This window comes from Halichoerus grypus, chromosome 10 (genome assembly GCF_964656455.1).
Source record: "Halichoerus grypus chromosome 10, mHalGry1.hap1.1, whole genome shotgun sequence".
NCBI classification, from domain to species: Eukaryota; Metazoa; Chordata; class Mammalia; order Carnivora; family Phocidae; genus Halichoerus; species Halichoerus grypus.
This window is the reverse complement of record NC_135721.1, coordinates 61,640,383-61,928,740: the sequence shown is the minus strand read 5'-3', so window position 1 is coordinate 61,928,740 and position 288,358 is coordinate 61,640,383. Positions and strand designations below refer to the sequence as shown.

The following is a 288,358-nucleotide window of genomic DNA, read 5'->3' as shown; positions in this document are numbered from 1 at the left end:
ACAGACATGTATAGATGTGCACTGCCTGTCTAGTTGTTCCTGAATTCAAGGACATATAAACAAATATATATATATATATAATATCCCCAAAATACTTGAGTCACAAGAGAAAAGCACAATTCTCTAAAAACTTGGAATAAAAGCATAACTAAAATTTCCTCCTACACAAAACATAAGAATACTGTGTAAAACATTTATTTGGTGTACCAAAAAAAAAAAAAAAAATCTAAGAAGATGAGTTCTATAAAGCAGAAGCAGGGAGTCATGAGAAGGCAATATTCTGAGGTGAAATTGGACAAGAAAACGAAGCTGGTAAATTCTTTACAAAATTGACAAATAATCAAATAACTTTTAAAAGTAACAACAGAATAAAAATGAATAATTGCATCAGGAGAAAACAAAACTGACCTTAGAGAAAGCCAAATCAGTAACACGAGGACAAACCCAACTGGCTCTTTCCATGTTAGAAGAAACAGAAAATGAGAATACAATCCAAACATATTGGCAGAGCTTCCAAAACTCGTCACAATCTGGCCCCTGCCTAACTCTTCTGACTCATTTTACCACCATCTCAACCCTTCCACTTAACACATCCCACACTTCAGCCTTAAATAATTACTTACAACTCCCTGAATATGATGCTACGCTTTCATTACCCTAATTTAAGAGCATCAACTGTGGAGTGAAAATGCCAACTCAAATTTCAATTCTCCCAGTTACTAGCCTTATGATTTTGGAAAACTGACTTAGCTTTTCTGTGCCTCAGGTACTTCATCTGCTTTAGTGTTTTTCCTCCTCTTTTTCAAACAGCTAAATCCCATTCTTTCTTCACATCTCAACCCAAGGTTTACTGTCATTCCCTGGTCTCCTAATCTATGTTAGGCATCTCCAAAGCATCTGATTTTTTAAAACGATTTCCACGTCTTTATTATTCTAATATTCTCTTCTAGCACCTAGAAGAGTGGTGCATAAAAAGAAACTATAGTAACTATTGAAAGTGCAAATATATGAAGAAATGAGGAGATTAATAAAAATAGCTAGGTAAGGCTAAATTTCAGTCAGAAAAACAAGGTGTTGTTCTAGTTTAAGATGGTCAGAATCACTAGCTAAATAGAGGTTTGAGAAGAAAAGATATTGGGTGCCTTATAACAGCATGTTTTTGGCCAGAAGCTAATGTCTCAGCAATTCCCTGATTTAGGTAGAAATCGTACTAGAAATCCTCTATGTTCCATTCCAACACTTAAATTCCAGGAGCCTCTGCTTTTTTTAAAATTAATTTTATATATATATATATATATTTTTAAAGATTTTATTTATTTTTGACACAGAGAGAGTGTGTACAAGCAGGGGAAGCAGCAAGCAGAGGGAGAGGGAGAAGCAGGCTTCCCACTGAGCAGGGAGCCCGATGTGGGGCTCGATCCCAGGATCCTGGGATCATGACCCAAGCTGAAGGCAGACGCTTAACCATCTGAGCCACCCAGGTGCCCCAAGCCTCTGCTTTTTAACAGCTATAGTTTCATTAAAAAAATGAAGTTTGAAATGAGCATTGAAGAATGGGTTGATTTTGAATAGTAAGAAAGCCTGTCATTCCAGATTAGGAAACAACATGTACCAAGACATGACTATTTCAATTGTCTTACTTAATAGTGAAAGGAAAATAACTCAGTAAAATTAAATGCAAGAATTAATGAAAATTCCATAAATTGCTAACAGAATTCACTATTGATTCTTTGTGACTACGTTATATTTTACTACCTGGAGGGGAATCATAGTGTGATGGTTGAACTCATTTTCTGCAGCCAGACTGTCCACATCCTGATCTCAATTCTGATGCTTATTAATACATTTGTACAAAGTTTTAAAACTCTCAGTGCCTTGATTCCCTCATCTGTAAAATGGATACAATAAAAGTACTGACATTATAAAGTGATTCTAATGGTTAAATAATGTAATACATGCAAGTCACTTAGAATAGTGACTAGCACATTTAAGTTCTCAATAAATATTATTTAATTTGAGGCCACATGCCATTTCCCATGAAGTTTAGTTATATGTCTTTCAACATTTAGCATAATTAAACCCAGTTCTTTCTAACCCAGAATTATATTGACTTATTGCCACTTTAAGGCAGGTTGTAGCACTAACAACACAATTTTATTTAGGGTAGCATGGTACCTTACGTCGTAAAAATCAAAGGAAGACTCTAATCTCTGAGAATACCTGTTTGTTCTCATTGATGCATTCAAAAATCCTAAGTACAATTGCATTTAGTTAGATTGTGTTAAGCAATAGGTTGTTCTTAAAAGCAATGTATCTCTAGAAAAAGTAAAAAGAAGAAAGAAGGAAGGAAGGCAGGGAGGGAGGGAGGAAGGAATGGAGGGAGGAATGAAAGAAAGAAAAAGAAAGAGGAAAGAAAGGAAAGGAGGAAGGGAGGAAGGACTTCAAAAGAAAGCAAAAAGAAAGGGGGAACAGGAGTTTAGACCATGTCCCTACTCAACCTGAAAAAATGTAGCAGAAACTGTCTAAACATTCTAAAAACTTCTGTCTAAATCACACTGCACACAATCCATGGATTTTGTTTGTTGTCTTGGACCAGATTCATTCAAAGAAGTAACTGAAATATTAATCTGATCTGTGATTTCGAAAATGTTTCTCAATAAAAATATTCAAAAGCCCGACTGCTTCTCAGCTCTCAGATGAATTAAGATTTAACTCTGACATGAATTGAACCTCTCTCTGGGGATGCTTCTCTTTATGGGGCTGAGATCACAGAGTTCATCGTTCTGGCACTAACAGCTCTTTGATTTTTGTCAGGGAGGCCTGCCACCAGAGCGCAATGTGCAGCAACGTGAGGGTATGTCTCCCATATGAGGGTATGTCTTCCCTAATGAAGAGCTAGCCTGGAGAGGGGGGGTAGGTTGGAGGGTAAATTTCAAAGAGGGGAAAGGTCAGTTCTTGGTCAAAGTCTGAAGAGCTTATGGAAGAAAGAAAACTTCGAAAATAAAGCATTAACATAAATTACTGAACACAGGCTTTCAAGTTCCGCAGAAAGAGATGAAGCCATGCTACCATGATAAAGGTTCCCTTTTAAAAGGATGTATCCATCTTTATCCTCTTCTTATTACTTCAGAAAATTATCAGAAATGTCAGTAGATGATTCTATTTGAGTTTCTTAAGGAAAACTTTACAGGCATTGAAATTTTAAAGAGATCCCACCTCTTTAAATCAGAAAGATGATAAGGTCATGGTTAGCTTTCTGGGAAGAAAATAAAATCTGTAACCTTCCCAGAGGAATAGCCTTTACTAATTGAGGGGGAAATGGTTAAGTTGACATAAAATTATAGCATAAACTGCATTAGTTCAAAGAGATAGGGACATGAGTCAGTGTCAATAACCTAGTACATTTGATAGTCTGAATAAGCTAGATAATTATTTTCCCAAAATGAAGGTTTAGGGGGAGCCTGAGAAACCTGCTGTTTATACAGTTTGGAGGAATAAAATAACTGGCCAGTCTCCATCTTCCACCACTGTCTCCCTGGGATGAGTGATAGAAAGACAAAAATACTCAGAAAGGTATGGAAATAAAAACTCAGATAAGAAGAGAGAATATGGCAAATACTTCAGATCTTTGCAGGCAAGAAGTCAAGAGCAGTAGTTCTGGTCTCAGGACCCCTTTGCACTCTTAAAAATTATTGAAAACCCCGAAGACCATTTCGTCTGTGGATTACATATTTCAATATATGCTGTTTTAGAAATTAAACTTGAAAAAGTTTATGTATTAATTTATTAGTTCATTTAAACAGAATAACAATAAGCTCATTCTATGTTAACATAAATAACATGTATTTTTACCTAAATTTCTATATTTTTCCAAACAAAAAAAAATTAGTGAGAGGAATGACATTATCTTACACTTTTGCAAATCTCTTTTAATATCTGGCTTAATAAAGACAGCTGAATTTTCTCTGCTTCTGTATTCCATCTGTTGTGATATCTTAATTTTGATTAAAAATATCAAGAAAATCTGGTCTCACACAGAAATGTAGTAGGCAAGGGAAGAAGCATTTTAATAGCCTTTTCAGATAAGTGTGAGTACTCTTCTCTGATACTACACTAATATCTGACAAGTGATAATTTCTCAAAGGTTAGCTGCAAAGTAGAATCTGAGACCATATCAACAGACTTTCTATACTCTATCACATTAAAGTCCATTGGTCATTATGAAACTTTGAATGAATCGTTCATCCATACATGATTTCTAACATCATGCATTTGTCTTTTGGAAAATAATAGTTTGCTGAGTTATGAAGATCTGGTATTACAAAATACATTTTTTAAAAACCATGTTCAGTAATATCACCACCAACCTCAGCAAAAAAAAAAAAAAAAAAAAAATACTTTATTAAGAATCTGTCAAGCTCACAGAAGTGGCTAGGAGTCTTCCAAAAACTTAATTTTTGCCTGAAATCTTAAATTTTATTATTGGCAACAAATATTGTAAGTGGTTTCCTTGAAGTGATAAGTTCACTCCATTCATTATCGAGAAAATATTGCCAAATACCCAAGTCTACATAATCATACTTTTTCTGTCAGTCATTTTTTTTTTCAAACAAAAATAATGTTCCATGAAAAAAAAAAGTAGTTCAACTCACTTCTCAAATAATCACGCTACTGCTTTTGCTCAAGTCAGTTTCTGTATTTCTATATGCAGCAAAAGTATTTTATGCATACTTCCTGTCTTGTCACACAGTATTGCAAAGACATGGACTCAAGGGTCAAGATTTAATACAATAAGTTTTACTTTTTCATCAAGAGCATTCTATATGAAATTGGCTTTTTTTTAAAAAAAAAAAACCGTGAGTCCAGTTTGGTACTACTGCCTGGATTCATGCGAAGCTGCAAGCAGTTTTACCCACCACCTTTGCTTTTGCACAGTGGTGCACAAGCCAAAGCACAGAAACAAGCGAAGTAATGTCTTCATGTTACTATGAAATATTTTTTTACCTCACAAACCACCCGTGAGGGTCCTGTGGACCAGGAGCACAGATCATACTTTGAAAACTGATGAAATAGAGAAAAGTTGGCTAAAGCCAAAGGAATAAGCAAGTACTGTGAGAGGCTGTGTTAAGGAGCAGAAGGAAAGGCTCTGACTCTGCTTTCTACGCTGATCCATTGAGGAGGGAATCTTTGGGACTATAAGTGTTGGTCATATCCGGACAGAAGTCCAACATGTGAAGCCAACCCCTCTTAAAACCTATGTCTTGAGTGGAAAGGGGGAATTGGCTACACCTAATTGGATCCACAAGGCCTAGGAAGAATTTCAACCCAAATTAGAACAGGAAATCTCTGAACTTCAGGAAAAAAAAAAAATGTCTTCCAAAAAAGAGTGAGATTCTAAGCAATAGACAGAATGAGGAACAAGCTAGTAATATGATAAAGACAGCTAACATGTTCCCTGTCTCAAAGAGAAAAGAAAGATAACTCTAGGCTTAAAAGAAAAACAAAAACTTATGCACAATGAATCATGGAACACTACATCAAAAACTAATGATGTAATGTATGGTGATTAACATAACAATAAAAAATTTAAAAAAAAAGAAAAACAAAAACTATACAAGTCTGATCTATATAAGAAGCAGAGTGTGGTATGATTATGAGCAATCAGTGGAAGGAAAGGAGAGAGAATCTATTTGATGTCAAGAAATTTCTCTTTTTGAGCTGCTCAGGGATTTTGACTTTGGATTTGGATTTGTAGAGAAGGAAATATTTGCATAACCATAATGATATAAATACTATTTACTCATTTTTAATATATATAACTATATACAATTTTGTCATTCAGTTAATTATGTATATAATTACATATAGATATATATGTTATTTATACATATTTCAGTTTGGTGTAGCACATATAAATGTTATCGATATTGGAGATGGAGGACAGAAAAGATGTTGAGGGAATATATATCCTTAGTAATGGGGAGTCAAGAGATGCAATTGAAATTAATAGAATAAGAAATACAGGGAAACTTTAAGTATTTAAGTAAAGTATTATTCGACATTACAAACTTAAGAGATTTAGAAAATCTTACAACTATCACAAATTGGGACGGGTAGGAGAGATAGGTATTATGAATGAAATAGATTTTCTTTGATAGTGTTGAGTCAAGAGGTAATGTTCATATGTGATAAATCAAGAAATTAGGATACAAATTACATTATTTAGACAACCTTAATATTAAAAATATCTGTTAACTATTATGGCACAGACACATAATGATCAGACCAGAAATCTATATATCCAAAAGAGAGGCTGACTGGGACACGCTGGCTACGTATCAACTGTTTTTAGTTTTAAATTTTTTTATTGTTATGTTAATCCACATTACATCATTAGTTTTAGATATAGTGTTCCATGATTCATTGTTTGTGCATAACACCCAGTGCTCCATGCAGAACGTGCCCTCCTCAATACCCATCACCAGGCTAACCCATCCTCCCATCCCCCTCCCCTCTAGAACCCTCAGTTTGTTTTTCAGAGTCCATTGTCTCTCATGGTTCTTCTCCCCCTCCGATTTCCCCCCCTTCATTCTTCCCCTCCTGCTACATTCTGTACCTCTGAAACATATCAACTGTTTTTAAAAAGAATGAGGGAAGGGTGCCTGGGTGGCTCAGTTGGTTAAGCAACTGCCTTTAGCTCAGGTCATGATCCTGGAGTCCCGGGATCGAGTCCCATATCGGGCTCCCTGCTCGGCAGGGAGTCTGCTTCTCCCTCTGACCCTCCTCCCTCTCATGCTCTCTGTCTCTCATTCTCTCTCTCTCAAATAAATAAATAAAATCTTTAAAAAAAAAAAAAAAAAGAATGAGGGAAGTAACAACCAGGAGAAATAAAGATAGGAGAAAGCCAAAAGGTAGGCAGAGCTGAAGCAGGAAACTATTGCTTTTTATTAAAAACTTTGTTGTGCTATTTTAATTTTTATTATGTATTTAACTCTTATCACTTTGATGAAAAATAATATTAATATATAAAAAGAATATTCTCATTCTATGAGTAATTAGGACCATTTAAAAATTGTGCTGCCATTCTCTTTAAAGTCTATAAGCAATTAATGTTCAATAGAAATAAATTTAATAAAATGTAACGGTAAACATTTCCTTGGTTTAGCAGCAGATTTGAAAAAATGCTCGTGTGGTCTCATATATATTCTCAAGGATATATAAAGGAATTACTTCAAGTTTTAATTTAGGAGATAATTCATCATTTTACTTCTTTCTCATGAGGACAGAGAAGCAGTGGAAAATATCTTTATCTCTAGGGCACATTTTTTAAAAAGTTATCAATGCTTTTAAATAGTAGGAGATTCTCCTTACCAAAATTAAAGATGATGCTGGGAATTTTATTTTACTTTAATGAATGGGCCCCAATGAACCATAACTTATATCTATATGGCACAATTAACTATCCTTTCTGTTCTTTAGATCACCATAGAGAACAGGAGGCGTACAATAATTACTAGAAGATGTATTTCGAGGACATTGCTTTACTTGGATTTATGAGTAGTACAATTAGTCACAGATATTGTTGGCTGCAAGAAATAATTCCATGAAAAATAGTCTCCCAAATAACATAGATGCCTGTGCGAAGAATTATTTGAATGTTGGACTAATTCATTCTGAAGGCCTATGAAGTCGGTAAAGGAAATTATGTAAGAAAAAAAGTTATCAAAATGTAATTACTTACAATTTTCATACACTTCAAAACCTAAGATTTTGTAGAAGTGTGTGTACATTTATAAATATGAGAAACTGTTTTTATTATTGGACAGTTGTTACATTACACTGTATAGAGGTGTGGGAGATGAAAAATCAGGGACCCAGAACACTTGGGTTCATTTAAAGGAGGCCTGACAAGAGTAGTTTTGAAGTTACAGTCTATTTGACCAAAACTTACATCTCAAATCAACTTCCTCCCTCTGTAATTTAACAATAACTTTGTGTAGTATATTGGATCTGCAAAGTCAAATAATTTAATATTTCAAGTCTCTTGGCTTTCTTATTTTGTATATCTCAAACATTCAGGTTGTAGTTCCTTCTTTACTTATGTTTATTTAATTTTGATAGATCTGACAAGATATAAATATATTTTAACATTTATACATAGTTTGCTCATATATGCATTAGAAAAATAGCAGAATTTCTGCATGTATGTACATAATGAAAAGGAAGTCTTGCTAAAGTGAGCAGTATTGGATTATTCAAATAGAGTCGCTTTGTGTTTGAACACATATGTCTACAGCAGCCTAATCAACAGCAAAGATAGGAAGTTTAATAATTCAAATCTTTGATTATCTTTAATCAAATAGACTTTTGAAGCTATAAAAGTCACACATATATAAATATATAAGGAATATAAATGTATAAAAAGTCTGAAAGAATATTACTAGAGGCCTGTATGTTATTTAAAGTACTGATTAAATCTTGTATAATATGGTAAAATCATGAATTCTAGCAAACATTTGTAGGAAGATACCAAAATTTGTCTTCAGATTTGGTATAAGTTTATCAATCGAAGCAACAAGGTCACATAAATCATATATACTTAAACCTTTTTGTCCTGTAGTACAAAATATTCAAAGCCGAGTTCTTAAGGGTCTTATAACATATCAAATGAACATGTATTAAAAACTGTTTTAAACCACATTATTTCTACCTAAGAAAGCAAATTTAATGCACTAGCTCTTTTCCCATTCATTCAATTATTTATTCACCATTCATCTTATAAATATTTATTAAGCTTCCTGCTCTTACACTACCGAAGGGAAGGCAGAGATGTAAAACATATGGCCATAATAATACTATGTGATAAGTGCTCTGGGTTATTTACCAAGTTAGGCCATTCACAGGAACAAATAAGTTAATTACAAAAAGTCTTTCAATAATGTTACTTCTGAAGTAACTGGGTTTAAAAATAAAAAGTTGCCTACATTAGGCTTCATTATACTATAAAAGAACTGGCAAGTGGAAAACTCTAGAATTATTATATTTACATTAAGGAAAATTAGGCAAGATGTTTATCTTCTTAACTTTATATCCATTTAATGGACACCCATTCTTCATCTTTTCTCTTCCATTATAGAAATTCTTGAAAGGCATTATAACAGGTTCATTTTAATAAGAGAGAACAATCATACAGAAAATGACTAAATTATCCTCAGTTTAGGATTTTACTTTTTTTTTTTTTTTTGCCTCAGGCTTTGGGGACATTAAGGCCATGTTATAAATCCTGGCCACTGCTTTTTCTAAAGAGCAAAAATGAGAGTTTATTAGCATCTCAGTGGTTGCCTCAATAATGACAAAACAGTTGCTCATTATTGCTCATTAGTTTCATATTAGATTCATTTGCAATAGCAATACATCTTCTATTCATACTCGATTGCAAAACAACTGATATGATTTGACACCTGCTGTACAATAGAATTCGTTAGATAGTAATAATACAAATAGGAATTCAGAAGCTGGACTTCTATTTGCCTCTATGATGACTCTGTACAGGAAAAGACCTCTGAAATCATCTAGGTCAGAATAGGATAAATATGCACAGCAGATGATCAAGGTTTTCAAATACTGAATTCTTTGTTTTTCTGTCTACATCAACGTTCTATATGCACCATATAATATTTTGAGTGGCATAATTTCCAAAATAACGAAGTACTTTTCACTACACAGATGAATGAAATATAAATGTAAAGAACCATACTGAATAAATAAAAAGCCTAAGATAATTTTTAAACCATATGATAAACTTCATTTTTTTGCACATTTTATGTATTTTTTCATACATTTATGTCTTAGTCCATGGGGAAGAATCAGGTTTCAAAATGTACTTAATCCTTACTTCCGGAATTCAATTATGTTTGTTTACTTGAACTCCTTGTGGCTGATGCCACATGTCAATGCATATAATAAAAGAAGAGACTTTCAGCTATTATTCTTTGATTTAGATTCATGTCACCTAAATCATCTAAATGGAACACACAAATTCAAAATGAAATGACTGCTCCTGCTTATCAGAAATGTTTTAGAAGGGAAATCTAATGTGCTTTGCTTCAGGTAAGAGAGTCAATTGTTAACTTTCTGTTATATATCCATAGAGAATAAAGAAAAACTACATTAACCAATTTGTAAAAATAGGAGTCATATGAGAGACCATCTTTTGTTCCATCCCACAACCAATTTTTTAGGTATCCTCAATATTCCAGGGGTTACAAGGCCATGATATTCATACTTTTTGCAACTAGAATTTAACAACGCTTTACCACTTCCATCAGATTATAAGCTCCAAAGAATCACAATAATGATTGAATTTCTACCACATCACATAGGCCTAGACCATGGTGGAACTCATTAAATATTTTTCAAATGAATGAATGAGTTCTGTGAGAAATATAACAGAGAGCAACAATATCTGCCTCTTGGTTGGTTATAATTCTGGAAATAAGCCTCAAGAGATTTTTTTTAGTGAAATGAGTAGTTTATAATATATGAGAATGGGTAGTGGGGACCACACTTTGAGCGTACAGAAAAATGAGACATCAACATAGGTCAAAGTTGCAGGGGAATTTTTTTTGTTGGATGGTTATATCTTCTTCCAAGCTGTGAAGGACAGGCTGACTTTGAATTGGTGGAAGTTGGGAAGCAAAGATGCTGGGCCAGGGAAAAGGATTGCCTAGGTTTAGAGGTAGAAACAATCATAGGAGATATTGATAGTGTCTACAATAGATATTTTACAAAATAGTTAAAGCTTGTAAATAGATATTTTCGCATATGTATTGCCTCTTTTCAGACATCAGAATTGTACTATTTGGGGGTGCCTGGGTAGCACAGTCAGTTAAATCACTCTTGGTTTCAGCTCAGGCCTGATCTCAGGGTGATGAGATCGAGCTCCATGTCAGACTTTGCTTGAGATTCTCTCTCCCTGTCCCTCTGCCCCTCCCACTCATTCCCTCTCTTTCTCTTTCCCACTCTTTCTCTCTCTCTCTCAAATAAATAAATAAATAGAGGGAGGCAAGATGGCGGAAGAGTAGGGGACCTTGTTTCATCTGGTCCCTTGAATTCAGCTAGATAACTATCAAATCATTCTGAATACCTGCAAACTCAACCTGAGATGTAAGACAAGAATTGCTGGAATTCTATAAATAGAAAAACGACCACTTTTTGCAAGGTAGGAGGTGCGGAGAAGTGAATCCTAGGGGCTATATCTGAAGATAAATGGCAGGGGGAGGGAGCCTCAGTAAGCCAGCTACTAGAAAGTGATATAGCCCCAGAGTGTATAATCAGAACATTTAGAAGGCTGCTCCAGGGAGAAACGTCCCTGTCTGAAAGGTGCTCATGTGGCAAAGTGGGGCAAAATCCTAGGTGGGACAGTGTGGTCTCAGGATCCCCGGGGTCATGGAAAGAACGGAAGTGCCTGAGCTGGCAGAGTTCCCAGGCATCGGATCTGGGAAGCCAGCTGCAGTCAGTATGCCTGGGAGTGAGCTTTCAGCTTGGTTTGCCATAAAGGGCAAACTACGACTGGATCCAGTGACTGTTTTCTGTGTGGGGGCCCTGCAAAGGGCAGAAACATGGTGACCCTCTGCCTTCCCCCATGAAGAGCAGTATGGGTGCGTGCATGATCAGGCAACTGCTCTCGTGTGGGGGCCATGCAAGTGGCAGGCCTGCAGTGACCTTCCTCCCTCCCTGGGAGGATTGGCCTGGGTACACACCGCAGGAGTCTGCAGAGTTTGGCACACACAGAAGTGAAGATTGCTTTTCCCCTGAGGATTTACTGAAGAGAGGCAGCCACAATCTTTCAGCTCTATGGCTGGAGATCAGGGTTTGGCCATTTTTATTTTTATCTTCTGAAGCGGCAAGGAAAGCCTTCAGGGAACAAAAGCCACATAGAAGAACACGAAGCAGCTTACAATGAGCCCAGCCCCCTGGGAAGGGGTGGTACAACTCCACCCAGGCAGACACCTGAAAATCAGCACAGCAAGACCCTCCCTCAGAAGAACAGCTGTAACATCAGGGGAATACCAAGTTTACTAAGCACACAGAACTGCAAAACTCCAGCACTGGAGGAAAATAGTATATAGAATTTGAGGTTTTTTTCTCATGATTCTTTTGTCTTTCAGTTTAAAATTATCCTTTTTTTCTTTTCAACTAGTTTCTTATTTTATCAACTCTTTGTTTTTAAGTCTTTTTTTAACTTTCATTTTTACATTTACATTTTATAAATATATTCTTCATTTTTGGCTTCCTTTCACTGATTCAATTTTATTTTTGTATATATATAAGTTTTGCTTTCTTTACAATTTTGGGATTTAGTGTCTTCTAACAAACCGACCAAAATACACCCAGAACCTCTGTTCTGGATCACCCTGTTTTGTCCACCTGGAAGATTATATTCTCTTTTTTTCCCTTTTTTTTCTTTTTTGGTTTCTGACATCTTCAGATTTGTCTAGTGTATATTTCACTTGAGTTGTGGTTGATATTTTTGATTTTGTTCTCTCATTCATCCATTCTTCTTTGGGCAAAATGACTAGAAGGAGTAAGTCAAAACAAAGGAAAGAACCAGAGGTAATACTCTCTGCCACAGATCTAATCGCTATGGATATGTCAAATGTCAGAGCTGGAATTCAGGATAACGATTATAAAGTTACTAGCTGGGCTTGAAAAAAGCATAAAGACACTAGAGAATATCTTAATGCAGAAATAAAATCTAATCAGGCTGAAATTTAAAATGCCTTAACTGAGATGCAATCTAAATTGGATGCTCTAACAGCTAGGGTAAATGAGGCAGAAGAGAGAGTCAGTGACATAGAAGACAAGATGATGGGAAGGAAGGAAGCTGAGGAAAAGAAAGAAAAACAACCAATGGACGATGAGGGGGAGGCTTCAAGAAATCAGAGATACCATAAAATGAAACAATATTAGAATTATTGGGGTCCCTGAGGAAGAAGAAGGTGGGGAGGGAGAGAGAGAAGGACTAGTTGAGCAAATCAAAGCTAAGAACTTCCCTAATCTTGGTAAGGAAACAGGCATTCAAGTCCAAGAGGTAGAGAGAAGACCGCCAGAATCAATAAAAATAGATCAACACCCGACATATAACAGTGAAGCTTGCAAATTTCAGAAATAAAGAGTAACATCCTGAAAGCACTCAAGGAAAGAGCTCCTTAACCTACAATGGTAGAAACATCAGACTGGCAGAAGATCTATCCACAGAGACCTGGCAAGCCAGAAAGGGCTGGCATAAAATATTCAGGGTACTAAATGAGAAAAACATGCAGCCAAGAATACTTTATCCAGCAAGGCTCTCATTCAGAAAGAAGAGATAAAGAGCATGCAGGACAAACAGACACTGAAAGAATTTGTGACCACTAAACCAGCCCTGCAAGAAATATTAAAGGGGATCTTATAAGCAAAGAGAGAGCCCAAAAGTAACATAGACCAGAAAGAAACAGAGACAATCTACAGAAACAGTCACTATATAGGTAATACAATGAACTAAATTCATATCTGTCAATAGTTACTCTGAATGCAAATGGGCTAAATGCTCCAATCAAAAGACACAGGGTATCAGATTGGATAAAAAAACAAGACCTATCCATATGCTGTATACAAGAGACTCTTTTTGGACCTAAAGACACCTCCAGGAGCACCTGGGTGCCTTAGTCTGTTAAGTGTCTGTCTTCAGCTCAAGTCATGATCTCAGTGGTCCTGGGATGAAGCCCCACATTGGGCTCCCTGCTCAGCGGGGACCTGGCTTCTCCCTCTCCCTCTGCTGCTCTTCCTGCTTGTGCTCTCTCGTTCTCTCTCTCTCAAAAAATAAATAGATAAAATCTTAAAAAAATAAATAAATAAAGACACCTCCAGATTGAAAGTGAGGGGGTGGGGAATCATTTATCATGCCAAATGACATCAAAAGAAAGCTGAGGTAGGAATCCTCATATCAGACAAATTAGATTTTAAACCAAAGACTGTAGTAAGAAATGAAGAGGGACATTATATCAGTCTTCCAACAAGAAGATCCAACAATTGTAAATATTTATGCCCCAACATGGAAGCAGCCAATTACATAAACCAATTAATAACTAAAGTAAAGAAACACATTGATAATAATACATTAATGGTAGGGGACTTCAACATCCCACTCACAGCAATGGACAGATCATCTAAGCAGAAGATCAACAAAGAAACAAGGGCTTTGAATGACACACTGGACCAGATGAACTTCACAGATATATACAGAACACTCCATCCTAAAACAACAGAATACTCACTCTTCTCACATGCGCATGGAACTTTCTCCAGAATAGATCACATACTGGGTCACAGATCAGATCTCAACTGATACCAAAACATTATTGGGATCATTCCCTGCATATTTTCAGACCATAATGCTTTGAAACTTGAACTCAATCACAAGAGGAAATTTGGAAGGAACTCAAACACTTGGAGGTTAAAGAGCTTCCTACTAAAGACTGAATGGGTCAACCAGGAAATTAAAGAAGAATTTAAAAATTCATGGAAACAAATGAAAATGAAAACACCACTGTTCAAAACCTTTGGGATACAGCAAAGGCAGTCCTAAGAGGGAAGTACATAGCAATACAAGCCTTTTTCAAAAAATTAGAAATGTTTCAAATACCACAAGCTAAACTTACACCTAAAGGAGCTGGAAAAAGAACAACAAATAAAGCCTAAACCAAGCAGGAGAAGAGAAATAATAAAGATTAGAGCAGAAATCAATGATATAGAAATAAAAAAAAATAGTAGAACAGATCAACAAAACTAGGAGCTGGAGGAATGTTGAAGAAAAAAAAAAAAGCTAGTGGCATCACAATTCCAAACTTCAAGCTCTATTACAAAGCTGTAATCATCGAGACAGTATGGTACTGGCACAAAAACAGACACATAGATCAATGGAACAGAATACAGAACCCAGAAATGGACCCTCAACTCTATGGTCAACTGATCTTTGACAGATCAGGAAAGAATATCAAATGGAAAAAAGAAGGTCTCTTCAATAAATGGGGCTTTATATAAATGGAGAATTGAACAGCCACATGCAGAAGAATGAAACTGGACCATTCTCTTACACCATACACAAAGATAAAATCAAAATGGATGAAAGACCTAAATGTGAGACAAGAATCCATCAAAATCCTAAAGGAGAACACAGACAGCAACCTCTTTGACCCCAGCCACAGCAACTTCTTGCTAAACACATCTCCAAAGACAAGAAAAACAAAAGCATAAATGAACTATTGGGACTTCATCAAGATTAAAAGCTTCTGCACAGCAAAGGAAACAGTCGACAAAACTAAAAGGCCACCTACAGAATGGGAGAAGATATTTGCAAAGGGCTAGTATCCAAGATCTATAAAAAACTTATCAAACTCAACACCAAAAAACAAAACGAAACAAAGAATACAGTCAAGAAATGGGCAGAACATAAGAACAGACATTTCTCCAAAGAAGATATACAAATGGCTAACAGACACATGAAAAAATGCTCCACATCCCTTGGCATCAGGGAAATACAAATCAAAACCACAATGAGATACCACTTTACACCAGTCAGAATGGCTAACAAGACAGGAAGCAACAAATGTTGGCGGGGGTGTGGAAAAGGGGAACTCCCTTACATTGTTGGTGGGAAGGCAAGCTGGTACAGCCACTCTGGGAAACAGTATGGAGGTTCCTCAAGACGTTAAAAATAGAGCTACGTATGACCCAGCAATTGCACTACTAGCTATTTACCCCAAAGATACAAATGTAGTGATCTGAAGGTGTGCCTGCACCCCAATGTTTATAGCAGCAATGTCCACAATAGCCAAACTGTGGAAAGAGCTGAGATGTCCATTGACAGATGAATGGATAAAGAAGGTGTGGTATATATATATACAATGGAATATTATGCAGCCATCAGAAAGGATGAATACTTACCTTTTACATACATGTGGATGGAACTGGAGGTATTATGCTGAGCAAAATAAGTCAATCAGAGAGATAATTATCATATGGTTTCATTCATATGTGGAATATAAGAAACAGAGAAGAGGATCATAGGGGAAGGGAGAGAAAACTGAATGGGAAGTCATCAGAGAGGAAGAAAAACCATGAGAGACTCTTGACATAGGAAACAAACTGAGGGTTACTAAAGGGGAGGTGGGTGGGGGGATGGGGTAATTGGGTGATAGGTATTAAGAAGGGCACATGATGTGATGAGCACTGTGTGTTATTTGCAACTGATGAGTTATTGGACACTACATCTGAAACTAACGATGTACTATATATATGTTGGCTAATTGAATTTAAATAAAAATAAATAAATAAATAAACCTTTAAAAGAAAAAGAAAAGAATTGTGCTGTTTCAATTGTGGAAGCATCCTTCGTTTTGTGTCCCAAAATGAAGCTATTGGAATCACAAAATAGATGGCTTTCAAACACACCTGTAGGAAGAAAGCCATGTCAGAGTCATGATGCTTTCTGCCCAGCAAGTAAACCCATGTCTTTTAGATACAATAGCATTTAAATATTAAGTAAATTAGAGTATATAAAATGAGTTAACAATCATGGTATCAGTATGTACACTACAATTTAGGTAAATGAACTCAAATTCCAGCAAGGATATTATCCAAGAGTATACTTATGCAGTATTACAATTTTCCACAACAAATATATATGAAACAAGTTTTATGATAATCAAAGCCTTGAGAAAACATCACTCCTATAAGATAATATAGTTGTTTTATAATAAAAAGCAGGAGATCTTGGGAGAGCTTCCTGCCCTTCTCAATAAAAAACCAATCCAAACCAAACAAAAGCTACCCATAAATTCAATATTATCATGAAAAAATACAGACTGTGTATAAATACAAGTTATATCACCTGAATGCCTAATACTATTTATAACTTGGGTCTTTATAGTAACTTATTTGAAACTGTATTTCAACATTTTTACTTATTTTTAAGTAAAAAATACTTCACACCACCTGGCTAGTTCTTTTTTTTTTTTATTCATGAATATCTTACAATATTTTCTATTATTCTTTACAATATCAGTTAATGTCTAACACAGAGTTTCCAGGTTTTGCAAATAAAAATACAAGATGCCAAGTTGAATGTGAATTTCAGATAAACAACAAATAATATTTAACAAAAGTATAATTTAGCATAAATATAACAATAATATTATAGTATAAATATGTCCCAAATATTGAATTGTGGCCTCTGATTTCAGCCACAATTCTGATCCAGGCTGCATCAAGGCAGTTGGGATTTATATCTTTTTATTTGTGTGAAGTTATGTTACATAATAAATTGTTTAACTGGTTAGATCATGTTACTGATCCTTTTTTGTAGATTGTTTGCACATTGTTTGTAGATTGTTTCCTTAGGGCTATTTATCTTTGCCCTATTTAGACCAGATATATAACATTCCTAATTCTAGATGGCCGTCTTTCATACATGTGAAAAGGCATTCTCTCTTCATATTACTTTAAAGATTAATAACTTTTGATCCTTATTCAGAAGTCTATGTTTAATAGTCAAAGAAACAACTCTCTTCTTTTCTTCCTGTTCATTTTCAATCTCTTTCTTTCTCTTTGTCTCTCTCTCTCTCTTTTTTCTTTCACACACACACACACACACACACACACTCACAATTCCTGACCCACCACATACCTATGGGATTATAATAAGTTTGTTATAAATCCAACCATGCTAGTTCTTGAAGCCATAGAAGTATTAAGTTATGTGTATTATCTGAAGATGTGATATAATTTTTATGACTTGTGTGATTTAAAAAAAATGTATTACTGAATGGTTCAATGGAAAAAATGAGTGAATCTATCTTGTTCAAGATTTGCAAGTAAATCCCTTACCAAAAGCTTTTTATTAGAATGGTAATTGACTGTTTTCTAACTTGTAATTGTAATGACTTTATCCTGTGAAATAAATCCAAGCATTATTCTGAAATAGTGAGTGATATTTGAAATGAAGATTTTTGAACCTAAGCTTCAGAAATAGCCCATATATATATCTCCCTGGACAGCCATGTGTAATTTGTTTTGGATTTTATTCCCAAATAAGAATCTTTTATTCCTTTATTTTCTTCAATAATAGTTGATTTTCTTTAATTTTGTCTTTTGCCAAAGAAAAGCAATATTCAAAGCAAATAATATAGATGTTTCTCTTTTATAAATGTGGTTGTATTTGTTTAAATTTTAATAGAATACATAAATGAATTTCTTTCTGCCTAAACATTTATCTGGGTTCTTTCACTGAATTAGGAAAATAAGACAAACATGTTGCTTTGTGAAATATCAAAAATTCCAACGTTGGGTGCCTGGGTGGCTCAGTCAGTTAAGTGTCTGCCTTCAGCTAGGGTCATGGTCCCAGGGTCGAGGCTCCCTGCTCAGCGGGAGTCTGCGTCTCTCTCTCCCTCTACCCCTCCCCCCCACTCATGTTCTGTCTCTCACTTTCTCGCTCTCAAATAAATAAATAAAATCTTTAAGAAAAAAATTCCAAAGTTGATTAGGTATTGTTGAGACATATACTAGTAATGCCAGTCTAGTGGAAGACTGTTTTATAACTGTATTAAATAATAGCTTATCAAATTCTCAGCAGTCACACTGAATGTCAAGATTTAAAGGCCAGTTAGGTGGCTAGTATTCTAATTCTGGAGACCAATTAGTTGTCCAGTTAGTCTAATTTCACAGTTGAAAGGCAAAGAAATACATAAACATTCAGGCATTAACATTCATGCAGTGAAGAAAAGGCTTGCAATTTTATTGTTCATCTAGAAAATATTCATCAAGGATTATCTCATACATTGTATTCTGCTTGATATGACTTTCTAATTAGACAGATCAGCCTGTAAGGATTCTGATGCAAAAACTATTTTGTCAGGAAACCATGCTTGCACGAGGATTAACTTAATAATAGAAACAACATCTAAGAAAATACTTATTTAAAATTATCAAAATGGATTGTTTTCTTTTAAAAATATGGATTTTTTGTTACAAAATTAATATTAGCTCATAGCAGAAAATTTGGAAAATATAGAAAGTATACAGATAAAATGAAAATAATTTCTTATTCCAACAGTATTTAGAAAGCTTGTGCTTTTTGATATATTTGTTTTTGTCTTCTAAATCTCAATATTTTTACAAAATTGGGATCATATCAGATTTTTTTACAATAGAATAAATTTAAAAAGTTAATTAGGTGAAGTAAAGAGCAAGTTAGAACTAACTAAAGAAAAGTCAACATGCAAAATAAATCTGGTGAAATCATACAAAAATGTAAGAAGAAAAATTTATAAAACACATAAAAGAGAAAATAAAAGACATGGAAGAATAACTGAAAAGGTCAGTAACAATATTGAAAAAGACAAGAGGTCAACATTTTTGCAGAGTTGTGGAAAACATCAAAACTCAGATTAAGAATCCCAATCAATCTTAAGCAGAATAAAAATTCTTAGTCACAACTATATAGGTCATAATAAACAAAGAAACAACATATAAAAGAAAAGATTTCTAAATTATCTGGACGGAGGTGGTCTTTAAAAATTTGATTGGGGAATTCCATTTCTAATAACTGGAAATGTGAAAATTTTGACCAATCTTTTTCTGAGAACAACTAAAAAATTTGGACCAAAAAAAAAATCTATTTCAAATCATTAAAAATTAACAAGCATTGAAAAATTATGGAACAAAAATACAGAATGAAAAAGAAACTCAAGAGAGTTGACCCAAGCATTTGGAACTGCCTTACCCTAAGAGGTTTATGCTGATTCTAAAAAAAAATTGATACAGCTGAGAAACTGAGCAAAGCTTTCATCAAACTTGTTAGGACATAGGAAAAAAATTGATATGTATAGTCTGCCAAAATATAGGAATAGAGGGGAAACTGGGGCCTGGAAACTTTACTGAGCCACACACAGAGTAAGGGTGAATCAGATAGACCATGTCTTGTAGAGACTGAAGGCTCAGTTTTGAATAATCTTAATTTTTAATTGATTTAAGGTAATCCAGGATTGTTGTTTCTGCTAACTTCCTGCCAGAAGCAATTATAAATCATCCATGGAAGATGGTAACATTGTCCTAGATCTCAAGTATCTTAATATCTGTCACTCAACAATAAAAACAGATATATGAAGAAGTAAAATAAATTGACTTAAACCAAGAGAAACAATGGATAGTAAAACTAGTCATACTTGGAATCAGCATAATAGAGCTTTCAAACTAGAAAAGTGGTCATGATTAATATACTCAAAGAAATAAAAAACAAAACCAAAAATATTTAAAGAGAAGTGATAATGGTAGAGAATCAACTATAAATTACTCTTTAAAAACCCCACTGATATTGAGAATGCAATGCACTGCAAGGAAAGCAGGGTAAACCCTGATAAAAGGAGAATTTGTGAACTGGAATCCAGGTCAGAAGAAAATACCAAGAATTAAGCACAGAGACATAAATGATGGAAAATATACTCTATGCAAAGCCTCCAGCTTGTTCCATTCTGACCTTATTTTTTTATTATTGCCATTTTCTCTGGCCCAGTTTTTTACTATAGGATAGAATGGGGGTGGGAAACTTGGGTTGTGGGGGGAGTGGTGAGCCTGTCCAGCCAACCCCGCTCTTGGATCCTGCCATTCCAAATCAGTGATGTTATCTTCCCTTGGAGAACACTACCTGAACTCTAGATATATATATATCTCCACACCCTGTATCCTCCATTGATTTTTGCCAAAATTCACTGAATTTTGCATCTATTCATCATCACTTTTGGTTAGGTATTTGGTACTATTTTATAGTTTCTATATAGAAAATATAACAATTTCTTTTCTTTGTTCTCTTTATTGATTTTAGTAGGTTTTAGAGAGCAAAGTGGAGCAGAAAGCCTTACCCTACCATTCTTAAATGGAAGTTATTCTAAATTTTTCAAATTTATAGAAAATGCCAGGATAAATACAGTTAGATTTACAAATGTGTGCATTTATATTATTATTTCCTTAGGAGAAATGGAGCATCTGGGATGCAGGGTATGACATTGTCAAGCTGTCTTTCAGGAAGTTTGAACCTATTTTGATGTCTGCAATCACACGTGAGTGTGCCTATCTTCCTACACTTTACCAGTTGTATTATCATTCTTTTTAATGTTTACATATCAGATAAATGAAAATTGTATACCATTGTTTTACCTCTTAACTATTTGATTCTAGTGATAACTATTATTTCATCATTATATTAGCAATTTGTAATGTTGGGGGTAATGTCTCTTCTAAAGGACTTTTCTGATTCTGTGTTCCTCCCTTTTCTCATCTTTATTCAGTTTCCATGGAAAACAGACATTGTGATAGAAATTGTTTTGCAGATAGTTCTTTCAGGGGGGAATGTCAGGGTTTTCCAGAGAAACAAAACCAATAGAACAGTATGTAAAAACATGTTTATAAATGATATGTATCTTTTATGTGATTATTATATATCACATATATTATTATTACATCATACGGAATTAGTTCACATGATTACAGAGGCTGAGAAGGTCCATGATCTGCCATCTACAAGCGAGAGACCACAGGAAAACTGGTGGTATTATTGTGACAACAGAAGGGCTGATGGTATGTCCTGGTCAAGGGCAGAAGACTAAGGTTCCAATTCAAATAGTCAAGCAGAGTTAGTAAAATTCTCCCTTCCTCCACCTTCTTGTTCTCTTCAGGTCTTCAATAGAACACATCGGGGAGGTTAATCTGCTTTACTCAGTCCGCTGATTCAGAAGCCAATCATATCCAGAAACACCCTCACAGACACACCCAAAAATAATGTTTAGCCTGGGTATCTTGTTTCCCACCCAAGTTGATACATAAAATTAACCACCATAGAGAATACTCTTGGAAGCAACACCAGTAATGGAAGTAAAGGAAGTAGATTTGGGCCAAGAAATGGAATTGTCCATGGAAGTTGCCCTCATTGAGACAAAAGGGCAAGGTCTTGATATTCCCACATAAACTGGTTATTTGATGAGAACTGTCCCAGGTAAGGAGCATGATCTTAGAGGAGACAGCATCCTTTGACTGAGAAATTCCTGGAGAGGGCCTCCACTGTGAGCCAGCTTCAACCAAAAGTCCAGAAACTGGTGGAAGCCCTCTGTCCTGACAGGAAGATATAGACAATGTACCACAGCATCCACTACACCCAGTTCCCAAATTTTCCTTTGGTGAACCTGACCTCCTGGAATTTTAGTCATGAGGTTTGTATGAAATTGACTTCATATGACCTCTAGCTCCCAGGATGTATTACAAGTGGCCTAAACCTATCAACAGAATGCCAACCCACTTCTTTGCTACCATATTTAGTTCAAAGATGGGCACATCAGTAAATAAAATTACCTGACCACAATAGTTTATTTGAGGTGACCAAAGTCACCACAGATGGTTGAATCAGAGCAAAGACTGATTTTCAATCAATCTCTCTTTCTCAATATAAACAAGGAAACATGTAGCCCACTGTGCTGTTGGCAGCTGTTTTTTGTTTTTGTTTTTGTTTTTTCCTGTTTTTGACTGGGGAAACTGAGCATTAGATGCAGGCACTAAGGTACACAGGCTTTAGTTAGTTAGCAATAGGGGAGCTGGGGTCAGGACGAAGCTGACACCTCAGAAAGAAGCACAGATGTGGAAAAAAAGCAGGGTTTGTGGCACCAGTGGACTTCTGGATAAAAGCAATCCTGAAGACTCTCTGTGAAGACTATTTCTGCACACTGTGAACCAAAACGTTCTTATATTGTTTAAGTCACTTTGAACTGTTTGGGGGTTTTTTGGTCAGTTGGAAAGTAAAGGGTACTGAAACATCTGACATGCAGACACCTATACATGTTTTTGCTGATATTTCTGTTAATGTGCGGCCACTTCTTTCTGTATAAATAATTTTTTTTCAGATTGTTCTTCTGAACTTTTATAGAGTTAAGTATTTCATCATTTTCTTTTGTATTGTCCTCTACACTGGTGCTATCCATACTTCTTATATTGTACCCTATCAGTAAGAATATCTGAGCTTACAGCTTACCATGAAAGTTGAACTGTCAAAGTAGACTGGCTAATCATGGCTATTACCCAAGATATGGCAAAGCTTTACTAAGATTCAAAGGATACGGGCAAGAACAGGCACAGATGTAGCATTTCTTTCTAGAAAAGCACAAATCCTTTAGACACAGTTTTCAAAAACATCCCTTTTTCCTGAATAGGTAACAAACACATTCTGAACATTGGATGTGAAATATCTTTCTCAAAGAAGCTAATTCAGTTCTGTGGTTCTCCAATTTTATACTCAGATAGAGCATGTTTATGTTACCACATCCCATTCTCCAGCAGCCAAATTATAGGTTGATTTACAATAAGCAATCTAGACAGACCAGGTATAGGGTTTTTCAGATAGGCATTCTCCGGTATCTTTCCCCTATTAATTACCATCAATTGGTTTTATAATGCACTCTGGCCAAATTGGTCAGTGTTTCTGAGTAGGTAAGGAGTGAGTCAGAGTTGGCTTGTTTTGTACCACACACACACACAAAAAAATCCCCATTTATTTAAACCATACATATACACTATTCTGTAAAATGTATACAAAACAAAAATTTAGAGGCACAGATAAGGATGTAATAAGTATTTTAAAATACTTATTTTATATACTAAGAGCAAAAGCCTTTATGCCCTCTCTAAATTACTGTTTATAAAATTTATGATAATGAAAATTATTTTTAGTGTAGCAACATCATTGCATATGTTTCTTTGATTTGGAAACTTTTGATTTAATGTTTTCTGATACAATGTCTCTAAGTTCTAAGTTTTAGATATTTGATGTTAATGACTAATATAACTGAAAAGATATGCAGATCCAATGGGATTGCTGAATTAATTGTGCTTACTAAATTATGATATTCACTTTCAAACTCCCATTAACTAATTATGCACTGGGCTTTTGGTCAACCTTTTACTTTCCTCATTGTCAATCAGTCCTTGCAAAATAATCAGAATGTAGTATAGTTTTACATTTTTAACAAGTGGCTTGGTTTTAAAATTCACTGAAACTCCTCATATGGAAGATTTGTGATCAGGTTAGAAAATTTTGTTTCCAAGTTTTTAAAATATATAGATACGTGAGTTTTTATCAACACATTTATATCAGTACCAGCCGCACGCGCGCGCGCGCGCGCACACACACACACACACACACACACAAACCCTACATTATGATGCAAATATTTCCATACTTTTTTTCACAATCTTTTCTGCTTATTAAGAGTTTCTTTTGAAAAGCTGTTACTTTCTCATTTGTTGATAAAAGTCACTTCCATGAAGGAACAGGTTAAGATGTTTATTTTTTCCGGAATATATACCAATTAACAATTCACTGACAGACATTTGTTTTTGTAGAAACTTGGAATGCTTGTCTTTTTTTTTTTTTTTTTTTTTTTTAAGTAGGCTCCACACCGGGCTTGAACTCATGACCCTGAGATCAAGACCTGAGCTGAGATCAAGAGTCAGTTGCTTAACTGACTGAGCCACCCAGGTGCCCCATGGAATGCTTGTTTTTTTAAGAAAGAACAAACTATAGCCCATATTTAAGTTTAACAGTTCTCTTAAATACTTTGTCATGAGGTAACCAGGACAAGTTTTTCCTAGTCCCTTCTCATCTCATGTACTGAAAAAAGTCTTCTATGATTTAGGAAAATACAATCAGTGGATCTGTTTAACAGGGCCCAGAATACATTGTATAGGCACATATACACATTGTATTATGCAAAAATAAGTAAATAAATAAATGCCTGGGAAGGCTACTGTCAGTCTCTTACTTTGTACCTGGAGCTTTCTCTACTCCTTCTGTGTGCCCCACTGGTGTTGAATGTCGTCCATGACCTTGTGATGTATTAACAAAGGGCAGCCTGTTTACTAATAAAATTAGTAAAGGTTGATTTCTTTCTTACTTTTAGTTTAAAACTAATATAATTAGTAGATCTACTATGTCTTCTTAAACTTCAATTGATCATTTTGTTTTCGCCCATCATGTTCACACCTTGCATTATACGCACATTTTATTTAATTCCTAATTTGATTTTCTCCAGGGTCAGTTTTGATCTTTACTGCTTTTTTTATGCCATCTGACATTTTAGACTATTCCATTTTCATCTTGTTCATATAGCCCATGTTTTATTGAGATTATAAGGAGGTTATCATGGATGGTGAGTAGAATTTTCCTGTTTCCTGAAATAAATAGTGTTTAGATATGCTTTGTTCATTGCCTTTAGATCCATGTTTTATTTATGTGAGAGAATACTTTCATTGATTCCTCATGTTGATATTTTTTCCAGATCACTTGGCCTTTAATGGGGAGCAATCAATATATCCAAGCCTACAGTTTGTAAATTGACATCGTGTGTATTCCAGATTTTCCTCTTAATGTTTCTACTTGATGTCCACTGGGATGCTGCCAAAATTCTCCTGTCCTACCTGAAGCTGGTTAACAATAGATGTGTGCAGAGCATCCCCTAACTTGTGGCTTTTAGCAAACATGTACTCAGTGTGACTAGGGCAGGATTGTTTTACTTGCTTCCACTGCCTGGTCTTGCCCCATGAGGAGTCAGTCTGGTGTACTGCTTAAGAGTATGCTATCTCAAATCACATTGCCTCCGTTCAAATCCCAGCTCCACAGCCTGTTAGAGGTGTGACCTTTGGGCAAATCATTTAACTTGTCTCTGCGTTAGGTTAGCATAGCTCTAAAATAGAGAGGATAATCTTTACCTCACAAGGTTGTTATAATTCTGTGGCAAATGAGTGTGGGCTTTCATTAATTTATGTTTGGACCCACTTTTTACTAAAAATGCTCGATGAAAATAATGCCTATAAAGTACCAATTCCATATGATTTCCTATTTCTACTCTCACAGTTGATTTAATATCCAGGCATTAGTGGGCCCTACCTGTCCCTCTTGACCCTTGGTTACTTTACATACTGTGACTTTCAGACTCAACGATAAAGGCAGTCAGTCTATTCGTCAATTTTGCTTGCCCCATTAGGAGAATAATTGCCACTCTTTTTGGCTGTAGCACAGGCCTCTGTTTCTAATATAGGAATAGGGAAGAGGGATATGCAGGGGCTTTCTCCCATCTACCTGCCTGTCCATGAAACAGTTTCTTGATCTGATCCTTTCAGAGTTTAGCAATTCTACACATCTTTCCTACTCAGAGCAAACCTTACCTTCTAATATATTGTGTATTGTCTGCTCCACCCCACCCCACCCCAACCTCAGCTACTCTACAAAGGCAGGCAATTTTCTCTGTATGTTTACCTAAAACAAGGCCTGGCCCAGAACAAGCCCTCAAATATTTTTTAATGCATTAATAACCTTACTTTTTAGTACAATTGTGATGTGACTCTGTAAGTCTCCCTATGTTTTCAGAGGCATTTCAATGGATAACTCCATCAGGCAAAGCTAGCTGGCCAACATAACTATAACTTGGAGGTCAAGTGCACTGTTTTAAGGAGCCAGTCAATTGGACTTTCTCCAATGTTATCAGTTTTTTTTTTTAAACATATTTAACAGCCCAGGGCATCTTTTTTTTTTTTTTTTTTTTTTTTTTGGTCATGTCAGAGAAGACAATTGAAGGCACTGAATTTGCATTAAGAGCAGCATCTTTTCCTGAAACAATAGCTGCCCTAGGGCAAGGGCAAAATTTCAGCAATGTTGGTTCGACAGGGATGAAAAACCGGATTTGTGTCAGACCCTGCTCTACATATATAATCCAATGAAACCTGTTTTACTTAGTAATATTAATGGCATTCCCTTTTTGGGTTTTTTTCTGATTCTTTTCAGTTCTGAAGTTTTGCCTCCATTTATGATGGTTCCAAGTGCCAGTCAAAAAGCTTCTTTTCATAGCTGCTGGCTGAGAAGATACTTGAACCAGAGTTTCCATTAATAAGTTTTCTAAACAGTGACTTAGTGTCATTCCTCTAATAAATCATATTTAAATCATAGAAGAAATACACAGTTGTGCCCGGTGCACTTTTCCTCTTGATGAATTTGGTCCTTCCTGATAATGGCACTTAAATTGCTAAGATGGTAAGAGATATAGTCCTGGTATTCACTCCTCCTGACATCCCATTTTTGGGTCTTGTTGATATACAGGGAGATCAAAACAGTTCAATAAAATGAAATTGTAATAGTTGAAATCCAGGGGTACTCAATGTTATGCCACAGGTTGAAATTCACAGGATCGTTCGCTGTTATATAAATGCTATTATCGGAACTAAATATCACTTACTATATGAAGAATATCTGGGTCTGTAATTTTCCAACAACAGTTCTCTGACTCTCTGATGTGTCCAACAATTGAGTGTCCTAAAATTCAATCCTCTTCTGACACTAACTAGAGGAGTTAGCATCAAACCTCCACAGGTTTAAGGGCTCAGGCCTGTGAGACTGCCCTCCCTTCAGGCACCACATCAGAATTCCTCCGTCCCAAGCTACGTGCATTTGTGTCCAACTTGGTGAAAAATCTGGGGTTCCCACAACCTACCCCCTTTAGGTTCAATAATTACTAGAATGACTCAGAGAACTTAGGCAAATACTGTATTTAGGATTACCAGTTTATAAAGGACACAACTCAGGCACAGGCAAATGGATGAGGTGCCAAGGGCAAGGTATGAGGGGGAAGGGGCAGAACTGCTATGCGCCATCCCCCCACTATGTCAATGCATTCACCAACCCAAAGCTCCCGGAATCTCATTGTTCATGAGTGTTTTAAGGTTTCATTCCTTAAACATGCTAGATTAAATCATTGATCATCAGTGAATGAACTCTTACTTCCAGCCACCTTTCCCTCTCCAGAGGTTGGCGGAGGGGAGTGAAAACCAACCCTCTAACATGTATAGCTGGTCTCTCCCTTGAAACTACCCCAGGAGCCACCTTGAGTCACCACATTAGCATAAACTCATGGTGGAAAGGGGCTCATTATATGAATAACAAAAGACATTCCTGTCACTCAGGAGATTCTGAGGGTTTGGGGGAGCTCTGTGCCAGGAACCACAGACAAAAAACAAATACATTTTTTACTATACAAACCTGGATAAATCATATTTACTAGACAAAAACATTTTGCAAATTATGTCTATGTAATACTAAATATTTTAGCTACCATTATGTAGCCGGGTATTTTTAATGAAAAGCAATTAATCTTCCAGTGTGTTTTAAAGTGGCAAAAACTTTGTTAAACATTCCAGTATCTGAAAATTCAAACCATGTAATGTCTTATAAATCATAACTAAGAGGAAATCAGTTTATAGGGAAGAATAATCTTTCAAAAAAGAGAAAATTTTAGTTTTAGATGTATTCTAGTTTCTATTTTTAAAATAAATCATTTCAATTCCAGTTTTAGATAAATAAAATTAAATTTAAAAATCACTAAGCAAAAAAAAAATAATAATCTACTGCCATCTCTGTTCTTTAAATGCCAAAATATTTTAATGGTGAAATATGAATATAGCATATAATAAAAAGATCTTTACATATTATAACCAAAGTATGATCATCACCACTAGATAACCTGTATGAATGCATTTTCAGGAGGCATTTATATAACTTCAAGCCACATTTACTTATATCTGTTCTTGCATATTTACTACGGCCATCAAAAATGTATCATGAAAGGGTGCCTGGGTGGCTCGGTCGTTAAGCATCTGCCTTTAACTCAGGTCATTATCCCAGGGTCCTGGGATCAAGCCCCGCATCGGGCTCCCTGCTCCGTGGGAAGCCTGCTTCTCCCTCTCCCACCCCCCTGCTTGTGTTCCCTCTCTCGTTGTCTCTCTCTCTGTCAAATAAATAAATAAAATCTTTAAAAAAATGTATCATGAAAGAGCAGTGGCAGGATACTCAGCCTTAGATAATATATTTACATATTCTGGTTGCTAGTACACTCTGTGATGCTGAAGAAAAATAAGTTAAATGTTCTTTCAATGGTAATGCAAAAAATTTAATTTTTTAATTACCTAAAATTTTTGAATATATAATTCTCACATTTTTAAAACAAGTAAAATTTGTGAAGCGTTTTGTAAAAAGAGACTGGTACAGTACAAACATTAAATTTTTCATATTTTTATATCGGAATGCACTGTTTTCTCAGTTTGCTCAGTTTTTGCATGTGTTATAGGTTAATCCTTTTAGAATACTTTCAGAAGATAATAGACATATCACCTAGACAATAATGATATAGCAGTTTTTCCATTTTCTAGCAGGGATTTAATAGCAGCTATTCTTAGCAGAGATAATTTCTTGCTAATTGATTCATTTAATCAGTTTTTAAATTGATACATGTACTAAAAATTGGCATACAAACTGGGGAACATACTAGGTTGTGATTTGCTCTAGCAAGTGCCTTGTTCTGTCTTCTTAAAGAAGTAAACCCTCCAATCTATACAATGCACATTAGACAACAGTATTGTAAATTATCAATACTATGCAGTCGAAGATAATTTCAACTAATACAATGTTTTTCCACTACATTTAAATACCTCACTCAGCTCCTATTCTAAGCTTTTCTTTGATTATGGATTCTTTGTCAACTTCTTTTGCTTTTTCTAGAATTAATTCTGTGGGCTCTTGAGTTAGATTGCCTAGCTCTACCACTTACAAATCTTTGATCTTTGGGCAAGTTGCTTAACTTTCTGTGCCTCATCTGCAAAACGGAAAGCACAGTAGTATTCACCGTGTAGTGTTGTGAGGATAAAATATGTTATTGCATGTAAAGGATAAAAACTCTAGAACATAGTAGGTGTTCAAAAAACACTATTATTGATAGTATTTTAATCATATTTTTGTAGAACTTCTAATTTATAGATTCTCCACTGTGTTTTAATTTTAAAATAGTTTTGTATCTAAAATGCAATCTTTTTTAAAAGTTCTAAAGTGCTGCATCTATATAGATGCGATATTTTCTCAACACTAATGGGGAATATGAACTAGAGAGTTTTGAAAATTTGCTCCTATTTCTTGGAATGACTTTTATTTCCCCTCAGAGATTATTAGCTGTATCTCCTCACGATTGTATTTCTCCCCACAACTGCTAAATATTTCCATTCGCCTGATGATTTTTCTCTTTACAGAGTAGGAGACTATGTTCAGTTGGGGAAGTCGATATGGTATTGGCCAGCAATTATGTGGGTTTCATTGCTAACTTTTAAATCCAGTCAAAGAGGGAAAACAGAACATTTTCCTTTTCTGTGGCCTTATTTTGCTAGATCCAAGAGTCCCAAGTGGCTGTGGTGAGGAGTGCAAGAGCTTCTGGGGAAGTAGTCACATGATAGAAAATTCTCTGCTTGATAAGAGGTTTTCTTTTCCACACTTGCTAAACAACCCAAAGTTAGCTGAGCACCTGTCCCAGCCTCCTCCCCCTGGCTTGACTAATCTCCCCGGTGGCCTATTCTGACATCACCTGCCTCAGCCAGGTGCTGCCCTCTGTAATCTGCCCTCCGCTGACGACTCCACAGGACTCAACTCCCGGCTTCTCTTCTGAAATTGGATTATGAAGAGGAGGTATTAGGCAATCCCCTTTTCTTATTACGCAGGTGGGCTTTTTTGGTCTTACGTGCCTCATCACAGACTAGTTATTACAGTCCTTGATCTGATCCCATGTGCCATAGATTTTGTAGAGACAATCTTCTAAGCTGGGCCTCTTAATGACCTTTTTTTCCTGTTATCCAACACTTAATTTTTTTCTTCATTTCTCCCACAATTTACATTTTTTTGACCAATTCCTTGGAACTTAGGGACAGAGTTTGTTAAATATATGTGTTCATGTTACTATCCTGAACTGCAAAGTTCCTATTTTTCCTTCTTTTCTGGGAGATCCTTACTTTCTCACAGCGTTGCTGTGAGTATCTGACGAACCCAGATTTGAAGTATGTGATTAAATATGTAATGCATCTCCTTGAAAGAGAAGCCAGTTACCTTAATTTTTTTAATTATAGTAAAATCACTCTCTTGGATTTGTTGTTGAATTTCGGTTAAACAAATAAATAAGCTAGATAACATGAATTTTTAAGCTTCCACTGATAATTACATTAAAATATTCATAGCACATGCTGCATCATAACAGATAGAGACAACAAATGTGTAGAAGATCATCTCATTTGAATACTAGAAAATATATTTTTAAGAACAGGAACTTTAAAACCGTTATATTCAGTCCAGTTCTTCAATGAGAGCAGTTTTTTCTTTTGTTCTTCTTACCTTGTTAATTCTCAAAGATTTCCATTTTATGACTCACGTGTATTAGTGTTTTTCTACTGTTTAAAATTCGTGTTTCCTTTATAGCAAATATTTGTTGGAGTCTTATGTTCCTAAAATTTATATTTCAAAAGATATTTTTTCGTTTATAAATATAGCATGATGTTGTAATATTGAATTATACTCTCTTCAAATTGTGACACTCCTGCAGAAATTCTGATAGGCCCTGAGGCTCCTCTCTCAGTCCTCTGATCTATGTGGAGAAGTTGCATTTAAGCCTTTGTATTACTGATTTTTACAGTAGAGCTATCATCTGGCTAAGCACCGAACTGATTTTTTCTTTTAACTCTCCTTTATATGATTTGGGCGTAGCTGACCACTTCCAAATCCTAGGGTGTAAATCACAGGTTCTCTCCATTCTGCACATTGTTTCATCTGTTCCATTCTGTTCCAGCCCCAGGACTTCAACACTACTTAGTCGATTCCTTCACTTCATCCAAATAATCTCTATTTCTCCATGGGTTATGTGCCCCCTTCTCTCACAAGTTTTCCTGAACCACCAAGCTTGGCCTATTTTTCTTGCATATGCTCATCAATATCACAGTGCTTTTCACACAGTATTGAAAATATATCTTTAAATGCCTTTCCTACCAGATAAATAAACCAAACAATTAGCAGGCAAAAACTATGCCTTTCTGAAATTGGTACCTATAATGCCAAGCACAATATCAGCCCTCAAAAATATGTGTGGAATTCATTATTAAATAACACAACCATGTGAAACATTAGAACAATGAGAAAATGTTAACACTGCTATCACAAAGTTGGCAATCCTAAGAATATCAGTAACTATCCGTACGTTAAGTGTGGGGGGAAATACAAACTTTAAGACTAATTAATAAGTATCTCTGAGTTTGTTTTTTAAGAATTTAGCAGTAATTATGTAAATGTCAACATTATGTACTGTTGACATTAGTTAAAATTTAGCCATGACTCGTATTCATACTGGGTTTTCATAGCTAATGTGACATAGAGAAATGAGACAATTATCTAAGAAATTGGGGTGTGTAATGCGAATAGGAAGCTTTGACCTAAATGACATTGAGTGCATAATTTGGTCTAGCTTTGATTTTCAAATGCAACAAAAATATCATTCCAGTTACTTTAGAGTCACTCAGGCTTCCTGCCCCCTGGTTCTAGTGCAGTCTCTCCCTTTGAACAGGTGTTTTTCAATTTTGGCCGCACAGCAACATAACCTGTGTGAATTTGTTTATGAAGCTGAATTTCCAGGGCATCTAACTACTCCTCAGAAGTATACCAATACCCTAGTTGCTTAAAGAGGAAATAGATATTATTTCAAGAAATAGAGAATTGACTACATTATACAAAATTATAGTTACAGAATAACTAGAACTAGAAAATCTATGTGTTTTCAATGTTTCAAACAATTCAAACTTTTTTTTTTAAAGGACTTTATTTATTTGAGAGAGAGAAAATTTGAGAGAGAGCATGAGAGGGGGAGGGTCAGAGGGAGAAGCAGACTTCCTGCTGAGCAGGGAGCCCAATGTGGGACTCGATCCTGGGACTCCAGGATCATGACCTGAGCCAAAAGCAGTCGCTTAACCAATTGAGCCACCCAGGCGCCCCACAATTCACACATTTAAAAGGAAAATACAAATACACATACAAAACAAGCAAACACAGACCATTGGGGTGTATTAAAAAACATTAAAAATTTTCTCAAAAAAGCATAAATAAGGTGACATAACTAAGAGTAAACATGTCAAAATATGTGGAAGGTCCATTTGGAGAAAATTGAAACTACTTAGAGACATTGTTTGAAATAGCAAAAGACGGGATGCTAATCAAGTGGCAATCAATAGAGATCCAGTCAAATAAAGTCTGATGTTTCCATGTCATCAAATGCTATCTAGCCATTAAAAATTTTAAAAAAATAAAAAATTTAAAAAGGTACTTTTTTTACTAGTACTGATATGGAACAGTTGCCAAAATATACCATTAAGTGACAAAACTAAGGTACAGATTATGTGTAAAGTATGTTACTCTTTGTGTAAAAAGCAGAAAAATAGATGTCTATAAATATAGGTTTATACTATATATACATATATATATCTCATACGTAATATATGCATATGTCTATGTGTCCTATGTAAATATATATATACATACAATACATTATAAGTAGATTGTATATATTATATGCTTAAATATGAAGGTTATCTCTGGAAAGGCTCATAAGAAATAATGGTTGCTTCTAGGGAGTAGAGTTAGGTAAAAGACTTTTTACTGTATAACTTTTTGTACAACTGAACATTTTGCTAATGTGCATGAATTATCTTTTAAGTTTAAAAAATAATAAATAAGGTAAAATCTTGGAAGCAATTCTGATACTGGAGTTAAGAGCCACTGGTCTCGTATAAACCACTTAGACCTTAATAAAGCCACTGCATAGCAGAGGTTCTTACACTTCTCCATGCCATGCACAGATTCCTTTGACAGTCTAAGAGAGCCTTTGGACCTATTCCCCACAAATTTTTTATATTTTTTAAATGGATAAAATAAAATACACAGGATCATAAAGGAAATAAAATCTATTAAAATTAGTTATCAAAATAGTGTTAAAAATTCGACCTGACAGGGGGCCAGACTTTTCTAATAGTGATCAACATATATGATATTTTGATGTATCTATAACAGCTCTATTATGATATGAAAATACCTCCAGTCTTTTTGGTGGAAAAATCAGAGGTAATGTAGATACCACATGGTTTATTATGTAATTGCTGAAAATGCTAAAATTAAATGCTAAAGTTAAAATTAGTGAAAATAAAAATGTGATATTTTCCCCTTTCTTGCAGTTTCACAGACTGCAAGACCTAAAGTCTATCCAGGAATTCAATGAATGTCTATGGACCCAAATTAAGAACCCTTCCTTTAAAAGAATCCCCTGGGCTTAAATACTTTCATATTCAAAATAAAAAAAATTAATACATATGTTAGTCATAAGGGTTTCAGATGAACAGCTAATATGTAACTGTAGAATTTTTCTTAATTCTAGCTTATAAATATGCTTGGGATATTAATTTTCTATAAGATACCACAGTCAACAAGTTAGACATATTGCAACAATTTTGTTAGTTTATACTAATGTATGAAGTGAAAAATATATCCATCGGTTACCAGTGAATCTCTTCCATGTAGACATCTGTTAATGCTGATTTAGCCTTTTTTGTTTTTTTTTTTTTGGTAATTGAATTTCCTCTTTCCTCCACCCCAACCAAAAATCAGTGAGTTATAGCTTTTAACATTTTCTTTACTTTTCCTTTATGCCCAAGACACAGCCAGTGGCGTCTTTCACACCTATGTCCTGCCACACTGTAACAGAGAGCTACTGAAACCTATATCTTCATTTGATTTTATACAGCATTATGCTTTTCATCCTGAGGTATGTGATTGAAAGAAATTGCTCAAGATCCAATGCCCCTGACTTTTAAACATTTGTTGCCTCTTCCTTTTGTATCAACCATAAAGCTGTTAATACTTTGAACCCTCTTCAAGTTGCAAAATGTCCACTTGAAAACCTTAATCAGTCAGAAAGTTGGTAAATTATACCTTCATGCCATCCATATTGAGTACCCATTACTCCTGGACATAGCACATTAACTGACTCATTAGCTATTTCAAACCATATGGACTTGGGTTTGGGTGGGTCATTTTGATAATATCCTGAGGTGAGTTTCCTAATTATTGCAATTATGTGATCTCAATCACGAGGCCAGGCTCACGAAATAGTGTCAGTGCCTTTAGAATGAGTGTCAGTGCACCCAGACAATGACTGAGATGAGCAACATGCTCTTTGGTTGTTATAAGTCCCCTGATACCCAAAAAGTAATTACTTGAAAAGTTTTGAGAAAATGCCAGAAACAGTCTGAGAACCAAGGGAGCATGGAATGTTGCAGTGCTTGACAATCATGAATAGATTGTTTATGTTGAGAGTGGGAAAATTTGAATGCCTTAATGTTGATGCTGTTTCAACATTATGTTTCTAATGTAAATCCTGTGTAGTATTTTAAGCAACAAGCAGATAGATATTAAGGGGGGGGAGGAGTGAGAAGAGAGCAAGTGTAAAAATTATGTTGTCCGTGAGAAATTCTGGGTTGGTATCACAAAACAAATATAACAAGTCAGAAGTTCACATACTGGAGGTGGGGGTGGGGTGGGTAGAAAGAGATTTTTTTTGAACATAACAAATTTGTTTTTATTGTGGTAAATATACATAAAAGTTATCATTGTAACCATTTTAAAGTATACAGTTTCGTGGCTTTAAGTGCATTCACATTGTTGTGCAAGCATCACCACCACCCATCTCCAGAATTTTTTCATCTTGCAAAATTGAAACTCTGTACCCGTTACACAGTAACTCCCCAATTCCTCCTCCCCAGCCCCTGGCAACCACCATTCTACTTTCTGTCTCTATGAATTTGACTAAGTACCTCATGCAAGTGGAATCATGCAATATTTGTCCTTTCGTGACCAGCTGATGTCTTCAAGGTTCATCCATGTTATAGCATGCATCAAAACTTCTGTTGTTTTTCAGCCTGAATAATATTTTGATTTATCCATGTATCTGTTGATGGACACTTGGGTTGCTTCCTCCTTGTGGCTATTGTGAATAATGCTGCTATCAGCATGGGTATATAAATATCTTTTCAAATCCCTGCTTTCGATTCTGAAAGGTTATTTTTAAAGAACAGATACTAAATGTGTATTTTCTAAGCTTACCCCTGCACAAGTACCTAGAAGTTATCAATGACAAATTAAAATTAAAATGTCTGATCATCAAGACAGCATGGTAGTGGCACAAAAACAGACACATAGATCAATAGAACAGAATAGAGACCCCAGAAATGGACCCTCACCTCTATGGTCAACTAATCATTGATAAATCAGGAAAGAATATCCAGTGGAAAAAAGTCTCTTCAATAAATGGTGCTGGGAAAATTGGACAGCACATGCAGAAGAATGAAACTGGACCATTCTCTAACACCATACACAAAGATAAACTCAAAATGGATGAAAGACCTCAATGTGAGACAGGAATCCATCAAAATCCTCGAGGAGAGCATAGGCAGTAACCTCTTCGACATTGGCCACAGCGACTTCTTTTAAGACACGTCTCTAAAGGCAAGGGAAACAAAAGCAAAAATGAACTATTGGGACTTCATCAAGATAAAAAGCTTTTGCACAGCAAAGGAAACAGTCAGCAAAACTAAGAGGCAACTCATGGAATGGGAGAAGATATTTGCAAATGACATTTCAGATAAAGGGCTGGTATCCAAGATCTATAAAGAACTTCTCAAACTCAACACCCAAAAATAATCCAGTAAATAAATAGGCAGAATACATGAACAGACACTTACCCAAAGAAGACGTACAAATGGCCAACAGACACGTGAAAAAATGTTCAATCTCACTAGCCATCAGAGAAATACAAATCAAAACCACTATGAGACACCATCGTACACCAGTTAGAATGGCAAAAATTAACAAGACAGGAAACAACACGTGTTGGTGAGGATGTGGAGAAAGGGGAACCCTCTTACACTGTTGGTGGGAATGCAAGCTGGAAAACAGTATGGAAGTTCCTCAAGAATTTAAAAATAGAGCTACCCTGAGCCAGCAATTGCACTACTAAGTATTTACCCCAAAGATACAGATGTAGTGAAAGGAAGGGGCACATGCACCCCAATGTTCATAGCAGCAATGTCCGCAATAGCGAAACTCTGGAAGGAGCTGAGATGTCCATTGACAGATGAATGGATAAAGAAGATGTGGTTCATATGTACAATGGAATATTACTCAGCCATCAGAAAGGATGAATACCCACCATTTGCACTGACATGGATGGAACTGGAGGGGATTATGCTAAGTGAAGTAAGTCAATCAGAGAAAGACAATTATCATATGGTTTTACTCTTATGTGGAACATAAGGAATAGCACTGAGGAACACCGGGGAAGGGAGGGAAACCTGAATGGGAAGAAATCAGAAAGGGAAACAAACAATGAGAGACTCTGGACTCTGGGAACCAAACTGAGGGTTACAGAAGGGAGTGGGGCGGGGGCATGCGGTAGCCGGGTGATGGGCATTAAGGAGGGCAGGTGTGGTGATGAGCACTGGGTGTTATATGCAACTAATGAATCGTTGAACACTACATCAAAAAGTAATGATGTACTATATGTTGGCTAATTGAACATAATACAAAAAAAATACCCAAAGCGCACCACTTCCTTTCATTATTCTGGCTTCTTACATATCAGCCAAAGACAAACATTAGAAGTAAAAAAATTTTGTTTCTAGAACTCCGAAATCCATAATAAAGGATTAGCACAATCCGAGCCGCCAAGGTGGGTCAGCTGGGGACAACGCCTGAACACCATTACAAAATCAGTATAGAAGCTTTGCAGGAGAGTGGTCATGCTCAGGTTGATATAAACAATCAAATTGTTGAAATGTGGAGGTTTACTAGAAAAAGGAAAGAGGTCAGTAATCTCACAATTGAATGCTAATGTTGAACAGATAACTAGCTGGTAAGAAATAGTTTCATCTTTCGGGAAAAGTCTAGAGATGGTGAGACTGAAGAACAGTTTCTGAAATAAACATCAACTTAGGCTGGAATTGCAGTCTGTGTCAATGGGTCTCAGGTTTGTCAAGCACCATTCACACTTATGAATAGCTTAAGGGTTTAGGACAGATCTTTTCCAATTTAGAGGTTGAAATAACAGGCTTAGAAAGTAGGATAACTCAGGAATTAATAGAAGTTTGTGTGTGTGTTGTCATTTTGTAGAATTAAGCTAAAGCACTTGAGAGAGTACAATCTCAATTGGTATTGGGAGTCTCATTTTAGTGGATTTATAATGTTCAATGAGTCAATTGGGAAGGCACTCCCAGTGGCTTTAACACTTTTAAGTTTATTTTTGGTGGGAAAGAGAATCAATATTTTATTTTCAATATTTTATTTTTGAATTGTTTCTCCTTCTAAAATTGGGCCTATCCAAACTTATTCCTAGCCAGCCTATCCACAGATCCCACTGAAGCAAATCTATTACCTCTCGTATAAGGACCAAATACCCTAAAGACATTTTATTTCAAGGTGTTGATGACCTGGCTCTTAAAATACTAAGCTCGTAAGGTCTCACACAGTATTCATCCTTCACACAGTATTCAAGTAATGATGCATGGTGAGGGTGCTAAATTTAGTTGGTTAATATGACAGCAATTAAAAAGGATTGGTATTGAAAAGGAACATATTGTAAAGGATCAATAGTTTTTGGAGCTAAGGATTACCTAGAGAGATTCAAATATAAAGGAAAAAACTTTTACTAGAAACCAAATGCAAATGTGGGTGATGGTCCTTGCATAGGTAGGGCGTTCTTCTGGGCAAAAGATATCCCATATGGCCACTCTTTAGTTGAGCCATCCTTGCCCTTAATCCCATGTCACACTGAACATTGTATACAGTATAGCAGAATGGTTATTAAGAGCACAGGCTCTGAAGCTAGATTTCTGGGTTCAAATTTTGTTACTGCTGCTTTCAGGCTGTGTGAGCTTAGGCAAGTAACTAAACTGCTCAGAGCCTCAGTTCATCCACTGTAAAATAAGGACAATAATATACACATATCATTTCTTTTTTTAACTATTAAATGAGTTAATACCTTTAAAGTAATTAATGAATTGATAGCTCAATATGTGGTAAGCCGTTACTATTGCTAGCATTGAAGTTTCCTTTCATTTGAATTAACAAGAATTTGAAAGCCAATTTTAGAGATAGCCCAAATTGAAGAACCAGACAAAGGGAGAAAATCATAGGCTAATTTTTAAAATTAAAATATTTGCTATATTTCAACCATTTCTAATGTAAATATCTTATATCTATCTTTGTGTTCATTACTCAGGGCTATTCTGTGAATTCTGCTCATGCCTAAATCATGGTTTCTCTTATTGCCTAACTTAGATCTGATGGACAGCCAAGAACAGTGGCATGAACATTTTTTTCAGGGATAGAATGAATCCTCTAGCTGGATTAAAGATATCCTTCTATTTTTGGATTCATTTATCCTGGTGTTTTCAAGGTTGGTTCAATTTACCAAAGAAAGGATGCCAGCTGGATAGGGTAAGCTTCTGCTCAGAGACACTCAAAAACCTGTCACCTGCCCTTTGCTGATCACTGGCTCCTGCATTAGCCTATGCAAGTTGTGCCTCCTTTATCTAACTTTTGCTCCCATATCCTCGTCCCTTTCCATCTAATTTATAAGTTGTACGAAGTATTCATCAGTTTATAATGGTCCCTGTGATTTCAGTATAGATGACTACTCCTCATGCATTAAATAGTGCTCCATAAAACTATGCGTAAATGAAATAAAATGTGACTCTACTGGGGGATTTTAATACTTCAACTATCGCAAGACTTCCCTCTTCCAGCGTATTCTGTCTTACTTGTTCCATTACATCATGGAGATGTGCAAAGTGGAAAATTGCCTGGTACATTTTCCCTTCTGAAGGAGTAATGGAAAATCTGAATTGCTGAGATTATTGGAATGTCTATTACCTAAGAGCAGGTGTTGTCAGTGAGACCCGTGGTGTGTGTGTGCGTGTGTGTGTGTGTGTGTGTGAGAAAGGGAAGGGAGAGTGGGATCGTTTAGTACCTAATTTATGTAATTAATTTCTATAGCATGAAATCATACTATATATTTAGCTAAGGAATGTTGATGTGACTCCTGAAGGCTAGGGATCCACAATACTCTTCCTATGAATATAAAACCATAAAAATAGGCAGGTTCTATAAATAACCTGGAGGTCATGAGTGCAGCTTGTCGGGACTGGCATATGCAGCATTTTAGAAGAGTGAGTAATGTTCTGTCTTATTTTTAGACTGTATTGAGTTCAATGGAATAAAAGACTATTTAATAACTTTTCTTGTAGGCTGACCAGAAAATGGGAAATCTTTGTTGACTGCTGAAGAAACATGAATCTGCAAATTTTAGTGGGTTTAGGTAACCTATACTTGTATAGATGTAAACTTTTATTTAAGCAAAGTAACATTAAGTTAAATAATTGTACCATTTTATGCAAATTAAGGGTGTCTTTTCCTTCCTAACTTTTTGCCTTCCTAATTGTTTAAGAAGGAATTGTTTAATTCCTTCATACTAAAAACCTAAGGCACCAGTCTGGGATGCCCAGTGACTCAGCAGAATGAGAGAAAAACCTTTAAATCAAATCCAAGGTATGATATAAAGATCAAATGCCTCTCTATTCAATCCCATGAACATAAATAAGATCCCACAGTATTCAAATTACATTCAGGAAAAGGCATCAGAAATGAGTAGTGGTGAGAAGACTTCTTGGAGGGAGAGCAACAGCTATGACTGATAGAAAACCTCTAAAATGACTGAATATAAATCCAAAGTAGTGTTTTAAACAACACAACGGGGGCTTCAGAGTTAAAGAAAACAGTCAATTATATAGTTGGCCAACTATATAAATAATTACTTTTTGTACATCTGAGTCAATGGATATAAATATTGACCCCAGTACAGACAGAAATATTGACAGAACTTTCTTGCAAGTGTTTCAGGTAGAAAAAGAATACTGGCTCCATCTATGAGATTTATAGAAGTGTAAGTATCCAACATGGGATACTTTTTTGTAAAAAAAGTCTGTGCTCTGAACAGAAATTTGCTTGTATTTCCATGAATATGGTCAATATTTTTAAATAGAAGTCTCAAGAAGTGGAATTGAGTATGGCTAAATTTTAGCAAAATGTGACCAACACTACAGTATTTTGTCTATTTGGTGGAAGAGGGAAATACCATGGCAGGGGCCTTCAGATGAAGAACTGCCCAGTTACTATCTGTTATTAAATAGAGCTCAAACAATTCCATAATCTAGATCTTTAATCTAGATGGGAAATATCTCAATACTGTACCTGGACTCACCAGCTATTTTTAGAATTCAGAGCAGGAGAAATTGTTTTTTATCTTGAAACTTCTATTGATCCTGATTTAGAGCTTTGTACTCCAGGGCTCCCAGAGAGAGGTGACACTTAAGAGTGACAAGTAATAGCATCATTTCCTGGTCTTGTCTGTAGTTCCTATTTATTATAACTCTATATCAAAGGTTAGAATTATATATATAAAAAATTCCCTTAAAATCCTGAAGACCTCTATGGAAACTGATTAGCTATTTTCTATTCCCTATTATAAACCAAATACAGGAGAAAAATAAAAGGCAAACCTCCAGGCATGAAGTGATCACCATAATTTGCATCTCCAATTTTCTTTCACCTTCAATATCTCTCACCTGTCTTGTCCACTTCCACCATTCTTCTCTGCCTTAGGCCCTTTTCCTCACAGTCACCATTGGACTTAAGCTTTTAGAGGTCTCTGATCTTCCTCTCTAACGTTGCTTAGGTGGGATCATTTTGCTTTGTATCAATTCAAGTAGAAACTGACTTTTATAAAGGAACTTTTACTAACATTTAAGAGGAAGGTGTTTACATTGACCAAATGTAGACTTGATCAAAAGTGAGTAGTATGGCTGGCAGAGCTTGCGAGATCCTGCCCTATTTTCTTGTCTTTTACAACTTTTCTCGTGACCAGATTAAATTATTTGGATTGCTAGGCTAAGGCAGACATAAGCTACCTCCGTTGTCATACTGAGGTTCTTAAGAATTTTTGTTTGTTGATTTTGTATCAGAATGGCCACTTTGGTACTGGGCTCTATTGAGCTCCTGGTCTACAGTTATCTTTAACTGTTGACTGTATTCTTTTACAGTCATCTGACTTTTCCTTGAGTATCTGGATGGAGAAGGCCCATCCCTATCTGGCCCTTAACAATGCTTTCTGAGGTTCTGAAAGAAACATCCTACACAGTGCTTATCGTTGTTGTGTGACTTTTCTAAATATTATTTGAGTTCTAGGGTCATCGGTCTGGTCTTTTAGTCCAAACATGTGAATGATCAAACCTTCAGATGATGCTAGTACTCAAGCTGGGAGTCACCCCCAGTTTGCAAATCATCCCAGCAAGAATAAGCCATCCTCTCTGTGCCCTTTCCAAGCTCCTGACATACAGAATGTATGAGCATAATAACATAGCTGTGGTTTTATGCCACTAAGTTTGGAGTGTTTGTCACTCCAAATGGTAACTGAAGCAACTGGAGGTATAAATTTTGGAGTTCATAATACACACATTGCATTTAAAGCCTTGGGACTAGATGGAATTAAAAAAGATAAATGTCTGTGCCCTGAGTAGAGACTGAGCAGAGACTAACTAAGCACAGCAGATTTAGAAGGAATAGCCAGTGGGCTAAAAGAGCACCAGGACAGTATGGTGTCATAAAGTCCAAGGAAGAGAACTGAGATAGGAAGTGATGCATTTTTTGTTAATGAGACCAAGAATATGATTGTCAATTTTCTCCCTTCCCTCAGAGTGACTGACTTCAGCTGGTTGGCTTCAGTGATTGACTTTGGTAGGAGTGGAGAAAAAAAGATGATTGAAGTTGAGAGGTCAAATAAAGAAAACTTTAAACACATTTAGAAATTATATTTAAAATAGTTACTTAGACGTTAGATCATTAATGCTCACCAACAGTATTTTCCAGCTGTAATTTCCATAATTAATGTGCAATCCAAATGATAGCCAGGTGCTTCCCAATTTTTCAAGATCTAAGCCCTTTCCTAAATTTTCTATGTATTTTCTCCATAAAAACACCTTGTGTTTATATTCTCATGGCTACCTTGGACTACTGCTTCTTCATGGGCCATCTCTGATCTGAGTCACACATGCTCAGATATGGAACATAGACTCTTCAATTTACACACTCTTTCATACAAACTGAAAAAAAAATGGAAGGAAGGTAGAAGAGGAGTTAAGATCATAGCAACCAAAACAACTTTGAGTGGAACAGTAGACATCAGTCTGGATTAATCCTTTGTCCATCTGACAACCAATGTTTCCACAATGACCACTTACCCCTTCTGGCATCCAGTCTCACACCATCTCTCTTCCACCTGCTGTCTTGCTTCCTCCTCTTTCCTCCCGGAAAACTCCAGGAACTCCACATTATTTCTCAATTTTACAGAGCAATTTTCCCTTCAAGGTGTTCAGCAAATGAAATTCCCTTCCACAAGAGGTGGTGTGGTTATGAATAGATAGAAACTCTGCTCTTATTTTGCTTCATTTTAATGTTTTTTTCCCCAGGTTTTTGGTTACTTTACTCAGAAAGTTTTCCTGGTGTATGTTCTGACTTTTGCATATTTGAAAATATTGCTATTTTTGCCTTCATGCATAAGGATAACTTGACTGTTTTAGCATTCTAAAGTCACAGTCATTTTATTTACAACTCTGTGGTTGACACTCCTTTCCTTCTTTCACTTAGTGTCATAGAGAAAATCTTTAAGGCCGATCTAATTTTGCAAGTAAGTAGATTTTTGCACTGATACTTTTTTAATGTTTTCCCTCATCATTGAAGTTTATAATCTGTCCTTTCCTTTGAATTTTAAAAGAATTTTATAAGTTTATCTTCTACATAACTAATTTTGCTTTTTCAGATATAACATATTGGGTTAATTTCATCTTTGGTTTATAATTTAAAATTATGTTTTTTATCTCTCTCTCTTTTTCTTTGGTATAGAGATTTTTTTTCTAGAATATTTGTAGTAGTCAGAATAATGACCTCCATCCCCAAAGATTTCCAGGCTCTAATCCCTGGGAACCAAACTGAGAATATGTTACTTTATATGGCAAAAGGTACTTTGCAGATATGATTATGCTAAGGATCTTGAGATGGAAGATCATCCTGGATCATCTGGGTGAGCTCAATTTAATCAAAAGTATCCTTCTAAGAGGAAGCAGGAAGATCAGAGTCAGAGAGAAATATTGAAAGATGCTACTACACTGCTGGCTTTGAAGATGGAGCATGGGCCACAAGACAAGGAATTGCAGGCAGCCTGTAGAAGCTAGAAAAGTCAAGGAAATGGATTCTCCCCTAGAGCCTCTAGAAGGAACAGAGACCTACTGACACCTTGATTTTAGAATTTCTAACCTCCAGCCTGGTAAGAGAATATATTTTATTACTGAAGTCATAATTTTGTGGTAATTTGTTAAACAGTAATAGGAAATTAATACATATTATCTTTAATTTCATAGGAAAAATCTCTTCTTTGGTTTTATTGTACTTATGAATAAAAAAATTTTAGAATGGTTTTCTGTTTGTTGTAATAACTTATTTTTAAAAGAAGGTAGTTTTGATTTTTCAAAGAAGGAATGGAGTCTAAATTATAGGATCTTTCCTTAAGTATGGTAATTTTTCTCAGTCTGATCACCTACAGAGGGCTATCTATGCTTACCTAATCTTGTTTTATAAGACAAATAGAAATGGAGATAGTTTTTGTTCTGATTGATTTCCTGCTAGTATCTTTCCTGTCTAGATCTAGTGATAAATGAAAAAAGTTACAATATAATAGTGTAATTCTGATGTCTTCCCAAATCTCAGGGTTTCTGGAATAACTCTTTCCTCTAACAGAGAAATAAAGTAATTCAAGCTCTGATCCAATGTGAGTGTAGATAATGTAGTTGTTTCCCAAATAATTTCTGACAATTCCAAGTAAGTTCTTATAAATTTACTGACCACTTGCCACCTATCACTATGAATCATTTAGAGAATAATTACTCAGTAGCTACTGTGATCTTAAAATGTAAATAGTACCATGTCATTTCCTTGTTTAAATTCTTCAGCAGCTCCTCATTTCACTTAGGAAAAAGACAAAAATGTTTAGACTCACAAACTGTAGCATTATTTGTCCTCTGCCTATGTCTCCAGGATCATCCACTGCTGTCATCTCTTACCATTGTCCTTTTGGGGCCTTAAACACACCAACTTCCTTCCTAACCCAGGACTTTGTGTATATGCTTTCCTCCATGAAGTGTTCTTCTTTCCCCTTTCTGCCTCCTAACCACCCATCATCCTTCAGGTCTCATATTAAGTGTCATTCCCTCAGAGGTTTCCCATGACCTTGCTTGCCAGTTGGAATGAGCTCTTCCTGTTATGGCTTTTAACGGAATCCTATAAATTTTCTCAATGATTATTTAATACCTGTCCCCTCCAAAAGACTATGACTTGAAGAAGGCAAGGACTCTGCCTTTTGATACAACCTGTCTCCAGAGCCAAGCTCAAGTAATATTTGAGTAAGTGAATAAATCTGCTTTGCTGTTTCTGGCTTCTCCACGGGGACTTCTGGCCATTTCATTTCACCCTCGTTTTATTCCATTAATTTGTCTTTGTCCCAGAGCATGAACACCACCTCTCATCTTTGTGTTTCTTTCTCCAAGTCAGTGCTAAAGGAAGACTGACACCAGGTTGCAGGTTTACTGTTTTTTTTTTTTTTTTTAAACTTCATTTATTCATTCAGAATATTTACTGAGCAGTTATCCACCAAGCACTATTATAAATGTTTGGTGGTTCTCTCTTGGTGTGGGGAGCAAGTTGCAATGTTGCCAGCTCTCTGCTCCATTGAGGCCTTTCAGTACCAATGATATGGTCCAAATGTTTTGGTCCACATAAGTGGTTGTGGTTCTGATGATGCAATGCATGGATTTCACTTTTAACCCTAATACCTTCAAATTTCAAAGGATGGTGGGGTGGTATTAATTGGTCAGTGTTTCCTTTATTGCACTATAGGTACATTGCTCTTTTATTTTTTTTTTATTTTTTTATTTTTTTAAAGATTTTTTATTTATTTATCTGAGAGAGAGAATGGGAGACAGAGAGCATGAGAGGGGGAGGATCAGAGGGAGAAGCAGACTCCCCGCTGAGCAGGGAGTCCGATGCGGGACTCGATCCCGGGACTCCAGGATCATGACCTGAGCCGAAGGCAGTTGCTTAACCAACTGAGCCACCCAGGCGCCCTACATTGCTCTTTTAAAAGAGGATGTTTGACATTGATACTCCATGCTGTCCTTCAATATAATTCCACCCGTATAACTTTTAACAGAAATGCCTCCAAGTTTCTTCATATGGCCAGTATTCATTTTTACTTTCTGGTGCTAACATAGAATTGTTTTTCCTCTTTCCCTTTTAAAAATGTTATATCAGGCATTGCAATCAGAATTTGAGAGCAGGGAGATAAAATTCTGCTCTTGTCATTATCTTGTCCAGAAGCTTCCAATGATTTCTTCACCAAACTACAGTCTCCATACGCTCTCTCTTGTCTTTTGTCTATTTATCAGTTTATTTTTGTTATGAGTAGGAACTGCATTCCAGGAAATTATTATGTATATTAAAAACTCAAGAGTATCCATATAGCATGAAATATCCTGTAATAGATTGTCCAGATAGCTGCAGAGGAAGATTTCATGATGCTAGTAACATTTGGATTTCATAGTTGATTGAGTACCCTTGTGAAATGAATGAGCACCATCATGAATACTTCACACTGTTGATTCACTCCAATATATTGGCATTTGAATGTTCATCACCTCTGTCAAATCAATTCAGCGTTACTAACTTCACTTCTAGGGAATGGGATTTTTGTAGCCTTCTTCTCCATAGCTTGGCAGAAGAGAAGAGAGAAAACTCCATGAGATATAAAAGGGTGCTAGAATTCCTCCATTTTATAAACAAATTCAAGTAGCATTGGATGAAACCCAACCACATGTGTGTGAAAATATGAAACACTAGGTATGGATAATATTCAGGTACAGAATGAGATTACTGCATAAAAAACACTCTCCTCAAAACAGACTTGTTCTTTTGAACTGAATCATTGGAGAATAATCTTGGAAAGAAGAACTTCCAGCACTGCTTAGGGCTGTTATCCATTAGAATGACTTCATAAGAGTGGCTTATAAATATCCTCGAATTTTTCTCCTATACACCAGAAACAGCTAAATAAACCATGGTCTTTCCAGAGCCGAGACCAACACAATATATCATTAATTTTATCCAATTGCTTCCTGAAGTGGTTCCAATTAATAATTTTTCTCACCTAATATAGATCATAAACAAAAAGAATATATGTAACATTATATTTCATTTTACACCAAGAAAAGGGAATATCTTTGATTTAATTTTATTATTTTGGACCCTTCATATTGAAAAGGAGAATATATATCCCTTTAAAGTGCTTATATTTTACTGGGTACCTAATTATCTTCCCTTAGAAATTTTTTAAAAAGCCAATGTGATAAGGCAGTGGGTATATCATTAATTTCATTTTATAGAGATAACAGGCATGGATTTTTCTTGGTTGTATTAGGTGAAATATGTCATAAGTCTGAGATAAAATATCAATCTACTCCTATCTTTCCTATTCCACATCCTGAGATAACCCAATGTTATCAGTATCAAGATGGTGTTTATCCTCCACTTCCTTTTCTATGTTCATACCAATAAAATTAATACAAACTTTATATACATATATATGGGAAAGTATATGTGAAATATGTGAAAATATCTAAGACAATATAAGAAATGAACTAAACCTATTATAAAATTACTAAAATCAAAAAAACATGGTATGGGCTGAGGAATAGACCTTTCACATACACGCCTCTCTATACTCTGGGTGGCTAATACACATGAGCAGTTAGGGTTAGCCTCCTGCTTGAGTCGCCAGGGGTTCTCCATTTTCTGTAGTAGCACTGTCCAGCAGAACTTTCCATGATGATGGAAATATTCTATAACTGGTTCTGCCCAATAGGGTAGCCACTAGCTACATGTGGTCACTGGGCACTTGAAACATGGCTCGTGAAACTAAGGTATTGAATTTTTAATTGCATTTAATTTCAATTAATTGAAATGTAAGTGGTCCAAGCTACTGGATTGGACTGTACAACTCTAGAACTTCAAACCCAAACTCTGTTTCAAGCATTTAAGATCCTCCATAATTTTATCTCAACCTGAGCTCAAAGACCTAAGAATACAAACTGAAGAGGGTGGTGCTGCTGGTATGTGAAAGGCAAGCCTAAAAGCATGGCTTACATCGCACGTGGGAAAACTGTCCTCTCTTCTCCTTTGAATACATCATCAACCCTATTCTTATTGAAAGCACAGCTTCTGCTTAAAATCATTCAGCCAGTTCCCCTTCCTCCTTCTCTAGCTCATGTTTTTGATTACTGCAGGCATGTTAGTTAGAAAGAAAGAGGATGTAAAGTGTGAATATAGTCTTGTGGTTAATTAATCTTTTATGATGCTTGCATTAGGGGAATGGACAGGGTAGGACTAACATCATGTTGGCTAGCCGTATTAGGTTTTACCCCATTCAATTGTTTGAGAGATAATTTGATACATATTTACTTCCAATTGTTTGGCAGCAGGGCTCTACTAATTAATATCTCTGGAAAAGATTTTATGAAGCCTGTTGACATACTGACAGATGACATTTTAAATTAATTTTTTGTGTCCTTGTCTTTCACTTACATGGACAAACAAGAACTGTGATTTGGGGACAATAAGTTCAGGCCTTGCAATGGTCTTATATGGAAAGAATGCAAAGGACATAGATATTTGGTCTGATTGTATATCTGATAGCTTTGAGATTCCATTTATCTGAATACTATTATTTTCAAAATCTCTATGTCAGTAACTGCTTAGCTCTCCAGGGATTGTGCGTTTATGAGTGCAAATGGCCTCCTGATTTTTATAAAACAAAAACTAGCTCTTCTTTGGCAGGCAAAGTGTTTCCAGTGAAGTGATCTCCTTTTCTCACATTAAATTACAAAGATTGGATTTTTCTAAATGTTTTGTCTATGCAACATCTTTAACACTTTAATTGATTTGAAATGATCCTGGCCTTGTAAAGTATGCTCACTGAATGGCTAGGTTTTTCTTTTTTCTTTGAACCAGTACAAGCATTTCACAGCACCTGGTTCTTTGAAAAGCAGAACCCCAGCCATACCTACAATGTTGGCACACCGCCAAGAAAGTCCTTGTGTGTGTGTGTGTGCGTGTGTTTGTGGTGAATCAGTCATAGTCTGTAAGATCTATCAAAATAGCCTTGTTTGAAAACCTTGTTTTCCCTATTTTTTCTTCTTCAGATGACTCATACTTCAGTGCTTCATGTCTAGATTCTCTTTTCTTTCTTGTTTCTTATCATGTTCATTCAGAAGACGCTCTTTCACTAGTTCCAAAATTTGTATTTCTATATTCTGTCAGTTTTCATCTTGAAACATACACACAGCAATATGCTCTGAATCATAAAATTCTGCATTAAAACCCAACACTTAAGAAAACCCCACATAGTCTCAATACAGGTTTACCTGCACTTCTGTTCCCATTTTTATTTATGACACATTTATTAACATTTTAAATTCATTGTCACTTGAAACTTTATTTCATCTGTTAGGAAGATTTTGGCTGCAAGAAACATAAAAATCAATGCTAAGAAGCTTAAGCAATAAGGAGACTTAACACTTCACGGAGGAATCTGAAAAGTATGGTGGCTTCAATGTCGGTTGAATGAGTGATTCAGTGAAGGTCTCAACAACTCAGATTCTTCCTGTCTTTCTCCTCAGCCATTCTTTTCTTTTAAGTCAGTTTCACTGCAGCATAATTTACATATAATAAAATTTATAAATCTTAAGTGTACAATTAGATGAGTTTTTACAAATGTATACTCATGGAGTCACTACTACAATCAAGAGATTAAACATTTCTGCCATTCCCACAAGTTCCACTAGCCCCTTTGCCATCCATCCACCCCTTCAAACCAGTCCCTGGGAATTCTGATGGAATTATATGATATGTACTCTTTTGTGTCTTCTTTCCTTTCTATAACACCATGCTTTTGGGATCCATTCAGGTTGTTGCTTGTATCAGTAGTTTGTTCCTTTTCATTGCTGAGTGATATTCCACTGTGTAGGAGATATATTATATACCACAATCTGTTTATCCATTTACTACTTGATGGGAATGTGAGCTCTTTTCAATTTTTGGCTATTACCTAAGAAGCTGCTATAAACATCTAAGTACAAGACTTGATGTAGATATAGGTTTACATTTCTCTTGGGTAAGTGCCCAGGAACATGAAGGCTGGGTCATATGCTAATTATACATTTAATATCATAAGAAACTGACAAATTGTTTTCTGAAGTGGCTGTAGCACTTTGGATCCCCACCAGTGAAGAAAGAGGGTTCCTGTTATTCCATATACCTATCAAAACTTGGTATATTAACAGGGCTTTTTGAGAGCAAACATTTTTAATTTTGATGTAGTTAATTTAGCAACTTCTTCTTTTAGGCTTTCAGCTTTTTTTGGGTACATTCTAATTACAAAAAGTCAAAGATCACAAAGATTTATAAAATCTAAGATCATAAAGGGTTTCTCCCAGGTTTTCTTCCAAAAGTTTTATAGTTTTAGCTCTTGCATTTAGATTTAGGTCTATGATGAATTTCAAGTCAGGTTTTAAATGAGGTGTGAGTTAAGGGTTGATTTTTTTTCCTTTTATTCTTCCTTTCTTTTTTTTGGATATGTGAATAAGTATTCTAACCTCATTTTTGAGCATTCTGTCATTTCTGGTGTATTAGATATATAATTTGTACCCTCATGGTCACAAGATGACTGCAGAAATTTTAGGTATCACATCCAGAATGATATCCAGAGGAGAACATCTCTTTATAGAAGTGTCCAGAAAACTTTTCTTTGCCTCTATCTATACTCATACATACACACATACTGGCCAAACCAATCACTGGGAAGGGAATGATTCCATCATGATTCATTTATTCATTTAATAAGAAAATGTTGTGTTTTCTCTATTTGCATCATAGGGACTGGGGATACAGTAGTGACTCAGTCAAAAATGTTGCCTGTTCCCATGGAACATATAATTTGCTGAGGAAGACTATTTGTCTATTTTCCAAATAAATAAGTTACCTGTATAATATGTTGTTGTACAATACTAAGTGGTAGGAGGAAAAAAAAGAAAGGGGGCTATGAAGTATTGTGGGTAGGTTGGAATATGAGATAGGATGGTTAAAAAAAGGTCTCCCTGAGTTTACTTTTGAATAAAGACCTGAAGAAAGTGATAGAGTAGTCCATATAGATACAGATTGAAGAATGGTCCAGGCAAAAGGAAAAGCGCAAAAGTCCTGAGAAGAGCAAGGAGGCCACAGTGGTTGGAGGGAGTAGTAGGAAATGGGGGAGGCACAGAAGATGTAGATCATTGCAGATCAATCATTCTCAGCCAGGGACATCTCTGACAACATTTATAAAATTTGGTAATGGTTGATTTTGGCCATAATAACTCGGTGGGGAGAGACTCCTGGGGAGGCCAGGGATGCTGTTAAATATCCTACAATGCTAAATATCCTATCTACAGGAGATAGACCACCTCTGGACCCACCTCCCCCTCTCGATAAAGAATCATCTGGCCTAAATGTCAATATTGCCAAGGTTGAAAAACACTGTTTTAAGTCATAGTAAGGATTGGCTTTTATTGAATGACACTAGAATGTTTTCAACAGAGGAATGATCTAATTTAAGCTCCTAAAAAGATCATTTAGCTGTTTGCTGTGAATAGACTGAAGGTGTCGAAGGGTAGAAAATAGGACAACATTTAGGAGGGTACTACAGTTACCTAGGAAAGCCATGATGGTTATTGGACCAGGATGGTGGCAGTCAGTAGGGATGGTGAGGACTGATGAATTCTAGATATATTTTGAAGGTTGAGCTAACAGATTTTGCTAACTACCATAGACTAAATGTTTGTGTGCCCCAAACATTCCTATGTTGAAACCTAATCCCCACTGTGATGGTGTGACCTTTCCAGTCTTAAGAACTGTGAGAAATAAATTTCTGTTGTTTATGAGCTACACGGTCTATGGTATTTTGTTATAATGGCCTGAACAAAGACACACATATACTCCATATAATAGGTATGAACACAAGAGCCATGTATGACCCCTCAGGAGTAATCTGTTGTGGTTGTTGCTGGAGCTGCATCTTCCCAAAGAAATTTACTTGGGGAAGTGGGTAGAAACCTGAACAAATTTGGAACGGGAGAAAGAATGTCCATATGGATGTTTGGCTAGGCAACCAATAGCATCTGTTACATATACATATCTTACAAAAATAAGAATGGACATTGTTGGATTAGTGTATCACTACCTTAGATGATGCGATTATTCTACATATAGACTACTGAACTTCTTTAAAAAGGCTTTTATTTATTTATTTAAATATTTATTTATTTATTTATTTGAGAGAGAGAATGAGTGAGCAAGCAAGAGAGAGAGAGAACACATGAGCGGGGGGAAGGGCAGAGGGAGAAGCAGGCTCCTGGCTGAGCAGGGATCCCCATGCGGGGCTCAATCCCGGGAGTCCGGGATCATGACCTGAGCAGAAGGCAGACGCTTAACGGACTGAGCCACCCAGGCGCCCCTAAAAAGGCTTTTATATCCACAGCACCAAGTGCTTCAGAAATGTTTTCTCATGCCATCTTTAATTTGGTGACAAATGTAGGAAGTCCTAAAAACTTATTCCATCAAAGTCATTAAAGGACTTTGATTTCCCTTTCAGTTTGCCTCCCAAGTAATTACTGACTTCCAACATAGGATGTTGATATATTTAATAATTGCTTTTGGAACATTTGTTTTGTCTACCCCAAAATATTAGAAGCTCACTATGAGTCTTTATTATGTGTTAGAAAACCACTTAATAAATTTCTCTCACGTATCATCATAATCTTATAACTAATAACCTGCTAAAGATCCTCTCTTTGACCAAACTCTACTCTGGCTTCCCAGAACTCTTTTTCAACTAGGGATGGCTATTGACTTCCATGGTCTCTCTACATTGTCTAATTTCAGTGGGAATCCTGTTAAGTCAATTTAGCCCAAATCCCCCGACTACCCACAACCCTCCACATCTAACGGAGTTCCTCATCCTTCACCATCCCCTAGGTGAGTTCTGATCACCCTGGCCTGTCTTCAGCAAGATTCCTGTTAACTCAGTTTAGCCAGACTACTCCTTGTATCTCTGACATTTCCTCTTAATAATTTTCCAACCGCTGACCCCCACCCCTTGGCTATAAATTCCCACTTTGCTGTCTTTGGCATTGAGTGCAGCTCTTTCTCCTATTGCAATAGTTTGGAATAACGTTTTCTTTTCCATTTTAACGAGTGTCGTTATAAATTTTTCTTTAACATACCTTATAACCTAAATACGGGTATTTCCAGTTCACAGAAAAAAGGCCCTCTGGAGGGCCTGGCTAGTGTGACTAGTTATGGGTAAGTGCTCAGTAAAGGCTCGCCCACTGATTTGGAAACTTTGGGTACTGAGAGAATACGGGAGACCTAAAATTCCTCCTACACAAATGCACCAAAGGGATCTGATGGCTCATCCTCCAGGCTCTGGCGGGCCAGGGTGTGCGGCAATCATACAGCCCCCTTTCCCTATGTAGACCCGGCGCTCGCTCTTCCCCTGGGCGTCTCTGGAGCGCGGGCGGGGCACCGGCACGAAAGCACCCGCCGCGGCCCGTTCGAAGCTTCGCGGCCCCTAGGCCTGGACTCCGCCCGGAGCCAGGCGACGCCGGGCTCGCCCCGCGCAAGCGGCGCGGGCGCGGGGACGTCAGCGTGGGCCCTTCCGAGGGCCGGCTCGGGCCGGGCCCGCCTCCCCGCGGGATTGGAGGCCCGCGGCCCCGCCCGGCCCCAAGAGCAGGCGGGAGGTGCCTCGCGCGGCCTGGCGGCGGGGGAAACCCGGGGCCGGGCCAGCCCTCTCTCCTTCCCGGTCCTGGGCGTCGGGTGGAGCGGCACAGCTGCGCCCCGCTCTCCGCCTGCCCCGCCCCGCCGCGCCGCTGGAGGAGCTGCCGTCGGGGTGAGCGCCGGAGCCTCCCGGCCCGGGCGGGGCCCTGCTTCCGCGGTTGGTCGCGCACTTTTTCCTAACTCGGAGCGAGAACCGGCGCCCCCTTCAACGCGCGTTAGCCCAGAGCGCCGGCCGGAGGGGTGAGGCGCGGGCGGGGGCGGGTTCCGCTTTTCGCCGGTGCAGGGAGAGCGTGAGGCGGGAAGGTAGTCTCCAGGCGCCGGCGGGCTTCGCGGCGGTTCGGCCCGGGCCTCCGAGAGTCGGGGGCAGGCGGGTGGCGGGCCGCACGGTGCCCCCGGCCCCAGCCACGGCCCGCCCAAGCCCGGTCCTGGCACGTGTTCAGGCCTCTGGACGCCGGTTTGTCGCCGGCAACTCGTGTGAGCGCTTTTCATAGTAGCCCTGGAAGGAACCCCAAAGCGGAGGGGCACCCGTGTCGGGGGCTGGCCTTGAGAAGAGGCCGCCGCTTGCTCCTCGGAACCCCGCCCGGGATGTGCAGTTTCAGCTTTCAAGTTCTGATGCCACGGACTTCCCTCCGAAACTGTGTTTATTCTCTTTATACTTACTCAGGATTTATGCCCTGCTGAAAAGTTGTTCTTTGAAGACTTTAGGTTTTAAGTCCGCAAATATGTATTGGACACCAGTATATATATATAAAGTATTGGTCAAGGGGAGCCCCCACAAAACTACCTGAAGCATAGTTCACCGTGTAAATTCCCTGTTTCCCTTGTGGTTGTGTTAGAAGGACAGGTGAATATCATTAAAGGTTTCAGCTGTGTTCCTTTGCTCTGAGACGCTGATGCTGAGTAAAAGATAGCAGGGCGTTGGATAAAAGTAAGTGAAGGAGGGAAGCCTTATTAGAAGGAACAGAAACTTTCTCATTCAGAAAAGGGGAAGATTATACAGCGAAAACTTTAACTTTCATTTCAAAGCACTCACCAGTTTTAAAATTTTTTTTCTTTGGAAATACTTAGAGGATTGCAACTACCTTCACATGTAAATTAGTTTCAGGAAGATATGCTGGTGTGTGTGTGTGTTTCCCTATGCAGTTTTCTCTTCCAACTAAAAATCTTTCATTGTGAAATTCACAAACCTGTGTCCACATGTAATTGGTTAATCTCTAAGGCAGGGCACTTTTCACTTTGATGAGGGTGGGGAAGACACAGGGTCTAAAGAAACAAAGAGTAGTGTGCTACCCCTGAAACTGCCCTGTGGCCTTGTGCTCTGAGAAGTTATATATCCGTGAAAATTCCGGGCTTACTTAAATATTTCCCGAGTACCTGCTCTGTGTCAGTGATGTGACTTGCTGTGCTTGGTGATATTTGTTGCCATTGTCCATGTTTTCCTAATCCAAAACTGTATTCTCTCCTAGTGACCAAAGACCTCATCTTTGATACTTAACGTTCTCAATGAAAGGAGTATTTGCATGTATATGTTTATTTTCTTTTTGTCATCGGGAATTGTAAACTCATTTCTTAGGGGATATTCTGCACTGTTAGTAGGTATTATAGACTCCCCTAAATGAATTTTGGACATGTTAAGTGAAGTTCAAAAGGTTTGTTTTTTTAGTATTAGTCCTTCTTAGATTTCAATGTTGTATGTGAAAATTCCAATTTGAATATAGTGTGTGGGCTTTCCCAAGTCCAACTGACCTCATGATCCTCATTTGTAGGAACCTGGGAAAGTGCCCCGTAGAAGACATTTTGAGAAATGTATTTTAACTGGACTTTTTGCTGTTTTTATTTTTAATGACTTATCTCAACCTTTCTGCCAACAGAAGTGATGCCACCAAGAAGAAGTGAGAAATACAAACTTCCTGTTCCACTTCCAGAAGGCAAGGTTCTGGATGATACGGAAGGAAAACAATGGATGCTGGGCAAAATGATTGGCTCTGGAGGATTTGGACTGATATATTTAGGTAAAGTATAAGTTACCAAATATTCTTGTATATGTGATGGAAACTGTGATCACTTAGTATTTTGAAAATTGAAACTTTGAATTACAATAGAATTCATAAATGTACTTTATTAAGTAAATGAGGATCATTAATGTTTACCAGAATGTCTGGTTTAAGACACGACTAACCCCATTCCTTGCTGTCCATGTTTTTCTGAATGACTCCTAGAAGACCTTCTAGAGCCTGGTTATAAAGTCCACCAGATAAATGTTGATGTTCTTTTCTGAGAGTGTGTTTTCCTGGAAACATTGCTTTTTATAGCTCAGAAACCACAACTGTCTAAATCCAAACACTCTGTGAATCTTAATCATTAATATTTAAGTAATACAGGGTTCTGGTCATTTCTTAACTAGGCTTCACTAGAGAATTGAGTCTTAATACCTCAAGGCATCTGTTGTGTGGAATGGATTAACTTCTCTCCTGTGCATCTAGATGGTACTAGTTATTTGCCATCCTTGATAAATGAGAAAATAGATGCTCAAAATTATTTTTTGTTTTCTTTGGTACAGATAAGGAACTCTAGTTGAATATATTTTTACACTACATTTAAAAATTTTTAAATTACACTGAATTTAAAAGGATCGTTCAGGGCTACCTTAAATATGTAGTTAATTGATCAGAACTATCCGTTACATGCCTGGATTTAATTAATAAAATAAGATAAATATTAGTGATTAAAAAAAATTACCCTCAAGGATAAATTCTCCTAAATGGATTGACTCATTACATCTGTTCTTAGAGGAGTTTAAAAAGCTGGTAAAAGACCTCCACTGGGGGAATCTTGGATTCCTCATTAAATGTTTCAGACAGTAGGGAAGGAAAGACTTTGCCTCTACTCTCCTAGGTTCGAGAGCTGGGTTTATGAAATAAACTGACAACAGGAGAAGAGCTACACCAATTTACTAATTTTTAATGTTATGTGCATGGGGAGATCACAGAGAAAAAAAAAGTGAATACCCCCAAAGAGCAGTGAGATTTGAGAGCTTATACACTGTCTTACTAGGGGAAAAGGAGAGGGGATGGAGGTCACTTAAAGGACAGTAAATGATCTTTAGGAAAGATGAATGGGCCCTTAGGAGAATAGATGGGAGATATGATAGTTTGTGACAAAGTTTGTCTGGAAGTGGTATCAACTTCTAATCTCTTGTGGTAAGAGTAGTTTTTTTCTGGTTGATGAAACTTCCCTGGAGGGAATTTATAACAATTGAGTCTTTTTTGGAGGATCTGTCTTTATGCAAATAAAGGGAGTTCAGAGAAAGCCTCTCCCTGCACTTGCTCCTTTTCGGGTACCCTCAGCCCAAGATAATCCTTAGGCCGAAGAGGCATAGTTTAGTGTGGCGTATTTCACCACCCTTCACAAACATGTTTCATGAATCACAATGAATAAAGCTCCCATTCTGATAGAATTGTCATTTTGAACAAATGAATGAAATTCGGTAAAAAGGTAACTCCTTATTAATCATCTCAGTGTCTAATCAAGTTGGGAAGATAAGACCAACACCCACAAAAATGTATGGGTTAGAGAACGGTGTCCTTATCGAAAGAGTTTGAACTTGCTTAAAAAATGCCGTGATTCTGAGTGCTAGGTTGTGAGTGCCGTAAGCAGCACCGTGCAGGAGAAGGTCACTTATGTAACTTAAAGTTTTCTAAGAGCCACATTAAAAAAAGTAAAAAGAAACAGGTGAAATTTATTTCACTGATATAATTTAATCCAATACATCTAAAATATTTTTCCAACATGTTATCAATATTTTTTTAAAAAGAAATTATTTCTAGTTACAGTCTTTAAAATCCAGGGTATATGCATTCCCATTTCAAGAGCTCCATGGCTACATCTAGCTAGTGGCCACCATACTAGATGGTACAGATAAAGACCATAGGAGTATACTTAGAGTCCGCAGAGAGTAGAATTCCCCATAAAATACGTGTTGACTGAGACTTTGAATTAGTGAATTCTCTTGTATAGCAAAGAGCTAAGATCTCTCGTATACTGTGCTGACTCAAAGTCAGAGATAGGGAGTTGAATAAATTTCTGTTGTCGCTGAGCTATAGCCTTGGATCTCATGGCTTATCAGTTATACTTTTAGATTTCTAATATTTCAATTATTTGAGTAATTTCAAAGAAATACAGAAAAGCATGGGTTGTAATGAACTTATTCCTTTTCTTTTTTAAAATATAAATATATAAAATGTTAATATGTATTTAAATGTATTTTAAAAATTAAACATAGGTCTATATACATATACATACATTCACTACTTGTGTGGTTCCTGTTGTGAAAAAGAAATTTGCTCAGGCATGTGCTCTATTTGTCCCTATTTAAATACAAAAAAGTCTTTGCTTCTTTCAGTCTAAGTATATGTCACATATTTTTTACTTATTTTTTCTCACTATCAAAATAATATTTGTTTTACAACAATTTTTTTAAAGATTTATTTATTTTAGAGAGGGGAGAGAGAGCATGAGCAGGAGCGGAAGAGGGAGAGGGAGAGAGAATCTCAAGCAGACTCCATGCTGAGCATGGAGCCTGACGCCCGGCTAGATCTCACGACCCTGGGATGACCACCTGAGCCAAAGCCAAGAGTCCTATGCTTAACTGACTGTGCCACCCAGGCACCCCTGTTTTACAGCAATTTTTAAGGTTCCATATGTCATACTGTACCCCTACTATCTGAATGTTAGAACCTGGATCCTGGGAATACTAGCAAGTGCATGCCACTGGGGAAAGATTTTGAAGAAATGTTTAGCTATTTTGAGGTAGAGGCTCCATACTTCAGAATATCTAATAAAGCTGTGTGTTCCAGATGTTGTCAATGTTCCATCCAGAGTGGCACTTGTAAATCATAGGATCAGCTCTTTAATGAGATGCCATCAGCAATCACTTCATTCAACTTAGTTTTTACTAATTATTTTCAAAGTCATCTAAGCAAATTCATATGAAATTGTATCATATTTTTCACTTTACCATGTTTCTCATCACTTCCTGTGTATAAGTGAAGAAATTCAGGTTTTCCTTAACAACACCTTTGTGTCCAGCTACCTTCTTTCCAGGTGTTCTTCTTTCCAGATACACTGTTTCGTCAGACACTTCCTCAGCATTTGTTGCCTGAGGCTGGGAAGAAGCCAGCTGCCATGTCCAACTCATTGTGCATGTCCAGCTGTCCTCTGGCTTTGAGATCAGTAGCCAAGGCCTTTGAGGAATCATCAGCTGAGAGTCAAGGGGAAGGGACGGAGAATTTTGGTATTTGCTCTTGACTTGGACAAATAATGTGCCTATATAGCATTAATAGAAATAGTTATAAGAGGGAAAAGAAAGGTCTGAATACAAGAACAAAGCCAAGGTTATTTCTTTATATATGAAAAGAAAGGGGGTGGGAGGAAGCTGGTTCAGGGAATGGGAAAATTGCTGTCATTTTAGTATCAACTAAGTGAAAAAGTTTTAAACTTCCAGGGAAGGAGAGAGAACTGAGTCTGAATTCATCTTTACCGCTAGGTGCAACACAGACGCAGAATTGCATAAATGAGGGCATGGGTTTTGGTGTTAGGCAAATCTGGATTGAATTCTGACCTAAGACATTTAGAAACTGAATGACTTCCACCTAGTCACAAGACTGTTTCTATACTGTATCACTGAGATGGCAATAATTGTGAGGATTAAATAAAGTAATGTTTTTAAAGAACTTGGAGCTTAGTAAGCACTTTAATGTAATGTATTTATTTATTTATTTGGAAACACCTATCCTCATTGATTAGCTGAATCCCAGGTTCAGTGTCTGGTGCCACAGGTGATTAGGATGGTGACAAAGACATCCATTGGAGGGATTTTCCATTTATCCTGGCATGGATTGTGATCGATTTGGCTACCGATATTGTAAACTAAGAACATAGAGAATGCCATTGGAAGACTATGACATTTTACTTACTGACCTAAATATTTTTACCCCTAAAATTTATAATAATAGCCATGATGACATAGTAAAAAGTTCTCATTGAAGTTGAATCTCATGTACTTCAGATATGGAAGATACTGGGTTTCAGAAATTAGTAAAAAAAAAAAAATTCAGGAAAACAAAGTTATATGTAATAAACTTAAGCTGAATTCCTTTGAAGGCTTATATGAGTAAAAACAGAGATTATTTATCTGCAGAAGTTTTAGTTTTTTGAAGTCGGGCATAGCAATGACCAGTTAGCATCTTTGGAATATCAAGCACAGAGTAGATGTTCAACAGTTATTTGCTTGAGAGATTGAGACTGAGGTTGGGATATTCAACCTGCACAAGCCAGTCTTCTTTATTCCCTTCCATAATTACAGATGTCAACCCTTAATTCCAGCCTGTAATTTTACAGAGGTACCTTAGTGGCAAGAAAAGCTGAGACAGTTATTACAACATCATCTGATAGAATCTATATATGCTTTATTGCCATAAATCAATAGCATTATTTTTTATAAAGAGTAACACATTATTATAACTAAAATTAACCTCTGGTGAAGCCTTAAGATCGAATCACTTATCCATGGATAAATGTGTAGACTTTATCTAGGTGATGGTCATACATATTTTGGGTCATGTCTTCAGATTAGCTCTATTTTGTTTTAGAAATATAGAAGAAAACTTTTTTTTGAGGGGAGTGAGGAACCAGGGTAGCTTAAGTAGGATTTTTAGAAATTATCAAAGTTTAACTCCCTTATTGATAAGGAAACAGACTTCTATTTTTGAAGAAATAGAAAAGATTACTTACGCATGTGTAGTTTTTACTTATTTTACTTTTTTGTTCACAGTAATGGATTCATTGTGAAGGTATGTAGAATAATGTTCAGAAGAGCCCAATGATAATGCACCAGAGTTATTGGAACACTTAGTGCTTTATTATACTTTGCTATATTGTGTTATTTTGGCAATGTCTTATAGAGAAGGCTTTGGGGAAAACAGTCTTACCTGACACAATGCAACATTATGGTGCCACTAGGATTGTAACTAGAAAATTCTGCAAACAATACTGTGGGGGTGAAAAGAAGAAGGAAATAAACACGAAAAAGGGAAAACTTGTATTAGAAACTATAGTATATATGATAAAGTAGTTATCAGATGAGGGTGTGGAGAGAGATACTCACAAGAGGAAGGAATCACTGGGATCTTGTAAATTTAATGCACCTGTTAGACCTTTACACAAGAAATAGAAGTCTGTAGGAGACGTATTTTAATTTTGTATTTGCTGTCCATAGGCTATTAATTTTGAATTTTTAGAGAAAAAGGAGTGTTCATGTGCCTATCAGTCAAGAAATCTAAATATTTACAGAAGTTTGGGTTTTTTGTATGAAAAGGGAGAGTTCTTCTAAGGCTTAGCTTTTGCTTGTCTTTTTCATTTTAAGTATCTGATCTTCTTTTTAACATATATTATGGTTCTTCATTTTTAGCAGTTTTACTGTCAAACTCTTTTGCCTTCAGGGAAGATTTACAAACTGCTGCATTCTTCATTGATTTCTATATTATGTTTCTTCTACTGCACCTGTTACTATCCTGTAACTGTTTATAGTGGTCAAGGTTTTAAAATTTGAAACCTATTGCTATAGGGAAATTTCTTCTTCATGAAATGAGCTCACCTCTATTGCCACACAATAAAAGAACTCTCAGTTTTTGAGAGCTTCTGGCTTCTTTATGAAATATGGATAGACTTTGCTTCTGAAGTGTTTTTTTTTTTTTCTTTCGATATGGAAGAGGAATAAATAGTAGGTATGGTCTTTCTTTTAAGACACAGGAATATCCATGTTTATAAAACAAAGGAGAGGAAAATTAAACTCTGAAGCTCTAAATGCAAGAATTCACTAGAAAATAGTTATTTAGATGATGAAAATTTGTCCACCATTCACACTTAACGATATAGAAGTGTTTATGGATTGCATACTGCTTAGGTACTTGGTTTTGCAATTAGTGCTTCTTCAGAATGTTTGTCCCTTTTAACTCCAATACATGGACTGAACACACTGTACAATATTCTACATGAAAGAGTGTTTTAGGAGAAAAGACAGAAAACCCAGCCATTATTTCAAGACAATTGTTGAAGATTTCCACTGTTTCTTTTAAAAGGATGGACTTCAGTTAGACTTTTCTTTAATGTCTCCAATCAAGTAATCCTTGAGGAAAATGCTTCCGTAGAAAGACATCCATTGAAGGCCAGAAACATCTACAGATGCAATGTGATCCCAAGCAATGAAGCATGTGGCCCTTCATTGGCATTATATGATAACAGGAGGATCTTCTGGCAGAAGAGCTGACTTTTGCTGCGTTCTGCATGCTGCCCCTCCAAACCCATCTTTGATTGGCACCTATGCCCTATTGAAACTGGCATCACACCTTCTGAATGGGCACAGTGCCAGGCTAGCAGATGGGTATGGGCAAAAGCATGCCAGAAACCCAGTATGTGCATCAAGTTTAAGTATTAGGGGCCCAAACTCTCATCCAGGGATATAAAAACTGCAGTCTGTTGAGAGCTTTTTGTGCTTAAGGTTAAAGGACATGCCATTTCTACTCCAGCTTAGAGGTTGATTAATTTTGAAAGTCAAACAGGAGCTCCCGTGGCTGTGTCAGGCACAGTTCTGTCTTTGGTGAATGAGAATTACTAGTTCATGTAGGGAAGAGAAAGTATTGTAATGAAGTTTCCAATGAGAGTGTCTCTCCTGCAAGTGCCTCCAGCACTTAAGCAGCATGCATTCAGTGGAGATGAATATTTCTGTTCTCCAGCAGAGCCAGGTGCAGTCAAAGCCAGATCTTCAACCTGCTGCAGTATAGAACCCTAAATTTAGAAAGGGCAGGCAAAGTTGGGAAGAACTCCTTGGTGGCAACTCTCACCATGAGTTGATGAAGCTTCACGAAAGTGTATAAAGGAGCTGAAGGAAAAAGTCCAAACAAAAAACCTTCAGAATACTTGAGCCTGAAACCAAAAGATCTTTAGCACACCAAAGGAAAAAGTTTGGTTCTTTATCCTCAATGCAGAAATTCTTCTGAATTTTATATCAATAAAAACTTAGTTTACCAAAATGTTAGAATCAACTTAATGCATAAGTAACAAAGTTTTCTATTCTAACATTTATTTCATTGCATGTCTATCATGTATATAAACTTCACTTCTTGAATAATGGATTTTGCATAAAATTGAGTTCTAAATATCATATTCCTTATGATCGTCTCACACCAACTACAGAACTGGGCAAAAAGAAATGGGGGGGGGCCATCATTCCTTGTGATCTCTTTAATCCCATCCCCTAAATGCCCTTAAATTTACAGGAATGCCTATCAGGCCAGCTGTGGCCAAGAGAAGCTTTTCCTAATCGCCTTATAGCCATTGCCTTTTCTTTTCCACTGTGTAAACTTTATCTATGGAACAGATTCCATGAGACCGTTGTGAATACTTCAACGTATTCAAAACATATAACTGCCACAAATTAAACTACTAAAACTAAAGCTGGTGCATTGTCACTGCCAAGTAAAGCTGGCACGTCCCTCTGTCAGACTGCGGGAGAGTATGCCATATAGTCCTCAGAAAACACAATTCATCCAGAAGCACTCTTGTCACTTGCTCTGATATTAAAACAGAGAAAGTGACATTAATTAAAGAAGTGACACGAGCCAACAAAGGCAATGAAATTCTAAGCTTTGGCTCATGTGCAGACCTTATTCCAACTTACTCTGCTTAGGTATCGTGGCCATTTCTGGGGTAGTGCGGCTACTTTTCCCCTTCCTCCCCTCGTCTCCCCATTCGGAAACATCATTTGCAAGCGACTAAAATTTTATATCCAAGGTTGGACTAGCCAATCGGTGCACTGGTAGTTCTTGCAGGGTTTCCCAGAATCGGAGTGTGATGGCACGTGCTGCATTTACTGCACTTGGTAGCTGCACGAGAAAAACAACAACTAGAGGCAGAGGAGAGCTGGTCTAACAAAAAGGCAAGCCACGGCTAAACAGAGTGGAGTACCTAGATTTGGTAGACTGGGAGCTAGGGGAGTCTGGTGCTCGGATGGGTTGTGAAAACAAATGGTGGCCGGTGGCCCTTATGGAAATTAACACGTGGAAGAGGCAAGCAGGGGAGTACCCCCAACTTTCCTCTCTTTGTTTCCCTGGCGTGTTCTTTCACAGTGCCTATCGTGGTTTCACAGGATTACTGTTTGCATACTCTTGTATTCACCACTATCCCCCGACACTAGATTATAAACTCCTTGCAGGCCTTCTCTCTGAGTGCCAAAGCGAGGCCTTGCATTCAATAGTTTTTCAAAAATGATGGGTTGAATTAACTCTAGAACTAGTCTGTTAATGGGAAAAAAAAATTGGCCCACCAACTAGGTTATCGGAGATGAGATTTTGTGCTGTATATACTATAAGATGCAGTATGTGTGTAAGGCCCTGTAGTTTTAGATTTAGAGACATTATTTTGTATATTTTGGGGGGAGAGAAGTATCTGTTCATTTTCTTTTCAAGTATATTTTTAAAATATAAGAAACCATATACTTAATCTGTAGATTATAGGATTTATTGGGAAAAGTCTACTTTGCTAATGCGTAGTGTTGGGAGTTAAAAAATGGACTTTGTATTGAAGACAGTTTTGTATCTAGAACAAAACAGTACTGAGTAGCACTTAATTGAATTCATCCAGAAGCACCTAATAGCAGACCTAACAGCAAGTATAAACTTTTGTGGAGAAAATGGATGGATGTTGTTTGTTGTTAAATGGATTGATTTGTAGGCATGTAACATGCATAAGAAATCTGCTTTTCAAAGAATGTAAACACAACTTTAACAGAAAAAAAAATTACTGGAATTTCTTTTAATTCAAGTGAACGAAAGGTTTGATGAAGAGTTGTGTACATAGTCGGAAGCTTTTGTGTTATGGTTCCTGGGCAGAGGTATTTTGTATTTGAGATCAGGAATTTTCTGTCTGTGTAATTAGTCATGAGGTTTCATGTACGTTTTTCATATGAGGCAGACAATGGCTTCAAAGAGACAGCAGTTCTGCAAAGGAGCAAGAAAAGAAGGCCAAAGTTGACACACACGGAGGCAAAACAGTGGAAGAAAAATCAACACGTTTTGCAAAATCAATCATCGAAAATGTGTCAGTGTTCAGGAGACTGTCTTTAATTTGCAATCCAAGTGAAAAAGAGTATTTAAATAGGAGAGGCAGTATTATTGAGCCCAGCATGCCTGCTACCACTTGTTTGACTAGCTCAGAATAGAACACTGAGAGGCAAGGGCTCAAAGTTAAATGAACATTTATACATTTTAAAATCAAATGAAAGATTCAGAGTATATTCATGAATTAAATTTTTTTTTTCAGAACCCTAAATTTAATCAGCTGGAATTACTTTTAAAGTGTCATTCTATTTAACTTTTGGGAATGATGAATTCGCCTTCTAATAGGGATGCTGTATTTTATCATGGAGATGAAACAAACTGTCTTTTGTTAATTATTCCCCAGAGACACTGGCCATTTTTCTCATCTATGCTCAATGTGGAGCAAAAGCAGCTTTCCCCAAATTTATTTTAAGCAAGAGCAATTGGAAGCTACAACATGTATGAAAGAGGCTCGTGGAGAGCATAGCTTCCATTGTAGGTGTTCTGAGTGCCACCTAATGACGTTCTTCGAGGTAATGTTACCAAAGCCTCACTCAGGAGCCCATGAACGGAGAACATAGAAAAGTAGAGAAGAATGAAAGAGCAAATCTGCAGTAAAGAATAGCAAATGAGTCATAATGTGTCTGTGGCATCCAATAACTGCCATGGATAGTTCTTTAAATCTTTTTTAGGAAATCATTATCAACATCAACTACTACTGAAATCTCTCATGTAGTGCATGCCACGCTCTGTGTTAAATGCTTTACATGCATTATTTCATTTAATTCTTCCAGTAAACTAATAAGGAAGATATGGAGGCTTAGGGGGAGGTTAAGTAATTTACTTGCATGCCACAGTTTTAATAATTGTCTCCATCTACATTTGAACTCAGGTCTCTTTGCTCTACTAATTGATGTCCTTTGTCAAAGAACACTTTGAATTTATTGCTAGCCAGAGAAAATAGTTGCAAATGACATGCTTTTGACATGCTCATTTCTAAAATAACCGTGAAATATCTAATTGATAGTATTGGCAGCTAATTTAAGAAATCTGTTAGTGATGATGCTGATAATGGTGTCATTTTCATTCAGATTGACAACTCGAGGTGTAGAGCATCAGTGATATGTTTTTAATATTAAGTTCACAAAATCTGTGGAAGAACATCTGATATTTATAGTAAATCTAATGCTAAGAACTGGAAAAATACATTAAAAATGTACTATACGTAGGTCAAACAATATTTTTGTGAACAAAAGTGAGAATAGTCAACCAATAGTGCATACAAATTAATAAGAAAGATTTGGTGGATTTTTTGCTTTTTGAAAAATGAGTAATTTTATGCATTTGTTTTGAGTCTAATAAGCAGCAGGAAGATCAAAAGAAGCCTCTTTAAATCCCTATGATACAATTTTAAATAAGCACCATGTAAAAATAGATACTTTAACAAATACTGGATTATTCGTGACCATGGCTTCTTTTCATTGGATAGTAAAGATATGCTATTGAGAAAACTAGGTCTTTTAAGAGTAAAACAAAACATTTAGATATGTGGAATCTTGATAAAGAATATGTTTTCATATAGAATTTGTCCAGATACCAAAATACTTAATTTGTAATAGAAGTATAGTTTTTAGAAAATTATTTAATTCCTTCAAGATACTATTGTATAATAGTGATTTATTACAAATCTATAAATGATTTTATTGAAAAATTGTAACATTTCATGCAGGGTCATATCTTTAGGTGTTTTTGTGGAAAAGAGATATTTAAAAAGTATTGCAATGCTAGTTTTTATGCTAGAATCCCTTTTTCTTTGGAGTATATACATAGCAAGGGAAAGAATGAACAAAATATCATATTACATTAGAATATTTGTTTTTGAGCACTTATGGTGCTAATGGGGTTATTAATTTCCGTTTCTTGAAAATGTGAAGAAAAGCTATTCGTTATACCTGATCTTGTTTCTGTTAAAAGATCACGTGTTCCAATTCTAATATAGATCTCCAGTGTCAAATGTATTAACAGTTGAGAATGAGTATTAGTTCTGTAAACCTTCCATCTTACAATGTGTTAGGAAGATGGTAAAGAAAAAGTAGTAAGACCCATTAAAAAAATCCCCACATGATACATTTCAAGAAAAAATGAGAAGAAAGCAAAAGAAAGTTGTATATCTAATGAGCTTACATTGCCATGTGATGAAAAGAGGAAGAAAAAAACTGTGTAGACTCTATAATATCAGAATTTCTACTCCAGCAGAAAGCTTTTGAACAAGTATAACTGTTCAGAAATTTAGTGTAACATAAATTGAATGCATTATGGAATATTGGTAAAAATAGAGGTTTTTATTGGGAGAAGGACATTTAAGTTCTTTCTGACCCTGAAATTCTGTGAGATCCTAAAAGGCTGTGAGAGATACTGAAACATGGATAGAGGCTTTACGGAAAATTAGTTGTACTATTAATGAACGAGCAAAGCAAATCTGTGTCAGAGAAAAATGACCTAAAGAGATCATCAAGAAGAAAAATAATAGCACTATTATCTGTCTATGTAATATATCTTTGGATGATAAGAATATCACATGAAAAGGTAAAGACCTGAAAAATAGAGACCATAATTAAAGAGAGAAAGATTTCCCTTATTTGAAACCTAATTTCAGCATGAATATTAGAAAGTGTTTCAAAAAGTGCAGGTGGGACTAAAGTCCTTACATAGTAGGTTTTTAAACGAAATACAAATTTTACAATATGATTTTAGGAAAGGAGGACAAGAACCATGTTAACCCTTAATTCATAGGCTGAAAATACAAAGACTTCATGATAGCTAAGAGAAATATGGCTATCATTCCAGTATATTACCTGACCAAATTAAATGTGTCTTAAGAGATAGGAGGGAGTGTTTGAGGTCTTAGGAAATCTGAAATTATTTAGTAACAGGTTAGCATGAAAATAAAGTACACTTGAAAGTATATAATTGGAAGAGACTTATAAGAGGTAAATGAATTAAAATATTAGAAGATTTGATGATACAAAGTACAACCAGTTTAGTGAAAATCGTTATGAACATAGAATTTTATAATGCAGTCCATATTTCTAAAGTAGCTTAATGAACCGTGGTTAGTAATTATGGAGTTAAAAGTTAAACAAAAAAAGTTAAATTACATATCAATCCTTCAAGCAAGCTCAAAATGTATCTAGTTAGTAATAATGAAAATATCTGAATTAGAGTGTATCAGTGTTGGGTGTTTGAGAAATAGGTAAATGGATTGAAAAATAGTCTACCATAGAATGAAGTAAATATGAAGTATGTACCACTACCAGTAAGCAACTGGCAAAGAACCACAAGGAAGAGTAACAATAATATAAATTTACAGAGCATTACAATTGCCAGTTACTGTATTAGATAAAAACAGTCTAAAATCCTTTACCAGAGTATCATTGCCAAAAATCCCTTATCAGTTGTCAAAGAGAAGTACTTTATTTTTTAAAAATTTTTATTTATTTGAGAGAGAGTGCATGAGCAAGCAGGCACGGGGAGGGGTAGAGGAGGAAGGAGAGGGAGAGAGAGAATCTCCAACAGACTCCGTGCTGAGCGTAGAGCCTGACATGCGGCTGTATTTCACGACCCCGAGACCGTGACCTGAGCTGAAATCAAGTCAGAAGCTTAACCGACTGAGCCACCCAGGCGCCCCCACCCCAAAAGAGAAGTACTTTAAACAATAAAATATACCTGAAAAGATCAAAGTTTTTCATGCACATGTAAATAAAGAGTAAAATAAGCAGGGTTTTTGTTGTTGTTGTTATTGTTCTACATTCGATAGTAAAATCACTAAAAAGAGCTAAATGAGGACATCATAAAATGGCAGAAATTTAATAAAGCCAAGTGAAAATGTAATGATAGAATTTAATATGACCAGAATGCTACTGTTTATGCTTAAAGCAAAAGAGAGCAAAAATCTAGCATTTAGTAAGAAATTATTACAAATGTAGTTATGACTGATGTTGTTACAAACTCAGAAGGTAACAAATCAGTTACCCATAGGTCTTCACAGTTGTCTGTAATGGAGCCTGGTCTGCAGGTGAGATGGGTAGAGTCTCTGGTCCCTCCACCCATGTTTCAGCCTGAGCATTTCTGCTTTGGTCTGTGTATCAAGCTTTTGAGGAACATTCTGTCACTAAAAGAGTTTGAAGATAACTGTGCTATAATATTTAATAAGCTACAAAGTTGAATATGCAATTAATAAATAATTTATATTTGGAGGGGATTTAATAACCTTATAGAGAATAAGCTTTTTTTTTTTTTTTTTTTTAACCAACGATGCAAGAACTCATTTTCAAAATTAAGGGTGTGGTGATATAGTAAATATTTTTTAAAATGTAATTTTTATATGTCATAGTCTTGGATTCACTGCTGGAAATAAATACTAGGATCAACTTGCTTGTTCTGTTTTGGGATTCTCACCAGCATTCTTTCGAGTTTCTATATATGCAAATTGTTTATTGAAGTCCCACCTTCCGCTTGAAGCCTACTGTTGTTATCCTTTTTGTATTTTTTGCCAGCGTTGTACACTGTGTATTTGTTTTCAAAATCATTTTTGCCTCTTTGTCATTAAGCAGTATATTCTACTTCATATTATGATTATATATTGTATCTTTTTGTTAATATTATTCTAAAATTGATATAGAGAAAAATTAAAAAAATTTTCATCTGTGTACATCTCTATGGATTTTACCGTACCACAACAGTTAGGGTACAAAATAGGTTCATCATCCCTAAAATCTTCGTTTAGTTACACTCCTTCCTTAGCTCTAACCAGTGGCAACCAATGATCTTTTCTCTGTCACTAAAATTTTGTCTTTTTAAGAATGTATAGAATTCCTACCAATGGGATCATACAGTATGTAACCTTTTGAGATTGGATTTTTTTCACTTAGCATAGTGCCTTTGAAATTCATCTAAGTTGTGTGTTTCTGTAGTTCATTTATTTTTATTGCCAAGTAGTATTGTACTGTAAGGAGGTACCACAGTTTGTTTATTCTGCCACTGAAGGACATTGGGGTAATGTGATTCCTTCAACTTTGTTCTTTTTCAAAATTATTTTATCTCTTCTAGTTCCTGCCTCTCTGTATACATTTTTAAATGAATTTACCTGTATTTATTAAAAAAAGACAAAAACAAAAACACAGAACTTTGCTGAGATTTTGGTTGGCATTGACTTAAATCTAAATATAAATTTGGAGGGAATTGACATTTTTACTATGTGGAGTATTCCAATACAATATGTTTCTCCATTTCTTTAGGTCTTTTATTTCTTTCATCAGCATTTTATAGTTTTTAGCATAATTGGTCCTGTACATGTACTGTTAGGTATATATGAAAATTTTGTTTTTCTTTCTAAATTTTTGGTGCTGTTGAAAGTGGCATTGTTTTTATAATTTTGGTTTCCAGTTGTACATTATTAATACATAGAAATACAATTGATTTTTGCATGTTGACTTTATTTCCCATGACTTTGGTAAACTTAGTTATCCTAGGATATTTTTTTCCAGATTGGGATTTTCTGTATGGATAATTGTGTCTTCTGCAAATAGGGACCACTTTATTTCTTCCTTCCAATATATATGTCTTTATTTTTCTTGACTCACTGCACTGGCCAAGACTGCTAGTACTTTATTGAATAGGAGTGGTGATAATGGATATCCTTGACTTGTTCCCAATTTTGGGGAGGAAGCTTTCGGCCTCTCATCGTTTAGTATGATGTTAACTATAGGTTTTTTTGTAGATAGTCTTTATAAAGTTGAGGAAGCTCTCCCAAAAAAAAGTTTTTTTTTTTGTTTTTTTTTTTTTTATCATGAATGGGTATTACATTTTGTCAAATGTTTCTGCATCAATTATGATTGTGTGGTTTTTCTTATTCAGACTTCATATGGTGGATAACAGTAGTTTCCTTTTTTTTTTTTTTTTTTTGCATCAGCGTTATGAGGGCCATTGGTCTGTAGTTTTTCTTTTTCCTACTGATTTTGTCTGGATTTGATTTCAGGGTAATGCTGGGTTCATAAAATGAATTGTGAATTATTCCCTCCTTTTCTGCTTTCTGGAAGTGAATATGTGGAATTGGTATTCTTTTTTAAATGTTTTGTAGAACTATGCAGTGAAGTCATTGGGCTTACGGATACTTTTTTCCAGAAGTTTTTTTTTTTTTTAACTTGATTTTAATTTGATTAGTAGTTTTAGGACTAATTTGGTTGTTTTTATCTTAGGTAACTTTTGGTAGTTTGTGGTTTTTAGAGAATTGCTCCACTGAATCTAAATTGTCAAATTTATATGTGTAGAGTTCATAATTATACTTTTAATGTCAACAGGTTCTATAGTGATGTTCCCTCTTCCATTCCTGATATAGATTATTATTATCTTTTCTCTTTTTTTTGTCAATCATGATATGGGTATATCAATTTTACTGAGCATTTCAAAGAAACAGCCCTTGGGTTCATTATTGACTCCATTGTTTTTCTTTTTCAATTACATTGATTTCTGTTTTTTCTTTATTATTACCTTCCGTTTGATTTGGGTGTAGTTAGCTCTTTTCCTAGTTTTGTTAGGTAGAAACTTATTTGAACGTGTCTTCTCTTGTAGCATAAGTATTTCATGCTACAGTTTCTAAGCCCTTCTTTGGTGGCATCCTAACATTCTGATATGTTGTACTTGTCTTATATATTACCACTGTATTCATTGAAAATCCTCCAGACCATATTATAATTTTTACTTCAACTATGAAATATATTTTAACTGAAGAGAATCAACATTTCCCCAGATACTTACCATTTTTTATCTTCTTTTATTCTCAGTAGTGTGCATTTCCTTGTACAATTTTCTTTTTTTCTGAATATCTTTCTCTAGCAATTCTTATATAGCAGGTCTGCTGGCTATGGATTCTTTCAGTTTTTCTTCACTTGAGAATGTCTTAATTTTGCCTTAATGCCTGAAGAAGTTTTTGGTGGATATTGGATTGACAGCTTTTTGTTTTTTCCCCAATACTTCAAACATGTTTCCTCTGGTCTTCATGGTTTCCTCTGGTGTTTCCTCTGGTCTTCATGGTTTCTGATGAAAAATCCAGTCATTTGAGTCATGTTCCTCTCTAGTTAATGTATTGTTTTACTCTGGCTCCTTTCAAGGTTTTTCTTTGTTTTTAGCTTTCAGCCATTTGATTAGATGTATCTGGGCATTGATTTCTTTAAGTTTATCCTGTTGGGGATTCACTGCACTGTCGGTTTTTGTATATATAAAACTTGGGATGTGTCAGCCATTATTTCATCAAATATTTTTTCAGCACCACACTCTTCTTTACGTCTGGAACTCCAACACCATGATTGTTAAAATGTTTTGTTGTTGCCTACAGATTCTTGATGCTCTTTGTAATTTTTCTGTATTCTATCTTGCTGCTTTTCAGGTTGGACAAATTTTTTTAGGCCATCATCAAATTCAGTGTTTCTTTCACATGTCATCTCCATAATCCTATTTAGCCCATTCATGAATTTCTTTTTTTCTTTTAATTTTTGGTCATTGTGTTTTTCAATTCCAAAAGTGCCATTTGATTTTTCTTTGTATCTTCTATGTTTTTACTGCACTGGTATGTTTCCATTTATGCCAAATGTGTTTGCCTTTACTTGCTGGAGCATTTTTGTAATAGCTGCTTTAAGGTCTTTGTCAGATAGTTCCAATATCTGTGTATAATTTTGGCATTGTTGGCTTGAATTGGTGTGGTACATTTGTTAACTGAAGTCCATAATTTACATTAATATTCACTTGTACAGTTTATGGGTTTTGACAAATGCATAGTATCATGTATCTACCATTATAGTATCATAAAGAATAGTTTCACTGCCCTGAATTTCCCCTGTGTTCCATCTATTTATCCCTCTTCCCCCTGCCCCTAAACTCCTGGAAACCAGTGGTTTTCTCACTGTTTATAGTTTTCCCCTTCCCAGAATGGTATATAGCTGGAATCATACATTATGTAGCCATTTCAGACTGGCTTCTTCACTAAGCAGTATGCATCTAAGTTACCTCTGTATCTTTTCATGGCTTAGTAGCATGTTTCTTTGTATTGCTGAATATTTCATTATGTGGCTATATCACAGATTGCTTATCCATTCACCTGTTAAAGGGCATCTGGGTTGTTTCCTGTTTTGGGCAATTACGAATAAAGCTGATATAAGCATTCGTGTGTAGGTTTTTGTGTAGACATAGTTTGCATCTCCTTTGGGTGAATACCTAGGAATGTGATTCTTGGATCATGTAGTAAGACTGTGTTTAGCTTTGTAAGAAACTGTTAAACTGTCTTCCAGAGTGGCTGTACCATTTTGCATTTCCACCAGCAATGAATGAGAGGTCTTTTTCTTTTCGTTTGAATGAGAGTTTCTATTGCTCCATATCCTTGTCAGCATTTGATATGGTCAGTGTTTTGGATTTCAGCCATTCTAATAAATGTGTAATTTTATCTTATTGTTGTTTTAATTTGCAATTCCCTGATGACATAAGATGTTTATCATCTTTTCATACACTTACTTGCCATCTGTATATCATCTTCGTGGAGCTATTTATTCAGATCTTTTGCCTATTTTTAAGTGGGTTGTTGATTTTATTGTTGAATTTTAAGAGTTATTTGTATATTTAGGATATGAGTACTGTTTATCAGGTGTGTGTTTTGCAAATATTTTCTCTCAGACTGTGGGTGGTTTTTTTCATTCTATTAATAGTGTATTGCAGGGCAGAAATTTTCAGTTTTAATGAAATCCAACTAATCAGTTTTTTTCTTTCCTGGATTATGCTTTTGGTGTTATATTTAAAAACGTATCACCGTAGTTCACCTAGATTTTCACCCATGTTATATTCTAGAAGTTTTATAATTTTGTGTTTTATATTTAGGTCTGTGAACCATTTTGAGTTAATATTTATGTAAGGCCAGTGTCTACATTCAGTTTTTTGCATAAGGATGTCCAGTTCCAGTGCTGTTTGCTAAGATTACCATTACTCTCTTGAATTGCCTGTGTTCCTTTGTAAAATCAGTTGGCTGTATTAGTGTGAGCCTATTTCTGGACTCTTTATTCTGATCTGTTGATCTCTTTGTCTCTTCTTATGAAACGGACACACTGTCTTAATTATTGTAGCTTTATAGAAAGTCCTGAAGTTGAGTCCTGTCAGTCCTCTGACTTTGTTCTCCTTCTTCAGTATTGTGTTGACTTTTTTGAATCTTTTGCTTTTCCATATAAACTTTAAAATCAGTATGTCAGTATCCACAAAATAACTTGGTATTTTCAGTAGGATTGCATTGCATCTATAGGTGCAGTTGGGAAGAGCTGTTATTTTAAGAATATGAGTCTTTTATCCATGAACAGGGAATATTTATCCACATATTTTAGATCTTTGATTTCTTTCATCAGACTTTTGCAGTTTTCCTCATATAGATATTGTACATATTTTGTTGGATTATACCTAAGTATTTTTGAAGCTTTTTTCAGCTATATTGAGACATAGTTGACCAAAAAAATTGTAGTATATTTAAAGTGTACAATATAATGTTTTGATATTCATACACATTGTGTAAGGATTCCCACAGTTGAGTTAACACATATATCACCTCACACATTTGCTTTTTTGTTTTTGGGAACACTTATGTTCAGCTTTCTTACCAAATTTCAATTATACATTGCAGTATTATCAACTCTAGTCACTATATTATACATTAGATCCTCAGACCTTATTCATCTTATAGCTGAAAGTTTATAACTTTTTGCCAGCCTATCCCTATTTCCCCCACTTCTCAGCCCCTGGCATCCACCATTCTGCTTTCTGTTTTTATGAGTTTGACTTTATTTATTTTTTTAAAAATTCCACATATAAATGATACCATGTAGTATTTGTCTTGCTCTGTCTGGTTTATTTCACTTAGCATAATGCCCTCCAGGTTCATTCATGTTGTCACCCATGGCAGGATTTCCATTTTATAAGGGTGAATAATTATATAAGGCTGAATAATATTCCATTGTATATATATTCTTTATCCATTCATCCACTGACAGACACTTAGATTGTTTCCATGTGTTGGCCATGTGAATAATGCTGCAGTGAACATGGGAGTGCAGATATCGCTTCAGGATAATTATTTCATTTTCTTTGGATGTATACCCAGAAATGGAATTGTTGGATCATATGGTAGTTCTGTTTTTAATTTCTCAAGGAACCTCCATACTGGTTCCATAGTGGCTGTACCAGTTTACATCCCTACCAACAGTCTAAAAGAGTTTCCTTTTCTCTATAGCTTCAGTAGCATTTTCTATTTGTCTTTTTTATGATGGCCATTCTAGCAGGTGTGAGGTGAAAATCTCATTGTGATTTCAATTTGCATTTCTCTGATTAGTGATAATGAGCACCTTTCCTTGTACCTATTGGCCATTTGGATGGTTTCTTGGAAAAAAGTATTCAGCTCCTTTGCCTATTTTAAAATTAGGTTATCTGGTTTTTGGTAATGAGTTGTATGAATTCTTGTATATTTTGATACTAATCTCTCGTTGGATATGTGGTTTGCAAATGTTTTCTGCCGTTTCATGCATTGCTTTTCCATTTTGTTGATGGTTTCCTCTGTTGTGCAGAAGTTTTTAAGTTAGATGTAGTCCCACTTGTTTATTTTTGCTTTTATTGACTTGCTTTTGATGTAAAATCCAAAATATCATTACCAAGATGAATATCAAGGAACATACCCCTACATTTTCTTCTAGGTATTTTATGGTTTCAGGTCTTACACCCAAGTCTTTAAATCCATTTTGAGTTGATTTTTGTGTATAGTATAAGATTGGGATTCAGTTTAATTACTTTTCATGTGGCTACCCAGTGTTCCTAACACCATTTATCGAAGAGCCTATTCTTTCCTCATTGTATATACTTGGCTCCTTTGTCAAAAATTAATTGACCATGAATGCATGGGTTTATTTCTGGGCTATCTATTAGATACCATTGATTTATGTGTCTGTTTTTGTACCGATACCATGCTGTTTTGATTAATATAGCTTTGTAATGTCATTTGAAATCAGAAGCGATGCCTCCAGCTTTGTTCTTACTCAAAATGCTTTGGCTATTTAGGGTCCTTTGCGGTTCCATATAAGTTTTAGGATTTTCTGTGAAACAGCCATTGGAATTTTGATAGGGATTGCACAGCAATGTGTAGATTCCTTTGGGTAGTGTGGACATTTTAACAGTATTAATTGAATTAATATTAACAGACTATCTTTCTATTTATTGTGTCTTCTTCCATTTCTTTTATCAATGTTTTATGGTTTTCAGTGTACAGATTTTTCATGTCCTTGGTCAGATTTATTCCTAAATAATGTATTCTTTTTGATGCTATTGTAAATGGGATTGTTTTCTAAATTTCTCTTTCCAGTGGTTCATTGTTAGTGTATAGAAACACAACTGATTTTTGTGTATTGATTTTGTATCCTGCAACTTCACTGTGTTTATTAGTTCTAGTAGTTGTTTTGTAGAGTCCTTCAGGATTTCTCTATATAATAGCATGTCATTGACACAGACAATTTTACCTTTTTTCTATTTGGATGATGCCTTTTGTTTCTTTTTTCTTGCCAGTTGCTCTGGCTAGGATTTCCAGTATTATATTGAGTAAAAGTGGTTGAGAATGGGTGTCTTTGTCTTGTTTCTTCTTAAAAGAAAAGTTTTAAGCTTTCACAGTTTGGTATGATGTCAGATATCGGCTTCTCATAGTTGGCTTTTATTATATTGAGGTATGTTCTTTCTGTACCCAAATTTTTGAGAGGTTTTTATCATGAAAGGATGTTGGATTTTGTCAGATGCTTTTTTGGTATCTATTGCCATGATCTTATGACTTTTATCCTTCATTTTGTCAATGTGTGGATTGCATTGGTTGATTTGTGTATGTTGAACCATCCTTGCATTTCAAAAATAAATCCTACTTGGTCATGGTATATGAACATTTAATATACTCTTGAATTCATTTTGCTAATATTTTGTTGAGTATTTTTATATATATGTTCATCAGGGATATTGGCCTGCAGTGTTTTTTCTCTTGGAGTGTCCTTGTCTGGCTTGATCTTTTCTATTGTCTTCCCAGTCTCTCATTTATTTCCACTTTAATCTTTGTTATGGCCTTCTTTCTACTAAATTTGAGCTTTGTTTGTTCTTTTTCTAGTTCCTTGATGTATAAAGTTAGGTTGTTTATTTTAGATTTTTCTTTTTTCTTAGTGTACAAGTTGATTGTTATAAACTTTCCTCTTAGAACTGCTTTTGCTACATTCCATAAGTATTGATATGTTGTGTTTTCATTTTCATTTCTTTCAAGTTTTTTTAACTGGAAAGTGTACTTTATTTTTTATTTTTTAAATTTTTTTATTTGAATATAGTTGACACACGTTACAGTAGTTTCAGGTGTACAACATAGTGATTCAACTTCATTATAGGTTATGATGTGCTTACCGCAAGCGTAGCTACCTCTGTCAAGATACAGTGCTATTACAGTACTATGGACTGCATTCTCTATGCTTGCCTTTTATTCCCATGACTTAGTCATTCTATAACTGAAAGTCTGTATCTCCCACTCCCCTTCACCCATTTTGCCCATACTCCCACCCGCATTCCCTCTAGCAACCATTACTTTGTTCTCTGTATTTATAGATCTGATTCTGCCTTTTGTTTATTCTTTTTTTTATATTCCACATATGAGTGAAATTATATGGTATTTTTCATTCTGTTATTTCACTTAGCATCATACCCTCTAGGTCCATCCATGTTTTGCAAATAGCACAATCATTCTTTTTTTATGGCTATGTAATATTTGTGTGTGTGTGTGTGTGTATACCATATCTTCCTTACCCATTCAACCATTGATGGACACTTAGATTGCTTCCATATCTTGGCTATTGCAAATAATGCTGCAATAAACATAGAGTTGCATATACTTTTTTGAATTAGTGTTTTCATTTCCCAGTAGTGGAATTATTTCCATTTTTAATTCTTTGAAGAACCTCCATACTGTTTTCCACAGTGGCTGTACCAATTTATATTCCCACCAACAGTGTGTGAAAATTTCTTTTTCTCTCCATCCTTGCCAACATTTGTTATTTCTTGTTTTGACTTTAGCCATTCTGACAGTTAATAAGGTGACATCTCATTGTGATTTTGATTTGTATTTCCCTGATGATTAGTGATGTTGAGCATCTTTTCATGTGTCTGTTGGACATCTGTGTCTTCTTGGAAAAATGTCTGTCTAGGTCCTCTGCTCATTTTAATCAGATTTTGTGTGTGTGTGTGTGTGGAGTTGTATGTTATTTTTTCCTTTTTTAATTCTTTAAGCCATTGGTCATTCAGGAGCATGTTGGTCAGTTTCCATATTTTTGTGAATTTTCCAGTTTTCCTCTTGTAATTGATAATCTGCTTTCATACCATTGTGGTCAGAAAGGATACTGAATATGATTTCAACTTCTTAAATTTGTTTTAAGAAATCTAGTCTTTTTTTGTCACTTAACCTGGTTTATCTTGAAGAGTGTTCCATATGTGCTTGAGAAGAATGTGTATCCTGCTCTTGGAAGGTCTGTTCTGTATATGTCTGTTAGGTCCATCTTGTTTAACATATCATTGAAGTCCAGTGTTTTTTAATTGACTTTTTGTCTGATGATTTATTCATTGTTGCAATTAGGATATTGAAACCCCCTAATATCCTCGTATTGCTGTTTCCTCTTTCAGATATGTTAATATTTGCTTTCTATATTTAGGTGCACCTATGTTGGGTACATAAATATTTATAATTGTTATAGTCTCTTGATTAATTGATCCTTTTATCATTACATTGTCTTGTTATAGTTTTTGGTTTAAAGTGTATTTTGTTTGCTATAGTAGTTTCCCCTGCTTTCTTTTGTTTCCATTGACATAAAACATCTTTCTTTTTCATCCCTTCACTTCCAGTCTCTGTATGTCTTTAAAGCTGAAGTGAATCTCTTTTAGGCATTATATAGTTGGATCTTTTTTTTTTTTTTTAATATTCAACTATTCTGTGTGTTTTGATTGGAGAATTCAGTCCATTTACATTTAAAGTAATTATTGATAGGTATGGACTTAGTACTGCCATTTTGGTAGTTGTTTGTTGTTCTCTGGCTGTTTTATAGTTCATTTTCTTCTTCTCTTGCTCTCCTCTGTGAATTGACTTTTTTCATAGTGGTATGCTTTGATTGCTTTATTTTTTGTGTATCTACTATAAGTTTTTGTTTATTAATTACCCTGAAGCTTATGTAAAACACATACTTATAACACTCTGTTTTAAGCTGGTAATAACTTTGAATATATTGATAAGATCTACATTTTTACACTCCCTTTCCCCAGATTGTATGTTTTTATTGTCAAAATTTATATGCTTTTGTCGTGTTTATTCATTGACAAATTATTATAGTTTTTTTATACTTTTGTCTTTTAACCTTTATGCTACAGTTGTAAGTGATTTACCATCTATTATTACAATCTTAGCTTATTCTGAATTTAGCTGTATATTTTACCAACTAGTTTTATACTTTCATATATGTTCACTTTGAAAATTAATGTCCTTTTGTTTCAACTTAAGTACTCCCTTTAACATTTCTTGTGAGGTGAGTCTAGTTGTCATAAACTCCTTTAGCTTTTGTTTGAGAAACACTTTATCTCACCATTAATTGTGAAGGATAAATTTGCAACTAGAGGATTGTTGGTTGGCAGGTTTTTGGTCCCCCCCGCCAGCGCTTTGAATATATCATCCCACTCTTTTCTGTCCTGCAAGACAGGATACTATTAGATTAATGGGAGTTCTCTCGTACATAGAAGGTTGTTTTGCTGCCTTTTTTTTTTTAAGACTTTTTTTTTATTTTTTTATTTTTTTATTTGACAGAGACACAGTGAGAGAGGGAACACACACAAGCAGGGGGAGTGGGAGAGGGAGAAGCAGGCTTCTCGTAGAGCAGGGAGCCCAATGCGGGGCTCAAACCCAGGACCCTGGGATCATGACCTGAGCCGAAGGCAGATGCTTAACGACTGAGCCACCCAGGCGCCCCTGTTTTGCTGCTTTTAAGATTCTGTCCTTGTCTGTAACTTTTGACAATTTAATAATAATGTGTCTCAGTGTGGGTATTCTTAGATTCATATTGTTTGGTACTGTGCTACTTCGATATGGATATCTGTTTCTTTCCGGAGGTTAAGGAAGTTTTCAGCCATTACTTCTTTGAATAAGCTTTCTGCTCCTTTCTCTTTTCTCCTTCAGGGACCCTTATAGTGCATATAATTGTCGGCTTGTTGGTATCCCATAAGTCCCTTAAGCTATCTTCACTCTTTTTCATTCTTTTTTTTCTTGTTGCTTCTCCAATTTTATGAGTTCAATTGCCCTGTCTTTGAGTTCACTGATCCTTTCTTCCATTTGATCTAGTCTGCTGTTGAACCAACCTCTCTATTGAATTTTTTGCGCTTGATTTTTAGCCAAAAGTGTCTGAGAAGCAATCTCTATTGAATTTTTTGTTCAGTTATTATGTTCTACAGCTCTATAATTTGTTTTGTGTTTTGAAATTTTTTTGTTTGTTGAAATCTTTATTCATACATTGCTCTCTCTTGAGCTCATTAATCATTTTTATGACCATTTTTTTTGGAACTGTCAGGTAAACCACTTATCTCCTTTTCATAAAGATCTGTTTCTAGAGACTTGTTTTTTTTTTTTTTAAAGATTTTGTTTATTTATTTGACAGAGAGAGATACACAGCGAGAGAGAGAACACAAGCAGGGGGAGTGGGAGAGGGAGAAGCAGGCTTCCCGCAGAGCAGGGAGCCCGATGCGGGGCTCGATCCCAGGACCCTGGGATCATGACCTGAGCCGAAGGCAGACGCTTAACGACTGAGCCACCCAGGCGCCACCAAGACTTGTTTTTTTTTGTTTGTTTGTTTGGAAAATATTCAACTGTGTCTTCATTTTCCTTGATTCTCTTTGTTGGTTTCTGTGCATTAGAACAGCCACTTCTTCCAGATATAACAAGAGTGGTCTTGTGTAGGAAATGAATCTCCTGCTTCAGTGTTCAAGCTGATTGTCCTAGCTGCCTTTTTTGTTTTCAGTAGCCCCCAGTACTTGAGAGTGTGCCAGGACCTGTCAGTGTTCCAAAGAGGAGGATCACAGTGAGTGTCCCTTATGATATATATTTTTCTCATTATCCTGATGTGTAGGCGTAGCTCAGCGAGTTTCTGAATCTTTTTCAGAAGGCATTGTTCCATGTGTGGCCGTACATTTGCATTCTTGGGTAGAGGGGAACTCAGGAGCCTCCTGTGTCACCATCTTGGGTACTCCTCCATTTTCTTAAAATAAAAATTTAATTTCTTTAAAAAAATTTTTTTTTCTTCCAAGATTTTATTTAAATTCAAGGTAGTTAACATATATTGTAGTATTAGTTTCAGGAGTAGAATTTAGTAATTCATCACTTACATATAACACCCAGTGCTTATCACAAGTGCCCTCCTTAATGCCCATCACCCATTTAGCCTATCCCCCACCTCCCCTCCAACAACCCTCAGTTCTCTATAGTTAAGAGTCTCTAGGGGCGCCTGGGTGGCTCAGTCATTAAGTGTCTGCCTTCGGCTTAGGTCATGATCCCAGGGTCCTGGGATTGAGCCCCGCATCGGGCTCCCTGCTCTGCAGGAAGCCTGCTTCTCCCTCTCCCACTCCCACTGCTTGTGTTCCCTCTCTCGCTGTGTCTGTCAAATAAATAAAATCTTAAAAAAAAAAAAAAAAGAGTCCCTTATGGTTTGCCTCCCTCTCTGTTTTTATCTTATTTTATTTTTCCTACCCTTCTCCTGTGTTCGTCTGCTTTGTTTCTTAAATTCCATGTATGAGTGAAATCATATGATACTTGTCTTTCTCTGACTTATTTTGCTTAGCATAAAACACACTAGTTCCATCCATGTTGTTGCAAATGGTAAGATTTCATTCTTTTTGATGACTGAGTAATACTCCGTGTGTGTGTGTGTGTGTGTGTGTGTGTGTGTGTACACACACATATATATATCACCTTTTCTTTATCCATTCATTAATCGATGGGCATCTAGGCTCTTTCCATAATTTGGCTATTATTGATAGTGCTGCTATAAACACTTGGGGGCATGTTGCCCCTTTGAATCAGTACTTTTGTATCCTTGGGGTAAATACCTAGTAGTACAATTGCTGGACCATAGGGTAGCTCTATTTTTAACTTTCTGAGGAACCTCCATACTGTTTTCCAGAGTGGCTGCACCAGCTTGCATTCCACCAGCAATGCAAGAGGGTTCCCCTTTCTCCACATCCTCACCAACACCTGTTGTTTCCTGTGTTGTTGATTTTAGCCTTTCTGACAGGTGTGAGGTGATATCTCATTGTAGTTTTGATTTGTATTTCCCCGATGATGAGTGATACTGAGCATTTTCTCATGTGTCTGTTACCATTTTTATGTCTTCTTTGGAGAAATGTCTGCTCATGTTTTCTGCCCATTTCTTAACTGGATTATTTATTTTTGGGGATGTTGAGTTTGATAAGTTCTTTATAGATTTTGGATACAAACTATGTCGTTTGTAAATATCTTCTCCTATTCTGTAGGTTGACCTTTAGTTTTGTTGATAGTCTCCTTCACTGTGAAGAAGTTTTTTTATCTTAGTGAAGTCCCAATAGGTTATTTTTGCTTTTATTTCCCTTTCCTCAGGTGACGTGTCTAGTAAGAAGTTGCTACAGCTGAGGTCAAAGAGCTTATTCCCTGTGCTCTCCTCCAGGATTTTGATGTCTCACATTTAGGTCTTTCATCCCTTTCTAATTTATTGTTTATTTAGTTTTGTAAGAAAGTGGTCTAGTTTTCTCAGAACCATTTGTTGAAAAGACTCTCTTTTTCCCATTGGATATTCTTTTCTGCTTTGCCAAGGATTAGTTGACCATATAGCTGTGGGTCCATTTCTGGGTTCTCTATTCTGTTCCATTCTGTGTGTCTGTTTTTGTGCCAGTACCATACTACCTTGATGATTACAGCTTTGAAGTACAGGTTGAAGTCCAGAATTGTGATGCCTCCAGCTTTGATGTTCTTTTTCAACATTGCTTTGGCTATTCAGGGTCTTTTCTGGTTCCATACAAATTTTAGAATTGTTTATTCTAGCTCTGTGAAAAATGCTGGTATTATTTTGATAGGGATTGCATTGAATGTGTAGATTACTTTGGGTAGTATAGACATTTTAACAATATTTGTCCTTTTTTTTTTTAAAGATTTTATTTATTTGAGACAGAGAGAATGAGAGAGAGAGAGAGCACATGAGAGGGGGGAGGGTCAGAGGGAGAAGCGGGCTCCCTGCCGAGCAGGGAGCCCGATGCGGGACTCGAATCGATCCAGGGACTCCAGGATCATGACCTGAGCCGAAGGCAGTCGCTCAACCAACTGAGCCACCCAGGCGCCCTGTCCTTCTAATCCATGAGCATGGGATGTTTTTCTATTTATTTGTGTCTTCTTCAATTCCTTTCATAAATGTTCTGTAGTTTTCAGAGTACAGATCTTTTACCTCTTTTGTTAGGCTTATTCCTAGGTATCTTATTGTTTTTGGTGCAGTAGTAAATAGGATCGATTCCTTGATTTCTCTTTCTGCTGCTTCATTATTGATGTATAGAAAGGCAACAGATTTCTGCACATTGATTTTGTATCCTGTGACTTTGCTGAGTTCATGGATCAGCGGCAATTTTTTGTGGAGTCTTCCAAGTTTTCTACATTGAGTATTATGTCATCTGTGAATAGTGAAGGTTTGACCTCTTCCTTGCTGATTTGGATGTCTTTTATTTCTTTTTGTTGTCTGATTGCTGAGGTTAGGACTTTCAGTACTATGTTGAACAACAGTGGTGAGAGTAGGCATCCTTGTTGTGTTCCTGACATTAGGGGAAAATCTCTCAGATTTCTCCATTGAGGATGATATTAGCTGGGGGTCTTTCATATATGACCTTTATGATAATGAGGTGTGTTCCTTCTAGCCCTACTTTGAGGATTTTTATCAAGAAAGGATGCTGTATTTTGTCAAATGCTTTTTCCACATCTATTGAGAGGATCATATGGTTCTTACCCTTTCTTTTATTAATGTGGTATATTGCACTGATTGATTTGCAGATATTGAACCACTCCTGCAGCCCAGGAATAAATCCCACTTGATCGTGGTGAATAATCTTTTTAATGACTGTTAGATTCAATTAGCTAGTATCTTTTGAGAATTTTTGCATCCATGTTCATCAAGTTCTTGGTCTGTAATTTTCCTTTTTAGTGGGGTTGCTGTCTGGTTTTAGAATCAAAGTAATACTGTCCTCATAGAATGAATTTGGGAGTTTTCCTTCCATTTCTAGGAGAACAGTATTAATTCTTCGTTAAATATCTGGTAGAATTCCCCTGGGAAGCTATCAATTGTGGACTCTTTGGAGATTTTTGATTACTGATTTAATTTCTTTGCTGGTTATGGGTCTATTCAAATTCTCTATTTTTTCCTGTTTCAGTTTCATAGTTTATATGTTTCTAGGAATTTATCCGTTTCTTCCAGATTGCCCAATTTGTTGGCATGTAATTGTTCATAATATTCTCGTATTTCTGTGGCATTGGTTGTGATCTCTTTCAATCATGATTTTACTTATTTAGGTCCTTTATCTTTTCTATTTGGTAAGCCTGGCTTAGGGGTTTATCAATTTTGTTAATTCTTTCAAAGAACCAGCTCCTAGTTTCATTGATCTGTTCTGGTTTGTTTTTTTTTCTATATCATTTATTTCTGCTCTAATATTTACTATTTCCCTTCTGCTGGTTTTAGGCTTTATTTGCTGTTCTTTTTCCAGGTCCTATAGGTGTAAGGTTAGGTTGTGTGTATTTGTGACTTTTCTTGATTCTTGAAGAAGGCCTGTGTTGCTATATCCTTCCCTCTTATGACCACCTTTGCTGCATCCCAAAGGTTTCAGAGTGTCTTGTTTTCATTTTCATTTGCTTATGTGTATTTTTTTATTTCTTCTTCAATTTCCTGGTTAACCCATTCATTCTTTAGTAAGATGTTCAATATCTGCAAATCAATCAATGCAATATACCACATTAATAAAAGAAAGGGTAAGAACCATGTATTTGAGGTCTTTCCAAATTTTTTCCTGTGATTAACTTTGAGTTTCATAGCATTGTGGTCTGAAAATATGCATGGTATGATCACAGTCTTTTTGTACTGATTGAGGGCTGATTTGTGACGCAGTATTTGATCTATTCTGGAGAATGTTCCATTTACACGAGAAAAGAATGTGTATTCTGCTGCTTTAGAATGAAATACTCTGAATATATCTGTAAAGTTCATCTGGTCCAGTGTGTCATTCAAAGCCCTTGTTTCTTATTGATCTTCTGCTTAAATGGTCTGTCCATTGCTGTGAGTGGGATGTTAAAGTCCCCTTCTATTATTGGTTCTCCACTCACTCACTTTCAATCTGGAGGTGTCTTTGGGTCTAAAATGAGTCTTTTGTAAGCAGCATATTGATGGGTCTTGTTTTTTTTTATGCATTCTAATACCCTATATCTTTTGATTAGAACATTTAGTCCATTTACATTCAGAATGATTATTAATAGATATGAATGCAGTGCCATTGTGTTACCTGTAAAGTCAGTGTTCCTGTAGATTGTATTTGTTGCTTTTGGTCTCTCTTTCCCCTCAAAGGGTCCCCTTTAATATTTCTTGCAGAGCTGGTGTAGTGTTCATGAACTCCTTTAATTTTTGATTGTCTTGGAAACTCTTTGTCTCTCCTTCTATTCTGAATGACAGCTTTGCTGGATAAAGTATTCTTGGCTGCATATTTTTCTATTAACATGTTGAATATATCATGCCACTTTCTTATGTCTTGCCAAGTTTCTGTAGACAGGTCTGCTGCTAACCTTATTTGTCTACCCTTGTAGGTGAAAGACCTTTTTTCTCTAGCTACTTTCAGAATTCTTTCTTTATCTTTGTATTGTTCAAGTTTCACTATGATATGTCTTGATGTTGACCTATTTTTGTTGATTTTGAGGGGGAGTTCTCTGTGCCTCTTGGACTTGAATGACTGTTTCCTTCCCCAGGTTAGGGAAGTTCTCAGCTACAGTTCATTCAAATAAGTCTTCTGCCCCCTTTTTCTGCTCTTCTTCTTTTGGGACTCCTATGATATGGATATTATTGTGCTTTATGGACTTGCTGAGTTCCCTAAGCCTGTAGTCATGATCTAATGGTTTTCTTTCCCTCTTCTTTTCAACTTCATAATTTTCCATAATTTTATCTTCTGTATCACTGTTTATTCCTCTGCTTCTTCCATCCTTGTTGGAATTACATCCAGTCGGTTTTACATCTCAGTTATAGCATTTTTATTTCAGCCTGACTAGTTTTTACATCTTTTATCTCTGCAGCAAGAATTTCTCTGGTGTCTTCTCTGTTTTTTTCAAGCCCAACTGGTATTCTTATGACTGTTGTTCTAAAATCTTGTTCACCTAGATATATTGCTTATGTCTGTTTTGAGCATGGCTGTGTTTCTGAGTTCTTGTTTATCTTTCTTTTGGGGAGAATTCCTCCATCTTGTCATTATGTCTAGGTTTCTGTCTTTTGTGTGTTATGAAAGCTTGTCATGTTTCCCACTCCTCAGAATAATACTATATTAAAAAGGAGTCATACACTGTCCAGGCCCTGGTACTTCAGGAAGTGTTTGTTTTGGCTGCTCTTTCCCACAGGTCAGTTATCTGCAGAGTCCCTCCTTGCAGTGGGGATGTTTGGGCCTTTAACTAGGCGTGCTTTGACTTGTTTGTTAAGATAAACCTGATTTGGGAAAAAAAAAAAGTGCCTGTGCCTGGGTGGCTCCGTTGGTTAAGCATCTTGATTTCACCTCAGGTCATGATCTCAGGGTTGTGAGATCAAGCCCCATGTTGGGCTCCACACGGAGCATGGAGCCTGCTTAAGGGTCTCTCTCTCCCTCTCCCTCTCTCCATCCCCCACCCCTCTTTAAAAAAAAAAAATCCTGGTACAAAAAAAAAAAAAAAAAGTAAAAGGAACAAAAAAGGAAACAGACAAACAAAAAATTATAAGTCTGCTTCCAAAGAAAAATAAAGAAAAAAGAAGCCCAACCCATTAAAAAGTAAGAAACAAACAAAAAACTATAAGCTTGAGTCCAAAGAAAAAAGAAAGGGGGAAAAAAAAAAAAAAGAAAAGGGAAAGCCTGGTCCTATTTTCACCAGAGCTGAAGCTGATGCTTTGGAGCACTCTGTGATCAGTATACTTGGTACATGCTGGGGGCCTGTGTTAGTCCTCTGTGGGAGAGGCCTGCTTTGCTGGCTCACAGTCAGACCTGCCCTATTAAAAATGCCCCTGCAAGGTGCAGAAGGGCAGGGTTTGGTGTAAGTGGCTGCACCCTCCACTGGGGGTGCTGTGTTGCTCACTGATGTCGGACTGTGCTGGTGGGCAAGGGGTGGGTGGAAGATGGCAGTGCCCTGCCCTTTAGTCCCAGGAAGGGGAACTCGCAGCCCCCGCTGCTCAGGAAGCCCTCACAGAAAAGCAAACAGTCTCCCCTCCTGTTGCCCAGGCCTCCTTCAGATGCCTGCCCTCAACCTATCCGTGCCTGGGCCTTCAGCATGCCCCACACCAGAGTTCTCCTGTGTTTTTATCTCTGGTGCACAGCTGGGATTCAAAACTCCAAATCTTAAAGGACCCAGCAAGGTGTGGACCTGTCCCCCTCCTCCAAGAGAAGAGCCTCGAAGTGCTGTTCCTGGAGCCACTCTGTCATAGAAAAGCAGTCACACGGGCATGCATGTGCATAGAGTCTATGGTGAAGTACTGGGGAAAGCTACAACCAGGTTATTGGCCCTCTGTGCACTCTTCCTGTCCCCTGCTATTAAATGGCCACTCAGTGGTGCCCACTGGGTCCCTTGTCCTTGGAGAGACAATATACCCTCTTCCAAATATACCCTAGGAGGGGGAACATTTTTTCCCAGTGCTACCCAGGGCATCCCCACACTGTACTGTCTGCCATCCACTCCCGGGCCTCTGTCCTCCCTCTCCCTGGAGCACTACCATCTGCCTGGCTTGACTCTGGCAAGTGGCATAGACTCCTAAAACCTCAGAATTTGAGCTCCACTGTTTGCAAAAATCTTGCCATAGTCAGTTCTTCTCGATTACCCAGTCAGTGGTCCTAGGGAAGTTTTTCTTGTGCAAACCTGTTGTGCTGTTCTCTCTCGCCTTCTTTCCCTGTCCTCTCTCCACGAAAAGGGCTCCCACCCCCTACCTGGCAACATGGCTTTTCTCTCCCCCAATTCACATCTCTGAACCTTGCAGCCTCCATGTTCTTTCCCTCTAATTGTGCAGACTGTTCTCTTAATCCTCAGATCTATTTCCTAGTTGTTCAAAATGTTTTGATGCCAATCTAGCTGTGTTTGAGGGACAAGGCAAGATCAGCCCCACTCCAAACTACGCCACCATCTTAACTCCTCCTCAGAATTTAATTTCTAAGTACTACTTTCATTCATTAATTATTCATCAAATATTTAATGAATGCTTACTAGACCCTATTTGAGGTTCTTGGGACACATCTAAATAAAACCAAGTCTTTCTGTCTTTGTGAAGTTTACATTATCAGAGAAAAACAAGTAATAAATATGTAACTATATGCTAAATAGTTTCAATATGATATTCTTAGTATTATTCAGTCCTATATATTTTCTAAATTCCTTTATGATTTCTTCTTTGGCCTGGGGTCTAGGCATTATGGTCACATAATGTAGCTTAATAATCCTTATTTGTTGATAATTTGAGAAAGCCTGCTTTCTGAGTGAAATTATGGACAGTTAAAAAATTGTTTTATGTTTGAAAAGAATGTATGTTCTTTAATTGTTATTTTATGTGGCCTTTAGATAAAAACTGTTAATTGTATTATTTCAACTTATTTTTATCTGCTTGCCTATACATTATGGATTTGTTTTAAAATCTTCCATGATTTTTGTGCTTTTTCATTTTTTTCCTGTAATTGTGATGGTTTTTTATTTCTGCATTAAAGTACATTATCAGATGCTTTCAAGTTCATAAATTTAGTCTTTCCATTGAATCTTTTTTTTTCCATTGAATCATTTTCTTAATGATTAGGTTGGACTAACTTTATATCTAGTAATTCTTCTTTCCTGAGATTTCTATAATTTTGAAAACAAATATTCCAACCTTTTTTTCAGCCTGTTTTGGCTAGTTTATCTTTTTATTTTCTCTGCATCACTAGGTTTTAGTTGTGTCTCATAAATAGTATACGTTTATTTATTTTTCTAATGATCTTATGGTTTCTTATCTGGTGAATTTAGTCTACTCAAGTTTATTATGATCACTGGCATTTTTTTTTTCATATCTAAGGTGTCTGTGATTTTAAGATACATCACTATTTTATATACATATGTTGAGTCTCCATTAGATGCTTAAAAGTTCATAATTTTCTTCCTCTTGAATCATTCTTTTGTGTTTATGTAAGATCTGCTTTATATCTAATACCTAATAGTGCACATTAAACTATGACACAATACCTTTAAGATAGCCTTACATATGGAACTCGTAGAGCACTCAGTGTTGCAGTCCTATCTTAAGGAACATTTTTTTCAAGTTTACCATCAAGTTTATGTCCCACTTTTCTGTTTTGGGCTGGTTAATTAATTTTTCTGCATGCACAAATCATTGTAAATGACAATTAAATATAACAATACTACCAGGCAATGTACATGACTCAACTGAAGTGAAGACAAATAGACACCTGGGACTAGCTTTGTGACTGTATGGGCAGTGAAACTGTCAAACTGCTATGTGGTCAGCAGCAACTGTATGATGTCTTCAGTTACTAGGTCTGTTCAAATTTCAGAGGTAATAAAATATGAAAAACTGTGGTAAAAAATTGATATAAAATTGATAATATATTTCACTTACCATATTTTATATTTATCCTGCCTTTTTTTTAAAGAACGTATTCTTTCCTGATCTTCTATTAGATTTTTAGGTTTTCTTTATTGATCTTGAAGTTCTGAAGTTTATTATTTTAGTGGTTACCTGTAAACTCAATACACTCTCTTGATTTAATAAACTGAGAAGCTAATCAGTGTCTCTACTTTTCTCCTGGATAATACATGGCATTACAACACTATACCTCTAGTCATCATGTTCCTATTTTGTACATTATTTTTGTCCGTGTTTTTAGTGAACCTTATTCTAGATTGATAATTATTTTCTCTCAGCATATGAATATGATATTATTCAATGTCTTCTTACTGCCTTGTTGCTATTGAAAAGTCTACTGTCACTTCATCTATCTTTTGTATGTAATCTAATCTTTTCTATTGAGTTGTTTGTTAGAACTTTGTCTTTAGTGTTCTGAAGTTTGACTATGGTGGGCTGGAGTACAGATTTATTATTTATCTTGCTGGGGACTTGTGATTCTTAAATCAGAGGATTCATGACTTTTATCAGTATTTGAAAGTTATCAGATATTATTTATTCAAAAGTACCTGTCCTCTATTCTCTGTGTCCTCTAGTTCTGGAGCTTTTTAGAAAATTGTGTTTCTGTCACATATTACCTTAGTGGTTCATAATCTCTTCTTCATATTTTATATCTCTATATTTCTGTGTGGTAAATTCAAGATTATTTCCTCAGATCTAATCTGTTTCACTGTTCTCTTTGTAGCTCTATCTGATCTACCATTTTGGCTATTCATTAGGTTTTAAATATTAATGATTATATATGTATTACATATATTAATATATAGAAAAGTGCATACAACATATAGTTTATCAAGAAAATATATCTAATAGCAAGATACAATCCCCATCTGGGTCAAGCATATAATATATCAACAAACCGTGTTCTAGAAGCTCTGACATCTCTTCCCTACCTTGTAGTAGTAACAACACTGTCTAGACTCTTTATAGTTTTTATTTTACTGTTTTTTGTTAGTGTGTGTGTGTGTATCCGTAAGCATATATAATTTGTTCGTGGGTTTTTAATTTATATAAATAGAATCATAAATATACATTTTGTTTTATGTGTTTTTTCACTCAACATTATATCTAAGATATATTTATATGACTGCTACATCTGTATTCCATTCATTTTTTTCCTACAATGTATTTCATACTATGACTATAATACAATTTGTTACACATTCTACTAAAGATAGATGTGCGTGTAATTTCCAGCATTGGACTATTCCAAATTCAAACTTATTCCCATATTTCCTCTTGGAGTTCTATTTTTTTTCTTTTTAAAATATTTTGTCAGAGAGAGAGTACAAGCAGGGGGAGCAGCAGGCAGAGGGAGAGGGAGAAGCAGGCTCCCCACTGAGCAAGGAACTCAATGTGGGGCTCAGTCCCAGGACCCTGGGATCATGACCTGAGCCAAAGGCAGACGCTTAACCAGCTAAGCCACTTAGGCATCCCTCCTCTTGGAGTTCTAATGTATTTCTTGTTTTTGGTCCCTGTCTCTTAGATCTCTGATGTTTTTTGAATTACAACCAATTTGTTCATTTTTTCATAGAATGTTTTGCATTGTTTCTTATGCTACTGATACTTTGTGTCTGTTATCATTTCAAGCAGGTATTTGAGCTATATGGAAGGTCTGAATTTCCTAGGGTTTATGCCTTTTGTTTGCTTTCCTTCCTGTTTTGTAGTGTTGGACCATTGACTCCTCTTTAGCCATGCTTTATCTCTGGTAATCATCTGGGTCCAGTGTGTCTCTTGAAGATTTGTTTCTTTTGCTTCTGCAAGGTATTCTGGGTTATCATTTGGCTTCAAGTCCTTGTACCATACTGTTGTGTAAATTTGAGCCTCAAATTCCTGAAGATGGCTTTGGAGTAACTAATTATCAGGAAAGACTCTACTTTTCCTCACACTCAGAGTCGAAGCTACAGAAGGTGGGGATTTTTGTTTTTGTTTTTGTTTGTTTGTTTGTTTATGTTAATCACCATACATTACATCATTAGTTTTTGATGTAGTGTCCCATGATTCATTGTTTGCGTATAACACCCAGTGCTCCATGCAGAACGTGCCCTCTTTAATACCCATCACCAGGCTAATCCATCCTACCACCCCCCTCCCCTCTAGAACCCTCAGTTTGTTTTTCAGAGTCCATCGTCTCTCATGGTTCGTCTCTCCCTCCGATTTACCCCCCTTCATTCTTCCCCTCCTGCTATCTTTTTTTTTTTAACATATAATGTATTATTTGTTTCAGAGGTACAGATCTGTGATTCAACAGTCTTACACAATTCACAGCGCTCACCAGAGCACATACCCTCCCCATTGTCTATCACCCAGCCACCCCATCCTTCCCACCCCGCACCACTCCAGCAACCCTCAGTTTGTTTCCTGAGATTAAGAATTCCTCATATCAGTGAGGTCATATGATACATGTCTTTCTCTGATTGACTTATTTCGCTCAGCCTAACACCCTCCAGTTCCATCCATGTCATTGCAAATGGCAAGATCTCATTCCTTTTGATGGCTGCATAATATTCCATTGTATATATGTACCACCTCTTCTTTATCCATTCATCTGTCAATGGACATCTTGGCTCTTTTCATAGTTTGGCTGTTGTGGACATTGCTGCTATAAACATTGGGGTGCACGTATGCCTTTGGATCCCTACATTTGTATCTTTGGGGTACATACCCAGTAGTGCAATTGCTGGGTCGTGGGGTAGCTCTATTTTCAACTTTTTGAGGAACCTCCATACTGTTTTCCAGAGTGGCCACACCAGTTGCATTCCCGCCAACAGTGTAGGAGGGTTCCCCTTTCTCCGCATCCCTTGACTTGTTAATTTTAGCCATTCTGACTGGTGTGAGGTGATATATCATTGAGGTTTTGATTTGGATTTCCCTGATGCCGAGCGATGTTGAGCACTTTTTCATGTGTCTGTTGGCCATTTGGATGTCTTCTTTGGAGAAATGTCTGTTCATGTCTTCTGCCCATTTCTTGATTGGATCATTTGTTCTTTGGGTGTTGAGTTTAAGAAGTTCTTTATTGATTTTGGATACTAGCCCTTTATCTGATATGTCATTTGCAAATATTTTCTCTCATTCTGTCGGTTGGCTTTTGGTTTTGTTGACTGTTTCCTTTGCTTTGCAAAAGCTTTTTATCTTGATGAAGTCCCAATAGTTCATTTTTGCCCTTGCTTCCCTTGCCTTTGGCGGTGTTTCTAGGAAGAAGTTGCTGCGGCTGAGGTCGAAGAGGTTGCTGCCTGTGTTCTCCTTTAGGATTTTGATGGACCCCTGTCTCACATTGAGGTCTTTCAATCATTTTGAGTCTGTTTTTGTGTGTGGTGTAAGGAAGTGGTCCAGTTTCATTCTTCTGCATGTGGCTGTCCAATTCTCCCAACACCATTTGTTGAAGAGACTGTCTTTTTTCCATTGGACATTCTTTCCTCCTTTGTCGAAGATGAGTTGACCATAGAGTTGAGGGTCGATTTCTGGGCTCTCTATTCTGTTCCATTGATCTATGTGTCTGTTTTTGTGCCAGTACCATACTGTCTTGATGATGACAGCTTTGTAATAGGGCTTGAAGTCCGGAGTTGTGATGCCGCCAGCTTTGCTTTTCTTTTTCAACATTCCTCTGGCTATTCGGGGTCTTTTCTGGTTCCATACAAATTTTAGGATTATTTGCTCCATTTCTTTGAAAAAAGTGGATGGTATTTTGATGGGGATTGCATTGAATGTGTAAAATTGCTCTAGATACCATTGACATTTTCACAATATTTGTTCTTCCAATCCATGAGCGTGGAATGTTTTTCCATTTCTTTGTGTCTTCCTCAATTTCTTTCATGAGTATTTTATAGTTTTCTGAGTACAGATTCTTTGCCTCTTTGGTTAGATTTATTCCTAGATATCTTATGGTTTTGGGTGCAATTGTAAATGGGATCGACTCCTTAATTTCTCTTTCTTCTGTCTTGTTTTTGTTTCTCTTTCTGTGTTTGACAGTGGTGAAATCTCTCTTTCTTACTTTCATTCTTTCCCTCTCCTTCCTCACCCTCCTTCTCCTCTTTCCTTTTCTTCCCCTCCCTCATCTCCCCATTTCTTTCTCTCTCTTTTTTTAATGTTTCACACTACTGAAGATGTAGCCCTTGGAAAATTTGACTTTATGTGGCCAACTTAACTTCAAATCTCCACCTGTTGCAGGCCCAAGGACTTGTCTTTTTCCCAAGAGGGCTTTAACACTAATGTCCTTGGCTACCCAGAGTAGGCAGCCTCTTTTGGGCCTGCAGCACAGCCTAGAACATTAATGCTCATGTACATTTCCCTCTGGTTTTTCAATTTCTCTTTGTTTTGGGCTTCCTATTTATTTATTTATCTATCTATCTAACCAGATCAACTCTTCATTTATAAGAAAGTTTGATTTATTATATTCATCATCTTGTTTATTTTATAGAAGAAGGTTTTTGGTTTATCTACTGCACTACTTTATTAACATTCTTTATCAGACTCCATCATATTTTAGCTTTTCTAGTTGCCTTCTGTGTAAGTCTTTGGCTGCCAGTGTCAGAAACTCAAAAGTATTTAAGCAAAGGGGGGATTTATTAACTCTTATAACTCAGAAGTATAGGGCTTTTCTGACTTCAGGTGTGCATAGTCTAGAGCTTAAACAAGGTCAACAGGCCCCTTTCTGTCTTCCTGCTTTACCCTTACTTTTTTCAGTGTTGGATCTGATTTTCAGACTTCATTTTCCATTTAGCTGAGGAAAGTAATTTCTAGGATTTGGTATCCTTACAGTTTATGGCCTTTTGTTACATAGCATTTTACTTTCAAATCCTAGGAAATAACTTTTTGCCTAGTTGGGGCATGTTGCTCTTTCTGAACTGGGTACTGTGGCCAATGGGCTTGTATATTCCAATTGGCCAGGTTTGGTCATCTGCCCAACTCTGAGATGTAAGGGCAGATATACTGTGTTAAGCAGCCCTACTAGATCCACATGGGTAGAAGGCAGTTCGGTTCCTCAAAGGAAAAACCAGACAGAGTTCCCAATGAAGAGAAAAAAGTGCTAGTAGGGTAGATATCTTATATGTGCAATATGCATTTTTTAGCAGCTCATCAGACCTCTGGTTAGAAATTTAAATGAAGATGTGAGACTGCTATAACTTCAAGACTATCACTGTCTCTGATCATTCTTTTCAACCCTGAATAGATTAATCAGCAGTAACCTACCAAACAAGATCCCTTTCCCTCCTTTATCAAGTCCTAACAGTTTCACTTTCTGAAATCTCTGGAATCTGTTCATTTTTCTTTATCTACCATTGATAGTGTAGTCCAAGCTATAGTTCTCTTTCCTCTGGTCTATCAAAATTAAATCCTTAGTGATCGGTCAGTATCTACTCTGGTTCCCCTTCAGTGTTCTCCACACTGTGGTGTAGTGATCTGTTCAGAATGCAAATCTAATTATGTGTTTCCTATCCTCCAACTACACCTCAAGTTTTTAAAACCTTTCATTAGGCAGAAATTATTAACTAGATTTACATCTGGCCCATCATCACTTCTCCAACTATTCTTGCTCAATAATTCCCTTTTATATAGATTAAATTATATATTTGCTTATTACTGTCTACCTCTCCCTTTTACATTTATTATAATTACAGTTTTGCACTTGTGTATGAGTATTTAATGAATGTCCGATTTCTCCATTAGACTGTAAAAGCAGATACCATGTCTGTTTTCCATTATCTTTTAATTTCACTAGATAGAATGTGGCTTGGCTTACAGTAGAAAATAAATATTTCATTAATTAACTGATTAATTACTATAAAGAGACCTCCGTGATAATGAGGACAATTTATTTGTTCAACATCCATCTCCAAGAGCTTTCTAGTCAATTGATTTTGGATTTAGGCCCTCAAATATAATCTAACTTAGAAGTTTATGGAGAATATTATATAGCTATCAGATGACAAGTGTGGGATGTTTTGAGTATCTGTCAACACATAGTTATGTTCATGTGAAATAATGTGAAAGGCTATAAAGTAGTAGGGCTATACTCATTGAAATCAGCAAGGAGTAGCCCATTGCACTGGTTAAATATCTCTTTTCCCATTAGCACCCAAATAAGTTATTTATCTAGTTGAAACCACCAATTTTTCTTTTGTGCTTTTCTGCTTGCATCTGTTGGGCTTGATGATGTATTTGCTGCTGGGGCCACTTGCTTTTAGACAAGAAGCAGGAAGTTTCTACCAACTTCTACCTCAGGAAGCAAAGACCCCTGCCCAGAGTCAGTACTGCACTAAGTGGACGGGGGTTAGGACAGGGCAGTTTCTCCCCAGGCTTGGGCACCACCCTAGTAAAAATAGTCTGCCAGAGGTGGGAAGAAAGGCTTTTCTTACCCCTTCTTCTCTAACAGGACTGGAATCCTTCTTCTATATTCACTCTCTTTAGTTTTTTCTTGCCTTAGATATGGACCATCCATCCCTCCTGCAGTTCCCTTGGGACTACTGTATGGGTGACTGTGGAATGACTTTACATGCATCAAGGTTAAAAGGTCAAAATTACTTGATATAAATACATTTAGTTTCTTTGGAAAGAGCTCTGTGTTCACAGTTTATATCCTATCAAGTAACACTGAAGTAATAATTTTTTCAAATGGTTGATAACAGGCTGACATAAAAAATTTTGGAAAACGGTTAAGAAAGTTGTGTGTGAGTTGGCTCGACTGTAAAGTGGAATTAATATATTTTGGTAAATTTATGATTTTTTAAATATCTATCATGTGCAAAAGAGGAAAGCTGATGGAGTTATCTTAGTTATCAATGGAGAAATCTTAGTAGTAGTCATAAGAGGATGGCATCTGATAAACATACTGAAAATATACTTGAAGGATTGATCTTGTTCTCCATCTGTTAGGTGCTAATATTTAATCATATTCAACAGTAGTTCTACCTTCCTTCCTTTCATTTTCCTTTAAACATCCTACTAACACTTGACACAGTGCCTTGCAAGTTCTGGCCTCATGATAAATAACTATTGGTTAGTTGAAGGAATGAATGGATGAAGAGTTAAGAGATGAATGACAAGATTCTAGACTTTCATAGTACAAATAAATACACACATTAACTTATCAAGATTTGAAAACCATAACTTTTTAATAATTTAGATAGTATAGATGAAAGGATTGATTTGATCTAAAAATTTGAACAGTGAAATTATCAGAGGTTTGATTACTATATCTAAAATGCAGCAGCACCTGGCTGGCACAGTTGATAAAGCAGGTGACTCTTGATCTCGAGGTTGTGAGTTGAGCCCCATGTTGGCTGTGAAGCCTATTTAAATAATAAATGAATAAAGAAGAAATTTTTAAAAATGCAAATGATAAATAATAAAAGGAAGTTAGATAACTTGAAGTGAGCTTTTTAGGAGATACATATTATTTAATGTAGGAATCATTGATTGCCAGGTTCAGAAAATGATTTTTAAAAGACTTTATTCTCATTCTCTCTTGATTTATTTTAGAGTTTTGCCACATAGAAATTGTTTTGAACTTTCCAGTTAAGATGAATCAGTTTCCAGGGGTGCCTGGGTGGCTCAGTCGTTAAGCGGCTGCCTTCGTCTCAGGTCATGATCCCAGGGTCCCGGGATCAAGCCCCACATCAGGCTCCCTGCTCCGCGGAAAGCCTGCTTCTCCCTCTCCCTCTGCCTGCCTGCCACTCCCCCTGCTTATGCTCTCTCTCTCACTATCTCTGTCTCTGTGTCAAATAAAAATAAATAAAATCTTTAAAAAAAAAAAAGATGAATCAGTTTCCATTTCTGAACTCTCATAGATTTTAATTTAGTAAAATTGAATCAGTAGATTTTACTATTTATCATATACTAGTTAATGCTACATATCCAGAAAATATTTCCCCCTACATTTGGATCTGTGTGATTAATATCTGTTGGTTTCCATGTTTGAATATTTGAATATGGTTTATGGCAAAGTGTGGGCTATGGTGTCAGATGGACTGAGTTTCAGTCCCCAGTCTGCACTTCTTAGTGAGCAAATTATTCAGTTTGTCGAACCTTAGTAGTATCTTGTGTAACATGAAGATGATACCTACCAGAAGAGGTTCTCTGGAGGATGTAATAAGTGAACATAAGTAAAATGCTTAGCACAGTGTCTGGGATATAGTAGAAATTCAGTAATTGGGAACGACTATTTCTCTCTTCCACCCTATGTTTTGTTCTGCAGCTTTCCCCGCAAATAAACCAGATAAAGATGCAAGACATGTAGTAAAAGTGGTAAGTATTACTCTTAAATTTGTATTTCATATATATTTCACTTTTTTTGTTTTCTACTTTATTCCTGGTAGCTTTGTAAAAACAGTTTTTAACTTAGCTTTTAATTTTACTTATCAATAAATGTAGTGTTATAGTATATTTTCACATTATTAAAATGTAAAGACTGGAGAACTTTGTTCTTCTGTGTTGACATTTGTCATCTTTATATCCTATCTAGCTGTCTCTCCGTTCCTTTCTTCCCTTTCTTCCTCTTTACTCTAAGTGGTAAGGTCCTTTAAGGCAAGGATGAGGTTTTATTTTTGTTTGTATCCCCTTTGCCTAGTACAATGAATGAAATACAGTGGTTACTTAGTAAAGGTGTCATGTGTGAATGAACCCCATGGTAGTCTGCAGTGTATCTACCCTCATGTCCATGTTGGTAGACATTGAATGTCTGTGTATATACATTTCTCAGTGCTTTTAGTAAGTTTTTTTCCATAAGAAGACTACTTTCATGTGTAAGATTGTGTAGAGATAGCGTTACAGTATATTAAATTTAAACATGAGATTCTCCAAGTTTATTTAGTGCTTTTCTGAGATTGTTAGTGGAAATTTGATGCCTGTGTTTTATAATAAATTATTCAAGCACTATTTATATACTATGAATGTATACTCATATTTTCACAGTTGAAATATCAACTCTATCTTTAAGATTATTGTTTCCTAATAAAATTAATTATTCTTTTGTAGGAATATCAAGAAAATGGCCCATTATTTTCAGAACTTAAATTTTATCAAAGAGCTGCAAAAAAAGACTATAGTAAGTAAATTTAGCAAAGCAGGCTACTTCCATATGAATATATATATATATATATGCTAAAGTGAATATTAATATTTTTCTTTTTTCTGCCTTCTGGAAAATTATTATCAATTAGAATATTATTGTAATTGATATAATTAACTATTGTATAAAAGTAAGATAGATGCTATGTAAATGTTGATATTATATACATAGTGGGTTATATATTTCAAATCAAAATTGTTTCTACTACTTTATGTACAATATCAAGTTGTTGGTCTAAGCTACCAAGAGTTCTCTAAGTATAAAAGATAGTAGAATGAAATCATTTCTTTCGTAGGAAGCCATTTGGTGTCAAAGGTTGTAAGGAAAAGATATTAAAATGGGCAGTAGATATATAAACAAAAGGAATGGCCATAGAATGGATTAGTGTAAGGTATATGGAAATGATTAAACATTAAAATGATTTAGACCATAAGTTAAAAGTGTTAGAAACTTGAATGTTGGGAAATTAACTGGAGCTGGAAATCACATGTAAGAACCCCCAGTTAGAGGAATTGAATGTGAAATGAATGTGAGCAGAGCTGAAGAACAGAAGCATTTTGTAAACACTGCACAATATAGATGGACTAAGTAGAGCTTTCAAGAGGTTAATATGAATAAAAATGATAATAGTCAAGGTCCTCTGCATTATGTTTAAGAAAAAGAATGATGAGACTAGCCTCAATAATTAACTTTGTTTTCCTTAATAAAACCTTCTAAATGGTATGACAATGGTCTTTACAACTGCTTAAACTATGTCAGGGTGACAAATAGAATCCATTAAACTTGATTGTTTATTGTAGAGCTGTCGTACACATTAAACATATATGGTAGAAAAGTGGAAAATAAGCTACCTGACGGTTTCAGTGGATTTGATTTTTTTAAAACTAAATTTAATCAAAGCAGTTTCTGTATAACAATTTCATAGTAAGATGATTTTTCTGCCCAATTTCTATTTTTTCAACTACCATGGCTTCAAATTTTTAAGTAATGGAAAAGAAAAAGCCATCTCTCTACTGATTCTTTGGTACTTAACATATGTTCTATTTCATTTTATTTTAATTTTTTGAACATATGTTATATTTTAAAATTTAACATATAAGGGAATGAATTTTTTTCATGAATAGAAACACTTGTGTATATGATGCTAATGCATTTTATGACCATGACTACTTTTGTTTTGGTTATAATTGCTTTAATTTAAAATTTCTGTATATGTTTTTATGTTAATTATAGTGGTAAATAGAATTTGAAGCCACTAGATAGATATATTTGATTCTTTAAAACATTTACTAGAAAGGTCTGATTTCTGTTTAGGTTAGCTAAATAACTTCTAGAATCTATGTAAAAGTAAGAAATAACATTTCTAAAAATATATGTATCTTTTTTCCTGTTAAATTTGTCTTTGTAGTCAAAAACTGGATAGAACTCAAACAACTTGATTATTTAGGAATTCCTCTGTTTTATGGATCCGGTATTACTGAATTCAAGGGAAGAAGGTAAAATGGAATTATAATTGAGTATTGTTCTATGACTGTGTCTTATGTGCTCTAATATCTTTGCTATATAACAGATTGCCCAAATCATAGTAGCTTATAACAACAGACTACTATCATCTTAGTTTCCATGGGTAACCAACATGGAAGTTACCCATGGAAACTATGGCTTCCCCAGATGGTTCCAGCTTAGGACTTCTGAGGATGTAGTCAGCTGTCTGTTGGGTTGCAGTCATCTCATGACCTGACTGGGGAAGGATCTGGTTTCAAGGTCACTCGTGTGGCTGTTGGCAGGCCTAAGAAGATCTGCTTCTAAATACACTCATGTGATTATTTACAGGCCTCACTTCCCCAGGCCTCTCACTAATAGGTCTCTCAGTAGGCTGCCTCAGTGTTACAAAGACATGGTAGCTGGCTTCCCCTAGCGCAAATAATTGAAAGAGAGAGAGAGAGAAGGAGAAAAAGCACATGCACACATAGGAGCATGCATTCAAGAATAAAGCCACAGCCTTTTTATAATTGAATCTTTAGAATTTATATAAAAATTTGAAAAAAATAAAGTTAACATACAGTGCAATATTAGTTTCAGGAGTAGAGTTCAGTGATTCATGACTTACATATAACACCCAGTGCTCATCACAAGTGCCCTCCTTAATCCCCATCACCCATTTAGCCTATCACCTGCCCACCTCCCCTCCATCAACCCTAAGTTTGTTTTCTATCATTAAGAGTCTCTTATGGGTTGCTTCCCTCTTCCCCCCGCCCTTCCCCTGTGTTCATCTGTTTTGTTTCTTAAACTCCACATGAGTGAAATCAGATGGTATTTGTCTTTCTCTGCCTTATTTCGAATCTTACAGTGGTGTCACATATTTCCACTATAGTCTCTTTGCTAGGGGCAAGTCACTAAGTCTACTCCATACACAAGAGAGGAGATGTAATTAAGCTTTGTCTCTTCACAAAAGGCACAACAAAATTTTATAGAAACATTTTTTTTTAAATCACTACATATAAATAATTGACTAGTGATTTTTTTAAAAAAAAAATCAGTTTGTTAGGTACCCCATCTTGCCCTTCCAATAGCCTTTGAAGATAGGTGATGTCTTTTTCCCTAGGTGAGGAAATAGGCTCAGTGGTCAGTGCTTTGTTCAAATGGTGTTTAAATGCTATCAATAAAAACAAAATGAATGATCAGTAATCTTGAAACAAAGTAAAGGGCTGCTAGTAGAGGACTGAGTGGCTGAGTGGATCATGGTATATCCATATCATGTAATATTATGCAGCCCATTAAAGAAATCAGTTAGAGCTATACCAGTTGGGAGGTATAGTGGGAAGGTTTCAGTGAGATACTAATGAGAAAAGTATGATGCAGAAAAGTGCATGTAATAAGATCACATTTTTGTAAAACAAAGACAAAAATTCCTTTATTTCTGTGTTCATGTGTGTATACACAAATGTAGACTAGGGGCTGATGTGGGCATGTAAGTGAAGGGAAGAAAAGGGGCAGAGGTGACAAACAGAAAAGAAGTACATTTTTTAAAAAGATTTATTTATTTATTTATGAGAGAGAGAGAGTGGGAGTATGGGTGGGAGGGGTAAAGGGGGAGGGAGAGAGTCTCAAGCAGATTGCACGCTGAGTGCAGAGCCTGACGCGGGGCTCGATCTCATGACCCTGAGATCACGACCTGAGCCAAAACCAAGAGTTAGACATTCAACCGACTGAGCCACCCAGGCGCTCTGAAAAGAAGTACATTTTTTATTTTTTTATTTTTATTTATTTATTTATTTATTTATTTATTTATTTATTTATTTATTTGACAGAGAGAGACACAGCGAGAGAGGGAACACAGCAGGGGGAGTGGGAGAGGGAGAAGCAGGCTTCCCGCGGAGCAGGGAGCCTGATGCGGGGCTCGATCCCAGGACCCTGGGATCATGACCTGAGCCGAAGGCAGACACTTAACGACTGAGCCACCCAGGCGCCCCAGAAGTAGATTTTTTAAAGTCAGGTTTATAAGTGTGTAGAGAAAGTAAAATATGACTTATAAGGTCAAGAAACAAATATAAATAAAATTTTCTGTATGGACAAATAATTTGTTCAAGGTCATATAGTGAGAGGGTGATGAAATAAAAATGAATCAAACTCAGGACTCTTTAATTTAGAAAGAGCATTCTCGGGCGCCTGGGTGGCTCAGTTGGTTAAGCAACTGCCTTCAGCTCAGGTCATGATCCTGGAGTCCTGGGATCGAGTCCCGCATCGGGCTCCCTGCTCAGCGGGGAGTCTGCTTCTCCCTCTGACCCTCCCCCCTCTCATGCTCTCTCTATCTCATTCTCTCTCTCAAATAAATAAATAAAATCTTTAAAAAAAAAAAAAAGAAAGCATTCTCTTTTCATGACCTATGACTGAGCGTGAGTGTTTGAGCACAGCATTCCCTTCTATTAGAAACTAACTGCAGAATAAATACTGACTAGTATCTTTCTGTAAAAGAACAGCAAGATTATTAATGTACATTCATTCTTTAATGGTTCAGATTGCAGTATTCTTCATTGTTGGGTTGGGGGTGTTTTTCCTTGTTTCAAATTCATAAATAGGCAGTTTCAAGCATTGCTATCTTAAGATCTCTTTTTGACGTCTTCTTCTTATAGTTACAGATTTATGGTAATGGAAAGACTAGGAATAGATTTACAGAAGATCTCAGACCAGAATGGTACTTTTAAAAAGTCAACTGTCCTGCAGCTAGGTATCCGAGTGGTAAGAATGAATGACTTATTTCACATGCCTCATTTTCAGATTATTTACTTGTTACAATATACAAATCATTGCCCTTTGTGGAATTATCAGAGAATGAAGGATTATTGCCCTAGAAATGTCAGTTATTTAGAGTAGAGGCTATTTTGGTGAAATTGATAACAGTGGGCTCTGTAAGTGACAGAATGTGCTGTGTTTGGCACTACAAACTCAATTAGGCATTGGTTCTACAGTCTGATTTTTTTTTCCCCTCACAGCTTTGTTTTACATATCAGAACAAGCTTGCATTGCTATAAGAATAACCTCTCTTTTGTCGGTTATATTTATAACAATGCAAACGGTGGCAAAATATATTATTTTCCATACTAAACACGTGATGGTATGGGGGTGCTATAAAGTTTTTAGTATGAGTTTGGGATGGTGGCAGTAATTACTATGGCAATGAATAATATATACTTTGCCAAATAAGAAGCAATGAAATCTTAATAGCACCCATGCACACATTTTGTTTATACCACATATTTGTCTTATCTTGTTTGTGTTTGGTTTGCCCAAGCTCCATTTTGTTTTTTCCATTTTAAATAGAATGAAACTGCTCATGCCAGGTTGGGATGTGGTAGATAGAACTCGTTAATTTTCCCGTTCATCCATTCATCCATTTAGCTGGCCAGCAAATGTTTATTGAGCACTGGGTGTAGGTAACATGCAAGGCTCAAGGGCTTCAAAGATGAAGCTAAGGTATTTTCTGTTACTGTCCAGAGGGAAGATGCCCTTCCATGTGCTCATGGACATGGTGTTTTGTTCTGGGGTCTCCAAAACTTGATTTATAATCATTGGTTGGGTGAAGAACTGCTGAGGGAACTTCATGATTATTTTACTTTGGATCTCTGATTTTACTGTGTTTTTCCTCTTTGCACAGGGTGATTTGGCCACCAGGCTGTCAGGGGCGTAGGCATAGGCACTGTTGAATCTTGGTTTCCTTCTCTCAGAAGTTTAATTAAAACACTTGACATTTGGGGATCATGTTATTCAACTTTTTTCCAGGATTAAGTGACCGGTACATGTGATAAATAGATAAATACATAATTATAGAATATGTCACTTTGCTATTGTTACTATGAAAAAAATATGTGTTATTCTACATTCAAAATGTTTGAAGTTGATCATGAGTTTGAAATAGGTATCAATATAACCTTACATATTTTTTTTCATAGTTGGATGTACTGGAATATATACATGAAAATGAATATGTTCATGGTGATATAAAAGCAGCGAATCTACTGTTAGGTTACAGAAATCCTGATCGGGTAAGTACAGTATTAAGCTTTTGTTTCCAGGAAGAATCCTCGCAGTGTCATACTGAGACATTCAAAAATCAAACTCCTAATCGAGAAGAGTTTACAAATGAGGATTAACGTGTTGTGATTTATCTTACCTTGTTTATCTCATTTAATGCACTAAACTAAGAAGTAATTAGGATAGGGAAACTGAGACTCAGAGGGGTTTAAATAATTTGTTAATGGACATATAGTTAAGTGGCTGAAAGTTGAACTTCTGAGAGACTATAAACAAAGAACCATCCAAATCCAGTGGGAGAAGGGATGGATTTTTGCAGAGAAAAAAAATTAAAAGTCACATTAGCTCCTCTTTCACTGTATAAACACGTAACTTTTAAACAGAGCAGCATTTCCGATGGAACTTTCTCTGATGATGGAAGTATTCTGTGTGTCACTGTGCAGTACGGTGGCCGTCAGCCACACGTGGCTGTCAAGCACTTGAGATGTGGGCAGTGCACCACCAAATGCTGAAAAGGATGTGGAGCCACAGGAACTCTCATTCCTTGCTGCTGGAAATGAAAAATGGTACGGCCACTGTGGAAGACAGTTTCGCGGTTTCTTTAAAAACTGAACATAGGGGCGCCTGGGTGGCTCAGTCGTTAAGCGTCTGCCTTCGGCTCAGGTCATGATCCCAGGGTCCTGGGCTCGAGCCCCGCATCAGGCTCCCTGCTCGGCGGGAGGCCTGCTTCCCCCTCTCCCACTACCCCTGCTCGTGTTCCCTCTCTCGCTGTGTCTCTATCAAATAAATAAAATCTTTAAAAAATAAAAAAATAAAATAAAAACTGAACATATTCATAACATATGATCTGCAGTGACACTGCTTGGTATTTACCCAAAGTAATTGAGAATTTAGATCCACACAAAAACCTACACACATGTTTATAGCAGCTTTATTCATAATTGCCAAAACTTGAATCAATGAAGATGTCCTTTAATAGGTGAATGTATAAATAAACTGAGGAACATCCAAACAACGCAATATTACTACTCAATGTTAAAAAGAAATGAGTAGTCAAGACATGAAAAGACATGGAGGAACCTTAAATGCATATCACTAAGTAAAAATCTGTATAATTCCAACTCTACAACATTTTGAAAAAGGCAAAACTATGGAGATGCGAAAAAGATCATTGATTGCCAGTGTTTAGAGGGGAGGGAGGGATGAATAGGTAGAGCACAGAGGATTTTTAGGGAAGTGAAACTGTTCTGTATGATACTACAGTGGTGGGTGCATGTTGTTTTACATTTTAAAACCCATAGAATGTTCAACACCAAAAGTGAACCCTAATGTAAACTATATAGGCTTTGGGTTATAATGATGTGTTGCTGTGTAATGAGTGTAGGTTCATCCATTGCAACAGTACTCTGGTATGGGATGTTGATAGTGGGGGGAGATTGTCGGGGGGTGGGGGCAGTGGGTATATGAGAACTCACTATACTTTTCCACTCAGTTTTATCTAAATTGTTCTAAATTTACCAAAATTGAATCTAAAACTGCTCTAAAAGAATCTTTAAAAATGTGACTAGTGTGACTGAGGAACTGAATTTTAAATCTAACTTAATTTTAATTAATTACTAATTAATTTTTTCAGTTTTAGCTTGCTTTTCCCCACCAGCTTTATTGAGGTATGATCAACAAAAATTGCGTATATTTAGGCTGTACAACATGTACGAAGTGATGATTTAACGTATAATACGTTGTGAAGTGATGACCATCATCAATTTAATTAACACATTCATCACTTCATATAGTTATTTTTGTTTTGTGGTGAGAACATTAAGATCTATTCTTAGTGAATTTGAGGTACACAGCATTATTAACTCTAGGCACCATGCTGTATGTTCGACCCCTAGAACTTATTCATCCTCTAACTAAAAGTTTATACCCTTTGGCCAACATCTCCCCATTTTCTCCGCCCCCCACCCCTCCCAGGCCCCTGGCAACCACTTCTCTACTCTCTGGTTCTGTAAGTTTCACATTTTTACATGCCACATATAAGTGAGATAATACAGTATTTGTCTTTCTGTGTGTGGTTTTTTTTTTTTTTTTTTTTTAAGATTTTATTTATTTGAGAGAGAGAGAATGAGAGAGAGAGAGCATGAGAGTGGGGAGGGTCAGAGGGAGAAGCAGACTCCCTGCCGAGCAGGGAGCCCGATGCAGGACTCGATCCAGGGACTCCAGGATCATGACCTGAGCCGAAGGCAGTTGCTTAACCAACTGAGCCACCCAGGCGCCCTCTGTGTGTGGTTTAATGTCCTCCACGTTCATCCATGTTGTCACAAATGGCATATTTCTTTTTATGGCCAAATAATTCCATTGCATGTATCTACCACATTTTCTTTATTCATTCATCCTCCAGTGACCACTAAGGTTATTTACATATTTTGGCTATTGGGAAGAATGCTGTGGTAACATGGGAGTGCACATATCTCTTTAAGAAAATGATTTCTTTTCCTCTCGATATATACCCAGAAGTTGGATTGCTGGATCATACAATAGTGCGATTTTGAGGAACTTTCACACTGTTTTCCATAAAGACTATACCAATTTCTATTCCCACCAAGAGTGTACAGGGTTCCCTCTTCTTCACACATTCACCAACACTGATTAGCTCTTGTCTTTTTTGTAATAGCCATCCTAACAGGTATTGAATGATGTCTCATTGTGGTTTCAATTTTCATTTCCCTGATGATGATAATTTTGAGCACCTTTTCTTATACCTGTTGGGCATGTGTGTATCTTCTTCGGAATAATACCTACGCAGGTCCTTTGTGTATTTTTTAAATTGGGTTATTTTCTTGCTAGTGAGTTGTATGAGTTTTTATATATTTGGATATTAACCCCTTATCAGATCTAGGGTTTGCAAATATTTTCTAGTTTGGTAGCTTGCCTTTTTATTTTGTTGATGTTTTCCATTGCTGGGCAGAATCTTTTTAGTTAGATGTAATTCTAGTTATTTATTTTTTGTTTTGTTGCCTGTGCTTTTGGTGTCAGTTGAAAAAAAATCATTGCCACAACCCATGTTCATGGATTGGAAGAATTAATATTGCTAAAATATCCATACTACCCAAAGCTCTCCCTATCAAAATTCCAATGGCATTTTTCATAGAAATAGAAAAAACAATCCTCAAATCTGTATGGAACCACAGAAGACCCTAAATAGCCAAAGCAATCTTGAGAACAAAGTTGGAGGCATCACACTTCCTGATTTCAAACCATATGACAATACTATAGTAATCAAAACAGTATGCTATTGGCATAAAAACAGACACAGACCAGTGGAACAGAATAGAGAGTTCAGAAATAAAGCCATACATGTACTATCAACTACTCTTTGACAAGGGCACCAGTAATATACAATGAGAAAAGAATAGTCTGTTCAGTAAATGGTGGTGGGAAAACTGGAAGCAACATGCAAAAGAATTAAATCGGACTCTTAATCTACACCATATACAAAAATTAAATCTTTAACCCATTAAAGATTTAAATGTAAGACCTGAAACCATAAAACCAGAAGAAAATGCAGGGAAAAAGCTTAATTTCAATTAATTTAAAATTAAATAACTCCATGTGGCTAGCAGCCACTCTATCAGACAGAGATTTAGAAAGTGAAAAAATTGAGTCTATAAAAAATCTTAAAAATCATGGTTGAATATTTAACTGAACTCTAGATGAGGAAAGAAATTTCTAAGTAATGGTACAAAAGAAAAAATAGAAAATATTGAGAAATTCACATTTTAAAATGTCTATATTAAAAAATTGTAAAAGGGGCATCTGAGTGGCTCAGTCGTTAAGCATCTGCCTTCAGCTCAGGTCATGATCCCAGGGTCCTGGGATCGAGCCCCGCATCAGGCTCCCTGCTCGGCGGGAAGCCTGCTTTTCCCTCTCCCACTCCCCCTGCTTGTGTTCCCTCTCTCACTGTGTCTCTCTCTGTCAAATAAATAAAATCTTAAAAAATAAATAAAAAATTGAAAAAAGAAAGACAAATGAGAAACTGGAAAGTATGTTTATGAAAGATATTTGGGGATATATATAGCAAACCAAAAAATTAGTAAGAAAAAAACACCAAATATTTTCTTAAAATAATGATTGAAAGGAATGAACAGAACACAAAAGAAATACAGCTGTCAGAAATGAATGAAAAAAGTTCACCGTCACTGGAAAAAAGAGAGATGCAGATAAAAGCAGTGAAGTACCATTTTAAAAGAACTTACCAAATTGGAAAAGCCGAAAATAATAATTCGATGATATTGAGGCTGATGAGGGTGCAGGCCCTTGTAGAATGCCAGGGGGAATGTAAATTAAATGGGAGTAGGAGAAGAAATTAAGTTAATGGAAGGGCAATTTGGCAATATATATTAAAATTTTTTAAAAGTCTGCATACTTTTTGAAGGTTAGGTTTATTGAAGTATAATTTACAAACAGTAAAAGTCACCCTTTTTGCCGTACAGTTTGATGTGTTTTGACACATGTATGTCGTATAACCACCCCCACAGTCAAGATAGTGTTCCTATCATCCTCAAACTTTCTCTCCTCCCCGCTGCAGTCAGTCCCCTTCTCTCGCCACACATTGGCCTCTGGCCCCTGACAATGATCTCTGCCCCAATAGTTTTTGCATTTTGGGGGAATGTCACATAAATGGAATTATAGGCTATATTCCCTCATGCCTGGCTTCTTTCACTTCCCATAATGTTTGTGAGATTTACCCATGCTGTGGTTCATTAGTAGTTCATTCCTCCTTAAAGATAGATAGTATTCCACTGACAACCACTACAGTTTATCTGCTACCTGTTGGAGATTTATGTTATTTCCAGTGTGGGGGGCAATTATTAGTAAAGTTGCTAAAAGCATTCGCGTAAAGGTTTTTATGCAGATACGTGTTTTAACAACTTCTGGGTGAGTAACTAAGAGTGGGACTTCCAGAATCATAAGGAAGTGTATGTTTGACTTAAAAGAAACAGCCAAACTGGTTTTCAGAGCGATTGTACTGTTGTTACACATTTCCATCAGTGATGGGTAGTTCTCCACATCTTGCCACCACTTGGTTTCATTAGTTTTTAAAATTTTACCCGTTATAGATGTGTTGTCATATCTAGTAGTGTTAATTTGCGTCAGTTATGTAATGACTTAATGATACTGAGCATCTTTCATGTGTTTATTTGCCACTCTTTTGTCTTCTTTGATGAATCAAATGTGCCCAGTTTTAAATCAGATTGCCTTATTTTAAGAGAGCTTTATGTTTTAACGACAGGAACCTCTGTCAGATCTTTGCAGATACTTTCTTCACCCGTAGCTTACCTTATCTCTTACCATTGTCTTTCAGAAGGCAGATGTTTTTAATTATGATGAGACCCAATTTATGATTTTTTTCTTTTATCATTTCTGCTACTTCTATCCGAAGCCTGGATCACAAAATGTTTTCTCGTAAGTTTTCCTCAAGGGGTTTTATAGAACTCTCATATTTAGATACCTGATCTATTTCAGGTTTGTATTTGGTGCAAGGTAAGGGTCAAGGCTCTTTTTTGCGGGGGAGGGGAAGATATACATGTGCAGTTGCTCCAACACTGTGTCGAAGGGAACATCTTTTTCCCAGTGAATTGCTTTGGCTCCTTTGTCAAAATTATTGACCATCTATGAATGAGTCTACTTCTGGATTCTCTATTACAGTATCATACAGTCAATATCACACTTTCATGGTCATGAACTTAGGTAATAGGAGTCTTCCAACTTTGTTCTTTTTTTCAAAATTATTTTAACTATTCTGGATGCTTTGCAATTCCATGTATAATATTTTAAAATCAGTTTGTCAATTTCTGCCCAAAAACCTGCTAGGATTTTGATTGAGATTGTGTTGAACTGTAGATTAATTTGAGGGAATTGAAATCTTAACAATATGAGTCTTCTGACTAAATGCCAAGCTAATTCACTGGGAAATGACTGATCTTTGTAATACTCATTTTTATTTCTTTTGTTTTTATATTTAACTTCAAAATGTTTTTTTAAGGATTTTTATTTATTTATTTGACAGAGAGAGCACAAGCAGGGGGAGCTGCAGGCAGTGGGGAGAGGGAGAAGCAAGCTCCCCGTTGAGCAGGGAGCCCGATGCGGGGCTCGATCCCAGGACCCTGGGATCATTACCTGAACTGAAGGCAGATGCTTAACCAACTGAGCCACCCAGGTGCCCCCAAAATATTTTTTAAATTTCCTGTGTAATTTGTTTTTTGACCCCAGGGTTGTTTGGAAGTATGTTGTTTAATTTCCAAATATTTGGAAGTTTTTAAATTCCTCTCTGCTGTTGATCTTAATTTAATTCTCTTGTGCTCAGAGAACTACTTTGTATGATTTGTGTACTTTTAAGATTATTGAGAATTACTTAATGCCTCAACATATGAGCTAACTTACTGAATATTTCATGAGCCCTTAAAAAGAATATGTATTCTGTTGTCTGTCTTGGGGTGGAGTGTTTAATAAATGTCTGTTAGGTCCAGTTGGTCGAGTGTTGAAATTTCCTACATCCCCACTGAAAAGAGTATGGAAACCTCCAATTATAATTATGGATTTATCTTTTTATTTCCATCAATTTTTGTTTCATGTATATTGAATAGAATTATATATAGAATTCCAAAATTCTATTACTGGTATACATGTTTAGGATTTTTATGTCCTCTTTATGAACTGTCTCCTTTATCATTATAAAACAAGAGTTTTTAATCCCTAAAATATTTCTTGTTCAGAAATCCACTTTGTCAGATATTAATATAGCTACACCCCCTTTCTTTTGATTAGTGTTTGCATTATATATCATCTCCATTCTTTTGGTCTATTTTTGTCTGTATATTTAAGCTAAATGTCTTGGAGACAGTATGTTCATTTTGAGGCTATTTTTAAGCTTTGCTAAGATGAGTCTATAGTAGCCTATTCTCTGTGGATAGTTTATTCCTACTTCTATGCTGTGAAGTTCTGTTATTTCTACGGAATTCCATGTGAGGACTTACTCTGGTTGGTCAGAACTCAACTCCCAGCTCTTTGTGAGCCCTGGGAATTATTCTTCTCCCTACTCCTCATTGGTTCTTTGCTCCACCTTTTATACTACAGATAAGGAGATCCTCGAGCAGATTTTTCTGGAGGTCCCCCTGCCTTGTAGCTCCCTCTTCTGAACTCCTCTCTGGATTTTCGGGCTCTTTGGGAGGCTCTCTGAACTCAGTCACTGTCTCAGCGGGATTGTTAGGATTTCCCTTCCTGTTCCTGAGTTTGGAATTATCACCAAGCAGAAAGCTGAGGCATCTGCGGGATTCAACTAATCTTTTTATCCCCATTTTCTCAAGGATCTCAATCTTGTGCTGCCTATTTAGTATCCAAAAACATTTGTATCTTTCATTTTAACCAGTTTCCCAGGGGCAGTAGAAGTGTAAATCCAGTCATTGTATTCCTTTTTGCCAAAATCAAAAAGGGCTAGTTTTAAATAATTTTTGTGTGTGTGCGTGAATTATCCGCTCATGTCTTTTGCCCATTTTTCTCTTTTTTTTTTTATTTTTTTTATTCCCTCAGTTTTGGAGAGTTCTTTAAATATGTGTTATATAAGCCCTTCATCTATTACAGATTTTGCAAATATTTTCTTTCAATTTGCCTCTTGTCCTTTGATTATACTTGCGATATTTCATTGCCACATAGAAGGTGAAACTTTCATTTTTAATGTGGTCAAATTTATCAGTCTTTTATTTGCTATGGATATTGAGTCATGGTTAATAACCTTGTTCTACAGACAGATTTTATATGAATTTAATTGTATAGTTTCATTTTTTACCTTTAAATCTCTTACTAATTTAGAGTTTATTTTTTTATATGACAAGAGGTATGGACCCAATTTTATCATTTTCTAAATGATTTTCCAGTTTTCCCAACACTATTTAAAAAAAAAATTTGGTCCAGTGATGTTAGATGTCACCTTTATCATATACTAAACTTCCATATGTACTTGAGTTCATGTCTGTACTTCCTACTGAATCCTTCTGGTCTAATTATGTTTCATAATTATAGTAGTGCATTACTTGCTGAGGTTCTGTAATGTATTTTAATATCTGGTGATGCTTAGTGCCTTGTAGCTTTTCTGTTTCAGTATTATTCTAGCTATTCACAGTTTTCTATGTTCTTTTGTTTAGCTTCATTTAAAAATACTTGTTGGCATTTTTATTGGAATTTTGTTAAATTTTTAAATTAACTTGGGAAGACCTGGCATCTTTATGATATATAGATGTTCTTCAACAACAAGGAATCTTTTTGTATTGCGTCAGTTTTACATTTGTTATCTTCTTGAGTATTTTCACTCTTACCTCACATTAACTTTTTCACATTTCTTGCTATACTTATTCCTAAATATTATACCACTTTTGTTGGTATTGTCACTGCTATTTTACTCTACTATTTTATCTTCTAAGTGATTAGTGTTTGTGTATATGAACACTGTTGATTTCTGTGCATTCATTTTATATCCTGTTAATTACTGTCTTTGAGGTCGCTTTAGTAATGATTCTCTAAGGTTTTCTTAGGAAACATTTCATACCCAAGTAGATACAGTTGTCTTTCTCTTCCAGTTCTTATATCTCTGATTTGTTTTGTCTAATTGTATTGCTAGTACATCCAGTACATAGAAAATAGTAGTGAAGGTAGTGATTATACTCACCTCTTCCTGATCTTAGTGGAAATACCTGAAGTTTACCCCACTAACTGTGATGCTGGCTTTAGGACAAAGGTGTGTCTACATGTGTGTATGTGAATGTGTACACGTGTGTGTCCTTATAGTCATAGTAAGGAAATCACCATCAATTCCTATTTTTTTTTTTTTAAGATTTTATTTATATGAGAGAGAGAGAGAGAGAGAGTGTGCACGAGTGGGGGAGGGGCAGAGAGAGAGGGAGAAACAGACTCCCCGCTGAGCAGTGAGCCCAATGTGGGGCTCAATCCCAGGACCCCAGGATCATGACCTGAGCCAAAGGCAGATGCCTAACCGACTGAGCCCCTCAGGCGACTCTCCTATGTTCTTGAATGGATTTTTTTCTTTTTATGGAATGAGAATTGAATTTCATCAAAGATTTGTTTAGGATGTATGGAAATAATCATATGTTTTTCTCAGATCAGTTAATATGGTATGATATATTGCTGTACTTTTAATATTGAACTACTCTTACTTTCCAGGAGTAAATCCCACTTTGTTATAGTATATTATTTACTTAATGTGTGTTGAAGTATATTCACTAATTCTTTACATAGTATTTCATATAGGTATTTATAAGTGAGGCTGGTCTGTCATTTTCTATTTCTGTACTATTTTTATCAGATTTAGGTATCAACATTCTATTTCATAAAAAGAATTTGGAAGTTTTAATTCATTTCCTATGTTCCATAACTTTTTTTTTTTTAATTTTATTTATTTGAGAGAGAGAACATGAGTGAGGTGAAGGGCAGAGGGAGAAGCAGAGTCCCCGCTGAGCAGGGAGCCTGATGTAGGACTCCATCCTGGGACTGCGGGATCATGACCTGAGCTGAAGGTAGATACTTAACCGACTGAACCACCCAAGTGCCCAGAACTATTTCTATTAAATTGATACCATTTGATTTTTGAATATGAAACCATCTGGTTCTGCTTTTTTTCTGTGAGGCAGTTTCTTGTAACTCTACTTTTTCCCAAGGAGATGGGAAGATTTTTTATCTCTACTTAGGTCAATTATAATAGTTAACCATTTTGTGTAGTTTTTCAAATTTATTTGTATGGTATTATGCATTGTAGCCTCTTATGACTTTTAAATTTTCTTCTACTTCAATGGTCGTTTCCTTCTAGTTATTTTTTATTTTTGCTTCCTTTTTTTCTACCTTAGTAAATGTGTTTATTTTTCCACTCAACTTGGTTTCTGATTTATTAATGAGATATATTTTCCCTTATCTACCTCATTAATTTGTGATTTTTGCCTTTACTATGTTATTTCTTGTGCTCTTTTAATTCTGCCCTTTTGTTCTTTCTCTTGGTCTTCAGTTTCTGATCTACTTCATTTATTTTCCTTAATTTTTTTTTTTTTTTTTTTTTTACTTCTCTAAGTGTTTAAGGCTGATTTTTCCTCTGGTCACAGCTTTATATCATATTCATAGATTTTAATATATTATGTTTTAATATCTTTTTAATATCTTTTTTTTAGAAGGTTTTTATTCTTCACCAAAAAGTTGTTCAATAGAAGATTTTTAAATTTTCAAGAAGAAGGACCTTTTTAAAAAATTTTGTTATTAAATTCTAGACTTGTGACAAGATGGTCAGAATATTGTTTATGATAATTTTACTCTTCAGAATGCACTAAAGCTTTTATTGGTGACTGAGAAGATCAGTTTTTGTCTGTATTCCATGCCTATTTGAGAAAAAGATAATCTGTATTTTCATAGTGTAAAGTTTATTATCTGTCCAAAAGATCTACCTTATTGACTGTATTATTTATGTCATCTATATCTTTACTTAGTTTTTGTCCACTTGATTTGTTTTGTATCAAGAGTGATATTTAAAGATCTTCTGCTAGGGGCGCCTGGGTGGCTCAGTCAGTCAAGCATGGGACTCGATCTCAGCTCAGATCTTGATCTTGGGATTGTGAGTTTAAGCCCTGCATTAGGCTCCATACTGGGTGTGCCTACTTAAAAAAAACAAAAACAAAAACATTCTGTTATTAGTGTGTTCCTGTGTGGCCTCAAGGGCCAGAATCAAGTTCTCCTGTAGTTTTTGTTTCATAAAGGTCATTGCTGTGCTACTTGGTAAATATTCATTATTTATATTTGCTCCACTTCATTTGTGTTTTCTTTGATCTTATATTCTTTAAGGTTTCTTTTTTTGGGGAGGGGACTATCTATGAAAGTTTATATTTTTGTTGTAGTGATTGCCCTAATCTATGCTTTCTAAAGATGCTTTTAGCTCCTTTTGTCTGTATTTAATCTTTTACTGCTACCTGATAGTCTTTTATGGTAGTTGTTTACTTCTACCTACTACTGATTCACTATTGCTTATTCTACTTTCCTCTTTCCCTTAATGTTGTCGCCTTAGTTTTTAGTCATACCACTTTATCTTGTCAGGACGTAGATCATTCGTATATTCTTCATTTAGCACCAGCCTTGTTTTGGTCTTAGATATAATTAAATATATTAAATATTCACCTTTCTGTCCTTTTGCCAAAGTTACCCACTCATCTTTAGATTGGATGAAACTAATCTTCTAGTAGATTGCTCAAGAAGTGCCTATGAGTACAACATTCCCTTGCATGTGTAAAACTTTTTCAATAGCCTTGATCCTTGAGGGATAGCTTGGATGGATATAAAATATTTAGTTCACACTTTTTGTCCTTGAATCTCTTGAAAATTCTGATCTGTTGTTGCCTTGTTTTGCGTGTTGCTTTTTAGAATTCTGCTGCTAGTTTAATTCTCTTACCACTGTATGTTATTTTCCTTTTTGCCTTGCTGCCTTTTTTTTTTTTTTCTTTATTAATGATGTCTAATGGTTTTATTGGGATATGTTTAGAGTAGATCATCCTGTATTGGTTTTCCCGAATATCTGGTGGGCCCTTTTGATATGTAGACTGAGCCTTTTATTTCCAGAAAGTTTTCTTGGATTATAGTTTTAAGTATTAATTCAGCCTTCATGTGTTTTTTGAATTAAAATTATGGAGAAAGGAACTTGAGCAATAAGCTGTTTAATGAAGAGAAAAAACAAGTGGAAAAAGAGATTCAAGAGTAGAGAGGGAAGAATTGTTGAACGATTTGGCAAGAGATAAAGGCAAGAAAGGTTGACATTTATACAGCCTTTGTCAAAGCAGTAAAATTGTAAGGACTGAGATAAAAATAGGAAATAGACTCAAAGAGGTATTGGGTAGGAACAACAGCCATCTTAGTTAAGGTGGAATGAAAGGGTCCTAACAGGGATGATAGTCAAGATAAAGTTCTGGATAGCCCATTGGAGGCACACTTGATGCTCTGGGCCAATTTCATTTTATTGTGTTTATTTTTTTTATTTTTTTTTAATTCTCCAAATACTAATCAGACTGGGATCAGTGTTTTTACCTATAATCAGACAAGTAACCTCATTGAGAGGTGAAACAGACTGTAGATTATTTTAGTCTTCTTTTTCCCTATTATGGCCATTTCTTGATAACTCATCTGGTACTCTCCAAATTTGGAATTTTGAAGACTCTCAAAGTGTACACCATTTACCTTCTTTCTTTCATCATCTTTATCATTTTTTGTTGAAAGAAAAAATCTTTGGAAAAGTCTCATTTAAAAAAAAATCGTGATTTCTTATGTACTTCTTTATAATATCTCCATTTTAATAAGATTTCTTTAAAAAAATAATCTGTTTTAGACAGAAGACTAAAGAAAATGCTTCAGTGGTAACACTGTATTCAGTAGAAGAAGAGGAAAGAAATCAAGTGTATTGGTTTGGTTAAAAAAATCCTTTAAATTAAAAATTAAAATTATATTAAGAAACATCCACTTATAGAGGAGGTACATCTTCAGAAAAGACAATGTAAATCAATCTCAACTATATTTTGGACATTTATTGTGTACTAAGGATTATGCTATATTCTTTAAATAAAATAATGTTTCTAAATTTATGCTTCCCTGATAGATAAGTAGGTAACATCCTCTTAGACTACTTAAGTTTTCTAACTTCTGTTTAGAAACCTCACTGACTTTGAAATATGATATGGTATTGCACAATTGATTACTGGAAAGTTAGGCTTATGGGTCCTGTTATGGTATTTGGAAAACGAATGTGCCTTTCTGACTTCATTACTTACAATGGCATTACCAGAAGTGCTATCGAGTGGTGGTTTTGCCACTGAGTGCCACACACTTGGCTGTATCTCCCAGTGTCACTAGTGAAGAAAGGTGAGGCAGTTTAACTAAAATCAGGGTTTGTGCACATCTTTTTATCTTTCTGTTTCAGACGTGCAGATGTTCTCCTCACCTGTAAAAGGCTACTTTGTTGATCAAAAGCACATCATTTTTTAAAGTTTTTATTTAAATTCCAGTTAGTTAACATACAGTGTAATATTCATTTCAGGTGGACAATATGGTGATTCAGTATTTCCATACATCACCTGGTGCTCATCACAATAAGTGTACTTTTTGTTTTTTTTGAGAGAGAGAGAGATAGGGGGAGGGGAAGAGGGAGAGGAAGAGAGAGAATCTTAAGCTGGCTCGTTGGGCACGACCCTGAGATCATGACCTGAGCCGAAATCAAGTCGGACGCTTAACCGACTGAGCCACGCAGGCGCCCTAACACCGAGTGCACTCCTTAATCCCCATCCCCTATTTCACCCATTCCCCCACCCACCTCCCATCTGGTAACCATCAGTTTGTTCTCTAGAGTTAAGAGTCTGTTTTTTGGTTTGCCCCTCTCTCTCTCTTTTTTTTTTTCTCTTTGCTCATTTGTTTTCTTTCTTAAATTCCACATGTGAGTGAAATCACATGGTATTTGTATTTCTCTGACTAATTTTGCTTAGCATATACTCTAGCTCCATCCATGTCATTGCAAATGGCAAGATTTCATTCTTTTTGATGGCTGAGTAATATTCCATTATATATCTATACCACATCTTATAGCTGCTATAAACATTGGGGTGCGTGTATACCTTTGAGTTAGTGTTTTTATATCCTTTGGGTAAATACCTAGTAATGCAATTGCTGGATCATAGGGTAGCTCTATTTTTCTCGTTTTGAGGACTCTACTTACTGTTTTCCAGAGTGGTTGCACCAGCTTGCATTCCCACCAGCAGTGCAAGAGGGTTCCCCTTTCTCCACATCCTCACCAACGCTTGTTGTTTCTTGTGTTTAGATTTTAGCCATTGTGACAGGTGTGAGGTGATATCTCATTGTAGTTTTTTTTTTTTTTAAAGATTTTATTTATTTATTTGACAGAGAGAGACACAGCGAGAGAGGGAACACAAGCAGGGGGAGTGGGAGAGAGAGAAGCAGGCTTCCCGTGGAGCAGGGAGTGCAGTGCGGGGCTCGATCCCAGGACCCTGGGATCATGACCTGAGCCGAAGGCAGACGCTTAACGACTCAGCCACCCAGGTGCCCCTCATTGTAGTTTTGATTTTCATTTCCCTGATGACCAGTGATATTGAGCATCTTTTCATGGAAGCACATTATTTTTTCACACACCAGCTTATATTCCTGCTTTTACATGAAGATTTTCTGGATGATTCTGGTTTATACTGATTTCCTTTTCCAATTTCCTTTAGCTTCTAATATGTATTCTAAATGCAAAAGCCCTCAGTCTCAGTTATCTTATGTTCTGAACTAGAATGGACTCCTTGAGACTTTTTCCCCCCCTTGAGACTTTTGTAGATAGGTTTTACTTCTCTTCCTTCTTTTGTATTCCTCACAGTACCTGGGTTAGTGTTGCTTTTGTAATTACCCTTTAAGAAGTACTTTATTGACTCAGGAGGTTAAGGCCAGTCTGGATCTCACTTAGTGCCATCTCACTTAGTGCCCAGATTGACCTGATTGCTCAGGTCCCTCACCCCACAACGCTCCATGTGTTTCTGCCCCAAAGCTGCCTGCTAAGTCAGAGAGAAAGGCCCTCACAGAGAGAAAACAGTTCTGTGTGTCAACAAATGGAGGGATAAGGATGGCTTAGGAAACCTATCATTTTTTAAAACACTTACTTGACTACAGAGAGTTGTATTGGAGTGAAAGTCAGGAGCTGAGGTTCCTGACTCAGCCCTAACCCTGAGCAGGATTGCAACCTTCCGCAAATGTTTTAACCTGTGAGGACTTTAGTTCTCCAGTCAATAAAATGTGAGACTTTGAGTTATTTCAAAAGTTCCCTTGTAGCTCTAAAATTCTGTGATTCTCTAAAAATGTGTTTCCAAATGCTTAATACTCATTGCATAAGGTAATGTTTCTTATAATGTTTCCAAAGTGTCCAGCTATTGTTGCATAGCGAAGGAAGTTAAAAAGTTTAAATTTAGAAAAAATTTAATGATCGGGGAGCAGGAATTGAAGTACCTGACCTGTATCTGGTGGCAAAATGCTCACTTTCATCCATAGGGTAGGGTCATAAGCCTCATTAAAGCTGCTTGTTCACTGTTTGCTAGAGGGAATTCTAACATAATCCATTTATCAGTTACAGTTACTTGTAAGATGGAGTGCGAATGTGTGTTTATAAGAATTTTGCATGGTATATGCACATAATATGGTACCATTTTTTAGAGGTAGCATTTCATTTGTTGAACATATATAAAATTAAGTCCTGGTGATACACCTCTGTATTTCATTATCTTTGGAGTAGCATTGTATGTCTTAGCTTTATGATACCATAATATTACTGGATGGTACAGCTGGTAAAGCTTCTTTAAAGTATTTTGGTATCACATGGATAGGATTATACTGTAGATTAAATAACATGGTAGTGTTTATGCAATAACATGTACGTCTTTCTTCCTTGTGAGGTTCTGATGTACACTTTTAGTTGAGCAAAGGGACTTTGAAATTTATTCCTATGATTTTAGTTATTTGAACTTTTAAAATTTTATAAGCTTTATATTAATAGAATTGTTTGTAAAATACACACTTCCACTAAATTTTTTGTCTCAATATAATTTGTCATATGAATATGTTTTTAAGATTTAATACCTTCTATGTATCTCTACTCATAGATCAGTTTTATAAACTTACTATTTGGGGATACTTTCAGTATGATTTGTCAAATAAAAGTAAGCTCCAACTTTTATTCCCCTCTAACATTCTATAATGTGTTAATACTGCTATGTTTTACTGCACTCCAATTTATTAAATTACTTTAAAATTGTTTAAGTAATCAAATGTATTTTAGCTCTGTTATCTGATAGTGAATGGTGCTCCTATTATCAAAATTTATTCTTAACGTGTATATTAAGATGTCTGATTTTAAATCAGATCCATATAAAAAGAAAAAATTCTTATTCAAAATACTATGCAAATGGCAGTAATATGAATATAGGCTACTAGAGTCTTATTGGAAGGTGGTAAGGAGTGGAAAATATTGAAGAAAACAGCATAATAATTATGATTTAGAAGCCATGGTCTCCATATTTAAAATTAATATTTTGTGAAGCTTATTTCCCAGTGCTGGGACTCTGAGACGAGTGAGAATCTGGTAAGTAGATAATTGTGCCTCTAGGAGGATACAGTTTTTTTTCAACCTTGTATTTTGAAAAATTTGAAACATACTGAATAATAGAGAACTCCCGATACCCATTACTTTGATTTCAAAATTAACATTTTGAAATTTTACCTATTTTTTGCCTGAAAGGTTTTAAAACAATTATAGATATCATGACAGTTTATCTCTAAATACTTAATGTATGCATTTCCATAAAACAAGGACAGTTCACCATATTATCACCATGCTGTTACTTAACAAGATCAACATCACTCCTCAATGTCAGGTACAGTTTTATATCTACTTTCTTTCTCCATTATCCTAACATTCATTAGAAAATGGGAATACAGACAATTTTTATTCTAATTGTATTTAAGCTCTTTTTTAAAGATTTTTGTTTATATATTTATTTTAAAGATTTTATTTTATTTTTTTTAAAGAGAGAACTCACGAGCACGGGGGGCGGGGGGCGAGGGGCAACAGGAGAGTGGAGAAGCAGACTCCCTGGCTGAGCAAGGAGCCCCATGACATGGGTCTCGATCCCAGGACCCTGAGATCATGACCTGAGCCGAAGGCAGATGCTTAACCGACTGAGCCACCCAGTGGCTCATGTGCTTAAGCTAAGTCCATGTGCTTAAGCTCTTTTTTCCTTTTCTAAAAATTATTTATTGCGGGAAACTTCTCTGTTATAACTTCCCTTTCTTTATTTGAGTCACCTAGATCATATGATCTCTTTGACCCCTTTTAGCTCTCATAGCCCCTGACTTCCTGCATAGAACTGGCTGTAAGCTACAAATCTGACTTAGGAAACTACTGGTGCAGAACCAGGTGAGCATGATTTCCCTGAGTTGAATGTCCCTCAGGAGAGCCAGTCTCTAGTCTTGAATACAGGAAAACAGGGATTGTGTTGTATTCGCTGATGTGTGCCCAGCAGCTGGCACAGAGCATGGCATAAAATAAGCACTCAATAAATAAATGGCAAGTGAACAGTGAGTAATTGAATAGGTTAATGCATAAATGAATTGATTAGTCAGTCAGTCAGTGTTCAGTAGGAACAGATAAAGCCAACCAAGTAGAGCTGGATGTAGTAGAGCCACATATAGCGACTAAGGCATTTGTACATTTCTTAAATTCCTAGTGTGAGACATCTATCCAGTGTCAAGAGATCATTGAGACTTTATACAGCCATTAGCAGTGTTTTGTTTTTGTTTTTGTTTTTTAATGGGTAGAGCTCTGCCAGCATATTCCTAGAGAGAAACTGAGAAGTAGGGGCTGCTATGGGTTAAATTGTGTCCCCTCAAAGGATGTTGAAGTCCCAACCCCCAGAATCTGTGAATGTGACCTTATTTGGAAATAGGGTTTTTTTGAGTTAAGATGAAGTCAATTGGGAAGGCCCTAATCCAGTACAGTTGAGATTATGAATGGGAAAACTTGGACATAGAGACAGACCACACATGAATAGAGGAAAGACAAGAGACAGGAAGAACGCCTTCTATAAACTTGGAGCACCTGAGCTCACCCGAAGCTAGGAGAGAGGCATGGAACAGATCATCCCTCCCAGCCCTCCGCAGGGACCAACCCTGCGAACACCCTGAGGGCAGACAGGTAGCCCCGAGGACTGGGAGATGATGCATTTCTGTGATTGTTTAAGCTGCCCAGTCTGTGGTACCTTGTTAGAGCGGCAACCCTGCAAAACCAATACAGGGACCTAGATGAATCTTTGTGCGGAAGTTGAGATAATACATTTTCCAAACAATTTTAATAAAAACCTCAGGAGTGTTCTGTTTCATATAAATTGCTAACACTTGAGCACAAATACCAGTGTATTTTGGCCATATGTGAGCACCAGAATAGGGGGGGAAAAATGGTAAGGGGGAAAAGTGAGAATATAGGGGAGAGAGAAGTACCCTCTTTTATTTTGCCTAGGGCCACTCTGGGCTGGCCCAGATCAGCTAGGTTTTTAACAGGGTTTGTTCTTACACATGGGATCTCCAGGCAGTTAATTCTTGCCCAGGTGTGGTGGAATTTTCATGATAATAGACTGCTTGTTTATTCTGGAGCTAAATGTCCTTGTTCAGGATCAGAAGATATTAAAAAAAAAGAAAAGGGTGGTGTGGAGCACCTGGGTGGCTCATTCGTTTAAGCATCTGCCTTCAGCTCAGGTCGTGATCTCGGAGTCCTGGGATCCAGCCCAAAGTCAGGCTCTCTGCTCAGCAGGGGGTCTGCTTCTCCCTCTCCCTGTCCCCCTCTCTCTCTCTCTCAAATAAAATCTTTTAAAAAAACAAAAATTAAAAAAAGGGTGGTTTACCTTCTCCTAATCCCAGGCAAAAAGTTTAATAGAAGGAGATGGCAACTATTTGTATAACTTTCAATATAGATTCAGTGTAAAAATAGTTAAGGGTGTGAGCTCCAGAATCAGACTCCCTCCCTGGCTTTGAGTTCTGGCTCTGCCTCTTATTAGCTATTTCCTTTGCCGTATTTTTTCACCTGCTTCTGTTTCCACATTTGAAAATAAGGATAATGGTACCTCCCTCACAGAGGGAGAAGAATCAAGTGATTTAAACATGTAAAAGGCTTAAACAAATAAGAGGCACATAGTAAGCACTCAGTAAGTAATAGCTAGAAGATAATTTCATTATTTTTATACTTAAAAGAGTACCATATCTTATTTTGCTTTACAAGAATTCTTTAGATTTATGAAAAAAGACATAATGATGTTCTGGTTAGATATTAAGAAGATGGTAATGAATTGGATTTAATAAGTATAATTCTCCCCAGATGTGTAGTTTATTGATAGATGTCCACCCAGTTGTAGGAACCAGAACATCCAGGGTCCATTTTCTACATAAGGGAAAAGATTTCATATTTTAGGAGTGTATGTGCACTGTAAATGTAGGATGGCCCATTTAGCAAATTACCTATCCCCAGGAATATGGTTCCCAAGAGAGTTAATGCTGTTGAAAAATTAGTGTTTTTCTATAATCAATACATGCTTATTGAGTGCCTCCTGAGTCCCACTGGTCATATTATTTCTATTTCTGAAGGCCAAATGCATACATGACCAAAGAATATTTGAGCATCCTGATTCACACACACACACACACACACACACACACACAAATATATATATATATATATATATATATATATATATATATATATATACACACACACACACATATATATATATATAGTGTTTGTTTGGTTTTTAGTTAGTATGGGAAAATGACATTTTTGGATTCTGAATCAACTCCTTAAGCTGCATGAATTGAATGGGCTAAGATGTACCCCTGTTTAGGGCTGTTAAACAAACTGTGCGTGCGTGAATGGCATTGGTGCTGGCGACCTCAAATGCCGTCTCTGAGATCGGTGGGATTTGTAGTTAATGTGGAACAGGACAGCTAGTTTGAATGTTGGTTAGCTGTGTTTTATGTAGATATAACTTCCATGTGGCGAACGTGTTTATAAGATTATAGCAATGGCAGTCAAATCATATCAGCTAACATTTTGTGAGTGTCTACTATTTACAGATACACCAAACTCTGAGAATGCTCACTGACATGCTGAAAAGTCTTAAGTTCAGATTTGATTTAGACAAAAAGGAAGACCATAAATTGGATGCAATTCAGATTATCCTCTCCCATTGCCTATTTATTTTGTTAAAGGACAGACACAAATTATGTGCTTTGATATCACGTTGGAAATTAGAAAGAAAGGGTATTGTAGGTTCTTTCATATAATTCTTGAGAACTTGTGTCAGAAGGACAAATTGGAAAGCGACTGTAATTGGAATGGTTTTCTTTTGTGGGCAAAAGGCGTTTCTAGGACAGAAGCAATTTCTAGCATATGATCTACTGAGGGAAGTTCCCCCAAAAGTCTGGAAAGCATATTAAGTCACAGCCCTATTTGATCAAATAGGCTTTCACATATTGCTAAAAGAATCAGGTTGGAATAGAAAAACAGGTCATGGGTTCAAAATGTGAGGATCATTTAGAATACTGCTAAATACCTGGGTATTTTGCGATGATGCTTGAATCTGCAGCACCATATAAAGGAGCCATAGACCTGAGCCCAACAGAGCCTTAGATGCCTGAAGAGATCATGAGAAGAGGCCCCGCTCATCTGCCATCTCTTTATAAGTTAACCCCACAGATGTGTCTTTAAGTCTCTCACTCTCAATGAATATTATGTATAAAGAAAACAGGATAAAATTTCAGATTTGAAATAGAGTAGGTAGTTTTGAGATCCAAGAGGGGAAAAAAACCTCCAACACATAAAACAGATTTTTTTTGTTTTGTTTTTGTTTTTGTTTTTTTAAGAATAACCGCATGTTGCATCCATCAGAAAACAGAAACTGCAGACTTTTTATGGCTCCGATCAGGTCAGACTGTAGTTTTGAAAAATACATCTTCATGCTTATTCTAATAAGCATCATGTTTGAAAAGTAAGCTGGCACCTTTTAAAAGTTGCATTATTTTGTCTAGACTGTATAGCGGTAATGCGGCATTACTGGCCAAAACAAGGGAGGGAAGTTGAAAAACAAAAGAAGTGCTATACAATAAAAGAGTAAAAAGCACAGATTTATATCAACATGTAGTAGCATCTGTGAGGTTACATGTAAGTTTTTAACAGACACAAGGGATGTTTGTGAACACAAACATGCTGCTTACACATTGCATACTTTATTCCTCTTTTGGCATATAGTGATTTTCATTAGTCAGGAAGCATTTAGTTTCTTGCGAAGATTTTTACATTATAGTATCTTGTAGATAGAGTAGGGAAATATTATACCTTATTCAAATAAGATAAATGCTGGCTTTTTTTAAAGAGCCTTCAAAGTTGCTGCGTAAGTCTGTATGTTCTTGCTAGAGTTTTCAAAGTGTTTTCTAAATTTCCATTTAAAAAAGTCATGAATAGTGGCTGTCTCCTTCCAGAGTATAATTTCCATCAGTCTCTGATAATGAGAGCTTAACAGACACATTTCTCGATACAACAAGGTGTGTTAATTAAAAGGATTTAATTGTATAAAATACTGTAAATTATGATAAGATATGAGAGTGTATGACAAAAGGCTAAGTTCTTAAAAAGTGAATCCCATTTTGGGGGCTGAATATACTTCTCTAATGTATAATCAGTCTGCAAAGTGGAGGTAAAGTAATAATGTGATTTAATGGGTGGTCACATCCCACTGGGCAGTGACATTTGTTCACGTTGTGTCTTGCTTCTTTCTCTCTCAGCTCCATAACCTCTTACACCCTTTTCCAGCTGACATTTTTCCTGTCCATCGCATCAAGTGTTGAGAAATGCTTCCATTTGAGCAATTTGGCTGCTTGGTGCTTAGGATTCCTGGTTGCTTGGGGAGCAGGAAGGCAGCAGATTTGACTCTTGCTGGGAAACAGGTCCTTTACTTTTTCCATCAGCTATGAGCAAGCCACTCAATCTTGCATAAACTGAAAGAACCAGGAACTGATTGGGTTAGGGTGTTAGCCACCAGTCAACCAGTTTGCTTTTGGTACAAAAATGAATAAATCATTTTCTTTCCCAACCACCTCTTCCACCTGTTTCCTTTATTCACTGACTCCTCACATACTGGCCAGCCACACCATTTTTAGAGTTGTCATTGGTCCTCTTATCCAAGAACCATGGTTCTTCTTTGTCTCCCTTCTTTTGTTCACCAGTGCACTAGTCCGCCCTCCCATTGGCCTTTGCCTGGACTATTGTTACATTCTGCTTCTGTTTCCTCGTTATGGTGCTGCTGGTACTGATAATACTCTTTGCCAAAAACCTTTGGTGACTTGCATTTACATGCAAAAATTGTGTTCCAGCTTCTTAACATGGTTTTAGAAGCTTTCTGCTGACCAGTTTTTCTGGCTTGTGTTGTATTTCCAATAACCTCTGCACTACCAACCTATACCGACCTGTGCTCTGGTTTTCCTTCTTGGGTTACTTCTTTTTCCCTATCCTCGTTTGTGGAAATCTTAGGTATTTGTCAAGGCCCAACTCAAATGTTTCTTTCTCTGAGCCCCTCAATTAGAAATAAACTCCCCTTGCTCTAAAATATTACCAAATTTAAATCTGCTATACTTTTCTCAAAGTAAAAGTTATCTTAGGACCTGTAGATGTGCTTATATCATCTCTCCTTTCTCTAAGTGAGACAGGGAAAAAACTCAGCCTCTGATCAGACTGATTTAGGTTCACTTTCAACTTTGCCCCTTGCTATAAGTTTGTTTTGCACAGGGTACCTAACTCGACTCATCCTATTTTCTCATCCTCAAGATATCTTAAAATAACCTCCTTTTAGGGTCATGAGGGTTAAATGATTTGACTTCTATAAAGCACTTAATGCTTTCACGTGGTGAGCATTCAATAAATATGCATTCATTTTTCTTTTTCTTTGTTTTTTGTTAAATATACGATTCTCAGTAGTTTATCATGCTTGGCACTCAGGCAGCTATTGAAAAGAATTTAGTTCAATTTTTCCAATTATTACCATCAAGTCAAATCAATAAAAATTTATTTAAGCCTGTGTAGAAGGCCTTAAGAGTAGGTACTGTCACAGATACGAAAATGTGTACAAAATTATCCTGGCCACTTGGCCCCTCAGAGCTAACAGCCTATAAATGTGGAGCCAGGGCTTAAATCAAAGAAAAGCTAGGGGTGCCTGGGTGGCTCAGTTGGTTAAGCATTCACATCTTGATTTCGGCTCAGGTCATGATCTCAAGGTTGTGAGATCAAGCCCAGCATCTGACTCTGTGCTGGGCACGGAGCTGCTTAAGATTCTCTCTCTCTCTCTCTCTCCCTTTGTCCCTCCCCCCCCAAAAAAAAGAAAAGAAAAGCTAAATAATGCTATTACATTTTTAAATAGTAAATCCATGGACAAAAATGAAAACCCAATAAGTTGCTTTGTGGTTAAAGGAATGTACATTGCAGAATAGGATTCAGGGGAGAGTGGTGAACCCAGGAATTGTGAAGTGTGAATCCAGGGCTGTGGTAGGAGGTAGAGAAGAGCACTTTGGGCATCCTTAGGAGGGATGCTGGGTTGAAGATGAAGGCCCTTCCCATGCAATTCACTGCAAAGAGGACTTATCACAGGTGTTCTGTAATCATTAGTTCTACCCATCCATTTGGAAAAATAAAGCAGTGTAAGAGCCTTCCCACATTAGGAAGCAAAGGCAACGGGAAGTAAAGGTTTAACTAAGTGCAGAACTTGAGAATATGGCATATATGGGTGCAGATCTGGTTACTAAAAGGGGAAGAAAGTTTGAGAGAGTCCTGTTCAGTGTAGGAAATTTGCGTTCTTCATGGGCATCAAAGTCTAATTTGTTTTCATCTTTGTTTAGTGCTTCTAACGAAGGCTATGATTTCCTGACCACCTGTGCCAAATCCAGTTCTTGGAGGGCCAATGCTGAGATAGAATTAGGAGTGCAAGGCCTTAATGGGGGAAGCAAGTATATTATCTATGAAGAGAAAAAGAGAAAAAGCAAGATTGGACAAGGAAAGCTTTGAGAGTGGGATGTTGGTATGACCCCTGTGACTGGCAAGGGGACAGGCAGGATTGGGCTGGGAGAGCTCAGACTGTGATACAGCTCTGACAGGGAGCATCAGAGCAGAGAGTACCCATTGGAAGAGCCCCTTGGGGAGCAATGGCCACGCAGTACCCCCACAGTGATCATTGTTTGACAGGTGCTGCCTAGGAAGAGCATGGCCTTGGCTCACATGCCATAGTAGTTCCTGATGGCCCTTGTCGCTCGAGGTCGTCACCTTACTGCCGTCCTCATAGGTGAAAGGTTGGTTCTTTCTGGATGGGATTGGACCCTCAGTGGCTGCCACACTACCCTTTCAGTAGTAAAATAATAAAGTCAAATGTCCATGTAAACCTTAGTTCAGATTAGGTGGGTTGTTTTGGAGTGGGGAAATTGGGGAGCCTGAGCAACTCACTAAAACAAGAAAACTCTTTGTAGAAGCTGGACTTAGCATTGGGTGACTTGCATTATTTGGGTGTAGCACATTATTTTTTATCTGTTAAATGTGGATAATAACACATCTTCCCTACCCACCTCACGAAGTTATAATAAAACATAATATCTAAGAAAGGTGAGAAGAAAAGGAGTTCCATGTGGAAATGTGAGAGGTAGTGCAGTGGAATAGAAAGATCTAGGGGAGGCAGGCAGGGCTCTTCTTTTACTCATGGAGAAAGGAAATGATTACTAAATTCAGAAAAGTCACATGAAAAGAACATCATTTAAAATGCATTAGGGAGGGGCACCTGGGTGGCTCAGTCGGTTAAGCATCTGCCTTCAGCTCAGGGCATGATCTCAGAATCCTGGGATCGAGCCCCTGGGCTCCCCGCTCAGTGGGGAGTCTGCTTCTCTCTCTCCCTCTGCCCCTCACCCCTGCTCATGCCCTCTCTCTCTCTCTCTCTCAAATAAATAAATAAAATCCTTAAAAAAATTAAAATGCATTAGGAAGCTAGATATTTACATTTTTCTATGCCTAGTATGATTACAATGCAAATAATCACTTCCTACTTGACCTTGGTACTTTGGACTGTCCCACTACAGGCTTGTCTAAAACTAGGGATATTATATATATTTATACTTAAAATGAAAAATATTAACTAGTTATTTTTTATTTCACAGAAAAAAGAGAGAGAATATTTAAAAAGTTAACTAGAAAGCAAGTTTTATTTTAGATTAGGGGTTGGCAAACTTTTTCTGTAAAGAGCCAGATAGTAAATATTTTAGGCTTTTATGAGCTCTGTGGGCCACATATGGGTCTCTGCTGCATATTCTTTTTTTTTCTTTCTTTTTTTTTTTTATAATCCTATAAAAATGTAAAAATCATTCTTAGCTCAAGGGCACACAAAAATAGGACCTAGACTGCAAACCTTAGTGTGTATTAAGTTCTGCTTAAACTTATTTTTGACTTCAACAAAATTTCAGAAATGGACAGAACCCCAAATTCTATACTATATTTAAAAAAAGGGAGAATGGACTTTGATGTTATATTGGCATGGGATTGAATCCTGTTTCCATCCTTTACTAGCGCTGACTTGGACAAACTACTTAATTACTGGGGTGCTTGGCTTCCTCATATGTAAAATGAGACCAATGCTACCTGGCTGGGAGGTTGCCTGGATTTAATGACATAATTTGTGAAAGGTACTTTGCCCAGTGATTATCACATTAAGTAGAACCTCAACAAATTTTCTTCCTTTCCTTCCTTTCTTATCTTGTTTGACAATATTTCCCAGTCTTTTTTTTTCTTTCTTTGAACTGTTCTTCCAGAATTCTAGACTGTGTTTTTCTACTACCATATCTTCATAGAAACTCTCACTTTGACCTAATTTGTATCAAATTAATTTATCGACATTTTGATTACTTGGGACAAATTATTGACTGTGCTTATACCAAAATCTCTACTTACCAAATGCAGTCACTCCTAAATTTCTTCATTAGTGCATCAAGATCTATAATATTGATAGATGCTAGTGGTAAAACTTATGAGGATTTTAGAGAATTTAGCCAATTCTCATAGAATATAAATATTTTAAACCATATGCTGCACTAGTAGATAAAAAACAAACTAAAAAAACGGGGATTATATATTGGGTGGTGGGGATAGATATTTGTTTGTTCTACCACTTTGTTTGACAGCATTCCATGATTATTTGAATCCTGCCCACAACTCTCTATTAAGATCAATGATTATGCACCCAGTATTGGAGCACCAAATATATAAAGCATATATTAACAGATTAAAGTCTCCACCTACAGGGGCGCCTGGGTGGCTCAGTCATAAAGCGTCTGCCTTCGGCTCAGGTCATGATCCCAGGATCCTGGGATCGAGCCCCGCATCAGGCTCCCTGCTTGGCAGGAAGCCTGCTTCTCCCTCTCCCTCTGCCCCTGCTTGTGTTCCCTTTCTCGCTGTGTCTCTGTCAAATAAATAAGTAAAATCTTTAAAAAATAATAATAATAAAGTCTCCACCTACAGACAACAGTACAATAATATGAGGCTCCAATACCCCATTTTCAACAATGGATAGATCATCCAGATGAAAATCAATGAGGAAACACTGGGCTTAAACTACATGTTAGACCAGGTGGGACTAACAGACATACAAGTCATTCCGTCCAACTGCAGCAGAATACACATTCTTCTCAAGCACACATGGAACATTCTCTAGAATAGATCACATGTTAGGCCACAGAACAAGTATAGTACTGAACAAATATAGTACTGGAAGTCCTACCCAGAGCATTTAGGCAAGAAAAATAGTCATCCACATTGGAAAGGAAGAAGTAAAATTGTCTCTGTGGATGACATGATATTATATAGAGAAAACCCTAAACTCCACCAAAAAACTACTAGAACTAGTAAATGAATTCAGTAAAGTTGCAGGATACAAAATCAGTATACAAAGATCAGTTGCATTTCCATACACTAACAATGAGCTATTGGAAAGAGAAATTAAAATAATCCCATTTATAATAGCATCAAAAAGAAAATATTTAGGAATAAATTTAACCAAGAACATGAAAGACCTATGTACTGAAAACCATAAAACACTGTTGAAAAAAACTGAAGAAGAAACAGATAAATAGAAAGAAATTCCATGCTGATGAGTTGGAAGAATTAAAATTGTGAAAATGTGCATATTATCCAGAGCAATCAGTGGGCTCAATTTAATCCTTATCAAATTTCCAGTGGCCTTTTTCACAGAAATAGGAAAACAATTCTAAAAATTGTTTGGAACCACAAAAGATCTCTGAATCATCAGAGAAATGCAAATCAAAACCACAATATGGTATCAACTCTCACACCAGTTAAGCTATTATCAAAAAAGACAAGATAACAAGTGGTGAGGATGTAGAGAAAAGGGAACCCTGGTGCACTGTTGGTGGGAATGCAAAGTGGTGCAGCCACCCTGGAAAACAATATGGAGGTTCCTCAAGAAATTAAAAATAGAACTACCATAAGATCCAACAATCCATTTCTGAGTATACATCTAAAGAAAAAAAAATCATTATCTCAAAGAGATATCTTTACCCACATGTCCACTGCAGCACTATTCAAATGAATTACTGTATTCTTAGTCAAATGGTTAGCAAATGTTTTCTTTACTATATTATCAGCTTCTTGTCTTCAGCTTGACGGAACTTTAGACCATTTTCTTCTGGATTATAGACCCCTATCCTTTTTTTAGAGCATTTACCTTAGAAAACTTGAAATTGTAAGTTCTTTCTCTGTGCCTTTGAGATGTAAATCTTTTCCCAGCCTCTTGCCAGTTTTGCAACCCAGGAGTGTCTTTTTCAAGGACCTGGGAGCCATCCCTTTAAAATGTAGTCATTAAGAAAGATTGTGCCCTTATCCCCCTAACTCTGAGGGAGGGTTGGAGTCTACACACCAATTAACAACATGGACAACCTAGTCACACTGACCAACCTTCCCTTAACCTCCTCCAGTTATTTCACTAGCTCACCCCCTGCACTTAAAAACTTGCCCATGTTTTATTTCAGCGGAGTTGAGTTCAAACTTCTTACCCAATTGCAACAGTCTCTCTCCCTTATTCAGTAGCTTTGAATAAAGTCTTCCTTGTCTGTGTAACTTGTCCAGTGCAATTTCCCTTTGACAGTGATTGAGAGTGAAGACTCCAGTTTCAGACTCTGGCTCCATTTTACTACACAAATCACATAATCTCACTAGGCTTCAGTTTGTGCTTGAGTAAAATGGAGATAATGGTACCTACCTACAGGATTTCTGTGAGGGTCACTGAATATAAACCTCTTAGCATGCTGCCTGGTGCATATTAGGCCCTCCATAAATTTTAGGTCTGATTTTTTTTTGTAACTAATGACTACATGAAAAACATCTTGATAGGTCTTTTTTAAATTTTTTTAAATTTTTTTATTTAAATTCAATTTAGTTAACATATAGAGTATTATTAGTTTTGGGGGTAGAATTTAGTGATTCATCAGTTGCTTATAAGACCCAGTGCTCATTACATTAAGTGCCCTCCTTAATGCCCATCACCCAGTTACCCGATCCCCCCAGCTACCTCCGCTCCAGCAACCCTCAGTTTGTTCCCTAGAGTTAAGAGTCTCTTATGGTTTGCCTATAGGTCTTTTTTTTTAAGTAATGAATTACTCTAGCATATTTAAAATGTTTCCTTTTGCTGAATTACCAGTATGTACATTTTCAGGATATCTACTTTGCAAAGTGAAGTCTATTTAGTTCTTAAACTAAATAAAGTGCATCCTAAATAGTGAAAGCAAGCAACCAGTTACACATCTGATCCTGGAGTCTAGTTATTTAGGGCAGAGGGATCGGTTACTTCTGAGGCCATGTTGAGAAATGGTGTCTGTGGGCGAGAGAGAGAAAACTGAAATATCATGTTTCCAGACACTCTAGCAAGCTATATTCTCCATCAAATGAAGAAAACTCTGTGCTGTTTATATTTTGAAGGTCAAATTATCTCCTTCTTAGGCTATCCTAAAACCAAAAACTTAAAGAGACTAGAATTTAATACTAAATTTTCTTGTAATATTAATATCATAATAAATTTTCTGTTATATTTTAAAGCGCAAGTTGTAGGCAATACTCTATTGTCTTGAAGCTGTATCATGAAATGTTGCCTCACTCCTCCAATTTTAAGGAAATATATGTGAAACAACACATTTAAAAAATTTAAACTGCTTTCTTTTTGGAAGGAGCATGGTAACGTAGTTGGGAACTACCCTATTCTGGCTACACGTGAGGATGAATGTCTAGTCATATCAGTTCCCTATTCAGGGCATGCTGTATCTGTAAAACTACTTCTTCCCCCTTCTTTCTCTCTCCAAAAGTAATCTGAGAAAAATTCACTTGAATTGCCATCTGACTTCTAACAATCTATATTCTGTTTGGAGACCGTGCTTGCAATTCTGACTGACTTACAAAGATAACAGTGATGATATGGATCGGTCTGAAAGGCCAAAAGTACGGCATTGATGTTCCATTCTTAAATACAGGCAACATGGTGGGTTTTGTTTTTTTTTTTTTAAGAGGCATTACCTCTTATAGTCTGTTCACTATTTTTATACTTCCTGTTAATGGAGTTTCCTTAACATTAGGTTTATATTTTTAGATTGTTTGCTCTCCTCTCCCCTCCCTGCTTGAAACACGTTTATGTTTAAGGGAGGGGTTACAAGAAAAGGCAGACCTCATAAGCTGTATGAATACAGATTAAAAAAAAAAAAACCCTATTGTAGTTTATGATGTCTAGATGCCTACCTGGAGGGAAGGGAATTTAGGAGTAAAATAAAAAGGACTAAAATCTAAGTCAACTCAGAAACAAGATATGTCCAGGATGAAGTCAGGATTTAAGCTGGAAAGTTAGTTGTAATGGCCCCCAGTTGTATATATTTTATCCTGAGGTGCCATTTGGTTTAATAAAATGTAGATCTGAGGCTGTTCTTAACCTCTCAGTTTCTTAAGACTTAATTATAAAGGTTATATTTTCAGAGGACGAAAGCATTACTCATTTCTCTGTTCATGTCTTCCAGGTTTATCTTGCAGATTATGGACTTTGCTACAGATATTGTCCCAATGGGAACCACAAACAGTATCAGGAAAATCCTAGAAAAGGCCATAATGGGACAATAGAGTTTACCAGCTTGGATGCCCACAAGGGAGTAGGTCAGTTTCTTTTTTTCTTTTTCTTAATTTTATTTCAGAAGAATGATTAAAGAGTAAAAAGGCCCTTGTAATGACCTTTGCATAGTCAGTTTGAAGAGTAAGAACATTGACAAGGTTTTTATCAAAAGTAGTGAATTCCTATATGCCAATGAATATTTCGTCTACAAGGGGGAGGAGACAGAGATTGTGACAAGTGAGAAGGGCACAACGGGGTGTTAAGTAAGCAAAACTTGATGTTGATTTGGGGCAGGAAATCACGAGTTTGTATAGGTTAAACTTGGAGGTCAGCAAGTGAATTTGTGCTCTGTCACTAATATTACAGATTTGGTAAAGGTGCACATGGGAAGAATTATTCCTGTTTTTCACCAGGCCCTTATCAGAGTTTTAGAAGATACCATCTCTCTTTTCTGAAACTATAAAGTGTTAACTTGTGGAAATCTCTCCTAGTCGCCTTTCATATATCTTACTTATTTAAACTCACTTTGATGGTATTGGAAACACATTTGCAGGTAAATTACATACATAGTCCTTTTATTGGATATTGATTGTACTGCCTTGCATTCCAAGGCAGACTTAATTCAACAATTCCCTAATTAGTTAAAGTCATAACCTATGTCTTGTATTCATTTACCATTAATTAAACCTTAGCTGTTTATTACACTGCAGTCCAAATCCAATAGCCAACCCAGAAAGCCATGGAAAAGGAAGTAGGAGGTCAATATTGAAAATATATGGTGCAGAGTCCCACTGATGGTTGCTTTGTTCACAATCAATATGGTCAATGCAACTGTACTTTCTTAGTTGCTCTGTCAGCAAGACAAAAAGTCAATTCTAATGTTATGCTAGTAAAAAAAAAAAATGGTGATTATTGAAAAAGTTTGCCTTTCAAAATTATATTCTTTGTAAACTTTATTTATAAAAGTATTTTCAAATATGCTAAACCATACAAATAATATAGAAACAGCTTTGAAAGGACCCCATGTCAAAAAGGCAATTAGACATTTGCACTTGTTAATGGCTGTTGAACTGTTACCCTAAACTGATACTTCCTGGCGAGTTTTAGTTGGTGCAAACAACTGTATATTACTGCCTTTTCTATTAAAAGGACCATTGACCATGTAATGTAGGGGGTCTTGATCATTTTCCACAGCAATTAAAACCCACACTAGTGTAAGGTAGGCCAGGGAAAAGTGAAACAAGTGTGTCAGTTGTACACCCTTCTGGGAAGAATCATAGGTTAAATTTTCTGAAATGGAAATTACCTTTTATATTCCTGATCAGAGTTAAGAGAAACCACTACATTTTTTTTCAAGAATAAGATAGTTAGAAAAGTAATGATCACTAAGAAATATAGTAATATTGTGTAATTTTTCACCATTTACATTGTTAATGAGTCAATGAGCAGTTAAAGATATAAATGGGACATGGCTTTAATTAAGAAACATAAGAGTCAAATGCCTACTGATATATTTTTTTCAACTTGAAGTTCTTTCACTCTGAATGAATTTTGTTCCTCATTTTTGCCAGATTTATTAGTATGGAAGAGTTTGCACAAACCCAGAAGTACTTTTTTCATAGCAGTGTAACTGGAAATTCATCACACAGATTCTTAAGCATTGGTCCAACTGTGTTAGTGATATTAACTTATGGTGGGACCACTTATTTCTATAACTGATAGCTCTCATACGGATGCTATCTGATTTTGACTATTAAAAGTGCTAAGAAACAACTGTGATTGCCGAATGGGAAATAGAGTTGTTACATGTTAGTTGGTCAGTGTTTGGACTATGGTAATTCTGAACGTCCTCTACAATCATTCCATTGTTTAGGGCAGTGTTTTCATTGTGCTGTCTTCATGAACGATTTAAATAATTTTTTATCCTGTAGTCCATTTAAGTTTTTTCCTCCCTAAATAATAACATATGTTGATGAGTTGGGTAGATTTCACCATGCTAGGTCTCTGGGGAGAAGACTGAACTGAGAATGATGGTAGAAAGATGGTATTACTTCCCTGGGAGGAGTGTTCAGGAAAAGTGCCTATATTATTACATATTTTTGGTATTTGCTAGAAAGTTATATGCTGGAGTGAATAATTCATTTTTATCATAGGTTTCACAGGATTCTTATAAAAAGTAGATTCCCTTACTGCCTTTAAAATAGAATTTACACTAAACTTCTAGGTGTATCTATATCTACATAGACATGTACGTAGATATAGATATCTATGTAGATATACATACATATGCAGTTAGCCCTTGAACAACATGAGGGTTAGGGATGCTGATGCTCCGAGCAGTCAAAAAAACTCCCTGTATAACTTTTGACTCCCCCAAAACTTATCCACTGATAGCCTACTGGTAAGCAGAAGCCTTACCATATAACATAGTCGATTAACACATTTTTTTAGAGATTTTATTTATTCATTTGACAGAGCACAAGCAGGGGGAGCTGCAGGCTGAGGGAGAAGCAGACTCCCCGCTGAACAGGGAGCCAGATGCGGGGCTCGATCCCAGGACCCCGGGACCATGACCTGAGTTGAAGGCAGATGCTTAACCGACTGAGCCACCCAAGCACCCAACACATATTTTTTTAATGTTATGTGTATACCGTACCATTTCCTACAATAAAGTAAGCTAGAGAAAGAAAATGTTACTAAGAAAATCATAAGGAAGAGAAAATATGTTTACAGTACTGTACTGTAAAATAATCTGCATATAAGTGGACCCATGCAATTCAAATGTGTTGTTCAGGGGTCCACTGTATACACATACATACATACATACATGCATATATACACACATACATACATAAATACATACATATAAATATGTGGATTTGCTGAAATTTTAATATGCAGTTTCAGTCTGCTATATAAAGTAAAGGGTTTGATATCCTCAAATGTTTGAATACCATTCATTCCTAACATTTTGCATTTAATTTTCCAAAATAAAACATTTTACTTTAGGAATTTATTAGAAATGAAATAATCATTTAGTCATATCTAGAAACCAGAATAAACAGGGCCATAAATCCTGTAGTTAAATGTGGAAGGTCAGATTCATAAATATTCATGTGTTTACTTTCAGTACAGTCACTGTGTAGTTTAATCTCAGAAAAATCTTTTCTCTACCAGTCCAGCTATGAGATCAAATAAATACTGAGAAAGATAATGCAAAGGAAAACATAAAGAGCAAAACAAGTTATCTCTAGGAAATAGAACCTCCAGTTGTCAGTGCATTGGCTGTATGTCAGGTGTATCTGTGGCTGGTCAGGCCCAGGGAAATCTTCCAAGATTCAGGGTAAAACTGCCATATGAATTAGCCACTTCACAGAGACCGTTAACCCGATCAGACCGTCTGGTCTCTCTTACTTGTTGTAGTGGGTACTCAGAAACCAGAGCTAACTCTCAGTTTTCTGTGGATTAGCTGGGTTTTTCTAATGAAGGAGTTTTTATAAGGTGCCAACCAGCAGTTTCACCTAAGCATTTTCTAGTTCAACTGTATGTAAAAGGAAGGCAGCTTGTATTATTACAAACCAAAAAATATGACTTGAGATACATAGAGATGGCTGGATAGGGGGACGAACATTCCCAGGCCTGCCATACATCTATGGAGATCTGTGTGTATTTTAAAAATTGCAGTTATTCTTCCAAACTCAATTCTCTTGTATGACCTAAAGGTATTTTCTGAGTGGCTGAAATGCTTCATTTAGTGTAAAATTAGAGTAATATACATTGGGTTTATCTATCTCTTCTATTCTTAATTTTTTCTTCTTCATAAAAACTAACATGTATAAACATAGACATATTTTGGGCTTGTTGCCTAATAATTAAAGAGAATTATATCTGTGTCAAATATACTATGTTGAAATTTGTTACATTCTTAGTAATGTTAAAAAGCAATATTTGGATCAATGTGTGGTATGGATTTTTGTAGATTTTTCTACTCACTGAGGCATGCAGTCAATACCTAATTTCTCTAGAGATATACTGCATTTAACATATTGAGCTTTTTTAAATACTTCAGACCTCTGCATTGAGTGTATAATACCTGTTTTAATTTGACATCATTGATGACCATAAAATATGATATCTAAATTGCATTTTAAATGTCCATTTGTTTGTGTAATATATTCAGTATCAAGGAAAGAGACATATACTTTTTTATTTTTGCCAATTGCTACGGTAGATGAAATCCAAGTCTTGTGTTATTTTTTGCACAGTTCCCTTTCACTCTAATCTAGCACTCCAACTTACAAAATGTATGTGAAATAAACTGAGAGTGTATTTTCATGTTACCAAACTTGAGGAAATCATATGGTTTACACAATATTTATCTCCTCAAACAATAATTCAAAAAAGGGAACCCATTTTTCAATTATGATGTTAAGGTATTAAGCTTGGATCCTGTTAGTAGTCAGAAAAGCAAACCATTGATTTCTATTTTTAGATAAATTTACCGCTATAAATAGTCTTTGGTCGATGTATAAATAAAAAATAATGAAGACACTCTTCATTCTATATGGCATAACCCAATTTTGACATTTAGCCCTGACTTTTAAAGACTTAATGTAGGTCTTCAACTATTTGGTTGGGTTAATAATACACATTGGCCAAATGTAAGATACCTCTGTGGAATTTAAGAAACAAAATAAGCAAAGGGAAAAAACAAAACCAGAAAAGGAGGCAAACCAAGAAACAGACTCTTAACTCTAGAGAACAAACTGATGGTTACCAGAGGGGAGGTGGGGAGGGATGGGTAAAATAAAAATAAAAATAAACAAAACAAAACAGAAACATCTTTGCTCTATTGAATAACTTTACCTAAGCCTCACACAGTAGTATTTCATTAAAAAAAAAAAAAACAACTAAGGTTTAAAATTTTAAAGGTACTAAAAAATAAGAGAGACCTGAGTTTAATGTTTTATTTGAAATGTGACATATTGCATTCTGCTTTCCTAATATCCTTTTCAAAATTGCAATAAATCGTGGCCACCATGAAATTTTTCAGCTTTTTATACATCTAAAGTGACAAAATACAATCACATAGGTTACTAGTTGGGAATGAAAGAATAAACTCCAAATTTGATCTGCAGATAGTCACCATTCAGTTCTTCAGGTGAGCATCTTATTCAGATGTTTTCTCCTTTCTTAGGTCATTTCGGAGCATATAAACTAGTATTTTGGGCATTTCAACCCTGTCTGCTTAAGGCAGAAGTTTTCAAGTTCACTGTATTATTTCCTACCAAATCCTGTTTTTCTTCATACTTCATGTTACTCTATATAAAAAAAATAAAACTAAACAGAAAGCACTTCAGGCAAATAATCAGATCCATTTTGGGATTAACACTTATACTTTCTTTTCCCCCCGGTTCCTGTTACATTCCATTTGGTGAGTTCGTCCCAGATATTTTTACTCCAGTTTGTCTTTAGAATAAGGACCAATTCTCTAAGTTAGCTTCTCTTGTTCTCCTACCAGCTGGGAAGGACCATAGAAACACTGTATAAAGTAATATTTTTACTAGACACCCTTCTTCATCACAATGAAATAGTTTGAAAGAAACCGTCTCATAAAAGGATAGTTGCATGGAAACTTTTTTTTAAAAGATTTTATTTATTCATTTGAGAGAGAGAGCACAAGCAGGGGGAGAAGCAGAGGGAGAAGCAGACTCCCCGCTGAGCTGGGAGCCCAGCACAGGGCTCGGACCCAGGCCCTGGAGATCATGACCTGAGCCACAGGCAGACACCTAACCATCTGAGCCACCCAGGCGCCCTGCATGGAAACTTTTGTTAGTGCTGCACCTTAGACCTCAGGACCTGCTGCTTGTTTATTCCTCGCCAAACAACCGTCTTTGCATCAGTATGTGTTTTGGTGTTTTAAGTTAAAATGCCTGCCTCAAATACTCCCCTAACTACAGAAGTAGAATATGTAATGTGGTTTGAATGGTGTTAAAACTAATGCGAGGCAAAGTAGTTGTTAGAGTGAGTATGGGCTTTGGATTCTGAAAGATTTGCATTTCAATGCAGAGCTCTGTCAGTTTTTGCTTTGTGATACTAAACAAGTTGCTTAACTTCTCTGAGCTTCTATTTTCTTATTTATCAACAGGCTTAAATAATACTTTATATTATTGTTAGAATGATTAAATGAGAGAATATAAAAGCAGTTAGAGTGTCTGGCACAATAGCAGATCCATAAATCATATCAATTGTTTTTATTTTAATTAAGTACTCTAGTATCCACTGTTCCTGGAATCTGCTTTCTAATGAGGTAGAATTCAAGTTCCCACCCATGCCTTTTTTTTGTAACTCTTGTTACTCTTGACAGTACTTTATAATTTAGAAAATGTTAAACAATTGAGAACACAACAGGCTTTCAATGAAGAGTCATTTGCATTGCTCCATATTAATAAGCTAAATAAATGCTAGATGCTAAATTATATTTTAAAACTAACAAGGGAATGTAGAGGCAAAGTATTAATAACTAAGTCTTGCCACATTTTTAAACAGTAGCATCATAAGTAAAAGTTTGACTTTTTAGGAAATCTACATGAAAATATACTACTGTTAATGATTACATTAATTATCAAATTCAACTGAAGAACTTTATGTATTATAATAAATTATACAGAGACCAAATTCTATAGAAGCAAAACAGTTCATAATATATTTCAACTTTCAAATTAAAAAGATTCTTAGATATTAATAGTTCTCTTCAAATATCAATTGTTATTTTTTTATTTTCAGCATTTTATTTAATTTTTTTCAAATGCACAGGAAAAATAATAGACTAGTATAATACATATCCAAATATCCAGTTCCTGGCTTCTATAATTATTATCCTTTTGTCATATCATCTATATTTTGATGATGTATTTTTAAAGTCAAAGATATATGATCAATTCATTGTGTTAATTACACATAAACATAGATGTTAATATTGCCATCTTGAATATTTATTTTTAATTTAACAGGTATTAAGATGACTCTTCTCTGTATAGTAGATGAAAAGAAGACTTAATCATTGGTAGAGTCTTGGGGTTGAACTTCATTAAAACACATAGAACTTTGCAATTTGTTTCTCTGGGAGGGAATTTGAGGGAGAGGTGTCTCTTTACTGGTGGGCAAGAGTTGACTATAGGATTTTTTTTCCCCTAACATTACATATATTTTAGTGGAAATAGTAGTAAAACATTGACCTAACCATAGTTATCAATGTATATGAGCACTAAAAGAAAATAAAGGTTGATAAATGTGATAATGTATATTAATTAGGTAAGACCAAACTCTAATAGTCAAGTACAGTCAACTCTCAAGGGGCTATTTCAAATGAAGACCAGTTTATGAAAGATTGGCTTCAGAAACCTAAATGACTTGTCTTTACTTAGAGCTTCAAATCAATTCATCCCTCCGTTGGAGGAGGGGGGAAGTGACTGGGAAGGTTTATTCCATTTTAATTCTGATTATTTTTCCTCAGAGGACCTCTTGTGTATAGCTCGTGTCGTCCAAACAGGTGTCAGAATATGATTTTTTTTTTTTTAAATTAGAGGATGTGATTTTTTTTAAGTGGTGGTAATCAGGTATTGCCATAATGGAAAAGGGACTTGTGTGCACATCTGTACAAATGGAACCATTCCATTATTAGTGGGAGATTTATTACTGAAGAAATCAGTACCAAACAGCATGGCAGAGATTGTGTTTTTACTCTAATAGGAGAGCCAAGTCTTGCATTAGGACATTGTCAAAGCTTGTGAAGAAAGTAAACGGTGCCCATGGGACTGTAGCATTCTGCTAGATTGAAGGGCCTTTAATAATCCAATACTCTAATAGCAGTTAAGACAGACTCTGTGTAACAGCTAATCTTGTCTTCTGCTTTTATAATAATGTACGTATGGTAACCAAAAGTAGTTATGATGTGCTCGCGGCATTCTTCTTTGTAGGTGACTTTTTAAATTAAAAACTAAGTTTACTGACTGACTTTTCAGAGTTTATTTAATGAAAGATAATAAAATAGGATACCTGTTTACAGCGGGTTTAACAGCCACATATTGCACTTAGGAGGTTTTATATCCCTCCACAGATGAACATTCAAGTAATGGCAGAAATGTAAATACCGGCCTATTGTTTTATAACAATTTGGAATGGTTATAAAAAAATGAGTTTATTTTGTGGGATCTCGTTAACGCTGTAATCGTTATTTCAGTAATATTGGTTCTATTTTGACTTACATCAGATTTCATTGTCTTTTCAAATAAGACACTTTAAAAAAAACACAAAAATTATGATAAAATTAGTCTACAGCATTTAATAGTCTGGTATAAATGATATCTACAGTGGCCTAAAAATGTTCTTCTGTGTTTTTTGATGAAAAGCCATCCCATTTTCAATTCTGAAAGCCTCTGTGTGGCTTCCAAATCTGTGTCCAAGCACCTCTGCACACCGTCGCCTCCCTGTTGCATTTTTCTATTCAGGCTATTTGACCAGAATTTTAGCTTAGCATTGCTTATATCTAAAAATATTTGTAAAATTTTAGAACCGCGTGCCTGAAACAGTAGGCGTTTTTTCATCCTGTACTTGTATTTAATTGCAGAATCTTCACACAGGCCTGTGTTTCCATCCTGCACACTAGATGGCAGTTTTGTCATATTCTTCCAGCTTCCAATGCTCCTCGCGGGACTGGAGCAGGAAAGGCCATCAATGTTTAGTCTGCACTCAGAGGGTCTCCGCATGACCAGTGCAGACCCCACGGACTTCCTGGAACATATGTTAGCAATTTAGCCGCAGACATTTATTTCTTTGTTTTACTGCTTGGCTCTTGGAGAAAGTGTTGGTGCCAGGTTATGGGTTGTCTGGATCATGTCAGAGGCCATGGAGATCGAGTCCATGTGACAGGCCAGACGAAGGAAGGATGGAGTTGGAGGAGGTGAGGAAACTGACCCTTACTTTCAACAGCCACAAGTCACTGCCTGTCTGTGGACTGTAGCCAAAAGCCCGGGCGTTTACGTTTCCATCCAGCTGAACAAACAAAACGCACTTGCCCATTTGGCTTTTTCAGAGTTCATTCAGCGATTTCCCGAGGTCTCAAAACTTGCTTGTCCCTCGGGTTTCTCTGTCAGTGCTTCTTCCTCCTCCAGCCCTGTCCAGACGGAGTGACCTGGAGACCCTCGGCTACTGCCTGCTGCGCTGCCTGTGTGGGGGCCTGCCCTGGGAGCGGAGCCTGCGGGACCCTGCGGCCGTCCAGGCTGCTAAAGCAAGGTACCCGTGCGCCAGCAGTCCAGCCCGGAGGGCAGGGGCCCTGGAGGGCTACAGTAAAGGGAGTTTCCAGCCCCGACAAGACGGCCGTTCGCCCAGTCCGATAATCAAAGCCAGTTTCTGACATCTGAAAAGCATTTCTTGAAAAGCCAAACACCTTACCGACTTCAAATCCGTTAAGACAGCACCTGTGAGATCACACGCACACAAGTCGTAACGCAAAATGTCAAGTGAAGTGTTTGTTCTTTTACGTGGCGTTTTCCAAAGCCGAATTCTAGGTGGTGGTCTTTTCAAGGAAGAGTAGTTTCAAATTAGCGTTGTACGAGTACATGGAGGTAGTCTGAGTTTGGTATGAGTGCTGTGAACTGTGCAAAGCGACAGCGCGAGGTGGCTTCTGTTTTTCAAGTGAGAGCATCATACCTCTTTCATCATCATACCTCTTTCTTAATTCTGGATCTTGGAGAGAGTGTGTTTTGTTTCTCAAGGAAGAAACAAACAAAACTTTTATAGGAGGTGTTTATGTAAGAGAGAATCTTGCAGCCACATAAACAGTTTTAATATTCCACATTCAATTTTTATCACCTAGAATCTGTTAGCATGAGAACTAGGTCAGACTGAGAACAGAGCATGTTGCTATTTTACTAATTTCCCACTCATCAGGCCTAAGGAAAAGCAATTGCTTGCAGCCCAGAATAGCCAGTTTTTCATTATATACTCGACAGATATGCTCAAGAGCAGTTATCCACAGATAGAATATTGCGATTGGAAAAGGCAGCTGTGTTTTAAGTAAGGTGAGTTACAACAGAAGTTTACAAAAGGGGGAGCTGATCCATAGAAACCAGTCTTCAAATTCAGTTGTGGTATCCGTTCTTTATACAGAGGGCCTAGCCTACAGATGCAGAGTAACACAGTTTACATTTGTAAATACTGGCATATTATATGAAGTATTTCTCCGCTTGGAATCTTGATCATCGCAGCCCCTTACCCCAAACGAACACATTTATATAAGTCAATATTAGAGCTGTCTAATCAGTTATTTACCACAGTGATTAATGTGCCCGTATTAACTGACATTTTTCAATATATGGGTCAAGTCAAAGCACAGTAATGGGCATATTATAAACAATCTTGATACCCAGTTTTTCACCTCAGTTCACCTGATTTGAATCATGTACTATATTTAAAAGACTTGCATTCTAATTCCAATGATTACATGTATTTTTTCTTTTAATAAGACTTATTAATATGATTTAGTCTTTTATCAATATACATATATAGATGCATTCATTGTAGATATCTAAAGAATATGCCTATGTGTGTATATTCAAATGTGATAATAAGGTATCATGCAAAATAATATAATGCTAATAAACATAACTCCCATTTACACTTTGGGGACCCTTATGTATATTAATATCTTCATTTTGATTTGATTACTAATATAAGTCTATAAACCAGTAAAGCTAATACATAATGAAGTTTATAATTAAGGTAAACTATAGACATTTTTAAACTTCTGCTAGTAAATAATATATGATCAGAATTCATTCAACTTGCTAAGAAGGCATACTCTGAATTTCCTTGTAAGGGCGTGCTTGCATATACAGCCATGATACCGTATCTCCCTCATGCCCTTTATTTTCCTGACATGGGGTGATATCAGATCAGTTGGTGCATTTATTGTTGCAATTCTGCCTGTGCCTGAGTTTGTCAATCAAACACTCATATCAATAATTTTAGTTGCATATTTATATACTGGTGGCTCAAGCAACTTAAAAGAATTATATTTGTTCAGTCTGAAACACTGGGAAGGGTTAGAATAATGACCCATCTTGTTTGTTTTGTTGTTTGGATATTTCTTGTTAACCTGTTTAATCATAGAATAGCATCAAACACTACCCAATGGAGAACAGTGTACATAAATAATTTGCCCCTCCCCAAGGATAAGTACCTGAGGAAAAATCTCCTGAAAATCCTGATACTATTTTCCTATGTATTTTTTCTTGTTTTTGAGAAAAAATCATGATAGATATCCCTACTTCTACATTTCTGCATGTACAGACTTTGAACTAAAACATTTATACTGTAAATCTACATTTAGTTTCTAGGGGATTGATATAAAATCGGTCAATGAGAATTGAAGGATCTCCCCCACCTCCACTTACCCTCTTTCCCCTTACAAGGGGGGTGAAAAAAAATATTGAAAGGCACGACGATATGGGTGACCCACCAACACAGAATTTGAGTTTTGTTTTTTGTAATCAAGACAGTGAATCACAGGATCATGAACAAATTCACTGCATATTACTCTATTTTGTTTTAGTCTGTTGGATGAGCTTCCTGAGTCAGTGCTTAAATGGGCTCCTTCCAGAAGCAGCTGCCGTAAGTCAAATGATAACTTCTACCACCTTCTCCTATATGATTTACTGGTCACCACATTTCCACATTTGTCACTCTTGTGTTACGGCTTTTGCTGAATCCACCCACTCCCATTCCCACAGGGGTGGGAGGAAACTCTCTACACAAGGTTACAGGTAAGTTGCTAGAGAAGAGAACGTTTAGATCCTCTCTGACATCAGAACACAACACAAGAAGGCTACAAGAAAATATTTCGGCAGCGTTCTAGGCTTTGCTGACTGCATTTTTTTTGGGGGGGGCAGGAGAGGGAGGAATCTTACACAGGTTTAATAGTCACCTGTATCTAATACTGTTAGAGTTGACGTTCTGATTTTGTCCCTCTCTATATCATTGAAAGAAGATAAAGTTGATCTAGGGAAAGACTACTTTCAGTCAGTAATTTAAAAAACCAAATCATTGAACACTTGAATGCTGTTCAGACCTGGGCTGTACTGTGACTGAACAGCCAGCAAAAAAAAATTTGGATTGGCAAAGGCATGTAACCTGGGGATTTGAAGGTATGTTTCATTAAATGGTTTTCTCTTTCAAGTTAGTATGGATCGTTTTGGAATTCTTTAATTGACAGTATTATCAGTAAAAATAGTAAGTCAATTCACAATTACCCAAGTGCCTGTCGTTTGCATATGCATGCATGGCACATTGTTCACCAATTTAATAAATGAGTTCGATTGTCTTATGGAAAAGTGCCGGCTTCTGCTGTCAGGCTCGCTTTTTCTCAGAGACAGATATGGGGAATGAATCTTGTTCTCTCTATATTGGGCAATCTCAAAGTTAGCTTTTAGCTGACTTATATGAAAGTGAATGTGTACACTGACCCTCTAGATAAGGTCAAATAGCATCAGTTTCCATCTGAGAGTTTAAATGTAGAGTTAAATCATCTTGAACTTATATTTATAGCCCTTCTTTGACAAGAAACCAAAATATTCATTTCCATGGGAAACGAAAGAGGAACAAAGTAGTTCTGCTTTTCCACCTCCATTCTCCAAGTCCTAAGCTTGCCCCAGTGTGAGCCTCCAGCTTGCCACTTTCTGTTGTCCCTCTTCTGATGGAGGAGGGTGCGAATCCAGAAGGATTCTCCTTGCGGTGGGGAGGGGCACGGCGTGAGGGTTGAAGGTGAAAGCTTTTCATTTCTGTAACTGCACTGAGTAACTTGGTCCAAATGCCAGTACTCCTTTTTGGCTAATACGCTTATTGGCATTTGGACCAAGTTACACAGCTTATGTTTTACTCAATAGACAGCAAAAAGGAAAGATGGGAGATGTCAAAGTTTTCTCTGTGTATCTCCCTTACCTTTTCTGCCCCTTCTGCACAAAAGGTAACTGCTCAGCTCCCAGGATTAGAAAAGAAAGCCCCAATGCCCTGGGTTGCACAAGATGAATGCTTGTGGGCCTGTGTATATTCTGTGACACTTCAATTACTGGAGATATGAAGATCTGAGCGATAACAAGAAGTGACACGAGTGCCAGGTTCTCCATTTTTCAGTACAAACCCTTTATTTGGGTCCATCCCATTATTTTATAAAATGCAGATTTCTATTTCTAAAGCACAAAACATTGAAACTTTAATATTAACTGAAGACCTCTTAGTTGGTTGTACTTAGGAGTGGGTACCGCAAGCATGACAATTAATCCGATGTGTAAAAGGTTTATTACTAAGGCAGTTGATGAAATAAAACCACCAAAAAGTTTCCAATGTGCGTGTCCAGCTCAGTGTAATAATAATAGTTGCACAAGTTTCTATCTCCTGAGATGATAGTAATGATACTTAATATTTCATTTGCTTAAAAGCAAATGATTCAAGAATATGGTAATTTCATACTACTCAAAGCATTTTGTTTTATAGCTCCAAAAATATGCTAGTAAATTTAAAAGTATACTTAATATAACAAATCCAGCTCTTGGAAGGCTACCATTTTAAGCAGTAATACATCACAATAGTCTAAGCTTCAGGTTGATAATAGTGAATTTATAAGAGGTGGCTTTTCTTTTTCTCCCTTTCCTACCTCACCCATACCTCATTTTTCCAAGCCCCAGACCCACGAAGACTTTGCAGCACAGCTGCTGTCAGCTGGGGGAGTGCCAGGAATCTTCCATTGTCTTCTAACCATGACCTGTGAAAATTCTCCCACCATATTCAGCTCTCTTCTCCATTTGGGATATTTTGGTTAATAGCACTGTAATAATATATACCAGACTTGGTGTACCAGTCTCAAAAGGGCCAAAGAACAACAGAATATTTACATGAAAATGGTAGTGAATGTAATGTAATCTTTTTTCTTTTTGATCATCCCTTCAGGAATGGGACTCTCGCACTGGGCTTCTGGAAACAGGAGTTACAAATGTGATGAAGCCATACCATTTGCTAGTTAATAGAGATCTGACTGATCGAATGTTAGATAAAAGAATGTGACATGTCTTAAAACATTAGAGAAGGAAAAAAGTTAGGTTGCATAATTGCCACGGTATTCAAAGGAAAACACAACAAGAAACTAAAAACAAAAACCCTGGAGCCAAGAGTTCTCATTTTAGCCACAGTGGCCTTATGGTCCTAGAACACAGCTGCGGGTAATAGGGTATGAAATGGTCACTCTGACTCTCACAGGGGGAAGGGATGGTGACTGTTCCTTTTGGAATTTTTCCCCGTAGGGAGTGAAAGCCATGTCTGCAGTTCCCTCTTGAATGGAGGTGGGCCTGGAGGGGAAGGGAAGGATTAGGAAGTCACTCCTGCCAAGCCACAAAGCTTCCCAGATTTTTCCCACCATGGGGATATAGCAACTTAGTGAGAAAGTAAGAGGGACTTATGTCTGTGTGAGTAATAAGTTTTTGAAGGGGAAAAGCTTATAAAAACTAGATTGTGGAGTATCTAAACATCTCTATGGAAAAGGAAAACATGCTAGATTTTAAGCAGTATATGGTATTATCATTTACTTGTGTCTTGATTTTAGGTTGAATCTCCACCTGAAACAAAAATGCAGACTACATTTGTTTTAAGGCAGCAATGTTTGTAATTTTGGGTGACTAGTTTTATTTGTATTTAAGAGTTTGTAGTTCATATTTTTGGGGGGATAGCTATATAGTTCTAGGGAAGAGATTACATTAGAAAGAAAAAAAGTAGCAACATCTCATCCTTCTGCTCTAAATTAGGAAGACAACGCAGTGAAGGCACTGGGCCAGCTAGGTATGGAGGACTCGAGGGAGGTCTGGGGAACTCTAAAATTAGTCATGGCTAGAAACCTAGAACTCAAGGTCATTTCAAAATGTACTGTTATAATCTCAAAATCAAAGCCTGAATTAAAATTTGCAGTGATTTTTTTTTCTGTCAAAGTAAGGAGGTTTATAATAAGTAACACTTGTTTTTAACTGAACTTTTAAAACTTCAACATAAAAGTATGAAGCATGTCTGGTCTATTATATTATTCATGTAGTTCTTAGTAATTGAACCCCATAAGTCAAAATCACTAACTGTAATTTTTTAAAAATTTGCTTCCTTTGATAAGTTAGTGAGAAATAAACATACCAACAAAGATATGTAAAAAAATTACCAGTTTTTCCCATCTTGTCAACTCTCCATGTCACTGTATTTCAGTCATTTTTGGATACCATTTGAAAAGTGCTTCTCACCAAAGTGTTCATTCTTCGTTTCTTCAGGCTGCATGTTGTGTGCGTGTGTAAGAGAATAGAGCGGTCTTGATTCATTCTTCGTTTCTTCAGGCTGCGTGTTGTGTGCGTGTGTAAGAGAATAGAGCGGTCTTGATTCATTCTTCGTTTCTTCAGGCTGTGTGTTGTGTGCGTGTATAAGAGAATAGAGCGGTTTTGATGCTACGAGAGCCGTGACAATTCTTGCCAATTATGAATAACGTGTAAAAAAATTTAACACTTCTTCACAGGTGAAATAGCCCAATATTTGGTATGTGCTCATAGTTTAGCATATGATGAAAAGCCAAACTATCAAATGCTCAAGAAAATCCTGAACCCAGGTGAAATAACTTTAGGACCACTGGAATTTTCCACCGGAGGCCAGAGTGTAAATGTGCGTACTCCAGACAATCAAAAAGTAAGTATTTTAGTCCCTGGGATCCCACAATTACCTTCCCCAAAGCTTTTCTACCAAATGAAGTTGTTTGGGGTCTCAAAAGGAGTCTGACAACCCAGTTTCTTGCTTATTATATGTAATTCCTAGTTCTCCTCACTTAGCTCCAAGAAATTTTGTTCACAGTTCTTTTGACCTATTGTCTCTTAGAGAAAAATAGTAGTAGGGTCCATGGCCTACTTAGTGTACTATTAAAGAAAGAAATCAATGACTGATGTCACAGAGATACGACCAAGGTCAGATTAAAGGCTAATCTGACTTTACTCATGAGGACCTTTATTTGCTGCTTTTCTTCGCATTTCTTTAGTTACTGCCCTCTGGTTTTGCTTACCAGTTTGGCCATAAGTTGGTGGCGATAACGATGATATTCTTAGATTTAACCAGATGACTGGTTTGTACTGATATTTCAATCTACAAAAATAACCTTTGAAAAAGTTTTGGTTTTTTTTTTAAGTTACACCTTCTCATCCTTTACTCTGTAATCTTCCAACTGACTGACTCACATCAACTTAAAAAAATAGAACTTGAAACAATACACAGGAATTAGGACTTACAGCATTTCTCAGAGGGCGGGGGAAACCTGAGACTGCCGTGAGCCGCCTTACTGGACGGGCAACCAAATGTCCAGTCCTTCCTTGATACGGTCCATACGCAAAAGATGTGGGGGTGGGGGGGTTTCTTGATGCGTGTACAATGAGGTAGGGTCAGGATGCCATTCATTTTTAATATTTCTTATGAACTTTGGATCATCGCAAGTGTTCATGAGCCAAGAATGCAGGATGCAAACTAATGTGACTGATAGGCTGCGAGATGAATGGTGAGTCAAGTATCAGTGCACAGATGGTTCTGATTTGCTGAATTTTGTAGCTGCTGCAACTGAAGACATAAAATATCCTTCTAGTCATAAATTAGCTCTTTGGAAGCAAAACCTTGGCACCAGAGCTTTACAACCTTCAATTAGTAGGGAAAGAAGTATTTGAATGACTGTGGTATTGACATCTGTAGGCCTGCATAGTAATCATTCCTAATAGAAGAGAATATCTGTTTGAGGAGGTTTTGCATGGCTAATTAACTACCAGTGAGAATATGTAATTTTTTCATGATCTCCTGATTGTCACCTTTCTCTCATGATACAATTACATTTTATTGTAGCAAATGCCTCACAAACCAATTGTCAGCACTATTTACGTATTGCAGAAGGCAGAACAAAAGTTCATGTTTAATAAAAAGCCAGTGGATTTTGATCTTGGTAATTACTGAGACTTATTTTAACAGTTTTATTGACTTTTGTGTTTTTATCACTTTTGCAACAAAACAAAGAGCCATTTCCTTAACATAGTATTTCCCTTGCAATAATGGTCACCACTTAATCTACACTAATTTAGGTAGATTTTTTTCCTTTTTTTTTTTTTTGTAGTTTTTCAGTTTCATAAACTTAATTGAAATATAAAAGAAGCCATTTTAAAAACTGATAGTTATATCCTCTGATGTAAAATTCTAATTATTATCCACCAGAATTTTCAGTTTCATCAAATTCAAAGGATGTTTGTTGTGAAACCATTTTTATATGCAGAGAATATGCATATGAAAATGTTTAAAAGCAAAGTATGACAATATAAACTGACATTTCCCCTGAATGATACAAGTATAGGACAGTTTCTGCCATTGACTGCTTCCATAACAAAAATCATTCTAGGTCCAGAATGAATATCAGTCACATGGCTCCAAATTTCTCTCTTTTTAATCACAGACAGAATCCCCTTATTAGTAACTAAAAACATTTCTTGTTACTTCATTCATGGATTACTCTAGTTATTTAACAGAATATTGAATGACTTCTGGACTTACACTTTTCGGACAGAGATACCTAAAAAGAAGTCAGTGGACCAGAAAACATACACAGTTATATAAGTAAAATATTTCTGTCCTTCAATATTCAAAAGAAAGTTATGAATGTTTAATTTTTTTAAATGTTATTTCCCTCGGTATAAGTGGTGGTGCCTTTTAAATTTAGTATTCCTAAAAAAATGTGTTTTGGTTTGGTATTAGAAAATAGCACATCACCGTAAGAACCTTGGCAAACTTACAGCACCTTTTTGCAAAAGAAAAATGAGGTATTTTTCCAATACTGGGTTTTACTAGGCATCATAAACTGTTCCCTGTAAACTGAGCCGCTGCCTTGCACAAGTCCTCAAAGACTGTTACTGGAGTTAAATTGGAAATGAATTTTTGTCAAGACAGGAGAGACGTTGATATTTTTTTCCTGAAAAGCAAATCTTTTGGGGCATTTGCCTCAATCACAATGATGGTCTGTAGAGCTGAAATCACTCTTTAGTAGCTCCGGTGGCTCCTGAGATAATGCTGTCAAATTAGAGGAATCTACCATCAGGGCTACCCCCGTCTATTTGTGCCTCCACTGGGATTTAATGTCCAAAATTCACTGAAGGAAACCGTATTTCAGTAAGAATGCTTATTGAGGTGAGCTAAAGCTCTAGAACTCCCAGATGAGAATGCGAAAGCCAAGGTGGAAAACCAGCATTATTGAAGGCCCCCACTCAACCCTTGAATAAGCTGTTTCCTCAAGAGCCAGTAGTGGACCCTCTCATCAGCTTATCATATCTCCCCCCTTGTTAGGGTGCCCGAGTCCACACGGGACTAGCACAGAGACCTTGGGCATAATGAGCCACCCATCCTTCCTAAATGCTCTACCTAGACAGAGGAGTAGCTGTAGGACAGAGTGAAAATGTTCAAGCTGTCCTACATTTCAGACAAGTAAAAGTTTGTCCTTCCATTTACCCTAAATCTGAGGTTCCCACAGCAAATCCAGGGGTGAACATATTATTATTGGTTGTAGTAATCTTTGTATTGAACTTAAAAATTTATAAAATTCTTTCTTGAGCCTTCTCAAAATAATTCTGTTAAGCTTGTCTTCATATTCTGTGTGAGAAAAGGAGAGTATAAAATCTCAATTACGAGCATATTTTTGGCTTACTGAATTTTAGGAGGCCAGAGTACTCCAGGTTTCTTAGAACACCGTGAAGTGCTGATGGGAAATTAAATAAAAGATACCTTATTTGAATAGCCACTTTCTTGAAAATGACACATATTTGGACAGTATCATTTTATTTGATTATATGAGATGCCCAGAGTGTTTCCTGTACTTACTTTTATGTCTTTGAGAAAAGTTTTACCTCTGTTCATAATTGAGAGTAAAACTTAATCATCCCACTTCATTCTTACCGTTTTAGAAGTTTCCCTAGAAAAAGAAATTTTTCATAAACTGGATATCATTTTGTTTATTAGCTAGAAGTGCTTATGGCAGCACAACCTAACCATCCGGCCAACTGACAGCAGATCCAGGAGGCCTCGTCTCTTCCAGAAAGCCTCACGGAGGACTGAATATATTAGATCAAATTTTGTTTGTACATCAGAGGCTCCCAGGCCAAAAACCGTTACACCTAAAGTGCCTAGTATCCAGGAGGCATTAAAAACCTCAATTAATATCTCAACGAATCCTTTATATCATAAGACACATTTTCACAATGATTGGCAAGCCAGTCTTTCATTAGGATGAAACGGTGTACAACAGCCTTGGGAAACCCTTTGTTTCACACTGGTGGTCTGATGCGCCTTTATCACCAAGTTGACTTCAGTGGGAGAGTGACTCAGAAGGTGGTTACACATGAATTTTCCCAGTAGTTTGGGAGAGTTGAGTGGTGAAAATAAAGAAACCCCGAGTGATGAGGGAACAATTCCAATTGTCAGGTTACTGAAAAGCAATGGCTTTGCTATCCTTTGAGAAGCTGGGATCCAGGAGGAGGGGTGAATAAAGAATGGTGTTGTGACAGCTTAGACCTAGCCACAAAACACCAGCATATTTTAAAGGGAAGGAGTGAACACATTTGGCAATAGAAGCTAAAAATTGAGAGACTACAAATTAAGGCTCTGCTTGCCCAGCCAATGTAATTCCTCCTCCGTTTTGGCGCTGGCTACTCCGTGATTTCCCCTTGCGCTGTTCCTATCTTCTGCCCCCTATTTAACCCCGGAGAAAAGGTGATGGCACTTTCAGCTGCTGTAAACACGAAGCTGCTGAGCAAATACTTCACATAAGGGTCTTCACTGTGGCTTTCAATCTTCCAACTCTATTGTGGGACCTGCCCTTCTATTTCCGTGTCTACTTCAAGGTTATTAAGAGTCAGTCATCCCCCAGAAAACACTGTGGTGTGAAAAAGAAACCTCAGAGACAGCAGGCTTGTTGGAGAACTTAACCCCTGATAGTGGTACACAGGACTAGGTGACATGAACTGTGACTCATCTGCTCAAAGGTTAAATTACCTGTATAAAAAGGTAAGCAACATCATAAGCTCCTTTTATACGTTCACATTAATTAGGCTCACTTCAATGATAGAAAACTAAGATTCTAATTAATAAGAATTTAAACTAAAAAGATGTACTGGATCCACTCCCAGCAAAGGTTAATAATGAATTCATGTGCAGTTTGAGAATGTGACAGTTTTCTGTAAAAATGCCATTTTCAATAAGCAAGTTATCTGTAGAGATAATTTCTAAAACGCGTACAACAGTGACACTAATTTTAATTGGTCTTGTACTATTGATGAGAAAGGGTCTGGATCTTGCCAACGACTATATTCTTTCCATAACATCCATTTGTTGGTTTCCTCTTTATTTCTTCCTTTTCACAAAACTTGGCAAGTTTAGAATTTTCAAGAATCTGGACGGGAATGCATTTTTTTCTTACAAGTGTCAAAAGTTTTCATTATACATTTTTACTCTCTATCAACAGGTTGTTTCTCGAAAGGCTGCAACAAAGCAAGTCAATCAGATGCAAAATAGGTCAATAGAAAAAAACATCCATAGTGAGAGAAGTGCTGAGTCCTGCTTAACGGGGAGAAAAGTGCAAAAAGAGGAGCCGCCGACTGGATTGCTTAACAGTGAGACAGCTCAGGTGAGAGGCTTTTTGTTGTTTCTTTTTTCCTTCGTGTTGCATTAGAATATGCCCTTTGGGAATAAAGACATTTTAGTTTCTCCTGAGGGCCAAGGTTGTATGGTTTTGTTAAATGAGAAGGGGCAGAAAAATACCCTATCCAGTGGATAAAATCAAAGCAGCCAACACCAGTCATCATAGAAACAGAACGACAGTGAGCACATTTGCGTACAGATCTGATTTCTTTCTTTAGCCTAAGAATGTAATGAAGTGCACTTAAATTTTTTATGCCATCTATGATCCATTAGGGACTCTTAACATATTCCATACTCTTACATGGGTTCCTCCAGTCTCACCCTTATAATCAAATGTAAGTGAAGAGTTTCCCTGTCTATATGGTTGTATTTTAAAATGATGTATTTTTTAACGTTATTCGATCATTTGGTCGGATAGTGATTTACCTTTAGCGGAGGACTCATCCAAGCAATAGCAAAAGTCTTTGTTTATCTAACCTTTTTTTGACAAGAAGGAGAAGCATACAATGTATTTATATGTTCAGTGAAAAAAATATTTTTTCCAAAATGACCAATATTTTTTATGATTTATACACCGTCATTTTCCCCCAAATGATTTGAGGTAGTTTAAGATGTGAAACAGGATATTTTAATGCCCCCATCCTCTATCTCCCAACCCCCCCCCCCCAAATTGGTGTATTAGGCAGCTGGGATGTTAATCACTAAACTGAATACTGAATTTGGCTCTGAACTTCTTGGCAGCCAAGACAAAAATTAGATGCATACAAGTTGGGCAATTCTTATCCAACCAGCAAGCATGCACGTTTATCCAGAGAATGCTTTTTTAGAACTAATAAGAATCTTTTGCAGTTATAGTTATCATTTATAAAATCACAAATATTGCTTGGTGACAAAATTTTGAGATTCTTGAGTGGTCTTTTTCAACCCTAACTGCCCACCAGAATCACTTATGTATGGAGGTAGGGAGAGACTATAAAAAAACTGATGCCCAGGTTCCAAGCAAAGACACTGATTTAATTGGGGTGGCATTGTGATACACACGTGCAGATTTTATCATTCCAGAAAGCTCTTTGTTCCCTTTCTCAGTTGGTCCCTTTCCCCCAGACAACCACTGTTCTGATACTCTGATTTTCACCACCAGGCTAGTTCGGCCCCTTCTCAAAAATCACATACCGTGTAGTCACACAGTATGCACTCTTGGGTCTGGCTTCTTTCACTCAGCATGTTTTTTTTTGAAGCTCATCCATATTGCTGCATATCTCAGTCATTTGTTCTTTCTCTTGTTGAGTAGTACTCCATTGTGGAACTGCATCATAATTCATATATCCATTCTCCCATTAATGACACCTGGGCTGCCCCGGCTCTAGCCACCATGAATAATAGTCCTATGAACATTGTGACACAAGACGTTTTGTTTGTCCTGAGAAGTGGAGCTGCTAGTTCACAAGGCAGATGTATGTTCAACTTTATAAAAAGCTGACAAATTCTTCCATTTTATACTCCTGCCGGTAATCCCAGATACTCCCCAGCATTTGCTGTTGGTCTTTTTAATTTTAGCCATTCCAACATTTATGTGTTCGTATCTCTGTTGATTCCAGTTATCATGTACCTGATAATTAATAATTGTGGGCACTTTTTCATGTGCTGACTGCCCATTCATATATCTTCTTTTGTGAAATGTCTTGATCCATTTTTATGTGGATGATTGTCTCTTTATTACTGAGTTGTAGGAATTCTCTGTATATCTGTATTGTGGATATGTTCTAGTGCAGCCTGCCTATTCATTTATTTAACAGTGTCTTCAGTGAGCAAAACTGTGTTATTTTTATTTGAAGTTCAATTTATCTTTTTTTTTTTTTTTCCTGTAAAGAAACCTGAGAAAACTTTGCCTATCTCAGGGTCATGGTTTGCTATATATTTTTTTAAAAGGCTTATAGTTTTAGCTTTCATTTTGAGTCTATGAGCCATCTCAAATCATTCTTTTTTTTTTTTTTTTTTTTTAAAGATTCTATTTATTTGAGAGAGAGAGAACGAGAGACGAGAGCATGAGAGGGAGGAGGGTCAGAGGGAGAAGCAGACTCCCTGCTGAGCAGGGAGCCTGATGTGGGACTCGATCCCGGGACTCCAGGACCATGACCTGAGCCGAAGGCAGTCACTTAACCAACTGAGCCACCCAGGCGCCCTCAAATCATTCTTGTATGGTGTAAGGGGTTAAGATTCCTTCTTTTACATTATAGAGAGCCAGTTGTCTCAGCACCATGTGTAAAAAGATTTTCCTTTTCCTAATTAAATTTCGCTGGAATCTTTTTCAAAAGTCAGCTGACAGTACTGGTCTGTTTCTGGGCTCTCTCTTCTCTTCTGTCAGTCTGTCCTTACACCAAAACCACACTACATCATTACTGCAGCTTTACAATAGAAGTCCTTCAACCCTTTTCTTCAAGAAAGCACTGGCCATTTTAGGTTCTGTTCCTTTCCATAAAATCTAAGAACCAGTTTGTCAGTTTCCACTAAAAAGCACAATGGGATTTTGGCTGTGACTCCACTAAATCTAAAGATCAGCTTAGGGGCAACTGAGATCCCAGCAACACACTTGAGTCCTCCAACGCATGAAATTGCTACTTCTCTCCATTTATGTAGATCTTTAATTTCTCTCAACAGTGTTTTGTAGTTTTTGGTGTAGATATCTTATACATTTTCCATTAAAATTATCTCTAAATATTTTTAATTCTATTGTAAATATCATTTTGTATATTGACCTTGTGTCCTGGGATCTTTCTAAATTCACTTTTTAATTCTAGTAGTTTTTTGATACATTCTTAGCATTTTCTACATAATCAATCATGTTTGTGAATGGAGTTTTACTTCCTCCTTCCCAGCATGTATGCCTTTCTTATCTTTTTTTCATGCTTTATTACACCTGCCGTGACGTAGAATACTACACCGAGAGTGGGCATCCTTGCTTTTGTTCCTGTTCTTTGGTGGAAAATATTCATTCTTTAACCATTAAGTATGTTAGCTGTAGGCTTTTCCTAAATGCCGTTTATCAGGCTGAGGAAATTTCATTGTAGTTTGTTGGAAAGAAAATAAAATTTAAGTCATGAATGAATATTTAAGTAATTTTTTGGGATCTGCTGATCATATGACTTTTCTCCTTTACTAGTATAATGAATTATATTGAGTTTTGAATATTAAATCAACCTTCTTTTGTCTCTGGGATAAACCCCATTTAGTCATGATGTGTTGTCATACTGGATTCATTTTGCTGTTATTCCATTAAGGGGTTTTCCTTGTATCTACATTAATGAGAGATCTTGATCTGTAATTTCTTTCCTCATAATATCCTTGTGTTTTTTTTTTTTTCAGGTCATTATATCAGTTGGAAGTGTCTATTTTCAGGAAGTGTTTTACTAAGATTTGTCTTTCATAAATAGTTAATAGAATTTAGCAAGAAAATCATCTGGGTCTAGAGTTTTGTTGTAGGAAAATTTTTAATTATGAATTTACTTTAACAGCTATAATGAAATTACTAGATTTTGTTTTTCTTCTTGTGTCAATTTTGGTAATATGTATCTTTCAAGGAATTTGTCCATCTCATCTAAGTTGTCAAATTTCTCAGCACTACGTAGTTCATGACATTCTTATTATCCTTTTAACATCTTCAGTATCCATTTTGATGTCCCTTCTTTCATTCTTGATTATGGTAACTTTTTAGTTTTTTTTTTCTTTCTTTTTTTGATAGTCTAGCTAGATGCCCGTCATTTTTATTGATCTTTTCAAAGAACCAGTTTTTGGATCTGTTGATTTATCTACTGATTTTTTTTTTCTATTTCGCTAATTTCCATTCTTTATCATTTCCTTCCTTCTACTTATTTTAGGTACTCTTTTCTTTCAAGCTTCATAAGATAAAAGCTAAAATTAATTTTAAGTCTCTTCTCTGAAATATATAGTGGGGCACCAGGGTGGCCCAGTCGATTAAGCATCTGACTCTTGGTTTTGGCTCAGGTAGTGATCTTGGCTTCATGGGATTGAGGCCCCTGTTGGGCTCTGTGCTCAGCATAGAGTCTGCTTGAGATTCTCTCTGCCTCTCCCCCATCCACACACTCTCTCAAATCTATTATATATATATATACAGCTATAAAAATTTTTAAGCAGTGCTTTGATGTAGTCCACGGATTTTGATATGTTGTGTTTCACTGTTGTTCAATTAAATATATTTTCTAATTTCCCTTGACTTATTCTTTGACCCAATGAATTATTTAGAAGTATGCTTTTTAATTCCTAAATTTTTTGAGATTTTCTTTGTATCTTTTTGTTGACTTCTAATTTAACTGTTATTATCAGAACATATCCTGTATTTTTTCAACCCTTTAAAACACACTGAAACTTGTTTTATGGCCAAGAAGAAGACCTAGTTTGGTGAATGTTCCTTATGTACTTGTAACAAACGTGTATTCTGAAGTTTGGAGTTTACTGTTCTATAAATGTTGATTAGGTTAAATTGTTTGGTAGTGTTGCTCAAACTTTCTATATACATACTGTTTTGCTTTGTTTTGTCCTCCTGTTTAATCATTTAATGACAAAGGAATGTTAAAATCTTCAACCATAATTGCACATTTGTCTACTTTTCCTTTAGTTCCATAAGTTTTTGCTTCATGGATTTTGATGCTCCCTTAATAGGTATATACAGATTTTGAACTGTTACATCTTCCTGGTGAAATATCTGTTTATCACTGTGAAACATCTTTCTTTTTTTTTTTTCTTAAAGATTTTGTTTGAGAGAGAGAGAAACAGCATGAGAGGGGAGAGGGTCAGAGGGAGAAGCAGGGTCCCCGCTGAGCCGGGAGCCTGATGTGGGACTCGATCCCAGGACTCCGGGATCATGACCTGAGCCGAAGGCAGTCGCTTAACCAACTGAGCCACCCAGGCACCCCAAACATCTTTCTTGTATCTGTCCGTATTCTTTATCTTGAATTCTACTTTGTCTGATTTGATTTTAATAATTCTAGCCTTCCTGTGATTAGTTCACATGATGTATCCTTTTCCATCCTTTTATGTTTAATGTTTTTGTTTTGTATTTTCTGTGTCTTTGTGTCTGTGAGTGCTTTTGTAAATAACAGAGTTTGTCTTACTTTTTTGTAAAACTTCACAAAACTTCCTTTTAATCTATTCATTTACATTTAACGTAAACATTGTAGTTGAGTTAAATCTATAATCTCGCTATTTGATTTCTTTTTGCCCTGCTTATTCTTTGTCACTTTTTACCTCCCTCCTGCTTTCTTCTGGAGTAATGGAGAATTTGTCTCTCATCTCTTCATTTTTTAACTATACTTTTTGGGGTTCTTTCTTGGTTTCTTGGTTTTTGTTGTAGTAGGTACTTTAGTTCAGCAAGCTATGGCCTATGGGCCAAAATCAGCAAGCCACCTCTTTTTGTAAATAGTTATATTACAACCTAGCCATACTTATTCACTAAGTCTCTTACATGTTGTCTGTGGCTACTTTCATGCTATAGAGGCAAAGCTAAGTAATTGTAACACAGACTGCATGCCCCCAAGGTCCTAAAATATTTACTATCTGCCCTTTAAAGGAAAAGTTTGCAAATCCCTGCTCTGAAACCACTCTAACAGAAATATAATGTAAGCCACATATGTAATTTCAAAGAAACAGGTAATGTTTACTTTAATAATATACTCTAATTAAACCATCCAAAACATAATTGTAATAAAAATTGAGACCTTTTACATTCCTTTTTTCATAGTAAGTCTTCAAAGTCTAGTGTGTTTTACACTAACAGCAGACCTTAATTCAGACTAGCCATATTCCAAGTGTTCAAGTCATATATGGTCAGTGGCTACTGTATTAGCATAGCTCTAGAAATTACAATGTACATCTTTAACTTACCATACCACAATCTACCTTGACTTAATATACCACTTAATATATAATGTAAGAACCTTGTGAAAACACATTTCCATTTATCCTCCCATCCTTTTTGTTATCGTTGTCATACATTTCGTTTTTAAGAAATTAATTAATATGTAATTAATTCCATAATGCAGTTACTGTTGTGCTTTAAAAAATCAGTTTTATTTCCAATTAAAGGAAGAAGAAAAAAGTCAAATATCCCTGTATTTACTGTTGTTGGAATTCTTCAGACCTTCCATAGATGTGAGTTTACAGTTGGTTCATTTCCCTTCCTCCTAAAAAAATTCCTTTAGGGGCGCTTGGGTGGCTCAGTCGGTTAAGTGTACAATTCTTGGTTTCAGCTCAGGTCATGATCTCAGGGTCCTGAGATCAAGCCATGTGTCTGACTCCCCACTCACTGGGGACTCTGCTTGTCTCCCTCTCTCTCTGCCCCTCCTCCCACTTGTGCTTTCTCCCTTTCCCTCTAAAATAAATACATAAATCTTAAAAAAAAAAAAAAAAATTCCATTAACATTTATTGTAGTGTAGGTTTCCTGGAGACTAATTCTCTCACTTCTTGTCTGTCTGAAAATACCTTTATTTCACCTTTACTTTTTTTTTTGGTGTGGGGAGAGCTGGAACTATATTTTACTTCTGAATTTATTAACTTTTTAAAGTAATTGCAACACTCAGAAATTACAAAAATAATAGAGAGCTCCCATGTACCCTTCACCCAGCTTCCCCAATGACCATCTTATAGCCATAGTATAATTTTCAAAACCAAGAACATTGGCGTATTACCATAAAATACCTCATTTGGTCATCGATTCTTACATGCATTTGTGCATATGTTCCTGTGAAATTGCATTACATGTATAGAGTAACTACCACAATTACTCTGCAGAACTGTTCTAGAAAGAAACTCCCTCGCAAAGAAATTTCTGTGTATTGCTTTATAGGGACACCTTCCCCCTTATCCTGATCCCTGGAAAGCACTGATTTGTTCTGCATTACTATAATTGATATCTTGAGCATGTTGTAAAAGTCAAATTATATACTGTGTAACTTGTTGAGATGGACTCTATTTCATTCACCATAATGCCCTAAAGATCCATCTGAGTTTTGCATGTATCAGTAGTGTAGTTCATTCCTTTTTATTAATAAGTAGTATTCTAAAGTATGGGTATAGTGTTGAAGAACATGTGAGTTGTTTCCAGTTTTTCACCTTTCACCATTTAGTATGATGTTAGCTGTAGATTTTTGGTAGGTGTTCTTTATCAAGTTGATAAAGCTTACCTGCATTTCTAGTGTATTAAGAGTTACATGAATGGGTATTGAATTTTATCAAATGGTTTTCTGTATCAATTAATAATATCATATGATTTTTCAGCTTTATACTGTCACCATGGTGGATGACACTGATTAGTGTTTGAATCAAGAAACTGAACTAGTCTTACATTCCTTGAATAAACCCCACCCACCAGGTCATGGTGTATTATTCTTTTCATATGTTGCTGGATTCAATTTGCTAGTATTTTGTTGAGGACTTTTGCATCAATGAGGATTATTGGTATGTAGTTTTCTTTTTATTCTATGTCTTTATCTGGTTTTGGTATCATGGCAGTGCTGACCTCATAAAATGAGAAGTCTTCCTTCTGATTTCTGGAAGAGATTGAGTAGAATCGGTCTCTTTTTCTTTCTCCCTCTCTCTCTCTTTTTGGGGGGAGGGTGTTTTTTCTTTTTAAAATGTTTGAGAATTCTCCAGTGAAATCATCTGGGCCTAGAGGTTTTTCCTTTTTAACTATGAATTCAATATCAAGAGTGGTCAAACTTCTCTGCAAAAAGCCAGATAGTTAAATATTTAGGTTTTACAGGTCACATGGTCTCTGTTACAACTATTCAACTGTGCATTGTAGCACAAAAGCATCATACACATTTTTCCTTTGTGGGAAAAGTGAAGGGGGGGAAATCAGAGGGGGAGACGAATCATGAGAGACTATGGACTCTGAGAAACAAACTGAGGGTTCTAGAGGGGAGGGGGTGGGGGGATGGGTTAGCCTGGTGTTGGGTATTAAAGAGGGCATGTTCTGCATGGAGCACTGGGTGTTATATGCAAACAATGAATCATGGAACACTACATCAAAAACTAATGATGTATGGTGATTAACATAACATAAAAAACATCATAAACAATATGTAAACAAATGAGTATAGCTGAGTACCAACAAAATTTTATGGCACTGAAGTTTGAATTCCATAAAATTTTCAAATGTCACAAAATATTTTTTCCAATCATTTAAATATGTAAAATTCATTCTTAGTTGATAGCTCTACAAAAACAGATGTTAGGCTGGATTTGAACTGTGGACCACAGTTTACCATCCCCTAATCTATTTCATCTTGAATTCGTTTTGATTATTTGTGGTTTTCTAAGAATTGGTCCATTTCATCTAAGCGGTCATATTTTTATGCATAGAAATGTTCATAGTATTCCCTTATTTAAATCCTGTAAATGGCTGTAGAAATATTTCTTTCTAGTCTACGGCCATACCAGCCTGAACGCGCCCAGTCTCATCTGATCTTGGAAGCTAAGCAGGGTCGGGCCTGGTTAGTACTTGGATGGGAGAAATATTTCTTTCTAGATACTGGGAGTTTATCAATTTTATTGGTCTTTTCAAAGAATGAGCTTTTTTTCTTTTTTTCTATTGTCAGTTTCACTGATTTCTGCTCTTCTTTCTGCTATGGATTTATTTTTTTTCTAGTTTCTTGAGATGGAAATTTAAGTCTAATCATTGAATTGAGACTTCTCTTTTTTTCTATGTATTTAATATCATAGATTTCACTTCTAACACTGTGTTAGACATATTCCATATATTCTGATACATTTTCATTTACTTCAATATGTTTTTAAGTTTATCTTGGGTCTCTGACCTATTCAAAAGAATGTTTTTATTTTTATTTTTTAAGATTTTATTTATTTATTTGAGAGAGAGTGAGAACGAGCAGGGAGAGGGGCAGGGAGAGGGAGAAGCAGGCTCCCTGCTGAGCAGGGTGCCTGATGTGGGGCTCGACCCATGGTCCTGGGATCATGACCTGAGCCGAAGGCAAATGCTTAACCGGCTGAGCCACCCAGGTGCCCTAGAAGAATGTTTTTAAATTTTCAAGTGTTGTGGAGATTTTCCTATTTTTTCAAGCCCTTTCATTTTTTCTGGTGTATTTAATGCTATAAATGTCCTGTTAAGTCCTGATTTAACTACATCGCATAAATCCTCATGTATTGTATTTTTGTTTAATTTTGTACTTTCACGAGACTTCTTTTGATGCCTTGGCTATTAGAGGAGTGTGTTAATTTCTAAGTGTTTGAAGATTTTTCTTCCATTTTCTTTATTGATTTCTAATTTTTATTATTGTCTGAGAATATACTTTGTATACTTTCATTTTAAATTTGTTTATTTTGTAATCCAGGGTATGGCCTATCTTGCTGAATGTTCCAATGGCAACTGAAAAGAAAATGCATTCTACTGTTTTGAGGTGGAGTGCTCTATAAATATCAGTTAGATCCCATTGGTTTCTGGTGTCAGTTTTTTACTATAGCTTAGCTAGTTATCTCTCGTAGTCTGTTAATTACCTAGAACAGGGTTTTCTACTTAAAAGGATGTGGGGTACTGCCTTTTCTTAATGCATGGCAAAGATGGGTCAATAGGGCTCCTCTCCACAGTGTTTGAGGCCAATGAGAAATAGAGGGTTGCTGCTTTTTGCTGATGTTTGCTTAATGCAGGGTGGGGATGGTCCCTAGTGCTCGACTGCACAATCTCCACAGTGCCAACTGGGGAGGAAGAGTGGCACTGCTTTTGCCTGTGTTAGTGCAGGGAAAGACAGTCTAAAAGGCTCTGCCCTTTAGTCTCCACAGTATCTGGTAGGGAGGGAGAAGTTGGTATTCATCTAGAGTACAGCAGGTATAGTCAGAAGTGTTCTGAACTGTATACTTGCCCTCCTGCTGATTCATTGTTTAAAGACAGCAGGCTTTTCTTGGATCTTTTTGGTCTGTGCATATTGCTGTTTCAAATTGTAGACCACGTTGTAGCCCAGGCTGAGATAAATAGGCATTAAAAAGAAGGGGCCTAGAGTGAGACTTGTGGCTGGGTCCTTCCTTGTGTCCTAAGGTCCTTATCCAGTCTGCCTTCTATTCTACAACTTTCAGAAAGTTCTCTTAGTTGCTTTTGTCCAAAAAACCTTAGTAGTAATTAGCCGAAGGAACAGAGTTGAATGTACGTACTGTCTTGTCTGGAACTAGATGCCCCTCACCTTCACTGTGAAAGGTTAACTGGATATGGGATTTTTCATTCTGAACTTAAAGATGCTGTTTCCTTTCTTCTTGAATGTTTTTTCTAATAAGTTAGCAGTTATTCTTATCATTGACATTCTTATATGTGTCTCTTCTGGCTGCTTTTAATATTTGCTTTTTTATCTTTGGTTTTCTAGAGATGGTTGTATCTTTGTTTATTCTGCTTTGGCTTCGTTGAGCTTTTTTTTAATCTGGGTTGATATCAAATTGGAAAAGTTTCAGGTATGATTTGTTTCATGCCTTAATCCCTCTTCTCCTTCTGAGATCCAAATACACATGCAAGTTAAAAATCTTTACCTTTTCTCACAGGCCTTTTCTGAGGCTCTGTTCATTTTTCAAATTAGTCTTTTATCTTGCTGTGCTTCAGTTTGATCCTTTACCTGGCCTCCAGTTGGCTATTAAACCTAACCAGTGGATTTTTAATTTCATGTATTGTATTTTTCCATTCTAGAAGCATTTTGTATTTTTCATTTCTCTGCTGAGTCTCCCAGTCTGTTCACTAATTATGTTTAACTTTTAAGTCCTTGAACATACTTATGTAGAGGTCTTATTGTCCTTGTTTGATAATTTTACCATCTGGGTCACATCTATTATTTTCACATTTTCCTGTTCCTTGTGTGTAGTAAAGTTTTATTATATGCTCAATATTGTGGATGCTAGTCAGTTCTTGAAACTCCACATTTTATTGTATTCTTTTAGAGAGTACTGACTTTTGTCCTGGGAGGTAGCTAATTTATTGGTGGTTCAACTTGATTAGTCGTGTCCTGACTTCTGCTTAGGTCTTTTAGAGGCTGATCTAAGGTAAATATCATCTGAAATTGTAGGCTAAGATCTGGGTTGTTTTCCTTTCTTCAAGAATCACAGCCTTGTTTGTCTTCTATGCCTGGTAAGTTACTTCATATATTTTGTCCAACTCTATTATACTGTATTCATTTCATGGGCTTTCACAGCAGGAGGGGAGGTCTGATGTTGATATGCATTCAAGGCTAGTAACTTGCTCAGAATTCAAGGTTTCTCAACAGCATCACTGTGGGTATATTGAGGTGGGTTAAGGAGCTGTCCTGTACACTGTAGGACATCTCTGGCCTTTATCCGGTAGATACCAATAGTACCTCCTCCCAGTCATAGTAACCCAAAATGTCTCCAGAAATTGCTAAATGTCCTGTGGGGCAAAATTGTCACAGGTTGAGAAGCACTACACTGCACTAGCAGAGTAGATTATTGCATACGTTAGGGCCCGGCTACTAAAAGTGTGTTGTGCCAACCGGCTGCACTGGCATTACCTGGAGCTTCTTAGAAACATAAACTCTAAGGTCTCATGTCAGACCTTCTGAATGAGATCTGCATTTTAACAAGATCCCAAAATGATTTGTATGCTTTTTCTAATGTTTGAAAAACTATGCCATAGATCAGACAACTTTTCTTAAAGAGCCAGACAGTAAATATTTTAGGTTTACAGCCTACTCTTTGTCAGAACAATTCAACTCCACCATTGCAATATAAAAGCAGCCATAGACAATACATAAACAAATGAGCATGGCTGTGTTCCAGTCTTTATTCACAAAACAGGCAGCTCGCAACATTTTTACAACCCATGCCACAGACTCTTTCCCAAGCAGATCACTCAGTAAGCTGAAGACGACTGGTGGTTAAATCCTTAGATGAGTGCTTTCCCATTTGATATTAGTTGTTGCTTACAGAGAGACTAGGTACATAGGTTATATAGTAGACAATTCTATCTTGAAATTTTAGTGGCTTGACTTCTGTTCTTACCTAGATGGGGTATCATCCATTTCCACATGTAAGTTATATATAAATGCTACTTAAGTTAGCTTACCAGTGGTCTCAGCCCTTAAAAATATGCAATTTGATGGCATATTTCTTTCTTTGTGGAAGAACAATGCTTTATGGGTCCACAGGAATAATTATTCACTTACTTTGCCTTTAGCAAATAAAGCTGACAAAACTTTTTCTTTTTTTTTTTTTAAGTAGGCTCCATGCCCATGTGAGGCTTGAACTCATGACGCTGAGATCAAGATCACGTGCTCTACCCTGGGCCAGCCAGGTGCCTCTAAAGCTGACAGAAATTTAGTAAAATTGTGACAGTGTGTCTTTATTAGCTCTCAGGCAGTAAAGAGTAAAGTTAGTTGACTCTCAATAGTTTCTTCTAGGTAGAAGAGCTAAAGTGCTTTTAAGATATCTATTTTGTTTTATATACCTTATGTAGAAGTTACTTCTTACCTTCTAAAACTCTGTATCCTGAAAGTGACTTTTGTGGGGTTAAAAAAGACTCTGAAGAATGGTTGTTTAGAGGTCAAGAGAGTAGCTTTTGTGAAGAATGATGGTACTACATCAGATGAAGATTGAAATATTTTGCCTTGTTTATAAATTTCTTCTCTTCCAAGTTACTTGATAAATGGTACAAGGAGAGGGCAGGCCAGGGCACCAAAGTGAAGCAGAAACAGAACAACTTGTAACAAGCTGAAAACAGGAAACTGATTCTTGGAGTTTTGGCCAACAGGAATGTCGTTAAAAAACATTTAAGAAATTCCTGGAACTTGCATGCATCAGTATCTGTTCAGTCTATAGTGGTTGGTCTATTCCTGGAGCATTCAGAGAGACATGCCACAGTATCCACCCTGGGGCAGTTTCCTCTGATTTGAAATAGCCTCTTCCCTTACCCAATATATGGCATGTATATTGGGTAAAGGGTGCCATGTCATGATAAATGTTGGGAATCACTATACTATTTTTAAATCTTTTTTTATTGTGGTAAAAAGCACATAACATGAAACTTACCTCAACTGTATGGTTTAGTACTGCCAAGTATATTCACAGTTGTACAGCAGATCTCCAGAACTTTACATCTTGCAAAATTGAAACTCTAGACCCACTAAATACCAACTCCCCTACATTTTGCAACTACTTTAAATATGTTGTATTAGTGGAATTACATGTTTTTTTGTGACTGAGTTTGCTCTGCATAATGTCCTCAAGGTTCATCCATATTGTAGCATGTGGCAGGATTTCCTTTTTTAAGGCTGCATAATATTCCATTATATGTTTATACCACATTTTCTTTATTCATCTACCTATGGGTATTTGGGTTGTTTCTCCCCTCTTGGCTACTGTGAATAATGCTATGATGGGTGTACAAATATCTCTGCAAGAAACTTAATTGAATTCTTTTGAATATATACCCAGAAGTAGGATTGCTGGATCATATAATTCGACTTGTCATGTTTTGAGGAATTTCTGTACTATTTTCCATAATGACTGCACCATTTTGCAGTTCTACCAAGAGTACACAAGGGTTCCAATTTCTCTATCTTCACCATTGGTTATTTTCTGTTCTTTTGATAATGGCCATCCTAAAAGGTGTAAGATGTTATCTCACTCTGGTTTTGATTTGCATTTCTCTTACAATCGTGATGCTGAGCATCTTTTCATATGCTTTTAGAGAATTGTCTATTCAAGTTTTCTTTACATATTCTGGATACAAGTCCTTTATCAGATAAATGATTTGCAGAATTTTCTCCCAATCTGTGACTTTCAATTTTTTTTTTTAAATAATGTCCTTTGAATTACAAAAGGTTTTTTTCTTTTGTGGATTGTGAATTTAATATATGAGAACTCTTTACCTAACCCTAGGACACAAAGATTTTCTGTTTTTTTCCTAAAATTTTTGTATTCTAGCTATTATATTTAGGTCTACAGTTTTTGTATAAAATGAGGTAGGGGTCTATTTTTATCTCTTTTCAAGGATGTCCAGTTGTCTCCACACCTTTGTCGAAGATTATCTGTCCCCACTGAATTGCCTTGGTACATTTGTTGGACACCAATTGCTCATATATGTGAGAGTTTACTCCTGGACTTTCAGTTCTCTTCCACTGATCTGTATGCCTGTCCTTACGCCATGACCATACTGTCTTGATTTCTCTAGCTTTGTGGTCAGTTTTGAAATGGAGAAGTGTGTCTTTCAACTCTCTTCTTCATCAAGGTTGTTTTAGCTATTTTTGGTCCTTTGGATTTCCAAAGCCTGCTAGGATTCTGACTGAGACTGTGTTCAATCCTATAGATCATTTGGAGGAAAAATTTTTTTTTTTTTTTTTTTGCTAAATAGTAATTGCCCTATGCAATCACAGTTCCTGGCTGGAGTTGCTAAGATCTGAGTTCACATATATTAGGTCCTCGCCATGGGTCAGGTGCTGATTCTTCCTAAGAAATAGTTCCCGTATGGAATTCCACAAATACCTGATTTTTTCTGAGTTTATTCATTATGAAGATATTCTCCTTCATACTTCCACAGGTAAACAGCTTGGTCCTGCTTGCTCTACAGTGTGCTCCATGTCCCTACCAAAGGACAAGGTTAATGTTTATCTTCATGAATCTCTGGCAACACCTCTTGACAAATTTTGTTGTGTGCTTCTAGGCATTTCAGCTTAACATTATAAAACTATAATTTGTAGAGCCTGCTTGTTTCCTTTTTGGCCAGGAGACTAGAATGAGCATCTTTTCTTGGATCAACTTTCAGGACAAATAAGGATTTTAACCAGCTGTCTTCTCAAGGTCTGTTATTGGAAGAGATCATTCTTTGGATTCTGGGCAGCAGACTGCTGACTGAGACTGCTCTGAGGACATGCAGCACTGCCCCCACCATCTTGTTCTCTGCTTTGGCTCCCTTAGAATCACTAATTATTAATAACCAAAAAGCTTTCTAATTATGACTATCTTGCCCATGTAAGATTAAGCCTAGTTTTTTGTCTTGCCAAGAAAATTTAGTTTTCATATTTCATCATTTTTAGAGGATAAATTACTTATGAGATGGCCTATTTCCTGATTTAAAAGGACTAGATTTCGGTTGGTTAATGTGGTGAGTACTTTGTAAACTCTTACGATGTAGGATCCAGGACCTAAACTTCTCAGGAAAAATATACAAAAATTTCTTTTTTTGTAACATGTTTTATTTAGTATTCTTACAGACTATTCAAACCTAACACAATATATTTATTTTCTATAGGAAAGCACAAGGAGAAGACAAAAGTATTGTGAGTCTCAAGAAATTCTGAATGAAATAAAAAGTTCTCCACAACAGTCCAGCTGTATATATTTCCCAAATTCATTTTATGAACCCTATCAAGATTCTACCAGTCCAGATATATTCAATAATTCGAGATCTTCATCTTGGGATACATCTACTTCTACAACTGGTATGGAGGTCACAGACTTTACTCTTAGTGAAGAGACAAAGGCAGACGTGTATTATTATGGCTTCATCATTCTTATTCTTTTGACTTTAGTATGTCTTGCTTTATATTTTCTATGAAGATATCAAATAAAGTCCTTTTGATAATTTTTAAAGTTGCCAGTTCTTCACAGAAATGTTACATTCTTATTTATTTCAGGATTTCCTTCCAGACATTTTCAAGGTAATTGGCTTGTAAAAAAAGAATACATTTTAACAAAGTAAGTTTGTGGACGTTCTAAAATTAAGATTGCTTTATGCTAAAAAATGGGGTCATGATACAGTTTGACCAAAGAAAGTATTTTCCAAAGGAGCAATTTAAAAAACAATGTTATTGGTAGGGACTATTTTACTTTTTTTTTTAATACACAGAATAATAATAAAACAATGTTTTAGATATGTATATAGTATATCAGCTTATCTTCCAGAACATGTTACTAAAAGAAAGCTAGGCACATTTTATGAAATGTGATTATTTTCTTACCTTGCTACAATATGGGCATTCACCAAATATGATGTTAAAACTCTGTCTACTAGTCAGTAGTCCTCTCAACCACTGAAGATTTTAAAAAGAGAAGATAAAGGGAGCAGTGTCAGCATGATTACAGATTCTCCAAATATCATTTCCTTTGAGTACATATATTTTTATTCCAAAAGATTTACCTTCTTAATTTTCTTTTAGCAAAAAGTAAGGGGAACATTTCCTGAGCCAATACCAGACTGGTAATATGCTGAATAACAAACAAGGGGAGACCAGCATGGATGTCGAGGTCTATACCACTGGTTTATGCCCCTTTATGCACTTTCTCAACCCCAAAAGACAAGAAAATAATGCACACCAAGTCCATGGGGTTCATAGACCCCACCTAAAATCATTAATTACAAATTAAGAACTCCTGCTGTAAAAGAAAGATCCAATAGGCTCTTGAATATTTAGGTCTTAATTCTGGTCTTAATCACCAATAGTGGGTTAATTCTCAATCCATTAATTAGAAGCATGAGGCAATCCATTTTTAAAAATTAAATGAATATTCATTATTACAAAAGAAAGCACATGTTCCCTTAAGAATATTTCTATAATTAGACCTGGTACTTTATGGTTTTATATAAGGTAAATTGACATCTCTAAGTTCTCCATTGTTAAAGTGCAGATAACACCAACTGCTATCTCTAAGCACAAAAATGGGAGGTGATATTAAGGAAGACGGAAAGCACTATAGAACTGGAAGGTGTTCTATATATACATGCATATATAATCATGTCAACTATGCACTTCTGTAGAGATCAAGTGACTACACAGTAATGAAAGCAGACTTCGCATATAGTAAATAAAATGTCACTGAGAGTGCTATGACATATTTAGATCATAAAATGCATTCTTCTCAATACCAAAAGATTATTTATTCTGTACTTAAGTCTACTCTGAAAAGTAATAGATACCTCCATAGTGCTACCCTTTCACCTTGCTGCCACCACTGCTCCCACTTGGATGAGTCTACAGAGTTTGCATTGGGTTACAGGAGATATTTACTTAAAGAGTCCAAGGTACCATCGATTTGATTTGTTAGCATCAATAAGCAGTCCATGAATATATTCTGGATACACTTTCTCCCTTCTTGGGATACTTTAGGACATTTCTTCACTTATTAGTAACCAGGATGAAGAAATGAAAGCACATGGGCATCTGGAAATGAATTGGTAAAGGGGCTAATGGCAAAAGGGATCACCATTCACTAAACAGATTTTAGATCCAAATATGCATACTTCCTATGTCATGGTAGCCAAAAGAGTCTTGCCACAGTTATTTTTATTTATTTATAAATATAAATATTTATATTTTTTTATTTATTTTATTTCTACCTCATATAAGCATATTTGATGGAAAGGCTGTCCACACTGGGAATTATCACACACTTGATCAGGAATGGCGCCATCAAGTTGATAGGCATAACAAATCCCACAATCCATAGAAAAATCCTTCAAAAGAAAATATTTATAAGCAGATGTGTTTAAAACACAAGGTAACATAAGAATGAATAATACGGTATAGATAATATTAACTTTTTATAAAGTTTTTATAAAGGTAGCTATATCACAATATTACAGAAAATAGTTATATTACTAACACTTTAAAAAAAGCTATTTGTAAGAAGAGTGCTTCCTTTTTTTCATCCAGTAAGTAACGCACACAGATATAGTCAAAACAGATTCTATTTTGGGCTTAAGTAATTTTCCCATATTGTACATCAATATAATGCCACTGTAGTATGTAAAGAGAAGAACTGACATTAGCTAGTGATTACTAAATTTCAAAATTCTGTAAAGGAATAAGCCAAAAACATCCCCACCACTTTGACAGTCTACAACCTCGGCTGCTTAATCAAAAATCAATTCTGAGTTTATTATTTTTGCAACATAGTAATGTCTATTCATTTTTAAAAACTGTACTGCCACTTTTCACAAATACATCAAGCTAATTAAAACTTTATTTCAATCATCCATAAGTAGATACTAATAGAATATCCAAACATCTCATTAGCTACTTTGGACCTTTCCCCCTATTTTTAATAATAAAGATGTCTGTCATTAATCACTTTATTGCTACGAAGACCATGAAAAAAGTATACTTAAACCACTAATCAAAGGTTAACAAGTTCTTTGATGCTACTGTTGCTTGCAGTTCAGAAGTCTGTTATAATATTCTTCCAACTCCCTCCCTTTCAGCCTCATTTTTCTCTGGTGTCTAAAGGAGGAACATTTAACTTTCATTATGCTATGCTGTTTGGAATATCAAAGCACTGATAAAACTTACAGATTTTTCCAGGTTAGCACGAGCTGGAAAATCTATTTCTAAAACATCTTTCAAGTTTTGTAACAGACTATTTTCTGGATCCCTGAAAGCATGAAAAAAAAATTTGTTGTTAAATTTGCAAAATAGAAAAATAACAATTGTATTGCAAAAGATACCTACCACGAATGTATGTTTCTGCTCAGCTTAATTCCCAGAGGTTTTACCACTTCAGATATTTAAAAAAAAAAAAAAGTGTTTAATAATTTAGCGTCTGCTGCTCTCACTTTGTAAAGATATTTAGCACAGAATTTTTTTTACTGAGATATAATTGGCATATAACATTGTATTAGTCTTGGGTGTACGACATAATAATTTGGTATATGTTTTTATTGCAATACACTCACTACAAAGGTTAGTTAACATCCATCACCACTTACAAATGTTTTTTTGATGAGAACTTTTAAGATCTATTCTCTTAGCAACTTATAAATATTGTTAAATACAGAATTTGCTAATTACTTGACCGGAAAATCTAAATCATATATTTTTTAAAAACCACAAAAGTACACAGTTCAGAATGATGAGACATTTTCATTTAAAATGATTACCAATATATTAATATTTCAGAATATTTTAACAGTGCAAGATAAGAATTTTATGACTCTGTTAACATTTAAATATGAGATCTCATACCATGGTCTGCTCCAAGAAAGCAGCACTCAGGAAGCATAGTAGGATGCCTGGGGTCAACGTCTATATTTATTGAAGCATTATTTCCTAGAATAAAAGAATATTGAAGTTTATAGAAGTAGAAAAGTTCATCAAACAAAAAATAAAGGGGTATCTATCTGGGTACTTAGTGTACCAAAGGAAAGATTAGCCAATGTTTTATAGTTTTTTAATAAGCATATTAGTATTTTATAGTCTAAAAGAAATTTTGAAATTATGATTATGACTAAAGATTTGGGGATCCATCCAAAGTTTCAAAATACATAGTCAATCCATTGAGTTACTATAATTAATTTATACTAGAATTCTGGTCAGAATTCTATTATAGTGTAAATAAAAATTATCTATAGAGTGATAAAGATCTTTAACATTAAAAGAAATCACAAGATTAAGAAATAGTTATCTACATGACTTCCATGACCTCCTTGAAAAGCAGGACTGTGGTCAAAAATTAAAAGATGAGAAATGCAATAAATGGTAAAAACAAACATGTTTATGATTTTTTATGAAGTTTTATCAAAACATTTTCTATCAATAATCACTTTCAATGTAAATGGACTAAATTCTCCAATCCAACGACATAGGGTGTCAGAATGGATAAAAAGAAAAAAACAAGACCCATCTATATGCTGCCTACAAGAGACTCATTTTACACCTAACAACACCTGCAGACTGAAAGGGAGGGGGTGGAGAAACACTTATCACACACATGGGTGTCGAAAGATGGAGTAGCCCTACTTATATCGGACAAACCAGACTTTATTTTTTTTTTAATTTAAATTCAATTACTATATAGTGTATTACTAGTTTCAGAGGCAGAGTTTAATAATTCATCAATTGCATATAACACCCAGTGCTCATTACACCAAGTGCTCTCCTTAATGCCCATCACCCAAATACCCCATCCCCTCACCCACCTCCCCTCCAGCAACCCTTAGTTTGTTTCCTATGATTAAGAGTCTCTTATGGTTTGTCTCCTTCTCTGATTTCATCTTATTTTTTCTCTCCCTTCCTCTATGATCATGTTTTGTTTCTTAAATTCCACATATGAGTGAAATATGTTAATTGTCTTTCATTTATTTCACTTAGCATAATACCCTCTAGTTCCATCCACATCATTGCAAATGGTAAGATTTCATTTTTTGATGGCTGAGTAATATTCCACTGTATAGATACACACCACATCTTCTTATCCATCTATTGATGGACACATCTGGGTTCTTTCCATATTTTGGCTATTGTGGACACTGCTGCTATAAACAATGGGGTGCAAGTGCCCCTTCAAATCAGTATATTTGTATCCTTTGGATAAATACCTAGTAGTGCAATTCCTGGGTCATAGGATAGCTCTGTTTTTAACTATGGACAAACTAGACTTTAAACCAAAACTGTAACAAGAGATGAAAAAGGGCATTATATCATAATAAAGGGCACAATCCAACAAGAACATCTAGCAATTGCAAATACTTATGCACCCAATGCAGAAGCACCCAAATATATAAAACAATTAATAACAAGCATAAGAACTAATTGGTAATAACACAATAATAGTAGGGGCCTTTAACACCCTATTTATATCAATGGACAGATCATCTAAGCAGAAGATCAACAAAGAAACAATGGCTGTGAATGACACACTGGACCAGATGGACTTAACAGATATATTCAGAATATTCCATCCTAAAAACAGCAGAATACACATTCTTTTCAAGTGTACATGGAACATTCTACAGAATAGATCACATATTAGGTCACAAAACAGGCCTCAACAAATACAAAAAGATTGAAATCATATCACTCTCCTTTTTTAGTCAATGCTATGAAAGTTAAAGTCAACCCACAAGAAAAAATTTGGAAAGACCACAAATAAATGGAGATTAAACAACGTCCTACTAAACAATGAATAGGTCAACCAGGAAATAAAGGAAGAAATTTAAAAATATGTGGAAACACATGAAAATGAAAACACAACAGTCCAAAACCTTGGGGAATGTAGGAAAAGTCCTAAGAGGGAAGTATATAATAGCAATACAGGGCTACCTCAAGAAGCAAGACAAATCTAAAATCTCCAACAACCTAACCTTACACCTAAAGGAGCTAGAAAAATAACAATAAATGAAGCCTAAAGTCAGCAGAAGGAAGGAAATAATAAAGATTAAAACAGAAATAAATGATACAGTAACTAAAAAAACAACACAACAGATCAATGAAACCAGGTGCTGGTTCTTTGAAAAAATAAAATCAATAAACCTCTAGCCAGACATCAAAAAGAAAACAGAGGACCCAAACAAATAAAATCACAAACAAAAGAGGAGAACAACCAACACCAAAGAAATACAGACAATTATAAGAGAATATTATGAAAAACTATATGCCAACAAATTGGAACAACCTGGAAGAAATGGATAAATTCCTAGAAACATATAAACTATCAAACTGGATCAGGAAGAAACAGAAAACTTGGACAGACTGATAACAAGCAAAGGAACTGAATCAGTAATCCAAAAACTCCCAAGAAACAAAAGTCCACGGCTAGATGGCTTCACAGGTGAATTCTAGCCACAGTGATCACACAACAAAAAGAATTAAAAGGCATCCAAGTCAGCAAGGAAGAGGCCAAACTTTCACTCTCTGCAGATGACTTGATACTCTATATAGAAAACCCAGAAGACTCCATCAAAAAACTGCTGGAACTGATAAACGAATTCAGTAAAGTTGCAAGATACAAAATCAATGTACAGAAATCTGCTGCATTTCTATACACCAATAATGAATCAACAGAAAGAGAAATTAAGGAATCGATCCCATTTACAATTGTACTAAAAACCGTAAGATACCTAGGAATAAACCTAACCAAAGGGGTGAAAGCCTGTACTCTGAAAACTATAGTGATCAAAAAAACTGAAGATGACACAAAGAAATGGAAAGACGTTCCATGCTCATGGATTGGAAGAATATTGTTAAGATGTCTATACTACCCAAAGCAATCTATACATTTAATGCAATCCCTATCAAAACACCAACAGCATTTTTCACAGAACAATCCTAAAATTTGTATGGAATCACAAAAGACCCTGAATAGCCAAAGCAACCTTGAAAAAGAAAAGCAAAGCTGGAGGCATCACAATTCCAAACTTCAAATTATATTACAAAGCTGTAGTGATCAAAACAGTATGGTACTGGCACAAAAACAGACACACAGATCAATGGAACAGAGCAGAGAGCCCAGAAATAAACCTACAACTATATGGTCAACTAATCTTTGACAAAGCAGGAAACAATATCCATTGGGAAAAGTACAGTCTTCAACAAATGGTGATGGGAAAACTGGACAGAAATATACAAAAGAATGAAACTGAACCACTTTCTTACACTAAACACAAAAATTTAAAATGGCTGAAAGACAACCTAAGCGTGAGACCTGAAACCATAAAAATCCTAGAAGAGAACACAGGCAGTAATCTCTTTGTAGCAACTTCTTTCTAGATACGTCTTCTGAGGCAAGGGAAACAAAAGCAAAATAAACTATTAGGCTTCATCAAAATAAAAAGCTTCTGCACAAACAGTCAACAAGACTAAAATAAAAGGCAGCCTACAGAATGGGAGAAGATATCTGCAAATGACATCTCTGATAAAGGGCTAGTATCCAAAATATATAAAGAACTTGTAAAACTTAACACCCAAAAAACATATAATCCAACTAAAAAATGGGCATTAGATATGAACAGACATTTTTGCAAAGAAGACATACTGATGGCCAACAGACACAAAAAGATGCTCAACATCACTCTTCATCAGGGAAATAGAAATCAAAACTATGAAATACCACTTCACACCTGTCAGAATGGCTAAAAACAACATAACAACAGGTGTTGGTGAGGATGTGGAGAACGGGGAACCATCTTGCACTGTTGGTGGGAATTCAAACTAGTGCAGCCACTCTGGAAAACAGTATGGAGGTTCCTTAAAACATTAAAAATAGAACTACCCTATGAACCAGCAATTGCACTACTAGGTATTTACCCAATGAACACAAAAATACTAATTCAGAGGGATACATGCACCCTGATGTTTATTTAAAGCAGCATTATCTACAATACCCAAATTATGGAAACAGCCCAAGTGTCCATCGACTGATGAATGGATAAAGAAGTAGTGGTATAGAAATACAATGGAATATTACCCACCCATAAAAAAGAATGAAATCTCGCCATTTGCAACTATGCAGGTGGAGCTAGAGAGTATTATGCTAAGTGAAATAAGTCAGAGAAAGATAAATACCATATGATTTCACTTACATGTGGAATTTACGAAACAAAACAAATGAGCATGGGGGGAAAAAAAAAGAGAAACCAAGAAACTCGTAACTGTACAGAGCAAACTGATGGTTACCAGAGGGGAGGTAGGTGGTGGGATGGGTTAAATAGGTGAGGGGGATTAAGGAGGGCACTTGTCATGATGAGCACCCAGTGTCGTATGGAAGTGTTCAATTACTATATTGTACACCTGAAACTAATATCACACTGTATGTCACCTAGAATTTAAAAACTTAAATAAAAAATACAGAAATAAAAAACATTTTCTGAGTTCTTTTGTTCCATTATAAGTTAACAATGAATTCAATTCATATTAAATCAGAAACTGTTCACTCAATAACAAAAGCAACTAACCTAGTTTATAGAATCTAAGAAAATCTATTTCTATTTGGCACTAGATTCTTTTATAAATTCTACCTACTGGAATATTGTACTAATTTCAGAAATTTTACTATTTTTTGAAGGTATATTAGTATGACTGTAAGGTCTATTTGGATTGTATTTTTTATAGTAAAAATGGCTTGATAAATTTTATACACTATAGCATGAGCTTTTGGCTAAGGTTGGCAACAATATGAACACAATTACAACAGATCTGACAAAAAGAGGTAATCAAATCAAATAAAAAATGACTACAAATCATTCATGAGAAAAACAAAAATACAAAAGTTAACTTATAATCTCATTTGTTTATACATTCTTTACCATAAGCACAAATTCCATATTAGCCTTTAGCAATGTCATGTACTAATGGCTCCAGAAAGTACTTTCACTTAACAGTGGGTATATTATTTATTTCAATTAATTTGCTGAAAACTTGGTCTTAAAAAGACAAATCAATGCCTGAAGCAAAAAAAAAAAAAAAAAAAGAGCTAAAGGTAAATATAGAGTGTGAATAAAAACCAGGTTGTCTGTGCTGAATGAGAAATATAATAAAAGGTATATTTAATCATTACCTGATCAAAATAATTATTTAAATGGAACCATGAAGAAAATTAGTTACTACACTCCTTTGAAGAAAACATTTTCATTCTTAATATCTATTTGTTCACAAATACACCATAATTTGTTAATTATTCCAAATTAAATGCCGTTGAAGACTTTTTAGACTAACAATACCACTTGTAGAATTGCTTGCACAATGATACCTTCCTTTTCTCATAATTACATGTTACTTCTTTTCTCCCAGATAATCTATTATGCCTGGGGAGAAACTACAAAAATTGCTAATGTGGATATGATTCACGACAGAATTTCATAATATCCTTTGGAATATATGCCTTTTAACAATGTATTTATTTGGGCTAGGGAAAACAAGAAGGAAAGATATAAATAGGTATCTTATAATCACCTAACTACACTACTTACTGTGAACTCAAATATAGTTTAAAACATCTAAAATATTGAGAGGTTGCACTCTAAAACCGACATATATTGCTTGTTCATAATGAAAAATACATAAAGCAATAATTTTATAATAAAGAGAATATGGTTATATTACAGGGATATTTACATCTATATCACATCTTATTCATTAATATCATATTTATAGTAAAGAAAATACCTAAAATATGTTTAATTATTATTCTATGCTTTCTGATTACTCTTCAGTGGCATGCATGGCCCACTTCAGCTTCCTTTATCCTCTAAATTTTGTCAGAAAATATTCCCAGATCTGTTCACATTAATCTTGTCTAGTCTCATGGATGAAGACTGCATTATTATAATTTTTTCCCTAAGTAATGTAAGTTTTGAAAAGCCTGTTCCACTATTTCTAATTAAAAGTTAATTAAACAGTATCTCTGAATGATACTTCCATTGATCATCACCTTTTATAATGAAACACCTCAGTATTTGCCCTTTTCTCCTGAAATATTTATTCAAATACATAGTAATAAATCACAGTTCATCCCAAAGTTTTAATAGTTGACTTCAAGCAAAAAAAAAAAAAAAAAAAAAAGTCTCACCTAAGAGTCCAATGTCCTCTTTAGATCCATTTTCCCAATTAATACAAAGTACACACACACACACACACACACACACACACACACAGTCTCCTTAATCCTTTTTCTGTACCTAGTGCAATTCTGCGTGCTGTCGCACTCCGGGTAGGTTTTTCTGGCTCAAGTACCCAAGTCTTCTCATCGATTTCATCCATAACATCCCAAAATGCCTTCAGTGATTCTAAGGCTGCCAAAAACTGACCATAAATGCTTATTAAGGAGCTCTGTGAAAGACAGATAAAAGCTGCATAAGTTGCGAGACGCTCTTACCAACAGCAGATAATCGTTCACTTAAAATACAATTCAATTTAGAAATTTTAAGCTCTGTTTCATTTCAGCTGAAAATACTCTAGTAAACAAGAGTCAACTCTCCCTGCTTCAGCTCTCTTCACCTCCATTAGCATTGACAGAATTTTTTGTCATTGGGACTGTGCATCTTACCAGAAATTGTTTTTTAAAAACCGTATTTATTTTTATTATGATGGATTCTGTACTAGATTTATAGAATAGTAATGACTAATACAAGAGGACATGTATGTACTTTATTAATGACTACTATATATGTATTGAACACAGTGTGTATACAATTTTAGTATTAAAGGTATCAAGTTATCTAGTATACAGTTATCAAGTTAAATGTAGCGCCATTTGTAATTTAATTACTCTTAAACATTATTAACTTTACAGACTTACTTAGGCAGAGTATAAAAAGGTTCTACACATATTTTCCCACAAAGTTTATATTTATTAAATTCAAATAATAATGGAGTACATTTTCTGTAATATAGATCTATTAACGAGAATAATGCATCTTTTGATGGATGGGGAACAATGTTTAATTGGGGCTGAAAGTTAGTGTTCCCCTTTATCAAAATCAATTGCAAATGTTTATCTGTTAATGTCTGTAATGAAATTTTACATATATCAACCCTGAAAATGTATTTTCACATACACAGGCACCATGTGGAATATCTAGTACTGACAAATACTGATACAAATCCAGAAGCACAGGATTTTAATAGAGACCATGCATTACTAGGAAGAAATCTGTAGATTCTATGAGGTTCTACTTTTTTTTTTCTTGAGGTAAAATCGACACACATTGCATTAGTCTCAGGTGTACAACCTAATTTATTATTTGTATACAATGTGAAACAATCACAGTAAATCTAGTTATCTGTCACCATACAAAGTTACAAAAAAAATTTTCTGCCCTTGTGATGAGAACTTTTAAGATTTACTCTTCCCAACATTCAAATATGTAATATAACACTGACTAGGTTTTACACATTTCTAAGAATTCAAACAAATTACAAGTAAGGTTTCTTCTAACGTTAAACTTTTAGCCAATGTCTGAATTCAGTATTTCAGACATTAATCTTTTATGGGAATTATCAAATACATTTTCACTAATAATAAGAACTAAAGCCATTACTGATTTTTTTTAAAGATTTTGTTTATTTATTTGAGAGGAAGAGAGAGAGAGAGAGAGAGCACGAGCAGGGGGAGGGCAAAGGGAGAGGGAGAAGCCGGCTTGATCCCAGGACCCCAGGATCATGACCTGAGCTGAAGGCAGACGCTTAACCGACTGAGCCACCCAGTCACCCCTACCATTACTGATTTTAAAAATCAATTTATAATTACTTTCAAAGTCAACAGTTTCTTATAAAGTAGTATGTTTAAAGGTTACCACTATTTACTAAATATTTTTATACTGAAAGCAATCAAACCTAAAAGCTTAAAAGAAGAATTAAGGATCTTGTTGTTTCAAATAAGCAAAACATATTTTAAAAAACCACTGAAAATATCACAAATGTATTTATCCCAAATAACTGATACAAGCCAACAATGCAAGAATACAGTATACCCTGAGTAACGTGAAAAGAAAATACTTTCTTAAAGGTATATTTTGTACTTATATGTGCTTAAGGAAAACCCATTTCATCTCATCACTTCAGTCAGGGTTTACACCTAGATGAAGTCATGGCTCAGTTTCACAAAGCTAGTTCAACTCTGCAACCTTCAATAAAGGTGGGGGAGGTAAGAGTAGAAACAAAAGCTTGAAGGTAGAATACCTGTTCTCTATTGTTATGCCATACTTATCTATAAATTTAGATGCCAAAATCCAGAAATCAGAACCAAACTCCCAAGTTTTGTTTTGTTTTTACTATGGGCTGCACTTTATTTCCTCTTTCATTAAATGTGCCACCATTCTTTAGATACCCACACAAGAAATCAGCTGTGATTTCTTTTTACACCTAATACATTCAATAACTAAGGATCTGTTTTTATTTTTAACATATTTCTTGGTAACTCTATTTACCCTAGTATTATTATGTACTATTAAAATAACCCCCTTGTTCTTGCTTCCACATCCAGACATGCCATCACTGACTTACTGAAAAATACCCTATCTAAAATGTAAAACTGAACATCAGTCCGCCTCAGAAAACCATTCAAAACAACCTTCAACTGGATTTTTCCCCTCTAGTCATATTTCCCTGAAGCCCATTATTTATATTGCAATTAGGCTGATATTTGTATTCTGCAAACCGGATACTATAACTTAACTTCCTGGCTTACAACAAAACAATGTAAATGGCAGTTCTCTAAGTGGTATTTTTCCTTTGTAATACCAGCACTTAATGATAGCAACACAAATTCCAAAATTTAAGTAAACTGAAGTCAACTACCTGATATAAAATAATCATTTATGACGTTCATCATTTTATTTATTAAGGCTACTGTTATTTATAGGTAGCTTGCAAATTATGTTTTATGTTAGTGATTAAAACCACAGTTCTTTATCATGGCTTGCAATTAACATTGTTTAATATGTATCCATAGATATGTTTACATAGAGTAAACTAAAATACTTTCCATGGGTGTATTTACCACTCAAGATTCAGTAAGCATCTTCTCTATGATCCCAAGTTTCTATCTATGATTCCCAAATTTCTTTAGGCCAGATAGAGAACTCCAGAACTGCTCAGCTATCACTATACAGATGATCTCTATATTGCTAACAGACGCATCGGATTCCTATTGCTCCACACTGATCTCATGATCTTCCCAGAGAAATCTTCCCCTCCTAGGTTCCCCACCCCCACCCCAGGTGACAGAAGATACAACCAGGAATCTAAGCATAGATTACTAAGTAGTAACTAGATTACTAAAAAACCCTTCTACCTGAATTTTCTTCCTTTAGTTATAGCCCCTTAAAACTCATTATTTACACTGCAGTTAAACTGATTTTTGTATTCTGCAGATCTGATACCATAATTTGTGTATAATAAGGCAATCACTGATCATTAGATATATACACAACAATTGCTGGACAGTATGTTGATTTATTAATAGCTTTATTGAGATTAAGTGATATACAAAGAACTGTACATATTTAACGTGTACAAGTTGATGAATACATCTATTTTTGCTTTGCTGCCTGTGCTTCTGGTGTCAATCAAGAGATCATTACCAAGACTAAGATCAGGAAGTATCCCCCTGTTTTGTAAGGAGTTTTTTAGTTTCAGGTCTTATATTTAAGTCATTAATTCATTTTGATTTTTGTGTACAATGCAAGGTAAGGGTCTAATTTCCTTTTTTGCATATGGATATCCGATTTCCCAATACCATTTGTTGAAGAGACTATTCTTTTTCAAAATCAGCACAATAATGTCTCTTTCCTTTCTCTCCACTTATAGCTCTATCTGTATTTAAAAATCTGTAATTGTTAACCCAAGGAAAAGCTAACCAAAAAAAACCCCAAAAAAGTCATAAAATGCTTTCACAGTGGCATCATTCATTTGAAGTAAGTACACCAAACACAATGTCCATTTATGGTGTGTCTGACTGTAAATGAAATCTTAAACATAGCTCTACTTAAAACTACTCTGCATTTTGAACAAAAAATAAGACATCTTTTTAATAAAGAAAATGACAGTAAAAAAAATAAATAAATAAAACCCTGGAAGTAGAAGTCAGTTAGTAATTAACAGAAAAAGTAAATTTTAAATCCCAAAAATTATATTTTACTATGTAGCCACGTGAAGTAGATACATTAAATATTACTTTTATGTTCTAGATAAAGAAAAGAGTCCAAAAGGTGAGCAGGGAGACACAGAAACATTTCTCTTGGGAATTTCAATGAACTTAGGAGGTAGACATTAGAACTAATGTATCAGTAAGCTATGTGAAAAACAGATTTTTCTCCAACTGCTTATTTTATCCATTAAATCATTCACAAACTCTTATTTTGAACTGATTTTCCCACTGAAATTGGAAAACAAAAACCCATTTCTAAATGCAGTTTCGAACAATGCAATATCTTATGTACATCATCATAAATGCCAAAGGAGCACACACTATATAATATGATCAAAGTTAAATATTTTGCAAGAAGAAAAGTTTTCTACAAAATTTCTTCAGGGGCACCTGGGTGGCTCAGTTGGTTGGGCGTCTGCCTTCAGCTCGGATTGTGATCCCAGGGTCCTGGGATCGAGCCCTGCATCAGGCTCTCTGCTTAGCGGGGAGTCTGCTTCTCCCTTTCTGCTCTCCCTCAAATTTAAAAAAAAAATTTTTTTTAATTTCTTCCAAAATAAAAATTGCCCAAGTTCCCATTTTTTAATATAAGGAGTTTCACATCTCACCAAAGCTACTTTTTTAAGATTATTTCGGGGGTGGGGGGGGTATAGGGGAGCAAATTTACAATGTGCAAAATGAATTTAAAAATGAATCAAATAAGCCAAACTCAGGAAAAAAGTTTACTGATATTAAGAAGTAATATTAAAATAAAATATTAAATGTTGGCAAAGATGTAAAACAATCAAAACTTTCATTTGCTGCTGGTAAGCATGTAAAATGGCACAACTGCTTTTGAAAAGATCTGACACCTTCTTTAAAAAAACTAAATATATTCCTATCTTATGACCTAGCAGTTCCACTCCAACAGAAGTGAAAAGATGCGTCCATAAAAAGACTTATGTAAGAATGTTCATAGCAGGGGCGCCTGGGTGGCTCAGTCATTAAGCATCTGCCTTTGGCTCAGGTCAGATCCTAGGGTCCTGGGATGGAGCCCCGCATGGGGCTCTCTGCTCAGCAGAAAGCCTGCTTCTCCCTCTCCCACTCCCCCTGCTTGTGTCCCTCTCTCACTGTGTCTCTGTCAAATAAATAAATAAAATCTTTAAAAAAATAAAATAATTTTAAAAAAGAATGTTCGTAGCAGTTTTATTCAAAGAGCCAAAAATTAGTATAAGTCCAAATGTCTATTAATAAGAGCTAGAAATAAACAAACTCAAGTATATTCATGTAACGGACTACCACTCAGGAATAAAAAGAACCACTGATACATGTCACAACATAGAGAATTTCAAAAATATGCTGGATGAAATGAGGCTATCTCCAAAAGAGGACATACTGTACACTTCTGTTTATATGAAGTCTGAAACAGGCAAAACTAAGGCATAGTTAAAAAATCAAAACAATGGGGATTTACTAGGAGGAGATAAAAGACTGAGATAATGGTAATGCTCTGCATCTTGAAAATGGACTGCATTAGTATATTTATTTATAGAAACTTATGTTACACACACTTGGAATTTATGCGTTTCATGGTTTCCAAATTTTACAAAGAACTGAACTTTAGTAAAGGTAAACATGCTGAAGTATTTTGGGGAAAGATCTTGGACACCTGCAAATTACTTTGAAAGGCACGAAAACTCAGATCAACTAATGGATGGAGAGATGCACAAATGGAAAGAACAAGAACAGTAAATGTCAACTCTAGAATCTAGGTGGGGGGTACATGAGTATTCATCATAAACTTTTTCAATGTTTCTGTAGGTTTAAAAAGTTATAATAAAATACTGGGGGGAGGAGAAATTATAGAACTTATGTGTGAGTTATTTATTCTAGAAGTTAATTAAATTAATTGAATAGGGTTATAGATTAATCTTTCATTTTTTTTCAAATATTCAATAACTGACCTTTAATTCTTTAGATCTATACATTTAAAATAATATATTTAAGACCCTCTCCAAAACAAAATACGAATATGTCTTCCTAGAAAAAAAGCTCACTGTATAAGGCAAGTTATAATCTTTGAAAAGTCCACAACAGATATTCTTAACCAGAGAATCAGAGTTTAGGTTTAAAAAAATTACATCTTTAGGGGCTCCTGGGTGGCTCAGTCGTTAAACGTCTGCCTTCAGCTCAGGTTATGATCCCAGGGTCCTGGGATCGAGCCCCGCATCGGGCTCCCTGCTCCATGGGAAGCCTGGTTCTCCCTCTCCCACTCCCCTTGCTTGTGTTCCCTCTCTCGCTGTGTCTCTCTCTGTCAAATGGATAAATAAAATCTTTTTAAAAAAAGATACATCTTTATATTCTCAAAATTTAGCATTTCCTTCAACTACAGATGTAGAGAACAACAGAAATAGTATCAATACCTGTAACTTTCTCTACAATAAAAATTATATTGCAATCACCTAGGGAACTTAAACACTAATATCTAATGCCACTGTCAGCCATTCCTTTGTAATTAACCTTGGTTCAATGCAGCCTTGGCCTTGGGACTTCTAAAAGCTCCCCAAAGGATTCTAATGTGCAAAAAAAGTTAAGAATAACTAGTAGAACAATGAATAGCCATCCCTGTTAAAGTCTAAAGATTACAGGATCATGTTTCTAAAAGATTTAAACAATTCATGTAGCAAGAGACAAAGACGAACACTACATAATGACAAAGATAACAATCCAACTGTATATATTTATGCACCCAACATAGGAGCACATAAAAACATTAAAGCAATTATTAACAGCCAAGAAAGGAGAAACTTTAATACAAGTAGAGGACTTGAACACCTCACTTACAGCAAAGGACAGATCATTCAGAGAGAAAAATCAACAAGGAAACAGTGGCTCTGAAAGACACATTTGACCAGATGGACCTAACAAATATATATACACAGAATATTGCATCCAGATACAGCAAAATACTCGTTCTTTTCATTTTTCTCAAAAGTAGTTTGCTCTATCTTTCTAACCACTACAGCAGGAAACTAGAAATCAATTACAAGAAAAAGTCATCTGGAAAGTACACTATACATAGAGGCTAAATAACATGCTACTAAACAATGAATCAGTCAACCAAAAAATCACAGAGGAAAACAAAAAAACATGGAGAAAAATGAAAATGAAAACACAAGGGTTCAAAATCTTTGGAATGCAGCAAAAGCTGTTCTAAGAGGGAAACTTATAGCAACATATGCCTACATCAAAAACAAAAACCAAGAAAAATCTCAAACTTAACTGTACACCTAAAATGGCTAGTACACCTAAAATGGCTAGACACACACACACACAAATATAATGCCCAAAGCTAGAGGAAGGGAAATGATAAATATTAGAGCAGAAATTAATGAAATCGAGATTAAAAAAATAGAAAAAAATCAATAAAACCAGGAACTAATTCCTTGAAAATATAAACAAAATTGATATAGCCTTAGCCAGACTCATCAAGAGAGGACTCATATAATTAAAATCAGAAACAAAGGAAGAGAAATAAATGACCCTACAAAAATACAGAGGATTATAAGAGATTATGAAAAATTATATGCCAACAAATTGGACAACCTAGAAGAAATGGATAAATTCCTAGAAACACATAATCTTCCAAAACTGAATCATGAAGAAACAGAAAATTTGAACAGACCAATTACTACTAATAATATTGAATCAGTAATAAAAAAAAAAAACTAACAAAATTCAGGGCAAGATAGATTCACATGTAAATACTACCAAACATTTAAAGAAGAGTTAATATACATTCTTTCCAAACTATATCAAAAAACAGAAAAGGAAGGGAAACTTCTGAATTCATTCTACAAGGCCAGCATGACCCTGATACCAAAACTACACTACAAAGAGAGGAAACTACAGGCCAGTATCTCTGATGAACACAGATATAAAAATCTTCACAAAAAATTCAACAATACATTAAAAAAAAATCATTCACCACAATCAAGTAGGATTTATTCAAGGGTGCAAAGGTGGTTAAGCACTCACAAATCAATGTGACATATCACATTAATAAGAGAAACGATAAAAACTGTATGAGCACCGCAATAAGATGCACAAAAGCATTTGACAAAATACGACATCCTTTTATGATAAAATCTCTCAATGAAGTGGTTTTAAAGGAAACGTATCTCAAAATGATAAAGGCCAAATATGACAAACTGACAGTGTCATACTCAGTGGTGAAAAATAGAGCTCTTCCCCTAAGATCAGAAACAAGATAAGGATGTCCACTCTTACCACTTTTATTCAACATAGTACTGAAGTCCTACCTGCAGCAATCAGACAGGAAAAAGAAATAAAAGCCATCCAAATTGGTAAGGATGAAGTAAAACTGTCACGCTTTGCAGATGACATGATACTATAAATAGAACACCCTAAAGACTCCACCAAAAAACTATTAGAACTGATCAATGAATTCAGGAAAATTTCAGGATACAAAATTAATATACAGAAATCTGTTGCATTTCTATATACTGAGTAGCAGAAAGAGAAATTAAGAAAACAATACCATTTACAATTACACCCCAAAAAATTAAAATACTTAGGAATAAACTTAAGAAGGTGAAAGACCTGCTATACTTTGAAATATAAAACACTGATAAAAGAAACTGAAGATAACAAAAACAAACAGAAAGATATGCCATGCTCATGGATTGGAAGAATTATTATTGTTGAAATGTCCATACTGCCCAAAGCAATCTACAGATTCAAGGCAATTCCTATCAAAATACCAACAGCATTTTTCATAGAACTAGAAGAAATACTAAAATTTGTGAGGAAGCACAAAAGACCTCGAATAGCCAAAGAAATCTTGAGGAAAAAAAAGAACAAAGCAGGAGGTATCATAATCCAGATTTCAAGATATACTACAAAGCTGCAGTAATCAAAACAGTACGGTACTGGCACAAAAATAGACACATAGATCAATGGAAGAGAATAAAGAGCCCAGAAATAAACCCATGCTTATAAGGTCAATTAATCTACGATGAAGGAGGCAGGAGTATACAATGGGAAAAAGACAGTATTTTCAATAAATGGTGCTGGGAAAAATGGACAGCTACATGCAAACGAAGGAAACTGGACCACTTTCTTACACCATACACAAAAATAAATTCAAATTGGACTAAAGACCTAAATGAGACCTGAAACCATAAAAATCCTGGAAGAAACAATAGGTAGTAATCAGCCTTAGCAACATGTTTCTAAATGTGTCACCTCAGGCAAGAGAAACAAAAGCAAAAATAAACTACTGGGACTACACCAAAGAAAAAGCTTTTGCAGTGAAGGAAACCAACAACAAAATGAAAAGGAAACCTAGTGAATGGGAGAAGATACTGGAATATGATATATTCGATAAGAAGTTAATATCCAAAATATATAAAGAACTTACATAATTGAACACTAAGAAACAAACAAAAATCCAATTATAAAATGGGCAGAGGGGAGCACCTGGGTGGCTCAGTCATTTAAGCATCCAACTCTTGATTTCAGCTCAGATCATGATCTCAGGGTTGTGAGATCAAGCCCCATGTTAGGCTCTGTGCTAGGCGCGAAGCCCGCTTAAGATTCTCTCTCTCCCCCTCCCTCTTCCCTCCCCCACCCCTCTCTTCTTTATTTAAAAAAAAAAAAGAAAGAAAGAAAAAAAGCAGAGGACCTGCATAGACATTTTTCTCAAGAAGACAAACAGATGGCCAACAAACACATGAAAAGATGCTCAACATCACTAATCATCTGGGAAATGCAAATCAAAACAACGAGATATCAGCCTACACCTGCCAGAATGACCAAAATCAAAAAGCAAGAAATAACAAGTATTGGCAAGGATGTTAGAAAAAAAAAAAGGAACCCTTGTGCACTGTTGGTTAGAATGTAAACTGGGTGGCCACTGTGGAAAACAGTGTGGCAGCTCCTCAAAAAATTAAAAATAAAAATATCATATGACTCAGTAATTCCACTACTGGGTATTTACAAAAGAATATAAAAACACTAATTTGAAAAGGTGCACTCTGTTTATTGCACTTTTATGTACAGAAGCCAAGATATGAAAGCAACCCTAAGTGTCCACTGATAAATGAATGGATAAAGAAGAATTGTGTGTACATATATACACAATGGAATACTACATAGCCATAAAAAGGATGAAACCTTGACATCTGTGACAATATGGATGGACCCAGAGGGTATTAAGCTAAGTGAAATGAATCAGACAGAGAAGGATAAGTAACTTATGATGTCAATTTATGTGGAATCTAAAAAAACTGGTGGTTGTGGGGTTGGGGGAGGTGAAATAGATAAAGAGGATTAAGAAGCTGAAACTTCAGTTATAAAATAAGTCATGGAGATGAAAAGTACAGCATACAGATTATAGTCAATAGTACTGTAATAATAGGGGCGCCTGGGTGACTCAGTCATTAAGCGTCTGCCTTCGGCTCAGGTCGTGGTCCTGGGGTCGTGGGATCGGGCCCCACGTCGCGCTCCCTGCAGGGAGCCTGCTTCTCCCTCTCCCACTCCCCCTGCTTGTGTTCCCTCTCTCACTGTATCTGTCAAACAAACAAACAAACAAATAAATAATCTTTAAAAAAAAAAAAAAGTACTGTAATAATATATGACGACAGATGGTGACTATACTTATAGTAAACACTGAGCAATGTACAGAAGTGTTGAATCAACGTGTTGTACACCTGAAACTAATAAAACATTGTATATTAATTATATTTCAATAAAAGAAAAAGATTCGAGCAATCCAGTTTATGAGGAAAAAGGCATCCTTAACATTTACATCTTAATTTTAACTTGACTATTTTTTAATGTTTAAACAGTATTTTAATTTTGGGATTTTTGGGGGGTATACAATAAATTTGTAAAAATGAACATGTTCTATAAATCAGACCCGTGGATAAAAGTTTTAACTTCAACTTAGAACAATCAGATGAGCAAATTAATTTCACTTGGCTTCTGCAATATGGAATAGCGTTTATCCGTACAAGACTTGAGTGAGACAACATATATAAAATGCTAAACTGCTTAGCATAAAATGTATGTTTAAAAATTGACAGCCATTATTAAAAGTCATATGGTCCTTGACCTGGAGAAGTTCACAGCCCATGAACAAAAACAGCAAACTGAAAAATATCTGTATCATATCAAAGTATCAATATTATAATATAAATATTATATGTATATATGACATAGGCACCCCATGTATTATTTTTCTAATCAAAAAATAATTATTCTAATCATAATCGTTTTATTTCATATGTAAAAATAAATGGTCTGTGAGACATCCTTTCACTTCATGATGTGCACAGATTAGTGAAGAACACACTAGCCTAATATTTGAACTATGTGTCAGATCTATGTCGGGATCTCTACTACAAAGATAAGAGCATCCAGTACACAGGGAGGTCACAGCTCCCATCTTGATGGTAATGAAGTATTTGATCAAGACATACTCAGCCTCTTAAAGACTTAACATTGCATCAATAAATATGGGTGTGTGGTAGAAAACTTCAAAGGTGACTTCCAACTCTAAAAGTCAAGAATTCTAAATATAACTGTTTGAAAATCCATAAAGCAGACAGTTCTGTCCACTTAAAAGTACCTATCTTTACTCCCATTTAGTTTCAATTCGTGTTTATAAATAGATTTTCTCATTCAAATTATATATATCTATCCATTAAATATGAACAATTTATATGATTCAACATAGTCATTTCTTCTTTAATCATACCAGAATCAAACTATTCGGACATTATATCTTCTATCCCCATGTATCCAAGGAAAGAAGTCAATCATGCATTACAAAACTACCATTATTTTCTAAAATAAAGGGAAAAAAAATCAGTCTTCCAAAACTTTTGAGTTTTTGGAATAGGTTAGGAACCACAAATTTCTAGCAGGAATAGCAAGCAATTATATAGCTATAACATGGCGAAGATCCAAAAATTACTGCAGGTATTAATTTACTAATCAAAGAGAAAAATGCCAGCTTTTTTTTTTTTTTGCACGTGTACATAATACCATGATGGAAGGAAATGAAATAGAGGAAGGAAGACATAAGACAGGGGAAAAAAACTAAAGAAGAAAGACAAAAATAAGCAGCAAAAAAAAAGCAAAAGCAAAAACAACAAAAAAAACCCTTAAGGTACACACACAATAGGCTTAGGATTCCAAAAGCAATAAGCTGTCTTACAGGGAAGAAATGTATCCCAGTAACCAAGATAATGATGCAGAAGCCTACCCCTAAGCTTTCCTGTGGTGAGAGAAAGGAGAAGACAGGATGCTAAGCAACCTCTTGTCCTTAAAACATTAAAAAATAAAAGTGAAAGGGACACCCAGGTGGCCCAGTTGGTTAAGCATCTGCCTTCCATCAGGTCATGATCTCAGGGTCCTGGGATCGAGCCCAGCATCGGGCTCCCTGCTCAGCCGGGAGCCTGCTTCTCTTGTCTCCCTCTGCCACTTCCCCCGGCTCCTGCTCTCTCTCTCTCTCAAATAAGTAAATAAAATCTTTTAAAAATAAAATAAAAGTGAAAGGAAGAGAAATACTGAAATATCTAGAAAATATAAAACAAGGTGAGAAAAGGACATTCTACTCTACCTGCTCCAAAGATATGCAGCAAGGGCCCATGCTGAGGCATACCAAGCACACTATCTTTCAGTCTGTGTATTTCCATGTGGGGCAGAACTACAACAGAAAAAAAAGGTACAGACCAAACACCAGGAATTGGAAAACTACCTCTGTAACATTACCTGCAAGGGAGCACAAAGCTAAGTTAACAGGGGAGATATTCTTGGGTATAGAGTCTGATCTTCCTGTGTGAAAAGCAAAGGTCAGAAGAATAACAAGAATTTATTAATCTTGAGGAAAATAATAGGGAAAAAATAGACCTCTCAACATAATTTGAAAAGAGCAAGCATAAAGATATTAAGAGATCAACCTAATATTAGGTTCACCTAAGACACTTAATGAAATTCTCTGCACTGAAATCAGAATACCTGGACTATTCTGTACATGGGCTTCTCAATGGAAAGATCTATTATGTGGCGTCTGTGCACTGATTCACTGAAAATTTCTGAACAAACACAACTGAAAACATTTCTAAGCAAGCAGTCTGGTCAGTGTGATGGATTTGGTATTTAAACCTTGAGATCATGAACCAATAGAAAGTCTGTCTGGTCAAAGGTCTACATGCCTTACAAAAAAACTAAAAAGGCTTATTCTATTTTCTGACTAGTTTTATAATGTTAAAACACAGCCTATTTTGGCAATGCTTGCCCACTTTTATTGCTGGAGGATGTAATGAATCAAGTACCCTGACATTTGAGCACAGAAAGGTCAAGTTGGTTATTACAGTTCATGTTTAATAAATAAAATAAACCATCAGAAAAGTAGGTTATATATACCATTACTCTCAAAACCTTAAATGGTGTCGTATTTCCTTATGAAGCATAGCCAATGAACAGGGAGGTAGATAAAGTTGTTCTTATTAGCTCCATGACTAGACAATGCACCTTCAGAGAAAGAAATCACTGATGTGGTTTCCACAGTGTTATTGTCCACTGATGAACTGTCTGTATGCTTAAGTCTAAACTCTATTCAAAACATGCTAGTACCAAAGAAAGGGAAACCCTCTTACACTGTTGGTGGAAATGCAAGCTGGTGCAGCCACTCTGGAAAACAGTATGGAGGTTCCTTAAAAAAATGAAAATAGAGCTACCCTACAACCTAGAAATTGCATTACTAGGTATTTACCCCAAAGAAACAAATGTACTGATCTGAAAGGGCACTTGGACCCCAATGTTTATAGCAGCAATGTCTACAATAGCCAAACTATGGGAAGAACCCAGATGTCCATCAACAGATGAATGGATAAAGAAGAGGTGATATTTATATACAATGGAATACTACTCAGCCATCAAAAAGAATGAGATCTTGCCATTTGCAATGATGTGGATTAAACTAGAGGGTATTATGCTAAATGAAATAAGTCAATCAGAGAAAGACAATTATCATATGATTTCACTCATGTAGAATTTAAGAAACAAAACAGAAGCACAGGGGAAGGGAAGGAAAAATTAAGACAAAATCAGAAAGGGAAACAAACCATAAGAGACTCTTATCATAGGAAACAAACAGAGTTGCTGGAGGGAAGGGGGTGGGGGAATGGGATAACTGGGTGATGGGTATTATATAAAACTGACAGATCATGAACTCTACCTCTGAAACTAATAATACACTTTATGTTAATTGAATTTAAATTAAAAAATAGTAAAAAAAAAATGCTAATTCCATAGGGAAGGCTAGATCTTTAAATGCATTTAATTGAAGTCTATATTCTATACAGTAGAAAATGTTAATAAAATCTTTGTTTTATAAAAAAAATGTAATGGCCTCTCACAAAGCCTCAAATTCTGCCATTAATATTTCGATCTTGTTATTTTTCTAGGATTTATGAACCTACATGGGAAATGTTCAGATATTTTTAATTAAAAAAAGAAAGCAGGGGCACCTGCTAGAATTTTAAGGTCCTAGCATTAGAAAAACTCTGGGACAAAGAAAAAAATAACCAGTGGTTGAGCTGAGGTGAGGTGTTTCATTAAGAAGCACCACTCTGAGGCTGACTGAAGCAGTACGGCTAGGTAAAAAGTAAATGCAAAGGAAGTGAAGTAGGGAGTCAGAATTACCTGATTCCTAGCCATTTGCCAGCAAGGGAAACATATGGTCAATTCTCTAAAAGGTAAATATATTTTGAAAAATTTTTCCTCATGAAATCAATTTAAATAAAGCTTTAATGGTAACAAAAGGGTTATCTCTGAAGTAGCCAAAATATTATGTCTATAGAAAGGTCTGCCCAATTTAGGTTGTTGTCTTATTGAGCCTTGAATGCTCATTATGTAATCTAAATACAAGTCCATTATCAGATATGTAATTTGCAAATATTTTCTCTTAGGCTGTGGCTTGTCTTTTTATTCTCTTAACAGTATTTTTCAAGAACAGAAATTTTTTATTTTGATTAAGTCCAATTTCTCAATTTGTTCTTATACGGATCTTGCTTGGGGTGTTATATTAAGAAATCCCAAAGTCCCAAAGCTTTTTTCTTCCAGAATTTTCATTGTCTTAGGTTTTACATTAAGTTCATAATCCAATTGGAATTAATTTCTGTATATGGATTGAAGTTCATCTTCTTTGGTATACAGCAAACTGTTTCAGCCCAATTTAATGAAAAGACTGTCTTTCCTCCACTGAATTATCTTTGCACCTTTGTATATACATACAACTACTTTCAGCAGTTTGTATGGGTATACGTACGATCCCCAACTTACAGTGGCCTGACTTAATGATATTGCGACTTTACAATGGTGTGAAAAATGATATGCGTTCAGTCGAATCCGTACTTCAAATTTTGATCTTTCCAGGCTAGTAATATGCAGTATGATATTCTTGTGATGCTGGGCAGAGAGCCATGCTACCACAAGGCTAAACAATCAATACACTTACAAACCATTCTGTGCTCATACAACCATTCTGCTTTTTGTTTTCAGTATAGTATTCAATAAAGTACATGAGATATTCAACACATTATTATAAAATAGGCTTTGTGTTAGATGACTTTGCCCAAGTGTTGGCTAATGTAAGTGTTCTGAGCATGTTTAAGGTAGGCTAGGCTAAGCTGTGCTGTCCGGTAGGTTACATGTATTAATTGCATTTTCAACTTAAAGTATTTTTAACTTATGATGGGTTTATCAGGATGTAACCCCATCTTAAGTCAAGGAGTATTTCTATAATGCCACATTGTCTTGATAAGGGTAGATTTATATCTTGAAATCAGGTCATATTAAGTCCTCTAACTTTCTTCTTTTTTTCCAGTTTCCTATTCTAGGTCATTTGCATTTTCCTTATGTATTTTAGAATTATATCATCAGTTTCTAAAATCAATCTGTTGGGATGTTGACTGGGATTGCATTGAATCTGTAGATCTATTTGAAGAGAACTGTCATTTTAACAATATTGAAAAGTCTAATGCATTAACGTGGCCTCTCTCCATTTATTTAAGTCTTTAGGCAAAAAATTTGCAGATATTTCACCAAAAAAGATATATGGATGACAAATAAGCACATAAAAATATCCTTAAAATCACTGGTCACTAAGGGAATGCAATTAAAACCACAATGAGTTATGACTACACACTATCAGGATGACTAAAATGAGAAAGATAGGGGTGGCTCAGTGTCCAACTCTTGACCTCAGCTCTTGATCTCAGAGTCATGAGTTTGGGCCCCATGGTGGGCTCCATGCTGGGTGTGGAGCCTACTTAAAAAAAAAAAAAAAAAGAGAGAGAGAGAGAGAAAGACTGGCCATATCAAATGTGAGCAAGGATAAAGGCTGTAGAGAAACAGGACCTCTCAGACACTATTGTTTGGAATGTAAAATGTTAACAACCACTTCTATAAGCAACTGTTTTGTTTTTTTTTAATGTGAGCAGTTTCTTAAAAAATTAAACATACACCTCCTACATGATTCAGCATTCCACTCCTAGGTATTTGCTGAAGAGAAATGAAAGCGTATGTTCATATAACGACATTACATAATGTTCACAGCAGCTCTATTTGTAATAGCCAAATCTTGAAAACAATTCATATGTCCATCAACAACTAAATGGAAAATATGTAGTAAATCCATACGATGGAGTACTACTCAGCATAAAAAGAATGAGCTATTATTATATGCCACAGAAGAATCCCTATGCTGGGGAAAGAAATCTGACAGAGAAGAATACATAGAATTATACAAAACTCTAGAAAGTAGATCAGTAGTTGCCTGGGGACCAGCGGGAGGACCAAGTGGGACAGAGAAATTACAAAGGGGAGTGGGGAAACTTGGGTCTAATGGAAATGTTTATTATCTTGATTGTGGGGTTGATTTCACAGGTATAAACGTTGGTCAAAACTCAAATTGTACACTTTATAATATGTTCAGTTTATTACATATCAATTATACCTTAATAAAGCTGTTAAAAAAAACTAATTTCTGGGTAGAAATGGGATCTACATAGCAATATCTTTTTTGCAGTAGATTAATAATTAGGAGCTAAAAAATTACAAAGTAGCAATATTTCTAACACTGAGGACAAAGGCAGAAAAGCTACTGTTCATAAACCCACACTTGGAGAATGAAATTTTATCACTTTTTTATATATAGATATATAAAATGTGTATATACTGAAGAAGGAAGGAAAAAAGATATATATGAGAACTCAGGTGTTAGCTATTCTCCCATAACTGTTATTAAATTATGTTAAACTAGGAAAGCACTTAAGCAGAAAAGTGTGAACACTGCCAATCTCAAAATGTAACGCTTATTATCTTTAAAAGCATTTTGTTACTTTTATAATACCTGAAGTGATATAATAATGTCAGTCACTTAACCAGATCTTAGAGTATAATATCTTCATCTTAAGTACTATTATTTCCAGTATTTTAATAATTTTCTCACAGTCCTGGAATGTGATCTTTTGTGCTCTGATGACACTTAAATTAATAGCATAATTTTCTGGTACTTGCAACAGTTGCTTTCCCTTCTGATTTTTTTTATACTTTCCTATAATATGTGCAGATAAATCCTCTAATAATCATTTTTGTCTTTATCTCTGGGGGATTCAAAAAGCTTCAGTAGAATAAGGAAATATCAAGAGATTAAACTTTTTAAGAAATTTAATTTTAATAATAATTGCAATATTTCTAATCAGATATCTTTAAAGAGATAGCAAATCTCTTAAATATTTAGTTCATTTGATCTTATTTGCAAGCTTCATTGATGTTCTCCACACCTTCTGTAGGTAGCTCTATAACTACATCTATTCAATCAAATGCTATTCTCTGTCAAGCAATCCACAGAGAATATATCAACTCTTCCTATACTTAAGTTTATTTTGACTATAACTGACCAGTGGTGAGGATGATTTAAAAGATTTGCTACTATTTTTAGGTCATGTGAACAAGGTATCTACCCACAAAGTCAAATGAAACAGACTTACTTCATATGTTCCTATGTAGCCATTACAGAATGACTATAGCAACTACCTTTAAAAAAAAAAAAAAAAAGATTAAAGAAAGACACATCTGTCAAGTGCATGTTGAAAATTAGTAGGCACTCTCATATGTGGTCCTTAGCTATCCTATATTATAGACCATTAAGAAAAAAAAATCAACACCAAGCCAATTAGGAGAGGATTCTGAGTAGATGGCTAAGCAGAAAGGACCAGGAATCTGTCTTCCCACCTAGACATTTACACTGATAGAATCTGTCTGATATATTTTGGAACTCTGGAGTCTATTGAAGGCTTGCAAATTCTATCAATTTCAGCTCTTAGCTTGACAGAGGCTACCCATCACCCAGCCCCATGACAGGCAGCCCTGCAGGTACTCCAGGAGCAACTTACACACAGCTTACAGGAGGTATGGTAGGTAAAGGGATCTGTCTTCCAAGTAACAGCGATCTGTGTTCGGACCCAACTGCGGCTTCTAATCTCGGAGGGGTAGACAAAGAGGCAGTCGGACATTGCTGATGCACCTCCTCCCATTGTTGCAAGCCCCTCCTCCTCCTGAAGTGACTTACAGAATATTTAAAGAGCCAGTGCCCTCCCCCCTCCACTTCATTTTTCTTTTTTTCCCCTTTTGGGAATCAGACATTAGAGACACAAACATTTCAAAGTAACTGCATAGACAAGGGAAATGTGGAAGTCACTGTGAAAGCCCAGAGAAAGATGCAGGCTCAAAAATGACCAGGAAACACACTAAACTTATACCACAGGCTGATCCTTAGCACAGAGACAGCTTATAACAATCAAAAAAATAAAAACAAAATAAACAATGGGAGATTTTAATCTTTCTTCTCTAGGGAGAAAGGGAAATCCAATTTCTAGAGTTACCTCACTATTAGAGTATCCAGTTTTCAACAACAAAATTACAAGGCATAAAAGAACAGTAAAGTGTGGCCCTGATCCAAAGGAAAAACACGTTACAGCAACTTTCCCTAAAAAAGATCTGAGAGTAGATTAGACAAAGAATTTGAAAGAGATGGTCTAAAGTAGGCTTTCAAAATTAGAGAGATGTGGAGAAAGTCAAGAAAATGATGAACAAAATGGAAACATCAATAAATAGAAAGAAAACCTAAAAAGAAACCAAAAAGAAATTGTGGAGCTGAAAGTACAATGACTGAAATGAAAAATTCACAAAAGGAATCTAAAGGCAGATTTGAGCATACAAAAGAATCTGAGACCTTAAAGACAAGATGTCAACTATCAAATCTGAGCAACAGAAAGCAAAAAGAATGCAGAGAAGTGAGCAGAACCTAAGGGAACTGTGGGACAAGTTGACCAATGTATGCACTGTGGGGACCCAAAAGAAGAGAGGAAAGTGGCACAAAGAGAATATTTGAATAATGTCTTAAAATTCCCAATTTTTTTTTTTAAAGATTTTTATTTATTTATTTGACAGAGAGAGAGAGAGAGCGAGAGCAGGAACACAAGCAGGGGGAGTGGGAGAGGGAGAAGCAGGCTTCCTGCCAAGCAGGGAGCCCGATGTGGGACTCGATCCCAGGACCCTGGGATCATGACCTGAGCCGAAGGCAGACGCTTAACGACTGAGCCACCCAGGCGTCCTAAAATTCCCAATCTTGATGAAAGACATGAATATAAACAAGATATCAACAAAGTCCAAGCAAGATGAAATCAAAGAGACCTACACCAAGACACATTATATTCATGCTTTCAAAGCCAGAGGCAGACAGTCTTGGAAAAAGCAAGAAGCGACTCATCATATATTAGGGACCCTCAAAAACAATCAGATTTCTCATCAGAAATTTTGAAAGGCAGAAAAGGCAGTAGGCTGATATATTCAAAGTGCTTAAACAAAACAAAAACAAAAACAAAACTGTCAACCACGAATCTGTATCTAGCAAAACTGTCCTTTATCAGTGAGGAAGAAATTAAGACATTCCCAGATGAACAAAAGTTGAAGGAGTTCTCTATTAGAATCACACTGCAAAAAGTGCTAACGGGAGTCGCACAGGTTGAAATGAAAGGACACTAGACAGTAACATGAAGTCCTTTGAAGAAATAAAGATCTCAGTAAAGGTAATTACATGGGCAATTATAAAAACTAGTATTATTGTAACAATGGCTTAACTCCACTCTTTGTTTTCTATAGGATTTAAGAGACTAATACATTTTTATAACAATTATTAGACTAAAAGCTAGACTTATTTGTAACTTTGGTCTGTAACTCCGCATTTTGTTTTTGACATAACTTATGAGACAAATGCATTTAAAAAATTATTAGTTTAGTTTGGGGCACGCATGTATAAAAATGTAACCTTGTGACATCAACAACCGAAAAGCACTGGTACAGAGCTGCCAAGGACCAAAGGTCAGGTTATTGAAGTTAAACTGGTACAAATCCAAATGAGAGAGTTTCAACTTCAAGATATTAAATGTAATCCCCATGGTAACCACAGAGAAAATAACTACAGAATATACACAAAAAGAAATGAGAAATTTAAATGTTTAACTACCAAAAAAAAAAAATCAACTAACTCTAAATAAGTAATGCAAAAAAATGAGAGACAAAATAACTATATAACATGAAAAACAGCAGCAAAATGACAGAAATATGTCCCTCTGTATCAATCATTACTTTAAATGTAAATGGATTAAACTCTCCAATCAAAAGACAGATTTTAGTAAGAAACAAATGTGACCTTGTACATATTTTGGCAGCTAAAACTCTTCAGGGCTACTGATGGGTGATCCCCAAAATTAGTCTTAACTTTGCTGCATGCAGAGAAAGATTTCTCCTTTCATGTTTTCTTTTGGCCGGGGGGGGGGGGGGGGGGGGGGGAGAAGGGTATTGCAAAAATACTCATTTTGACATTACAGGGACTCTTTTGTTAGAGCTCCTCTCCAACAGACATTAACATTTGAGCAACAGCCACGTGGTGACTGTATCCACTCAGTTGACAATGGCATTGAACGTAGCTAGCTTACTTCTATCACTATGGTTTTTTGAGCCTGCTCTTATGTTTTCAGAGGTGCAAGGAGTATATTTTTGCACTAAAATCTAAAGATACTTTAAAAAACACTTCACAAAAACAGTCCTTTGTCATTATTTAGTCCTTTGTCATGTGTTTGTACATTTTTGTATGCTAATTTATGAATGATTTTTTTTCAATAAAACATATGCAACAACCAAAAATGAAAAACAAACACAGGTTGGCTAATGGATAAAAACACATGATCCAACTATATGCTGTCTATAAGAGTCTCATTTTAGAGACAAAGAGGTTGAAAGTGAAAGGATGAAAAAAGATTATTCCATGCAAATAATAGCCAAAAGACAGCAGGGATGGCAATACTAATTATCAGCCAAGATAGACTTTAAATTAAAATAGGTTACAAGAGACAAAGAAGGACTTTACAGGCCCATCTTCGATATACTGTGGATTTGGTTCCTAACCACTGCAATAAAGCAAATGTCACAATTAAGCAAATGTGCATTAAAACAAATCAAATGAATTTTTTGGTTTCCCAGTGCATATAAAAGTTATGTTTACACTGTATTATAGCCTATTAAGTATGTAATAACATACGTCTAAAAAATGTAAATACTTTCATTAAAAAATACATTATTGCTAAAAGGTGCTAACTATCCTCTGAGTTTTCAGAGTTATAATCTTTCTGCTGGAAGAGGGTCTTGCCTCGATGTTGATGGCAGTGGACTGATCAGGGTAGTGACTGCTGAAGTTTGATGTGGTTATGACAATTACTTAAAATAAGACAAAAATGAAGTCTGAGGCATTAAGGGACTCTTCCCTTCACAAACAATTTCTCTGTAGAATGCAATGCTGTTTGATAGCATTTTACCCACAGTAGAACCTTCGACATGGGAGTCAATCCTCTCAAAACCTACCACTGCTTTATCAACTAAGTTTATGTAATATCCTAATCCCTTGCTGTCATTTCAATAATCTTCACAATGTCTTCACCTGGTATAGACTCCATCTCAAAAAACCACTTTCTTTGCTCACTCCTAAGAAAAACTCCAATCCACTAAAATTTGATTATGAGATTGAAGCAACTCAGTCCCACCTTCAGGCTCCACTTCCAAGTCTAGTTCTCTTACTATTTCCATCATATCTACAGTTCCCTCCTCCACTGAAGTCTTGAACTCCTTAAATTCTTCCAAGATGGTTGGAATCCACTTCTTCCAGACTCCCGTTCATGTTAATATTTTGACCTGTCCCATGAATCACAAATGTTCTTATGGCATCTAGAATAGTGGATCCCTTCCAGAAAGTTTTCAATTTACTTTGCCTAGATCTATCAGAAGAATCACTACCTATGGCTGCTATAGCCTTACAAATGTCTTTCTTAAGTAATAAGACTTGAAAGTCGAAATGACCCCTTAATCCACAGGCTGCAGAATGGATGTTGTTAACAGGCATGAAAACATGAATATCATTGTACATCTCCACCAGAGCTGTTGGGTTGCCAGGTACGTTGCCAATGAATAGTAATATTTTAAAAGAAATTTCTTTCTTTCTTTTTTCTTACCATGTTGTAAACAGATGTGCTGTCACCCATGTTTTGTTGTTCCATTTATAGAGCATGGGCAGAGTAGATTTAGCATCATTTTAAGAGCTCTAGGATTTTCAGAATGGTAAATAAGCATTGGCTTCAACATAAAGTCACCACTTGCATTAGCCCCTAACAAGAGTCAAACTTATCATTTGAAGCTTTGAGGCCAGACACTGACTTCTCTCTCACTATGCAAGTCGTAGATGGCATCTTCTCCCAATAGAAGGCTGTTTTGCCTACACTGAAAATCTATTAGTTAGTGTAGCCACCTTCATTCACTATCAGCTAGATCTGGATAACTTGCTGCTTCACCTTGCACTTTTATGTTAGGCAGAGGACTTCTTTCCTTAAACCTCATGAACCAACCTCTGTAGCCTCAAACTTCCTCACCTCTTCTTTGCCCTCATAAAATTGAAGAATCAAGGCTTTGCTCTGGATTAGGTTTTGGCTTAAGAGAATACTGTGGCTGGTTTGATTTTCTATCCAGACCACTTAAACTTTCTCTGTATCAGCAATAAGACAGTTTTGCTTTGTTTGTTCACTGCAGTAGCACTTTGAATTTCCTTCCAGAACTTTTCCTTTGCATTCACAACCTGGCTAAGTGTTTGGCTCAAGAGGCCTAGCTTTTGGCCTATCCTGGTTTTTGCCATGCCTTCCTCACTAAATTTAATCATTCCCAGCTTTTGATTTAAAGTGAGAGACATGTGACTCTTCCTCTCACTTAGAGGCCATTTAGGCTCATTAATTGGCCTAATTTCAAAATTTCTGTATCTTGGGGACTAGGACAGCCAAAGGAGAGGGAGCGATGGGGGGGAACGTGCAGCATGTGCAGCAGTCAGACACATTAAGTCTGCCATCTGACATGGGTGCAATTCCTAGTGACTCAAAACAATTACAATAGTCACAAAGATCACATCACAGATCATCATAACAAAAAATGAAAAAGCTTGAAATACTACAAGAATTACCACAATGGGACCGAGACACAAAGTGAGCAAATGGTATTGGAAAATGGCACCAACAGACTTCAAGACAAGATTGCCACAAAACTTCAAGTTGTTAAAAAACTCATTATCTGTGAAGCAAAATAAAGCAAAGTACAATAACAACAAAGTATTCCCGTACACTAGACCCCGCCTAACTCTAGCAAAAGCTCCAGTCTTATCTCTAACTCTGACCACAGGGTACGAAATGCTGTGTAATTGATGCATTATCTCCTATAATTTCATGTCTTTGTTCTTTGGCTAATGCAGTTCTCCCCTGAAGTATCATCTCTCCTCCCAAACCTAACTTCTCATTCCTCAAGACAACTGAGCTCAAGTAACATCTTATCCAGAAAACTTGCTTGACCACATCAGGTTAGATTACGTGCTTCTATTCCACCTTATCAAAATGGTTCATCCTAATAACACATTTTATTGAAATTATTTTAAATACCTCTTTCCTCATCAGACTGAAAGTTAATCCTGAAAGCCTATCCTAGGTATTAGAACCTAATTCACTTTAACATCCTCAGAATCCACGTCAGTGTTCCACATATAGTAGATAATAAATGTATGTTACATTTAAATTGTTTCCTACTGAAAAATGTTGCTCCTTGCTTTTCCGTTTATGTACTTTTTCAAGGTAACTATTAAGGAAGACTTGACCATGACAGCTATACAATTTCATCTAGTAAAGCACTAAAAATAGGACAGAACTTCCCTAGTAGACTTTTGTAAGTTCTTCTTTATCTTACCTAAGTTCTATAAAGGTCCAAAGAAACTTGAACGTTCCACACTAATCCCCTCCATATTACACAAGTGGGTGGGAAAATATGAGGATTTATTTGTTTTGTCACTTGCCTATAGTTGGAAATGTGGAACTCCATTCATACTTAGCATATTTAGAAATTTCAATATTTCTCTTTAACTAGCAGCCCAGTGGTGAAAGCAATGAAAAAATTTTAACATTCCTTGATCACAACTAGTTTATACATCAGAATTCAAACAAAGTAGTAACTATACATTTAATATTCTATAAAAAGAGGGTAAAAGCTATTAGGTAAGGAAGGTGGATTAAATACACACACCTAATTTCAGTCCCTCCCCAAAACTCATTAAAACTATGTTGTTGCTGTTTTTCCTTTAACGCACAATCTCACAAAAAACAGGGAGAACTGGAGAGGCAACAAGAACAAAATTTTGGAAGCAGAAAAACAAAGGGATTGCTCATATAAGCAGAGGTGCAAATTCCTAAAAAAGTTAAGAAATGCAATCTGGCAATAAACAATAGACACTGGAGATCACATGTGTGTGAGCAATAGATAAATATAAAATACACCATAACCTGAATGTATTTTAAGAACAAAGGACTAGCTTAACATTAGGAAATCAAATGATCAATTCACCACATTTACAGACTAAAGGAGAAAACAATTTAACTTTCTTAATATATAGAAAGAATATATTTGACAAAATTCAACTTTCGTTCATAACAAAACTCTTAGCAAACTAGAAATAGCAATAAATTCCATTAATAATTGTTAAAGGACTTTAGTACAAGAAATATATAGACAAAAATCTACCTAATAACAAAAACTTTAAATTTTTTTTTTTTTTGAGATCTGGAACAAGACAAGAATATTAGTGTTTACTATTTATATTTCACATTGTATTAGAAAGCCTACCCAGAGCAGTAAGGGGGGGTATAAAGATGGGAATAGAGGAAATGAAACTGTCATTACAAAAGACAGGATTATGTTCACAGAAAAAATCCAAACGAATTTACTGATAAATCATTAGCTAAGAGTTTAGCAAGGCTACTAGACAGAAAATCATTTAAAAAAATAGATTTGTAGGGGCGCCTGGGTGGCTCAGTCGTTAAGCGTCTGCCTTCAGCTCAGGTCATGATCCCGGGGTCCTGGGATCGAGCCCCACATCGGGCTCCCTGCCTGCTCTGCAGGAAGCCTGCTTCTCCTTCTCCCACTCCCCTGCTTGTGTTCCCTCTCTCACTGTGTCTCTCTCTGTCAAATAAATAAAACCTTTAAAAAAAAAAAAAAAAGATATACATCAGCAACAAACAAAACTGAAGGGGGACAAAATGACCACTATACACAACTAAGAATGGCCAAAATTAAAAAGTCTGAAAAAAACAAGTGATTAACTAGGATATCATTTTTTGCCTCTTAGCTCCAAATCCACTGTCATTACCTGTTCTGTGATAATGGAGGTTTACCCTATAAGCATGTCTCTTTAACAGCTACGTGATATTCAGCCCTATCAGTAGAAGATGGCATCAGGTTAAGTGCTTACTAATTCAGGCTGTGGTTTCCTGTCCACCAGCCTTGGTCAACTTAATACCTCAGAGGAATGTCTTCTGCTTGCTCAGAAGCAGAATGCTGGAAGAGTCTTCTCCAAGAAATCTGACCAACCAATCAATCATTCCAAAAAGACCTAAAGGTATTGACATTAGGCATTCCTCATTACGAGATCTAGTCAGATGACTCTACAATAAAGTTGACAAGCCCCACGCATGCACTCAGAGCTTCCAAACAGCTTATTTTTTTAATTTTTTTTTCCAAAGAGCTTTTTATATCTGACGTTTAATCATGAGCAGATGACCAAAGATTATAAGCACAGAAAAAGAGCAACTCAAGGAAAAACTACTTAGAGGAGAAAAACAGTATATCTCTAGGGAAAAAAAGAATATACACCCATGAAGTAAACTCTCAGAAATTAACATGACAAAAGTAAAAAAAAAAAATTCAACAGGAAGGTTATTAGGTAAATCTCATGAAATTCCCTCGAAATAAAGTCAACAAAAACCTAATATAGATGGCTAAGAAGAGATATAGCCAAGTGATGGAAAACTGGGGGTTGAATGAGTTTCAGAAATGAAAAAGTAAGATAATTGTTAACTCTAGGAATAACAAAAACCAGGTAACAAAGGAAAAATAATAGTTAACCACATGGCTTATCTCTGCATAGCATGTACACATGTTCATAATGTGAACACTGAGTACTGATATAATCAAAATTAAAGGATAACTGTTTGGGTGCTCGCTACAGCAGCACATATACTAAAACTGGAACAAGACAGAGAAGATTAGCATGGCCCCTGTGCAAGGATGACACACAAATTCATGAAGTATTCCGTATAAAAAAATTAAAAATTAAATGAAAATGGAAGATAACTATTTGGGGAAAAACAGGAAGATAAGAAGTATATATGTGTGTGGAGTGGGAGCAGGTAAAAGAAGCAGCAAACCCATCTATAGGGGAAAGTTAACAGATAATGCCTAAACCAAGCAAACAAAAAGCAGTATAATTACAAGAACATGCAATAATATAAATAATATTAGAGCACCAAAAGGATCAGCTAACAATCAAAAGTCGTTGACCCTGCAGAAGGAGAAAAAGGTGGGAAGGAGGCTAGGAAATGCTCTTTGGTCTAAAAAGAAAACAGCACCAACAAAAAAACCCTGTAACCTAACTCTTTAATCCATGTTCTTACGTAACTTTAATAAAAGTAAAAACTTTAAAAAGAAAAAGAAAATGAAAATAGCTTGCCCATATTCTCAGGTAAAAATGATTTTTTTAAAAAAGCATTCACAGTAGCAAAAAAAATTTTTTTAAATACTTAGGAATAAATTCAACAAAAATATGCAAAATGTAGATTAAGAAACCAGTGCTACTTAACAGAGGGACCTAAATAAATGCAGACATAACCAGTTCCTAGATTGTGAACACAATAGTTCTTAATTTGATGGATAAATGTAAACCTAAATATAACTAAAAACTAAATGATTCTAATACCTGGAATAAATGCACAACATTACCAATGATGTTTTAAAAACTGAAATATTTGAAGTGACTAGCCTAGTTTCAAAGCTATTATCCAGTGAGAATACCATTCTAAATGAAGGCATTAAAGGTGATTTTATATTTTCTTAATTTTGTTCATTCGTATTTACTTTCTCTCTCTCTCTTTTTTTTTTAAAGAATCAGTGCAGGGTACTTTTAAAATAAGTTATTGGGAAAAAAAAAAAAAAGGTAGTTAATAAGTTACTGAGTCCAACAGATCACATTGATACTTCTTCTACCGTATCACATGATCTCAATAATGAATTAAGTTTCTTTGTTTTGGTCCTTTTGATGTCTCTTTAAACATACCACTAGGGCAACAATAAAACTGCCAAGAAGGCAAAAAGCGTATTTACTTGACCAATTTAAGAGTGAACAAAAATCCAGTATTAGGAGTTCTCCAACAAAGACAGCAAAGAGAAAAATGGAAAGAAAGATAATCTAGTAATGGGTCAAAAAAGAAAGTTCCACAGGATCCTTAGAGTGGATTGTGAGGGTTCTTCCCCCAACACTGTTTATTTTAAATCGAATTTCTTTTTCTTAGAATCTCTGTGAAAAAGAAAAAGTTCATTATTTCCATATACATATGAACTGAGGCAAAGGGCAGTCACATGACTTGTTTGAAATTAAACAATTAAGTCAATGACTGAACTGTAAACAGAACCTAGGATACCCAACTGCTAGTCTGCCGCTCTAACTAATGGATCGTGCTCCCTGCTATGTAATAGGACTGTTTCCTTTAATGACAAATTCTTCATTCACCATCAGCTTATCAGCCAGAGGCTTCATCATTAGTTTTGCTATTCTTGCATTCATGGCATTCTAAGAATATGAGATTTCCATGATAAAAAATATAAAGACCACTGTTTATTATACCATACCAAATCTGAAAATTCCAACTGCCATGGCAAGGATACTTCACCAAGCCTGCACTTAATGGCACATTTATAGGTAGAACTGCCTTTTTTTTTTTTAAAGATTTATTTATTCATTTATTTGAGAGAGAGAGAGAGAGAGAAAGAGAGAGAATGCAAGTGAGGTGGGGAGGGGCAGAGCGAGTCCTAAGCAAGTGCGAGCTGGGCGCAGAGCCTGACATGGGGCTCGATCCCAAGACCCTGAGATCATGAGCTGAGCCGAAGCCAAGAGTCAGACACTTAACCGAATGCACCACCCAGGCACCCCAATTAACACCTATTTTGGGTTGGTCAGTGAGCTAGAGAAAATGAGTTTTGTTCTTACAGACCCCAATATCAGCGCACTTAAAATCGTACATTAGAGCATTCTATGGTGTCATTAGTCAACAAAATTCACATACATGCCCTGCATGTAAAAGTCCAAGAGGCAGCAGGTTGTTAAAGACACATGGAGCATCTGTGATGCTAGAAAGTAGACTAAGCTAAAAATGACATGCTCTTATATTCTATGCTAAATCTATAAAAGAAAATTTATCGGGTAAGCAAAGTAAATATCTGAAAAGAGGTATGCAGTCGCTTGTCTTTGAGAAGCACTTTGTGTTTCTTTGGCACAGATCACGGCGGCAGTAGTAGCGGCAGCCCTGCCCTTGGTGCTGATTTCTTACCACTCTGAACGCCTCCTCTGAGCCAGAATACACTGGCTGTTGCTGATCCTGCTGTGAGACACCTGCACTGGCTACTAGGCTTGTCATGACGCACAAAACCCTACCATCTTCAGCTTGACATTGTGCAAGTTATAATTACTCATCCAAATGAACATGTCAGAGCAGCAGCAGCAGACCTCTCATCAGAGCAAAAGAAAAATACATCAAAACATTATCAACGCAGCAGGAAGACAGGGACCATAAGGAAAATTACCCATTTTTAATATGGATGCCACAAAGCCATGCCTATTATTTCACAAAAAGAAAGGAAAATAAAGATCTTCCAAGTCTGAAGTCCAGAAACACTGACTCCAAAGAGAAAATGTACAAAACAAAAACAGACAAGGATTATTTTTTTAATCAATTGTCTGGAACCTATGTACAATCTCTTAAATATAAGTTTGCTGTTAGACTACATTTATTTTGCTTAAGAACCACAACTGTTTAAAAATTGTTAAGAAAAAATAACTCTCACAAGCAGAATTATTTCCAACAAATCAATGAAAAAAGATCATAGACGGAAAAGTAGTCTGATATTGCTTACTTTTAAAACATAAACTAATATTGCCAATACTCTTATCACGTCTAAAAGACTTGAGAGCTCAAACCACTGGTAGTATCACCAAAATGCTTATGACGTACTGCTAGACTCTAAAATAATAAATAAATATTTTGAAAAATTTCTAAATTTTAATAGCAAATATAAAAGAAAAACTGAAATCACCTCCAGATCTAAACAAATGAAGACACATCCAAATACTACAAGCATATATAAAATACACAAGTGTAAATAAGATTCCTATCTCCTACTTAAATACGAAGAAAAACCATACTAACTTTTAGGATGATAGGAAACTATCTTTTCAGAACAAGATATGAAAGATTTTCCCATGCAAGACACAAAAAGCAGAAATCACAAGGACGAGACTGATAAATGGGACAACACTGAAAGTTAAACTTCTGACTGACAAAATAGGTTACATACAAAGGTAAAAAGTACTCCACAGAGAGAAGATACATCCCATATAACCAACCATCGGTATCCAAATTAAAAAGGAATGTTTACAATAAGAGAAAAAATTTTAAATAAGCAAAGATTATAAACACAATAAAAATGATTTCAATTCTTGTTAAGAATTAAGGTCAGGCTAAGTAAGACCTGGAAAAGGATTTGGAGAAGTAGATATTACATGCATTGCTGGGTAGGGGTATAAATTTATACAACCAATTTGAGAAGGCAATTTGGCAATATTTAGTAATCTCGAAGAGGTACATTCCCTTCAATCCAACATTTTCTCTCTGCATAAGCCACACTAAGAGTCTCATATGTGTACAAGAAAATGTAAGGATGTTCACTAGAGCACAACTTAAGAAATTGTGAACAACCTTATCAGTAGTGCAACGAATAAATTAACTGATGGATTCATATAATGGAACTATTTAAAGCATTTAATGTACTAAACATGCAAAGATCATAGTTAAATCTCAGAAGCAATGCTGTATAAAAAAATTCAGACAGCCAATACTACAGAATATGGCATGAACAAATGTAGCAAGAAATATGCATGGATAGCACATGCATCAATTTCAGGGAGGTGGTTACCTCCAGAAAGGGAGAGAAGGAAAGAAAGGGAAAAGAGGAATAAGGTCTTAGTTGTTCCTAGAACATTTTACTCCTAAGAGAGAGACAGAAGTAAGAGCTAGAAATGAAACGAATGTGACAAAAAATTAACATCTGTCAAATCTGAGTTGTGGATATAAAGGTATCCAAATTTTTCTGTGCTTTACTAAGGATCTTAGTATATTCTTTAATTAAAAAAAGATTGTAACATTCCAGTTACTACTAATTCATTCTTGGAGCTAGTACAAAACAGAAAACTTGCTGTATGACCTAACTAAATCTAAAACTCATCCCATGCTTAAATGTGCAAGGCATTGAGCTGCTGTTAAATAGGGATAGAAAATTTGAAAGAAATTATCCGCAAAGATTTTCCAGTGTGTTGAAATCACAAAATAATTTTGCTAAATGATAGGATAAGGTAAGTGCTAAACAGTCTTTTTGTGAAGATGCAAACTTTTACACAGATTTAAGACTGGGAAAAACTTGTATGGTTATCTACATTAAAAACACTACAAATTCATCAAAAATATAGTCTTCGACTTGGGATTTTGATACATATTAGAATGTAATCTAGAGACAGCATATCTGGAAAGAATACAATCCAGGTACAGTGTTATCTCATAATCTCACATAAAATATAAACAAAGTTTACAGAGCCAAGTAGGAAATTTATGTTTAAAAAAGAGGAAAATATTTTAAAAAGAGGAAAGCCAAATAGAAAATGTATATTTAAAAAAGAGGAGAAGTTTCTTTTTTAAAATAAAAAATGAACACACTGTTTCTTAGGTATTTATAACCTATATCAGAATACCAAAAGCAAATTACAGGGTTCTTCCTCTCTTTTATTTTGCTGTGTTTTCTCAGTTTCCATTGAAAGGAGGGACTGTTGTTTTTAAAGGAAAAAAATACGAAAAATAATTTTTAATATATATGCATAATTAAAGTGACATCTGAACCTACACAACACTATTTAAATCCTATTAGGTGTTTTTAAAAACTAACTTCATATACAATTACTGTGTGTATATACTTAAAAAATTAGGCATAAATTTTCCCTTGACCCCATCAAAATTTCATAACAAAAATACAGGTAGCCTCTAGAGAGTATCTGTAAGATGTCAGTAGGAATTCTTTTCCCCCTCTTTGGATGAGAACAGAAATGTTCTCTCCATTTTGCTACCAACTGCCACAATTTACTTGGTGAAAGAAGGACCAAGCCGGTCATCCTTAGATTGTTCTCGGAATCTAACCACCACTCTGTCATATCTTCAAAAAATCACACACACGTAATGTCAATGTTCGTACTATTGAGAACCTTATATCTACATAATATTACCATTTACAGTGTACTTCTAATTTCATCTTCTTGTTAGACATCAACTTTTGAGAAATTAAAATGACAGAGGCAGGAAAAAGAATCTCTTATATTCTTTACACAAGTACAAATGTCCCAAAGCCCATACAAAAATGTAGTCTATGCTGAAGGATGAATTATGGACAACCACTTTTAAACAATAAAAACTGAGTGGAAATGATTTGTATTTTCAGCCATCACTCATTCTTCTCTGAAAAAGATTCTCTGATATTATGACATCAATATTAACCTTTAGCAATCTAAAAAATTCACCCAACTTTCCACTTACTGTTCACTGCTTTGTAGAGTTCTTTACGATTTAAATTCAAAGGAAAATTTCTGTCAATAGACCTTCATATTTATCTAATATGAGGCATAAACATATAAAGACTGGATGGTGTGTTTATGTGGGAGGGGAGGGAGAAAGTGGACATTAACTACTAGGAAATATGGGGGAAGAAAAAGCACTCTGAAATTTCTGTTTATAAATAAATGCTTACAACAACAACAACAAAAAAATCGCTTTAAAACTATAATGGCTATATTGGCTATAATCTATAACCTATTCTCATAATAGAACATGCTTTTTAGCTACTTAAAATAAATTTAAGAACTTACCTGTGGTGTCCAGGAAACAGAAAATGAAACAGGAAAATCCACAAAACAATCTGGTGATTCTGCAGGGTACTATGAAAAAGCATAAAATTAGGTCATTTTTGCTTCTGCGTGACAATTTCACATGAAGTATTTTAGAAAACTGAATAGGAAAACTTTTATTATCAATGCACATGTATTATATATAAATATTTTGATTCTACTATTATAGAAAATGTCAGCTAAATAATAGTCAACTTATGCTCAGGAGGTACAAAGTTTGGTGATTTGGGGTGCCAAAGCAATAGGTTTTGAGTAAAGAATAATGAATTAATTCAGTCAGTGTCAGGTTAGCTGCTAATTGTAAACTGAGGGGTGAACCACACAGGATCTCAGTTTCTTTATCTTTAAAATGATAGATCAAACTGATATTTAATTGATATTTAATTTCCTTTCAACCTAAAATTTAATCTCCATCTCCGTCACTATTTAAAAAGGCAGTATCTGTTAAAAGAACCAAGAAGTGTACAAAAAAGTATAAATCAGTTAAAAGAAGTATTTTCCACAATAAAGCAATTACACTTAGCAAGAATATAATAAATAAAAAGAATGAAATGCCTTCTGGTTATTAAGGAAAAATAAAAGTAATAGTTTTAAGAAAAACCTTTTCATTGTCGATAAAAAGAAAATTAATTCAATAGCTTCATACAAAAAGTGACAGTCATTAAGGACAAATTAGGTGTCTAAGTTAAGAAAGACAAAAGGCAGTTTTTCTTAAAATCAATTTTGTTATTAGAGAATTATACTACATGACTTCTGTAAAATCCAATCTGGATTCTTGAAAGTCACATGTAATTAAAGAATACTCATTTCTTTTCATTAAAAAGCAAAATTTACTAAAAGAAAATTAGTTTTGGGAAAACTCCTAGCTCTCATTTGACAAAATGTTTAAAGTAAGTTTTAGACTTTCACTTTCTTCAGACTCTTCTTTTTCACTACTTCGCTGAATAAGCAAATGGGTTCCAAAAATTATCACTATAGTATTTAGCAAACATCAGCCCATCTGAAGTCAATGTTTTGAAAAGAATTAACATTTAGTTATAGTAAGTAGTTTGCTAAAAAGAAACTTATCAACCTATACTCTGATGGTTATCTGGCTACGCAGAACTGGTAACACAAAGGCAAATATACAGGAAATTATATAAAAATATAATAAGGCTCTAATTTGGAGAAAAAGAAAAAAGAAAAAAGAAAAAGGTCAAGCTGAGATTTAGGAGGAAGCTCTATTAAACTCAAAATATCAGATGATGTACTTCATCATCTGATGATGAAGTACTGGTCTACTTCTTTTTTAAAGAAAAGATTATCTCAAAATAAGTGCAGACAGAGACCTTAACTTTCTCTCGTTTCCAGTTCTGCTAACCTGTGTGTTCTTGTACAAGTCATTTCATTTCACTGGCTGTTTGATATATAAAATCAATGGAACTCAATTAAAAGTGTTATCAAGTCTTTCCCCTTTAACATGTTAAGATTCTATAAAAATTATAATGCACACTTGAAACCTCCGTGGTCAAAAATGGAATATTTACTTCATTTTGAGTTTGTTTTTTTTTTTTAATCTCCTACTCATGTTGACAATGAACAATATCAACTTAAATTATCAATCTAGGTAAGAGTATGAAGTTAATAAGATGTTTACTATATTTAGATGAACCAAAGTAAAATACCTGTGACTTTGGAAGTCATTTAGTACATACAGCACATTATTTTAAAAGAGAATATGATCTCCTACATTAAAATAGGACTCAATATAGTGAATAGTACATATATACTGTTAGAGAGACCTATAAATAGTTAAACAAAAAAGCAGATTATAATAAACTTTGTATGATTCCATTTATATATGAGTCACATAATTTCTGAGATGACATCTTCAAATATATTTTATGTGCAATTATACAGACATACAAGTATATATATAATAAATTAATTGATCTATATAGGTGGCTTTATTATATATCTATTGTGAGTTAAATGCAAATATGTATGTTAATTATATTCATGTTCAAGATCAATTTTGTTTATACCATAAACTTTACATAACTGTATAGATCCTAAAAAACAAACTGATACACTTCTGGATGATTAAACATGAATTATGAAGCAGCATCCTAGATATTTCAGAATCGTTTGTATTGTAAAACTACAATATAGATAACTAAATGAAATACTGTCAAATAGCTATCAAAATTCAGGTGGTTTTCAATAGTAAGTTGTATAGGTATATAAAAACCAGAGACTAATTGCCAAGTTTTACTTCAGCAGTCTAACTGACAACAATAAAAGCTCCACATAAAGGAATATTAATTGAAAAATAAGTAATGCTTATTTTTAATGAACATAACAGTTTTTTCAAATCTCACCGGAAAAAAACCATCAAACCAATAACTACAAAAGAATACAATTATTATATAATATTAAGTAAATATTTTCATCATACACACACACACACATATATATATATGATATTTTTTAGATTGTATAGCATATTGTTCTAAGAAAATTTTTAACCCAATCCCTTCTGTGATTGGACCATCTAAGCAGTAAGGCTTCCTTGAAGTAAACACATACAAACTGTAGCAAATTACAAAAATGGCCAGCAGACACAGAGTGCCCAGCTTCTGAAACACATCTGCATTTTTCAAGTAGTTCTGATCTTCGCCAAAGCTGAAGAAGCCCTGGTCTACTTCTTTTTTAAAGAAAAGATAATAGTTCCAAACTATAGTTCAGCATGTATTGTAAATATTGCATAGAAATACACCTACAAAAATGACAAAATTCAACTATTTCCCTTATATTTCTTTTTGACTTATATATTCACTTTTAATAAAGAGTGTTTAATTAAAATTGGTATTGTTTTCTTTGAGGGCTGAACACAGTGAGGGGGAATGGCAGATGAGGGGGAACGGCAGAATTGGGAGAACAGGTGTTCAAGAGAAAAAAAATGAAACAAATGTGTTCCTTTACTATGTATCAAAAAATATCAAGTAAAAGAAATAAAGGTTTGTATATTTATAAAAGTAAGTCTGCATTAAGGTTTAAAAAAAATCAGCTTGACTTTTAAAATTGTTTTAATTGTGATTTTGCACTATATATTCTTAACATATAGCTTCAGCTATCACTGTTTTTAACTGACAATCCTAGACCCAAATATTCCTAAAGAAATAAATTACCACATCTAAAATACAACTTTGGTCTATGAAAACTGAACTAAATGGACAATTAAAAACTCTAATAAATGATACCAACATAGATTCATTCATTTCCACTCTTTTTTTTTTGATACAGATTTTTTTTTCTTAATTCCTTCCAGATTTAAATAAAGCCTTCTCTTTTCTCTTGCCAGGGAATCCATAATAGTGTTTCACAGCTATCAATGCTACAAAAACTTGAAAACATTCTTCACAGAAATATTAAGTGTCACCTTATCTACCCTGAAAAGGTGTAAGAAAAAGTAAAAAGGATGGGCCATACTAGCAGCTACAACCTTCCTCCTGATACTACCACTAATATCATTAACTGGAATAATAAAATCTTGTTCTTGACAGAATATCCTTAGTAAAAGCTTGTAAATATAAGGCTATTTAAAAAACCACCACCACCACCCAGAGTCAGGACAGGATGCATTTAAAATTTTTCATTTTGGTCTTCACAACAGCAAAGCAATTTTTATCAATGTACAAAGTACAAAATACAAGCAATTAAAACTTTGAAGTAACTGACAGAACCCTTGTGATCTTTGGAAGAATAAAGGAAGATTTCTCCCTGATCTTAAGGGAAGGAAAAAAAAAGCTCACCTTTAAAATTTAAAAAATAAAAATTTTTTCATTTTGACAAAAGTCTCCATGTAACTTCTTTTACAAATAAGATTTCTATCCCACTAATATTTTCAACACTTATCACACATGAATCTTAAAACTATACCTGAATATTCTGTGAGAAAAAGAGAGAATGAGTCATTTCTCAACTTGTCTGATAAAGAGGCACTATAAGATACCAACTTTTCTGTGTCACCCAGTTCAGCTTTATATATTAATTTTCTCTCATGGAAAGCTTAAATGCCAGACACATTTTTAAAACGGACAAACACAACTAATCTTTTCATCACTATAATCTTCTGAAACAGAGTTGATTGATGACTCCTAGGAACAATAAAAAAAAGTTAAATGTCCTGGTTTTCTCAAGTTCTAATGTGTCCCTAGTGATTACTAAATAAATGATTAATACGCTGAACTTGCTTATTCTACTTATTTCTCAAAATTCACAACCTAGAACTAAAACATAAAGATGAAACAGCTATGTTTCGTGCCAATAAAATTAGTAATTATAGATCACTAGCCTGTAAAGAATCTATAAATGGAGGTATAACCTTTGCAAATTCTTAAAATACAGAAGTAAAATTTCAGCCAAAACAAGGAATAAAAAGGTATACATATGGATGTGTTTGGCGAGTGGGTTGGTGCTCAGAAATAAGAACTACAAATGTAATTCATAATAAGAGTTGAAGACAAGAGACTTTAGTGAAACTTTACTTGGGATAGCGGAAACTTTCAAATTTTTTCTTTGTTCAAGGTACTTTGAGACTGCCCAATCTTATTTGTAATGTTTCTTTATTATGAGGTCTGTATTTTGAGCAAATTTGCAGTAAAAGAGCAACACAAAATTATGTCTAGGCTTTTGGAAACCTAGTGGGTAAATTTTTTGAGCTTCCCAAAATAAATTTTTTAAAGTACCAGATATCTTTTTAGAAGCTACTACCCTACATTGAAAACATTCAGAGTTCATTTCACAAAGTATTTCCTGACCATAATAACAGTTTAATGAAGCACATACCTTTGCCTTCAACTTGAGAGTAATTAGATGCTTTCTACCAGAAGCATCTTCAGCTTTTAACTTGATGGTACTGAGACAAGTATCCACATATACAAGTCTGGTGAATAGAAGGAAATAAAAAATGATCATACTAGGGAGGGCAAAGGTGGGGGAGGGGAAGTTGGAGGATGGTAGGATTCAAAATGAAAATATTTGCTGTATTCCTATGAATCCATTACAAAAATTAATCAGAGGAATTTCTGCATGCCAGCCCTTTATGCAGCTATAGATTTACCGCCGTTAATACACCAGCCTGGTGCTTAATGCAGTCATAGATCTCTGGATTATTTACAATGTGTGTCAAGGCTCATGCTGTGGTCAGTGAGCACTATGTTTCGGTTTTCCATCACTGGAACCTTTGGCACACACAGCATGTTGCTGTCAGCCTCTACTTATGTACACATTAAACTTCCTGTCAAACTCTTTGATCCATTTCTGTAGTTTCATACAGTATGAGACTTTTATGCTTCCTTTATTTGTTTTTCTCTTCAATGAACTTCTCCTTTATTATCAATAATGTTAGTGTACAAAAGTCTGGCTGATATTAATTCATATACTCAATTGATCCTCCAAGGAAAATGTTATATAAGCACAGGTACAGTCTAATCTGCTAACAATAAATTTTCTTTCCAGGCAATATATAGCTTCTGACATTTAACCTGGACACGTATTCAAGATGACTAATATTTTAAACCTATAGCACAGCACAATTGTTTTTGGCTTTAAGTTGCTCTAAATGCATGAATTTTCTACAACGCAAACCAATACCCTTTGAAATATATCATTTTGTAAAAATATGGTCCCCTGAGTAGCATAAGCTACTGCCAAAAAGGTTCAAATTCAGCAGTATATTTACTAGCGAACTGGGCATGTGGATATTTTTTGACATTTTTACAATACTATTCTCTTGTAAAGATAAAAAGTAGCCTAAGAGTATTGTACAACTTATCACCCGGACTGATGGTGAGACCCATTAGAGTTCAGAACTAACATTAGCTTCCTAACCTAGAAAACATTTTTTTTAACATTACTATATGCCATTTAGTCACTGGCCAGATATAATGGTAAAATGGGTCAATTTCAAGAAATGCTGGGCAATAGCTATGGAACACTGCTGTAATGAAAAACAGATCTAAATCTGAAGAAGATACATATCTTCAATAGTAGAATCAAAAAGTAAAACAAAACAATCTTTTTTTAAGATTTATTTATTTATTTGAGAGCGAGAGAGAGAGAGAGAGAGAGAGAGTACAAGCAGGGGGAGAGGCAGAGGGAGAAGGAGAAGCAGACTCCCCGCTGAGCTGGGAGCCCGATGCGGGGCTCAATCCCAGGACCTGGAGATCATGACCTGAGCCAGAGGCAGATGCTTAACCATCTGAGCCACCCAGGCGCCCAAAACAAAACAATCTTTATCAACAGAAGAAATTTGTATCAGAAACTATGAAAAGTCTAGAGTCTTAGAAAACAAATGAAAGTAAAATTATTCTAGAAAAAACATTTACATTAGAATATCAATAACTTTATATAATTATTTTCTTACAGCTGTATGTGTAAACATCTCAAATCCGTCTTCCCCCAAAAATTTAGAACATGAGACTTTATCACATGTGTCATCAATAGGACTCTAAGGTTCAGATATATGGGCATCTGACTCTGAAAACATCGACAGTTCAGATTCAAGATATTGAGATGAGCCCATGCATTTATATCCTCGAATCACCAAAACAAAAACAAAGCAATTTTTAAAAGTTATAAATAAACCCACAGCTAACAAAAAGAACAAGAAGGAATAAACATCAACAAAAGAAATTTCCAACAGATACTATAAAAATGAAAAGTGGTTAGTAAAGCACTGGCTGACAAAACAGATTAGAAGAGGAAGAAAGAAGGCTCCAGGAGGAAGAAACTGGCCAAAAAAGAAAAGTATGTAGAATATGTAGACTAGAGGGTATGACCTATATACAAGACACAATTAAGAGGAAAAAAAAAAAAAAGAAACCAAAAGGGATGAAGGAATTTTAAACTAAGTTATAAACAATAAAGCTATGACGAAAACTGTAATTGCTCTACCATTAGCTTTTCAGTGAAAAGTATTTATGTAGTCATTAAAAATTTAACGGCTTACTAATTACAATTTTTAGAACCCAGCAATAGACAAAAGCTAAAAGACTTAATTATAGCTACAGAAACTAATGTAAATATATTTGACCACGGCAATTTAAAAAGTAGAGATGACAAAAATTGAGAGAAGGGAAAAGATATGAGGGAGGAAGATTAGGAACACTAAAATATGTAATTGCTAATTTGAGAGTAAGAGATAACATCTTTAATTGAAGGGACATGATGGAAGTTTACGAAATTTTAAAGCAAATAGAAGAAGAATAGTGAAGAAGGGAGAGAAAAGGTGGCATATGAGTCGAATCCGTTTTTATTATATTAGCTAATCAGTATGGAATTTCTAACACTGATAAATCAAGTTACATTGAAAAAGGAATATTATTTAGAAATATGGAAGTTGTAAACATGAACATTTCAGAGTGTCTGTCTAAAAGAGTCAGAGCAGGGATACGAAATGGTGTGAAAAAAGACTGCTGCTCTTCATCATTTGCCCTAAGTAGTTCACAATCATGATAAATATACACACAGAAAGCGAGAAGGGGTGGCGAGAGAGAAGGAACAACTACATCACCACCTAATACTTTTCATACTTCACACTGCTGCTCAGCATCAAAATTATTAGAAATTATTGGACATCTATAAAATAAGATAGAAATAAACAAAAGTTCTAGTCTTTCTTTACACAATCAAACAAAAAAATCATCATCTTCCCACAAAGTTTAAGACAGAGATAATACCTTAGAGATAAACAATGTCATGCACAAAATATGGCCTTGCAGTCAAAATGATCATAATGTTAATTTTGCTGAACTTTAAGAATTCAAATAAGGTAGCAAAAAATTTTTAATTATAGGTTAATCTCAGCATAGTCGTTTAAAATTAAACATTTTACCCATGCTGACTCCCTGTCTACTTTATAGGACAGGAAGAGGCGACAGGAAGAAACCTTATTGTATTTATTAACACTTCAGTACATCTGACCTAGACTGCAAAACATCCTCTGCTATCTATTCTCACCTCCTTCCTTTTGGTAATAGGATCCCTGCCTCCACAGCACCCCTAACTAAACCAAATTTTAGGGTACATTCCACTCAGCTAACAATCCTTCCAGGGTGTCAGGATATCACCAGTAAATCTTGGTCAATGAACTGTAAGCAGTTCGGGTATGTGCAACTCTTGAATCATTTATAACAAACCTGTGCTTTCATCCCGTACCCCTCTCATTTTCCCTACCTACAGACTAGAACTTAGGCCATTATGGGCTAGCAAAAACCATGCAGACAGGCACAATACTCTTAGAGCAGCTCTGACCAACATAACCTTCTGCAATGATGGAGGTGGTTTCTACCTGCACTGTCCAAAACAGTAACCACAGCCACGTGTGGCTATGAAGAATTTAAAATACAGCCGGTATGGACACTGAATTTTTAATGTAATTTCAATATAAATACAGATGTCAATAGCCACATATGGCTAATAACTATGTACTTAACAATGCAGCCAGGGTAGATGGCTGAGAAACAAAAGAAACTTGGGTTCTTAGATGACCTTGTGGAACAGAGCTACCAACTCACTCTTGACCATCTCCCTACCTCTCAACTGTTAAATGAGAGATGAATAAAATTCTATCTTGTTTGGAACACTGAGAATTTAGGGTTCTCTTTGTTAATGGCAGCTTAGCTTGTACCCTTACTAATACAATGTATTTCTATCCACAATAGGAAAGAATATCTTGGTGTTTGGTCTATGGAAGAGATTATTAAAGGAGAGGAAAAAGTGATAAAATCTTACAAGTAATATCAAAATCAATTTTTCTGAAAAAAAGTATATTTCAAATGTTCTGCTTTATTGTAAAGTTGGGGAATCTCAATTTAGACAATATGGAATAAACAGTTTCGCTCATTTAAATAAAATATAAGTTCATATAAACAATAAATTTAGGAAAATCACTGAAAAGGTCAAATTTTTGAAAAGTTATGAAATCACATTTAAAATTTATACTTAGAAGTTTTGGTGTTATTACTTTGGCATATTCTAAAATTGACTAAGAAAATATAAAAACACAAATAAAAAATTTAAAGAACATATATTTTTGGCACTTTGTATTTATCATTTGCTGCATTTCTTTATAAGTTACTGCTTACAATAAAATGACACTACGCTTGAGTTAAATTTTTTAAAACATTTGAAAAAGGATACTAATACTTAAGCTTCATAGAGGTTTCCGCTGTTTTTGTTAAAAGCTGAATGGTATCAGTACAGAGACAAAACAAATTTGCTTTCTCTTGAAATAACAGTACTTATTTTGACCAACAGCTTAAGTTACAGAGTTTTTCTTTAAACATCTAGATGCATATATGTAGCAATAACATCAAAAGGCAGACTAAAGACCTTCATGGTTTTTTGTTTTTTAAATATTTTTTATTTATTTGACAGAGAGAGACACAGCAACAGAGGGAACACAAGCAGGGGGAGTAGGAGAGGGAGAAGCAGCCTTCCCGCTGAGCAGGGAGCCCGATGTGGAGCTCCATCCCAGGACCCTGGGATCATGGCCCTAGCTGAAGGTAGACGCCTAACGACTGAGCCACCCAGGCGCCCTAAGACCTTCATGTTTTAATAAAGCATCAATTCCATCTTTACCACCACCCTCAGGTTTAAGCAGTAACTACTTCAAAAAAACAATCTCCCTAATTGGTGTCTTTACTTCTTGTATCTTCTGTACGTCAATCTATTCTGCCTTTCATGACTAAATTAATCTTCCTAAGTACTTTTTATTTTTTTAAATATTTATTTATTTTAGAGAAAGAGCGAGAACATGAGTGGGAGGGGCAAAGGGAGAGGGAGAGAGTCCCAGACTCCCTGCTGAGCACGGAGCCCAATGCCGATGCGGGGCTTGATCTCAAGACTCTGAGATCACAACCTAAGCCATAACCAAGAGTCGGGTGCTTAAACGACTGCGCCATCCAGGCACCCCAATCTTCCTAAGTACTTTTCAAATCATATCAACCCCTTGCTCAAAAATAGTCAGTGAGTCCCCATCACTTGCATATAGAGAATCCTTAGTCTAGGAGTCAAGACCTCTCAGTCTGGCCCTGATATTAATCCTCTTATGTGAGCAACTGATACTCCAAAGTCCAAAGATGAATTGCACATTTCCATCACTACAAACTTACCTCCACCACTGCCTCCCTTTTAAGGCTCTCTACATTCCTTCCAAGCTTATCCCAATACCCACCTCCTTTAAGAAGAACCTTCCTAAATCATCTGCAGCCCAAAAGGACTTCATCTTTCTAGGGGTGCCTGGATGGCTCAGTTGGTTGAGCGTCCAACTCTTGGTTTCAGCTCAGGTCATGATCTTATGGGTCGTGAGATCGAGCCCCACCAAGGGCTCGGAGTCTACTTGAGATTCTCTCTGCCCTCTCTCTCTCTCTCTGCACCTCCCCTCCTCCACACTTGCGCATCCATGCACAACCGCACACGCTCTCTCTCAAATAAATCTTCAAAAGGACTTCACCTTCCACACTGTTCCTTTTCATGTAAATATTTGCTTCCTAATCAAATTAACTTTTTTTAATAAGGAATATGAAAGTTTTAAACTTCTATGCATTGTATCAATGCTCTATGTGTTACATAATCATGGAGAAGCTGCTATCAAGACTGGTTCATATTTATTGATTCATATGCAAGTTTTAAACAACTGAATGCAAACTGTTTAAATTACATACTATAAACATATTACCAATTTAGAAAAACATATTTTTTCACTATTAGATAATTTGCACTTATTCAGTGATTTGAATATATATGAGGAAAAAGCACTCTACGATAAAGGTAATTTAGGATGAAAACCATACTTATTAACATCTATGTTCTTATGCATTATGCAATGAAAATTATCATTACTGGTTATAATTAAATCATAACACTAATTAAGAGCTGTAAAACTCATATATAGTCTGACATTTTTAGGTGAACTAGTGGCTCAACTTTATACCTACTTTACACAAGGCATTATTTGAATCAAATAACACGTGTTTCTTTTTAACCCTTATTAAGTATTAGTTTCATTTGAAAAATAAAGAAAATGTGGCTCAGAGAGGTTACATTACCTGCCCAAGGTCACACAGCTGATAAACCAGAATTAAAGCTCTTGTCTAGTTACTGGAATTAATTTCCTCTTAACAAGTATCTCCATTTCTCCCAATATGGTATACAGATCTTTAAAATGCATTGAGCATTATAGAAAATATCACCATCAATGGATTAATAAGTCTATTACCAAAATAAGGTACTTAATTAAAAATCCAACTTAATATATATTTACAATCTTTCAAAAGCGAAACAAATTTACTAAAACTCAGCTCTTTCCCTAGACAAATTTAAAAGGCCAACTAGTTGAATTCTACTCACTCTAACCGATAAATATGCTGCCTAAAAAAAGAATAGAACCATCAGATCACACTTCCCCTGTTAGAACTATTTAATCTCTGAATTACCTAGGGCCATGTGATTACTAAAATAAACATAAGGTATCTTATAACTAAGATGACTTTGCATTTCTTCCAAATTGAGACACTTTTGAGACTGAAAGAGGCCAGGATAAAAGGCATATATTAGGATTATCCTAGGTAAAGTGGGATGTAGATCAACCTACTTATAACAAAAAGTAATCAGTGCTTTCAACTCCAGGACATTCTTAATGTCCTTAACGTCTTAATGTTTCTTAACAGAAAATCCTGTTAAACCCCAAGGACTCTAATTCTTATCCTTTTAATGAACCATTCTGCAAAACAACACAAGCAGAAGTGAACAGAAACCTATCAAGACAGCTTTTTGTATCACTTACATTTGTGAACTGTTTAACACCCAAAATCACCGACTGTCTTACTATCATCTTTTTACCCTCCAGACACTAGCTGTTTTTAGTGTGTTTTTATACAAGTTGAAACAAGTACAGAAATTACAACAACAGCAATCAAACTTAAGGTCAGTTACTAATTCTCAATGTCATTTCTATTAAAAAATGTATGTGAATAAAGGAAAAAAGATTTCAATCATATTCTAAATATTTCTATTTTTTTCCTTTTTTTTTTAGATTTTATTTGACAGAGAGAGAGAGAATCACAAGCGGGAGGGGGGAAGAGGGAGAGGGAGAAGCAGGCTTCTGGCTGAGCAGGGAGCCCGAGGTGGGGCTTGATCCCAGGACCCTAGGATCATGACCTGAGCCCAAGGCAGACGCTTACCTGACTGAGCCACCCAGGCGCCCCTTCCTAATTTTTTATAGTGCCTCATCCTATAGAATTGATTAGATATGTCAGTTATGTAATTTAAAAACACAGCAAGGTCTTGATTACCTTAAAAAAAGATTTTTCTTTCATTATCGGATTTTACCATTACACTAAAAAATCTACAAGATTATTTAGAGTATAAGGAAAATATAGACATGGCCTACAAATCATTAAGATTCTGACAATCCATTCAAATCAATTTGTCATGCGAATTATTGTGTGTGTCATTTTAAGAGATATTTTAAATTAAGAAGCTGGCCAGCTGTTCAGGCAGGCCTCAAAAGGTAGCAATTCTAGGGGCGCCTGGGTGGTTCAGTCGTTAAGCGTCTGCCTTCGGCTCAGGTCATGGTCCCAGGGTCCTGGGATCGAGCCCCGCATCGGGCTCCCTGCTTAGCGGGAAGCCTGCTTCTCCCTCTCCCACTCCCCCTGCTTGTGTTCCCTCTCTCGCTGTGTGTGTCTCTGTCAAATAAATAAATAAAATCTTTAAAAAAAAAAAAAGGTAGCAATTCTAGTATGTGGATAGCATAATTCAAGCCTCAGTGTTAGCTCTGATGGTCTGAAACCCAATGCCAACAATACCAGACCTGATTTAAGAATTAAATCACAAAAATAAAATTGATAGAGTTTCTTACTCCAGAAAGCACTGAATAAATACTGAGAAAATCTTATTCTCTGGCTTCTGACAATCCACGCAAACAACTTCTCTTTTGCTAACACATTCCTCATTTGTAAAGACTATGAAACAAATGATTCAGTAACAGCAGCTATATTCTAGTTCAATCATGCATACTAGTCACTATAATTAAACTTTGATCTTTCACAAATCTTAAGCAACAGATTTCAAAACTATCTCTCAGGATGGGTTAATTTTGCATGTGGCCAATTTTATCCATGACGAGACAGTCACACACTGAGGGTGAAGCAAATAAAAACTATCTCCCAAGTATTTGAGGGAACTTTATTAAAGGCGCCGTACCAGGCTGCTGCATAGCACAATCCCAGGCAGCATCATTCACAGAGAACGCCCAAGGACTGTTATGTAGCCAGTCTTGGCTACATACACATTTTATATATTAAGTTGAACATAAAAATATGTATCTTGAAATTTATTCTGAGAATTAACTATGAAGTATATAAAGTGGGTATATCAGTCAATGGCATACAACAGAAACTCCATAAATGGAAGTTCCTTTTTATAATAATCTTAGTCTAAGAAAGAGACAAGCATTCATATTGTGATCAGTGCTATGATGGAGGCATCCATAACCTTCCTTTTGGCTTCATCTATTATCCAAGCTAGACATCTGTTCCTTTTTCTCCCACATCAGAACAATACATATAATGCAAAGCAAAACTCAATACTTTCTATTTGTCCCTAAAAAACACTTATTCCATAAAATATTTTAATACTTGCACTATTTCTCTTATACCTTTGTTGCTAATGGCTCTCAAAAAATCCTGTAATTATATTCTGTAGTACTTATCACAATTAGAATTAAGTACTACTGTGATCATCTCCTTAAATTCTGACTCTCCCACTAGATACAAGTTCCTTGAGGGGCCTTAGGTCTTGCCTATGGATATCCACTGCCTTACATCATAGGCATTCAACAGTTAGTTGGGAAAAAAACGAATGATTCACAAATCTCATATTTGCATTCTCAATGCTTCAACTACTTCATAACTGGAGTTCTTCCAAATGTGTCACAACCACTTAGAAAAGGGCTTCCCCTTCCAAGTCCTTCCTACTTTCCTAAGTATCCTCTAAACACTAAGATCTTAACGTTTAAGCATCTGAAAATAAGTCAACATGATTTTCTCTATCACCCTAAATCCAAACAATGACCAGGTCCACGATGTCAGTGCCTCAAGACCAATCTTCATACTTCCAGCCAAACTGCTATTAGTTCATCTCAATTCATTACTTGTCTTCTGTCTCCCCTCTTCTTGTTATGCTAAATTTTATTTAAAAGTTCCATCTTTCCCAAATCCTATTCAGGAACGGCACCTTATCAAATAATGCCTAATCACATGAATAACATTAACAGTCCTCCATACCACCACAACAGTACATTTAGTTATATGTAACAACATTTCAGGCTAAAATGGAGTACCTTGCTACAGACCTACACTCCCACTGAGAACTACCAGAGTAGTCTGATGCAAGAGGAAAAAAAAAAAAAGGTTGGAGGCATCAAAGAATTGCTAAGGCAACAAAGACCTAAAGAACCAAGGTCCTGAAAAAGGGGAACAGAGGAGAGGTAAGCCAATACTGCAGCCATTTTTCCCTCAGCTTATTTACCAATTCTGGGCCCGGGGCAAGAGAAGAAGGATTTGGGCAAAGGGCACAGATGGAAAGCTGCTATTAAGGAGCAAACCAAAACAAACAAAAAAACCATACAGCAGCATTTTTGGAAATCTCTTGAGGTTAGAGAAACAAAAATAACAGACTTTTAAAGGGCCAGAATCTAGTGGAAAGGTAGGGCCAGGAACCTTGTCCTAATATTTGGGCAATTTTCCATCAAAACCTTTGATAAATCCTTGAACTGCAAGTGACAAGGATAAAAAAAAAAAACCTAAGCAGAAAGCCAGTGAAAACCAAGGGGGGAATATTTAGATAGCCCATAATACTGAGGAGAAATTAATTAAAATTTAGAACCCACACCGGGAAAAGCCCCAGTGAATATCCCCAAGCTCTCAGTGGGAACTCTTGGAGGGCTACCCCTAAAAGTAAAGCAAAAAAGAGTCAGACGAAGCATTGTCAAAAATGGACCCCCTGGCTCCAACTGGGAGGTAAACTGGCCTTGTGAAGAGACACACATAAGAGTTTAGGATCTACCAAGGGAGAAATACCAGTAAACACACTCAGCTCTTGCTTAAAAGTTCTAAAGGGTTACAACTTAGGAAGAATTACATTGAGTCCTACAAAAACTATAGCCCAACCTGAACCAGTTCAGTCTTTAACAGGATTATAGCAACCTGCCCCTACTCTATTTCTCAGCAAAGGAAAAAGTAAACCCTTTGCACAAGAAAATATCATCATCTAGAACCTCTAAACTTTTTTATACACAATTTCTAACACTCAAAGAAAGATCATTAGGCATAGCACAGCAGCCTTAATGAACAAGGGCAAATACTGAAGAACAGCCAGTTAAGAGACAGTGAGAAAATGTGTATTAACTAAAATATCTGGAAATTAAGTCAGTTTCCTCATTTCTCCCCTTTTGCCAGTTTTTCAGGGGTTTTTTTTTGGGGGGGGGGTTTGTTTTGTTTTGTTTTTAAAGAAAGAGTAGTCACAGTCATTCTGTTGAGCACAGACCAGGAGAGTTCAGGTTTTACATTTTTACTGTTGTTTTACAGTATTCAATTTTCTACTGATTCAATTGTGAAAATAAAGAAAAGCCCCTTACTTTTTACTATTAAAAAGTAGTAGGCCCACATGAAAAGATGCTCAACATCACTCATCATTAGGGAAATACAAATCAAAACTACAATGAGGTATCACCTCACACCTGTCAGAAAGGCTAAAATCAACAACACAGGAAACAACAGGTGTTGGTGAGGATATAAAGAAAGGGGAACCCTCTTGCACTGCTGGTGGAATGCAAGCTGGTGCAGCCCCGCTGGAAAACAGTGTGGAGGTTCCTCAAAAAGTTAAAAATAGAACTACCCTATGATCCAGCAATTGTACTACTAAGTCTTTACCCAAAATACAAAAATACTAATTCAAAGGGATATACGCACTCCAATGTTTATAGCAGCATTATCCACAAGAGCCAGATTATGGAAACAGTCCAAGTGTCCATCGACTGATGAATGGATGAGGAAGATGTGGTATATACATACAATGCAATATTCGGCCGTAAAAAAGAATGAAATCTTGCCATTTGCAATGACATGGATGGAGCTAGAAAGTGAAATAAGAGAATCAGAGAAAGAAATACTACTATGATTTCAAAAAAAAAAAAAGAAATACTATATGATTTCACTCATGTGGAATTTAAGAAACAAAACAAAACAAGCAAAGGGGGAAAAAAAAAGAGAGGGACAAACCAAGAAACAGACTTAACTATAGAGAACTGATGGTTACTGGAGGAGAAGGGGTGGGGGGAAGGGTTAAATAGGTGATGATATAAGGAGTACACTTGCTGTGATGAGCACACAGTGCTGTACGGAAGTGCTGAATCACTGTACTGTACACCTGAAACCAATATTACACTCTATGTTAACTAACTGGAATTTATTTTTTTTAAAGATTTATTTGAAAGAGAGAGAGCAGGTGCACACGCGTGGGGGTTGGGGTGGCAGGAGAGGGAGAGACAGTCTTAAGCAGACTCTCTGTGCAGAGCGTGGACCTCAGAAAGGGGCTCCATCTCATGACCCTGAGATCACAACCTGAGCCAAAACCAGGAGTCAGACCCTTAACTGACTGCACCACCCAGGTGCCCCTTAACTAACTAGAATTTAAATAAAAACTTAAAAAAAAAAAAAAAAGTAGTAGACCCTGGTATTTATCAATGTGGATAAACACACACTAACACACACACACACACACACACACACCTGGACACAGATGTTTATAGCAGCTTTATTCATAACTGCCAAAACTCAGAAACTAACCAAGATGTCCTTCAGTAAGGGAATGAATAAACTGGTACATTCAGACAATGGAACTATATTCAGTACTAGAAACAAATGAGCTAACGAGCCATGAAAAGACTAAGAAGAAATTTAAACACATACTACTAAGTAAAAGAAGCCAATCTGAAAAGGCTACATAATGTATGATTCCAACTATATGACATTCTGGAAAATCCAACACTGTGGAGACAATAAAAAGATCACTGGCTGCCAGAGGCTAGGGGAGTGGAAGGGAAAGGAAGGAAGGGAGAGGAAAGGAGAAAGAAAGACAATTTGGGGGGAAAAAAAAAAAGTACTGGGAATGCTAAGATATGGCAACAGATATGACTGAAAACCACAAGAAAGAAAATTAAAAACAGACTCCAGGGGATCTAGATTATGGGAATTAGTAGAAAATATTTTTAAACAATTATAAAAGAAAATACGGGAAAAGGCAGAGAATTAAAAAAAAAAAACTGAAATCTAGTGTAGTTATACTAATATCTAACAAAGTAGACATTAAGGCAAGAAGTATTACCAGTGATTAAAAGAAACATTTAAGGATAAAAGGAAAAATCCACAGAAGATACAGAAATTAGAAATCTGTACACACTCCAAAATTAAAACTGGAACTGCCATTTGATCCAGCAATTCCACTTCTGGGTATATATCCAAAGAAAACAAAATCAAAATGTTGAAGAGGTATCTGCAACCCCAAATTCACTGTAGCAATATTTACCATAGCCAAGACATGGAAACAACCTAAGTATCCACTAACAGATGAATGGAGAAAGAAAACTTAGTGTGTGTGTATATATATATATATACACACACCCACATATACATATATACATACACACACCCACCAAATATACAATGAGATACTATTCAGCCATAAAAAAGGACATCCTGCTATTACGACAATATGGATGGACCTTGAGAGCATTACACTACGTAAAACAAGTCAGAGAAAAACAAACACTATATGATCTCTCATTTATATGTCGAGTCTAAGAAAAAAAAAGTAAACTCATAGATACAGAGAACATACTGGTGGTTGCCAGAGGCAGAGGTGAAATGAATGAAGGTGGTCAAAAGGTACAAACTTCCACTTATGTAATGTACAGCATGGTGACTATAATTAATAATACTGTAATATATATTTGGAAGTTGCTGAAAGAGTAAATCTTTAAAGCTCTCATCACTAGAAAAACAATGTGTAAGTATGTGTGATGATGGAGGTTAGCTAGCCTAACTGTTGTGATTTCATAATATAAACATATATCACTACGTTATACACCTAAAACTAGTATTATATGTCGATTATATATCAAAAAAATATTAAAAGAAATTATTTAGTGAGGAAGAAAAAAGATTCCAGACAGAAAGACAGAAATGCAGGAAGGAATGAAGAACACTGGGAGAGGGGAACCCGGGTGGCTCAGTCAGTTAAGCATCTGCCTTGGGCTCAGGTCATGATCCCAGGGTCCTGGGATCAGGAGCCCCACATCAGGCTCCCTGCTCAGTGGGGAGTCTGCTTCTCCCTCTCCCTCTGCCCCTCCCCCATTTATGGACTCTCTCCCTCTCTCTCTCTCAAATAAATAAAAATCTTTTAAAAAAATTAAAAAATAAAAAAAATACCGGGTGCCTGGGTGGCTCAGATGGTTAAGCATTGCCGGTCGGCTCAGATCATGATCTCCAGTTCCTAGGAAGGAAGCCCGCGTCAAGTGGGGCTCCCAGCTCAGCAGGGAGTCTGCTTCTCCCTCTGCCTCTGCCTCTCCACCTGCTTGTGTTCTCTCTCGCTCTCAAATGAATAAAAATCTTTTTAAAAAATAAAAATAAAATAAAAAAATAAGAACACTGGGAGAAATACACAAATTACATACAAATTATACATACATACTGTACTGCATAATATATAAATATATAATTGTGTATATATATATAAATATATACACATACATTGACTTTAAAAACAATGTTTGCCAATTTTAAATATAGAATTAAAATGCATGATAACAATAACACAACAGGTAGAGAAGTGAATACATTGAGTTTTAGATCCTCCCGTTATAAGAAAATCGGTAAAAGTAAAAATGTGTATTTTGCTATACATATGTTGAAATCTCCAAGGTAATTCTAAAAGAGTAATAAAAGAATGCATAACTTAATTCTTGATTAATCCAAATAAAGGCAAATGAAAGCAGATAAAGAGAAAAAAACACAAAATGCATAAGACAAACAGAAAACATATAGCAAGATGTCAGTGAAAATGACAGTAAATATATTGAGTGATGTCAGTGAAAATGGCAATCAGAAGTTCCTAAAACTCTCCATTCTATAACAGTCACAAGAACAATGACCCAAAAAACATCCGGGAAAAAAAAAGCAATTATGTGAGGTGATAGATATGTTAATGAGTTTATGTGAATCCTTCCACAATGTACATGTAAATCAAATCATCACACTGTACACGTTAAAAATATTACAATCTTATTTGTCAATTATACCTCAATAAAACTAAAATAACGTTTATGTTCAGTAAAATTATGGTAAAATCTTACTTCATACATAAAAATGTTCTTTTTCAAAATTTTATTATTTTACTTTGTAGATCAGTTTGTTAATGATGATATCTCTTTAATTCATACCCACAATAAGGATCAGGTATCAATTATAATCAAGTAAGTTCTAATTATAATGAAACGCTGACTAAAAACAGGTAAAAAATAAATTGCTAAAACTGCAAATAAATTGCAATGTGTAAAAAGAAAAAAAAAAAAGACATTTCTGAAACATTTCAAAATAGACATACTTATCCCAACCAAGAGTTCCTATCTCTTCAATGAGGCTTGCGTAGAACTGGGGAGGAGGAGGTGGTGCATACAACTCTTGTTTATTCTTTAAAGCAACCTCCTGTTTAAAAGAAAAAAAACTGAATCTGCTGTGGATTGCTAGACAGTAAATTGTTACTATCTGATTACAAAACAACTTCATAATCTCCTTTGTGCCTCACTAAAGTGTCCAGTATTCTTATAGAAATTCCAGCTGAATCATTCCCCTTCTCATACAAAGACAGGAAAAAGTTGAAAGACAGCATTGAAGATTATGTGAAAATGTCAATTTTCACATTTAAAAACTTCAGATTTCAATATTTTCCTAGACTATTATGCCTATCAGAGATGACAAGAGTTTAAAAATACCCTCAAGGCGTCACTATTTTTCTATTCCTGTGGATATAACTTTGATATAAAGAAACATGCACCTTTAAGAAAAGCCTGAACTCTTTAAGTACATTGTTTAGACAGATATATTTGTATACAGTTATGAATCACACCCTTACAAACAAAAACCCTTTATTGCCACAGTAAATAATCACCTGCTACTTTCTTTCACTGACTTACATTCTTTATTACTCCCAGACCAGGTTAAGTGTTTTTCCATCTATGCGGAATCATCATCTTCAAGATGGCTTATGCATCCCACTCCCCCCACAAAAAAAACTTTTTTTTTTTTTTTTTTTTTGCAAGCAATACAAACATTACTAGAATTGCTGAGGCTGAATATTAGCAATTACTTCAAAGGTGCTAACCTAGACAGACATCTTATTTGGAAAGTAAAAATAAATGTATCTGCAAATTACACATATGTTCATATGATCTAAAAAATAAGAAATAAAAAAGTCAGATACAGTAAATAAAACCAGATGAGAACAAGTATAAAAATTATAAATGTCTCTGTTAACTGTAACCCTAATAAAAGGTATAATTCTTTTTTCTTTAAGTATATATTTAATCTATTAGTCCTTATACTTTGTTTTTAAACAAGGATAGGATACTATTAAATTGAGATAATACTAGAAAGATTTTACAAAACAGTATTTCAAAATCAGGACTATTAACTGAAACTACTTTCTAAATCTGTTTTAGGATAAAAACAACAACAAAACTGTGAAGGCAGGTTTGTAAAACCCAAAATGTCAGTTTGGATTTAATTAGAAGGTAAGCTCCTAGAAGACAGGAGTATACTGCTTCTTTAATAAACTAAATACCTAATGTTATCTATAAATTGCCTGATAGTCCATAAAAAATTTTTACTATTAAGATTATCCTGTTACTAAAAAAAACAAGTCCGTATAGTTCCTATACTTACATATAAAACAGCTTCAGCAATTCTTTTGAAATTTTTTTTAATCCAGAAATATTAAATACTGCTATCCACATACATGGATGGTAAATTTGGATAATAAAAATGTATTTTAATCCAAGGTTTATGACATTCATAAACTCTACCTTCTACCTTAGGTCAGACAAGTTACTCCTATTCCAGAACCATAATAGGAAAAAGGGCAAAGGCAGAGAATCAAAGCATTCTTTGTGGAGAAGAGGCAAGGTACGTATTAGAAATATCACAGGCTTTACAAAGGTTTTAAATCCTAACTTTACCATTTCCTAGTTTTAAGGCCTTAGCAACACAGCTACTAAGCCCTAAAATAGAAAAAAAAAAAAAAAACCTAGCCACATCAGAGTTCTTTTAACAGGTAATTGTGGGGCACCTGGGTGGCTCAGTTTGTTAAGCATCTGACTCTTGATTTCAGCTAAGGTCATGATCTCAGGGTCCTGGGATCAAGCCTCAAATCAGACTCTGCACTCAGCTCAGAATCTGCTTGGATTCTCTCCCTCCCTCTCCCTGCTTGCATGCACGTGTGCTCTCTCTCTCTCAAATAAGTCTTTAAAAATAAATAAAATACAGGTAATTGTTCATTTATTAAATATATACTGAACTCCTACTATATGCCTAGTTATTACTAGGAAACTCGGTCAATAACTACTGATTTCATTTGGACATCATCCTTAATACTCTCATTGGTGATTACATTATAGGAAACCCTGTTACTGACAACACAGCCCAACAAATAAACTAATAAAATTCTTGCTTTTTTTAGGTATACTGTTCATAAATGTGCAATAGTTATCACCAATTCTGTCAATTTCTTTAGAAAGCTAAAATATAGCATGTCATTTTATTCAGAAATGCAGCAACAAATGTACTAAATAGAATACTGTTAGAGATCAATGTCAATATTTTATCTTAAACTAATGAGTGTCTCTTCAAAATTAAATGACCAATAGATCTGTTCTTACAACCTCATAAAGTAAGCCAGTAATAAGAGTTTAATGGGACACAGTATATATAGTTTTATTTGTATATACTTTTATTTGTATAGCTTACGAAAAGTATGATAAAAAGAAAACTTTTTTTTTTAAGATTTTATTTATTTGACAGAGGGAGAGAGTGAGAGAGCACAAGCAGGGGGAGCAGGAGAGGGAGAGGGAGAGGCAGGCTCCCCGCTAAGCAGGGAGGCCGATGTGGGATTCAATCCCAGGACTTGAGCCAAAGACAGATGTTTAACCGACTGACCCACCCAGGTGCCCCAATAAAAAACTTTTTCAAACTTTTTTACAATGTGAAAGGTAAACCAAAATATGCTTTACTTCTTCACCTTACCTTTTTTAAGCTTATCATGAAATCTGGCCTTTAGGAAATTCATAATCAATTTTGGTAATTCTTATTAGTTAGGGTTTACAGATTTGTAAGTAAAAATTCAAACTTTAGAAATTGACTTTAAACTCTTTCTTCTGATCCCAAACATTTTACCAAAGCCCCATCTCAGAGGGTTGTTATGAGGATTAAAAAAAAAAGGACTCAGAACAACTTGAGCAACTAAGCTCTTAGTATGTGGCAGCTGCTGCCAATAAAAAACTCAAAAAGAATTATAAAAAATAAACTGTTTTCAATTGTTAGTAGCAATATATTGGTACTGTAATTTTGTAAAACAAATATAAAAGAGATAGAGGAAAAGCATAAGTAAAACATAACAAGTAAAACATAATAAAAAATTATTGTTAATATTAGAAACCAAGATTTTCAGAGTAAAATATAAGCATTAAAATAAAATTTAAAATGTTATACTGCCAAATTTGAATTGGAAATAACAATATGAACTCATAATGAATTATTCTCTTTCTAAACAGTATTTTTTCCTAGCTCTGTCCACTGAAAAGGCCTACCAGTAATAGCAACACTCCAGTTTCCAGATCTGTGGCAACAAAACACTGTTTCCTACAAAGAAACCATGGCTCTTTGGAGAAGTAACTGATTATAGTTCTGAAAAAAGGATGAGTACATTAAACTGGGGTAACTGGTGTCAGAAAGCAAAGTCTGGGCGGTGTTAAAAGAACCAAGGAGCCAAGATGAAGGGGCATACACTGACCAAAAATGATACAATTTATGCATCAAAAGGTATAGTGATTACAATGATTAAAGTGAATATAAAAACTCATGAGTTCATAACGATACTAAAAAAAAAAAATCATTATTTCCCTTTGACAGTTGCTAGGCGCTACCTCATTACTCTAAAAACTGATTTTTGTAAAAAAAAAAAAAAAAAGAAAAAAAAAGGAAAAGAAACAAGCAATGAACCTATTTCTCCAGCATGAGCTATACCTCAAATTAACCAAATAACTGATGAAGGGAGGTTCTTTCTACAGAAGACCTCCAGATAATAAATGTAGATGATGGAATTTTTTAAAGTCACCATTTGCAACCCCTAATGAAATAGTGGATGTAAGCAATGATTATCACTGGATGCTAAAATCATTAGGTGATAAGCTGGTAAGAAACTTTATATTTGATGGATCTAAACCAACTGATCAATCTTTACTAAGAGAGGAACTATCAAATACCATGTGCCTCCTCATGCAATGTAAGTACGCAGCACAAAGTATTCTTACCAGAACAAATGAGACTAGATCACAAAAAAGGTAGAATATGTTAGAAAATACTATGAATATCTAATAAACCAAATCCAGAATGCAAGAAATGTTATAGGACACATAATCTAGTTTATTTAACTTGTAGATTCAAAAAAAAAAGGAGTAGGGGAAAGACAAAGCACTGCTAGAAATTAAAAGACTTAGGAGACATATCAACATGCAATGTGTGGACTTTGTTTGCATACAGACACAAACAAGCAGCTATAAGAAATTACCATGAAGTCTGTTGGGGTTATAACAGCATATTTAAAAACAAAACATAACAAAAAAACACTTAGCTGTTAGAAGTATACACCAATATGTTCATGGAGGGATGGGTACAATGTTCAGGATTTCCTTAAAAATACTCTAGTCCCAGGGCACCTGGGTGGCTCAGTCGGTTCAGGTCATGATTTCAGGGTCCTGGGATTGAGCCCTGCAGCTAGCTCCGCACTCAGCAGGAATCCACTTGAGGATTCTCTCTCTCTCTCTGCCTCTCCCAGCCCTACTTTGCACGCACACATTCTCTCTCTCTCAAACAAGTAAATCTAAGAATACTCTAGTCGCTTCTCCTTTAGGAGTAGGGGAAGAAAAATGGCAAAACACTGAAGTTAGGTCATGGGTCCATGGGTATTCACTATACAGTCTTCCCTCTTCTGTTTATGTTGAAAACTTGCATAATAAAAAATTTCTTAAATAATACAGAGTCTATAAACTAAAAACTCAAGTATTTTATGCATAACTGATTAACTGAATAATCAATTACTATACATAACTGTATGTATGTAATGAAGCCTAACATGTTCTTTAGAAATCTGCAGCTATATACAAAATTATTTATATACTATATTAGATCTTTAAGTGTAGCTACCTATTCTCTCCATACATGTTGAATTCTGACAAACCAGGAGTACATTTTATTTTTTTTTTTTTTTTTTTTTTTTTTTTTTTTTTTTTTTTAAAGATTTTATTTATTTATTTGACAGAGAGAGAGACAGCGAGAGAGGGAACACAAGCAGGGGGAGTGGGAAAGGGAGAAGCAGGCTTCCCGCCGAGCCGGGAGCCCGATGTGGGACTCGATCCCGGGACCCCAGAATCATGACCTGAGCCGAAGGCAGTTGCTTAACCAACTGAGCCACCCAGGTGCCCAGGAGTACATTTTATATCACCACCTGTCCAAGACTAGCGTCAAGTGTACTCAGTTTGACACAATCAATCTGGTTCCTCTAACAGTTCTGTTCCTCATGTAATTAAAAAAAAAAAAAAAAAAGCATCATCCACATTTACACACACAGTAAAATAAAACATTAAGTGACTGGGAGTTAAGTTTTAAATTCTAATCATGTTAGTTTTTACAGGAATTTTTAAAAAAAAAAAGGGACTTATAGAATATGGTATTAGAAAACAAATTCTTACCAAAATCATCTTCAACTCCATCATAAAGCTCATTAGATCAGGAGAGTGCTGCATTCTCTAGATCAAAACATTTCTAATTAATTTCATTTGTACAATGAATATTCCATACACTGAAACTGAAATAAAATACAGGTCCATGTGAACATGAAAAAAATATCATATATATCTACATCTTAAAAGTTTAAGAACTAAAGTACTTGTCACCATCCCTACTGTACCTACCAATTTCATTTTGAAAGAGTAATTAAAGCCCTTAAATCTATTTTGGTGAGCTATACCGAATTGTACTTAAAAATCTCTTAAAATCTCACACACTCCTTTGTTCCTTCAGCACTGACAACTGATCAAGTTTAGCAAATCTACCAAACCACATTTAAAAAAAAAAAAAAAGGTGGTATGGGGTGGAGAGGAAAGAACATAAAATATAAAAACCAGGCAAATCTATGCAATTAAAAAATCTAATTAGAGTGATGAATTATTAATCAATACCGTATTTTCATTTTTCCCCTTGACCTTAAAAACTACGTACAATTGTTAATTTTGTCTTTTCACAACTAACCCATATTAATTCAAAAGAAGTCAATCTTTAAACTAAAAACACTGTAATAAAAAGGCAAAAAGGAAATAACTTCTAAAGATGAATAAATATTTAAGAGCTATAATTCCATTTCCTAGAAATCTTTGATTCCTAAAAATAACTATAGAATAAAGGAAAGCAAAGAAAATTCTCAAGTGTAACATTTTTTATTAGATGAAACTCCACATCACTTCTCTGCTTGAAATCAAAATACTGTATTTTTGTTACTTTTTGTGATACCTGCACTACCACCACAGAGTTCTGAACAAAGCCAATCTGTGAATTTGTTCCCTCTTTTAGAGGAGAAAAATAATAATTTAAAGATATTTCAACAATGCAGGAGACATATGAATCACATCTTAACATAGCTTTGGATGGGCAAGTCTGTAAAACAAATCTTTGACTTTCCCATCTTCTATACAGTATTTTCCCCCTTAGCTTACTAGTATAACAGATTTTTGTGAACTACAGCCTAGGGGCTAAATCCAGCCCAATACCAGTTTCTGTAAATAAAGCTGTATTGAAATGCAGCCACGCCCACTCATTTACCTCTTTATGGTTGCTTTGGTTCTACCAGTGAAGTAGTTGTGACAGAGATTTTAGGGGCCACCAAAGCCTGAAAAATTTACTGGCTGCCTATTCACAGAAAAAGACTGCTGATTCCCTTGACCCATATTTACTAAAGTTAAAATCGATACAAGGAAAGAATAGTAATATTAGAATAAACCAAAGACAAACTAACTCTGGGTTCTATATGACCAACTGGAGGGCAGGAAAGAGATTAATAAGTAACTGGGACTTTTCTAGGAACCCTCTTGGTGAACTGGTAGAGAAAAACAGTTACAGATATTATACTTAGTCTTTATTAACAAGTTTTTTCCAGGCTATTTAAATATCTCAATAGATTCATTTCTTAAACTCTAGTATACAATATAAATAGTCACACTGGATGAGGAGGAGGCAGTGGAGAGAAAACAGAGAAATAATTTAAACATCCCCCTAAAAATCTGCAGTAATTATGCTGCCAGCAATGACAGCCTACATTCTACAAATCAAATAGTTTATCTCCTATATTTCTTTGTGGTTCAGTAATGCTTTATGTGAGTGACTGTCATTGTCAGTTATCATAGATAATAACCTGCTTTTAAGATAGAAAAAATATAGGAAACTGGGAAAAACATACAAATGAATAAAGCATCAAAAGAAATGCAGTTCTACTTACATTTATTTTTCTACAAGAGGCATTGCATTATTTTTGGTTTCTTTAGTAATAGTGATTTTTTTTTTAAGTTTTCCTAATTTTTAAAGGAATTTTCAGATAGAAGAACCTAAACTTTAAGAATAACTACATTGGAGCTGAGGGTAAAATGGGTGGTGATCAATAATACAAACTTTCAGGGGCACCTGGGTGGTTCATTCGGTTAAGCAGTTAAGCGTTTGCCTTCGGCTCAGGTCATGATCTCGGGGTCCTGGGATCCCCACATCGGGCTCCCTGGTGAGCAGGGAGTCTGCTTCTCCCTCTCCCCATTCTCTCTCTCTCAAATAAATAAAATCTTTCAAAATAATAAAAATACAAACTTCCAGTTATAAAAAAAAAGATTAATCCTGCCTGTTATCTCACCTGTGCTGTATTTACATCTATGTTCATTAAGTACAGATAGATGATCCTAAGCGATCTCCACCACATCTCTTCTGTTACTAATCTAAAACTACATTCCCATTTTTGCCACAGATACTCTACAACTCCTAAATGGGTCCTGGATTTCTTCTTACTACCACTATTCAGCCTCAGCAAAAAAAAAAAAAAAAAAAAAAAATCGCTCAAAAAGTGATGGATATGGATAAGGGTGAATACATTTGAAGACCCTAAAGTCTCCAGGATGGAAATCAGTTTCAGAACAAATGCTGCCCAGAAATGTGCTGAGGATTCCAAGACAGAAAACATTTTATATAATGCATGGATCCTTAAAATATTTAAGAGAGATGAAACCTATAAAATTCAGCAACTACTAAACCAGTCTGTTACAACATTCTGCAAGTAGTCCTCTAAAAAAGAGTTAATTTAGTAATTTCTTATCCTTGCTTAAAACAAACCTTTTAAAGGACTTACCTGTTGTACTATTTGATGGTATCCATTAAGTATTGCTCTCAGTTGCCAACTACATAATAATCTAAAATTTTAATGGAACAAAATGGTTTGTTCATTGTTCAGAATTAAAAGGAAAAAACTTATTTGTATGCTAACACAAACATGCACGTACAAAGAAAAGAATGACATAAATATAATTCTGACAAGTTAATAAAATTTTTACCACTGATACTGTTGAAAGTCTTGTCTTCAAACTGTCGGTACTAATTTTATTTCAAAATATAAATAACTGCAATCCGTAAATGACATGCAAACGGTAAATCTTTTTTTTTTCACATATCCAAAGCAGAATTTTCTACTGAACTAGATTCTTCTCTAGGGTAGGTTAAATAAACCAACAGTTTTGATCATAATATACAGAACTTGTATTTGAGAAAGCATATCTAGCACTATAATCTCCAAATTCAAGATTAATGTAAAAGATACTTTTAATTGTGTAAGTAGTAGTTAGTGTTCATCTATCCACTGGCTCACCTCAGCTGTGCTCTCAATACTGCTTAAGTAAGTATAACTCTTCTAAGAATTGCTTTTCCCTACCTGGAAGTAGGAAGCCCCTCTGATTCCCCAATTATAGCCCTTTCAGACCACCATGACTCTCTTCCATTTTTGCTATGCTAACCCCCATTTCCACCCCTACTTTCTCTCTTAATGGCAAAGTAGTTCATTTAACTGCCCGTGGGAAAACACCCTCTCCAAATGTACTTTCCATCCCTTGCCACCAACTTGGTCATATCAATTCATTAATCATCACTTTATTGTGATATTCTTATTTTCTGCTAGTTTTTTCAACAGAATATATTAACTTGCTCAAGCAAATCTCAAAAAAAACAAGATCATTATAACTCTTCCTTGACTGCATACCCTTCTCTACCACTCCTTTTCTTCAAAATACAGTTGATCCTTGAACAACACTGGTTGAACCGCACAGATCCACTTACACAAAGATTATGTATCTTTATTGAAATACAGTACTGCAAATGTGTTTCCGCCTATGATTTTCTTAATAACATTTTCTCTAGCTTGCTTTAAGAACAGTCTATAATACAACATACAGCATGCAAGTGTTAAACAGTTTGTTCATGTTATCAGTAAGGCTTCTGGTCAATAGCACGCTATTAAATTTTTGCAGTCAAAAGTTACATGCAAATTTTCAAGTGCATGAAGGGTCAGTGCCCTTGACCCCTAGGCTCTTCAAGGGTCAATTGTAGTTTGTACTGTTTACTTTTCCTTTCTACTCACCCACTCCAAAACCCAATACAACCTGGCTTCTGCCAATACATGAAACCTAATTTAACCTGATCCCTCTGCAATACTCAGCACTAGGAACCATTTCCTCATTAAGCCTCTATTTGGCTTCAGCAACAACTGTCCAGACTTTCCTCTTACTTCTTTGGTCAGTCCTTAGTCTTCCAAGTTCCTCTTTATTTATCAGTTCTTTACATGTTGGTATACTCTCAAGTCCTTTAAATGTCGGCTTTCTCTTTTCACCCCACACTTGCAGACACTGGAAAATATCCATACTCATACTCACAGCCCCAAATCCCATGCCTACTGTGATTCCATGTCTCACACTTGAGTTCCACACCAATACATTAAACATCTCCTCTTGATATTTCAAACCTAGTATGTCTTAAAATGGTGGCTCTCCTACTTCTCCACTGTGACCTGTTCTCTAGCTTAGTGATCTGAGCCAGGAACTTACTTTTAATCAGTCACAAAATCCTGTCAATTCTACTAATAAATGTCTCTGGATTCTTCCTCCACTCTTCTCTGAGATGCTTAAGAGCAGAAAAGAATTTCTAGGTGCTACCTAATTTCCAGTCTCATCTCTTGACATTCCTTAATGGGTTATCTGTACCAACAGATATCTTACACAATTGCTACTTATGTAAGCTTTAAAAGGAAAAATAAATTAGAAAATTCATGTGTTACCTTTGGAAAGTACTTCAGCACAATGGAAAACTTACAAATGTACACTGATTTGGAAAAACTGGAAATGTTTGTGGTTGACTAATAAGCACTTTAGGCAAAACTCTTAATGGTTAGAATAAGCTTTTACCAAATTAGCTGACTGCACATCCCACCAAGATGCATGTATATAACAAAACACTACATCACCTTGCATTCTTCATTTGTAAATCTTCAGGCAACACTATTCTAAGGTGAAAATCACGTCCCTGTGGAAAATATTGAAAAAGTTCACTCAAATTTTCATCTTTCACAATGTTAAGAAAAAGTTAAACAAAATCACATAAAGGAAATGTTTTCCTTTATTTTCTAAAAGGTATCAACTTTATCCAAGTCTTTACATTTGTTAAAATATATGCAATAGAATATTGCATTTGAAGGAAAATAATGTAAAAATGTCAGAAACTTTGTAATCATTGGGAAACCAAAACAAAGACTTCATTTTTTAAAGAGAATCAATTCACAACACAAGAAATATTAAGAAACTATTAGTGCAAACATAAATTTAAATATTTCTTACAAAGTAAACTTGTGAAAAAAATTCTTTTAATAGCTCTGACTATGGAAGAAAAAAATCAGTGTAAAATAAGAATATATAATACATCACAGACTTCATATTTTCAATTTCCTCATTTTAATAAAATGAAAAATATATTTAGTTCCATAATCTGAACACACAGACATGAAAGAAATATTTTCAAAAAACAGAATATTTAATTCTCCCACATTCATGGGCCTTTAATAAATAAAATTACTAATACTTATTTAAATTTAAATATTTACTAGCTATACATTTGAATATACCAAATTTTACTCAAGAGTCCTTCTAAGGAAAGAACTGTTCTCTGAGAAATACATTCAGTTTCACTTTATTGAGAAAGTAAATGGGTAAGCAGCTTAAACTTTATATCTTAAATAGGATAATACACATGATCTGAGCAAAGATAAACAGAAAAAGACAAACAGAAATATAATCTTTTACTCCAACAATATAAAATGAAAAAGAGTAATAAAATTCTCGAAAAATAATCACCATGAGAATTTTAGCACAGGCTCCCTCAAAGCAGATTCAAAACTAAAGGAACACAATTAAATGTACCCCATAACCTTTACTTTCATGATAATATTACAGTTCTGACTTTCATTACATTTAAATGTCCTTTAAAAAAATGAAACAAAATGTACTACTGACCTTTTCAAAAGGTCAAGTAACAATAATTCACTATTTCATTAAAGCACTAGAAGGTATTATGTAGTAACTTTAACCTAACTTTATAGACATCCCACACATAGGTGTAAGAACAATCTGGAATTCAGAATTTACATGAAAAATAGTAAAACTACTCTACTGATCTGTTACCTGAAAGGATAAAATTCCAAAGACCCTTATTTGCAAAATCCAGCCATTTTAAAAGGTCAAATGCTATGTTACATGCCATAATATTTTTCGGATTCAAGAAAATGTCCAAAATTAACTTTTTTAATTAAAGCATATAAAAAATGTTAATTGCTCTCAAGAAGCAAGTCTTCCAGGTTGTACGGAACAAAGTACTGACAGTTGCCTAAATCTGACTCTCTCCATACATCCTCCCAAATAGATCAATATTAAGAACATCTAAAACAGGAGTGGCTCAGTTGGTTAAGCATCCAACTCTTGGTTTGAGCTCAGGTCATTATCTCAGGGTCATGAGATCAAGCCCCACGTTGGGCTCCATGCTCAGCACAGAGTCTGCTTGAGATTCTCTCCTCTCTCTTTCCCTCCCCCTACTCTCTCTAAAATAAGTCTTAAAAAAAACCTAAAACCACAAAATACCCATGTCTCCAGCAAAATCAGAAAATAGAGAACACTATAAACTTCAAACTACCTGTAGGAAGAAAAACATAAACCACTTTCCAGTGGTTTTCACTCTGGGGCTCCCATACCAAGTCCTTTTAAAGAACTATGGGTTTCAGAAAAAAAGTGCATGGAAGAGAGAAGAGGGGACTGAACTACGTGTTAAGATAGTAATAAAGAGTTTGGTAGGTCAGAGCACTGACTACAGTGAGGGGGCTTAATATAAACACAAAGCTCAAGAAGCTCACCTTGAAAAAGAAATACACAAGTAGAAGCGGATAAAAAGGCAGGTAAAGAAATCCTTTGGGTGTTAGGAGGAAAAAGTAAGAGTGGGAAACTAAGGATCTTATATAGCAAAATAAAAACACTCAACTCCTCCCTCAGCACTACTTAAAAAATTATCCATTAAATAAACTGCACTTTGCTTCACCTACAGAAGAAAGTATTCTTAAACTAGGAATTTTATAAACTACTGCCAACAACCAAATTCACAAAGATACTGTTTTCATCAATGCCAAGCTACTATGAGTCAAAATCAGAATAAAAGAAAACATTTCAAGTGATGATGATGCCCCATGCAAACAAAAAAAAACACAAGGCATAAACAAATTACAATACTGAATTATATTATCATTAGTAAGCATTTGTACCCAGACTCAGAAATTTAAAAAAACTATGAACAGAAATTATAAGGAAAAAAAATTTAGTTCAGAAAAAAGAATATTAGAATAGAAAAATAAATAAGTGCTCAACGAAGAATAGAGTCAAATAAAAATTTCAAAAGAGGCAGAGTGCCTGGATAGCTCAGGTGGTAGAGCACGTGCCTCTTGATCTCAGAGCTGTGAGTTCGAGCCCAAGTTGGGGGTAGACAATATTTAAAATAAAATGGTTAAAAGTGGCAAATATCATGTGTACTTTACCCCAATAAAATTTTTTAAGATTTATTTTAGAGAGAGAGAGGGAGGGACAGAAGGAGAGAGAGAAAGTCCTAAGCAGATTCTGTGCTAAGTGCAGAACCCAATGCAGGGCTTGATCCCATGACCCTGAAATCATGACCTGAGCCAAAACCAAGAGTTGGACACTTAACAGACTGTGACAGCCAGATGCCACCCCCAATAAAAGATTTTTTTAAATTTCATAAGGGCAAAGAAAAAGCTAGAAAATTACCAAATGAGGAAAAAAAAAAAAACCATCAGAGAAAAGCAGTTGAAGTAAAAACAGGTAAAGAAAATCCAATAAACAAAAATTGGAAACCTTGAAATGGAAAATAAAATAGAAGAATATTTTAAATTATAATCTAAGAATACTTTCTGGAAATTTACATAATGAAAAGAACAACTGAACACATGAGAAATGAGTCCTAACGATCCACTCTGAAATGTATCTTAACATGCAGACTTTAAAGTCCATAGCTTATGAGACCAAATAATATATGGGAAATAGAATAAAAGTAGCATCACACTTCTCAAAGCAAGATTTTAAAAAACAGGGGCGCCTGGGTGGCTCAGATGGTTAAGCGTCTGCCTTCGGCTCAGGTCATGATCCCAGGGTCCTGGGATCGAGTCCCACATCGGGCTCCCTGCTCCTTGGGAGCCTGCTTCTCCCTCTGCCTCTCTCTCTCTGTGTCTCTCATGAATAAATAAATAAAATCTTAAAAAAAAAAAAAAAGATTTTAAAAAACAACAACAGAATAGAACTTTTAAGAAACAGGATTTCTGCTTCTAGCTCTGATGGAATAACAGTGGCAGAATTTACCTTCCCACATTAACTAAAAACTGGACAAAATATATGAAACAATGATGTTCAGACATCAAATAGGCAGCAAAAAACAGAGACTACTGAAAGAAGGGAAACAAATGAGAAAATCTTTATAATTATCCTGTCTTACTACCTGGAGAATTTTCAGGCTTCAGAGCAAGGATGGAGAACCAAATGGAGCCTGACAATTCTCCCTGATTTGAGAAAAGAGGGTAAGCTGGGGAGGCAAAGACATGTATAATTCACATGTACAGTATCAAAAAGGGAAGACCATATATGAAGAAAAGAGAACTATACAGAGAATAAACCTAGATAATATCAGTGTATTGCTGCAAGAGTCATCAGCTAAGTATGATTGCTGCATGTATGTGAGAAAACCACCCAAAGCCGAGAAGCATGAGAATGGAACAGGCAAAACAATCTCAAAGCTCACACAAGGCTGGGAGTAGTCAAGTTTCCTCTCAGCAAGAATAGAAAACCTTGTACTATAAAAGTTATCATTAAAGAGAATACTCAGAGTGCCTAGGTGGCTCAGTCGGTTAAGCATCTGCCTTCAGCTAGGGTCATAATCCCAAGGTTCTGGGATTGAGCCCCGCATCTGGCTCCCTGATCAGTGAGGAGCCTGTTTCTCTCTCTCCCTCTGCTGCTCCCCCTGCTTGTGCGTTCACACTCTCTGTCAAATAAATGAATAAAATCTTTAAAAAAAAAAAAAAATACTCTGAAGAATACTGCCTAAGTGGTAGAGCTAAATTAATCTAGGCTAAAATCTGTTTTGATTCTGCCTAACAAAACTTAGAAGCAAACTATGAAAAGCTTAAACTGTTTCCAAATAATTTAACTACAGCTTAGAATAAATCAAGAATATTTAAGAGAATAAAATTATCTAGCACACAATAGTTGGAATGCACAGTGTCTGGCATCCAATCAAAATATGCCAGGCATGCAAAGAAACAGGAAAATAAGATTCATAATGAAGAGGAAAAAAAAAAAAAATCAAGAGAAATACAAAAATGGCAGATGATAGAACTACTTAAAAAAATTTCAACAATGATAACTACATACGTTCAAGAAGGTAGAGAAAACCATGAGTATGCTAAATAGAACAGGAAAGATAAAGACAGACCCAAATCAAAAAGATGAAAAATACATCTGAGATACTATACAGTATTAACAGCAGTTAAGTCTTGCAAAAGAAGATATTAGGGTACCTGAAGGCACAGAACATTCAAAATAAAACAGAGAAAGACACTCAAACAATGAAAAAGAACAGAACCATTAGTGAATTATGGAACAATTTTAAAATGGCCTAATATACATGTATTTTGAGTCCCCAAAACAAAGGAAGGAGAAGGAACAAAAAAATTTTTGAAGAAATAATGGCTGAAGTTTTTCCCAAATTAAATGAAAATATATACTCACAAATCCAAAATGCTCCACAAACCCTATGGAGGAAAATCATGAAAAAAATTACAGCAAGGTACATCATAATCTAATTGACAAAAACCAATGATAAAAAGAAAAATCTTAAAAGCTGTCAAAGAAAAACAACACTTACAGAGGAACAAAAATAAACAGTAGAGACTTCTCATAGGAAATAATCCAAGAGAATTAAGCAACATCTGTAAAGCACTAAAAGGAGGGAAAAAGCAATCTAGAGTTTTATACCTAGTAAAAGTATCTTTCAAAAGGCCAAACAATATGTCAGACATAAAACCACTGAAAAAATTTATCAGTACAAGACATGCACTACCAGAAATGTTAAAGGAATAACTTGAGGAAGAAAGTAAATGAAACTAAAGAGCAATGTGGCTATACAACAAAAAGTACCAGAAACAGTAAATATACAGGTAAATATGAAAGACTTTTCTTATTTTCTAAAATGTCTTTAAAAGGTTAATTGTGCCAAAACTGGACAATCTGGATACTCGATTACAACCCAAAGTATTAGATAAATATCTATGAGTCCATACTGATGTAAATGACTGATTTAATAAATGAGGGAGTTAAGGAATAAACCTAACCAAAGAAGTGAAAGACCCATATTCTGAAAACTATGTAATAATGAAAGAAACTGAAGATGAGACGACAAAAAAAAAAAGAAAGAAAGAAAAGACATTCCATCCTCAAGGACTGGAAAAACAGACATTGTTAAAATGTCTATATATAGAATATACAATGGGAAAAAAGACCAACTCTTCAACAAATGGTATTGGGAAAACTGGACAGCTAACATTCAAAAAGAACAAAACTGGACCACTTTCATACACCATACACAAAAATAAACTCAAAATGGATTAAAGACCTAAATGTGAAATGAAACCATTAAAATCCTAGAAGAGAACAAAGGCAGTAATTTCTCTGACATCACCCATAGCAACATTTTTCTAAATAGGTCTCCTGAGGCAAGGGAAACAAAAGCAAAAATAAACTACTGGAACTACATCAAAATAAAGACTGTGCACAGCTAAGGAAGCAAACGACAAAACTAAAAGGCAACCTACTAAATGGGAGAAGATAGTTATTTGCAAATGACATACCTAATAAAGGGTTCGTATCCAAAACATAAAAAGAACTTACACAACTGAACACACACCAAAAAAACCCCAAATAATCCAATTAAAAAATGGGCAGAAGACATGAACAGACATTTCGCCAAGACATACAGATGACTAAAACACATGAAAAGATAGATGCTCAACATCACTAATCATCAGGGAAATACAAACCAAAACTACAATGAGATTATCACTTCACACCTGTCAGAGTGGCTATAATCAACAACACAAGAAACAACGAGTTTTGGCGAGGATGTGGAGAAAAAGGAACGCTCTTGCACTGCGGGTGGAAATGCACACTGGTACAACCCCATTCTGGAAAACACTATGGAGGTTCCTCAGAAAGTTAAAAATAGAACTACCCTATGATCCAGTAATCACACTACTAGGTATATACCTAAAAATTACAAAAAAACTAATTCAAAGGGATACATGCACCCCTATGTTTATTATAGCATTATTTACAATAGCCAAATTTCAGAAGCAGCCCAAGTGTCCATTGATGAATGGATAAAAAAGATGTACATATATACAATGGAATTATTACCCAGCCATAAAAAAAGAATGAAATCTTGGCATTTGCAGCAACCTGGCTGGAACTAGTGAGTACAATACTAAGTGAATTAAGTCAGTCAAGAAAGACAAATACCAGTGATTTCACTCATATGTGTAATTTAAGAAATCAAAACAAATGAGAGAAGATAAAAAATGGAGATGAACCAAGAAACAAACCCTTAACTACAGATAACAAAATGATGGTTACCAGAGGGGAAGTGGTGGGGGGAGGAGGGATGGGTGAAATAGGTGATGGGGATTAAAGAGTACATTTATCATGACGAGAACTGAGTAATGTATAGAATTGCTGAATCACTATATTGTACACCTAAAACTAATAAAACATTGTATATTATCCATATTGGAATTAAATTTAAAAACTTAAATAAATAAGGGAGTTAAATTAACCTTCCTAACAGAAGAATTCCAGATAAATTAGATACTCTACTTTAAAAGAGGGAGAGCATAACCCCTCACTCCTTAAGTTGGAGCAACTCATAGAGATTTCCTTCCAAAGAGTAAGTATGGAAAGGGGAGAAGAGTTAACTCTGCAGTAGAGAAATCTGACAAACACTACTTTAGCTAAGGTCAACATCAACAGTGGTAAATCATATTAATAGTTTGCTCCCTTTATATCATGTGATGAAATGATACTTAAACTCTGTAATGTAGGGATAGAAAACCCAGAAATAAACCCACTCTAAAACTGTCCTTAAAAAATAAAAGTCTCTTAATAAAGATAATTGTTTAAAAGAAAATAAAAGTGTATTGGGAGGGTTACAAGACAAATAGAAATAAAATATATGACAACAATAGCACAAAAGCCAGGGGATGGGAAATGGTACATTTTAAGATTCTTATACTATAAGTATACTTGAACGTAGATTGTGGTAAATTAGAGTTGCATATTGTAAACCATAGAAAAAACACCAAAAAAGAGACAAAAGTGATATAGCTGATAAACCAATATTGCATATAAAATATAATCCTACTATTACTTATGTAAATCATGACAAGTTTAAGATGTATGTTAAGAACCCTAAAGCAACTAATTAAGGGGGGAATAGCTAATAAGCTGATAGAGGAGATAAAATGCAATTATACTACATAATGTATAATGAAAATGCAGAAAAATAGGAAAAAGATAAAAAAGAAACAAACAAATAGGACAAATAGAAAACAAGCAGCAAGAGCTTTAAACCCAACAATATCAATCATCACATTAAATGTAAATGTTCTAAACACCTCCAAGAAAAAAGCAGTGATTGTTAGATAAAAAAGCAAGGTCCAGAAGAAATCCCCTTTAAATATAAAGACACAAATAGGTATAAAATAAAGAATGGAAAAATGATTAAGCCATGCCAACACTAATCAAAAAAAAAAAAAAAAAAAGCTAGAATCACTATACTAATATCAGAAAATAGAGATTCTAGGACAAAGATTACCAGAGATAAAAAGGGTCATCTCACAGTCATTTAAAAAGGAAAAAAAAAAAATCAGTTGAAGAGTGCTCAACAATCCTAAAAGTTTATGTACCTAATAAAAGAACTTCAAAATATATGAAGCAAAAACTGACAGAAATGAAAGTAGAAATTGAACAATAATTATAGTTGGAGATTTTCAATACCTCCTTTCACTAATAAAACAAGTAGACAGAAAATCAGTGAGCATATAAAAAACTCAAATAGCGCCTTTTGGCTCCCTGAGCAGCGCCATGGCGGTCGGCAAGAACAAGCGCCTTACAAAAGGCGGCAAAAAGGGGAGCCAAGAAGAAAGTGGTTGATACATTTTCTAAGAAAGATTGGTATGATGTGAAAGCACCAGCTATGTTCAATATAAGAAATATTGGAAAAACATTAATCACAAGAACTCAAGGAACCAAAATCGCATCTGATGGCCTCAAGGGTCGTGTTTTTGAAGTGAGCCTTGCTGATCTGCAGAATGATGAAGTTGCATTTAGAAAATTCAAGCTAATTACTGAGGATGTTCAGGGCAAAAACTGCCTGACTAATTTCCATGGCATGGATCTTACCTGTGACAAAATGTGCTCCATGGTCAAAAAAATGGCAGACCATGATTGAAGCTCATGTTGATGTCAAGACTACCGATGGTTATTTGCTTCATCTATTTTGTGTTGGTTTTACTAAAAAACGTAATAATCAGATTCGGAAGACCTCTTATGCTCAGCACCAACAGGTCTGTCAAATTTGGGAAAAGATGATGGAAATCATGACCCGAGAGGTGCAAACAAATGACTTGAAAGAAGTGGTCAATAAATTGATTCCAGACAGCATCGGAAAAGATATAGAAAAGGCTTGTCAGTCTATTTATCCACTCCATGATGTCTTTGTTAGAAAAGTAAAAACACTGAAGAAGCCCAAGTTTGAATTGGGAAAGCTCATGGAGCTTCATGGTTAAGGTAGTAGTCCTGGAAAAGCTACTGGGGATGAGACCGGTGCTAAAGTTGAACGACCTGATGGATATGAGCCACCAGTCCAACAATCTGTTTAAAAGTCAGACATTTAATGGTGACAAATAAAAAATATTTGTGATGTTAAAAAAAAAAAAAAAAACCTCAAATAGCATTATGACCCAACCTGACCTGACGTAGAACAATCACCCAACAGCAGCAGAATGCACTTTCTTTTCAAATACAGATGTAACATTTACCAAGATAGGCCCTATTCTATGCCATAAAGTAAGTCCCAATATATTTAAAAGAATTTAAATCATACAAATTATGTTATAACCAATATGAAACTAAATTATCAATCAGTATCAAAAAGATATCCAGAAAATCCTAAAATATTTAGAAAGATATATTGTTGTTCTAAATAACCCATGGGTCAAAAAAGAAATTAACAAGTATTCTGAACTGAAAAAAAAAAAAAAAAATGAAAATATAACATACCAAAATATGTGATACAGCCGAAGTAGTGTCTGAAGAAAAATTTACAGCACTATAAAACAAGTTCTCATTATCAATGAGCTAACCTTCCACCTGAAGAAACTAGGAAACTTAAGAACAGAAAACAAAGAAATACACACACACACACACACACACACACAAAGGAAAGAAAGACACAGAAAAATAAGAAAAATCAATAAAATCAAAAGTAGGTTCTCTGAAGAGATCAATAAAATGTATAAGCCTCTATCCAGTTGCAACAGGAAAAAGACACAAAACGCCATCAGGAATGGGGACAAGAGGTATCTATAAAATATGTCCGTAATTTCTTTGATACTTCTACCTTTAAGAGTTGGTGCCTCATTTCTCTCCTTTTGAATATGGACTAGATTTGAGGCTTGCTATAAAAAGCAGAATAAAGCAGAAGTAAATACGTGTAACTTCAGAGACTAGTACCTTTTCTCCAAAGGTATTGTGCAGCTTTATCTCTGTTCTATCACTCAGGGGAAGCTAGTTGCCATGTTGTGAGGACGCTATGGAGGTCTATGTAGTAAGGAACTGAGGCCTCCAAGTCAAGAGAAGTAGAAAACAGAGGGCTCCAGCCAATAGCCATGTGAATGAGCTATTCTGGAAGCAACTCTTTCTGCTCTAGTCAAGTCTTTAGAGAACTGACATATAGGCTAACATCTTCATTACAAGATCATGAGAAACACTGATCCAGAACCATCCACCTAAGTAGTTTTCAAACTCCTGATCCATAGCAAAGGTGAGATAATAAATGTTTGTTGTTCTAAGCCACGAAGATTTGGAATAGGTAGTTATGCAGCAAAAGATAACTAATACAGGGAACATCATTACAGATCCTAAATACATTCATTAAAAGGATAAGGGAATATTATGAAGTAACATTTAAGCCAATAAATTCAAAAATCTAGATGAACAATTCCTTGAAGGAAACAAACTGCCAAGCTCACTCAAAAGAAAAGGAATTGAGAAACCAAATTGAGAAAATATCTTCTTTAAATCACAGGGATCATTCTCTCTCTCTCTCTCTCACTCACACACACACAAAGAATCAATAAGTTTCACAGACTATAATTTTTAGAAACAATATTATCTAATCACAAAACTAGAAATAACAAAATTAATAATCAAAAAAATACTTTCATGGGGTACCTGGGTGGCACAGATGGTTAAGCGTCTGCCTTCGGCTCAGGTCATGAACTCCAGGCTCTGGGATCGAGCCCTATGTCAGGCTCCCAGCTCAGTGGGGAGTCTGCTTCTCCCTCTCCCTCTGCCTCTCCCCCTGCTTGTGCTCTGTCTGTCTCTCTCTCTAATGAATAAATAAAATCTTAAAAAAAAGATTTTCTTGAGAAAAATTTTTAAATCTTCTATTAACTCCTGGGTGCAAGGGATCTACAAAGTAAAATTATGTAAGTATTAAAAAATGATTGATAAAACACTACATGTCAGCATATACAGCGTACTTCAAAAAAAGTGGTAAGGGGAAAATGCAGAGCCTTAAAAACTTGTATCAAAAAAAATGTGCTCTCACAACCAAATCTGGGATAATTTAAGCATCAAAATAAATAAGTAATGATTACAATCCATTAAATTATTTTTAAAACCTACGAGTCCCTTCTGATACAAATAAGTGGGGAAAAAGAGAAGGTTAATCCTTATAATAAAATGACAGTAAATAAAGAAGAAATAATGGAGTTAGAAAAATCATCATTTGGCAACACCACAGTACTAAGTGGCTCAATCAAGATGCTAAAACTGGTGTGTGTACCTGAAAGTTTGATGCCTCAGAGTAGCTCTCTCAAAGTACCTATGAATTACAAAAGGAAAATCTGGCACACGCCATCTTAAAGAGGTGATGAGAGGTAACATCATCAATGAGAACCACTGACTTCATGTGCCCTATAAAGGGCACAACATTCTTTCTGTGTCAACTCTGCCGAAATTATATAACCTGAATTTAATGATGAGGAAGTATCAGTCAAACCGAAACTGAAGGACATTCTTCTTAACATCCAAACCACATTCTTAAAAAATGTCAAGTTCATAAAAAGCAAAGAGCCTAAGGAACTATTCCATATTAAAGAGCTAGGACAACTAAATGCAATGTGATACCTTACAACTAAATGCAATGTGGTATCTTATCTTACATCAGATGACAGGAGCCTGGAAAGGGGTACAACTGTTAATGGCAACATTAACAAAATTTGAAATTGGCCTCCAGATAATGGCATTATATCATGATTAAATTTCCTGATTTAGATAACTGTACTGTGGATATAAAGGAGTGTGTCCTTGTTCTCATGACATATATGCTGGAGTATTTAAGAAGAGGCACTATGCCTGCAACCTAATCTCAAAACTGTTCAGAAAAATAATGTATATATACTCACCTACATATATACACACAGAATAAAATCAAATGGGGCAAATGTAAAATGGTGAATCTGGGTAATCTTCATACATATTTGTTATTTTCTGTAAGTTTGAAATTATATACAAGACAAACATTTTTAAAGAAAATCAGTTCCATCAAACAAAACAACGTTAAATAATGTGCTTAGGTTAAGAAATCAGAATTGTAGCTACAGCAAGGGTCACAAGAACATTTCATCTAATCTCAATTCTGATATTTACACGTTTTCTAAGAGGCTTTAGCAGACAGACACATATAAGACAAAGTACTTTACTTAAAATGCCTAAAATTAGGTATAACATGGCTCCTGATAAAAATGTAACTTAATAGCTCTTTAATTTTTCTAAACACTATCTGAAAATGAATCATGTTTTCAACTAGATAATTCAAGACTGATACTTCCAATTCGGGAAAGAAAAAGTGGATTACCTTTACTCCACAAATAATAATGAGATTTAGCCTCTACTTTCTGTAATGGTCACAATGAATTTAAAGAAAAATGAATAAATCCATATGTACCCTCTATAACCTTTCCTTATTCACAGTGCATTCTGATTAGTTCTACACTTAATATTCTGAGGGATGGGTAAAAGTTTCATTTAGCAAGTAAATTTGATAATTCACTCAATATTTTTTAAGATTTTATTTGACAGCGAGAGAGGGAACACAAGCAGGGGGAGTGCGAGAGGGGGAAATGCTTTCCAAGGAGCAGGGAGCCTGATGCAGGGCTCAATCCCAGGACGCCGGGATCATGACATGGGCCAAAGACAGACGCTTAACGACTGAGCCACCCAGGTGCCCCTTCTTTCAGTATTTTTGAGAGATTACTATAGATTTTGAGTAAACTTCAAAACATATGGTAATTCCTAGGATATGGCCCCTATCCTCAAAAAGTAGTGTGCTGATGGAGTAGCGGGTGAAACAGGTAAAGTTTGTGCTTTTGTAGGCACAAACTCCCAGTCATAAAATAAATTATAGGGACGTAAAGTAGCACATGTCAACTATAGTTAATACTGTAATGCAAATCTGAAAGCTGCTAAGAGACTTATCTTAAAAATTCTCATCCTAAGAAGGGTGCCTGGGTGGCTCAGTCAATTAGGCGGCGTACGCTAGATTTTGGTTCAGGTCAGGATCTCAGGGCCCTGGGATCAGGCTCTAGTCCCGCTTGGCACTCAGCAGGAAGTCTGCTTGAGGATTCATTCTCTCCTCTCCACTCCTCCCTGCACTTCTGCACACGCACCCACGTGCTCACTCTCAAATAAATCTTAAAAAAAAAAAAGTTCTCATCATAAGAAAAATTCTATAACTACATATGGTGAATTCAATGAACAACTAGACTTACTGTGATCCTTTCACGATATATACATACATAAATCATGTTGTACACCCGAAACTAATGTTGCATGTCAGTTATACTTAAAAAAAAAAAAAAAGGCATGAAACAGGCTTCTCTTCAAAGTTAAATTAAGTATCAAGTTTTCAAATATCCAATACTCAAACACTTAAATATTTCTGAAAGTTGAAACCATTCTCTTAATCACTATAATTAAGAGTTAAATTTTACCTCCATCCCACTCTTTTAATGCTGACAATGTTTTGATGAGGACTGCTGAATGGAGTGAGTGTTAATCAAGGTGAGGTGGAGCAATGCAATTATTCATTTTCCTTTTAGAAAATAAAAATAATTCTGGGAATAGAAATTTTTACTCATCACCATATTTTTTCAAATTATCTGGTTAATTACTAAATTTTAAATTATGACAAAATTGCATAATTTGTGTTTCCATATAACTGAGTTCAAATAATTGAAAATGTGCATGTCTATTAAAGATTCATACATATATTTCCAGAAAATACAGTTCTGTTTCAATGTCAAGTTGTTTAAAAATGACCACTTTGTTTCTTTCCTCTTCCGAAATTTCTCCGTACTTCACGTAGCAATCAAATCCTCAGGTTAGTCAGCCACGTGTTACATTTTATAGCTAAAAAGGTACTGCTGGTAATCTAACCTATTCACGACCCGTATCAAAGTTGCAAGTGGTTAATTTGAGTGTAGTTTCACTAGTTTTTCCTCAAGCAGAATCTGTTCATTTTAAAAGACCAAAAAAAAAAAGAAAGAAAGAAAGAATGAATTGTGCTGGTGAGGGAGGTGGCACGATGTTGAGTATAAAGGTCTGGGAGCAAAAATCTATACTCAAAATTCTAACCTAAGGTATCTTGGTGCAATGTAGACAGAGGAGCAAAACGCAGGAGTGAAATCTGATAGCCTCGCTTTCAGGGACTCTGGCGATCATGGACAAGTAACTCAACCTGGCCAATTTCCCACGCCCTGATTTACTTAACTATGAAGACTGAGAACGATTTCTTTTAATTCTGCCTCAAAGGGCGGAGGATTAGTGAGATAACGTGCTTGGAAAGCGCTTTGTAAACTTCAAACCGGTACACGTGTGTTACTATGTGTAATAAACTCCACCAGAGAAGCCGCCTGGACTCAGGAAAGGTAATTAATTGTGCTGTCAAGATTCCGTACAAAATATCGCTACTGGATGTGCTCAGGTACACACGACTTAATTGAGAGCCAAAAAGAGGTTTTCCTCCAAAATATATTTTTACAGGAAAAACGAATATAATTTGCACGGATTCCCTGGTGAACGGCCGGCCACCAATCTTCGTAGGGCTTTGGGGAGGAGGGATGTTAGAAACAAGGTAAAAATTTGCAAAACAAACAAACAAAAAAACAGTTAAAGTTGGGACAGACGCTGAAGCAAAAGGGAAGTCAAACTAGGAAGCGGGCGCGAGGGGGCGTGGCCCTCCGCCCCGCCCCCCGCTCCCGTCCCGCGCTGGGCTCCTCTCGCTGAGTCCCTGGCTGCGACCCTGGCCCAGGCTCGCGCGCGGTAGCGAGTGACGGGTTGCGAACAACCGCAACCGTCTAAGTCCTCAAACCTCTAGTCTCCGAGGAGCCGTTACGCGCCTCCCCTCTCAATGCCCACACGGTTAAGGGCCCCTAACCGCTCCCGTAACTGACTTCCAGGGGCGGAGTTGCGCCGCGAGAGGGAGGCCCTCCTAGCAATCGAGCAACAAGCGGGCGGGTACCTGAGCCGAAATGAATCCTTCGTACACGGTTTTCGCCCGGTTCTGAGGCAGAAGCAGCGGGCACTGGCGCAACAGGCTCACTTCCATCTCCGCCATGGTTCGCCGTCTGTGGAGCGCAGGGGGTTTATCCGCAGGCCAGGCCCCGCACATGCGCAGTCCCGCCTGCGCCCGGGCCTCCGAGGGGCGGAAACTTGGCCTTTGGCGGGAAAAAGCCTCGAAGACGCGGGGGAGTGAAATTAAGGTCTGGTGCTAATCCGGCACCTGGACTCAGGCCCAGCCAGAGTAGATGTGGCTCGGCAGGAGGCAGCGTTGGAGGGAAGATTGTTCTCAGGTTCATAGAGCTACCTGAACAAGATCATTCCAGCCTTGATTGTCCCAAGAACCCTTTTGGTAATTTTGTTTGATTTTATTGAAAGGCTGCTACAATTTTTGTGCAGTTGCATTTCTTCCCGCATAAAATGGGACTGCTGCAAGTTTGAGATTGCATTTCTTCCAGCATAAGATGGTTTGTAGAGTCTGGGTGTTGTAGTATCTCTTTTACCCTGACCCTGCCTCATCTCCCCTTCTTCACTGTAATCAGTCTGTCTCCTCCTATTGGCCTATTCTACAGGATCTCCTGTATGCCTCAGCATACAGAATAATACATTATTCTGTATATTATACAGAATATATTATTATATAATATACTGTAATCCATTCAATATATGCAACATAATCCTATGGTTTACCAAGTTTAGTCAGATACTATTGTATTTGAGAGATGCACAAATGTGTGTGTGTGTATACATATATATGCACACATATATCTTCAGACTCAAGTCAACACTATACTCAGTTTTGGTGCACTGCACTCACAGATATCTAAAGGCAAAACATGAGGGAAGATTGCCGATTAACGTGATGAGCCAAAGTTAATTTTTGACAACCCTTTCTATACATTTTTTGAACTCAGGAATGGTAATTATCCATTTCCTTTTACTAAGGGTTGATTAAGTAACATTACTATTTACCACAAAATCATTTGATATCCCAATCAGTATTCAAATGCATTACAATTTTGAGCCCTAGTATTTGTAAAACATCATTGTAATATGCCAAGACTATGTAAAAATAATAAGATGTACTCCCATCTTTATTGCCCTCAAAATGGAATTTGACTTCTTGAAGATTAAAGTTGCACAACAATTGTTACAGTATTCTGGATACTTAGGGGAAAGCAAGGATACGACAGCAGTGGTTAGATAAAAATTACACTAAAGCAGTGGTTCTTAAAATGTGATCCTAGAACCAGTGGCATCAGTAACACCTGGGAACTTCGTAGAAATGCAAATTTTCACTCTTCTATCTCAGATGTAGGGAATCCCAAACCCTGGGAGTGAGGCCTAACCATCTGTGTTTTAACAAGCCCTCCAGGTGATGGTGATGCACACTGAAGTTTGAGAATCTCCTCAGGGATATGACCTACACACACTCAATTATGCAACTCATTCCTTAAGGATGATACTGTGTTCAACCATCACACTCATGTTAAACTATTTACATAGATGCCCAGGCTAGATCCCTGACTAGTGGTTCTCAAAGTGTGGTCCTTGGACCAACATCATCAGCATCACCTGAAACCATGTCATCCGAGACCAGCTGAATCTCTTAGTTCTAGGAGACAAGCTCAGCAATCTATGTTTTAACAAGCGTATGTTTAACACCTCTGTGTTTTAAGCAGGGATTCTGACGCAAACATTGAAAACCCATTACCCTAAACTTAGTGAAGTTATATTTTCACCTAATTCTGTTGTGCAGCTAGTTGAAAGTCACTGTACTAGTCAAATGAATAATTGTCACAGGTTTTACAGTTCCGAGCTAAGAGTTACCTAGCCACATTGTAAAAGTTTAGAAGATATTAGTACATGAATAAACAGAGTTTATTAGTGTCAAATCATCATTTAAGAGACCTTCTTAATACAGAGATCATTTTAATTATAACAAGAGAAACTTTAAAAAAAAAAAAAACCTGAAAGATTAGTCCCAATTTGGGTCTGATATTAGAGAGCTGAAATTCTCTTGGCTGTTCCATGATGGTCTCAAGACCACTACTGAAGTCCTAACCATTTGAATAGATGCAAGAACAATAATAGCTTTCCCAGAGGTCCTTTTGAGCAAGTCTTATGTCACATTGGCCATCCTATATGCAAAGGGTCTGGGAAACACAGTTTTACAGCTAAATATATTGCTTAGAATTCTGTTAGTAAGAATAAAGGAGAGAATGGTTGAGATGGGCTGCTTTCACTTCTGCAACATTGCAAACTCCACCTGCCCCTCCCCAAGAAAAACAAAAAAGATTTTAAGTTTATTGGTATTGCATTATTAATGAAATGCATACTTTATATGACAAATTTTCGTGTATGTGTACTTCTAAAGATATGGTAGTGTATTTTCCTTTTTTCAAGATGATTTTTCCTTCAAAGAGTACTAAAATTAATTTCTATTTTGTTGACTAACTGAAGTGAACATCATCTAAAAAAATATTAAGGGTTAGAAATCAGATGAATAAGTAACATTATAAAAAGCAATGAAGAACCAATTTTACATTTTGGAGACTTAGTGTAATCTACATAGTAATAAAATATCCTACAAATAGAATAAGGAAGCCATGAAATTACAAGTATATTTTCATCTGAAAATGTCCTTCAGCTATGAAAGATAAATAAGATATGGTTGTGGTTTGTGACATTCCTTTAAAGAATCCTTTGTTGATGGGGATAGGATTTGGTAAAATAGCAATTTCGTTTCTATTTAGTAAAAGAGAGCAAGTTAAGAAAAATGAATTATCCATAAAGTGGAAGTAGCTGATTTTATAAAATTTTGAGAAATAACTAAATTAACAAAAATAAATTAAAATTTACTCTAGGGGCGACTGGGTGGCTCAGTCAGTTAAGCATCCGACTCTTGATTTCAGCTTGGGTCATGATCTCAGTGTCCTGGGATGGAGCCCTCTGTGGGGCTCCGCACTCACTGGGGAGTCTGCTTAAGGATTCTCTCCCTCCCTCCCCTTCTGTACCTTCTCCCACGCCCTCTCTTTCTCTCTCAAATAAATAAACCTTTAAAAAATAAAAAAAATAAAATTCACTCTAAAATTCAGAAGTTTAGAAGTAATTTTATACATACATAATCATTTCAAAATAACAAAAACATTTTAAGTAGTACCATTCTTATTCTTTAATATCTTACCTGTTTAAAGTTAATGTTAGCAGGTCTATGGGGAAACAGATATAACCATACATTGCCGATTATTATGCATAATTCACAAAATGTTCCTAAAAAGCAATCTACTTGTGTACAACAGAAAACATAAAAATTATTTTCTTTTGAACAAATACCACTTACGAGAGTATATCCCGAGAAGATAATACAAAAATGTTTAAATAGGAGACAACTTAATGTTCAATAAGTTAGAAATGGTCAAGTTATATAACAGGATAGAATGTCTAAAAGCCATTAAAATGACATATGTGAACATGCAATATTGGTACATAAAAAGTATATATGAAATTTCAGTATGTGAAAAGAGCAAAACAATGTCAAGAGAAGGAACTTACATACTTTGTTGATATTTTAAAGATAAAAGATCTTTCATTTTTCCATGTAAAGCAAATTACTGAACAGTACCATGAATTTTTTAAAAGAATACATTAGCAAAGATTTTTATAAATGTAAATGCTGTCCAACTTAAGATCATCTATTGAGTTAGAGGAAGCACAGTATAATGAAAAGAGAGTCAAGAAACCTCAAATGCTTGACTTTGTATAAATCACGTTATGATCTATAGGGTCCTTTGCAATTCTAGAAATGTATTTGTAAGAAATGAATGGGCTCAAAAACAATAATTACAGTTAAATATGGATTATCTGAATAACAAATGTGAAAAAAATTAACTTTGAAAATTTCATTCACATTGTCATTCCACTTAATGAGAATGTGTTTGTGAAATCTGAGGTGGAATATTGACATTGGATGCTTTTACAATTTTGTCAACAATTGTAACAAGAAGATAATTTAGTCTTTTTCACTTTTGGTTGGACAATAAATGCTTTCAGGAAATGATGGAAGAAAGTTACAGAACCAATTATTGCAGCAGGAGATGAAGTTCATGTTCAGTACAGAGTGAAGAGCAATAAAGAATTGAAGGAAACATCTTTACATAAGGTTTTATTATTTTGTTTGATGAATCAAAAGGATTCATCCTTTGGATGTTCATGTTCAAATTATGAACTAAACACCTTACAAATTCACATGTACATAACCTCCCTTCTGTAGGTACTTACCATTCAGAAATTATTATGTATCAACAGTTCAAAATTCAAAGCAATTTCATATACACCTATAGTCATTTCAAAATGACAAAAACATTTTAAGTTTATAAAAAATTAGCAGAACTTTTAAAATATCCTTCAAAATCTTAAGTATATAAAATTGCTCTTTACAAAATAGTTATATTCTTCAAATAGTCCATCTGAAGAGGATTCATTTTAATCTCATTTTCCTTTATAGCCTAAAATAAGTACAAAGGAAAAGATGTTGTAAAAGGAAAAAGGCACAAAGGAACAAAAAGTCACATGTCAAAATTGGCTGGTCCAAGTTCTATAGCTGGAACTCCATATGAAAACCTGACCAACAAAGATAAAAGTTGAAATCACACAAATTTTTACGACTCTTCAGAGCAGCAGTATTTATCCACAAGACTCATATATTAATATAAATATAACATATATTTATAGTTTTATACTATCATGTTTCATATAAATTATAATAGTATAAAAGTTATTTTCTATATTTAAAATTTATCCAACTTTCTAAAAAAGAGTATCTTACCTAACTTTAGTGCATGGTTTGGTAGAAGTCACAACCTAAATTATGTCCTCTTCCTCAATTGTCCAGAGACTCTAAAAGACAAATTTAAATTCAGAAGAAAATTGAATAGACTTGTTGGATAAACACTTTCATTCAACAAAGGTAAAGCCTCAGAGGCAATCTGTTCCCAGGAATAGTCTTGGCCTATGCTTTATTTAGTTGAGTTTCAACAAACCTAATTTGACTCAAATGCAACTTTATGTACTGTAAAGGACTTCCCAATGAGCAGAATGAAAACTGAATCAAGAAATATTTTCTGCTGCTAGGGCAAAGGGGCTCCTTATAGTCCCTAGCCTGCAGAATTTCCTAACCTCTACTGACAAGTAACTGCTTTGTATCTTCTACTATTCTTTCCAAATGGGTAAGGTCATTGTATTTATCCAGTCCCTGGTCCACCACTGTATTTTGCACCTGTATGTTTGTGTGTGGTGGGGAGGTGGTGGCAGTGACCAGAAGACACAAAATCCAGATTCTAACAGAAAGGATGTTACCACTGGGAAATCCTGGAGTTTGAACTGAATGCAGTGACAGATGAAATGTTGGGTTGTCTAATTTGGGAATGGGGTGGGGGAGTATGTTTTATGTGTGAGAAGAGGAAGGGTATTTGGTGATCAGAAGACTAAACTATAGTGGAGACAGTTATGTGCTCATCTAACCCATTTCCTCTGTCTCCTGGGCCTAAAACTAAATTACATTTCTCTCCTCTCTTGCAGGTTGATGCGACCAGGTGACTGAATTGTAGCCAATGGAAAGTGGGTGGCTCATAAAACTTTTCTATGCCTGATTCAACATTCTCTTTCCTTGTTCACTGACTTGAATCAAAGTATTCTAAAGCCCTTAGGAATGGTAGAGGCATGAGGTGGAAAGAAGCTGTGTCTGAAATGTCTTCCAATTGACATGTGTGAGGGAAAAATAAACTTTATTATATTAAGGCACTGAAATTGGGGGTTTCATTTGTTATACTAGCATATAGCATGCATGACTCTAATAGGGTAGGTACCAAGTTGCTCTGGTATTTAGATTCCATTTGAACATTTAAAAGAGTGAAATAACAGCTTTATTATAAAAAATATTTACAATATGCCAAAATTATATCCTTTGGGTCTATTTAAACTTATAATAAACAATTTTAGATGTCAAGAGAAATATATGTAATTAGAAATTTAATCTGGGGGATATGTGAGTGAAAATGTGTAAAGACCACTGCCGTGAGGTTTCACTATTACTCTACTTATTATTATTCCACTATAATTTTTCCATTTATTTATATGATAAAGCCCAGGTGATAGTATGCAGAGTAAGAATCCACATTTAAACACATTCAACAAATCTGAAACAACTACCATGGGATAAACATTTTATCTATTTATCACAGTTTTTTGTTTTGTTTTGGTTTGGTTTTTTGTTTTTTGTTTTTTGCTGAACTTCTGTTTGAAACCCTTCATTAGCCTCCTTTCACTTAGGAGTATAATAAAACTGAATACCTTTAAGAATATCTGGCACTATAGACTAATAACAAATTCATACTGAATTTCAGTAACATTTGATTGTATGTTAATTTGCTCTTACCTTTTCTTGTCTCATCAGGTTAGCTGAGCCTTTTTGGTTTGGTACATCTATTGTCCTGGAAAGGGTATATGTAAATTAGATATTTTTTCAGGGTCACAAAGTGATAGCTACTCTGTTTTTGATGGTATTGATGTCCAAGGATAGTAGATCTAGGATCACAAGAAGCAGACTCTGAACCAACTGTGCTTCTGGAATTGCCACAGGGAGGTATTTTGAGCCCCGTGGCCTTGGAAGAGCCAAGACATAAAAACTGTGACTCTGGGAACCCATCAAAGACACACCAGCAGAACTAAGTTCTGACAGAGTGACATTTCTCTCTCAAAGATCTATAGCAGCTTGAGTAGAGGGGCGCATCAAAAGCAGAGGTGTATTGCCTAAAGCAGTGGTTTTCCATTAGGGTCAATGTTGACCCCCAGGGGGTATTTGGCAATACTTGGAGACATTTTAGTTGTCACAACTTGGGTGGGGGGTACTACTGGCATTTAGTAGTTAGAAGTCGGGACTGTTACTAAACATCCTACAGTACATAGGACGGCCTCCTCCAACAAAGATTTTTCCAGACCAAAATGTCAAACATGCCAAGGTTTAGAATCTCTCCTTCATAGAGATATGCAGCAAGACTTCAGCAGCCAGGCTTGGTTACCAGCTTTACTTACTAGAATCATCAGACTTTATATTCTTCCTGCTTAGTGTATATATCAGCCTACATTGGCTACATTGTTCGGTGCTAACAATTCCAAAATCTCAGGGGCTGAATACACAGAAAAGCTTATTTCTTGTTCATGCTACATTCTAACACAGATTGAAATGCTTATCACACAGGGACCAAGACTGATTAAGACTCCATTTCAACATATGCTTCCCCAACCACTACAACAGAGGGAAGGAAAGAACAAATCAAATACTGGGCCTTTAAGGCTTCTGCAAGGAGGGAAACGTGTCATTTCTACTTACATTTCATTGTCCAAGCAAAAAACATGGCTACTTCTTTCTTCAAGGGAGCAGAAAAGTATGTATTCACTATATGTTTAGGAGGAGAACCAGGATATTTTTTTAACAGCTGTAAGGACTATCACAGCATATCTTCCTGATTGCCCCTTTTTAGACTGTGTAAGCCTCTAGAACTGTGGAAAATCTGAGGGAGGGAACAAAGAGGGAAGTGCTTTTTTTTTTTTTTCCTAGTGTGTCATTTAAGGTATACTCTAGGTAATCCACTGGAAGGAATAAATGATCATATTTGTACTCGGTTTGTAGAGCAGTGCATTAAGGTCACAATTTGAGACACACACACACCACACAAAATAATGGTGGTCAGTTCCACCTTGCTGAGGTCAGGAAAGGTTTCATAGTTGCCTTTAGCTTAGTTCTAAAACATGAAGTAGGTGAAACAAATGAAACAAATTCTCCCACAAAGAAGTCGAATAAAAGTTACAGAAACATTAACAGTTTACAATGTTTCAAGAAACTGCCTAGTAGTGCTTACAGGTAAAGGATGGGGAATGGCAAGAGGTGATCTAAGCAAGCAGGAAAGATACACGTCAGGAGTCTCATATGGTGAAAGTAGCCATTTGGGCCTTATCCTAAAGGCAATGCAGAACTTTTAGAGGGTTTTAATCTGGAAACTAATAAAGCTGATAGATTTGACTTTTAGAATAATTTCTCTGAAAGCCCTGCGGAGCATGAATTAGAAGAGGCAAAACTAGAGGCAGTAAGATCAAGTAGATGATTACCACAGTCCAGAGAAGATACTGAGGAAAAAGCCATGAGAAATGACATTAGTGCGGAAGATCCTGCCTCTCAGCCCTCTTTTGGTTCCTCCTCTTCATCCAGTTATAACAGTTGGGGTGCCTGATTGCTCACTACTGGACCCTCTTCTCCATCTACTCTCTCCCTTCAAAGATCTCATCCAGCCTATGAATAGTAAATGTCGGCCATGTACTGATGACTTCTAAATTTATCTTTCTCACACCAACCCTCAGACTAGGCATACTTAACTGCCACAAGACATATCCACTTTAGGTATGTAATTGCTGTCTCAAATTGTATCAAAAATGGATCTCCAGAAAATGACCATTTATAACTCCTAAATAAATAGTTGACTTAGGCAATAAGCATCAATAGGTGCTTAAACCATTATGTGAAAAGTTATGGTGAAATGGATAATCACATGAGGCAAAATTATCAACTTCGTAATGGCGGAGTCAGGGCTATCACCACCTGATAACTCTTTAGCCAGAAGCTGGACAGCCTTAATTATGTGCCAACTGATACATTATGATATGAATTACAGCACCAAAAATGTTTGATATGAATCTAATCAAGCTTTAGAATGTAACTTCTAGTTTACTGGTAAAACAGGGATGGACGAACAAGCTAAATGAAGTCAAGATAGAACAATCAGGCAAATCCAGAATGTTAAGTATACCATAGAACAACTGAACCAATTTCCTTAGCCAGTAGCATGGGGAAAAAAAAGGGAGGGGGGGGCTTGGCAGGAGGGGAAAGAACTGTTCAAGTGAAAAAGAGACTTAGGAATCATAACATTTAAGAGCAATATGAAACTCTGAATTTTGAATACTAGGTCTCTGGATTAATGAGGTCTTGATAATGGTACAAACATCCAAGACTAGGAGCAATGAAGAGAAAATTATTACTCAGTATATAAAATGTTAAAATGCAAGTTCTTGTGAAACCTTTAATGTGAAGATGACCATAGACCAGTGGTTCCCAACTAAGGGCAATTTTGACCCCCAGGTGACATTTGGCAATATCTAGAGGGGAAGGAGTAGGATGATACTGGAATCTGGTGTGTAGAGGCTAAGAATTCTCCTCAACCCCCTACAAAGCACAAGACAGCTATCCTCATCAAAGAATGATCCATCCCAAAATGTTAGGGTTCTTAACCCTGGGGCTCCTGGGTGGCTCAGTTGGTAAAGCATCTGCCTTCAGCTCAGGTCATGATCCCAGAGTCCTGGGATCGAGTTCTGCCTAAGGCTTTCTCCTTAGCGGGTAGTCTGCTTCTCCCTTTGCCTTGACCCTCACTCTTTCTCTCTTTCTCTCTCAAATAAATAAATAAAACCTTAAAAAAAAAAAAAGACAAAGAAACCCCACAGTAGCCAATCAAATGTCTACACAAAGAAAGCAGAGCCCAGGGTTAATATGTTTACTTTGATCTTTGCACAGTTCCTGGCACATAGTAAACAAAAATATTTGATAATCTCCTTTACATTGTATAAGCCTTCAGATTCTTAGGAAACTTGGTGAGGGGGAGAGGCAAAGAGAGAAATATAGTTTGGGGGGCTGAAGCTTAGAAGACAGATCTTAGAAGAATTTATAAATGTACCTCATTAGCATAAAGGTGGTGATAGAAACCTTGGGAGTGAATGAGAACTTCCGCAGCAGTGGTCCTCAAACTTCATTGTGGATGGCAGTCACTTGGGCAGTTTTGAGAAAATGCAGATGCTTGGTCTAAACCCAGAGATTCTGCTTTAAGTGTCTGGGAGTGGAGGGTATAATAACCATCATATTTTTAAAAGACTCCTCATATTATTTTAATGTGTAACCAGTGTTGGAAAGCTAAGATTTTTTTTTTTTTTCTGAACACAAATGAACTGTATTCATTATGATGGGTTTATTCATAAAACATACTGCGTTCAGTGTGGTAGCTCAAAAAGTTTTAGCAGTTTTTGTGGGTTTGGCACAGCAAACAGGAACTCACTGTTGGTTGCTTTTGGTAAAAGAAAGGCTAGAAAGTCCTTGGCACAACATAGAGGAAAGAGTTTAAAGATTTTGTGAGGTAAGAAAGTAGATTAAATGGATCATGTGTCTCATTCCTATATTCTGCCAGGGCCATGAAGATTCCTTTCCCCTGCCAATAAAACAGAGCAAAAAAGGAAATACCCAAATATTTAAAAGTGCTTTGCTGGCTTTATTTTTTATTTTTATTTTTTTCTGTGCTGGGAATGCTTGTGGAAAGAGCTGCAATAAAAATGGTATTCCTGATCTCAGTGGATCTCAGTGAGGAGCCAGCTGAGGCCTGGCCCAGGTGATGACTGTTAACAGTCTGAAGCAAAGTGGGTATTGTTTTAATAGCCAGATGCTACACTCGGGGATCAGGGAATGGCTTCAGTAGCAAAAATCTCTGGCTATGGTTAATTAATCATGGCGTCCCCAGGAATGAAATAGAAAGACAGCCAATTAAGGTGTGTCTTGATTTATTTAACCAAAGCTATTCTAGGTCTGGTGAACAGAGGCCTCACTGGAACCAGTGTGCTAGAGACTTTTGGGTTCACAGACCCAGCATCACCCAAGGAAGGGGATGCTAGGACCTATGAGGAAAGATCCTGCTGTAACCTTCTGCCTTATCTTCCCTAATGGGGCTGGCCGTTGTTAACCTGAATACTTGTGCATTGAGGAAAGGGAAATACCTAAGCTCAAATATTGGATATTGGCTCAAATTTATCACTGATTCCTGGAGACCTGTAATTCCATTATAGTTAGTTGGTTAGGGTTTGGAATCATTATGGAGCCCAGGTGATAAGTGAAGTTCTAACCTGAATTTTTTTCATGGTACTGTGTGGGATTCCCAAAAATATCTTGGGATCATTTTCTCAGATGCTGAGGGAATTGTTGGAATGGATATTTTAGGAATTTAGATAATTTAGATAATTTAGGATATTTTAGTTTCTTACTCACACCTATTTAAAAAAAGGCTATCATTTTGGGAGGGGCCCAGTGGAGGTCACTCTCTTTCCCTGCCAAAACAGAGAATGGACAGGAGCACTACAGGAGGTTGCTTCCTGAAAGTAAAGATTCGGTGATTAATTTAATAGGCTGGTTTGGCTTTTGCTCTCCCATGAGTCATGGGGAATGACAGTGGATTATTGAAAACAAAATCTGCTGAGGCTCCAGTTGTGGCTGCTATTGCGATTTCTTTTCTCCTTACCAGAATAAATTAATGTATCTCCTAGCACTAAGTGTGCGGTTATGAATCTTGCCAAAACATTTTTTATCCATTTTGGTTTATAGGTATTACCAGAAATTTGCCTTCATTGGCATAAACACCAATAAATCTTTATTGTTATGCCTCAGGAATACATCAGCTTTTCAGTCCAGGCTACAGTCCAGTTTGTGGGAATGTCACCTCTTTGATCCACGTGGTACATCACTTTGATCCAACACCCACAAAACATCATGCTGATAGCACACAAAGATCAGAACGTGGAAATGCTCCTGGTTGCTCTTATAAGTCATATGTGTAAAATTCTATAAAAATAAAAATAAAAATTCTGATATGACTCTAAATGCCCTGGGAGCTTGAGGATCTATGGCATTCCAAGATACTCCTTTCAAAAACAGTTATCTAAATTTTGGATGCAGCATATTTGTATGTCTTACTCTGACCATTAACAAGATGATCCGAAATTTATCCATCTTTAATTGGGGTCCATAATAAAAGAAAGCTGAGCACCTGGTTCAGGGTTTCAGTGCAAGTAATTGTCAACTGGTCATTATGACCCAGAATCTTTTATCGTGCTTGAATTTTTTGTAGCTGACTGAGGTACTGAATGGACTTGCTAACTCCAGGTAGGAGATACTCAAAGAAGGATCCTCAAGTTTGGACAAAGTCTATGCCCCCTTCAGTAACTTTTTGTTAAAAAAGTTTTGCCTTGATATTAGCTCTGGAGGAAACTGACTACGGGGTTCCATTTGGTTCATGCTGTCAATAATGAACTATGTGCTATTCAATGAACCCACCCATAAAGTTTGTGGTATCAAAAAATTTAATAACGGAACAGGTCCCACATTCCTATGCCTTCTGCAAACTGCCACACTTGCTTAAACTCACATCTATAGCCTAGAGGGAGTTTCCTATGAGCAATTGACTGATGATATAAAAGTCAATTGTACATCCCAGTTTAGGTACTGGAGGGAGTGGAGCATCCTGGTTTAAATGTGGCTCCACACAGTATGCCTATACCAGATTAAAGAAGATTGCTGGCTCTTAGGACAATGGAGAATAAAAATCACATTAGTAGGAAGAACTTGGGCTTTACATGTTAGACAGTTTTCATGGAAGAAGATCTGGCCTGAGGTCAAGATATATACTGATTCCTAGCGAGGGGCTAATGGTGTATTCCTTAGGATTTGGAAGGAACAAGATCAAAAGTTTGGTAAAAAGCAAACTTAGGGAATGGGTAAAACTATGGGGTGGATCACTTAAAATAGTCCGAGAGCCTGGAAATATATGTGCTTCAAGCAAATACTCAGCAGAAGGCCCATAATGGAGAAGAGCCTCCCTAATAATCAAGTGGACAGGATGACTTTCTGGCTTGGTATCTGATCAGTGATCTTATCAACAGATCCATGTTGGGCTAGGAGACCTAAGGAAGGCAATTAGAAGGGAGAAACGGGAAAATGGGAGAGGACATTGCAAAAGACAGGAGGCATAAAATTTTTGCCAAATGGTTCTGGAAGCCAAATGAAGCCAGAGACAATGGATATGTAGCTGCAACATGAACAGGTACAAGTTTTTCTTTACCATCCTAGATTTAAGAACAGCAAGGCTAAATGACCCAAGTTTGGGGGCTTATTGGTAGGTGTATCCAGGAGTACAGCTTGAAGGGCGAGTTGGATAGGAAGTAGGGGAACTGTTGCTTTCCCCGAGGAGAGTCTCCTCCTCCCAACATTGGCAACTTCTCCAAAAAACGTTTTACAGAAGAAATAGTTTGACATGAAAGATGTTAAGATTATGATGAAAAGGCACAAGAGGACGCAGGGTGAGAGCAGGACTGGGAGTCATGACAGAAAGATAATGCACAGTGGACCACCTTTGTTCAGTTCACTAGCAACCAGCGCACAGGCCTGCCTACAAAGCTCATTCCTTTATTTCCGAAAGCAGCCATGCCTGCGCGGTAGCAGAACAAGACGTCCTAGGCACTGAGCGTTCTAGTCGTGGCGTGGCTGCCCTGATATACCACGGGCTCCACGCTGGGTAGGCAAACAAGTCATAAGTGATAGACTGAAAGAAAGAGAATTAAAAGATTAAAGAAACACGTGGGTCAAAAGCAATGTATTCTTTCAACCCACCTCTGCTCTGCCATCAGTATTTTCTTGACCGTACTACAATTGTTCTTTTCCATGTATTTGCTCTACTCTTCTCACTGGAAAACCTGCTCCCATCTGCCAATTCATACAACTTTTTCAAAACCTTGCTCAAAACTCATCTCCAAAAACTATTTTTTTAATCACCCTAATTATGGCTTAATTTTAATCCACCCTTAATCTACATCTTGATTTTGTGCTATTTGAAGATGGTGCATTATAGTAATTTGCACCTGTTGATGCTTCTCTGAAAGTGTTTTCACTTACTTTGTATGCATCTGTTATATTTCCCTACCCAAACTAAAAAATTTGCTAGCAAATACTCTATCTTTTCTTTTATCCTTGGACATGGTGGATCTACCAGTGAGCTTATTGATACAAAAGAGATGTTCAAAATGTTTACTTTGATTTGGATCATATAGATAGGCTCTGAACTGTTAAATCTAAGATTTTACTAATAAATCTAAATTTCACATTTTTATCGGGGATGAAAAGTACAAACTTGAATTTTAACTTTGTGTTTCTGTTTTTTGTTTTTTTGGCTTTTTCTTTTTAAAGATTTTATTTATTTATTTATTTATTTATTTATTTATTTATTTATTTAAGATAGAAAGAGAGAGAGAACACACGAACAGGGGGTAGAGGGAGAGGGAGAAGCAAACTCCCTACTGAGCAGGGAGCCAGATGCAGGGCTCAATCCCAGGACCCTGGGATCATGACCTGAGCTGAAGGCAAATGCTTAACCAACTGAGCCACTCAGGTGACCCTGTGTTTCTGTTTTTTGAAAATATAAACTGAATCATACTGCAAAGGCATTTTTGCCAGGAGCAAAACCAGTGAACTTTAAAACCCGGAAGCGTAGAAACCAGTAAAACACACCTTTAGAGTGCTTTACTTCAACTTGCAATTCAGTAAGGGAGCATGAAAAATATACAATTAAGATCATACCTTTCAATGAAAAAAAATTCAATAAAAGTAAAATAAATTCAATGAAAAATAAAATAAAAAGATCATAGCAATAGTAATCATTTTTTTTAGAGGAGCTTTCATCTGTAATAAAAAATTATATGGAAAAATACTGAAATTGGTACTAAAAAGGAGAATATAAATTAATCTATGATGTTAGTGAGATAGTTCACACACCAGAAATTAGTTTATATTTTAATACCAACAATGTTAGTTAATACAGTACTAGCATTTTTCATGGGGTCCTCTTACAAACTAAACCCTTGAATTCAAATAGATTTCATTTTGACAAATGCTGCTTTATAATGTTACAGAAAATATTTCCCCTGGAAAAAAAAAACAAAAAACGCTTTGTTTACTCCGTTCACAAAAGATATTGTCAGGGTTTGATAAACGCTTTTTTTTTTTTTTTTAAAACAACCCTCAAAATAACATGCTATTTGCTTTAGGCTTATATACCTTATGGGATATGTCAAAGATTCTGAGCCTTATATTTTAAAAGATTTGTTCATTGACAATACATATGGATCTAAAAATGATATGGCATCTAAGAAACTGGTCCATTTTAACTAGTTCCAAATATGATCATTTAAGTCTGATCTAGAATAATGTGGGTTTTTTTAAGATTACTGAATATAGGGGCGCCTGGGTGGCTCAGTTGGTTAAGCGACTGCCTTCGGCTCAGGTCATGATCCTGGAGTCCCTGGATCGAGTCCCGCATCGGGCTCCCTGCTCGGCAGGGGGTCTGCTTCTCCCTCTGGCCCTAACCCCTCTCATGCTCTCTGTCTCTCATTCTCTCTCTCTCAAATAAATAAATAAAATCTTTAAAAAAAAAAAAAAAAAAAAGATTACTGAATATAATTTAAATGGCTACATACAGATTGTGGATGGATTGTTTAATTGTGCTGGGTTATGCTGAGGAAAGTCTCCATTAAGGGGAAGATTTGACAAGATAGACAATTCTTCTGATCCCTTTGTTTTGGGGTCTATAAATGAGTGAGAAAAAGCTCCAGGACATGAGTCATGAGACCCAGGTTAAGCTATGACCTTTCATATGTAAATATATATATATAGTGTGTATACATATACACAAATATGTGTGGAACACGCATTCATTTTTATGACATGGTTTGGTGCTTATTATGAAATTTTCTATCATATCAAATTCTAAAATGAGATTACAAAGCACTGTAGTCATAGGCCACTGACCAAAGCTTAGAAACATTTTCATTATTTGGCTTCTATTAAAATTGACATTTATATCAAATTTTAGCTATTTTAAGGTTTTTAGGACTTAAGTTTTAAGTCCAGAAATTCAGAATGAATTGCTTCAGTTTGCTACTTAGGTTGTTAGTACAGATTTTGTTTGGTTTTTATTTAACTTTTAAAAAAACATCTCAAAGAACATTTTTAATCTCACCTACTAGCATTAGACACTCTTTAACTGTTGTGTCTTTTATTTTGCAAGAGCAATCTCATATCTGTCCCAAAGGTCAATTTCTGTTGCTACATATAATGATTAGGCAAGAAATCTGGTGAAATTATTTGTTGAAACAGCATATGATTGCCGTAAATTTTAAAATATAAAATTTTAGGGAACCAGGCTCTATCATATCATAAATACATGGTATGTTATTCTAGAGTAGGTAATAAGTCTGATTCCCTCTATAAAAATTGTTCTTATTCCATTATAATCATACTCGTGAAAGGAATTGTATTACAAATAAGTTGCTTAAGGCTGGAAACGTGTATATTTCTTTCTATCCCCTAAATCAACTGATTAACTATGCTGTGCAATAATAGGAATTAAGGAAATAATTATGTAATGAATTTATGATGGAATATCACAGGTTCCCAAATTATCTGAATAGCACCAGAAGAGAAAGTGCTTCTCTCTGTACTCTACAAAACATGGCTAGGTACTTGTTTACCCAGCGGTATCCTATCCCTATCTGCCAGGGAACTGCCGTTAATATTTCTCAGATTCCACAAGCAAACTCTACCACTTTTAGAGAGGAAAGAACAGTTATGTTGAGCCTATTTATTTTTAATGTTTCTCCACCAGGTCCATGGCTGTATGAAAAATAAGACTTAAAATTCATAACATTAACACAACTTATTTAGAATTTTCACTGGAGACATGGAATGGCCTAGTCAGAAATTTAGTAAAAATTGTTCTCTAACTAGTCTCCTAACAGATTCCTGCTTCTGCCTTGGGTCCTCTATTCCCAACACAGAAGCTTCTAAGATCCTCTTTAAATGGAAATCACATTGTCACCATGCTGCTCAAATACCTCCAATAATTCCCCATTTCAGTCAAGTGAAAACCAAAATCCTCAAAATTGTTTACAGGATCCCTACAGGATCTCTCCTGCCACCTCCAATTCCTTTCTAATCCTGTCCTCTGCTACCCTCCTTGTATGCTGCTCAGGCCACATTAGTCTTCTTGCCGTTCTTTGACCACGCCACCATGCTCCCGTCCCAGGGCTTCATACAGGTTATTCCCCACTGCCTGGAATGTTTGCTCCCCACATGGCTTCTCCCTCTCTCCCCATCTTCATTCAAGTCTTTGCCCAAATGTCATCTTTTCAGCAAGACCTCTCAGTCGACCTATTTAAAATTGTAGCCCACCACTACATCCTATGTCCCTTAGCCTGATTTTTTTCTCTTAGACTATCTTCTAACAACTGTAAATTTAACTTGTTTATTTCACTTATTGTCTGTCTCCCCCCCCACCCAAGAATGTGTATAGACCACATAAACAGGATATTGTTTCTGTTTTATTTTCTGTCATTTCTACAGCACTTAGACTAGTCCCTGGAATATAATAGAAACTTAAATAAATATTTGTTGGATGAACAAACAGATACACAAATTTTGCTTTAATTTTATCAGTTTTCAGTTATGTTAGAGTCATAAAGTTACTGATGAAAAGATGAATAAATAACCTACATAATCTGAAATCTGACTGATACAAATAAATACCACATTTTATAAATGAAATACAATCATAAAAATGAATAGCACATTTTCTTTTTCTTTTTTTAAATTTATTCACCTGTCAGAGAGGGAGAGAGCACAAGCAGGGGGAGAGGCAGGCAGAGGGAGAAGCAGGCTCCCCACTGAGCAAGGAGCTGGATGCGGGGCTCAATCCCAGGACTCTGAGATCATGACCTGAGCTGAAGGCAGATGCTTAATCAACTGAGCCACCCAGGCATCCCAAATATCACATTTTCTCATAATTTATAATATATTGAGACCTTGAACATATCTGAGGAATATATTCAACAGAATGGATCACCCATTCTGAGCAGGACTTATCTCCCTGTGGTCATACGAGAAAGTCAGATCCATCCCCACACTGCCTCAAACTGCAGGTGAAGTGGAAATTGTTCTGGCTATAAGATGAACGACCTCCAGATCCAGACTAATGTGAATTAAAAAATAAAACCAAAAACAAAATTTAAGTTAGTCATGAACGATTCCCACAGTTGGGTCTACTGTACTAACTTGGTAAAGTATTAACTAACCATACTACTTGATAAAGTTATTCAACACTTCAGAGTCTGCCATTGCATGGACTTATAAACAGGTCCTGGCCACATGAACTTCTATTTACATCAGAAGCCAGAATCCAGTGAAGCCTTTAGCTTTAGGTGAGGCTCACATGGAGAGCGATGGGGGAGGAGAAGGACATTTGGCCACATCAAATCAAGTTTGGTGATCGGTAGGCTGAAAGCAATCTCATCCTGCCAATTCTTCTGCATCCCCAGCACCTGGCATACTCTACTCATTCCTTCAGTACTTTATTTCTTTGTTCAGAAATGTTTATCGAGAACCTACTTGTATTAAAAACGTACTGCTGGAGGGATGCCTGGGTGGCTCAGTCAGTTAAATGCCTACCTTTGGCTAGGTCATGATCCCAGGGTCCTAGGATCGAGCCCTTCATCCGGCTCAGCGGGGAGTCTGCTTCTCCCTCTGCCTGCCCCTTCCCCTGCTTGTTCTCTCTCTCTGTCAAATAAATAAATAAAATCTTAAAAAAAAAAAAAAAAAAAGTACCGCTGGATCTAAAGTAGTGAACAAGAACTAACACAGTCCTTGACAGGATGGAGCTTACATCTAACAGATGTAGCATAACACAGTTATGGTATCTATTACAAAGGAGAAGCAGACCTTGATAAGAAAGCATACAACCTAGATCTGACCTAGTTTGAGATGCAAGATACAAAGTCTCATAGGAAGTGATTAATTTAAGAGCCTAAGGATAGATATGAGTTAATAAGGCAAAAGAGAGGAAGACAATGTATACAGGGGTGGCAGTCTGAGGTAGGAAGGTAAGTGGCACTTTCAAGAAATTAGAGTGTAAAGAATAGGAATGTAGGGAGGAATAAAATGACTCTAACGTGTGAGGCAGGAGATAGTTCTTAGAATGCCTCGAAGTCAGTGTAAGGAATTTTAATTTAATCAAAGAGTTTGGAAGAATCTGTGGGATTTTAAGCAGGAGATTGACATGAAAAGACATGATTAGAACCTGGTTTTCAGAAAAATAAATCCACCCCAAGTATAGAATATAACATAGCTTGGTATATAAAATCTCAGCAGCTGCTGTGTTGATAATAGAAGGGGCAGGGTAAAGTCAGGGATTAGTTAAAAGGATAGTTAGATAACTTCTTTTGTTAACTTCTAACAAGGTCTTTGGATGTCTCTAGTGATAATCTGAAATGAGCTTTCCTAGGGCTATCTTTTAAGTTGTGCTTTTCATACATTAGAGTAGATAGGGAAAGACCCCAATTGAGAGGCTATTGAAGTAACCTGTAAAAACTATGAGGATGCTTGGACTAGGGGGGAATGGTGATGGATATGAAAAGAATGGAAAGATTCTGAAGACAGAAAATAGAATCAGTAAGCCTTGCTGATTAATTGGTTATGAGGTAGGCTGGGTATAAATGGAAGCATAGTTGGTTATTTACTAGGCTCATGAACAGAGAAGTAACTGGAAAATTGTGAGTTTGGTATTGAACACAGAGAGAGTGAGATGCCTGGGCGACATCCAAGTGATATGCAAAATGGTATTGGGTAAATGGGTTTAAAACATGGAGGAAAGATCTGGGCTAGAGATAGAAATGGAGTGGTTTGCACATAGATGGTAATTGAAGCCATTGGAATGGATAAAGATGGAGTCTAAACAATATAATGAGAAAAGAGTTTGCCTTAAGGAACTCACATGTTTCAAGGTTGGATATAGGAAAAATGGTCATCAAAAGACACTGAAAATAAGTTACCAGAGAGGTAGGATGAAAACCAGTCAGCATCAGTCTACATGTTTATGGAATGAATGTGTATAGGAGAGATCTGGGAACATACTTTTGGATTCCTCCCTTACCAGCAAAACAAATGTTTCGTCATAGTGCACCTGGATATCACACATGATATACACTTACCTATGCTTGCTGGGAGCATCCATTCTTGGCTGTAGAAAGTATATTATCCCTACCCCGAGATATATGCCCTCATTGCCCTGGTGCTTGGTCTCGGGTGTGGCTGGCCCACCCTGGTCTCATATCTAGGGGATAGGCATCGAGAGTGACAAGGTGGCCTTAGTTGGCACGCCATCATCACCACCTAGTCAGACCACATGCTTTAGGCATTCCAGCCAGCTTCTCAGGAAGAGACCTAAGTCATGGGAAATGACATCCTAGGTTAGGTACCATGCTGACAAGGCAGGAAAGCCAATCCTTTCCTTTCCTCCCTTAGACATACGTTCTTCACTAATGGGTGGGGGTTGTAGGAGGGTAGGGGTCAAAAAAGGAGTAGTCATATACCTAGAGTGCTTAGAGGTAAATGCCGTAAAGAGTACTTCTCAACTTTTCATGTGCACAAGAATTACCTGGGGTTCTGGTTAAGATGAAGATTCTGATCAGTTCATCTGATTTGCTGCCTGAGATTCTATATTTTCTTTTTTTTTTTTTTTTAAAGATTTTGTTTATTTGACAGAGAGAGACACAATGAGAGAGGGAACACAAGTAGGGGGAGTGGGAGAGGGAGAAGCAGGCTTCCCGCGGAGCAGGGAGCCCGACGCGGGGCTCAATCTCAGGACCCTGGGATCATGACCTGAGCCGAAGGCAGACGCCCAACGACTGAGCCACCCAGGCGCCTCAAGATTCTATATTTTCAACAAGCTCCCAGGCTATGGGAATGCTGCTACCGACACTTTCAGTAGCAGGGTTTAACTTAATATTTGTAGGCTAGCAAGCCAGAAGAGGAATTAACCACCTAAGCAGCTAAAGCAGAAACTGATCAAGAGAGACATGGCATGCTATGTAAAGCCCAGATCTGACCTCTAGGTTCAGGAACAAGTCCTCCACAAGGTGTATGGAAAAACTCACAATTTTCCAGTTATTTCTCTGTTCATGAGCCTAGTAAATAACCAACTATGCTTCCATTTATATATACCCAGCCTACCTCATAACCAATTAATCAGCAAGGCTTACTGATTCTATTTTCTGTCTTCAGAAATAATTTGGTGCCCAATTAATGTGCATCAAAACTGGATACTTAAATAAAGGGCTCCACCATTATGGGTTTCGTGCTCCTTAGGTGCATGGATCCAGGAGAGTTTGAAGCATGATGTATTTGTAAACACAGATATAAAGCAAAATTTTCCTGGGTCAGCAGCATCTTCAGCTATGATTTTGCTTGGGAATGTAAAGAAGATTCCTGGTGGTAAAAGCAATGAAGAAATATTTTCTGGTAAGAAAACTGAGTCTAAAGGGGTGCCTGGGTGACACAGTTGGTTTAGTGTCCAACTCTTGATTTCGGCTCAGGTCGTGATCTCAGGGTTGTGAGATTGAGCCCCACATCAGGCTCTGTGCTGAGCACAGAGTCTGCTTGAGATTCTCTCTCTCCCTTTTTCCTCTCCCTCTGTCCCCCACTCCTGCTCTCTCTCTCTCTCAAAAAATAAATAAATAAAATAAGTAAATAAATTGTAAAAAAAAAAAAAAAAAGGAAAATTGAGCCCACTTAATTTTCAAAAGTGCAAATTGATAAGATATATATTATGCTTTTTGTGCATGAGGGAGCCTAGAAGAGTTATATTTGGATCAGCTGTTAAATTCCAAAATAAAGTAATACTTCTATACCTGTACAACTTTTCCTTCTTAAAGTATGCTCAGAGTAAAAGAAACAACTGAAAAAAATATGATGTTAAGAGAGACAGAGTAAAAAGAACGAGAGAATATATAATATAAAGAGAAGCAGATAAGGAAAATTAAAGGAGGATTTTTACAGGGGAAAAACAATTTCATTTTATTGTAAAACCTAAATGAATAAAAGAAGACTTTGAATGTGAAGATGATTAAAAAGACAAAATCATTAGCTAAAGATATTTACAAGTTTAGACTCTTTCATTTTGATTGTAATTTTAATTAGCTGGACACTGGGGGGGAAGAAAATGAAAGACTACATCATCTACTTACTCTTTAAATTGCATTCCACCTTAATTTTCTGCTCTTCAGTTCTTAATTTTCTCTATTTTTGTTCTAAGTAATCCGGTTATCAGGCTAAAGTGATTTTCCCTCAGCCAGGTTTAGCATTCAGTATTTGCTTTGCGTCTGTAAACCAAAAGTTCACCCCATCGCTTTAGTTTTTATTCTTTCAATAGCAAAAACTCTCTACAGGTAATTTTTTTTCCAGTCCTTTGTCTATACAGCAGGGCGCTTTGTACACCCATGACAGTTAGATGACTAATAACAAAGACTTCTATTTTTACAATAATTATGCTCTATTTACACAGCTTTCCACAAAATTTACTCATAAAGTTTAGAAGGCAGCAAAGCTTTAAAAAATCTGTAGTTTTACTATTCATTAAAACCTTTTTTTTTCTGTGTGCAGGCAAGTTGCTTGTTTCCGTTTCTCTGATAAATTAGAAGCCAAAAAAATCAGTATTAGTTAATCAAGTCTAGGATTTATGTCGGTGTGAATAAAAATTTTAAAAATAACGTTGATATAAAACAAAACACATCTGTTTAGAATAACCTACTTTAGGAAGGGTTTATCTTCAAGATATTATCTGGCTTTTTAGGAGGCTATTTATTTTGCATTTGTTAAAGAAAACAAAATTAGCATAGCTAACCATGTATTATGTGTCTCTCAGTTTGCCCTGTCTTCCAAAAGAAATTCTCTCAAATAATGTGAAGTAACAATGTTGGAGTGCCCCGAGGTCTGTGAATGAAAGGCACTATTTAAGTGGTGACAATTATTATTATTATTCTGCCATGGATAAAGAGTAACAATTGGCTTTAAAAACCCATTGTGGACAATTTCATTTTGCTCCCCCATACCTCAGATACAATCAGAGCACAGAGTTCTCAGCACATGATATACACTCAAACCAGGACAGCACATATACAGTGATGAGGAGTATAAATGCAATTATCCTAGTAATTAAACACCTAAAAAATAGCACTGGCTGCCAGTCAATAGCCATTCGGGTTGGTATAATTTAAGGAACAGCAAAAACAAAAAAACAAAAAAACAAAAAACCCAAAAAACAAAAACAAAAAAACCCCAGCCATACATCACCAGTTGTCTCAAAATGCCATAATTTAACTTGTATTTTTAAAGGCTTTCCTTACTTTAAAATACAAATACTCCTTGAGATGAATGATTCTTTGAACCTTATTCACTGTCGCATTATTGTAATGAGTTCCACATACTTTCCAGATGCAGTGTGGAAGAAAAGGGGTGGAATAAGAGAGGGGAACTAAGAAATTGAAAGAAGAAATTATAGGAGCTGTTGAGGGTGAAAAATGCAGAAAATGAACTATGAGAGCAAGAGAGCTCAAGTTCTTAATTTTGCCCAAGAATGTGATGAGAATTAGCATTATAATCATTAGAAAGTGTTGTCAGGGATTGCTACAGAATCCTCTTACCTGGAAGTCTTTTAGAATAGGATACTTGGGTCCTTCTGGCATGGTACTACTGAATAGAGGGTGGTGACATTAATTAATTGTCCTGTCTAGGATAAACCTCTTTGAAATGCACTATACCTGAAAGGTCTTTTTCTTTAATGCACTATTGGAATGATGTACCAATTTGTTTATAATTTGGATATGCTGCACTGAGATTTTATTCCAGTATTTCTTGTCTCTCCCATTTGCTAAAGACTGATTGCAAAGTGCCTTCTAGACTCTTGTATAGAAATCAACTGGAGTGCTTTCTAAGTATTTGGATCCCTGAGGCCCTGTCCTTCTTTGGGATCAAATAAACCCAATTTGTGAATCTGTAGACACCTACCAAGATGAGGGAGGAATGTTTTAGGAGTTAGAGAGTGGCGAAGCATGGTATTCTCCAATAACATGATATTACTGACACCTGCTGGGGCTCCCCACCAGGTGCATTCCCCAAACTGGGTTGGGTATACATCCTCTGGCCCCATGACACCCCCACGACCCCTACCATAACACTTAATAGCACTGCCTTGTAATGCTTGCTTAGTTGGGAAGCCCCTCCTTGACTCTTAAGGCTGAAAATAGGGCCAAATGTTTCTCACTTACTCCTAAGTCTCCGGGATCTAGTATGGTTCCTGGAACATGACAAGTGCTCAAATAATATTCTTTGAATAAAAGAATAAAGTAAAGAATAAACTTGGGGCACCCGGGTGGCTCAGTCTTTAAGCGTCTGCCTCGGGCTCAGGTCATGATCCCAGGGTCCTGGGATCGAGCCCTGCATCCGGCTCCCTGCTCCGCAGGAAGCCTGCTTCTCCCTCTCCCACTCCCCCTGCTTGTGTTCCTGCTCTCACTATCTCTCTCTCTGTCAAATAAATAAATAAAAATCTTAAAAAAAAAAAAAAGAATAAACTTCTTAAAGGAGAGCTGCTTGGGTAAATTAGATAAAATTTTTAAAAAGAAAAGGAATTTGTTAACAACACTGGAATTAAAATTTAAAATTTCTTAAAAAGGAATGTACCTTCCAGCAAAATAAAATAGAGAAACAACAAAAATAACATTAGAAACTAAACATGTTTAAATTCTTACCATGTCAGAAAGTTCTAAGTGCTTTAAATGAAGTATTTAATTCATACAACCTTACATATGAGATAGTACTACTGCTATTACTTTATTTCAGAATAAAGGAAGGTCCAGTAGCTTGCCCAAAGTCACATATCTAGTAAGAACCAGGACTGAAATCAGCTGGACGCCGGAACCCCAGCTTGAAGCTATTACTCTGCGGAATGTAGGCAATGATGAGGTGCTACCCCAGGAGCCTTGGGGGACGCTAAGAACAGGCTCTTGCTTTCAAGGAGGCTTACAATAATTAACAATACATGTTTAACTTGCTCACTTTTTTTTCTTTGAAATTTAAGAGAAGATGAGAGGGGGTTGGGGGAGAGAGAGAGAGGGAGAGGGAGAGGACAAGGAAGGGAAGGAGGGAGGAAAGAGGAGGTGGGAGGGAAGCAGCCTTCGTTCTTAACCAGCAAGTTTGTGACCCATTTTATACATGTTTAATTCTATTCCCAACTAGCAACAACGAATGAAAAACTCTCAAACCACAACCAGCATTTTTTTCACCATTCTTTGAATATTTATTAAAATGTCTGAGAATTATTCTTTACTAGAAAAAGAAATGTTTTCTTTGAAAATAACTTGAAATTTTTTCTGCTGTCCAAATAACCAACATATCCTTTATATCTCTCTCTCTCTCTCTCTATAAATACATATATATAAAATTTTTCCTAGGCCTTTAATCTCACACTACCATTTCAATACTACCACCATAGTGTTTATGTATAGTCTAAAACTATCCAATGATGTGGCATAAAATAGCCAATTCATTTTTATGGATGATCATAAAACCTTAGGAGAATTAGGGTTATCAAATCTTTAAACAAAAATAGCAAAAATAATATAAGGTAAAAAGAGAGATATAACTTTTGACTTGTTAGAGTAAAGGGTTCAGGTGCAGGATGAAGCATATATATCAAAGACATAGGAAATGTCATTACTTTGAAAAGAAATAAAAGAATAACAAGTTTAGAAAATTAACTATCAAATTACATTTTTTTTAAGAGGGGCAGTTAAAATGTTGATGAACAAATATAAGATGATGACTCAGGGGCACTAAAAATACGAAATGTGTGGGTTTTTCTAGATAATACAATAAGTACTGGGAGTTTCACTTTATAACCCATTGTGATTAAACAGCATATTGCTGAAAATGCAGACGTGATACTGCCATAGTAAAACCAGCCTTTTAAAAGATGTTTCTAATTAAATCATGAAAAATCAAAAAGAAAATGTTGAGAGAAGCCATTTTGAAGATTTTATTAATGATGCATTCATGGAGAGGGCTTTATTAGATTTGAACTAGCAAATGCTTAATGCTACTGCACAAAATGACAGATAAGCATTTTTCCCCAAAAAAGTTCTTTCTTTCAGAGCAAAAACTTTCTTGTAATACAAACACCTTTTGATTCAGTTAAATTGTAGTAATAAGAAACTTTGATGTTTGACTTAACAATGCTTTCATTAATCTGTATCTGCCTATGACTTAGATGTATTGATTTCTATCTTTTCTCACAGAACTTTCTACTTCTAAACAAGATTCCTTTTAATATTCAACAGTTTTTCTCAGGAGGTATAGACAGCATTGACTTTACTGGAAATTGATATCAAAGCATCAAGTGTAAATTGTTCTACTGCAGAAGCTCTTGTGAAATGTTTTCTGAAGAAACCCAGGGAAGATCCAATTTAGGATTAATCTATGAAATGTATTAATAATTTCAGAAGGTGACAAATAAATGTCTTGTTATGTTAAACACTATTACCTCCTCATGCACGAGCTAATGGCTCACTATCCTTTGAAACTCAGCTCAAGATTCACCATAACTGGGAAACTTCCTAATTCCTCTCTTCCTTTTTTGACTCCTATGTGATCTCCTATCAAACTGTGGACAGCCCACTCTTTATAAAACTCTAATCCGTGGGGGCGCCTAGGTGGCTCAGTCAGTTAAGCGACCTATTCTTGATTTCAGCTCAGGTCATAATCTCAGGGTCCTGGGATCAAGCCTGCGTCGGGCTCCACACTCAGCCGGGAGTCAGCTTGAGATTCTCTCTCTCCCTCTCCCTCTGCCCTTCCCCCTGCTGACACTCTCTCTTTCCCTCTAAAATGAATAAATAATTCTTAAAAAAAAAATAATCCTATAATCCCTTATCTATAATTCTGAAATCTAAAAATCTATGAAGAAAAAGCTTTCATGCTTGGTGCAAATCTATTTGAAGTCAAGACGTAGAAGATTCTCTGCAGAGATAGTAATGTGCTTGTTGATTGCAGGAGCACTTCCCCAGAGCATACTAGGGCGTTGGCAGAATATATGGCAAATGCACAATACTAGTCTTCTAACATCTGAGGAATTTTGAAACACATCTGGCCCCAGGAGGTTTAAGTTAGCAACTGTGGACCTATATTACTATATCACATTGTAGTTATTGGTTAATTGTCTGGGAAGTCCTGTGACCAAGTACTGATTTTTATTGACCTTTGTAGGGTGATCTTGATTTGCCCAGAACTAAGGGATTTTCTGGGATACAGGACTTTCAGTGCTAAAACCGGATAGGGTCCGGGCAAATAGGGATACTTGATTTTCAGCCTCTAGCACAGTATAAAGTTCATACTAGATATTCAAAATATACTTGCTGGATGAATGAATGAATGGTCTTCAAATATTCTCTGGTCAGTAGTAAAAAAGCCTGAAAACATTCCAAGTGAAGAACTCACCCAAGTCAATTCAGACTGCTCCCTACCAGAATGAGGCCATTAAAGTGTTAACTTTTAAATGTTTTAACATACACTTTTTAATTAATTCTTATAATCTTCCCAATTATCCATTTGGTTAAATCCAAAATCACATGGCCCAAAGTGAGTCAAAATCCTTGTTGGTGTGTTCTGGAAATTACTCATATTTTACTTTGATACTTATAGGAACTCTAACACCTATGATGGAAATAGGTGAATATTAAAATGAATTTGTCAGTAAGCTTTTATTTATTTATTTATTTTGGTCTGGGGTAAATAATAAAGTGATAACATATTTCATGAACATCAGAAAGGTGTTTCTATATCATAAAATGAGTATCATGAAATTTTATTCTCTATTTAATACTAGATTTTCCTTCTTACTATAACCTGAAAGTAGTATGTTTTAATCTCAGGATGGGGTATTCATATAAAGTACTTCTATACTTATAATTGATGGTAGACTTTAAAAACCTCCATAAATTATTTTTCTTTATAATAATACTAATACAAACGCATTGTAGGTAAAGGCCCACTCTTACTGTAGCTGCTCTTTGATTTGATAAAAATCCCTTGACTAATCAATTTCTCCCTAATCTATTAGCCCCACTCTGACCCAGCCTAGACTACATGGATCATCCTCTGACCTATTTTCTCTCCAGGCTCATCAACCATGACCCTCGTAGCTCATCCCCTTTGCAACATTGCACCCTGGCCGATCTGACAGACCACTTTCTCGCTACCCTTGCGAGGCTGAGAATAGTCACAAGGAGAAACCTCTGGAGCATGCAGATTGGCACTGTTACACATTTATCATTTCCCACCGTGGGGCCTCAGTGCCATCCCACAATCCTTAGATTGCACCTTGTCAGTTCCCTTTCCCATTTGGACACAGCGACTCTTTAGCCTTACCATATTTTACTATATTTTTCAGTTTCCGTACCCAAACGAGCTTGCCTCATATTTCACATAAAAATTAAGCCTATGAGGTTTGAGACCTCCTCTTATTTTCTTTCCACTATCCCCAACCCCCCCCATTTACCTACACCTACATTCATATTGACTTGCCTTTCTCAAGTCTCAAAGGGTAAAGTCTACTTCTTTTTGTTAAAGACCCCTACTTTCTCTGCTTTAGGTCTCAGTTCTTTCTGTCTACTCCAAGAACGTACTGTCCTTTGTTATTTTCCTGTTTTATTTTCTCTCGTTTTCTTTTTTCCTATAAATATATTCAAGTGTCTCCCAAGTCTTAAATGAACAAAGCAGTTACAATAGCCACCCCCCCCCCACACACACACCCTCTACTCTCCCCTGCCTGCCTCCACCACTCCTTTATTCCTTAATAAGCTGCTTTTAAAGAGGAGGTGACTCTTGCTTCCGGTAACTGTCCAATACTCAAATATCCTGCAGTTGGGTTCTGCAGAGACTAGTGCTGGGGGCAAAAATTACTAACAACTTTCAGGCAACCAAGTCATGTTTTGGTTCTCCTCTTAATATCTTAATGAACTCCCCTACTCCATTTACCACTTCTGATATTTTTTTTCAAAACTCTACTCCATTGGTTGACATCTTGCTGTTACTTCATTTTCAGCTCTCACCTCTGTCCATTCCTTCTTCATTTCCTTGTGGGTTCTTTCTCCTTGCCTGCCACTTTTTGTATGGTGCCCCAGTAAGTTCCACTTTTTACTCACTGTTATTTCTTTTCTTTTACACACTCTCTTGTGTAAAGTGTATAGCAATCTGGTTTTCACAACACCCACTTAGGATGCTAATGACTTCAAAAAAATGTGTCTTCAGCCCTAACCTGTTCCCTTCCCTTTATATTTAAATATCCAACTCCCTTTAGGTGTTTTATAACAACCATATATGTGCCATCTCCTAAACTGAACTCATCATCTCCCATCCCTCCCCTTCGTCCCATCTATTCCTACTATATCTATAGTGTGCTATTGTGATTTATAATAAGAAATGTATATTCCATCTCCAACATCTTCCTGGCACAGGCACAGAACTTCTAAAACAATTGGAGGTTCCTAAGTGATAAGCATGGTAAAGATGAAAGGAGCAAGGAGAGTCTTCAGTTATTCACAGAAAGTCTCTTTCAACCACACCTGCATTCAGGTGAATGAGATAACTTTTGGAAAGTCCCTAAGGCTGGGGACTGGTTGCTAGGGGAACCAATCCGATGATCAGAGGTTTGGAACTTCAGCTTCACCTCCTGACCTCAGGGAGAGGAGAGAGGCTGAATGGTTGAGTTAATCACAAGGGCCAACGATTCAATCAGTCATGCCTACATGATAAAATTTTCATAAAGAAACTCTAACCAAAGGAGTTCAGAGAGCTTCCTGGTAGAAGAACACATGGAGATGCTGGGAGGGTGGCATACCTGCAAGAGAGCAAGGAAGTT

The 288,358-nt window shown here is 35.8% G+C and overlaps 2 protein-coding genes, 1 long non-coding RNA gene, 1 other non-coding gene and 2 pseudogenes across 19 annotated transcripts in view; 3 read left to right on the top strand and 3 right to left on the bottom strand.

Moving 5' to 3' along the window:
• The window catches only part of LOC118551354 (uncharacterized), a 5,978-nt gene extending 5,513 nt beyond the window's left edge, over window positions 1-465 (bottom strand). The window contains exon 1 of the long non-coding RNA XR_004925024.2: window positions 409-465. This is a non-coding gene — a long non-coding RNA (uncharacterized LOC118551354). The remainder of the gene's footprint in view (window positions 1-408) is intronic.
• Window positions 466-54,042: 53,577 nt separating this feature from the next.
• On the top strand, window positions 54,043-171,135 carry VRK2 (VRK serine/threonine kinase 2). 9 transcript variants are annotated; one of them, XR_013441805.1, is made up of 15 exons: window positions 54,043-54,343; window positions 55,975-56,115; window positions 98,500-98,549; window positions 99,279-99,348; window positions 100,781-100,868; window positions 103,506-103,611; window positions 104,823-104,915; window positions 134,662-134,794; window positions 143,906-144,044; window positions 146,365-146,423; window positions 150,346-150,512; window positions 155,353-155,514; window positions 161,628-161,693; window positions 162,820-162,999; window positions 170,795-170,923. XR_013441805.1 is itself a non-coding variant. In XM_036117091.2 (14 exons), exons 2-14 carry the CDS (start codon window positions 55,980-55,982, stop codon window positions 171,098-171,100), a joined length of 1,575 nt encoding a protein of 524 aa, XP_035972984.2. In that variant the 5' UTR covers window positions 54,045-54,215; window positions 55,975-55,979; the 3' UTR covers window positions 171,101-171,135. The 9 variants fall into 9 exon arrangements, 8 of the variants coding, with proteins under 8 accessions (XP_035972984.2, XP_035972985.2, XP_035972986.2 ...); XM_036117091.2 differs by lacking the exon at window positions 162,820-162,999 and having other exon boundaries at window positions 54,045-54,215; window positions 170,795-171,135; XM_036117092.2 differs by lacking the exon at window positions 162,820-162,999 and having other exon boundaries at window positions 54,045-54,260; window positions 170,795-171,135.
• On the bottom strand, window positions 169,726-170,434 carry LOC144379312 (protein NipSnap homolog 2 pseudogene; annotated as a pseudogene).
• Window positions 170,717-258,773, bottom strand: FANCL (FA complementation group L). 8 transcript variants are annotated; one of them, XR_013441806.1, is made up of 15 exons: window positions 258,619-258,773; window positions 243,629-243,687; window positions 241,472-241,532; window positions 238,785-238,841; window positions 233,369-233,469; window positions 218,489-218,585; window positions 213,620-213,688; window positions 180,932-181,082; window positions 174,504-174,587; window positions 173,991-174,036; window positions 173,832-173,913; window positions 172,880-172,996; window positions 172,551-172,703; window positions 171,504-171,575; window positions 170,717-171,211 (listed from the first exon to the last, which is right to left on the bottom strand). XR_013441806.1 is itself a non-coding variant. In XM_036117100.2 (14 exons), the coding sequence occupies exons 1-14, from the start codon at window positions 258,766-258,768 to the stop codon at window positions 171,176-171,178; spliced, it is 1,182 nt and encodes a 393-aa protein (XP_035972993.1). In that variant the 5' UTR covers window positions 258,769-258,772; the 3' UTR covers window positions 170,717-171,175. The 8 variants fall into 8 exon arrangements, 6 of the variants coding, with proteins under 6 accessions (XP_035972993.1, XP_077912660.1, XP_077912661.1 ...); XR_013441807.1 differs by having other exon boundaries at window positions 171,193-171,211; window positions 172,569-172,703; XM_036117100.2 differs by lacking the exon at window positions 172,551-172,703 and having other exon boundaries at window positions 258,619-258,772.
• Window positions 207,601-207,707, top strand: LOC118551355 (U6 spliceosomal RNA). The gene has a single exon (XR_004925025.2). It is a non-coding gene; the product is annotated as a U6 spliceosomal RNA (small nuclear RNA).
• LOC118551349 (small ribosomal subunit protein eS1 pseudogene) lies at window positions 251,895-252,747 on the top strand (annotated as a pseudogene).
• Window positions 258,774-288,358: the final 29,585 nt, after the last annotated feature.

What these genes read in the sequence shown, in the direction of transcription:
- VRK2 (XM_036117091.2), top strand. Translation starts at nt 55,980, where the DNA reads ATGCCACCAAGAAGAAGTGAGAAATACAAACTTCCTGTTCCACTTCCA. An exon ending in ATTTGGACTGATATATTTAG is followed by an intron (nt 56,116 to 98,499) that starts GTAAAGTATAAG and finishes TTTGTTCTGCAG; the next exon opens with CTTTCCCCGCAAATAAACCA. An exon ending in TCCTTCCAGAAGCAGCTGCC is followed by an intron (nt 146,424 to 150,345) that starts GTAAGTCAAATG and finishes ACTTCTTCACAG; the next exon opens with GTGAAATAGCCCAATATTTG.
- FANCL (XM_036117100.2), bottom strand. Translation starts at nt 258,768, where the DNA reads ATGTGCGGGGCCTGGCCTGCGGATAAACCCCCTGCGCTCCACAGACGG. An exon ending in TTACAAATGAAGAATGCAAG is followed by an intron (nt 241,533 to 243,628) that starts GTGATGTAGTGT and finishes TTAAAATTTTAG; the next exon opens with ATTATTATGTAGTTGGCAAC. An exon ending in GTGCTAACCTGGAAAAATCT is followed by an intron (nt 172,997 to 173,831) that starts GTAAGTTTTATC and finishes TTTCTTTTGAAG; the next exon opens with GATTTTTCTATGGATTGTGG.